The sequence below is a fragment of the Pseudorasbora parva genome, chromosome 3 (genome assembly GCF_024679245.1).
Source record: "Pseudorasbora parva isolate DD20220531a chromosome 3, ASM2467924v1, whole genome shotgun sequence".
NCBI classification, from domain to species: Eukaryota; Metazoa; Chordata; class Actinopteri; order Cypriniformes; family Gobionidae; genus Pseudorasbora; species Pseudorasbora parva.
Window position 1 is genome coordinate 53,911,595 of NC_090174.1, and position 288,358 is coordinate 54,199,952.

The window sequence follows — 288,358 nt, forward strand, 5'->3', positions numbered from 1 at the left end:
AGCGAATCACTTTCCTCACAGAGCGACTCACTTTCCTCACTGCAGCGCGCTGCTGCACACGTCATTATTTAGCTCCGCTCACATGACACGCCCCCACCCGCTCGGCTTTTTTCGGAAAGACTCGGAACAGCGCATCTTTCTTATATAATTATAAAAAAAATAAAGACTTTTCGGAGATATGCAGGATGCAATGCTACTCTATAGGTACTCAAGATTGACATGACACTGACTGAAACTGAGTGTTTCACCCCCCCTTTAAACATTTTGTGTGAACTATCCCTTTATGGTTACACATTTCAGAACGCAATAATGCGTGAAATGGAGCTTGCATATCTAGAGGCGTTTCCATTCAGGTAACGATGAGCGATGATGACCGATATTTTTGTGTCTATCAACTGAGCAAGCGTTTCCCTTAGGGTCACTTCATTTTAAATTTCAAATCAATATTCACTGTTGCAAATATTCAGTTAATTATGTTTTAATGTCATTTTCGGCAAGTAATTAATTCAAGTCTGCCTCTGTATGTGATGCGGATGAGGATTTTGGCGTAAATTGATTTATGATTGAGTTTCATAATACAGAGCATAAGAAAAAAAAAAAAAAAAAAAAAGATCAGATCAGTGCTGAATAAAAGCTACCTGAGGGGGAGTCTGCATTTGGCTGTTTGGCTTTGCTCTAATCACCTCCACCACCTTCTTAATTGAGTACCACACAGTCCTTACAGATAGGACCTCTGTCTATTTATTTCTGTCTCCTTCAAGAGACAAAGACTTAAAAGAAGCCTTTCTCCGCTACACTCCTTTGAACAGGAAAACCCATGAAAAGGGTGTCTGATGTATGCGTTTTGTTGCTGTCTTAATGTATGAAGAGGAAACATCCTCTTCTTTAAGGTTGAATGAACTTCGAAGACATTCCTTCCTCCAGGCAAGGCCATTAAATCACTGTGAACAGTGGCAGACGGTTGATTTGTTTTTGTAAATCTGTGACAAACTTCAAATATATTGATTTATTCATCACTTTTGAAGAGTTATAAGAGTACATTGAATTTGACAGGTCACACTGCAAAATCATAATATGAAAAAGGATATTTTATTTTGCATAAAGACAGTTTAGGAATATTAAGATGTTCTAGCATTTACATTATTTTCAAGAAATATTAATTTAATGTAATTTAATTTAACAATACTGTCATGACTTCACACGCTGCTATTTAAATAATTATATAATAAACAAAACAAAAATGTGTATGTATATATATATACAGTATATATATATATATACCCAATTCCAAAAAAGTTGGGACACTGTACAACTTGTGAATAATGAATAATAACAGAATGCAATGATGTGGAAGTTTCAAATTGTAATATTTTATTCATAATACAATATAGATGCTATATCAAATGTTTTAACTGAGAAAATGTATCATTTTAAGGGGAAAAAAAGTTGATTTTAAATTTCATGGCATCAACACATCTCAAAAAAAGTTGTGACAAGGCCATGTTTACCACTGTGTGGCATCCCCTCTTCTTTTTATAAAAGTCTGCAAACGTTTGGGGACTGAGGAGACAAGTTGCTCAAGTTTAGGAATAAGAATGTTGTCCCATTCTTGTCTAATACAGACTTCTAGTTGCTTAAATGTCTTAGGTCTTCTTTGACGCATCTTCCTCTTTATGATGTGCTAAATGTTTTATATGGGTAAATGGACTGCATTTATATAGCGCTTTTATCTAAAGCGCTTTACATTTTTGCCTCACATTCACCCATTCATACACCGACGGCGATGTCAGCCATGTAAGGCGCCATCCAGCTCGTCGGGAGCAGCTGGGGTTAGGTGTCTTGCTCATGGACACTTCGACACTTGGTCAGGTGGAACCGGGGATTGAACCACCAACCTTTTGGTTTGTAGACAACCTACATGAACCACTGAGTGGCTCAGTGTAGTGCAGTGCAGTGGCTATGGGTGTAAGATCTGGACTGCAGGCTGGCTATTTGAGTACCCGGATACTTCTTCTACGCAGCCATGATGTTGTAATTAATGGCATTGTCATGTTGCAAAATGCAAGGTATTCCCTGAAAGAGACAACATCTGGATGGGAGCATATGATGTTCTAGAACTTGGATATAATGTTAAGCATTGATTATGCCTTTCCAGATGTGTATGCTGCCCATGCCACACACACTCATGCAACCCCATACCATTAGAGATGCAGGCTTCTGAACCGAGCGCTGATAACAACTTGGGTTGTCCTTGTCCTCTTTAGTCTGGATGACATGGCGTCCCAGTTTTACAAAAAGAACTTCAAATTTTGATTCGTCTGACCACAGAACAGTTTTCCACTTTGCCACAGTCCATTTTAAATGAGCCTTGGCCCAGAGAAAACGCCTGCGCTTCTGGACCATGTTTAGATAAGGCTTCTTTTTGACCTGCAGAGTTTTAGCTGGCAACGGCGGATTGTGTTCATCGACAATGTTTTCTGGAAGTATTGCTGAGCCCATGTTGTGATTTCCATTACAATAGCATTCCTGAATGTGATGCAGTGCCGTCTAAGGGCCTGAAGATCACAAGCATCCAGTATGGTTTTTCAGCCTTGACACTTTCGCTCAGAGATTGTTCCAGATTCTCTGAATCTTTGGATGATATTGTGCACTGTAGATGATGATAACTTCAAAATCTCTGAGAAACTCCTTTCTGATATTGCTCCACTATTTTTCACCGCAGCATTGGAGGAATTTGTGATCCTCTGCCCATCTTGGCTTCTGAGAGACACTGTTACTCTTAGAGGCTATTTTTATACCCCATCATCAATCAAATCAAATCAAAATGTATTTATATAGCACATTTAAAAACAACACAAGTTGACCAAAGTGCTTTACAGGCTCCACAGTTAAGTAGCGATTAACAGACATCCATAGACACAAGGCATTCAAACCACATATAACTAAGGACAACTGAAAGCAACGGAAAAATAAATATGTCTTTAACATAGACTTAAAACCAGCGATGGAGTCACAGGACTTGATGTAAACCGGGAGACCATTCCAGGGCCTCGGTGCCACCACCGCGAAGGCTCGATCTCCCTTTGTTTTTAGGCGAGATTTCCGAGCCTTTAACAATAATGTTGCCAATTGACCTAATAAGTTGCAATTTGGTCCTCCAGCTGTTCCTTTACATTTATACATTTCACTTTTCCGGCCTCTTATTGCGACCGGTTCCAACTTTTTTGAAATGTGTAGCTGTTATGAAATCCAAAATGAGCCAATATTTGGCTTGACATTTTAAAATGTCTCACTTTCAACATTTGATATGTTATGCATATTTTAGTAAAATATAAGTTTATAAGATTTGTAAATTATTGCATTCCTATTTTATACACAATTTGTATAGTTTTTTGGAATCTGGTTTATATATATATATATATATATATATATATATATATATATATATATATATATATATATATATATATATATATATATATATATATGTTTATTATATAATCGTGTTCATTTTATTATTAATTTTATTTTGTTCTGCCGTGATTTATACTATATTTTATAATGATACAATTTTATTCCAGTATTACAGTAATGAAAATGAGATAAAGGATAAACGTGATAAATATTGATTGTAGTGAAAGGCACTTATAAATAAAATAGTATATATAAAAAAGTATTATTATTATTAAATATGATGTCATGTTAATTTAATACTGCCTTGTCTTATGCAAATTGTACGATTTAAATACTTATATAATTTTATAATTTGGACGTTTATTATAATACAGTTTTTCCTAGCATTACAGTAATGAGAATGTGAAATATGATTAATGTGATAAATACAATGCCATATAATTTAATACTGCCATGATTTATACACATTTAATTATTTAAATAATTGTATATATTTTACATGTATAGTAATAACTTTCCCCAAGTTCAAATAATTAGAATAAGGAAAATATGATGAATGTGATAAATGTGATAAATGAGATGTCATTTATGGAAAATGAATGAGCAAAAAAATACTAATTTCTTTCTTTTGAGTTGAAATAAGTCCCGAACATGTTCTTGACAGGTTTAGTGAGATTCAGCAACGTGTTCAGTTCTTGCAGTCACCAATTAACAGTCCTGAAACACACTTTTTTATGAAGAAATTCTACTTTGTTTCAGTTTCATGTGTCTGTATTTTTTTCAATTTCATGTGTTTTCATTTTGAAAGAGTAAATAATCTGGGGCAACATGAAGCGTTTGCCACCACTGATGACTGTGATGATGCTGTTTTGGCACTTGTCCCGTTTGTGTTTGCGCATATCGCCTCTTTGAAAATGTTTTCATTGGCATTGCAAGCACTAAATCAACATCCCCGATGGAGCGATATTACAAACACTCGCACCCATCGGTTCATCTGATTATGAGGTTGATTTTGCACAAGTGTGTTTACGTATGTTGGCAGTAATTACCGGGAAAAAGGCGACGTCTCCACAGCGACAGGTTTACATTGCAGCCATTGTTGATGAAGTCTCTTGGATCGGCTCACTGTTGCCGTTCTGATCAGCCCACTTCTACACCTCCGCAGCCATGTGAATTATTATCAGGAGTTATTAGGAGGAAGGGATAGTATTTGAGAGCCGCCATCAGAGACATGCAGGCTCTAGCATAATTATGATTTGTTTATCTGTAAGGCACAAGTCTGGCTCTTAATAACATGATTTTACCTAGTTATTATGACTCAGGACCTGACTGGGTATTGTAATAAGATCTGATTATTCTGGGATTTGGTGTTGTTTGAAATCACATCATGTAAGGTACAAGAGGCTAGTGAGGCTGTGGATGAACTCCAACCCTCATAAAGAAACCCTGACATTTCATGATGCTTGAGAGTCTTTTTGAGGAATAAAGTCATTGGAATTTTACTCCGGACAGTCTGACAGGCTGCCCAGATTTGAGACAATAGCAGTTATGTTATGGAAAACCTAAGAGGTCTTTTGTCTTGATTCTTGTCTTAATTAAGGAATTTACAATTTAAATGAACTGGTTTCTGTTTTAAAATGAAATGTATCCATGTGATGCAAAGCTGAATTTTCAGCAGCCAGTCTTCAGTATCACATGATCCTTTAGAAACCATTCTAAGATCATTTAATGTTAAAAACAGTTTTAGCTGCTTTTATTTTATTAAAATTTTGTTTATTTGTAATTTTTTGGGGAAATCATGATTCACTGCCATTCAAAAGTTTGAGGTAAGTAAAAAAAGAAGACATTTATGCTTTTCTTAAGCAAAGGCACATTTATAAAAAAAAGACTGAAGACATTTATGAAATTAATAAATATTACAAAAAAAGTTATATCCATAAAAATGCTGTTCTTTTTGACACTTTACTCATCATAAAATTCTCAATAAAAATCAGTTTCCAAACAGTATTAGGCCCCGATCACACCGAACGGGGTTTTCAAGTTCGAAAATGCGTGGCACACTGCACTGCCTTTTTTGCTTGGCGTTTTTTCATTCAGAAAAGAGCAGTGCGCTGCAGTTTTTTTTTTTTAATGTCCTGTCCTGTCAGTCTAATCAATGTAACTGTCACCACAACGGAAGACCACCTCTCCATTCATTCGATTGGACAACAGAAAATAAACATGATGACGTCGGGTGCTTTTCCGCTCAGAGTTGACTTTTTTTCAACTTCATGCGCTCGGAGCAATTGAAGCTTTAAAGGAGCTTCGAAGGAGCTTTGAAGGAGCTTCAAAAACACGAGGCGCAGCAGGCAGTTAAAATGTGAGGCGCTCGGAGCGCAAAAGCAGCGCGCATAACGCTCTCTGCCAACCGAAATCCATTCAAAAAAGGCGCCTCTCGCTTTTTAGAAAAAAAGTTACATTGCTGTCACTAGGGCAGTACCCTAAGGTACAAAACCAAAAAGGTACTAATATGTACCTTTAAGCAGGGGCGTAGCCATCTTTTCAGAAGTGAGGGGGACAGAAATGTCGTAATACCATTTTTTTTTGGGGACCGATATAATTTATCGCATGTCTTGCTTTTAATTTGGTAAGATATCAAATACACTGCTGAACAATAACCACTAATATCTATAATATTATTCTCCTATTTTTTAATGCCAATTTCATGATTGGTTTATATACTACAGACACTTGTGCATTAAGTCTCCATAGATTTTATGCAATGTAAAAAAATAAAAAATAAAATTCTTATGTGAACCAGCTGTTCTCTGTGTGAAAAATAGTAAAATGCAATTTATTCCTGTGATCAAAGCTGAATTTATCATCATTACTCCATTCTTCAGTGTCCTATGATCCTTCACTAATCATTCTCATATGAGGATCTAATGATCAACACACATTTAGGATTATTATCAGTTGTGCTGCTCATGGTGATGCTTAAATTTTGTGGAAACCATTTAAACACTGGTGGTAAAATTAAAAAAGAGAGAAATTAATACTTTTATTGATCAGACATGCATTTAATTGATCACAAGTGATTGTTATTACAAAATATAATAATTTATTTAATAAATGCTGTCCATTGAACTTTCTATTCATCAAAGAATCCTAAAAAATCAAATGTATCATGGTTTCAACAACATTTTAAAGCAGCACAACTGCTTTCAACACAGATAATAATCATAAATGTTTCTTGATTATAAAATCCTCATATGAGAGTGATTAGTGAAAGATCATGTGACATTGAAGACTGAAGTAATGATAAATTCAGCTTTGATCATATAATATTTGATAATATTTCACAATATTACTGTTTTAACTATTTTTGATTAAATAAATGCAGCCTTGGTGAGCAGAAGATACTAAACATTAAAAAAGCAGCATTATTCATATGATAGGCTACTTTATTGCCAATAAATAGGCTACATTGAGATGGCTTGAAAAACACACATAAAGCATAATATTGTCACAATCGTCTAATTGTCGTCGTCACGTTTCATCACTCATAACGATTGTTTTCCTTCAGCTGTAGCTCCAGCGTGACAGGGTATTACTTCTACGAATCCGCTTTTGGACTTTCTGTGAGAGCGCCCCTCCTCATATTTAAATGCGAATAAATTGACAGCAGGTCATGCATAGATTATTTTTTGTATCTGATTTTAAATCTTAATGTATTCACATTGGTTTCTATGTAAATACACTTGCCCGTGACCTCAAAAAGCGCTCTATCAACCGAGATTAGAGAAGGCTGCCGATTCAAATCCCGCTCGGAGCGGGTCGACTAGGATCGGTGAGACCTAGTAAAAGTGCGGGGGACGAAAATACATTTTATTAAAAGTGAGGGGGGCACGTTCCCCCCGTCCCCCGCGTAATCTACGCCCACGCCTTTAAGGTACTACTATGTTCCTTTAAGGTACTTATATGTACGGATATGTACCTTTTAAGGTATTAATATGTACCATTTAGGGGTGAGTAAGGTACAAAGATGTACCTTTTCACTTTTGTACCTTAGGGTACCGCCCCAGTGATAGAACTGCACCTTTTTGTGTTTTGTGAGTGAAGAAATGATTCTTTAGCACCAAATCAGCATATTAGAATGATTTCTGAAAGATAATTCAGCTTTGCCGTCACAGGAATAAATTACATTTTAAAATATATATAAACATTTTATATTTTAATATATGTTGATGTCTTAAGTTTCTTGTGGAAACCATGATTATTTTTCCCAAGGAATTTTTCTTCAACAGAAAAGAATAGCGTTTGTTTAAAATAGAAATGTTTTGTTGCATTATAAATGCCACTTTTGATTCATTTAATGTGTACTTGCTGATTTTTTTCTTCCTATCTTAGTGTTGACTGGTCATCGTTACCACTAAAATATTATGCAGCACATCTGTTTTCAACATTGATAATAATATGAAGAAAACATTGTAAAATATGTTAATAAAATAAAATAAATAATTGCAGGGTGTATATTTTATTAATTTCGATGGCATTTTCCCCCAAGTCCCCATTCAGTTTCTGCCCTGATTTTGAAAGTATATTATATATCATGGGTGAGTGGGTTTGTTTTTACTTGGATCAGAGACTCAGTCAAGCTGAAATAGCTCCAAGTCTGTCAATGATAGACCACTTCCAAATCCATGTCACTTGAGAAAGAGGCAACTACTTTATCATTGTAGAGGGTTTACCGGTTTTTAATCGGTCCGGTGGGAAACAAAGTTGAGTAGAAACTCAGCACTGTGCACTTCTAAAAAAAAAAAAAAAAGCTAGTTTCTCGCCATTTAAAGGTGCCCTAGAATGAGTTGAAACAATATGTTAAATTGTTCTCTGATATCTACATAAAGGGTATGTGGCTTATTTAAGGGCACACATGGTCCAGATACAGTTTTACAGGTCCATGTACAACCCTAGAAATTGTCCCTAGGATGTAATGCTCTGTTTTTGGCTTATTTGGAAGAGTGATTAATATTTAAATTAGAGCTCTGCTCTGATTGGCTTATTTCAGCAGCTCACACAAGTTCAGCTGTTCAGCGAAGCGGCTCGCGAGTCCTGAAAGAACACAGACCGACTGAATGACACTTTAAGCAGAACATCTCAAATGGAGATTGCTGAAATGCAGCTTACTTGTTTATTGGTGTTTTCAGATCATCCGCACGTGAGAGAGAGCTTGCGTGCATATGGTTGCCAGATTGGACTGTTTGTAAAAACCGGATAGTATACGTGTTCTTTTCACAGAAAAGCTCTGTTTGGGGGATTTAAATGACTAAAATCTGGCAACCGCAAGCACGAATGCTCTTCATTCTCAGACGAAACCAGTGATTTTAGACTTTTAGACTTAGTCTTTTTTCATCAACGATATTTCATATTTGATATTATCGAAAATATATATATATATTTTTACAAAATGAATAGAAGCCTTGTCAAATGACTATCGTTTTAACTTATATGGTGGAAAAGGTGACGTTTGCTAGAGGGATCAAGTGTAAGCAAAGTATCTACGGTTGTATTTTGTCAAATAATATTACCCTTTGTCTTTAGACACTATTTAGTTTTGTATGGTACTTGGTGTTTCCTGTTGTTACTGTACTAGCATCTTGCATTACCTAGACAATGCTGTCCCTCTAAGAAACTTTCAATTTAATCAGAAATTGTTTAAACAGTCAATAAGTGGATAAAATCGCTACTTACCGCTTGCAGGAATACAGTTGTAATTGCCACTTTCTTCAGTTTAAGACGCTGAGCAAAGCTTGCTTGAAATAGGCCGAACATACGAACAATCTTAAATTAAATTGTTGCGGTATCCGATTATAATAAACATCAACAAGGACTGTTGACATTTTTTATCTGTGGGAAGGGTAGAAAAGTACTCACGTCTCCTGCACAGCCTTGAACATGACATGTGTCCATGATCTGCCGTTTTGCTATCCTCGAGTGTTGCTTGTTTATCTGCAGTCCCATTGATTCAGCTCCGTCAGTTCCGCCTGACAATGAACATGTTCGGACATATGAAAATGTTGGGGGCGTACATATTAATGATCCCAGCGATTGTGTCACAGTTGGCGCTATGTTGAGAATCAATCATTTTTCATGCACGAGATTTACATAAGAAGGAGGAGGCAATGTTGTTTGAGACTCACAGTATGTGATGTCCATGTACTGAACTCTTATTATTTCACTATGGCAAGATTAATTCAATTTTTCATTCTTGGGCACCTTTAATCTTTGAAACGTACCGAAGTTTCTATTCAGTAGCAACTATCAACTTTGTATTTAAAATTTAAATATATAAATAAAAGTAGACATACAATGTTAACATACAATAAGAGCACAGAGATAAAAACTGATTTGTGTAGCTCAGATGATGATAAGAAATGTCTTTGTTGAGATCTGATACACTACAGAAGAGTATCTGTATTAGGAGAACATTTTGAAAACAGGAGATCTCATTGCTGTCTAGGGGGAAACGATAAGTTCAAAGAGTGATCTCATTTGTAGACTAGACTTTATGTTGATAATCAGATATGTAAGACTAATAGTTGCTTGCTCTCTATTGTATTTCTTTGACAGTATTGTGTCACTATAATGGTCTTTTTGTTTTGTTTTCTGACCTTTTGCATAGTACAAATAAATCAAACTCAAAGCAGTAGTGTGCTTCAGGTTCAGGTTCTTCTCTGTCTCTCTCTCCAGCAGGAGAAAGGATAAGCTGCGGATCCCAAGCGGCTGGCTGTGTCATCTCGCTCCTGAGCTCATCCGTCAGCTCTCCCCCGAGACGGCGGAAAACCAGCTTCCCTTCTCCGAACAGTCTGACGTCTTTGCCTTTGGGTGGGTCCCTCTCTGTTGCCCTCCCAGAACCCGCGTTTTCACCCCTCACTGCTTCTCTGCCTTTTGTCACTCAGGAAACCAACAGAATCCGTTTTTATTTACAGAAATAAGCCACATTTAGTGTGCCCTTATACATTTTTGGATAGTAATGTCAATCCAAATCTAGAATGTAATACCATTTTGTTAAGAAAAGTGTTTAAAACATATGAATTGCATTGCGTTAGATAGGACAGTTTCAAACTGAGCGGCATTTATTTGAAAGTAAGCACTTTTTTCCCCTGCACAACATTTATCTAAAATAAGTTTGTTTGGGTTTGTTTACTTTTAAATGATAAAATAATAGGTATACACTACCTTCCAAAATCTTTTAATTAATATTTTATAAAAATGTACATTTTATTAAGCAAGGATGCATAAAATAATCAAAAGTGACCAGAAAGAGATTTATTATAACAAAATATTTCTAATTCAAATAAATGTATACCAGTTTCCCTTCCATGAAAATATTCACTTTCAAAACTGATAATAAGAAATATTTCTTGATTATTAAATCAGCATATAAGAATGATCTCTGAAGGATCATGTGACACTAAAGACTAGAGTAATGATGCTAAAAATAAAGCTTTGAATCATAGGAATTAAATACATTTTAAAATATATTCAAGCAGAAAACAGCTATTTTATATAATAATAATATTTCAGAATATGTTTTTGTGTTTTTGATCAAATAAATGCAGCTTTTGTAAACACATGAGACTTCTTTCAAAAACATTAAAGTGCAATACAAAATAACGTACTATTCAAAATGAACTTGAACCGAATTTATGTATCCACAAATCTAAAAAAAAAAAAATTATAATCACCAAACCACCAGTTGATTAAAATGACATCTCAGAAAAGTGACTTTTTTTAGAAAATCTCTAGCATTATTTGCATGCAGATGCCACTTGATTTGATATATTATCTAATGCACTGGCTTTCACAGATATTGTGAAAGTGTCACTTTTGTCTATCCAATCAGATAAACCGAAATGTTTTCCATTTAAATCTGTCTTATTAGTTGCTACAGCGGACATATGAAAGTACAGCTATAGTATCAAACGGTATGAAAATGACATTGTGAAGGACAGCACAAGATCATGAAATCCCAATAATGCACATCAAGAATATGGCTCGTTTAGGATGAGTATTATCAGAATTGATTCACTCAGTGCTCAGCCATCACTAATCAGAATGTATTCACACGAGACCGTATGCAGAACTGAACCTCCATCTGTACTCATTTCTACCTGACCCGGGCCTTTCCAGAGGCACTGAGTGTGTGGGCCAAATGAATAAAAGAATGGATGGATGGATGGTTGACGAAATGAAGGAATGCTGCTCTGTTGGGTCCTAACACAATTGCGTCCTCAGCTGTTCTCTCCATATGGAGGCTCTGTCACACTGTCACTCTATGGGAGCCAAATACAGCACCCACGCAAGCTGTCCAGCTGGTCACACTAAAGGGACATTACCTAGAGGTGACCCCAAAGCAATTTTCCCTATTGTCCCTTCTGCCTCCTCTTTTCACTTCCGTTGTTCTCTGCGAGTGCGGGGTTTTAATGCGGCAGAGAGTTCGCATTAGCTTATGACAGAAGCTGTGGGATATTTTATGCCTGTAATGCTCTCGTGTTCTGTTTTATAGACTTTTTATGATGTTATCTGTATCTACAGTATGTACTGTACAATACATTACTGGTGAAACATTTGGAATAATTAGGATTTCAATTAAGATGCTTCTGAAAGAAGTATTTTAGACAAAGCTGCATTTATTTGATTAAAATTATCAGTAATATTGTGAAATATTAGTTGAAATAAAGTTTCAGCATCATTACTCCAGTCTTCAGTGTCACATGATCCTTCAGAAATCATTCTAATATGATGATTTACTCTTTAAATATGATTGATTATTATTGGTGCTCAATTATTTATTAACGAATCTTCATTTTTTTTCCCCGAATTCTTTGATGAATAGAAAGTTTAAAAGAACAGCATTTTTTTTTTTTGTAAGAGTCTTTACTGTCACTTTGGATAAATTTAAGGCATCTTTGCAGAATAAAAGTAAAAATAAATAAATAAATGACCCCGAATGGTAGTGTATCACATTTTCCAAAAACAATATTTAGTAGCAAAAATAGTTTTCAACATTAATAATAATAAGAAATATTTATTGAGCAGCAAATCGGCATATTAGAATGATTTCTGAAGGATCATGTGACACTGAAGACTGGAGGAATGATGCTGAAAATTCAGCTTTGATCACAGGAATAAATAACATTTCCCTTTCGGGGAACTCGAGCTGCGTCGAAACGCTGTGAGAACGCCTCTGTTTAAATGCGTCGTGAAGCGCCTGTAGAACCATTCCATCGGAAAAAAGATCGATCGTCGGCGTGATGACGTCATCGACCGGAAGCTATAAAACGTCCGTGAAAACAAACAGGAACTAGCTTCTGAGCCTTCAGCAAGCGATCTGTGTGAACCTGTCTGTCTATTTGGTGTTTTTGTCTGTCTATTATACTAGAAAGCAGAGATTTTCCACCCTTTTTGTTAAATATTCAATATATTAACAGAAAAAAGAGAAAATAAGATAGATAGAATGGCGAGTGAAAGCAGCAATTTCAGAAAGTGTGTTCCTCCCTGCCCACGCTACATCACGGGCGGGGATACACATCTTCTCTGTGTTGCATGCTTGGGAGCGCAGCATGCCCAGGCAGCCCTCGAGGGGGCTGCTTGCGAGCACTGTGAGCGTATGCCACTGAGAACGCTGCGCTCCCGCCGGGCACTCTTCGAGGAGGGTGCCTCGGCTCGTGTTCCCCGCGGCTCTGGTCCCGCTGCCGCCGAGGCGGAGCGGAGGCTGCAGTCGTGGGGATCACAATTGGATGTTGCAGAGGGGTTAGAGACGGGCGCTGCCTTATCTCTGCCCTCACCTGCTCCATCCAGCGGTTCTTCTCGGGGCATGGAAGCACGCATGGCGGTTTCTTCCCCCCCGAGAGAGCCGCCGGTACTTCATCTGTCCAGCTCTGAGGAGGTGGACGTTGAAAGTATCGATACTGAAGATTCGCCACTTCAGTCCCCTGCTAGTGAGGAGCTAGTTGAGGTTTTGACGCGAGCAGTGGCCAGGTTAAACATCGACTGGCCCACTGAAAGATCTGAGGCAGGAAGAAAACGTCATAGTAAGCTAGACGAACGCTTCCTGCCGTCTCGCGCATCAGAACCTCAGCGACGGGGCCTGCCGTTCTTCCACGATTTGCACACCGAGGTGGCAAGATCGTGGAAGAGACCGGCTTCATATCGTGTCTTCAGCCCGCAGACTTCGGTCTACAGCAACATTTGCGGGCTGAGACAGTATGGTTATGGGGCGATGCCAAAGGTTGAAGAGACGCTTGCGAGCCATCTCTCGCCTTCCTCGGCATCGTCCCTGAAGGCCCCGACTTTACCCACCAGACCTCTAAAAACAACGTCGGCGATGGTGGGTAAAGCGTACTCGGCGGCGGGTCAAGCGGCTGCATGCCTGCACACGATGGCTATCGTGCAGGCATACCAGGCTGACCTGCTGAGGGATTTGGACGGTAGTGATGCTGTGGGGGGTGATATTATCGCTGAATTAAGATCGTCAGCCGATCTAGCTCTCCGGGCCACCAAGGAGACGGCCAGATGTGTTGGCCGCTCCATGGCAGCATTGGTGGCTACGGAGAGGCATTTATGGCTAAACCCCACAGACATCAAGGAGAGGGAGAAAGCCTTTCTGCTTGATGCGCCGCTTTCTCCTGGAGGCCTCTTCGGTGACGCAGTTCACACTGTCACCGAGAGGTTCCAGGAGTCGAAAAAGCAAGCTGCGGCGCTCAAGCAGTTCCTCCCTCTCCGGGTCCAGGTCCCTGGGGCTGCTGCTGATACCACCAAGCAGCCCAAGCCGAGTACGAGCTCCTCCTACAGGGCTCAGCAGAAGCAGAGCGTCGCTGCCCGAGCTCCCCCTCAGCGTGGGGACGAGGGGCGGCGCTCTCAGACGAGGCCTTCGAGGGGCAGGGCTGATCTGCGGACAGTCCTGATCGCCAAGAAGGCCTCGTCGAAGCGTTCCTGACGCCAGAAGCGTCAGGACGCTGAGGGTGGTTCCCCCCGTAGGGAAACGGTGCTTACCCCTGCCTACGGTACCCGTTTCCCTACGGCACCCTCGGGGGGCCGCGCTGCCAACCCTGCCGCAATGCCGGGGCGCAGTCGGTCTCCGCGGGCCACCCGAGGGTGGTCCGCACCCCCTTCGGGGGGTCCCCGAGCAGTCAAGTCAGTTGTTCCCTGCCGGTCCGCCGCTTCAGGGCACTGTGCTTGTTGCTCAAAATACACCAGAGGCCAGCCTCGAGAGGCTGGTTCCCTTAGTAGATTTTCTAGACGAGTGGAAACGTCTACCAAATATATCTCGTTGGGTCCTGCAGATAATAGAAAGGGGGTACGCCATTCAATTCGGAAGTCGGCCACCTCCTTTCTCCGGTGTCCTGCCTACAGAGGTGGGCCCGGAGCAGGCTCTGGTAATGGCACAGGAAGTAGAGACACTCCTGCAAAAAGGGGCTATAGAGAGGGTTCCCCCTCCCAGCAGGGAGTCTGGCTTTTACAGCCGTTACTTCATCGTGCCGAAGAAGGATGGGGGCTTACGCCCGATATTAGATCTGCGGCTATTGAATCGCTCGGTGGCCAAGCTCAAATTCAAGATGCTTACACTCAGACAGATTGTAGCGCAGGTCAAATCGGAGGATTGGTTTGTCACCATAGACCTCAAAGATGCGTATTTTCATGTCTCCATCTTTCCACATCACAGGAAGTTCCTGAGGTTTGCCTTCGGGGGAGAGGCATACCAATATCGTGTACTTCCCTTCGGTCTAGCACTGTCACCCCGCACGTTCACCAAGTGTGTGGATGCAGCTCTGGCGCCGCTGCGTCTACAGGGCATCCGCATATTGAACTATATCGACGACTGGCTGATTCTAGCGAATACAGAGCAGATGGCGGTTCAGCATCGAGATGCTGTTCTCGCCCATATGTCGAAGCTGGGGTTGAGGCTGAACGCCAAGAAGAGTGTACTTTCTCCGGCTCAGAGAACCACTTTTCTGGGTGTGAACTGGGACTCGGTAATTATGCGGGCGCAATTATCGCCAACACGCATAGCATCGATCCTGGCAGCCGCCAAAGAACAGAAGCTAGGCCAAGCCGTCACTGTGAAACAGTTTCAGAAACTGTTAGGTCTCATGGCAGCAGCGTCCAACGTGATACCTTTTGGCCTACTGTACATGAGGCCACTGCAGTGGTGGCTCAAGACAAAAGGGTTCTCCCCGAGGGGAAATCCGCTCCGCACGATCAAAGTCACGCGGCGATGCCTACGTGCTCTGGTCATGTGGAAAAACCCGGGGTTTTTATCTCAGGGTCCCGTGTTGGGGGCTCTTGTTCGTCGCGTAACGCTAACGACAGACGCCTCTCTCACGGGCTGGGGGGCGACCATGAGTGGTCGCTCGTCCCAGGGTCTATGGCAGGAGCATCAGCGGCACTGGCACATAAATCGGCTAGAGATGCTCGCAGTGTTTCTGGCATTGAAACAGTTCCTGCCCGACCTCAGGGGCCACCATGTACTAGTCAGAACAGACAACACGTCCGTGGTGGCCTACATAAACCACCAGGGGGGTCTGAAGTCTCGTCCGTTGGACAAATTGGCACATCGGATCCTCCTGTGGGCCCAAGGGAAATTGCTGTCAGTCAGGGCAGTATATATCCCGGGGGCCCTGAATCAGGAAGCAGACAGCCTGTCGAGACAGGGGCCGAGGCCCGGGGAATGGAGACTCCATCCAGAGGTGGTGGAGCTCCTTTGGAAGGTTTATGGGAAGGCAGAGATAGACCTGTTCGCTTCGGCGGAGAATTCTCACTGCCCGCAGTGGTTTTCTCTGACCCATCCGGCCCCGCTGGGGCTGGATGCCATGGTACAGGAGTGGCCGAGGCTGCCTCTGTACGCCTTCCCCCCGATTGTCCTGCTTCCAGGAGTTCTGGAGAGGGTACGCCGGGACGGGGCCCAGGTACTTCTAGTGGCTCCGAACTGGCCGACCCGAGTGTGGTTTGCGGACCTGATATCTCTCCTGGAAGGCTCTCCGATGGAGATTCCGACCAGGAGGGATCTACTCTCTCAGGCGGGCGGGAGATTCCTGCACCCACGCCCAGAGATGTGGAAACTGTGGGCCTGGCCTCTGAGGGGGCCAGGCTCATAGAGGAGGGTCTCTCGGCCGAGGTCGTAGAGACCATCCTACACTCCAGAGCTCCGTCCACAAGGAAGCTGTACGCTTTGAAATGGAGACTTTTCTCAGCATGGTGCAGAGAACGCCAGTGGGATCCAGTTAACTGCCCGGTTGGTACAGTGCTGGAGTTCCTGCAGGAGAGGTTCTCTGCAGGGTTGACCCCCTCCACACTTAAGGTGTACGTGGCGGCCTTGGGTGCTGTCCACGTCCCTTGCAGTGGAGTGTCTTTGGGAAGACACCCTCTAATTACACGCTTCCTTCGTGGCACATTAAGGTTGAGGCCAGTTATGCACTCGAGGGTCCCGGCATGGGACTTGGCCATTGTTTTGAGGGGCTTGTCCGGACCTCCGTTCGAACCTCTGGAGGAGGTTTCGGATAAGTTCCTCACTCTAAAAACCATCTTCCTTTTGGCCATTTCGTCTCTTAAAAGGATAGGAGATATTCAGTCTCTGTCGGTAGAGCCCTCATGTCTAGAGTTTGCGCCAGGGATGGTGAAAGCATTTCTGCATCCCAGGCCGGGTTATGTCCCCAAGGTTCCTACGAGCCCACGGGGCCCCATCACTCTGCAAGCCTTCTGTCCTCCTCCATTTATGACGTCAGACCAGGAAAGATTAAATCTGCTGTGTCCTGTGAGGGCACTGGATACTTATGTCCACAGAGCTGCCCTGTGGAGAAAATCTGAACAATTGTTTGTTTGCTTTGGACCCCCTAAGAAGGGGGCCCCAGTATCCAAGCAGAGGATGAGCAAGTGGGTGGTCGAGGCCATTTCACTTGCTTATGAAGCTACCGGGCAGCCGTCTCCACTGGCTGTCCGGGCGCACTCAACCAGGGGTATGGCTGCTTCTAAAGCACTTTTGTCGGGGGTTTCCCTCCATGATATCTGTAACGCGGCCGGTTGGTCGTCTCCTTCTACTTTCGTCAGGTTCTACGAACTAGACCTGGCATCTACTGTAGGGGCACAGGTACTCTCGTAACCGTGTGCGCTTCGGCTTCACACATACGAGACACTTGGTCCTATGGCGATGTGGGTATAAGCGTTCTCACAGCGTTTCGACGCAGCTCGAGTTCCCCGAAAGGGAACGTCTCGGTTACGTATGTAACCCTAGTTCCCTGAGGGAACGAGACGCTGCGTCGCTTTGCCATACTCCCGGCGTGTCCGTGATCACTTACTTCAGGCTTTATCAGAAGTTAGTTCCTGTTTGTTTTCACGGACGTTTTATAGCTTCCGGTCGATGACGTCATCACGCCGACGATCGATCTTTTTTCCGATGGAATGGTTCTACAGGCGCTTCACGACGCATTTAAACAGAGGCGTTCTCACAGCGTTTCGACGCAGCGTCTCGTTCCCTCAGGGAACTAGGGTTACATACGTAACCGAGACGTTAATAAATGTATTAAAATAGAAAACAGTTTTAAATTATAATTATTTCACAACATGATATGATTAACGGGAATAAAACACTAAAATTGGCTCACAGGCCTTCCTCAGTGTGTTTATTTATTTTAAATGATGATATGATAAATGATAATGATAAATGTAGCCTTAATGAACATAAGAGACTTCTTTCAAAAACATTAAAAAGCCTAATTATTCCAAACCACGTATTTAAGTTTATGTTGTGCTAAAATTTACAAAATGGCCTTATTTTCGAACCACCCGCAATCCATTTTTTGTCATTTGTCATTCTTTCTATGTAAATTATGCAAATTATAGTATGCGCATTATTCAGCACCATTTCACTGGTACAATCAACTAGGCTTTCTTTGGGTGGTAAATGATTTATTAGAAATTATTGTTTATATATACGGTTTCTAGTGATCGTGGCAGTGGTATTCACGAAATGATGATCAAATGATGTAGAAGACGCTATCACCGGACATAGGTCCAGATTTGCGGTGTACAGCATTTTTAAGAGATGATTGAGGTGTCTGGATCACTGTGGTAAAGTGATGCAGTCTCAGTAAAGTAGTCCGTTGCATCCTTTACAAACGAGCTGTAACAAACCACCTGCAAGACATGTGGAAATGTGCCATGCAAATAGCATTCAGCACATGCAAATAAATGACACTATCATTGGTTGTAAATGCAGTTAATTCTCATTGAATTCCCCACTTCAGTATCGCAAAAGCCATCTCAATTATATCCGTTTTTCCACTTCTTTTTCACCAATCTCAGCAAGCTGCACGTTTCACGTTTGGCTTTAAATTGCAGAGCTGGGATGATTGGCCTTTTCAGCGGGGCTCTTCGTTCAATGATTGTTAATTAGCTCTTAAGTGTGGTTTAGTAAACTTTAACATGAGCATGCTCTTTAGAGCAGAATACTGTGTTTTCCAGCAGTCAACAGCACCTCAAAGTCATTTATTAATTATCTCTGATGACTTCTGACTATATCGGCTTCAGGGAATGCAAAGTGATGTAGTGCATCAAAAGTGCTTTAAAGCTTTTGAACTGCTGTATTGAGGCCCCTCAGGGAGGCACGAGTCCTCGTCTTTACACACACACGCACACACACACACACACGCACACGCACACACACACACGCTTATACTTAAGGAGTTCCATCTGACTTTTTGTTCTTCATAAAGTAAACTAATTATAATTGAGATCTATTTATATTGACCATATTTTACTATATTTTTGGAACATTTCTTAGAAATTTGGCCCTAATTGGCATAAAGGATTTGTTGATTTATTGATTCTGTATGATTTAAATCATTTTTAGACATTATTTGGCACAGATACAAACATTTTGATTACATGAGTTTCACTGTATAGTTCTGTTTAAATTGAGAGTAAATTAAGAATTAGATCCTATTTATTAGAGTTTGTATGTTTATTATTTTTATATCATTAAAATTATTATTTTATATAATTATTTACTTTTTTGGCCTCACAGGTATAATGAAACAACACCCACACTCACATTCATGCATACAGACTTGTGACAATCACTATTGTTCTTAAAAGTTCTCAAAAGTAATTTCTAGATGTATTCTAGATGTATTTTCCCTATGCTGTAATGTTCCTATTTTTGTTTTAGAGGTCTCCTACAATACTTTACATGCATCGAAGTTAAAAAACACTATAATTTTCTCATAACATACATTGCACATCACCTCATTTCTCACTAAACCCCTCCTTACTGAGAGCCTACTCTGCTCTGATTGGTCAGAAGGCTCAGTCTACCACTTACAGCTCATATCTTCTTGATGCATCGCTCTTAGGGCGGGTCAAAGTAAGCATTGTTTGCGGGTGTTGAAGACCATAGGCTTGCATTATGCACATTTCTCGCACGCCTCGTTTCAGGCAGTTCAGAACATTTCTTTTAAAACATTTATTGTGCACTTTAAACATTTAAACTATGCAGACCGTTTACATTCACAGTTGTCAAAATAGGGGCACTTTATCTGAAATAGGGGAACTTTAAGCCCATTCACAAACCTCTGACAGATTTTATTAATATTAGTTACAAAATGTTTATACAATTGGCCCTCATAAGTATAGAGAAACTGGTACATGCACATTAACACTCGTATGTGTCATATGTTTCAGCACTATCTGGTACGAGCTCCATGCGCGCGAGTGGCCCTTTAAGAACCAGCCAGCTGAAGTCATTATCTGGCAGGTGGGAAGTGGAATGAAGCCCAACCTCACTCAGATAGGCATGGGCAAGGAGATATCCGTGAGTATTTCCTCTGGGGTCCAGACTTACACAGATAAGCAAAACATATGGGAAAGTCTGAATGCTAGCAACAAAGACTTCCACTTTGATTGTGCTTTTATGGAGCATGAATGCCCCCAAAAGAGGCTATTCAATCTATTTTTATTGGGAAAACTGGACTCGGGCATGCTTGACTGGCTTTTAGATGGTGTCGAGGTTTATGAACAGATTCTTCTTTCCTGTGTAGGACATCCTGCTGTTTTGTTGGGCGTATGAACAGGAAGAGCGGCCCAGCTTCTCCAAGCTCGTGGAACTACTAGAGAAACTGCCGAAACGCAACCGTCGCCTGTCACACCCAGTACACTTCTGGAAATCAGCTGAGTATGTGAAATGAGCTAAACTCAAAAATGCCAGTTTATTAGAAAAACAAACAAAAAAGACACACTAATGAACAAAAAAACCCAACGAAACAATCATGAGGTAACGTTAAAATGGAGTCAGTCGACACGAGAGTCGCTACTGGATGGTGCATGTATTCTGCTGTATTTAGCAACGTTTCCTAAAAGCAGTGATCATTTAGCATATTTAGAGCACACGGTATTTTCTGGTGTATCGTTTGGTCATGAAAGAGAGATGTTTTCTCTTCTCTTTTTTTCAGTTGTTGTTTTTGCTAAATGTTTGATCTGTTTTGCATATATCAACTGCTTGTGATTATTTCTCATTATCTTGAATGAGTCCACTTTCAGTGAATGTTGTTTTCTTTCGTTGAACCTCTGCAATGCATTTTTATATACAAATGAAACTAGTGTTCTACGAGTTTTTGTCTGTATTGTTTAGTTTCGTTCCTTTCTGAATTTAGTCATTGGATGAATGTATTTTTGATTTTTGTTTCGATCTTGAAAAATGTACCCTTTGGAGTTGTTTCTTTTCTGTCATCAATGCTGTATATGTTTCACAGAATTCCATCCGTTCGATCATAACGTGCAGACGTTCCGATCACAAAGCTTTACCGCAACGCAGGGAATGCCAATCGTTTCTCTCCCTTCCTGTCGCATTGTAGATAAGGTAGTGCGTACAGCCGCCATTCATTTACTTGCGTCTCCCGTGCGTTCGTATGACGAGCGTGCCGCCACGAGGCGCCTACGTATGTATATTATCGACACTTGAATTGTATCATGCCTAACTGTGACAAAAACAGAACTGCTATTCCTGAGCCTACAAAGAAAGGGATAGATATAACGGACTGTATCTATCACACTTACAAACCTTTTCTTATCAGTGCATACTTACGAATGTTTTAGCATAATTTAAAGCTTTGCGTTGTTCGTACTAGGCTACACATTGTTCTATCGTAGAGAATATACAGTACCATGAGTAATAGTGCACTTTTCACCCACGACAGCATTTGTATATTATTATAGATCACATCTCATTAATATGACTGTTGCATGTTGCAAGTTCTGGAGTGTCCATGTTGTAACACGGAACGGTGATCATGTCAAAATGAGTGTGAAGGTCGGTGTCGCTAGCTAGGTATGGCTTAAACAGAACCGCTATCCATCTCCGCGCCGTGCACTCTGGGTACAGACAATCTGCTCACTTGTAAAGCCATGGTTTTTGGGTCATAAACAGTGCCAGTGCTCACAAAACTTGTTGCTGCTGTTATTTTTGGAGTATATTTTAGGATCACAAAAATACAGATGTTGTTAAGTGGGCGTTTATATTTGTACGGTCGGCCGTTTTTACATGCATGAGAACATTTTTAGGGGATTTGTTCATGTTACGGACCCCCCCGAATACAGTACCACACAGTAGTTTTACAAACTATGACTAAATAAAATGACAGCTTATGTGATAACCTGAGAAAGTAATACAAATATGATCAGGCCTTGTAAGGCACAATTTTAAACCTATAAATAAATAACTGTGCTATAATGTTTATATATATTTTTTGAAACGGGGGCTATGAGGATGTGTCGGGACAGTGTTTTCGTGCTGGGAATGATGGGAAATCATGAGAAGATTGGATCTTGTTAACAACCATTATTAGCAGCTTCCATATCAGGCCTATTTAACAGGCTGTAGATTTTGCTTAATAATCTGTTGCTGTAATTAATATTCCAGTCACTGAATCCGACCTCATTGTCATCTATTTCTGCCCCATTATGAATGTATGAATTGTTCTGTGTGTGTGTGTGTGTGTTGTTGCTGTTGTTAACGTTGTTTTCTTTTCTTTTTTTTGTCCTACTATCCATCCATCCATGCATTTACTTGGTGGTCGTTGATTATTTACCATCGCTCTGGTTTGCGTTTCTTTTCTGATATTGTGTGCGTGTCTTCGCGGATTTCTTTGATGGCCTCCATGATTGAGTTTTTGTATTCTGTATTTGTTGTAAGTATATATAAAGCTTGTATTTACTGATGCCTTATGGTCCATGGCTTAGCGACTGGTACACATCACAAGCTCTTTCTTTGCACTCATCCTTTATGAAATAAATAAAAAGGTGTTGATTTTGGACTTTTGTTTTTTGTTCGTCATTTCTTTTTGCTCCTTGTCATGATTCATGTTTTATGTTCACAGAAAATCTATATTGCATTATGTAAAAGCTTTAAACGTTGTATGATAAGGTCTTTTTGAGCAACTATATTAAAAAAGTGAGACTCACACTATAAATATTTACAAGTATCACAATTAACAAAATGATTTTTATTAAACTGATTCTTGATATCAGATTTAACCTAAAAATTCATAATGCTGGCTAGGGATAAACAGATGGGTTAAAACCTCAGGGGCTGTATTCACAAAATAACTTAAATGGATAGTTCACCCACAAAAGAAAATGATCCCATAGTTTACTCATCCTCAAGCCACCCGAGGTGTGTATTTCATTCTTCTTTCAGACCAATACAATCAGAGTTATATTAAAATATGTCCTGATTAATCCAAGCCTGAAATGGGAGCCCAGAATTTGAAGATCAAAAAAAGTGCATCCATCCATTATAAAAGTGCTCCACGCGGCTTTGGAGGGTTACTATAGGCCTTCTGACGTGAAGCCATACATGTGTGTAAGAAAAATATCCATATTTAAAACTTATTTAAAAGCCACCAGACCAACCGCCTTCCGTATTCAACTTTTAAAGAACTTTAACTTACTTTTGTAATGGATGTATGCACTTTTTTGGGCTCCCATTGACTGCCATTATACAGCTCTGATTGTATTCGTCTAAAAGAAGAATGTAATATAAACCTAGGATGGGTTGAGGGTGATAAATCATTGGGGGAACTATCTCTTTAAGGCTAAAAGTAGCTCCTAACTTGCAGATTTAGGAGTAACTCCTAAAAGCAATGGCCATGTCAGTCCTAATTTTAGGAATCCTAAATTTCCGCTCTAAGAGTATTTCACAAAGCATGTTTTTGACCAGCTTCTAAATCTGTGAAGTTAGGAGTAGTCATGAGGACCCCTAAGTCACAAAGACCCATATCACAAACAATCATAATGGCTGTTGACGGCAGTCTACCCAAAGACTCCATAACCATTGAGGCAACAGATGATAGGGCACTGGGTGCTGAGCATTTTCTTCATAAATGCAATAAATATGTTGAGTCATAGATTTTAACCTGTGATGGCATAACATAAAGGTTAATTGATGTTCAGGTAATATGCATTGAATGATGGATAATAAAAGATTGTAGTCAAGTTGAATTTAATGTCCTATCGTCTGCGCTCATAACCTCGTGGGCAGCTCGAGTGACCCGAGTTCGAGTTCCAGCTCATGGACCCCGTCCCCATCCTCCCCATTTCTCTTTTTCACTTCGCTTCCTCTTAACTCACTGTCTTATCATAGTGAAAAATATCACAAATACATATTGAATTGAAAAATTACCTAATAAGACAATAAGGCCTATTTACCGGTGGGACTTACAAATGATCGAATCGAGTTAACAAGTAATAAGGCTATTTGACGCGCTCTCTGATGGGGAGGCTCCGAGCTCGGCCCATGTCCAGAGTGGGAATAGAACCAGCGGAGAGTGAGGAGTCTGGGGTGGCGGAGGGACGCAGAAAACTGTCGCGGTAACTAGGTGAGTCGGCTGTATGCATGTATGTCAAATTTTCTATCCAATCATTCATACATATATATACACGGAGTGCAGAATTATTAGGCAAATGAGTATTTTGACCACATCATCCTCGTTATGCATGTTGTCTTACTCCAAGCTGTATAGGCTGGAAAGCCTACTACCAATTAAGCATATTAGGTGATGTGCATCTCTGTAATGAGAAGGGGTGTGGTCTAATGACATCAACACCCTATATCAGGTGTGCATAATTATTAGGCAACTTCCTTTCCTTTGGCAAAATGGGTCAAAAGAAGGACTTGACAGGCTCAGAAAAGTCAAAAATAGTGAGATATATTGCAGAGGGATGCAGCAGTCTCAAAATAGCCAAGCTTCTGAAGCGTGATCATCGAACAATCAAGCGTTTCATTCAAAATAGTCAACAGGGTCGCAAGAAGCGTGTGGAAAAACCAAGGTGCAAAATAACTGCCCATGAACTGAGAAAAGTCAAGCATGCAGCTGCCAAGATGCCACTTGCCACCAGTTTGGCCATATTTCCGAGCTGCAACATCACTGGAGTGCCCAAAAGCACAAGGTGTGCAATACTCAAAGACATGGCCAAGGTAAGAAAGGCAGAAAGTCGACCACCACTGAACAAGACACACAAGCTGAAACGTCAAGTCTGGGCCAAGAAATATCTCAAGACTGATTTTTCTAAGGTTTTATGGACTGATGAAATGAGAGTGAGTCTTGATGGGCCAGATGGATGGGCCCGTGGCTGGATTGGTAAAGGGCAGAGAGCTCCAGTCCGACTCAGACGCCAGCAAGGTGGAGGTGGAGTACTGGTTTGGGCTGGTATCATCAAAGATGAGCTTGTGGGGCCTTTTCGGGTTGAGGATGGAGTCAAGCTCAACTCCCAGTCCTACTGCCAGTTTCTGGAAGACACCTTCTTCAAGCAGTGGTACAGGAAGAAGTCTGCATCCTTCAAGAAAAACATGATTTTCATGCAGGACAATGCTCCATCACACGCGTCCAAGTACTCCACAGCGTGGCTGGCAAGAAAGGGTATAAAAGAAGAAAATCTAATGATATGGCCTCCTTGTTCATCTGATCTGAACCCCATTGAGAACCTGTGGTCCATCATCAAATGTGCGATTTACAAGGAGGGAAAACAGTACACCTCTCTGAACAGTGTCTGGGAGGCTGTGGTTGCTGCTGCACGCAATGTTGATGGTGAACAGATCAAAACACTGACAGAATCCATGGATGGCAGGCTTTTGAGTGTCCTTGCAAAGAAAGGTGGCTATATTGGTCACTGATTTGTTTTTGTTTGGTTTTTGAATGTCAGAAATGTATATTTGTGAATGTTGAGATGTTATATTGGTTTCACTGGTAAAAATAAATAATTGAAATGGGTATAAATTTGTTTTTTGTTAAGTTGCCTAATAATTATGCACAGTAATAGTCACCTGCACACACAGATATCCCCCTAAAATAGCTAAAACTAAAAACTAAAACTTCCAAAAATATTCAGCTTTGATATTAATGAGTTTTTTGTGTTCATTGAGAACATGGTTGTTGTTCAATAATAAAATTAATCAAAAAATACAACTTGCCTAATAATTCTGCACTCCCTGTATAAATGATTGGATAGATCATTTGAACATACTCCATCTGAACTTTATGAAGCATAATTTGTCACTTCAATTCTGCAATCTCTCAAGATGCAGACATGCAAAATGCTGACAATTAGCTGAACATTGTTAAATTAGTTACACATTTTAAAATATGTATATGTTAACATTTCTATTTTAAAAACCTATATGTGAATATGGCAATATTTGTAAAACCTTTATTTGAATATGTCATCATTGTACCTCATTCGACAATATATCTGATTAAATCACTGACAGAGACCCCTCCCCCATCAGCCAATCAGTGTAGGCATAGTTCGTAAGCGTGTTGACGCCCTTACTCTGAGCTTAAGACTTCTCTCTATTCCCTTGTAAAAGTTGCTCTCAGCAGCTTTGTCAATAGGTTAAGAGGAAATTCTTATCTAAGAACTTTAACTTTAGGGAACTCTTGGTGGAGAGAAATGTTTTGTGAACATGGCCCCTGATCTATAGATTTTTGGTAACAATATTATGATGGTGCCCACTAGACATTCTGTTGATTAGAACAAAAGCGTCTATATTCTACATGCAAACTTAAAGGATTATGTGAGGCACTTCATATATAAAGCCCTTTATGGGATGGAACATTTATTTGTCAATTCAATAAAATTTTATGAAATAAACAGCTTGCAAACAGATTTCATCACTAGAAAATATCCTGTTAAACCTGAATATACAATGCATTTTTCCTTATAGAACCATATAGGCAATGGGTTCTGTAATATTGAGCCAAGAACACTTGAAAATTTAAGCGTACACAACGTTGCACCTACAACTAAATCTCTTTAGTATTAGTGGTTACACTTTATTTGAAGGTATCATTGTTACAGTGTTGTTATATATTTGAGTAATATTCAAGTAATCGGCTCACTTTTCAGTGTATAGAAGTATACTTTTAAGTGTACTATAAGTAACAAGGAACAGTAGTAATCTAGTTTTTCATTTGTACAGCATCTATACTACAAGTGAATGTATACACTTTCATGAAAGTACACTTTGAAGAGTACTCTCAATAAACTAGTTTAGTAGTTTTATACTGCAAGTACACTTGTTCGTTTTCTTTAAGTGAACATAACCTACTTATAGTTTATTTCTATATTATTTTTGCACTTTATTTATATTATGTTCCTATTTAGGTATTCATTTGTTATACTTGAAATATACCTTAAACTGTAACTTTAACTCTTTCCATTTTAAAGACATTTTATTCTTTTCACAAAAAAGCAAACAAAAAGTCAAGAAAAGCACACTTTTGTCACATCGGATTCAGAACAATGATCAAAACACAGATGGAGTAATGAGTCCATCAACATCCCCAAAGCTTCACAGTCGTTTCCACTTCATGGGTTGACATTTTATTTGGTAACGTTTGCCATTTAATGTTTGATGATTGTGTTATTTTACATTTGCGTAAGCAATCTTCTATCACTTGTTTCTGCTTCTTCTCCATCTGTGTTTTAATCCAGAGATTCTGTACTCTTTCAGAACATGCCTAATAGCATGGATAGCCAGAGATTTCAGCCAATGCTGGGAAAAGAGTAAAGTAAAAGAGTAAAGTAGATTTGAAGTAAATTCCTACGTATACTACCAGTGGACTAGTCTACACAAAAATTCTGATATTTAGAATATTTATAAACATGCGTTTTCTTTATAAATCAATATTTTCAAACTATGTAAGTATAGGAGATATGCTAAACTGTGGAAAAGTATTTAATAAGATACCCAAACAAAAGTTTAAACACAACAAGCCAAGTTTACTGAGAATACTTCATTAAACTTAAGAGTCTTGAATTCAAGTATAGGAAAAAAATCCGGAGACTTTACTGTCAGTATCAGACAAGTAACCTAATACTTTAATGCAATTTAAGCATATTTCTGAGAAGTACAAAAAGTAGATTGAAGTATACTTTCTCAGTTTTTGTTTAAAAGTATACTAATGCACACTTGAATAAACATATTTTCCATAAGGGTACTCAACTAAAGAGAGTTACTTGACATAAGTCAAACATTGCTTACAGAATTTGTAAAGCCATCAAATAAAGTATAACCCCCTTTTTTTATTTATTAAATCTCAAAGGCTTAAGACAAGAAGGGTCAACATCCAGAGCTAAAAATGTTGTGTATTAAAAAGGTTGACGTGTCCCTCCAAACCCACATGCATGTCTTTGTTCTGTGGGAAAATGTGCATATTACATTTTTGGTTAATCCCGTGCCGGTTTTCTTACGCACCCCTACGCGTTCCACAGAAGTATGAAATTCATATGTGCTTGAAATTAGATTTTTTTTTTTTTTACATTTTGGGGTGAACTATCCCTTTAAGGCTCTGGGCAACATACACCATGTGACTGCAAATGTCTATTGGCTATCTTTCTAATGAGAGAATGATCTGCTCCTGTTGCTCCCAATCTCTCCCTCAGCTGATGAGTTTAATTAGGCCAAATCACTGTGTAAAATGCTAAATGAGGTGAGTCTGAAACTCAATACAGATATATGGCTCAAAGGCATATTTTTACATAAATATTTCAATTATTCTATTTAAAATGATGCAAGTATTGTTTAAATAATATTTTTTCTGTAATAATATATATTAAATATTTTTTATACACATTTAATGGCTCCAATTATTATAAGTAAGACAAGTAGTTAAAGGGTTAGTTCACCCAAAATTGAAAATGTGATGTTTATCTGCTTACCCCCAGGGGATCCAACATGTAGGTGTGTGTTTGTTTCTTCAGTAGAACACAAATGCAGTGCCACAGTTGCAGTGTGTCAGTCATATAACGCATGCTAATGGGGTGTAATTCTACAAGAGTAAGTCGTATCCCTATATCGTGTACATTTGCCCTCACCCAGCGGAAGTGAGGGTGCGCGGTTGCAGCTGTTGGACAGTGTTGTATTTGAGCTAAAAAAGGATGTAAATACTGTTTGGTTTCTCACACAAACCGATTGTTTCATGTCTTAAGAGATCAAAGTTGCCATCACGAGCAGCAGGGTTTGATTTGAAGTTTTGACTGGGACACTGCGATGGTTGGAGTTTAAAAAAAAAATCTTCATTTGTGTTCTACTGAAGAAACAAACACACCTACATCTTGGATGCCCTGGGGGTAAGCAGATAGACATCAAATTTTCATTTTGGGGTAAACTATCCTTTAATGAGTAGCCTATGTCAATTAAAAAAGGCATATTTAACAGTGATAATAATAAATATATCAATGTTTCGTTTCAACACATAAAAGAAAATGCAGAGAACAAACTGACCTGAAACCTTCATCAAGAAGCACCTCTGAGATCCTTCAGTTCCAAGCAGATAAACTCATTTAATTCCCTAGATCAGAGAGAGAGAGAGAGAGAGAGAGAGAGAGAGAGAGAGAGAGAGAGAGAGAGAGAGAGAGAGAGAGAGAGAGAGAGAGAGATTGTGTGAGTGTGCATGGCAAGTGAAGTGAAAAGGAAGTGAAAGGGAATGTTGTAGTTAGTTGTTTTTTTCAGTGTAAAATCATATTTGATTTATCTGTTCCAAAACCAAGTGAGCTGACTACAGAGGGAGCATTTAAGGCGTCATAATCACTTTACTATGGAGGACCAAATTACTCAAAATAAAATAATTAAATAAATAATGAATTCAAGAAAACAACAATTAAATGTACCAGTTTATTCTGAAATAATTAAATCATTAATTAAGCAATTTATTTATTAATTTAATAATTAAATAATTTATTTAATTAAATATTAATTAAAATAATTAAATAAATAAATGTATCTATTTATTTTATAAAATTACATGAAAACACAACATTTATTGTTTAATATATTTCACAAGTAACTCTTCCACACACACTATTATTTTTAAAAATATATTTTTTCATTATTAAATGTGCTTTTTCAAAAAGCCGTTTTTCATAATAATATGCTGCATTTACAAATGATGCCTGTTTGACGAATCATGCATTTCCAAAGCACGATTTTCCCAAATATTTTTTTCATAATAATAAAAGACATTTCACAAATGCCAATCAACAGTCAGTGGGCGGTGCTTAGCGCTGATTGGATAATACTGTCAGATTGATTACTTTTTTCTGTCTGGGTCAGGCAAGTGGCAAGGGGAAACAGGGGAATTGATTGGAAATTAATATGGCGGTAAGAATTGATCAAGATAAAATAAAGCACTGCCTTAAACACAGCCACAGTTCTCATAGTTTTCAGGTTTTTAGAAAATTCAATAAAGTCAAAATACATTTTCAGCCACAAGTAAGAAATGAGAAGCACCCTTGGTGTTCGTGATGTCAGCCCAAGGGGGTAATCTAGCGCTCGGAAAGCGTTCCACCCATAGGGGCTGCCATTGCTAACCAAGCCATCACCTGCTGTTAGCATCCCATTGACTCCCATTCATTCTTGAGTCACTTTGACAGTGAATAACTTTACATCTGAGGCGTTTAATGACTCCATTTGTCCATTGTTTATTTCTAAAGAAACACGACAATGTATAAAAGGCTCCGTTACCTTGTATCTTACACTATCGCCCCGTAGAAGCTGTTTTTGTAAAAATAGGCTAGCGATTGCGTCATAACCAATGTGACTCTGTCGCACAGTTGAGAAATTACCGTATAGACCTGAGGAGACGCTCACAGGCAATCTTTTACTGTCTATGAGACAGTCGGGGGGACGTGGAGACATAAAGTCTGATAAAGTCAAGGGAGAAGAATGGGGAGAAGCCCATAGTGAGCCAAAAGCAACGGGAGAAAATATTTAAACAACGTGATTCAGCTTTCACTTTCCACATCTACTAGAAGACCTACAGCTGTCAGACAGGAGGCTCACGTCACATCTACGTCGTCAAGCTCAGTCTGAGTGCTCCTATACTGACATCACTTAACGCCGTAGAAGGCAATGGGATCGCTCCGTCCATTTCTTTTACTGTCTATGATGTCACCACACACACAAAGATCGATCTGTCATCTCTGACTTCGGCTTCAAACCAATCAGCGATAAGCTCTGCCCACGTTGGCATTTGTGAAACTTCCTCTATTATTATGAAAAAAATCTTTGGGGAAATTGTGCTTTGGAAATGCATGATTCGTCAAATAGGCATCATTCATAAATGGAGCATATTATTATGAAAAACGGCTTTTTGAAAAAGCACATTTAATAATGAAAAAAATAGATGTTTAAACATGAGTGTTTGTGGAAGAGTTACTTGTGAAATATATTAAACAATAAATGTTGTGTTTTCATGTAATTTTATAATTTTATAATACATTTATTTTAATTAATATTTTAATTAAAGGAATTATTTAATTATTAAATAAATAAATAAATTGCTTAATTTATTATTTCAGAATAAACTGGTACATTTAATTGCTGTTTTCTTGAAATCATTATTTTTTAAATTATTTTATTTTGAGTAATTTGGTCCTCCATACTTTACTGTGCTAAGGCTGTTTCGAATAGTTACTTGACTATGCTGTATCATTTTCAGGGAATGCAGAGAATCCAGAATCCACTGTGACAAGCTCAGTAAAAATAGAGAAATGTCTATTATAAAAAATACAGGTCCTTCTAAAAAAATTAGCATATTGTGATAAAGTTCATTATTTTCCATAATGTAATGATACAAATCAAACTTTCATATATTTTAGATTCATTGCACACCAACTGAAATATTTCAGGTCTTTTATTGTTTTAATACTGATGATTTTGGCATACAGCTCATGAAAACCCAAAATTCCTATCTCAAAAATTTAGCCGACCAATAAAAGAAAAGTGTTTTTAATACAAAAAAAGTTAACCTTGAAATAATTATGTTCAGTTATGCACTCAATACTCGGTCGGGAATCCTCTTGCAGAAATGACTGCTACAATGCGGCTGAGGCATGGAGGCGATCAGCCTGTGGCGCTGCTGAGGTGTTATGGAGGCCCAGGATGCTTCGATAGCGGCCTTAAGCTCATCCAGAGTGTTGGGTCTTGCGTCTCTCAACTTTCTCTTCACAATATCCCACAGATTCTCTATGGGGTTCAGGTCAGGACATAGATGGCAGGCCAATTGAGCACAGTAATACCATGGTCAGTAAACCATTTACCAGTGGTTTTGGCACTGTGAGCAGGTGCCAGGTCGTGCTGAATAACCAAATCTTCATCTCCATAAAGCTTTTCAGCAGATGGAAGCATGAAGTGCTCCAAAATCTCCTGATAGCTAGCTGCATTGACCCTGCCCTTGATAAAACACAGTGGACCAACACCAGCAGCTGACATGACACCCCAGACCATCACTCACTGTGGGTACTTGACACTGGACTTCAGGCATTTTGGCATTTCCTTCTCCCCAGTCTTTCTCCAGACTCTGGCACCTTGATTTCCGAATGACATGCAAAATTTGACCAACAGTCCAGTGCTGCTTCTCTGTAGCCCAGGTCAGGCGCTTCTACTGCTGTTTCTGGTTCAAAAGTGTCTTGACCTGGGGAATGCGGCACCTGTAGCCCATTTCCTGCACACGCCTGTGCACGCTGGCTCTGGATGTTTCTACTCCAGACTCAGTCCACTGCTTCCGCAGGTCCCCCAAGGTCTGGAATCGGTCCTTCTCCACAATCTTCCTCAGGGTCCGGTCACCTCTTTTCGTTGTGCAGCATTTTTTTGCCACTCTTTTTCCTTCCCACAGACTTTCCACTGAGGTGCCTTGATACAGCACTCTGGGAACAGCCTATTCGTTCAGAAATTTTTTTCTGTGTCTTCCCCTCTCTTTTGAGGGTGTCAATGATGGCCTTCTGGACAGCAGTCAGGTCGGCAGTCTTACCCATGATTGTGGTTTGGAGTAATGAACCAGGCTGGGAGTTTTTAAAAGCCTCAGGAATCTTTTGCAGGTGTTTAGAGTTAATTAGTTGATTCAAACAATAAATTAAAATAATAAAAGACCTGAAATATTTCAGTTGGTTTGCAATGAATCTGAAATATATGAAAGTTTAATTTTTATCATTACATTATGGAAAATAATTAACTTTATCACTATGCTATTTTTTTTAGAAGGACCTGTAATTCAAAATAGCTGAATATATTTAGTTAAAATGTATTATTTTGCACAATTGTATTATTAACCAGCAGCCATATCCCCCTGTAGCCCAAGACTGGTTTCCCACTGAAGCTAAGCAGGGCCGAGCCTGGTCAGTACCTGGATGGGAGACCAACTGGGAAAACCAGGTAGCTGCTGGAAGAGGTGTTAGTGAGGCCAGAAGGGGGCGCTCACCCTGTGGTCTGTGTGGGTCCTAACGCCCCAGTATAGTGATGGGGACACTGTACTGTCAAAGAGCACCGTCCTTCGGATGAGACGTTAAACCGAGGTCCTGACTCTCTGTGGTCGTTAAAAATCCCAGGATGTTCTTTGATAAAGAGTAGGGGTGTAACCCCGGCATCCTGGCCAAATTTGCCCACTGGCCTCTGTCCATCATGGCCTCCTAATCTTCCCCCTATCCTGATTGGCTTCATCACTCTGTCTCCTCTCCACCAATCAGCTGGTGTGTGGTGAGCGTTCTGGCGCAATATGGCTGCCGTCGCATCATCCAAGTGGATGCTGCACACTGGTGGTGGTTTGAGGAGATTCCCCCTTCTATGTAAAGCGCTTTGAGTGCCTAGAAAAGCGCTATATAAAATGTAATGAATTATTATTATTATTATTATTACAATATATATATATATAGGTGTTTTATGTATTTTAATGTTCATTCATTTATTACAATATAAAGGTTCTTCATTGGCATTGATTGTTCCCAGCTAACAAAAATATGTTCTAAGAAGATTTAGATAGCATTACCCATTAAATGTTATGTCTGAATGTTCTCAGAATGTTCTAAACATCCAGTAAACATTCTAGTTTAAGGAATTTTGTCAAAAAAAACAACAACAATAAAATCAAGGGAACATTCTTTTTGATCATTTTATAAATATTATGGGACTATTACTTTTTGAATATTAAATAACATTAATAAAAAACATTAGACAAATTTCTAACTTTTAGTTTGTTCATAAATTAGTTTGTTCCTATGTTCAATTTGAGAGAATTTGCCAGAACGTTAGGTAATGTACTGTGAACAGAACGTTCCCTGTTAGCTGATACAATAAATGTGCAACTTCTTTCATGTTGTCATTATAGGGTTTGTTTGTAGAATTTGTAGATTGAATCAATTTTGGAATAAGACTGTAACATTATAAATTGGAAAAGGTAAAGGGCTGTGAATACTTTCCGGAGGCACTGCATATTTATATTTATAGCCTATTAAGTAGTATTGTTTGTGGAATAAAATTTGGATAAGAGAATTGGGGATTTTCATGGCTGGTAAAAAAAAATACTTATGTACATGTTCTTAAGTCACTGGACATTGGCAGGTGTGGCAAAAAAATTGTTTCAGGCCCTGGTTTTGCTTGAAGGACTCTAGTCTAGAGTGTCACTTATGAGGTTCCATTGAATTTATGATGCCCCCTTAGAAGGCAGCTGCCTGTGTAGACAGCAGACAGCAAGGTGGCACACTACGTTTCGGAACAGAGCTGGTATTCAGAAGCACATACAAATCAAAAAGAGATAATTTTGTGTTTTTTTAATCCAATGTCTGATATGTTGAACTTGACCTTCTGTTGAAATGTTTTGAACCTTTCGTTGTCGACTTTTCTCATTTTTTTTTTACCTACCTCCACATATCATTCTCTCATCAGTCGCTCTGAATGAACTGGGATGCAAAAACTGGCCCTGGGGATAAATTAAATTTCCGAACCTTGTTGCCACTCACATTTGTGAAAGTTTGAACTGGATTCATGGCCTTAAGCTGAGTTTGTACTGAAAATGAGCATTTTCACTCCAATCTAAAAGGTGTCCAGTCGCAGGTACTGTATCAATACTTGTCTTGTCTATGTGGGAGGACGATCTGACCAATTTCATGCTTCAGGTGTCTAGTTTAAAAGTCATATGCGCAGGAGAGTCGAGGTTTTTCTTTACCTCGCTGATGACACCCACACACTTCACTGAGCTTGTGCTGATTAGTCACGAACTTGGGACAAAAAAGAAGAGAGCTGTGAGAGATTGAGAAAAGGTTAGATTTAAAAGTAGGTGATAAAAGAGTGGTAATATTGTACCACACAGTATGCAGGCTGCATGAGATCCACTAGCAATGATGGCGAGAATGCTGCTGCAGACTCGTCGTGTTGATTGTTTTGTTGTGTGTATTTTAGGGTTTAAGGCCTAAAGCATACTCGACAAAAGTGCACAAATGCAGGTGCAGATCCTGTAGTCAAAGCATTGCAAGTGCACAGTGCTTGTAAGTGAGCATTTTTGTGGCAGAAAATAACTTTACGTAATTGTTGTTATTATTCATATAGCTAACTACACCTTGACAGTTTGATAGATTTCGATTACAACTCGATTAGTAGGACTTTCCTTTGAAGGTCAATGAAATTGACGATAAAATAAAGCAATTTAAGCTAAATGCCTTTTCCTGTGACTCACTTTAAAACGATAGTTGACCTAAACCTGAAAATTCTGGTATTAATTACTCAGCCTCATCTTTGGAACACAAATGAAGATCTTTTTGATAAAATCTGAGAGCTTTCTCGATCACTTTATATGATGAAAGAATTTTTGCTTTTATTCATGTTTAAACTGAACCTGCTCAAAAATGAGAAATGTTGCCTATATAATAAAATAAGCGTTTGTAACACTTTATTTTGATAGTCCACTTTAGTAGAATGTTTAAGAAGGACCATGCATGTCTAAAGTGGACCATAGTTAAATGTTTAACTAAAGCTCACTGAACACAAATAATACTCCTTAATTTAAGGCTTACTGAAGTGCCTTTAAACACACAACGTTATATAATGTGTTGATGTAATTTCCACTGAAATAGTAAAACAGGACACATTAATAGTCCAACACCTTTTTAAATAGCCAGTAGGTTTTCTTTTATATCACAATCAGCTTGCTGTTGAACTCAGTAAAGCCGCATTTTCTTCTTAATCTCTAACCGTTTCTCCTCCTCCGTGCCGCTTCAAAATATAGAATTCTGTGCAAATCAAATGGGTCCGATATACATTTTCTGGTCTGCTGCGACTCGCGCATATCATCTGCTCTGTGCTAATGTGTCTCTGGGCCAGAGTAGTATGTGCGCTAAAGTGAAACCAGACTTAATTCGCCCCAATGGAAAGCATATTTACACTGTCTGAATCGTTCCCTGTCCCCTATATAATGCATTATTATGCCATTCACCATATAGAAAATAGTAAATGTGTGAACAAGTGACCAATTTATGAGTGATGTTATCAAAATCATTCACCCATATTGAAGTAAGTGAGAGACTGTAAGTTCTGAATGCTTATATCTTCTATAAATGCAAATCTTGCGCCTTATTCTGATTGTTTATTTACACCAAATGCACATAATGTACCTTGCAGGCAAGTGCTATTTACACTAGCTCCGCCTAACAGTGCCTAATTTGTGAAAAACAAGATAAAAAAATAGCAGGCATATTTCAACATTTTCAGTGGTGTAGATCAGTAAAGTGTAAGGCTTAAAGATTTGGACGCGAACGACCCAGGTTCGAATCCGCCTTTTGCAGAGCTTGCTCTTCTCCCTTTTCCCATCACATATCACATCTGAAAGGCATTTACTTTTAATAAAAAATTAAGAAAATGTTCTTAAAATGGGAATATTGTGCCTACACTCTAAAAAAAAATGCTGGTTTAAAAACAACCCACGTTGGGTTGAAAATGGACAAACCCAGAAACTGGGTTGTTTTTAACCCAGCATTTTTTAGAGTGTAATGAAATGTTTAATAATAATAAAAGCATAATTTGGGGGTTAGGGATAGGTCTAGGGAGGACTTTTATTGTCCCATTGAGGCAGCATTCATTTAATAATTTTAATAAATATAATCATTCACACTGTTATTTATGCATTCTATTTATGTACAACAATACTGGGGTGCAAATAGTATGTATCTGTCAAAATAAAGTATAAATAGCCTCTAATTACTATTTACAAATATTACTTAGAACTACTTTTACATGGGGTAAATAGAGTGTATCACTATCTTCACTTAGTAAATAGCATCTACAGCTATTGAGTGTAAATAGAATCTATTGCTATTTTCACTTAAATGCAAATAGCCACCGCCTTGTTTTGGAGCACAACAGCTTATAGATAACACTATGGCTAACATTCATATACTAAAAGCCAAAAAACGTCAACTTTAACTCTGCAAACACTCACAGTTGATTCCAGTGGTTTACATTAGCATGTTGCTAAGCTGCAACACAAGCATAAAAATAGCCTTAGAATCTGGACTAAAGAAGGCATGTTGCTGGACACATTTAGAAACAGATTTTGTATCATGTGCACTCCTATGATGTCTCAAAATGTTATATAGGTAGGCAGCTCACTAAGACTTGGAGTTAATGTGTTTCTGTGTGCATATTTTTAAATATCCCATCAGAAGAGGAGGAAATAATCATTTCTCTTTCTGGTTTAACGTCATCTGTTTTCCTTTTCATAGGCTGTGACAGCGATTGGTTCCTGTCCTTCTGAAGGCCTTTCTCTCTCTTATATCTCATCTGGACTGCATTGTCACAGTCAATCAAGCCCTGGAGTTCTTAACTCATCGGTCACGTGACAGGAAATCTTGACGCTGGCTTCCTGTGGCCCTGACGGACTTTGTTTTGTTTGTCTAAGCATAATGGTACTAGATTTTGATTTCAAAAATAAGCTGCTCCTCTTCGTAATCTGCATAGGCAAAGCACATATCGGTCATCCATATCAAACATGTCAGCTATCAACATCACAACCATTCTGAAGATATTTATGCTGTTTTAAAGGTGAAGTGTGAATTTATTTATACTATAATATCCAAGTCAAATGTGCAAAGACAAGGCAATAAACAAGGCATTTACCTGTGTTTGACCATTTACCATTTACCTTCTTTTTTTTTTTATTGGCCTGAAACAGCAACTTTACCTCAACCACTGACGTGAGTTTGGGAATGAGGCACCTGTTTATTCGAACAATTGAAAGTAACTGTGACTTTTTCAGCAGCCATGACTTGAGTTATTTCACTCATTCATTTCCTCTAGGGATTTCAAATAAGTGTTCTGAGCCTTGAACAAAGATTGAGATAAATCCAATTAAGATGAATCACATTACCATTTTAGATTCAAATCAAAAAAAATATTTGAAAATCTGAAAACCGGTACAAATCTAGTTGAAAAATGCAGATACAATGCTCTGGCTCTTGTTTTCAAATAATTTTGGTTGGTTATTGTTGTTGTCTTCTGTTGAAGTTGTACAAGCAGAATGTGGCGGTTGGTCGGTGTTGTATTTGTCCCGCCCCTTCTCCACTGTGATTGGTTGGATAGATAAAAAGGGATGGCGACAAGTGCTGAGTGTTACTCTAAATTGAACATTCTTCAACTCTCTGTGACTGGTAAAAAAAACGCTGAGCGTTCAGCGATTGAGCGTGGCATAGATGCTCAGCGTCTTATTGCGCTCATGGCGTTCGAAAAACGGGCAACGTAAAAAAATGCCTTTAGTGTGAGAGCGGAATCCCATAAAAGATCAGACTGAGCGTTGGTAAATGGGATGGATGCAACTTAGTTAAAATATAAGTTAACATTTGAACCCCTTTAAAGTTTTCATTTATTTTTTTGCATTTGTATCATTCTTTGTATCTGAGTACATTGAAACCCAGTACTTATGTTTAAATGTCATCACTAGCACGCAATTAAAGGGTTAGTTCACCCAAAAATGAAATGTATGTCATTAATGACTCACCCTAATGTCGTTCCACACCCGTAAGACCTCCGTTCATCTTCAGAACACAGTTTAAGATATTTTATATTTTAGTCCCAGAGCATATGCAGTCTATGCACACTATACTGTCCATGTCCAGAAAGGGAATAAAAACATCATCAAAGTAGTCCATATGTGACATCAGTTAGTTCATTAGAATCTCTTGAAGCATCAAAAATACATTTTGGTCCAAAAATAATAAACACTACGACTTTATTCAGCATTGTCTTCTCATTCGATCAATGATTCGGATCACCAATGTCACGTGATTTCATCAGTTCGGATCGCGTGTCAAACTGCTGAAATCACGTGACATTGGTGATCCAAATCATTGATCGAATCACTGATTCACAACCGTTTGAATCTTTATTTGAGGTTTGAAAACAAATGCGGAAGAGAAGACAATGCTAAATAAAGTCATAGTTTTTGTTATTTTTGGACCAAAATGTATTTTCGATGCTTCAAGAGATTCTAATGAACTAACTGATGTCACATATGGACTACTTTGATGATGTTTTTATTCCCTTTCTGGACATGGACAGTATAGTGTGCATAGACTGCATATGCTCCAGGACTAAAATATAAAATATTTTAAACTGTGTTCTGAAGATGAACGGAGGTCTTACGGGTGTGGAACGACATTAGAGTCGACATCATTCATTTCATTTTTAGGTGAACTAACCCTTTAATTCCGGGGTAGGGTAGGCCGCGAAGAATCCATCCATTGTGTCCTTCATTCCACAGAAAACGAAGGACGCGTTTAGAGGCCGCATTTGAAGGAGGCTTCGAATTGGGATAAAGCACCTTCATCGCTAGTACAGAGGTAGACACACCTAGCTATAAAATAACAGATTCTCACCAACTGCTGCACTATGAAAAGGGAACAACTGTTAGAGAAACCTGTTTGAAAACATTCATTATTTATGCAATTACACACTTCACCTTTAATATCTGCTTCATTTGATCTTTATTTTCATTTCTCTCTTCTGCATATGCTACTTCAATGCCGGTAACCTCATCCTTTTACGTAATGCAAAACACACAAATATACGCCTATGCCTAAACAATGTCGTCTGATGAGTCAGTGTCTACGCAGGAGCTGTTCAGGTATGCAGCCACACGATCCCTCATTTAATTACATTACTCTTTGCACTCAGGACAGTAAAATGATCTCACTGACATTTTCTGCCCATTGGACAGACATTGCTAGTTGAACTTTATCTTTCAGCATAATAAATGATTGCATTAGTCAGATTCATGCAGGAGAGTAAGAGGAAGGGCAGACAGGTGGGATGTGCTTAATTATGTGTCTCTTTATGAATAATGTCAAAGATTTTTGGTAAAACGTATAACTTTTATTAATAAGTCATCAGCACACATTATTAGTGCTGTTTACTAAGCCAATAAACATCACAATTACTATTCCACATACATCATTTATAGGGATTCCATATCATTTGTGCATTGTCTTGTTTTTCAAACTTATGATTTTCATTATAGATAATAAAATAGGTGACCACTGACAACACCCTGTGAGTTTTGCACAGTTAAACACCCCAATAAACTACTATTTATGAAAATGTACATTTATGCATTTGGTAGATGTGACTTTCATTGCATTTAAGTTATACATTTACTTAAATATTTAAATCTCCCTGAGAATCGAACCCATGACCCTGACATAGCACAACTGTTTGAGCTACAGGAAAAATATAAAAAAAAATGGCATTTCAAACTATTTAAATGCTATGGAGGCCCTTAAAGCGTTAGTTCACCCCAAAATGAAATTGACGTCATTAATGACTCACCCTAATGTCGTTTCACACCCGTAAAACTTCAGAACACAGATTAGTCCCAGAGCATATGCAGTCTATGCACACTATACAGTCCATGTCCAGAAAGGGAATAAAAACATCATCAAAGTAGTCCATATGGTACATCAGTTAGTTCATTACAATCTCTTGAAGCATCATTTTGGTCCAAAAATATCAAAAACTATGTTTTATTCAGCATTGTCTTCTCTTCCGCATTCCTCCAAAAAGAATCAAACGGTGTGAATCGATCAATGATTCGGGTTGCCAATGTCACGTGATTTCAGCAGTTCAGATCGCGTCAAACTGCCAAACTGCTGAAATCACGTAACATTGGCGTTTGAAATGTTTTTTAATGTTACTGTAGTATGAAGCAGAGCTGGATCGAGTGTTGAGGGAGCTGAGCAAGGCAGCTGGAGCGATTGTTGCCGAACACACGGCTCGTGAGCAGCGGGACTTTTATTATGATGGGACACCGTCGCGGGGGCCATTTCCACTTTTCCGATCATGAGTATGAGGCATAGACAGTAAAAGAAATGGACAGAGCGTTCCCATTGACTTCTACGGCGGAAAGTGATGTCAGTAAAGGAGCACTCACTTCCTGATGGCTGAGCGAACTGCGCAGGCTCAGACTGAGCTTGACGACGTAGATGTGACGTGAGCCTCCTGTCTGACAGCTGTAGGTCTTCTAGTAGTTGTGGAAAGTGAAATCTGAATCCCGTTGTTTAAATATTTTCTCCCGTTGCTTTTGGCTCACTATCGGCTTCTCCCCATTCTTCTCCCTTGACTTTATCAGACTTTATGTCTCCACGTCCCCCGACTGTCTCATAGACAGTAAAAGATTACCTGCGAGCGTCTCCTCAGGTCTATACGGTAATTTCTCAACTGTCCGACAGAGTCACATTGGTTATGACGCAATCGTTAGCTTATTTTTACAAAAACAGCTTCTGCGGGGCGATAGTGTAAGATACAAGGTAACGGAGCCTTTTATGCATTGTCGTGTTTCTTTAGAAATAAACAATGGACAAATGGAGTCTTAAAACGCCTCAGATGTAAAGTTATTCACTGTCAAAGTGACTCAAGAATGAATGGGAGTCAATGTGATGCTAACAGCAGGTGATGGCTTGGTTAGCAATGGCCGCCCCTATGGGTGGAACGCTTTCCGAGCGCTAGATTACCCCCTTGGTATGAGGTAACGTAGCTCTGTTTATCATATTAGATACAATAAAGTGTGATTAAAATGAAGTTATGACGTTACTCTGAGCGTTCTCTCAGCGGCTGCTGTGACACTTGTTCACACTGTTAAGAGTAAAGCGCTTCTGCAGAATAAAACTGCAGAAAACGAGGGTAAAGCAGATATGACGCCACTGACAGGCGACTCACTCAGATGTCCTGGCTCCTTTGTTAAAATAGCAATTTTCTCATATTTTACAAATAGTTGGAAATATTTAGGATATTGTAAGAACTCAACTGAACATAATATATAACACTGGCCTAGTGATTTTTGGATATTTTACTGCAAAAATACTACATAGTGCACCTATAAGAGTCAGTGATTGGATTATTATTGCAGTGATTTTTGTATTCCTAGCATGTTATATGCTTGGAAAAAGTAACTTTATGTGGAAAAACAGCTACTTTTTTTTTTTGGCCGGGTGGTATATATGAGATGGGGGGAAAAAAATTACATTTCCATGCTTTTCGCGTTTGCTTGCGTCAAGTCAAGCTACCTTTATTTGTATAGCCCTTTATACAAAAATATTAGATATTATATAAGATTGTTTGAAACTAAAATTAATCAACCAGATGCCGCCATGTCCCTTTAGGGGCTCTATAAAATGCACATTAACTAATGATCTGATAAGCAATATGCAATGTAATAATGTTTGCTCTTAATGTATGGCGTTTTAAGTGATGTTCTCATTCTTTTTCTGACTGTGGGAGTGTTTGATCATTAGCATTTGTAGAGCAGGAAGATGGGCTGATTGAGCTGTGCAGCATTAACGTCGTCAACATTAACCTGAACCCGCCGCACAGTCAACATGCCTCTCAGAAGTATCTGATTAAAATGCAAAGCATTTAATTACTTATGGCGGGACGTGTTTACCATCACGTTATGGCATAAAATAACCCCCCCTCACACACACACAAACACACATAACAGCTGATTTCATAATTCCACAAGTCGTTAACCAACGCAGAATTGTTAATTTTTCAATGCACCCTGCTTTGAGGCACATTTTCATGTAATTTTCAACGTAGGCGAATGATTTGCCGCTTTGATAATTAGCAAATAATTCACATTCCGGATAATTAGACCAAACAACCCTGTGAGCAAGAGAATTCATTAACAATCTTCACCTCTGATGCTTCGCTTGAAAGGCATATCACACATTCCATCTCTCTCATGGCACTCATTTGTAAGACACTTTGGATATCATCTGATTAGCTTTCTGAACGTTTCCTAGAGAAACCGATGTTTTTCTTTAATCAGTTCATTACAGTTATTTACATTTCATTTCATGTGGCCCATTCTGTTGAATGTGATTTAAGTAATAAATTAAACCAAACTTTATTGTAGATCTGTATTCTAAAATGTGCCCTATGGCCTCCCTGTGTACATAGTGCTCGATTTGCTCAAGATTTTGGCAATTATTATCAGTAAATACTTGCCATGAGGATTCATACAGCCTGGGTAAGTGAACTGTGCTGTATTTGCTGGAAGTGCAGTGGCGGACAGAAAAAGTTCCTGCATTGAGATCCTTGAATGTATAGCAGATTCCCTTACAAAAAAAGGGATGTAGAGCAGGAAGATGGGCTGATTGAGCTGTGCAGCATTAACATCATCAACATTAACCTATTCAATTATTAAATTCTGTTTTAGATATTCCTAAATAATGTTCATTCAAACGAGTTACCGATGTGAGTATATAGTATAAGTAAGTAAAGTATAAGTAAAGCTTTATAACATGCTTTAAACTTATACCACATGTATAGTTTAGTTTCATAATGTCTAGGCAGGGGTATGCACATCGGTCCTGTTGAGCATAGCTCCAACCTCGAAAAAAGCCTGCCTGTATCCTTAATAATCCTGAAAACATTGGCTATATAGTAGGCAAAAAACTGGAAATGAATAAAGAAGTCCAAATTCACAGCAGGTCTGCTCATAAAACAGTACACCAAAAGTACCCAGATGACCTACCACTTCTGGTGAGATTGTGAAGTGTGCATACAATGGACACTTTACTATCCCATAAGGCAACAGGAGAGGATTTGTGAATGGCAGTGAAGCGACGTAACTGACAAGGGGAACGAGATGCTGGGTCATGGAGTTGATGCTATGGGGAACACCATGATTGTGACCGGTGTCTGAAGCACAAACACACCAATTCATTGGCTGATGGCAGTCATTGACGTCAAAAGCGGAGCGCCTGTGAGTACAAACATCATCAACTGAAGTAGACGTACAGGCAAGCCCTAGGCATGGCTATGCAACGCAGCATCTCGCTCCTCTTCTCGGTGAACTGTTGTCACCTAGAAATTCCCTTTCGACGTGGAAAGGCTTTCCCCACAGCATAAAAATGTGTACAAACATAGGCGCCATAGCATAAACTGACTCTAAAGTTTACTTAAACGCCTTCAAGGGTGCATCCAATATGACTCAAAGACTAATTGGTGGCACTATTCCATAAGTCAAAATCCCCAATAGCAAAAGAAGGTACCCAAGCATCTATTCTCTAGGGAAGTCCAACCTATACAACCTTCCTCCCGCCCTCATGGGACAGGCGTTAGCCTTATATGGCCCCAAGAGCAGAGCTCTAAGGGAAGATGGGCCAGCTATGTCAGCACTTTGACAAATTCCTAAGGGAGTATATCAACTACAACCTTCGATATACAGTACTTCCAAAGGGAGAATGCAACCCTCAACTTCAAAGAAGGAATGCAAAGACCAGAGCGGTATAGTTGCCAAAGACCCTTGCCCTCAAAGCTTAAACCCATAGGGAAACCGCAGGGGAGCTTCAGTTCTACTTGAATACCCTAGAGCAGGGGTGTCCAAATTTAGTCCTGGAGGGCCATTGTCCTGCTGAGTTTAGCTCTAACTTGCCTCAACACACCTACCTGAAAGTTTCTAGCATGCCTATTAAGACCTTGATTAGCTGGTCCAGGTTTGTTTAATTAGTGATGGATCTGATCTCTACAGGACAGTGGTCCTCCAGGAGCAGGATTGGACACCTCTAGAGTAATTAGGGAAGAGCATTCACACCCTGCTTGAGCAAAGGTTCCTCTCCAGTATACATTATAAAAAGACTCCATTCACTCGTACAGTATGCGTATTTATGCTGTACTTAAATATTTGATAATGAGCTTTATAATGGTCATCATAATGAACCCAAAATGAAGTATTAGTTTCAATACAAAAAGTAGTTTCTGTTTCAGGCCCCATCAGTAGCTTTCACATACGCTTTTTCCCAGAAGCAAAAACCTTTTGTTTTTGAGTTGCTTTCCTTTTTTTATGTTGCTTATTCAGTTCTTGCCATTCATCATGATAAATGATCCCAAAGTCAATCTAACTGTGCTCCAAACTCCTTTCCCACACATTTCACCTCCACACAGAGTTTCCTTTCACAAAACATTCTGAATGAAAATCACACATTGTGCAAAAAATGAGGATAAATGGCTGTGTACATATTGTACAGTGATATTTCTAAAGTTTTTCTACTCTTGTAAACAAATGGTATTTATAACAGCAGATGTCATGAATGTCAGCTCTGGACCGCTGCAGACCTTGTTACCAAATATGTGTTTCTGTTGTGCCGCTTTTGGTAAGGTTCTACTTTTGCCCGCACAAATAAAGACTTATTTATCAAAACCAGTGACAAATAGTTTTTTTGTTGTTGTTTTTTAAATTTTGACAAAATATAAAATTATGAACACTTGCATGAGGAGAAAATAGCAGTCATATCAGTGGCCTAGGAAAAGAAAACACATGACCAAATCTCACTTTGGATTGATGATCTGAGTTTGCAGGTTCTGAAATGAAGTAAGCCATCTTTCTTGTCCAGGCTCTGCATGTGAAATCCTGCTAGGAATACATTTTTGAGCAAATGGGTGATGAGGAAAAAGGAAAGTAGTGCAGGTTAACTATATAGTAGCTCAGTGGTGTGAGTCATAACTTGCCTCCAGGAAGTATTAATCTTTCAATTTTCCGCCCTTGTTCTAATATTGAAATTAGATCATTAATGCAACATAATTCATGTAAAAATGACCAGAGCATTTTCAATAAGACATGAGTTATGGGACAAAACACAATTTTCCCTAAACAAAATATTTTTTTTCACCCACCTTCTTGTTTGATATGCGTAGGGGACTTTGTTGGTCTGATAACTGTAATTTCTAATTCTTAAATATTTGGATACTTAAGTCAGACCTATAAATGCCTGAATGTCATTAATCAAAAAAGTAAACAAAGTGGCATCGGCAAACAAATGCTGCAAAATCTGAGCCATTTGGGCAACTGGTCTAAAGGTAATTTTACCACAGGTAACAGCAGATTTTTTTAGTCCATGTGATGAACTCAACACAGGTCCTTCTCAAAAAATTAGCATATTGTGATAAAGTTCATTATTTTCAATAATGTAATTATAAAAATTAAACTTTCATGTTTTAGATTCATTGCACACCAACTGAAATATTTCAGGTATTTTATTGTTTAAATACTGAGGATTTTGGCATACAGCTCATGAAAACCCAAAAAATTAGCATATCATGAAAAGGTTCTCTAAACGAGCTATTAACCTAATCATCTGAATCAACTAATTAACTCTAAACACCTGCAAAAGATTCCTGAGGCTTTTAAAAACTCCCAGCCTGGTTCATTACTCAAAACCGCAATCATGGGTAAGACTGCCGACCCGACCCTGTCCAGAAGGCCATCATTGACACCCTCAAGCGAGAGGGTAAGACACAGAAAGAAATTTCTGAACGAATAGGCTGTTCCCAGAGTGCTGTATCAAGGCACCTCAGTGGGAAGTCTGTGGGAAGGAAAAAGTGTGGCAAAAAACACTGCACAACGAGAAGAGGTGACCGGACCCTGAGGAAGATTGTGGAGAAGGACCGATTCCAGACCTTGGGGGACCTGCGGAAGCAGTGGACTGAGTCTGGAGTAGAAACATCCAGAGCCAGCGTGCACAGGCGTGTGCAGGAAATGGGCTACAGGTGCCGCATTCCCCAGGTCAAGACACTTTTGGGCTACAGAGAAGCAGCACTGGACTGTTGCTCAGAGGTTCAAAGTACTTTTTTCGGATGAAAGCAAATTTTGCATGTCATTCGGAAATCAAGGTGCCAGAGTCTGGAGGAAGACTGGGGAGAAGGAAATGCCAAAATGCCTGAAGTCCAGTGTCAAGTACCCACAGTCAGTGATGGTCTGGGGTGCCATGTCAGCTGCTGGTGTTGGTCCACTGTGTTTTATCAAGGGCAGGGTCAATGCAGCTCGCTATCAGGAGATTTTGGAGCACTTCATGCTTCCATCTGCTGAAAAGCTTTATGGAGATGAAGATTTGGTTTTTCAGCACGACCTGGCACCTGCTCACAGTGCCAAAACCACTGGTAAATGGTTTACTGACCATGATATTACTGTGCTCAATTGGCCTGCCAACTCTCCTGACCTGAACCCCATAGAGAATCTGTGGGATATTGTGAAGAGAAAGTTGAGAGACGCAAGACCCAACACTCTGGATGAGCTTAAGGCCGCTATCGAAGATCCTGGGCCTCAATAACACCTCAGCAGTGCCACAGGCTGATCACCTCCATGCCACGCCGACATGAAATATGCAAATGTTTTGAGAATTTGGGGTTTTCATGAGCTGCATGCCAAAATCATCAGCATTAAAACAATAAAAGACCTGAAATATTTCAGTTGGTGTGCAATGAATCTAAAATATATGAAAGTTTATTTTTTATCATTACATTATGGAAAATAATTAAGTTTATCACAATATGCTAATTTTTTGAGAAGGACCTGTGTATAGGATTTATACACTGATCAGGCATGAAACTTTATCATCTTCCTAATATTGTGTTGGTCCCTCTTTTGCTACCAAAGCAGGCCTGACCCATCAAGGCATGGACTCCTCTAGACCCCTGAAGGTGTGCTGTGGTATCTGTTACCAAGATGTTAGCAGCAGATCCTTTAAATTCTGTTAGTTGCGAGGTGGGACCTCCATGGATCGGACTTGTTTTTTCAGCACATCCCGCAGATGCTCGATTGGATTGAGATCTGGGGAATTTGGAGGCCAAGTCAACACTTTAAACTCGCTATTGTACTCCTCAAACCATTCCTGAACAATGTTTGCTTTGTGGCAGGCGCATTATCCTCCTGAAAGAGCCACAGCCACCAGGGAATACCGTTTCCATGAAAGGGTTTCCATAGTCTGCAACAATGCTTAGGTAGGTGATACGTGTCAAAGTAACATCCACATGGATGGCAGGACCCAAGGTTTCCCATCAGAACATTGCCCAAAGCGTCACACTGCCTCCGCCGGCTTGCCATCTTCCTATAGTGCATCCTGGTGCCATGTGTTCTCCAGGTAAGCGACACACTCGGCCATCCATGTGAAATAAAAGAAAACGTGATTCATCAGACCAGGCCATTTTCTTCCATTGCTCCGTGGTCCAGTTCTGATGCTCATGTGCCCACTATTGGCGCTTTCGGCGGTGGACAGGGGTCAGCATGGGCACCCTGACTGGTCTGCGGTTATGCAGCCCAATATGCAACAAACTGTGATGCGCTGTGTATTCTGACACCTTTCTATCAGAACCAGCAACTTCTTGAGCAATTTGAGCTACAGTAGCTTGTCTGTTTGATCGGACCACACGGCCAGCCTTCACCGGTTCCCCACTGTTCCTTCCTTGGACCACTTTTGATAGATACTGACCACTGCAGACCGGGAACACCCCACAAGAGCTGCAGTTTTGGAGATACTCTGACCCAGTCGTCTAGACATCACAATTTGACCCTTGTCAAAATTGCATAAATCCTAAAGCTTGCCCATTTTTCCTGCTTCTAACAGATCCACTTTGAGGACAAAATTTCACGGTAACACTTTAGTATAGGGAACACATATTCACTATTAACAACGACTTTTGCTTGAATAAACTCCTAATTTACTGCTTATTAATAGTTAGTAAGGTAGTTTTTGTAGCATTTAAGTTTAGGTATTGGGTAGGATTAAGGGATGTAGAATAAGGTCATGCAGAATAAGGCGTTAATATGTGCTTTATAAATACGAATAAACAGCCAATATCCTTGTAATAGGCATGCTAATAAGCAACTAGTTAATTAAAATAAATTGTTACCATGTTCACTTGCTGCCTAAAATATCCCACCCACTAACAGTTGACGTGATGAAGAGATAATCAGTGTTATTCACCCTTCACATAAGCAGCAATATAAAATATCAAAAGTGATGTAATGCTATATGCCTGTGGTATGTGTGGGTTTCATATAATTTTGTACAGTAAGTAAATCTCTTTTAGTGTTTGAGCGAAGGAACTGGATGCTGTCAATGACATGAATAGAGAAACTGCTCTGCCAACATTTTAATTTTATGCCTTTTGCTCTCTCTGAGCCACTGAATGTTCCAGCGGAATATATATTTCCGAACGCTGTAATTAACTTATGGCATTGCTCTCTCTACATTCTGAAGCACAAGTGATGCAACCCTGTGCTAACGGGGAGCATCATCATTTTGAAAGAGCAGAAAGTCACAACATAATCACAGGATACTGAAGTTTACTGCTCAAACATACCGGCAGTCTGGTTAAACTTGTCTTGCAGCTGTCATAAACTATTAATCTCATTGACAGGTACCTCTAACTTGTGATACACCCACAGATTTTCAAAATGTCTGCAAGGTCCCAACCAATGGTGTGGTTCATCCCTCCACATCTATTGATTGATTGTTTAAACGTATTCACACATTCTGAACTTTCGCTTCCGTTCAAAAGTTATGGGGAGGTAAACATTTTTTAAATGCTTTTTAAAAGACAGGTTATCACTTAATGCTCAACAAGACTTCTTTTATTTGATCAAAATACAGTAAATGCAGTAATATTGTGAAAATTACAATATTCTACCTTGTGATACACCAACAAACACAGAGACAAGCAGATAAAAAACATTTTTTATCACATAGGCTCACTTGTGTATAATGTATACTTTTATGTTTTTCATATGAACTGCAACTATAATAAAAGGGAAATATAGGTATACTGAAGTTTGTAAGCACATTTTATTTAGTCTATGAAAGTATAGTCAGTAAACTACTAGTTTAATAGTTTTTTATTGCAAGGTTTCTTTAAATTAATTTAACATCATAGTTTACTGTTTAGACTATGTATATTCATATTATTAATTGAAATATAAAACTGTGGATATATAAAATATAAATGTGAAAAAAAAACATATAGCTACTCAATCAAAAGATTAAACACCACTACAAACCAAGTATACTGAGAATACTTAATTATAATAAGGTCATAAGAGTTCAGTACATGGACATCACATACTGTGAGTCTCAAACACCATTGCCTCCTACTTCTTATGTAAATCTCCTGCATGAAAAACACCAAATAAGTGATTCTCAACATAACACCAACTGTGACACAATCGCTGGGATCATTAATATGTACGCCCCCAACATTTGCATATGTCTGAACATGTTCATTGTCAGGCGGAACTGACGGAGCCGAATCATCGGGACTGCAGATAAACAAGCAACACTCGAGGATAGCGATTCCAACTGAAGAAAGTGGCAATTACAACTGTATTCCTGCAAGCAGTAAGTAGCAATTTTATCCACTTATTGACTGTTAAAACAATTTCTGATTAAATTGACAGTTTCTTAGAGAGACAGCATTGTCTAGATAACACAAGATGCTAGTACAGTAACAACAGGAAACACCAAGTACCATTCAAAACTAAATAGTTTCTAATGACAAAGGGTAATATTATTTTGTATTACAAAATACAACCGTAGATACGTTGCTTACAGATCGTTAACTCGATCCTTCTAACGTCATCTTCTCCACCATATAAGTTAAAACGGTAGTCATTTAACAACTTCTATTTATTTTGTAAATAATATATATATTATTTACAAAATTTATATTTTTGAGAACTGAAGTATGTTTTTTTATGCTTGTATATCAGAGTACATCACAGTCCCTGCGTAGCCTACATTGTGACTAACATTATATAATCATGCAATATCATTGATGAAAAAATACGAGTCTAAAATGTAGTTTAAAAAATAAAAACTTGAACAAAAAGCACTGGTTTTGTCGATGGAAAAAGAGGAGCGTTTAAGTGGTCGTGCTTGCGGTTGCCAGATTTCATAATAATAATTTGTTCAATTTAGTAAGTAGTAAGTAGCAATAATTTATAATAATTTAAGTAGTATTTAACTGAAATAATTTAAGTAGTATTTAAATTATTTCAGTAATTTAAATCCCCCAATCAGAGCTTTTCTGTGAAAAGAACACGTATACTATCCGGTGTTTTACTTAAACACGTGCAGTCTGGCAACCATATGGACGCGAGCTCTCTCTCGCGCGCGGATGATCTGAAAACACCAATAAACAAGTAGACTGCATTTCAGCAATCTCCATTTGAGATGTTCTGCTTAAAGTGTCATTCAGTCGGTCTGTGTTCTTTCAGGACTCACGAGCCGCTTTGCTGAACAGCTGAACTTGTGTGAGCTGCTGAAATAAGCCAATCAGAGTATAGCTCAACATTAATATTCATGATCCTTCCAAATAAGGCAAAAACAGAGCATTACATCCTAGGGACAATTTCTAGGGTTGTAAATGGACCTGTAAAACTGTATCTGGACCATTTGTGTCCTTAAATAAGCCACATACCCTCTATGTAGATATCAGAAAACAATTTAACATATTGTTTCAACTCATTCTAGGACACCTTTCAGTATCATTCGAGGAATATTTCTGAGAAATAAAAAGTACACCATAAAAGTAGTATACTAATAGCATAATTGAATTAACTTCTTTTAATGTAAGGGTCTAGTGTTGCTGGCCATTTTCAGCTGGACAAAAACTACAGTATCTACAACATTTTGGTCAAATTTAACATTACTGTATCCTTCACAGATAAGACAATCCCAAATTGCACTGCAAAAACCTCTGTGAACAATTTAATTCAAAATAATGGATGTAGCGAGAGAAACTACTACTTTAGTATAATTTTCATTTTACCTAAAATTAAATTGATTCTGAAAGTATTGATAGCTTCAGTGCTGTAACAGGAAGGGTCTTGTCTCGTGAATTTAGAATGTGCATGTCCAGTTTATCTGCATGAAACTATTTTAAGCCCAAATACAGATATAATTGCTATTCTTCAGCATGTATTGCAACAAATGCCAGGCTTGCCCTTTTAGGTCTGGACAAAATTACCATCGTAGCCATTATCTGAGGGCGCAGCGGGAACAAAACCATAAGGCCCTTCAAACAGAAAGGCCACGTCATATTGAACTGGTGATGAACTGGCCCTTTGCATATAAAAAAAAAAACAGAAATGCTGATGCGTGTTTTTTATATTACACAATTAATCCTGTCAATCCATATTACATACTTTTAAGTTATGTTAATGCAGAAAATGAATAAAATACCTGAATGCAATCAATCTAATGAGATAATATAATTAGCTAATATACTAATATATTATAGGTCCCACTTTATATTAGGTGGCCTTAAGTACTATGTACTTACATCAAAAAATAAGTACAATGTACTTACTGTGTTCAAATTGTATTGCAAAACACCTTTGCTGAAATTGAGGTGGGATACGGGTAGAGTTAGGGACAGGTGTGGTGGTGTGTGTAAGTTTAAGGGTAGAGTTAGATGTAAGGGACGTGTCAACTGTGTAATTACAAATGTAACTACAGAAATTAATTACAGACCTAATTACATGCAGGTATTTTTTAAATGTAAGTACAATGTAAAAACATGTATGTACACAATAAGTCCATTGTATCAAATGATTAATTACAATGTTACTACATTGTACTTAAGGCCACCTAATATAAAGTGGGTCCACATTTTGTCTCACAATTCTGACTTTTTTTCTTTTTTCTGATGTTATCTGATGTAAACTTGAAATTGCGAGTTATAAAGTCAGATTTGCACGATATTAACTAAACTTGCAATTGTGAGTTTATATCTCGAAATTCTAAAAAAATTTCTCACATCTGACTTTTTTATATCACAGGAATGCATGATATAATTAAAAAAAAGTTAAGTTATAAAGTCTGAATTGCACGATATAAACTTTTTCCTCGCAGTTGCGAATTTATATCTCGCAATTCTGACTTTTTTCTCAGAATTGCGTGATATAAACTTGCAATTGTGAGTTATAAAGTCAGAACTGCGTTTTATTAGCCTGACGTGGTCATCCTCAATTCTAGTCAGAATATGAGTCTGAAACGGCTCCATTGGGCTGTGATTATGGGGCGTGTTTCAACCGAACCAGGAAAGACCTCAACTGGACAGACCAACAACCAATCAGAGCAACGAAGCGACGCATTGTCAAATCTTAACAGACAGAACTCAACTGCACTGTGTTGCCAAGTCCGCGTTTTTCCCCCCGGGGGTTGTTTTCTATGTTCACAGGTTGAAGTGACTATTATGTGATATATAGACCCATGAGTGCGAATTTTAGCAGGCATCCTTGCCAAAATAACACATTTTACCCCCCAAACGCCATTTTTCTCCCGGAGAACCCCCCCGAGAAGCCATTGTTTAAGGCTAGTAGTAGGCGGGTTTTGTTGTAAAAACTTGGCAACCTTGTCTGCACGCATGCTGAAATCAGGCTGGAAAATACGATCTTTGCTGGTGTTGTAAAAAAATAAAATAATTTAATGATACACAGAGTACTTACCCAACATGATCATTATCTTTGAGAGAAATTATGTAAATATAAATATAATCCAAGCCCTTTTGATGACGTGCATGATTACGTTACTGTTGATCATCTGTCCGTCATCATCTAAAGCCCGCCCTGATGATTTCATTGGTCCGGACAGTTTCTATTCGGGGATAATTACTCCTCTATGGAGCAAGGCCGGACCGAACTGCCCGACCTAAAAAAATTGTGGGCGGGGCTAAGTTCGGCTGGCATCCAGGCTAGCGTTTTATAAAGTCCAGTTCTGAAGTCAAATTCTGAACTTTTTCTCAGAATTGCGTGATATAAATTTGCAATTCTTAGGAATAAAGTCAGAATTAATAAGATGTACACACAAAAAAGTCCGAATTGTGAGATAAAAATGCATTTTTTTAATTCTGTGGTGGAAACAAGCTTCTATATAATCCTGCCTTTGAAGATCAATTTTATATATCTTTAATTTGAAGGCTTATTACAACCAAAAATAAAAAAATATCAAGATATCGCATCTAAGCTCGACACTACTTATTGTTTGCAAAAATCGAATGAATTAATTTAAATAAATACAACTTTTATTTTTATTTTCGATTTTAACTTCGAGTGACACTGAACAAATATTTAGGAAAATATCTAGAATGTTTTGTGCAGTTTAACAGCAGAAAAAGCAGATTAAGGAAAGCTTTTAAAAATGGCATTTTGCACTTCAGGGCTTCCGTAGACACCACCATTTCAGGTCAAGTAGGCCAGTCAGGCCAGTGGAGGAATCTAAAACAGGCTGTGTTTGCAAAAGACAAGAATGTAAGTGTTCGCAACATCCCAGACATATCGAATTTTAGTTTTATACAATGTATAAAAACAGTTGCATATACACAATATGGTTTAAAACCCACACAAATACACCATAAGATAATACAATACAAAAACATAAATGATTTTTTGACATTGAATGCACAAAGAAATCACTGAATTTGGACTATATATAAAATCACTGTTGCATTTGCAGATATTTTTGAGACATATCATGGACATCTGTGTCAGTTTAAGGTAAAACTTGTTTTATGTGCCTCCATTATACATATAAATGAGCAATTTTTATTTAATTTTATTTAATTTTAAATATAAATTCCTTCTTAGTTTAATTATTTGTTAAATGTATAGTTGTTTACTTGCGACATATTTTTGAGTTGTTGCATTGATTCAGTTTTACCCCTGGTTTCACAGACAAGGCTAAAGCTAGTCGTAGACTAAAGTGCATGTTTGAGCTGTTTAAGCTGAAAGCAACTTCCACCGGCATATCTTAAAGTATGTCAGTGCCATTGTTTTGACTCAACATGCACACCAGTAATGTTTTTTGGCACGTTTTTTAAAAGTTTATGCCCTAATTAGTCTAAGCCGTGTCTGTGAAACCGGGCCATGATGTTCAGTTTCTAGTCATATTTTGTGTATGAACACTCAAAAAAAAAAAAAAATGACGTCAAGTGGTTCCACGCAACTATAGTGAGAAATACAAATAACAATTTAGTTATTTAAATAAAATAAATGTACAGAAACTCTCAACCTCTAAATGTCCCACATAACGGAACATTAAACACAAACTCTAACAACATCTTTCCTTTTCTGAAAAACACATACAATAACACTTTAATCCCTAAATTTACTCCTAATGCAGTCCCTTCCAAAGCATGATGGGAACTATAGATCCACTGCTTAGTTTGTTCGTTTCACTCAGCAATGTAAAGTTAACCGAACAAACACTTATTAAGTAAAGCTGACAATACTCGTTTTTAGAAGAAACAACTTAGAAATTTGAAGTTCATGTAGTTACATGAGTGTTTAAGTAATGTGAACAAGGATGATTTGAGTGCAACTAACAACATTGAAAGTAAATTTTTTTGAGTGAAGATTGTCATTATAATATATTGCTCTACTGGTCTAGACAGTTCTATGTAAATATTGGTACTTGATGAAGACAAGGTCCCAACAGATATATTGTAGTTCTTCCCTCAACATGAATTGATTGACAGTGTGAACATAATCATGCAGCCATCATTATGCAAACAGTATATTGGAGTGTTTTATTAGATTTTAATTTCTATGGAACATAGGCAAAAAGTTTGGGGTTTGTATACATTTTTAAAATGCTTTATAAAGAAGTATCTTATTCTCAACAAGGATTCTTATATATATATATAAACTGTTTCTATTTTAATATATTATAAAATCAAAGGTGAATTTTCAGCATTTCGCCAGTCTTCAGTGTCACATGAACAAAATCTTATTCATGGTAATATAAAGTATATTTATTTGGCAAAATATGGAGAGACACCAGATGTTTAAGAAATTATTTGGTTGTAATATTTACTGACATAAATTAGTTAATGCAAAAAAGATTTACATGAATCCAGATGGTCAGGGTTTGGCTGGTTAGTAAGGGTCAGTTAGCCTTAATACCATTCTGCTCAACATCAAATGGACTTTTTTCCTGTCAGCTATACCCTTAATGCCACCGATTGCTTTTGTGCACTGTCACAAAGTGGTCAACCAAATATAAACCTAAATGCAAACTTTAAAAATTGACAGGATGAAAAATAGGGACAGTCACTCTATGGAGCTGCCTGGGGTTAAGTGTGTTGCTAAATGGTATAATGGTGATAATTTATGTATCATCCATTAGCTTGGATGCATTAATATTCTTGCATTTATAATTTTGATGATAAATGCATGGGACGTATAGTTTATGTAGTTATTCATTTTTTTAAAGTAAAGATATAAGGACGCCATCATCATGCCTGTCATGCACCACAACTCAATAAAAACATATTTATGACTGGTTAAAGCATTCCTCAGATGATCCTCCAGGTTAGCTATTGCTGTTTGTATATGTCTAGTGGCCTGACAGGTTGTCCTCAAAGCATTGCCTAGGAAGAACAAAGCCAGATGACCAATCACAATTCATGGCATGTTCTTTTGACATTATCTCTTCAAACTATTTGCCGCCCCAAAAGAGGTGTGTCCCAGTTGAACCTGTGAAAGTAGTGCAGAAATGATATTTTAATGATATATCATTACAGTGGCCCTTAAACATGTTTGCACACTTAAGCCACACATTCTTAAAATGCAAAAATGTCATTGCATTAGATAAAATGTCAAACCAAATGCCATTTATTTAAAAGAACGAACTCTTCTCAAGCAAAACATGCTTGTTTTTCTAAGTGATGGAACATCAGACACACTGTCTAAAAAAAGGAAAAATAACTGTTTCCTCTCTGCATTTATTTTCTCTCGCCTGCTTCCTAGTTATCTAATAAACCTGTACACTGCCTGGCCAAAAATCCATGATTGGATCATTATTGCTCTGATTATTATGTTTCTAGCATGCTATGTGTTTAGCAACAGTCCTTTAAATCCTAATTGATGGATTGTCTAGCTTTTCATTTCTTAAACAACCATGTAGGAAGACACATTATGGCCATATTCCAGGATGACAATGTCAAGACTCACCCAGCTAAAAATGTGTAAGAATGGTTGTGAGGGAGCATGAAGGATCATTTTCCCACGTGAATCGGCTCCTCTGAGTCCAGAGGTTAACTTCATCGAAAGTCTTTGTGCCGGAGGAGACTTTACAGAGTGCTGGACTCTTGCATTGTCAATACATGATCTGGAACAAAAGTTGATGCACCTCCGCAGTGCAATGTAGCAAATGTAAAATGTAAATGTAACCTGTTCATAGTTAATGTGATGAACTGCAGCCAATCAGAAGATATTTGACATTTTATGCACTCTCGATGTCATATCACACTGTTATTGAGTGATAACAGTGTGATATGACAGTGTGTACAGAAACTCTGCAAAAATATGTTCTGTAGCAGAGTTGGTGTAATTGTAGGAAATTCAGGGGACTTTAATTGTTTCCCCCATAATATGACCACAACAATCAACATATGCAGGCTTCATGTTGCCTGCAGTCAAATGTAGCTTCATTTCTCTATGAACTGTTCAGTGTCGATTGTCTGTTAGAATGGTTGTTTAAGAACGGTCATGGACTTTAAATCCCTAAATGTGTTTTTTTTTTTTTTTTTGTCTTTGTGCGTGATATAGAGCACAAATTTGGACCAGTGAGACTTAAATTGTAGATAGAGCTACTCAGCACAGAAAAAAAAGAGCCACTTCCAAATGCCATGTTGTGAAATACGAAGGGCACTTGTGAAGGGGGTGATATTTGTGGGGTTGTTTCAAATGAAAGCAACTGTTTCCTTACATGGAGGTCCTTTCCATGAGGACGTGAGCATGGAATGGAACATCAGTCCATTCAAAAGAGAGCATCTGCCGTACTCACTCCGAAGGCCATCTCAAGTGAGTGTGAATGGTGCAGAGCACTGTACTATACTGTACTGTTATTCTGCCGTTTTCATACATGTCAAACATATTAATAGGCACTTTGATTCACAATTATATTAACCTGGTAAAAAAACGATATATATCTCCCGTTTGTTTTTTAATTTCTTGAATCATTAGGACAGTTAAAGTGACCAGTATACACTGTCAGAAAAAAAAGTACAGTGCTGTCACTGGGGCGGTACCCTAAGGTACAAAACTGAAAAGGTACTAATATGTACCTTAAAGGTACTAATACAAACTCTTAAAGTACTGATTTGTACTTTTTAAGGTACTAATATGTACCATTTAGGGGTTATTTGGGGGGGGGGGGGTACACAAAGATGTACCTTTTTACTTTTGTACCTTAGTGTACCGCCCCAGTGACAGCACTGTACCTTTTTTTCTGAGAGTGTAGCCTTGAGTGAAAGGATTCAGTTTGAGTATATGTTTCTCTTCAAAGTGCCCATAAACAGTGAATGTAAAAATGTATTTGAAATTCATATTAAGCAATGTTTCTGTATAGAATCGCTTGGTTCTGTTTGGTGTATTCGTATGTTTTACTGTTAAACTGTCACCTCCCTTTTTGGGCAAAGATTTGAATTTAAATGGTTATAATTCACAAATCCTTGCAACTAATGCTGCAGGTTCAAAAAAAGGAAAGCGTGAAAAAGTTATAGAAGTTTAAGTTATAAAAGTTCTGTAAAGCAAATTAACTACTTTAAGCATTTTTATTTGATACAAAATATATATATTACAAAATAAATTGGACTCAAAAATAGCAAAAACAATTATTTGTGTTCAAAAAAGATTTCTTTAACTACCATTTCCATGGTACATTTTAAAATGGGTTCCACAGGATGAATTTGAGGTTTTTAAGCTTTTAAATACTATAATTAATGATGATTACTAAAATATTTGATAGACAAAAATGGCAATAAAAAACTATGCCAAGTGTCCCTCTACCATTTGTTTGCACCAAATGCCACAGTACACAATTGGAAAACAATTTGAATTAAATATCCGAGAGTTTGAAGCAAAAGAGTTTTTCACAACAATCTTAACAGCTGTTCCATAATTTACTCACCTTCAAGCCATAATATATGTATATGACTTTCTTCTTTGAGCTGAACACAACTGGAGTTAAATAATATCCTGGCTCTTCTCAGCTTTGTAATGCATTGAATAGTGAATCGTTTTTTAAGCTCCAAAAACTGCATCCATTCATCATAAAAGTAATCCATATGGCTCATTTGGGTTAATAAATGCCAAACTATGTTTTTTTTTGTAAGAAAACTTTAAACTATAATCACTGGCTTCTGAAAACACCTGGAAGTTCCGGCGGAAGGATGACCTGACCCAGTGTATGATGGATGTATGATCTAATAATAATAATATTTCTGAACATTTATAGTGCTTTTCTTGATACCCAAATTGCTTTATAGAAGGTGGGAATCTCCAACCACAAGTGTGCAGCATCCACCAGCCACACTGTGCCCACCACACACCAGCTTATTGGTGGAGAGGAGATGGAGTGATAAAGCCAGTCATTATATATGGGAATGATAAAGAGGCTATGATGATGGACCGAGGCCAATGGGCAAATTTGGCCAGGATGCCCGGGGTTATCAAAAATATTTAGATCAAAATGGGACAAATAATTGCATAATAATATAGTCATAATAGTAAATTATTAAAGAAAATTAATTTAATTTTTGAATTTCAGAACATTTTTGTCAGTAAAGTGCTGGTTCAAAATGACTGCTTAAAGAGACAGTGCACCAAAAAATTAAAAATCTGACAATTTCCTCACCCTCAAGTTGTTCCAAACCTGTATACATTTCTGTTATGTTGAATTCCTACCATGGAAGGAAATGGTGCCCCCAAAGCAGCCTGGTTACAAAATTTCTTCAAAATATCTTCTTTTGTGTTCAGCAGAACAAAGAAACTCATACAGGGTTGGAACATCATGATGGAGAGTAAATGATGACAGAATTTTTATTTTTGGGTGAGCCATCCCTTTAAAATGCACCAATATAGGCTACTAAAGAGTTATTTAGAAATAAATAAAATAATCAAATGTAAAATACTATAAAATGTGTTCTGTTGCAAGCTTGCATAGGCCTACTTGATTCCATGTTTATTGTTGAGCTGTTGTCATTGTTTAATTGTCACTCTTATCAGTACTATCACTCTTTAAATGCCAAGTTCATAAATGATTTTCAAAAACTGATTCAAAACCGATTTGGAAAAAAAACCTACACACAAAATAACTTATTTTCAATATAAAAAAGTGATTGGGCATGATTATGTAGCATTATGGCTTTACAATCAAAAATGTGGTTATAATGGAAGTCAATGGGGCAAAAACAGCCACGAACATTAAATGAGGGAGAAACAAAAACTGATTCTGTACAAAAACTAACAATGCATCAAATCTAAAGTTGTTACTAATCTTTGACATGCTCAATAATGTGATAAGAGGTAAAAAAAAAAAATCCAGTCCACAATAATTTTTTATATTGAAAATAAGTAATTTTGTGTGCATGTTGTGTTTTTTTCCAAATCAGTTTTGAAAATCATTTATGAACTTGACAAGTAAAGAGTGTTTTGTTTTATTATTATGGTACTGGATTGGGCCGAAAAGCCTCATAAATTAATAATCGTATTAATTCCTAAACTCTGGTGCATTTCCATACTCAGTAATAAATAATAGACTATATAATCTGGGCAAACCTGGTGGGATGTCCCCACCAAAGCTGAGACCAAACCTACGCCCTTGCATGATTAATCAGACCAGGCCACCTTCTTCCATTACTCCGTGGTCCAGTTCTGATGCTCACGTGCACAGGGGTCAGCATGGGCACACTGATGCGGTTATGTAGCCCCATACGCAACAAACTATGATGCACTGTGTATTCTGACACCTTTCTGTCAGAACCAACATTAACTTATTGAGCAATTTGAGCTTCAGCTCGTCAGTTTGATCGGACCACACGGGCTTTTGCTCCCCACTTGCATCAATGAGCCTTGGTAACCCATGACCCTCTCGCCGGTGCCCCACTGCTCCTTCCTTAGACCACTTTTGATAGATACTGACTACTGACAGCTCTGCATAAATCGAGTTACCCCTCCCACTTCTACTAGTTTTACTGAGATTTCTTATCCTGTGAGAATTGGCCATTAATATTACAGGTGTCCTGTGGTAAAATTACATTACTCCATCTACCCTTGTCAAACTAATCCCATCCAAATAGAGCTTTGGGCCACAGGGTGATATGTAGTTGTAGCACAGAGGATAGAGTAAAACAAAGCATCGGTCTTGAGTTAGAAATCTAAAAAGAAGCTTCAGGAGGCATGTATTAACCCACAGGAGTCAGATTACTGTATTTGGGTATGGATTTATGATGGATGGATGGATGCACTTTTTGGAGCTTCAAAAACTATTCAATGCCATTACAAAGCTGGGAAGAGCCAGGGTATTATTTAATATAACCCTGATTATGTTTGGCTGAAAGAAGAAAGTCAAATACATGGCTTGAGGGTAAGCAAACTATGGGATCATTTTGGGTGAAATATTGCTTTAAATTTAGTGTAGCAACCATCATAATTATGGGAGATATTCATTTTTGAAGGCCGATGCAAAACCCCTTGCTACATCCCTGTATAAATCAGTTGTGTGGCTGGAAAAAACTGGAGCTTCATCAGACAGATATGAAGAGTGGAATATAAACAGTTATAATATACTTCTATACTGTTACCCTTCAGACTATGAGTGAGTGAGGAGCGTTTCTGACTTCAGAGGTCCAGGGGCTGCACTGCAGTCGCTCTCATGCCTGACATGCCACTGAGACTATGATCACAGGCAACATCTGTCACATTTATCTCGAACATACAGTTATCTACCTGAAATGCAGCTGACCTGTCACAAATCTACCGAAGGGCACTCTACAAATCCACGAGTTTTGTTAAAAATACACCACCACGACGTCAGAGGGCTGCTATCATAGATTTGTCATGTAAGATATTACAATTCAGCTTCATGCAGTACGCTTGGTCAAACTAATCATTCTCACACTATTTTTAACATGGTTAAATGGTTTTTATGTTGTATTACCTAGAGTTATTATAGCATATAAACCATTAAATAATAAAAAGTTCTTGAAAAAACAATAGTGTATTTTACACACACACACATATATATATATATATATATATATATATATATATATAGTATGTCACATCTTATTTGGTCAAATCACGGCAACCATACTATATATCACCTTAACACAGACAAGAACTGGCAGTGTGTTGCAATGTGACACTACCCACAATCCCTCGCAAACTGATAATATGGCTATAAAAAGAAATGACAAAATAGAAACATTTGTCATTTTTAGCTAAACGTCTTGAGTTTCTGCAGCTTTCATTGAGAGGGCGCACATGTAAATGTTTGTTTGCTACTGCTGTGTGTGTGTGCGTGTGTGTGTGTGTGTGTGTGTGTGTGTGTGTGTGTGTGTGTGTGTGTGTGTGTGTGTGTGTGTGTGTGTGTGTGTGTGTGTGTGTGTGTGTGTGTGTGTGTGTGTGTGTGTGTGTGTGTGTGTGTGTGTGTGTGTGAATTAGATGGGTGTAAGAAGAAAGCGTGTGTGATGAGCCACAGTGCACGGTTTCATTAGGGGGCAGATGGCAGCACTCAAGTCAAGTCGGAAGTGACTGACATAATGGCTCGACCAGGCCGACAGGCAGTGTGTGTGTGTGTGTGTGTGTGTGTGTGTGTGTGTGTGTGTGTGTGTGTGTGTGTGTGTGTGTGTGTGTGTGTGTGTGTGTGTGTGTGTGTGTGTGTGTGTGTGTGTGTGTGTGTTTGCATTTGTTCATCACAGATTGAAAATCTCCCATGCACTTCCCCATGCACAGAATCCCCTCAGATTTTGCCTTTTTACTTTATGTGTTTGGGTGAGGTTAATTTACTAATCATTTTATGGGTAGAAAAGGAAAATAACTGCGTTAATAGCTAGTAAACATGCCTTTAATTGTTATTTTGAATGTTAGTGAATGAGTAAAACACTATCCGGTGGTCTCACATAAGTCTAATACTTTTAATATTTGATAAAACATTGTTTGTATTATTATTTTTCTTTTTTCTCTTTTGCTCTGCATGCTTTAACAATGCACGTCACATAACTTATTTATTATTATAAGTTTAGTTTGTAATAAATACAGTCTTGTTTAATAAAGTAATCAGAATCTCTGATGTTAGACTGTGGTCAGTCTGGATCTTGTTAAACGTGTCTCTCCTCCTGTGGTGCAAATTCATATTCGTCTGTTTATGCTGCCTGTTTAAATAAAGATCCCGTCTGAATGATATATTGCAAAAACAATATTAGGGCTTATGAAAAAACATCTAGCTTCCAATGTATGCATAGCAGGCGTTGACACCAAAAACCTTTATTTAAATTCGTTATGACTGGCGCATGAAGAATGAAGAATGAAGAGATTCAGTTTGTCTGGCTGCATTGAGAGATTTATTTAGTGGGAAAAAGCATCTTACCAAAAAATAATAAATAAATATTACTTTTATGACCTAGGTTTATTGAATGAAAACATGTTTTTGTACATTGTGTGGGTGTTGCTAATAAAGTTGTAAACTCAAATAGACATAAAATTGGCAGATTAAAACTACATAATGCAATGTGCCTAATTATTATTGATTTTGTATAATTTGTGACCTTTTAGTATCAAAAGGCTGAAAGTTTTTGTGTAGTGTAAAAATTAACACTACAGTAATGTGTTATAGAAAGTATGTGTGTGTGTGGTTTAGGGTTTCATGAGGACAAAATGTCCCCACAAAGATGGCAAAATCCTTGTCCATGTGGGGACATTATTTGTTCCCCATGAGGAAAACGCTAAATTATATTATTTAAAAATGTAAAAATGCAGAAACTTTTCGGTTGTGGGTTTGAGGCTAAAATATGCAAAATCATCATGTCTGTGGAACGTCCCCATAAAACATGTTTTTCTATCCCGGTGGTGACTTTAACCCGAATGCACACTGACTCATGGGGACTCGTGTCACCTAACACGAACTAAATTGAGGTCCCCATGAGGAAGCAAGCTTATAAATCATACAGAATGAGTGTTTTTGAAAATCCAGAAAGTTTTGTGGGGTAGGGTTAGTGTATGGGGAGACAATATTCAGTTTGTACAGTATAAAAACCATTACGTCTTTTGAGAGTCCCCACAAGGATTGCTACCCAGACGTGTGTGTGTGTGGGGGGGGGGGGGTGAGCCTGTTTATGTGGTTTATGAGGACACAAATTTGTATAACTACATGGGTATTACACTGGTATTACACTATAAATGTGGTTTATGAGGACATATCAAATGTCCTCATAATTCAAACGGCCTTAAAAACATACTAAATGATGTTTTTTTGAGAAATTAAAAATGCAGAATGTTTCCTGTGATGGGTAGGTTTAGGGGCAGGGGCAGTGTAAGGGGATAGAAAATACGGTTTGTACAGTATAAAAACCATTACGCCTATGGAGAGTCCCCGTAAACCACATAGACCAACATGTGTGTGTGTGTGTGTGTGTGTGTGTGTGTGTGTGTGTGTGTGTGTGTGTTATAGTGTGCGTCCATGTGTGTGGTTCATGCATGGCGTTGTTCTCCTCTGCTGCTTGACCATGTATGGGACATCCACTAAGATAAAGGCATTATTTCAGAGGTTGATCTTGCTGTTTTTCACAGGATTGTGTGGTTAAGAATTTTATTTTTGATCAACTTAATCATTCATCTGCTGGGGAAGCCAAAAGAGTTTTTAAATGAATGCCAAATGAAAAATAAAACTTTGATCAACAGATCTTCATGTTGCATATGAATTCAGTGTCGATCTTAGTCACTGAAAAATATATTTCGACTCATTGAACATGAGAAATTGATTTTGTTGCAGTATTACCTGTAAGGTTGGGATTTGTTGTACTGAGTGTCTAAGTAATTTTGATGTAGCTATTTAAAATAGTGTATATTAAATATCTAATATACAGGACCAGGGCGAGCATTTGTGATTTGTGTTAATCTGCTTGCTCAAAAGTTAAATGGCAAATGCATGTAGTATAGTGCAAACATCTGAAAACATAACAGAATATCTCATAATAAATCATATCATAAACCAGACCTGACCTTTTGCTTGCTTACCTCAAAATGGATTTTTATCCTGCAGATGCACAGTATATTTGTACTGTGTTGGTCATGTATGATAGTGATATAACTTATGTAGCTAATATTTTAGATTCAGCTTTGTTCATATACAACCCTCTCCTCTCCTATTTCAAATATTTCTGCTGTAATTTTAGACTTTTCAATTATATTATTCATCGTGTTTAGTCTGAAGATAAACACATATTACTGTGCATATCATTCATTCCCATATATGCCAGTGCACTGGGGTTGTAAAACCCTCCCATTGAGGGAGGCAGAGCGTCGGGAGGGATGGATGACAGAATGACAGCAGTGCGCGCGGAATAAATGCTCGCGTTCCGGAGCGACAGGAGCGCAGAGCTTCTCACGCGCTGCGTGTTTATACAGCGGCTCGCTCAGACATGCCACGCGTCTTCTGAGTGGGACATCAAGAGCAAAAAAACTCTTAACCTTCCATCGGAATATTGGCAGGGGGGATAGCCGCACTGTTTGAGGCGATATTTATATCTTTTTGAAAGTGGAAAGGTAAGTTGCGTTGTTTTTTGTTTTGTTCGGGTTTTTTTTTACTGCCAAAAGTATATTTTATCATTCATTCCACATGTTTTGTGAAATGCATACTGTATATACGATGATGCTTTGTGAAATGGGCATGTGGAGTTGCTGTAGCTCATGATTCAACTGGTGTGTCCTGTTGAACATGCATGCATGGCTATAGGTCAATGTTTCTGATAACTCCTCATATATTTAACGCACATTTATTATCATTTGGTTTTTAAAAAAAAGGACTATAAGCTATAATCGAGTGCCTTTGTGCATGTGAAGTTCTTGCCTGCTTTTGAGAACTGTAAGCATGTGCTTCTATATTAAGATTAGGGAACTTATACAGGTTTGAAGTATGCGCTTTGTAGTATTTATTCAACTTTTTCTGCTTTATAGCAGAAATATATGTGCGTGAGATTTATTTAAACATTATTCTAACGGTTTACTGATTTCACAAATGAATTAATTAAGTATTTTTAAATAAAGTTACCCATATAATCTGTGTGCAAAGCATCTGTATCTGATGAAATAATAAAATCAAATAAAATCAAATTTGGGAATTTTGTATCATAGATCTCGGCAAATCGTGCTATCATTAGGATAATAACAACAATCACCAATACATGTTTGAATAAATATGAGCTATTTACCTGATCTGTCAGTTAAGTTGCTTTTAATAATGAAACTTAGTGTGGGCAGGTAGATTCAGTCATATTAAAGTTTAAATACTTAAAACAGGTAAGAAAACACAATGAAGCAGATTTTTTTTCCACAGTGTAGCCTACCAGCAAAATGTCAATATTCTGTACTAATAGAGGGATACTGTGTTTCTTTAAGAGCTTATGATTTTCTCAATGGGATATGTCATTGTAATCCATAACAAATGTGTTATTTTATCATTCATGAACTGTCCTTGAAAACAAGTGTATTATAAACAAAAAGTTATTAGATCATGCTGTGAAGCTGCAGTGCAATTGTTTGTTGAGTTTTTTCTGTTCTACATTACAAAACACTCCCTATAATTGTAATATCTCATGACTCTAAATCTGAATTAGAAATGCCGCATTTTGACAGAATTGGACAGTAGTTGTTCACACGAGGCCATATGCGTTTCCCGCTGCCAAGAAAGGCGAGATTCAGGAAGAATGTATAATAAGTGATTCTGACATGAACGTTTAATTGAGACTGAGCATGATGCTCATGAAGGAAATGCTACTGGCTTGTCAACAGAAAGGAAAGAGGGAACTGAAGTCTATCTTCACAGCTTGTACGCTGTGATATGAGTCACTACTCAATCACTGAAATTATTAAAAAATATATATTGTGACGGATTGAACTGAATGACTTTTTCTTAGAAATAATGACTAAAGCAATAGTTCATCCCAAAAGAAAAGAAAAGGTGGTTATTATTTACTCCCCTTCGTGTCGGTCCAAACCTGTATGATTATATTTCTGTGGAACAAAAACAGCATTTGGAGGAATCTTCACAACTTATGCTCTATATTTAAATTCTATTAAAGCTGTACAATAGTTTTCTTTGTATGAGTACTAGACTGAAATTGAATTGAATAATGTTCATTATTTGCTGATAAACATCCCCTCCAATAAGCTGATAACTCAAGAACCATTCATTCAATCTGATTTGTGAACCAGATCAAGAGTTCATTGACAAAATTCAAAATTCATTCACAAATCAGACTGATCAACGCATAGTCATACGGACTACTTTCATGTCACTTTTTTTTTTCTTTTCGCTTTTTGTTCCATGGAAATATGACAAAATACAAGTTTAGAACAAATTATTTTCATTTAACTATTCCTTTAAATCCCTTCTTACAGTACTTAATTATATTCAGACATAGTTGGACCTAATTGAGGGTCTGGATATTTTCTTAAATGCCACAGGATGCCATTACAGTGAATTTTACAGCCCTATTTACAGTTTTGCACATCTCTGCATGTCTTCGCCTGCCGTGGCTGACACATTTGACATCTTGCTCTTCTTTTTGTCACATTCAACTCAATTGCAGATCAGCGCTGACGCACACTAAGACACAATGCAGGAATCTGAGCCCAGCGTGTGTCAGCTGCAGCCCAACATCATCTCAGTGCGCCTCTTCAAAAGAAAGATCGGTGGGCTTGGCTTTCTGGTCAAACAACGTGTGTGCAAGCCGCCCGTCATCATCTCTGACCTAATTCGGGGTGGGGCGGCAGAGGAATGTGGGCTGGTCCAAGTCGGAGACATCGTCCTGGCCGTGAACAACAAGCCTTTGGTGGACCTGAGCTACGAACGTGCGCTCGAGACCCTGAAGAACGTGTCGCCCGAGAACCACGCCGTCCTGATCCTCCGTGGACCCGAGGGCTTCACCACTCACCTGGAGACCACGCTGAGCAGCGATGGTAAACCCAGAACGGTTCGCGTCACCAAGCCCGTCAACCCCACTCAGAGCAGGCCATGCGAACGATGCTCGCCCCTCACGCCCAACATGACCAAAGAGCTCAGGGCGATAGAGAACCTGTCCTCTGCCTACACTCCCGGGAAAGAACCGCGGGAGAACAAACCCCTGATTCCCCTGCTGGCCCAGGACTCTCTGCTCAGAGAAGGAGGCCATTCAGCCCTCCTCCTCAATGGGGTGGAGGAGAACAACGACCTGCTGAAGGAGATTGAGCCAGTGCTGAAGCTCATCAAGAACAGCAAAAAAGAGATCAATGGAGAAGGTCAGAGAGTCATAGACAGGAAGGATGTCGAGGTGCAGGTGGAGAGGTGAGTGGTGTTTTTACTGCAACATACACTGTAAAAAAAGTCTCCAATTGAACATTTTCTAGTGACTGATCACATCAAATTTTTTCAGTTGGCCGAACTGAAAATCTGTGAATTGATGCAATTTAATTCACAGAAATTCCATTTTGGCCAACAAAAAAATGTAGATCACTTGAAAATTTTCAATTGGAAACCTGATTTTTTTTAATAGGGTGTTTTAGTAGGGTGGCTTCCTGGAAATACATTTTTCAAAAAAAATAAAAAAAAATAAAAAATTACGAGGGCAATTATACATACAATTCACTGCAGTTTTCATCTGAAATAAACACTAAACTAAAAAAAAAAAAAAAATTGTTTTTTGTTGGTTTAACTTAAAAAAGTAAGTAACCTGGTTGCCTTAAAATTCTGAGTTTGTAGAAATTAAAAATCTGAGTTGATACAATGAAGGAAATTTGTTTAATAAATAGAAACTCAAAATATTATTGTATCTGAACCACATAAAACATTTGATAAATCATGAAAATAGCACTATTTGGCGTGTTTCACTGCGTCATCAGAAATAAAACACAATTACCCAATATGCTTATAAAATCTTTTAATAATATTTTAATAAAGGTTGTCGAATCTCAAAACATGTTCATTGTATTAACTAAAAATTTTAATTTCAATGAACTCAAAATTTTAAGGCGACAAGGTAACTTTTTTTCTAAATATTTTTTTACAGTGTAGAGACAGAAAACACCAACAAATTGTATTCATTTCACACCAATATTAAATATTACAGGGCACATTATCAATTATTAAAGACTTTTTGTATGACCTATTTTTTTATGACCTTTTTGTATGACTTTTTGTATGACATGGTAAATTTGCTTGGTAGCTCACCTAGTAGAGTATTACACTTTCAATGTGAAGTGCTCTGAAGCATGAGTTAGGATAAACTCAAAGGCATGGTTTTACGGACAGGGCTTAGATTAGGCAAGGCATGTTTATTTAAAGCACAAAATCACAAAATAAAAGCAATTAAAACTGTTATAAAAGGAATTAAAAGAGAAACAAATATGATACAGTTATAAAAGGAATTAAAAGAGTAAAAAGATGTGTGAATCATATTTTTCACAGCTGCTTGTTTTATTTGTTTTACCCATGTTGATTGTACTGTGTCTGTGGTATTCTTTTGACGTGCTTAAGTAATATATTGGACGTCTTTTTACAAATTTTCAATGATTTCCCCCCCTAAAATCGGACAGGAAGAGCAGATTTGGTCCTCAACTTTGAGTTTCGCATTATACTCACTACCACAGACTCAGACCATCAACTTAGATGAAGCCTTGGTTTAATTGGGACATTGAAGTAGCTTTCATAAACGTGCCTTAGAAAAAACATTGGGCCTCATTCATGAAACACGAGCAGAACGAATTTGTGTGTAAATCATTCGTAAAGCCGCTCTGACGTAAGTTTTCGGATTCACGAAAATGTTCGTATTTTCAAAATGTTAGTTGGTACGAAAGAAATTTACACCTGCTCCCTAACACGAGTAAATGGTGCGTAAAACATTTGAACGTTCTGTGTTCTAATTTAGGCAAACCGATGACATTGCATTTTGATGCACTATGCAGGGCAGGCCTACCATAATAATATTTCAAGAGATGATTTACCCCGTATTTTTTGTTTTGTTTGTACTGTTTAACGTTGGGTAATAGGCAGGCTCGTCACTGTTCTTTTTTTACCAGGCTGTCCAATCACATTGGAGGGGAGGCGGGACAAAAACTACACCGACCAATCATCTGACTTGTACACGAACCGAACAACAATAATAGAGAAGTTAATAGTTTATTTTTTATTTTTTACTGCATTTCTAAATTCAGTAATATTCTTCAAAATGAGATACTAGTATCACATTACTACCATGGATATTCTAGCAAAATATCTCAGCTGGAAAACCGCTGCCCTTGCAAAGCGCTTTCAAGCGCCACCAGCTGTGCATTTTCAGAAGAGCACCAGGTGTTTAGCTGGCTAAAAGATGCTTTGTTAGACACATGATAATTTAATATTAATTTCTAGTCACATGGCCAATTAGTCTCTTCAACATTTATGCAAAATTCTGGAGCCAAACCTGAGAAAGATTTCCACTAGAGTCCACAGCATTCTTGGTCACGTCCAAGGGGGTAATCTAGGGGCGCCCATAGGGGGCCATGCCATTGCTTACCAAGCCATCACCTGCTGTTAGCATCCCATTGACTCCCATTCATTTTTGAGTCACTTTGACAGTGAATAACTTTACATCTGAGGGGTTTAAAGACTCCATTTGTCCATTGTTTATTTCTAAAGAAACACGACAATGCATAAAAGGCTCCATTACCTTGTATCTTACACTATCGCCCCGTAGAAGCTGTTTTTGTAAAAATAGGCTAACGATTGCGTCATAACCAACGCGACTCTGTCGCACAGTTGAGAAATTACCGTATAGACCTGAGGAGACACTCAGAAGCAATCTTTTACTGTCTATGAGACAGTCGGGGGGACGTGGAGACATAAAGTCTGATAAAGTCAAGGGAGAAGAATGGAGAGAAGCCCATAGTGAGCCAAAAGCAACGGGATAAAATATTTAAACAACGGGATTCAGATTTCACTTTCCACAACTACTAGAAGTGTTTTCGAACCTTTGATTATGTTTACAGTGTGCAAGATAACATGAGTTCATGTTTCGCGTGTAAAAAAAACTGTATTTTTCACACAATTTACTTATCTGTACAGCGCTGTTTCCTCTGTCCTAAAAACGGCCTGATGATTTCCTTGTTCTATGAAGTCCCTCCTTCAGAAACACATAACGAGTTCTGATTAGGCCAGCGCATCCTGTGTTGTGATTGGACAGCAGCTTAGCGCACTTTGCCCGGAAAGTTCCCGCCTCTTACCATAACGGGGAGATGCAAGCGCTGAATGCACGCTCTTCTCCACGTGGGAGAGCAACAAGACCACGCCCCCTATTCTGCGTGTTCTTGTGGGCGGAGGGTTAGTCAACAAACGGTTCTAGTGACGTCATTACATCCCTGCACTTCCTGCTGTAGTCCAAACCGGCCGTTCGCTGTAGGCTTTGAAAGGGAACTTCTGTTAAATAAAATATCTCGCTTGGCATTGAACTTTGAGCTTTTTTGAGTAATTGTACAGGTATTATTTATGCTCTAACAGCAACATTACACACTAACTAAAGTTTGAAAGATGGAATCGCGAAGAACGGGACCTTTAACAAATAACGTGCCATTGTCTTTGTAGATTAAAGACGGTCCTCCTGGGCAAGAGAATCAAAATAACGTGGCATTGTTTTTTGTCGAAGAAATGTGGCCCTGTGCACGAGAATCAACAAATAGCATGACATTGTTTTTTGTAGATTAAAGGCGGCCCTGTGTGCGAGAATTATCAATTAACGTGCTGTCGTCTAGAGTAAATGTGGCCCTGTACACGAGAATCAAAAAATAATGTGCCGTTATCTTTGCCAGCAATATGTGTCTTAAAATAATTAATTTAGATCCCAGATTTTAAATGAATGTTGTAGGATGTAGGCTATAGCTTACATCTGTGACGGTCAGATAGGGATAGACATTCTGTGCATTTCTACACAACATAGTTTATCGTGAAATTTTGTAGAAATTGCTAGCTGATGTTTAATCAGTAACTGCTTTTAGACCTAGGTGTCCGCATGTTCTGCTTCTGCAGATGTCAAGCGTTTGGGCCGTATATCTGAACAACATAACCGGACAGCTGGAATTCCAACCTTAGTCGGCTGTTATACTACTACACCTCTTAGTATTTCTGATGGACATAATGTAAATGAGCTCACATGTACTGTGGAGTACATGTATGAAAGCAGTTAGTCTTTCGGCTAGGACGGAAATATGCTGTTCATGTAAATAGTCATTGTAACAAGGATCTTTTATTGATTCACCATTGTGACAACAGAATTCACCATTGTGACAACTCAAAACTACTATAACTATAATTACGATAACGACAATCTCTATTTTCTGTTCCCACCTCTCAAGACTACGTAAACCCACAATGAGAGCCAGGGCTGCAGCGCCTATGTTTGCCTGTCGTTGCGTCATATGACGCGTTCTCTGGGAAAAGGCGGGTTCCCTTTCAGTCGGTCACGTTCGACGTACGTCAGAACTGAACCGACGAATTGGGATCTGCCCTCAGAGACCTATCCACTTCGAGTGTGTAAAAACGAGCCAATCGGAGATTGGCATGTGATCCACACATTCCACGCTCCGCCCCGCAGCGCGGGTATAAATAGGAAGTGGAATGGTAGATCAAATGCTTTCAACTTCGGAGCCGAACAGTTCAATACTGTTTCCACGAAGAGTGTTAAAGACAAGCTGAGTCTTGGAGAAAAGGAGGAACTGCCAGTGCGGGTGTCATAGCGCTTCTCAGCGAGTGACCGCATATTGTTGCAATCGCTTGCATTCAAAAGAGCTTCCAAACTGTTGGTTCGCTGGGCGTTTTCCTAAAAACATTTGAGTGTCACACGCAGGCTTGCACTGTGGACTGCGTGCTGACCGCGGTCATCTCCCTGAGTGCTTCAGCACAAACTAAAAGAGCAGTTTTTCCATTCTAAAAGAGCAACACGGTTTGACCCTGCGTCTTTTTCAAGATGTCATTCAAACCGTGCATTCCTGGAATGCAACTGTTTCCTGTCCTCATTGACGGCCACGATCGCATGTGAAATTGCGGTCGTGGGTGATTCATGTTCTCGCAGAAGAACATGGTCACGTCGGCGCGTTGTTCGTCTCACCCTTTCTCATAAAAGGCTTGAGTGTTCAGCGCGCCGTGTGCCGTCGAGCGGCCGGCTGACAGCGGTGGTTGTCACAGCAACCGACGCGCGTCAGCCGGTGCTCTAGATGCGCGGCCGAGACTATGAAACCTCAGATGGGGTCGAGTCCCTTCGCCTATCCCCCGATCTAGTTCATTTCTAGTGTTACTGGAAAAGGGCTACTTTGGCTGATAAGCGCTGGTGGCCTGAGGATTACAGTGGGGATTCCCCGCCGGGTAATCCCCGCGGGCCCCCACTCCTCTGTCGCATCAAAAGCTTGCTGAGACTCTGTTCGTGGGTGGTACGGATTCTCTCATGAGAACATGACCACGTCAGGGCATTGTTCGCCTTGCCATCTTCATTGAGGCTTGAGCGTTCAGTGCGCTGTGTGCCGTTCTGACGGCCACGTTCACTGTCTCACATGCCTGCTTGTAGTGAGAGATGGAATCGCTGGTCCTGGAAGAGAAAGGGCTTAGCGTTTCATTTTTTGCGCTGGCAGAGGACAGATGTCAATTGCTGCATCGGAGAGAGGGAAATATGGAGGGTCAAAAGGGCCAAAAATGAGACAAAAAAAAAAAAAAAAAGTATCATTGTTTTCCCTCTCTCACTGCCCTCTGCCCTGCACGCACGAGGGTAGTCCCAGCCCAGGGGTTGTGCAGGAACTGCGTGCGGTGTTGGACCTCGCCCTATAGGCGACGAAAATCACTGCACGCTCCCTGGGTCAGGCGATGTCCACACTAGTGGTCCAGGAATAGGGGGCTAACCTGGCAGATATGCGCAAGAAAAGCCTGTCTGTCGGGCTGGCCTCCTCGGCGACGCCATCGAGAACGTTGCCCAGCAGTTCTTGGTGGCCCAGAAGCAGACAGAGGCGTTGCATCAGGGTGCCGACGACGAGCTGCTCGGTCGTCGGTCGCGGCGCCTCTGCCGGCTTGTCGCCGAGGGCATCCCCTCCTGCGTCCGCCTCCACCCTGCTAGAGCCGAGCAGCAGCCTCCACTGGAGGAGCAGGGTGCCGGGCGCGAGGGAGGCGCCCAACCCGTCCAGGGCCCCGCTAACCGGCAGGCAAGCGCAAGGGGACGCGGCCCTGAGACGGACAGGCTGGGGAGAACAGGAGCTGCTCGGGGGGAGGTGATATTCGTATCCCTCCCCCACCCCCCCGGAGGAGGACCGGGGGGCCCTGACTGGTTAACGTTCTGCCACTGGCTCTCCGGAGTCCAGCGGTACCCACATATGCAGAGCAGTTTCCTCTCTCTCTGGGCCTCAGAGGGCCAGGTTGGAAGTGTGCGACGCCCCCGGGCCTTGCTACTTCCTTCCTCCCCTCTCTCGCCAGGGGGCAGTAGTGTGGGCATCGAGACCGCCCCTGGGCCTTCTCACCCACACTCTGCCCCAACCTGGAGTACTCGGACAACACTCCGGGCCGCCTTCGGGCCTCCCGAGTAGGGTCTGAGTGCCCCACCCCCCTGCCTTCGGGCAGCAGGCAGCAGAGTGGGCTTCGAGGACGCCTTCGGGCCTTCTCACCCACTCTCTGCCCCTCCTGGGAAGACTCAGACAACATTCCGGGCCGCCCACGGGCCTCCCGAGTCGGGTCTGAGCATCCCACCTCTCTGCCTTCGGGCAGCGAGCAGTCGAGCGGGCTCAGAGGACGCCTCCGGGCCTTCTCACCCGCTCCCTGCCCGCACCAGGAGTGCTCGCGCGACACTCCGGGCCGCCTCCGGGCCTCCCGAGTCGAGCCAGAGCTCTCCGTTGCGCTGCCCCACCCCGGGCATGTCTGTGGTGCCGTTGGTCCCGCTCGTACGGTCCCTGGGAGCGTGGCTACAGCTCCCTCGACCGTCCCGTTGGCTCATCCGTGCCATCAGACTCGGCTACGCGATTCAGTTCGCGCGCCGGCCACCCAAGTACAAGGGCATCCTCTTCACCTCAGTGCGAAGCAGCGATGCTCAAGTCTTGCGGTCAGAGATCGAGGTCCTACTGGCGAAGGACGCGATCGAGCCGGTTCCTCCAGCCGAGATGAAGTCAGGGTTCTACAGTCCCTACTTCATCGTGCCCAAGAAAGGGGGTGGGCTCCGGCCAATCCTGGACCTGCGCTTCCTGAATCGGGCCCTGCACAAGCTCCCGTTCCGGATGTTCACGCAGAACGCATTTTCAATGCATCCGTCCCCAGGATTGGTTCGCAGCGATCGACCTGAAGGACGCGTACTTCCATGTGTCCATACTCCCTCGACACAGACCGTTCCTACGCTTGCGTTCGAGGGGAGGGCATACCAGTACAAAGTCCTGCCCTTCGGGCTGTCCCTGTCGCCTCGCGTCTTTACGAAGGTCGCCGAGGCAGCCATTGTTTCACTCCGAGAACGCGGCGTTCGCATTCTTAACTATCTCGACGACTGGCTCATTCTCGCCCAGTCTCGGGAGCAGTTGTGCGAACACAGGGACATGGTGCTCAGTCACCTCAGCCAGTTGGGCCTTCGGGTCAACCGAGAGAAGAGCAAGCTCTGTCCTACGCAGAGAATCTCTTACCTCGGTATGGAGCTGGATTCGGTCAGCCAGACTGCGCGCCTCACGGAGGAGCGAGTCAGGTCGGTGTTGAACTGCTTGAATATGTTCAAGGGCAGAACAGCGGTCCCACTGAAACTTTTTCAGAGGCTCCTGGGGCATATGGCATCCGTAGCCGCGGTCACGCCGCTCGGATTGCTTCATATGAGACCGCTCCAACACTGGCTTCATGGCCGAGTCCCGAGGTGGGCGTGGCAGAGCGGCCAGTACCGGGTCCCAGTGACTCCTTACTGCCGCCAAACCTTCAGCCCGTGGTCCGACGCTTCGTTTCTCCGGGCCGGGGTGCCCCTAGAACAAGTGTGCAGGCATGCTGTGCTATTCACGGATGCCTCATCCACGGGTTGGGGGGCCACGTACAACGGGCATGCAGTTGCGGGTCTGTGGACGGAACCGCAAGTGCATTGGCATATCAATTGCCTCGAGTTGCTAGCAGTACACTTGGCACTGCGCCGCCTCAAGGGGCCGCTACGTGGCAAGCATGTACTGGTCCGTACGGACAGCATGGCGGCCGTTGCGTACATCAACCGTCAGGGTGGTCTACGCTCCCGTCGCATGTTCCAACTCGCCCGCCACCTGCTCCTGTGGAGTCAGAAGCATCTGAGGTCGCTTCGGGCCATGCATGTCCCTGGTGCGCTGAACCAGACAGCCGACGAGCTCTCTCGGCAGCCAGCACCTCCGGGAGAATGGCGACTCCACCCCCAGGCGGTCCAGCTGATATGGGACCAGTTCGGAGCCGCACAGGTAGACCTGTTTGCCTCTCCGGACTCGACCCATTGCCAGTGGTACTATTCCCTGACCGGGGGTACCCTCGGCACAGATGCACTGGCGCACAGCTGGCCCCGGGACCTACGCAAGTATGCGTTTCCCCCAGTGAGCCTTCTTGCACAGACCCTGTGCAAAGTCAGGGAGGACGAGGAGCAGGTCTTGTTAGTTGCGCCGTATTGGCCCAACCGGACCTGGTTCCCAGAACTAACTCTCCTCGCGACAGCCCCTCCTTGGCCCATTCCCCTGAGGAAGGACCTTCTTTCTCAGGGACGGGGCACTCTATGGCACCCGCGTCCAGACCTCTGGAATCTTCATGTCTGGTCCCTGGACGGGACGCGGAGGTTCTAGATGGACTACCACAAGCAGTCGTAGATACCATCTCTTCAGCTAGAGCCCCCTCTACGAGGCGCCTCTATGTACTGAAGTGGAACCTGTTCGTTGAGTGGTGTTCTTCCCGCCAGGAAGACCCCCGAAGGTGTTCGATTGGTGTTGTGCTTTCCTTCCTGCAAGACGGGTTGGAGCGAAGGCTGTCTCCCTCCACCCTCAAAGTGTACGTCGCCGCAATAGCGGCGTATCACGACGCAGTCGAAGGTAAGTCCGTCGGAAGGCACGACCTAATCGTCAGGTTCCTCAGAGGTGCGAGGAGACTAAATCCTCCTCGTCCATCCTCGATACCCTCTTGGGACTTGGCTCTAGTGCTCAGAGCACTTCAGAGCCCTCCCTTCGAGCCGTTGGAGTCCATTGAGATTAAAATCCTGTCAATGAAGACAGTGCTCTTGACTGCTTTGGCCTCGATCAAGAGGGTAGGGGACCTGCACGCACTTTCGGTCAGCGAATCGTGCCTAGAGTTCGGGCCTGGTAACTCTCACGTTGTCCTGAGACCCAGGCCCGGATACGTGCCCAAGGTTCCTACCACTCCCTTCCGGGACCAGGTGGTGAACCTGCAAGCGCTGCCTTCGGAGGAGGCAGACCCAGCCCTGGCTTTGTTGTGTCCGGTCCGTGCTCTTCGCGCTTACATTGACCGGACCCAAAGCTTTCGGACCTCAGAGCAACTCTTCGTCTGTTACGGAGGCCAGCAGAAGGGAAAGGCTGTCTCCAAGCAGAGGTTAGCCCACTGGATAGTGGATGCTATAGTCTTGGTTACCAGTCCCAAGACGTGCCTTGCCCGTTCGGTGTAAGAGCACACTCCACTAGGAGTGTTGCTTCTTCCTGGGCGCTGGCTCAAGGCGCCTCGCTGACAGACATTGTAGAGCTGCGGGCTGGGCGACACCTAACACGTTTGCTAGGTTTTATAGCTTACGTGTAGAGCCGGTATCTTCCCGCATCCTCGCCCCTGGTGGCCAGGAGCGCTAAGTGCCCGTTCTAAGTGTCGGCTTGCAACGCCATTCCCGCCCTCTGGGCCGGATACGTGCGTTTATTTGTCTCCAGTTGTGTTCCCCGGGAAACCGGCTAACCCTGTCGAGCTCCTCCGTCACCCCATGCGGTGTCAGACGTTGCGGCCCGTCTGACGCTAGGCCTGCACCCGTATGCTTGTGGAACGTGGTTGTAGGCTGGGTTCCATATGTAGCGGTTCCCTCACGGCAACCCCATATGTGTATTCGTCCACGGTATCAGCTACCCTTCGGGCTAGCTCCGTGTCTTTCCCTCGACAGAGCCCGCTCTGTCGTCTCTGGGCGTGTTCTTTCCCCCCTTCAATTAGGTTGGAACCACCCCAGAGACTGCCATATGTTGCACTACCCTGCCAGGTTAGTCCTTATGTGTATTCCGCCACCACTCCTTCCCTGAAGGACGTGGCCCCGCAGCGTACCTCTTCCGAGGGGGCACGCTTCCCAGCGGTCTATGGTCACTCTAAGTGGGTCTTGCAGAAACAGCAGTGACTGACCTCCCTGCTTGGAGCCCTGACTTCCGTACCATACTAGACGGTCCAGTGCGCTCAAGCAGGACGCTGGAAGGGCCAGCATCCTGGCGTTTTCCAAAGGGATCCCAATTCGTCGGTTCAGTTCTGACGTACGTCGAACGTGACCGACTGAAAGGGAACGTCTCGGTTACGTATGTAACCCTCGTTCCCTGAAGGAGGGAACGGAGACGTACGTCCCGTCGCCAGGAGCTGTGCTTCAGCTAGGAGCCCAGTCACGGATTCGGCTCCTCAGTTGAAAAAAGCATTTGATCTACCATTCCACTTCCTATTTATACCCGCGCTGCGGGGCGGAGCGTGGAATGTGTGGATCACATGCCAATCTCCGATTGGCTCGTTTTTACACACTCGAAGTGGATAGGTCTCTGAGGGCAGATCCCAATTCGTCGGTTCAGTTCTGACGTACGTCTCCGTTCCCTCCTTCAGGGAACGAGGGTTACATACGTAACCGAGACGTTTTTGGAGCGTAGCTTAGAACAGGCACTTTTTTTCTTAATTTATGCGTGTGGGTGTTGTAAAACATATGTATTCTTATGTATGTCTTTTTAAATTAACATTTTCATACAAGATTCTGTATAAATTAAGTTATAAAATTAAACTGAAAGATGGCCTTTAAAGGCGACCCTGTGCATGATAATCAACAGAAGAATATTTTTTTATTTTTTATTTACATTATTTAAAACCTGACATTTCAACATTTCTTTAGACATATGTATCATGTTTGTATGACAAGTTGTCACTAAGGTACAATTACATTTCTAAAAAGTATCAGAACAGACTTCATTGTCAGAGAGGCTGCAGATCGCGCATAATGTTTGTTTTCTTTATTTTGCAAAAGCACATTTTGTTTTTATTGTGAGTATACACAAATAAAAGTAGAAACTTAACAGATTATAATGATGTATAACATTTGCCTGAAAGAAGTCTTTTTTCGCACTGATGAGAAGAAAAAAAAACAACGTTAACACGCCTTTGATGACTTCAGAGAGTTAATGTTGTAAACAAATCAAGAAGACATCCTGCTCTTAGAATCAATCTGCTAAACAGTTTGCCACCGTTATTGTGTATTAATTGTCTAAAGTGTAATAGAGACTGTGACAACGAACCCTAATCTATTTCCTCTATTTTTATTCACATGGGAATGGTTTACGAATAGCTAGCCTTTATTGATGCATCATGCTTCAAAAACAACATTTTTGGGGAGAGTTCAGTTTTCTTAATGCATATTTTAATGAGTGCATTTTGTGTTTATTTGGTGAGCCGTGAGTGAGTGATCTGACCATAGTGTATTTATTCCATTCAGTCTTTGAAATTACTCTTGCATTGAATGTTCATATTACGCTTAAGTGAACAGGGAGTACTAACAGGCAGTGTGAAAAGCCTCCAGCAACATTAAAAATAGAATGGATAAATTAAATATAGACGTAAATATTATTGTCATTTTGTGATCACACCCCAGTACACCACTTGGTCTAATTAATTATGCCAAAATAATGTGTTACACTCTAGTGCTGTAGTGTTGTCATATTGTTTAACCGAATGAGAGTTACTGTCAGGAATGTGAAGATCAACTGAAGTAAATGCCTCATTACACAATACTGATTAGATTTAGTCCTTGTGGTTCATGAATAGCAGCTGTCATCGTTGAGTGTACAAAGAAAGTTGAAGTGTGTAAAAATAATGACTATTTCCAAACAGGTTTCCCAAACACTTCTGCACTGGTTGGTCAAACAAATAGTCCCGCCCCAAACTCATGCCTTTGGTTGAGTCATTGTTGCTGATGTCGGGCAAGTCTGGATGCTCAAACAAACAAGGCAAAGATTAGGAACGGCCTCAGAGTGTTTTATGGTTTGAAAAAAGTTCACACTTAACCAAGTTTATTTTCTGTATTACTAAACAAATTCTAATTGGGCTTGGAATTTCAATCTGGCTGGTAAAATGGCAGCATGTCATCCAAAACAAATCATGCTTCTCTAACTCTTCTCACATTTGTGATGAATGTGCTACTATAAATCCCATCATGCAATGCAAAGTCAGCTAGAAGGAATGTTCTTTAAGTGTTTTATTGCATTTTTAAATGTGCATTATATATCTGATCGCATGGGTTATTAGGCACTAGCTAAATCTGATTATGAAATAAAATGAATATGAATGGAATTGAGGCATCAAATATCTATCTATCTATCTATCTATCTATCTATCTATCTATCTATCTATCTATCTATCTATCTATCTATCTATCTATCTATCTATCTATCTATCTATCTATCTATCTATCTATCTATCTATCTATCTATCTATCTATCTATCTATCTATCTATCTATCTATCTATCTATCTATCTATCTATCTATATATCTATCTATTCTATTTGGTTGATTATGACTGACTATGACTGGACTAGATGTAATACACTTAGATTAATAACAATGGACAATTTCTTTTTTTTCTCCCAAATGTGTTTTAAGCAGTTGTTCATACACCTAGACTGTTTTTATTCTGGCTGATGTTTGAGGTGTGACCTGAACTGTTTGTGACTTTCAGAGACCTTGGTGTGGGAAATGGACAGAACGCCCAGCTGGCGTCGGATAACGACAGAGTGTTTGATGACCTCTGGAGAAAGGACAACATGCCTACGGTGCTTAACAACCCTTACTCAGAGAGTGACAAGGTAAAATAAGTCTAAATGGCTTTACTTGTGGCTTTGAAGGACTGCGAGTGAGTCAGCAATCTATCATTATTTGTTTTTCTGTTTTGAAGGTGCAAGTTCAGAAATATTGAAGCTGTACTTACTGTAAAAATGGCCTGATCTGCTCGACGGCTGGCAGACATTCAATGTCCTATTCTTAAAAATAATTACAGGACATTGTTCCACAAACATTAATTAATGTTCTAATTCTTTAGATGAACTGTACTTAAATGTACTGGGGTTTTAAAGCAGAGGTTCTCAACTCATGGATCACATAGGTCTATTCTCTTAGGTCATGGACAGCAGTGAAAATCAATGCTAGTTACTGCCAATAAAATGTTGTGTTTTCATGTTTTATGGGGACATTACATAGACATAATGATTTTTTTATACTGTACAAACTGTATTTTGAATCTACTCCTAAACCTACCCATCGAAAACGTTAAAAAAAAAATCTCTTAGTATGATTTATAACTTTTTTTTCTCATGAGGACATAAAAATGTCCCCACAAGGACAAGCATTTCAGATATTGCCATCTTTGTGGGGGATACTTCCTTCCATGGCTTCAAATCTCAAGTTGACAGTTAAGCCCAAGCCTCCGTTAATAATTCTAAAACAACATTTTATAAGTGGTAACAAAGGAACGTTGAGTCATTGAGAACAGGTAAGCGTTGGTGAACATTGAGAACATTGAAGCTTATTGTATTATGTAAAGTAGAGTATTATAAGAGAGAGATCAACTAAATGAGTGTATTATCCTCATCCTTATCTGATAGCATTCATTCTTCAGGTTAATGTCCATAATATTATATCCATTTTAAAACAATCAGCTTAAACGTCCACTGAAGAAAGCAATATCTTTGTCTTTGTACTTTTAGTCTTTCCATGACAGCAATAAAACAACTTTATTTACAACCAGTCACTCATAAAGACAGTCTTTATAATGTAACTTTAAATTAAGTCCATACCTCATCCACTAACAGACCTTTTCTTAAAAATAGTAACAAGAAATAAATACAGTTAAACAAACAAAAGCAGTGCTCTAGTACAGGATTTAAGTTAAACACAATAAAACAAATAATAGATGAACCAAGATTGCCCATTTGATACACACCAAATTAATTATATCTCATGTTTAATCACTATCTACATACAGTAAGAGCCAGTGACAAATTCCTGAAGAACTGGCCGAGATAAAGCTGTTGTACCCGAAAGCCTCAGAAAGCGATAAAAACATTTGAATAAGATTTATTTAAAGTTTGTTTGCAATGAGTATCAAATAGATGAACTGATAAAGTTATTTGGCGTAGGCCCCGTGCATAGTCTGGAACTGTAGGGTAATGGATACTTACAAATTCCTGCAATTGTGGATGGGTGTGAACTTTGGTGTCAGTATCTGCGAATGTAATAATGGGTGGGAACAGAACTTATATACTACAGAAGATGAATAATAATTTGCTAGCTAGATAATTAGTGAATGGTGAAACATTGGAGTCTTCCACGTAGAACTATCTTGCTAGAGCTCCCATTTCTCAACGGGTACATGATTGCTGAACGGCCGTTGACGGCCTGGAGCTCACATCTGCAAAAGTGTCAAAAAAAAGAGGGGAAAAAAAGGAAAAAAGGCCAATGTTTATATATGAGTCATATATTTGATGTCTATATAACTACATTCCCATCTAAAAAAAAACACACCCTCTTAAAACTACATTTCGGGACGCAACAACAGTATTATTTGTAAAAATTAAAATGGGGTTTGTTGATAAAAAAAAAAGATGAAACGGTCCCAGTGCTGATACTGGGAGAACATCACACGGCTGGAAAAGGCTCTCAGCCAATCAGATTAGAGAACCAGAACGAACTGTTCAAATCAAGTAACCTTTATTTATATAGTGCTTTTAACGAAACAATGCAGATTGTTTCAAAGCAGCTTGTTTTAGAGCAGCTTCACAGTGTTAACAGGAAAATAATGCAACAGAATTTTTTTCCGGCTGTACAGCCGCTCTGGAGAAAACAGTAATGTCATCCAGCTCAGATAAATTATCATATAGTTTCAATGTGGGCAGATCACAGATCAGTACCGTAATATAGTTAAATATTTAGTGTCCCCAACTAAACAAGGCAAAAGAAGCGACGTTGGCAAGGAACCCAAACTCCATCAGGTGACATAATGGACGAAAACACCTTGGGAGAAACCAGGCTCTATCGAGGTGCCAGTTCTCCTCTGGCCAACAAACAACCAGTGTATGATTATTCTTGAAGCAAACATTACTGGTCAGATATCAGATTAGATCAGATCATTCAGAATAGTTGTCCAGTTCCATCTGTTTGCCTCATGCCTGCATTTGTCTCCTGCAGGAGACAGGTTTGTTGAGGATCAGTGCCACTGGATGTCATGGCCATGAGGCCTTCACAGGGGTGTATAATGCTTTAAAGGTCCCATGGCATGAGCTTTTTATTTTATGAGGTTTTTCAACATTAATATGAGTTCCCCTAGCCTGAATATTGTCCCCAAGCGCTAAAAATTTTGATCGGTGTAAACCGAGTTCTGGCTGTCTTTCTCTACCTTTGAGTAAATGAGAGCTCAGAGGAGCTGATCTTCAGTTCTCCTGTTATGACGTCATATCAGGAAAGGTTTCCTCTCCTTCCACTGCTTCGCCCGCCCAGAGAATTAGTAGAAAATAGATTCAGTTTATCAGTCGCGATGTCAGCACAGGCTTTATCGTATGGTTTCGACAGCACCGCCAGTGACTAAAATGATCAACTCCACGTCGTTTCTGTTAGCAGCATGAAAAAAATCCGTTATTTAAATGATTAAACTACAGAGATCGATCAAAGAACACTCTTTATAATGTCCAAATCTGTCAATCACTCGTATATCTGCAGTACACTGAATGACGCTGCTCAACAGAAGCTCTTACTGTATTCATGTCAATGTCGTGTTTGCTGTGGTGAAAGCATTTTGTGAGAGAAATAACATTGCAAAGTTCACTCGTGTTTTTTCAGAGCTCTCAGATACAAACAAAATAAACTTGCGCTCTCAACAACTCGGTACAATAACAGTTTCTCAGCAATCTTTCCCCAGCTCCGTTTCTCTCTGTCTCTCTCTCTGTGTACTGGCAGTGCTGCAGCAATCATGCGGTTTTACAATTGCTAGAAACGAATGAAATCAAATGAAAACGAACTGATATATGAATATATAGTGGATATACACTTTTATAACATTTTTAGTTTTATGAATGATCTGAAAAAACTGTAATGTTACTTTAAGCTTGTTTTCAAAAGAACCTTATAGAAAACACTGAATTTCTTGAACCAACAATAAATAAATAAATAAATAAATAAATAAATAAATAAATAAATAAATAAATAAATAAATAAATAAATAAATAAATAAATAAAAACTTTATTTGGGAGAATTTCAAACTTTTCCCTTATACAGGTCCTTCTCAAAAAATAGCATATTGTGATAAAGTTAATTATTTTCCATAATGTAATGATACAAATTAAACTTTCATATATTTTAGATTCATTGCACACCAACTGAAATATTTCAGGTCTTTTATTGTTTTAATACTGATGATTTTGGCAAACAGCTCATGAAAACCCAAAATTCTCAAAAAATTAGCATATCATGAAAAGGTTCTCTAAACGAGCTATTAACCTAATCATCTGAATCAACTAATTAACTCTAAACACCTGCAAAAGATTCCTGAGGCTTTTAAAAACTCCCAGCCTGGTTCATTACTCAAAACCGCAATCATGGGTAAGACTGCCGACCCGACCCTGTCCAGAAGGCCATCATTGACACCCTCAAGCGAGAGGGTAAGACACAGAAAGACATTTCTGAACGAATAGGCTGTTCCCAGAGTGCTGTATCAAGGCACCTCAGTGGGAAGTCTGTGGGAAGGAAAAAGTGTGGCAAAAAACCGCTGCACAACGAGAAGAGGTGACCGGACCTTGAGGAAGATTGTGGAGAAGGACCGAGGAAGACTGGGGAGAAGGAAATGCCAAAATGCCTGAAGTCCAGTGTCAAGAACCCACAGTCAGTGATGGTCTGGGGTGCCATGTCAGCTGCTGGTGTTGGTCCACTGTGTTTTATCAAGGGCAGGGTCAATGCAGCTCGCTATCAGGAGATTTTGGAGCACTTCATGCTTCCATCTGCTGAAAAGCTTTATGGAGATGAAGATTTGGTTTTTCAGCACGACCTGGCACCTGCTCACAGTGCCAAAACCACTGGTAAATGGTTTACTGACCATGATATTACTGTGCTCAATTGGCCTGCCAACTCTCCTGAGCTGAACCCCATAGAGAATCTGTGGGATATTGTGAAGAGAAAGTTGAGAGACGCAAGACCCAACACTCTGGATGAGCTTAAGGCCGCTATCGAAGCATCCTGGGCCTCCTTAACACCTCAGCAGTGCCACAGGCTGATCACCTCCATGCCACGCCGCATTGAAGCAGTCATTTCTGCAAAAGGATTCCCGACCGAGTATTGAGTGCATAACTGAACATAATTATTTGGTTTTAAGGTTGACTTGACTTTTTTTTGTATTAAAAACACTTTTAATATGGGGTTAATATGGTTATATTTTGATAACTTTTAACATAAACTTTTCTTTTATTGGTCGGATGAAACATGCAAATTTTTTGAGATAGGAATTTGGGGTTTTCATGAGCTGTATGCCAAAATCATCAGTATTAAAACAATAAAAGACCTGAAATATTTCAGTTGGTGTGCAATGAATCTAAAATATATGAAAGTTTAATTTTTTAGAAGGACCTGTATATAAAAAAATGCAATGCTCACAAAAAACTAAAATACAATACACCCATGCTTGAAATTATCTACAAAATAAGATTTAAATTGACTCTGCTGCACGTCAAGAAGTTCAAGCTTAATTAGCTGCAGAAGTACTTCAATTCTTCAAGTAGGGTTACTCGCAAGTAACTAAATGAAAGCCTTTCTCTAGTGCCTGTCACGTGATCTTCTCTGTACCTGCCAGCACAGTGCTGGTGTAGCATGTGTTTCTACCATCCTGGTTGTGGGGGTAGCAGTGCTTACATTTCACATCAGGCCATGACTCTCTCATCTGGCTCTTGTGACGCATTATCCCTCTGAAAGAAACCGGATGGATGGAGGCGATCCAAAAAAGCAGAGGAATGAATGGATGCAGCTGTGTGGTCCAAGTTGCTCTCTTTCTCTCTCTCTCCTTCGCGTAATACAGTGTCTGGTGGATGATTAATCATCAGTGAGTAAGATGAGGAGGGGGAGAGTGAGAGAATACAAGAGAAATAGAAAGACAAGAACATGGGACCTAGCATGTGATTGTTGCACATGATGCCTGACACTATTAGTGTGACAGAAAGATGCAATGACTGTTGAGATGATATATGAACCCTTAGAGCATGTCCTAACCAGGCACAGAGTTTCCAGCAACAAGCCTTTTGTCCATCCGCATAAGTGCAAAACTGCTGCAGCCAATCCGACAACATCTAATGCAGGCTATAATATGTGACCAGTCACGGAAAATAGGGACACAAGTCGGTTCTGGGGCATTTTGAGTTGTTCACAGATTCTGAAAGTGTAGTCTCCAAGCTTTCCAACGATGTGTAACACATGGAAATCTGATAATATTTGGAGAAGTTGTGGCCATCTGAATTTAGGCCTTTAGAAAAGTGTAAACGAGAGAAAACAGCCTCTAAACTTTTGCAGTTCTCACCTGTTCTCACCTGCTGGGAGTGACAATAGGGCTCATTTACATCTCATTTAGATAAGCCATACCCCCTGTAAAGCTGCATAGTTGCTAGTAACGACAGACGCAACGAGACAAATCGGGCCGCAGTCACACCAGTCAATTCAAGCAATTGAAGCATTATTCAAATTAATAGCAGATGTTAACATTACCATCTAAAAGGCCATTATAGTAATGGCGGTTTTTGGCAAGTGATACGATGCTAACGATTACAATTAAAACTGAGCTAGCTAATAACAAGGCTACGTGTTCTTAGAATAAAATTCACCCCATAACAGAAAAGTATTCTTGCAGATCTCGATGCCTCCAATGAAATAAGTCGCTCGGGCACACTTTCTCTTTGTCGGGGTCTTCTTTGTGGATGTAACCATCTCCGAAGTTTGCACTGTGCGTCTGTTTGCCTCTAAATGTCCAATAATTTGCATGTCCTGTCACTCTTTTTACGCAGCTAAAGAATCCAGCTGTATGTTGTACATAATGTCTGAAGAAAGCTTGTGGCTACAGGACTGTCTGACATGCAGAGAGTTCTCTTTTATCCTCGTGTAGCATTTTCAGTCAAAGTTACGGATTTTCCCCATTTCGCTGTCTTTATCCCCATCAAAAGTTACTATCGATATAGCCTCTGATATCTTACGGTCCAACTCGTCTGACGCCAGTCTGATACATTCTTCCTCGTCTTCATCTTCGCTCAATTGTAGATTAGGGGAATTATACAGTCTTATTATGGCGCTTTCATCGTCACTCTGATTGTCTTCAGAATCTGTGAGCGCTTGTTCATAAGCATCCGGCTTGACGAAGAAGTACTTCGAAACATTTCCGGTGTAACGGCCATGGTTCAGCTTGTCTGCGATCATCTTTGCGGCGTCCATCTTCATTGAATTTTGACATCAGCTAGAGCCGGCCAGAGCGCTGCATAATAAGTAGCCACGCTTCCCTCGGAGGGCGGGTACAATAAGAAAAGAAACAAAAGCCGGCTTATCCCGTATGGAAATACACATAGACAATGACACGACCCTACTGCGTGCTAGAATCTCCGAAAACAAGCCGATTTCAACCTCAAAATGTACGCTTTTAAATATACCAATACTGCTTTCTCAAAAACGGAGAGTTTTTCAAATTTTCGTGATCTCAACTAAAAGATTCTGCCAAAAAACGAAAATCACAAAATTTGAAAAAAAAAAAAATGCTTCTTTCGCATTTTGCGCGAAAGTTGTGCTGCACATATAGTAGGTCACATATAGTAGTGGCTATGTAGTGCAATGTGTGTGATTTGCAAAATATTATGGTTTATCCTTTGTTGCTTATTGGGGCGTTTTTTTGCATCAGGTTAGGACAGAAGCTAAAGTTTTTAAAGTGAAACTTAGCTGGAGGATGGAGGAGTGAGGAAATGAGAAAGCATTAATTAGAGTATTGAGAAGCACTCCTTTATTAGTTGTTTCAGTTGTGTTTGATCAGGGTTGGAGCTGAACTTAGCAGGAAGTTAGATCTCCAGGAACAGGACTGGGAATCCCTGCACTACAGGTTTGAAGTAGACAAGCCATTTGCAACCAAGTCTGCTTAAAAAGGTGATTTGGGCTGTCAATTTCTATTTAGGGGATTTAGAACAGATTGCATTAAATTCATACTGTTAAAGGTGCACTATGTAGTATTTTTGCAGTAAAATATCCAAAAACCACTAGGCCGGTGTTATATATTTTGTTCAGTTGAGTACCTACAATATCCCAGAAGTTTCCAACTATTTGTAAATTGTGAGAAAATTGCTATTTTAACTAAGGACAGGGACGTTTCAGCATTGCATTTGAGGGAGTCGCCTGTCAATTGCGTCATATCTGCGTTACCCTCGGTTTTGGCTTTTATTTGACAGGAGCGCTTTCTTAGCAGTGTGAACAAGTTAACGCACGGAGTAACGTCATAACATCGTTTTGAACACACTTAAATGTATCTTATATGATAAACAGACCTACATTACCTCAAAATCATAACCGGAAGAGCAGATCTGTGCAGGCGCCCGGCGAATGTCTCCCGTCCCTTTATAATAAAAGTCCCGGTATTTGCGAGGCGGGTATTTGTTTAACAATCGCTCCAGCAGCTGTGCTCAGGTCCATAACACTCGGTCCTGCTCTGCTTTAGACTACAGTAACGTTAATAACCGCATGCATGAACGTGATTTCTGCCCGAGTCCTATTTTCCACCGGCTGTGATGAGAAGACCACATCTCCCAAGATGCTGCGCTCACACAATGCGTCATCAAACCACGATTTGTTTTGAATAGGCACCCTCTAGTGGACGGAAAGCTCCATAGTGCACCTTTAACTATAATTTGCATCATTGTTTACATTTGTTGGTACTAAAATTAATTACTTCAAAATTTAACCAACAGCCAAAAACATGCATGAATCGGGACCTGCACAATGTGCAGACGCACTAAATTAAACCACAACACAACGAAATCACCACAACACAATAGGGCTGTCAACGAATATTCTAAATTTGAATATATATATTCGAATCGTTTTTAAAAAACGAATTTCGAAGGTGAAAATGAATCGTTTAAATCGTAAAAAAAAAAAAAAAAAACGGAAAAAAAAATCCCCCACCGCGGTAGTAGAGGCGTGGCTGTCTGCTTTGCGAGTGAGCGCGCGCATGGGGGTTAAGGGACAGGTCACAGGAGTAACTGCTGAAAGCCCAGATGTTCGAATAGTTTGAATATTCGTGTTTGTTTTAGAGGGAATATTCGAACGTCATTTTTGAGCAATTTTGACAGCCCTACAACACAACAAAATCACCACAAAACAACGAAATCGGCACAACACAACGAAATCACCACAACACAACGGAAACAAGCCACAACACAACGTAATCACCACAACACAATGAAATCGCCACAACACAACGGAAACAAGCCACAACACAACGTAATCACCACAACACAATGAAATCGGCACAACACAACGAAATCACCACAACACAACGGAAACAAGCCACAACACAACGTAATCACCACAACACAATGAAATCGCCACAACACAACGGAAACAAGCCACAACACAACGTAATCACCACAACACAATGAAATCGCCACAACAAAACAAAGTCACCACAACACAACGAAAATGCTCTCAACCACGAGGGGGTCTCGGTGTGCAATAAAGTTAGTTTTCTTTGCCATTGCTCTATAGATTGGCCAGTCTTACGAAGATATAAACACTACGATCAGTTTTAAGTGTGTAACCATTAAATATCGACATGAAATATCAATTCAAAATCACCTACATGTATAGCTGCATATTTATACTCGTGAACGTCTTTACACGCTATCACGATGCTTGGTGCCCAAGGGAATGTCTGCCAATTGCACCAAGTAGTTGAAATGTATAATTTTATTAATTAAAATTGACTTTTTTGTTTTGTTTAAATAATCAAATTCCAATGTTGTGCATTATTGAGTGTTTTTAAAGGTTAAAAGTAATTTTAATTTTAATTTATACAAATTATATGTTTCAACTGCATGGTGCAATTGGCAGACATTCCCTTGGGCATCAAGCGTTGTGATAGCGACTAAAGACGTTCACGAGTATAAATATGCAGCTATAAAGCATGTGGGTAATTTTGAATTGATATTTTATATTGATATACAATGGTTACGCACTTAAAACTGATAGTAGTGTTTATATCTTTGTAAGACTGACCGAGGTCGAGAGCATTTCCGTTGTGTTTGCGGCTTGTTTCTGTTGTGTTGTGACAATTTCGTTGTGATTTAATTTAGTACGGCTGCACTACTGGGCCACTGTAAATTACAATGAAGAAAACGCTCACAAAAATTGAGGCGTGACACCACAACTCATCCACAATGGAGAACAAATTCAAACACACACAAACATAGGCCTACAGTATAACAAGCATAACATTCAAAAAGAAAGGTAAAAACGGTAAAGTGGGGGATATTAGCTGCTTCTTTTTTCACTGGGGCAAATCACATTTCACTGGGGAGTCCCCAAAACTTCCTGAAAAGCGTTTTAATGGGGAGACCCCAAACCTCCTCAGTGTACATCCTAATGCCCGGTACACAATGTACAATTTTGGGTTGTCCCAGATGAAAGATAACTGTGACGATTTCTGTGGTCAGTGAGAGAGATGTTCAAAGATGGCCGTTGTCATGGTCTTGCGACCAAATATAGCCTGCGATAATTTTCCGACACTGTCAGAAATTTTGCATGATCATTTCACAGTGTGTGCTACAACCTACGTCTACTGACTAGCCAATAAAAATGCAACATGAAATGCCGTTTTTTATTCTTTTTCCTAGCCACGACCTCATTCATATTCCTCTCTTTCGCTTCCTCTTCTTTTTCTTAGCTCGCGTGATAAATGTAACTTCTAAAGTGTGATTCATCTTGCTTTACTTGTTTACCACTACATACTGATGATGTTTTATTCTTCTACTATCTTGCGCCGTAGCCTACGATTCATTAGGCGTCATCATCATACAGCCATACATCCCGTACCTAAGCTTATTAGATCCATGTCATGCAGTGTGACTTGTAATGATCTTAAAGGTTTGCCGAAATCGCAAGCATAAACGGACAGTGCATGAGGGTTAAAAGTGTGTGTTATTCAGTCACATTGACCTTATCTGGCTAGCCAGATATGACATTATCTACAAAAGCTAAGAGTCGATAACACATTCCCTTGTACCTTCCAATCTTCACTTCGCTCTGACAGTTTGAGACCTTGGCTACTCTCTAATAACATGTTATAATAGAAGTGCATGTTGACATTTTGCACTTTTAGCATATTCTCACTGACACACACTGGTGAGTAATGAATTTGCTCGAGCATGCTCAGAATATTGTCCACACACTGTTTGATCTACAGAATATACCTGCTGAGCTGATGATAAGTGAGTGTTCTCTTTAGACAATTTCAAACTTGTTTTACATGTCAAGCTGTAAATGGAACAGCTTGTTTTATGTAAGAAATGTAAGAAGTACTCTGGAAAGCTAACCTTGCTGACACTAGACAGAATGCATGTTTCATTGCTTTAGCGATTGCAAACACATTAAAGCAACACAGGTGCAATGTTTTGAAATGTTTGAGATGATAATAACCTTTCAGTCTGCCTGTTTTTTTAGAAATGTGCTGAGTTTTCCAAGGCTAACAGCAGTGCCCTGTATAATTGAAGCACTAATAAGGCTCGCTCGCCCAGTGGTAGTGGTGCGAAGCAGTTGGACAGATGAGCTGCTAACATCATTAAACAATGATGTTGCCGCCTTTGAAGCTCTGCATGAAAAATATGCTATATTATTTTATCATCTACATTTTTGTTAATTCCATTCCCTCATAAGTTTAATACAGCATTCCACCAATTCAAAAATATGTGATTTAATAATTGCAATGATACTAAATGCATATTTACCATTAGCTATTATCACTTAAGCACCCATAAAAAAAGTTCTGTTGATATTTATTTATCATGTCAAAGGCTGTATTTACATTGAAAATATTCGATTTTAATTATGTATGACTAAATTAGAAAATGCTGTAATGTAGAATCCCTTTAGTACAACATATGTATATAAATATGTGAATATTCAATATTTTCAGATTAATGGTAGGGCTGGGCAAGCTAACGCATTATTATCATGTTAAAGCATTTATTAATTAACGCCGACAATTATTTTATCGCGCATTAACGCAGTTATTTATTATTATATTGAAAGGCCGTTGCTCACTGCCTCTGAATACACATACAGACAAACCATTGGTCACAGGAGAATATAACACTGTAGCCCTAAGCCAAGGGCTTGACATTCTTTGTCTGGGACAAATGGGACAAATAAAATATAAAAATAACCAGAAACGCAAGAATGATCCAGATTTTTTGGTTGTTTTTATTATATTCAATGTAAACAGCAGCGATTGATGAGTGTATCTCTGCCTCTGGTACGTTAACAAGTCGTGTTGAGGCTCGCACTGCCTGTCTCTTTATGTGAAAGACATTTGTGGAGAAATCAAAACAATTGAGCAGCAATAAACTCACAGAAGAAACATACTGGGGTAAAACTGAGTTTTTTGTAGTTGTTGATATTTATGATTTATGATATTGTTAATAACACAATTCGACTTTGCAATCGTGAATTGTGTAGCACAAATGGTGTATCCTAGTTCAATAAACAAGTACCCTAATTAATATTAAGTTAGGCTACTTACATTTTAGATCCAAGCAACCTTTTTTTGTTCCATTTCACCCATGATTTCACCGACGAAAATAGTTCCAGAGGAAAGCAACACTCAGCGCGGTGTTTTGTTACTAAATGATTCAGCGTTTTGAATGAATCATTTGAATAAACGACTCAATGACTCACTTATGAAGATGATCACTTGCTGCCCCCTATTGGCGGTTATGTTTAAAAGTATGATTGCATGTTTTATTTAGAACATCAATCTTTTAACATTTTTTATTGCAGCTGTATGTTTTGCAGTTTAAATTATTTAATTTGATTAGTAACAGCCTATAGTGTTTTTACTATCATAACTGGATTTATTAATCAAATATAAGAATTTAACAGGAAAGATGATGCATGCATTTAATAAGATTTTAAAAAATGGCCTTTATAAAATTAAATAACGCCCTGGGGTGAATATCACAAATATGCAGATTTAAGTCAGCCTATGTAAAAGCTGAACACTGATGAGAATATTACTACAGAATCAATATATGTATACCACCAATTTAATTGAATTTGATTAAATTAATGTTTAAGTTGATATTTACAATTGATATATATAACTTTTAACTCCTGTAAAAAGCACCTTATTTGTTTAAAGTGTTTGCAAACCATATGCTATTGCACTTTTGTTCGTTTAGCAGCACTTTTGTATTCATTATTGAATTTTGCGCATACTGCGATTAATCACAATTAATCACAGAAAATCATGCGCTTAATCGCGATTAAACAAACGTTGCCCAGCTCTAATTAATGGCAATGCAAATAATTTTGACTCATTTTTTAATCTTTTTTTTGCATGCATTTCATAAGATGTTGCATTGTTAATGCTATTTAAGCATCAATTAAGCATCAATTAAACTATTTCAGCCCTCATAATTATATGAATATTGCAATATATGAATCAATATTTACATGTTTTTGATTTGTCATGCAAATTATTTTAACATGACATTGTTTTATTTGCATGTATTTAGGAGATGTTACTTTAATTGATGCCATTTAATATACACTTCTCTCCACTAATATTGGCAACTTCTGTAAATGTAAGCAAAGGCTGCTGTAAATACAAATCTGCATGGTTTATCCCTTTTGATCTTTCATTAAAGAAATAACACAATTCTAAACTTTCATTGAAGTAAAATAATATAAATCACATTTTTAGTTCATGTTGGCCACAATAATTTGAACCCAATTATTGTAACGTCCTTTTTGCCAAGACGACAGCTCTGAGTCTTCTTCTATAATGCCTGATGAGTTTGGAGAACACCTGACAAGAGATCAGAGACCGTTCCTCCATACAGAACCTCTCCAGATCCTCCAGATTCACAGAGCTTCTCTTCAACTCTCTCATTTTCTATAGGGTTCAGCAGGTCAGGGGACTGGGCTGGTCATGGCAGAAGCTTCATTTTGTGCTCAGTGTTTGTGCTCGTCCTGATGGAAGATCATTCACACCCCATTATAAGATTTCTAGCAGAGGCTGTCAGGTTTAGATTTTGTATCTATTAGTATTTGAGAGAATCAATGATGCCTGAATAAGATGTCCAGGACCTCCAGCAGAAAAATAGGCCCATATTTCAGTACTTGGATTACTTTTAATACATGTTTGAATCAAACCCATCTGATGCCAAAAAGCTCTTTTTGTTTCATCTGAGGACTGAACCAGGTCCTTTTTGAAGTTCTAGTTGTGTCTGGCAACTGAATTTGCTGATGTTTGTTTTTGGAGGAAAACAGAGGGTTTTTCTTGAAACCCTATCAAACAACATGTGGAGATGTAGGTACGGTTTGATCTCTTTTTTTTTTTTTTTTTTTTAAGCTTTCTGCCCCTAAGACTCAACTAATCTATGCAATTCTCCAGCTGTGATCCTTGGAGAGTCTTAGTCCACTCAAACTCTCCTACAAACACACGTTCTCTTCCAGGCAGTGTACCAATAATTTTGATAGATAGATAGATAGATAGATAGATAGATAGATAGATAGATAGATAGATAGATAGATAGATAGATAGATAGATAGATAGATAGACAGATAGACAGATAGACAGATAGATAGATAGATAGATAGATAGATAGATAGATAGATAGATAGATAGAATTTCTATGACATCCAAAGAAATACAGTCTTTTCAGCTGATTAGTCATTCCAGAATGTTTTATTTATTAGCAGCTTGTGAAAATTAGTTTGTCAAATCAGCTCGTGTTACTCTTTTACATAATAAAGCGTTGTGTGCAGCTTGTGTTAATACAGCTGTGGTGATAAGGATGAGACTTAGACAAAGCAGTTTCCCCCGCACTGCCTGTTGTCGAGCAAAGTTGAGCAGTGAAGGTGGGCTCTGGTGGTCTGTGAATGTTGCGTGAGTGTATGGAGTGCTTGTTTCTGAAGCGCTCTAGTGTGAGTAAGTGGTCTCCAAGTGTCGATGATGTTGCCGATTATTCCACCCCGCTCGCTCATGTGGTTGTGTGTGTGTGTGTGTGTGTCAGTCGTTGCTCAGGGCGACGCTGTCATGTACACAAAATCCTCAGTTGTAGTTTCCTTTTTCAATTTTACACCTTTTCTTTCGCACTGCCTTCCTGTCACAGTGTACGTTTATGTAAGGGTGTATCATGTCCGCTTTTTTTAAAACTTATGACAAGATTGTTCTGCTCATTCGTTCTTCTTCAGATGTCTCACGTGTTAACATGAGTGTGGTGCTTTCCGTGCCAGCCGAGTGTAGCGTGGCTTTGAGATAATAATCGTGTAGGTTGTGTAGCAAGAGACATATTTGTCTTCTGAGGAGAATCAAATCAATTGAGCATAAGGACGCCCACTATTCTTCCAGGGGACAGCGAACATAATGGGCCAAGGCTGATATTGAAGTTTGCATTCCTATCATCAGAAACCACCACAATTATGCAAGTGATATGGTACCGAAACCGTCAGCCTGTGAACTTGGTCTTCATAGGAATATAATGGCTGCTAGATTGATTTCCATTGGATCGAAGTCGTCTTTTGAATGGAAAGTCATTGAGAGTATTCTATTCTCTCTGGAAATCAAGCTCAATGAAATATTTCCTTAATAATGCTGATTATCCCTTTGACGCTTTGAGTAGGTCATTTCTTTCCTTTACCTGCTATTTGTTATAATAGTCACATAAGAATAAAGAACTTTGCAAAGAAAGTTGTTTTCTGTCAGATATCATCCGTGTTAATGACCAAACCCATTCTTTTAAAGAAATAGAAACTTGTCTGCTTAATATGTATTCTTATTATTCTTATAATTATTATTATTATTATGCTTTTTATGTGTGACTGATTTAAAAATACAATGTGTGATCACCTTTTAGCACAACTCTCATATGAATATGTGAGTATATAAATCAGTATTTTGATATTTTTGGCATAGCATTGTTTAGTCACACTTTAATTTAGGGTTCAGTTCTTACTATTAAGTAAGTATTAACTATGACTTTTGCCTCAATAAACTCCTAATTACTGCTTATTAATAGTTAGTAAGGTTAAGTTTAGGTATTGGGTAGGACTAATTAAGAGATGTGGAATATGGTCATGTGCTTTATGAATACTAATAAACAGCCAATATCCTAGTAATACGGATGCTAATAAGTAACTAGTTAATAGTGAGAAGTGGTGTTAAAAATAAAGCGTTATCCATTTTTTTATGTGCATGTATTTTAGTAGGAGATGTTGCATGTTTAATGCCATTTAATATTCTTTGAGAAGTAAAAGGCTGGTTTTGTTTAATGGCCTAAAAAGAGAGTTAAATTATCAGTGTTGATAATCTTTTGAAGTTTTTGAACTTTCTTTTGAACTGTACTTGGAGAGTGTTGTAGGAATTGTTCCTGCAATACAGAGAGTCATTTAGTGTTTGCTAATAGACAAATTAGAAGCAACTTGCTAATACTGTGCAATGTTTGTTCCTCCACAGCCGCAAACGCATGGAAGAGTTTCCCCAACTAAGACTGTTCAGAATGGAAGTCCCTCCAAATGTCCCAGATTCATGAAAGTGAAGAACTGGGAAACTGGAGCTTTGTACAATGATACTCTACATCACAACTCCAGCACGGTATGTTTGATGTTCACCTCAAAGCTTAAATAAAGGGTTTGTATCTGTTAATGATCTATTTGCCATTTAATAAAGAAATATAATTTCAGACATCCCACATATTGATAGCGGCTCCCCGATAATTATACAATATCCTGGAAATAGTGTGGACATATTAATAACATGCCCTTTAAATGACACACAAAATACTGCACTATTGACTTTAGACCAAGATTTTGTTGGTCAGTGGCGCAGTCATTTTCAGTTGCTCAAAATAGCAAGGAGCCAACAATGCACCTAAACACTCATCATTTTCAGACCAGCACGCCTGGCCGAACAGATGGGTATAAAAAATGTGGCGCTGTACGTGAAAAAGTTAACTGCGTCGGGCTGAAACTAGAACACTTGCATTATATTGTGCCAGGCATTGTATTGCGCCGGGTATATGATGGGGCCCATCATGTGCATACAATTTAAATAAAATATGTAAAAATTGAACTGAGAACAATGAGAAGTAATTTTTCACATGTATTTTTAGTTTACCATTGAATAATGACTGAATACATAAGCTTAATCAACAAAATATTGTTTATTTATTTCAGTCCAGCAGACCAGCGCAATGTTTGCCATTAAGTATAGCAAAAGCATATTTGTGATATTTGAGGCTTGATGTGCTGCGGTGATACGCTAATTCCTTGTTGTATAGCTTGCACACAACCATGCTCTTGACGACGCTTCCATTCTTTCGTTTTTTTAAAACAAAATTTCCCATCCACGGGGCCAAGCAAAGCAGTCTCATCAGCTTCTTCGTTCATGTTCACTCATGCCCTGCGTCTCAATCAGCTCCCTAGTTCAGTAGTCAGGGTACTGATCAGGACATAAGTCAATGGGCTGACTCCCTGACCAGTGCCCTGACTACTGAACTAGGGAGCTGATTGAGACGCACCCATGGTTTGTTGTTGTCGTGACTCCGGAGCGAGCGCTAGTTGGTGTTCCAGTATAATCGGTCCGTCGAAACTCATTGATTGAAAAAAGTTCCGCGGTGCAAAAATAAGTGTGGTTACATTTTTTTTATATTTCTTTTTGCGTAATTAATTAACGCGTTAAAGTCACGTAATTAATTAATCTTAATTAACGCGTTAAAGTCCCGGCCCTAGTAAAAATGTTTGCAAGATAATAGGAAAGCACATTCACATGCACTTATCATTGTGCTTATCACAGCTTCACCACAGATAAATACTCATTGCTTAGTGACAGGACTCCATTGTATTCACGCTTTATCATTTACTTTATAAACAGGCAACTTACATTTGTTTACTGACGCACACGTTTGCACACACAGTCCAGCTGAGTCCCGCTGATGATGACTGATGGAAATTAGCTTGGCTTTTTCTATTGATTCTATTGATTATGAAAAATATGAAATGGATACTATTATTATTCTGCAATTTTTTCAGTCTCTGTAAACAAAGAGGGATCTTAAAACATTTTCTGTGTTCAAAACCATTAGGTTTCATTTCCTATTCAGGTGTGTCCAGAGTGATTTGATAACTACTAGAATGAAATATCAGGAATGGCTTAGTGTGAGAGGTTCATGCAGTTTTCACATTTCACATGTCGGAATTACCGTAATTACAAAATGCAAGATTTTAATACTTTTCACACACAAGATTGAACAGTTTCTATGGCAACACTCATAACACCAAAATGGATCCAAGTTGACCAAGAATACTTAATCACTACCTTAACTTGCCTCTTGCAAAAAAAAAAAAAAAAAAAAGGTTGCCAATAAAGTAGCTAGCTGCTGCCATCTAGGTTGTTTTTACATGATGTCACAGAACTCTGATTATTCTTAACTATTTATTTAACAAAAATAGGAGTTTTATAACTTGGAAACTCCTAATTATGGCAATTTGGGCATGACGCGAAACTAGAGCTGACTTTTGCTATTCACACTTGATTGCAATTTAACTGCTCCTATAGAATCCACATGTTGTGAACAATCTGAGGTTTTAAAATAGCTTTACCCTTCACGTTTGTACGACAACATGTTTGCAGAACTCTCAACATCTCTCTAAATCTGAATCAGCCTTCTAAGAGGGGGTTATGAAGTTCTGCGCACTTTCATGAGAGGGTGGCTTTGCATGCTAATTGATGCTAATTACAGATGGTATGATTTATAATATATCACATTCTGAAGGATTTTTGGGTTGAATCTCCAACTCTACAGAATGTGACAGCTGCAAGACTGCATTCACGATCCCTTACGGTTGGTGAATGCGAAGAAACTAATAAAAGTCCTATTTTATTTTTAACGTTCTTATGCTAAGCGCCATCCGTATTAATGCTTGTTTGGTTAGTCACACAGGTGTCCCTGTACATGCCACATGAATGGCAAGTAATGGTCGGGTTGCCCTGAGTTAGTTTATTGACAGCATAATGGGGAAAAGAAAATTAAAGAAACTGAAACATTCAATATGGTGCATGGAGGAAGAGTAGGAAAGCAGCAGTAGTAGTAGTAGTGATGGGTAGTGAACATTTTTACATGCTTTTTAACTTCAGTATTTGAATAAAATTAAGGATAAATATTTTAGTGCATTCGTGAAAACTAATAACTCGCCCTTTGTGGTTTATTTTATGCACAATAATTATAATTTGGTGGACACCATGGATTCCCCTTTAAGAGAACTCTGCTGCATCATTGACGCTTTGGGAACGCTCTGCTTCATTGTCATGAAGCACGTGTGAAATTCGTCCAATAGTGTAATGAGACGACAAAGACCAGGAAACTATAAAGCTATATCTTCAGCAAATTATATATGAGAAACTGTATGTCCCATTTATTGTTGTCTGTCAGAGTTTAAAAGTTGAATAGTAAGGCAAGCAAACAGCAGCATCAGTATAGATTGTGTGTTCTTCTCTGTCCCCGTTTCATCACGGATGGGGAGTGTTTGTTTGGGAGTGGAGCATCCACAGCCTGCATTCAAGTAAAGATCCAGTGCCTTCTCCTAGTGTGTGAAAGCATGTGCTGTGATTCCTTTCACACCGGATAAGGCGCCAGTGCTTCACAAATTCAGCTCTGAGAAGTTGGATCTAAGGCAGCATGTACAACATCAGCATTGGTGGGAAAAGCATATTCAGCCACATATTTTAGCCACCTAGGATTTAGATGAGGGCAGGGGAATTGGCCCAAATGCAGTAGCTGAGTTGCGCCAGTCCACAGATGATTCTTTCTGGGCCACTAAGGAGATGGCAAAATCAATCGGCAGTGTTATGACAACTCTGGTGAGGCATCTTTGGCTAAGGTTTTTGATTGACGCCCCACTATTGCCCCTCTGGCCTCTTTGGCGATGCCCCAGAGAGAGCAGGGAAGGGCCAGGGTAGGTGCTCTCAACCGCAGTCTTCGAGGGGTCAGCTGGAGCTGAGAACCGTTCTGAACGCCAAGAAAGCTGTGGGGGAGAGGTACTGACGCCCAAAGTGTCAGGCCTCTGAAGGCAGTCCCTCCCAGTGAGAAGGGGCCAATTCCTCAGTATATGGTGCCGATTTCTCCTCGTTCTGCCAACCCTGCCACCTCGTGTACTCCAGGGCACAGCGGAGGGTATCAGAGCTGCTGGTTCGGTTGTTCACTGCCAGTGTGCTGCTTCAGGGCACCATATTGGTGGTTCGAAATATACAAGAGCCCATTGTCAGGAGAATAGTTCCCCTAGTAGAATTTCTGGCAGCGTTGCAATATATACTGCCGAATATATCTCAATGGGCCCTGTGCATAGTCAAAAAGGGTTACAAAATTCAGTTTGGGTGTCGCGCACCCAGGTTTATGTGGGTCCTACCAACAGTGGTGGCTCTGGTCATGGAACAGGAGGTAAAAACTCTGTTGGGGAAGGGAACCATAGAACGTATACTTCCTGCCGACAGGGAACCTGAGTTTTACAGCCTGTATTTTATCATTCCAAAGAAGGATGGAGGGATGTGTCCCATTTTGGATCTTTAGGTTCTGAATCAGTCCATTAACCTTGAGACAGATTGTGCCACAATTTCACCAAATGAATGGATGCAGCTCTAGTACCACAAGGTCTGCAGGGCATCCGCGCACTGAACTATATCGACGATTGGTTGATTTTAGCCCAGTCGCAGGTGGTGGCGGTTCAGCATCGAGATGTCGTTCACGCACACATGAAAGTATTGATGTTGAGACTGAACACCAAAAAGAGTGTGCTGATTCCATCACAAAGAACTACATTTATAGGAGTGGTATGGGATTCAGTCTCCAGCATGGATAGTCAATCCTATCATCAGTAAAAAAAATAAAGCTAGGTCAGTCACTCACTGTCAAGCAGTTTCAGAGACTGCTGGGTCTGATGGCAGCAGCGTCCAATGTTATAACTTTTGGCCTGTTGTACATGAGGCTCCTACAGTGGTGGCTCAGGACCAGGGGATTTTCCACGAAGGTCATTCCTTTTTAGATGAGCTAAGTCATGCGGCGATGCTTGCGTTCGTTGGTTATGTCGTTAGTTCTCAGATCTTGTGTCACTCCTCGACGGCTCTCCGTAGGAGAACACGATCAGGAGGGACCTTCCGTCTCAAGCAGGGGGCTCAATATTTTACCCATGTCCAGAACTGTGGATGCTCTGGGCTTGTCCCCAGAAGGAGTTCCTGCAAGAGCAATTTACTGCTGGGTGATCCCCATCCTCTTAAAAGGATTTTTTTTTGGCAACCATATAGCTGCTTATCAAATTCCTTTGGTTGGTACATCTTTAAGGAGAGACCCCTTGGTAACACATTTTCTCTTTGGCACATTGAGGCTGTGGCCTTCAGTATTCCGTAGGGTGCAGGCTTGGAATTTGGCCGTGGTGATTCAAGTATTATCCCTGGCTCCCTTTGAGCCCATTGAGGAGGTCCTTAAGTTTGGTCTCCTCCAGTTGTAAACTTGTACCAGGAAATAAATAATCTGCTTTGCCCAGTCAGATCTTTAGATGCTTATGTCCACAGAGGTGCCTTGTGGCGTAAAAGTGAACAGTTGTTTGTTTGTTATTTGGCAGTGTGTGTATATAGTTCCTTTGAAGGGGAACACTCGGTTATGACTGTAACTTTGGTTCCCTAAAGCAGAGGTCTTCAACCCTGCTCCTGGGGACCCACTGTCTTGCAAAAATTATTTCCAACCTGCTTCAGCACACCAGCCTGTGTATTTTTAACAAGTGATCCTGAAGAGCTTGATTAGCTTCACCTGCCTTTGATAAGGGTTGGAGCTAAACTGGACAGTGGGTCCCCAGGAGCAGGGTTGAAGACCTCTGCCCTAAAGAGTTCCCTTTATAGTTTCCTGGTTCTTGATGTCACCCGCCTCTGACATCTCATCTCACTAATGGATGGATTTCACACATGGTTCATGATGCAATCGCAGCGCTTGTTCCCTCTTCAGGGAACCTCGTAACCAAGCCTTTTGTTCTAGTTATTATTATTATTTTTTTGGTTTGTTGGTTGAGCTACTTTTTTTCTGTTGAAACATTATGGGTCAGTGGTTTAAATGCTTCACCGGACTAAAAGGGCAATTTGGGGCATAAAAACAAGCCAGTCCTTAATTAAACAGCTCTAGTTTGGACAGGCTTGTTGTTATTTTTCAGCTCTGTCTTTGCCATTCACCCTTATCCACTGAACTTATTAGCAGCTACAGAAAGTGACAGTGCACTTCAAATCTAATCTTATTATAGTGACCATATGAGTATTGTCCTCAAGGCAATGAGCGACTTCCGTTTGTCTCTTTGCTTCTTTTTAGCAAGCTCTGATGAAGCCTGCCATCACTTAGCAATATGTTTTTCATATATTTTCAAGAAATATACTCTCGAAAACACACGTAAAATAAATGCTGAAGGTCTGTGTGTTTGTTTCACATGCCCACTATACACTTAAAAAAATTATTTAGAAAAAAAGTTTAAAGCCTTAAAATGTTGAGTTCATTGAAATTAAAATTTTGAGTTAATACAATTAAATTTTTTTTAGATTCGACAACCTTTATTAAAATATTATTAAAAGATTTTGTAAGCATATTGGGTAATTGTGTGTGTTTTATTTCTGATGACGCAGTGAAAAATGCCAAATAGTGTTATTTTCATGATTTATCAATTTTTTTATGTGGTTCAGATACAATAATATTTTGAGTTTCTTTTTATTAAACAATTTTCCTTCATTGTATCAACTCAAATTTTTAATTTCAATAAACTCAAAAAAAGTTACTTACTTTTTTAAGTTAAACCAACAAAAAACAACATTTTTTTTTTTTTTTTTTTTACAGTGTATGAATATGATACATAGAGCTTTGGATACTAGAAAAGCTCATTATAAATAAAATGTTTTATTATTATTCACTGCTTTAAAGGGGTCATGTTGCATTATTGCCAAGCTTTGCAGCATGTAATTGAAACATAACATTCACCTTTTTGATTTTGGTAACCATATTAACAAGTTGCAATGTTTGTATAGGAAAACATGGTAAAATGTGCATTCACCCTCATTTTGGCTAAACTCCAAAAATGTATCTATTTTCACCACAAGATTATCAATTAAGAGCTGTTTTGCATATAAGTTTAGTCATGAAACTCCAGAGGGTGCAGTCTAATGGGTCCTTTACATGCCATCTGTAAGCAATTACATCATTACCATATGACACAAGCTAATTGGCCTCTATTGACCCTGGAGCCAATAAAATTGCTATCTCAACATTTAAAGAGTCTGGATTATTGTTTTATATAAACTCGTCCTGCAGCATGCTATAAGAGTTCTTCTGAAACCCTCCTCCTCCCCTAGCTTCACCTGCCTATATCTGCTGAGATTTGTCTATTTATTCAGCATATCTTACATGCTCACAGCAGCATGTCTTTTTATCTATTAGCAGTAGAAAGTCCATATTTGCGCTGCAGCAGCATAGCAGGTGAAATCCACCAAGACCATATACAATAACATTGGCATATATACATGAACACTAAACTTTTTCAAAAGCTGCCATAATGGTATGCATGTATATACTATGTCCCTTTATTGCTGGCCCTTCTTTTGTAATCTAAATGTCATGACATTTTATAATTTATGGTGGCAATTAAAGGAATTACTCAATGTGCTCACCCAGACATTACTTCTGTTACACAGCAGAAAAGGCATCTCAACTTCTGCCTGCTGTTGCAGTAAAACTCCTGTGGACACAATATGTGTGAGACAGGCACAGTGTAGCACATTTCCGTGAGTAATGTAGAATGTTTGGATTTGCACACTCTGTTTTTTTATTGTGGAAGTTGCTGTCTATTTGCAGGTTCCGATCTGCACCGAGCGTGTTTGTATAGGCTCTGTAATGGTGCCAAACCAGCAAACTCGCAAACCAGACGAAGTCCGAAGAAAAGATGAACTTCTACCGCTTGCAACAGATTTCATTGACCAGTACTACACATCAATCAAAAGGCAGGAGAACAACTTAAATTTAATACATAAAAATGAACTGTATATAATTATATTCAGTATATATATATATATATATATATATATATATATATATATATATAGAGAGAGAGAGAGAGAGAGAGAGAGAGAGAGAGAGAGAGGGGAGAGACAGAGAGAGAGAGAAGAGAGAGAGAGAGAGAGAGAGAGAGAGAGAAAGAGAGAGAGAGAGAGAGAGAGAGAGAGAGAGAGAAGAGAGAGAGAGAGAGAGAGAGAGAGAGAGAGAGAGAGAGAGAGAGAGAGAGAGAGAGAGAGAGAGAGAGAGAGCTTATGTTTTTTTTCTTTAAAATCAGCACTCAAAGGGATAGTTCGCCTAAAAATTAAAATTACCCCATGCTGTTCTCTCCCTCAGGCCCTCTTAGGTGTATATGACACTCTTCTTCCAGACAAATACAATCAGAGTTATATTAAAATATGTCTTGACTCTTCCAAGTTTTATAATGGCAGCCAGTCAATGGGAGCCCACAATTAGAAGCCCAAAAAATTGCATCCATCCATTACAAAAGTAATCCACATTGCTCCGGGGTATAAATAAAGGCCTTCTGAAAGGCCAGGTTTTTTTTTTTTTTACTTTTAAAAAACGTTTTACTTTTTTTAGTGAAATATCTAGCTTCTGGCAGACTTCCTTCCATATTCAGCTTACAGAAAAAGCGTCACTGAAATCACTGAATGATGTCAGATGTAGCGTAAGCATTTTGAACTGCGAGATGCGCTACGCTTTAAGTTAAATACAGAAGGTGGTCCGCTGGAAGCTAAATATTTTAATTTATAATGTGTTAAATTTGAGTATTAACCAATAAATATGGACCCTTTAGAAGGCCTTTATTAACCACCAGAGCTGTGTGGAGTACCTTTATAATGAATGGATAAACTTTTTTGGTCTTTAAATTTTGGGCTGTTATAATTATAAAGTTTGGAAGAGCCAGGACCATTTTTTTATTTTTTTTATTTTTTATAAAACTCAGTAGTATTCGTCTGAAAGAAGAATGTTGTATACACCTAGGATGGCTTGAGGGTAAATCATGGGGTTATTTAAATTTTTAGGTGAATTATCCCTAATATTAGATATACTATGCGAGAACAAATGTCTATAATACATCTCAAATATTTTTCAAGAAAGAAACATACTTGTTTATTTATTTATGCAGAACATAACTTCCCTTGTTGATTTTAATAATTCTTTAATGCACCTCTATATGTTTGGCTTCTGTCTGAACAGATGTGGCTCAAAGGCTCATGTTGACAGGCTAGAAGAGGTCAAAAAAGAGATTGAAACTTCTGGAACATATCAGTTGAAAGACACAGAACTAATCTATGGGGCCAAACACGCATGGAGAAATGCAGCTCGCTGTGTGGGACGGATTCAGTGGTCCAAATTACAGGTATTAAGCTAGTTTTTACAGTATTGCAAGATTTTTCATCTTAGATCCTTGTATGGTTCTCGAACCAACAACAATTGACCAAACCCAGTCTCTCATTTTAACCTGAAAATGGTCATTTCTTTTCCAGAAGCAGGCCATACTTCAGTAGATACGTTAGGTTTCCATTGTACAAACATCAAATGTAAATCTAACTATGTTTAATGTCTATCATCAGATTAGTCTAACATCTAAATGTATTTCCACCAATACAATATACTATTCCCATCATCTTATCAGGAGCTATAACAGTGTGATACATATTGAAATGCAGTGATAATAGAAAAAATAATATGTCCTAAAAAGTGAATTTCTCTTTATCGAGGTGTTTGATGCTCGAGACTGCACAAGCGCTCACGGAATGTTTAATTACATCTGCAACCACATCAAATATGCCACCAACAAAGGAAACCTCAGGTTAGTGTGGTCGGGTTTCACCAGCTCCTTTCTCTTTCTGTCTTTTTTCTGCGTCTCCTTTTCTCTTGCCTTCTTTCCTGTCAAAGTGTGTGTTCCCATTCTCTCTTTTTGTCACCTTGTTCCACAGCCCTCAGTACAGCACCTGCCACAGCATTGCCGAGCGCTGGCACCGCTGCCACGTTACAAAGCTAATCATACATGACACTTACTCTCTGTTCTGTTTAATTAGCGTCAGTCTAACAGAATGATTAGAGCCCGGGAGAGTGAGAGAGCGGGGCGAGGAAAGGGAAAATTAAAACAAGAAGAGAGGAAACGCTGTTATACAGGCAAAAGCCCCCACGCTGGCTTCTTACATCATCAGGACCTGCCAGAATAAACGTCAGAGGTCTCCTACACTCTTTTTCTGCACATAAACAAACCACGGCACATTTCTCTGTTAGAAAAAAAAAAGCTCTGCGCTTTTGCAAACAGGCTGGTGACCCAAATTTCATCCAGTCGTGTTTTGAGAGTGACGGAACTTGTTATTTAGATTAGTTGGACTGACACTTCGCGCTCTTAGCATACTGTTGAAGTCAGTAAACAAGTAAAGGCACATCAACACTGTTGGAGGGCCAACGTGACACCATTGTGATGTATTTTCAGCAGTGAAGCACGTTTCTGTTTGTTTATGGAACAGATGGGGTAGTTTGATTTCAAAAGCGCTTAAAATGATAAACTCTACTATATCATTTCTATTATCAGGATGGTAATACTAAATAATTAGCTTCACCCTGCTGAACTCCCCAACCAGGCGGATTTAACCAGTGTAAAGCTGATTCTGTAGCATTGCCCTGTTAATATAGCCAACTGTACAATAAAGTTTTTTGTCTTAGTTAGTCTTTAGGATAGTCTTTCAGCCTGGAAAATATTTTTTAGCTGGGCTGTCAGCTAGTTTCCTAGCCCAAAACTCATCTAAAGCCAACATAACCAAACTTGGTGATATTTAAGACAGGAATGCTAACGAATGGTGTTTTCCAGATAACATTTTTTTTAAATGTGAATGTCTTGGTTGTGAAGTGCATAAGTGTGACCTCTAAACTGACAGTGGTATAAAGCTATTTGAAAGGTTAGCTATTTAAATGTAGTACATCTAATGTTAATGTCTTTTGTCCATGATTTGTTTCTACTGTCACAAAATTTAAACTATATTATTGCACTGCTAAAGTATATATATACAACTTTACCCACATGAAACCCCTCTGGTTCAACTCCCCACATTTTGAGCAGGATTCAAACCCACATTTCCGACATGGAAAGTGTTACACCAATGAGCACGCTGTAAAAAGAAATTCATGTCTCCAATTGAAAATTTTCTAGTGACTGATCACATCTAAAAAATTTCAGTTGGCCAAATTGAATTTTTGTGAATGGATGCAATTTAATTTACAGAAATTCAGTTTGGCAAACAAAAAATGTTTGATGTGATCAGTCACTAGAACATTTTCAATTGGAGACCTGAATTCTTTTTACAGTGCATAACCTCTATCGCCAGTCACTAGTGCGGCTTCTGAGATCAGGGAAGCGAGACTAACCCACAAAGCTCTTACTAGCTTGCCTTCGTTACATTCACTCCCTTAAAGGGTTAGTTCACCCAAAAATGAAATTTATGTCATTAATGACTCCACACTCCACACCGTTCCACACCCATAAGACCTCCGTTCATCTTCAGAACACAGTTTAAGATATTTTATATTTAGTCCGACAGCGTATCTAAGTCTATGCACACTATACTGTCCATGTCCAGAAAGGGAATAAAAACATCATCAGAGTAGTCCATATGTGACATCAGTTAGTTCATTAGAATCTCTTGAAGCATCGAAAATACATTTTGGTCCAAAAATAACAAAAACTATGTTGTTTGTTTTCAAACCTCAAATAAAGATTCAAACAGCCATGAATCAGTGTATCGATCAATGTTTTGGATCACCAATGTCACATGATTTCAGCAGTTTGGCAGTTTGACACGTGATCCAAACTGCTGAAATCACGTGACATTGGTGATCCGAATCATTGAGCGATTCTTACGGGTGTGGAACAACATTATGGTGAATTCATTTTTGGGTGAACTAACCCTTTAAACCTCACTCCCATCCGGGTCATGGCACCAATGAAACCTTGTGGTTTTACTTACCCTGTTCCAAGAATTCAAGCCAGCATTTTTGCCATGGGAGGGAGGTGAGCTAACAAGGACGTTAAAGACCGCAGCCTCTTCCATAAGTCACTAGTGTGCCTCTTGAGATCAGTGGAGTGAGGTTTACCCACACAACTCTTACACTGTAAAAAAATATATATAATCAGGTCTCCAATTGAATTTTTTCTAGTGGCTGATCACATCTACATTTTTCAGTTGGCCAAATTGAATGTCTGTGAATTGATCCAATTTAATTCACAGAAATTTAATTTGGCCAACTAAAAAATGTAGATGTGATCAGTAGAGGATGGATACCCGACCCGAGCCCGATGGGTTCCGACGGTACCCGACGGGTCGGGCCGGGTTCGGACAGATATTCAAGCCGCCTTTCCACTGCACACGACATTCGGACACGACTGTCGGAGTTTGCCCCCTAGTGGCAGTTGCACGGAAATGTTATTATGATCGTACACGGCAACATGGGAGAGATCTTGCTCAGATACCCCCATTCTGTATGATACTTCTCTAGAATCATATCGCAACCTTCTCATATACGGTAGACAAAAACATGACGACACACTGCGTCTTTTAAGGGTTTTTTTTATTCTCTGATCTGTTCATTCTTCCAACAACCATAGGACCGGACCAGCCGCCTCGATCAAACTAGTAAACTAGATCACATAGGTTAAACTACTAAGGTGAACTGTGATTCACTCTCACAGACACACACACACACACGAGCGGCGCAGCGATCGTTACACAAGAGCCAGACAGCAGCCGCTGACCTATCTAATATCAGCACTAAATAACACCGTTTATTCTTATTCACAAATTGAATATAATAATGATGGTGTGGTTGTAAAGGTTGAAAGGTTGTAAAACAAAATAAAACCTGATAAACAAAAAGAATAATAATTCTCAACTTCTCACTGATTTGATTGGACAACTTTGGAATACATCACATCCGTTCGGCGTGTCGCACGGTGTAGTCGCTCAAGTTCAAATATTTGAACGCATCCGAAGCTCAAATCGGATCCGTAAATTCTGCATTTGCATATGGTCGGCACCCCACGCAATCCCTACGACTCTCCATTGGAAATTAATGACTTCCGGTCCGACGGCGGTCGTTTGTCGTGTGCAGTGGAAAGGCGGCTTTAGAAGTGACGTTCAGGTTCGGGTCGGGCTCGGTCACGTCAGCGCGATAAGGCATTGAATCTTTTCAATTTAAAACTGCTTGTTATGCAAGTAACCAATGGGCCTGTTTAACTTGATGCAATGGTTTGTTTTTGTGATTCAAATAAATGTAAAATATTACCCTAACATCCGTCTTCCTGCATGCGGAAATTTGTTTATCTCGCCGTGACAACAACGCGCAAAACGTGCGTGCATATTTGCCCGCGGCATCCTTGTCATTCCAGTGAGCGCAACTTCAGTGCTGCTGGCAGCAGGACAGCCTTGAAGCCATCCACAGTTGATGCAATCCTTTTTCTGCGTAACCTCGATTAGCCTAAACTTTGATGGATAGATTATGTAAATAGAACCCATGTTGCAGTTTAGGAACCATACAGTTTGAGAAAATTGGTAAGATGACGTTCATTTCAATAAGCATTTCAATTGTGTTACGTTAATGTTTCGTTCTGTTAGCTTGGGCCATTTTTAGCAGACCTTTGTTCATTTAATTTCAGTTGGCTATTTGATTGGGCTCTGTGTAAGGTTTGATGCCCCATGCATGTGCTGATGCGCTCGTCTGTAAACATTTCAGAATGCCTTCCTACAGTAAAACCACCAGCCATATCACCCTGTAGCCCAAGACTGGTTTCCCACTGAAGCTAAGCAGGGCTGAGCCTGGTCAGTACCTGGATGGGAGACCAACTGGGAAAACCAGGAGCTGCTGGTAGAGGTGTTAGTGAGACCAGCAGGGGGCGCTCACCCTGTGGTCTCTGTGGGTCCTAACACCCCAGTATAGTGATGGGGACACTATACTGTTAAAGAGCACCGTCCTTCGGATGAGATGTTAAACCGAGGTCCTGAAAATGGTCACTAGAAAATGTTCAATTGGAGACCTGATTTTTTTTTTTTTTTGACAGTATACTAGTTGGCCTCCGTTACACATATACAGTACAGTTACAAATGTAACCTCATACATACATGGGCAAAATGTAAACTTTTATTGTCCAGCTCTAATCTCTAAAAGCTACTTTGAAACAATGTATATTTTAAAACTGAAAAATGTTAAATAAAATTAACACTTTACAAACATGGACTGAGAGTCACTTAAGTTTGATTTCATGGAGTCTGTAAAACTGCCTAAATTAGAGGATTAGAACTGTAAATCCACCTGAGGGATCTCAGCATGATCTATTGTCTCTGATGTGTAGATCGGCTATTACCATCTTCCCTCAGAGGACAGACGGGAAGCATGACTTCCGGGTGTGGAACAGCCAGTTGATCCGGTACGCAGGCTACAAGCAGCCTGATGGATCAATTCTCGGAGATCCAGCTTCTGTGGAACTTACAGAGGTGAGATGGGGAGCAACACTGAATCAAAAACAAGTCTTGATAAACTGATTCATCAAGACTTTTGTGGCATTATGGGTATTTCTTATCATAATTGGGATGATGTTTGTTTAATTTAACGTTATTAATTGTGTTTGAGATGAATTAAAACAATTAGGGCAGTGCAATTTTGTATTTTGGAACACAACGATAGCTAATTCTAGCTGAGCTAAGCAAGTTATTTGCTGGTCTAAGATGGTCATTAGCTCGGCGACCAACCAACATGCTCCCAAAACCCGCTTGACTAGGACCAATTGGTAGCTGGTTTGTTGCTGGTTCAAGATGGTCTACAGCTAATGACAACAGTTTTAAGCTTGGATTTCCCAGCAGGAATTCATCTTGTTGCTCTGTTTGATGGTCCTATAGAAGTTATGTTCTGATTATTTTTGACTTGCAGATCTGTATACAGCAAGGATGGAAAGCTCCAAAAAGCCGGTTTGATGTTTTGCCCCTTCTTCTCCAAGCCAATGGGAACGATCCTGAGCTTTTTGAGATTCCTGATGATCTTGTGCTCGAGGTTCCCATTTTACATCCAAAGTAAGAAGAACAGTCTGTTTGATGATCATCAAGCATGTTTAGAAACATTGTTGAACCACGTCAACACTTTGCATCCTAAATTTTCATCAACCCAGGATATGATAATAAGGGAACGATATGAAACCAAAGGGAAATCACAAATCAGAGAAGCTGTAATGTGCAGAGATTCAGGATGCATAGCAACAGAGAACTCAAGCTGAGAGAGTGCCTCTTATGCACGTACATTCAGGAACGTGGGCTAATTTGGCTTGCCCTTTTTTCCAGATCCTGCCTCATTTTGCTATGCAAGGCTGTCAGTTTGACACTGGTGTGTGATCAGATACTTGGATCTAGAGATACTCTGTATGATATAGGTCTAGATCTCATGAGACCTTTTCCTCAAACACTTAAAAATAAAGGTTCTTTATTAGCATCTATACACTGTAAAAAATTATTTAGAAAAAAAGTTACCTGGTTGCCTTAAAATTTTGAGTTCACTGAAATTAAAATTTTGAGTTAATACAATGACATTTTTTTGAGATTCGACAACCTTTATTAAAATATTATTAAAAGATTTTGTAAGTATTTTGGGTAATTGTGTGTGTTTTATTTCTGATGATGCAGTGAAACATGCCAAATAGTGCTACTTTCATGATTTACAATTTTTTTATGTGGTTCAGATACAATAATATTTTGAGTTTCTATTTATTAAACAAATTTCCTTCGTTGTATCAACTCAAATTTTTAATTTCAATAAACTCAAAATTTCAAGGCAACCAGGTTACTTACTTTTTTAAGTTAAACCAACAAAAACCAACAAAAATGTTTTACAGTGTAGTTCACTGAAGAACCTTTACCATCCATGACACCTTTCAATAGCATTAAAGGTTTTCTCTTCTGCTCATTCACTTGCCACTATAAACAACTAGACTTTTCTAGCGTACATTTAAATGACTGTGTCACTACTCTTATTAAAAAAAAAAACATTAATTCAGCAACATGTAATGCGATTAGGCTATTCTTGAGGATTCAACCTTGAATTCTGTGTTAAAGTTTGTCTAAAATATGCTTGTTTTATAACTGCAATCTTCTTGTGTGGGAGGTTTTTATATGCAAACAATTTTGACATTATGAAGTCAAATGCACACAAATCAAACATTCTGAGGAAATGGCCACATCCTTCAAGCACTGCCATTATGAGACTCAACTTTTGCATTGATATTATGCCCATTATTGACAGTTTGCCTCAAAACGCTCAAAGAATTGACCAGCCAAACAAACTCTTCTAAATGGAGGAGATGCATTTGCATTTGCTTTCATTTGGGGGAAAATGCTGGTATTATGCAGTGACAATAATGGAATCGATCACTGCAATATTTGTGTGAATATTTATGGGTAGATCAGCCATTCTGCCTTTATAACAGACAGTCGGAATTGGCCTTTTAGCGCAACACCTGAGACACCTGCAGCTGCTGGTTTAGAGATAATGACAGTTTTGGCGGTGCTTACTATGTTTTTGCATTTACTTACAGAGAAATGATGATGAAAACTGTAAATGGAATGCTCTCCAAGCTTAATGGTGTACATCTGCCTATGCCAAGATATTTTGCTGACTGCATTTTGGTATGCAAATAAACCCCAAGAATCTGCAAATCATTTCCACATGTAACTTTTCTCCCTGTGCTGGGTTTGTTATTGTCCACCCCAGGTTTGAATGGTTTAAGGAGCTGAATCTAAAGTGGTACGGCCTTCCTGCCGTATCAAGCATGCTGTTAGAGATCGGAGGACTGGAGTTCACCGCCTGCCCCTTCAGCGGCTGGTACATGGGGACAGAGATCGGTGTCAGAGACTTCTGCGACAGCTCTCGATACAACATACTCGAAGTAACCATACAAGACATCCATAAATTACCCTTGCTGATAATGTCTCAAAAATCCCACTTTTGAACCCAGACTGCATTACATTTGTTCATTAACATGCATATGCATTCGATATTGTACCGCAGCAGGAAATTAGGAAAGACACATTTGTGAAAATATATATTCCTGTCAAGTGTGTTCAAAGTTTTGACTGAAAATGTATTTTTTAGAAATTCTTGCTGGTCACTCCAGATCTTCCAGATCTATAGAGGCAGATCACGAGTGGCAGTTCTATTAACCTTGGTTCACATCCAGAGAGAATACAGTATGAATAGTCTCCCTGTACAGTATGATTAATTCCCTCTATTTCAGGAAGTAGCTACAATGATGGGGCTGGACACAAGGAAGACTTCATCCCTGTGGAAGGACCAGGCTCTGGTGGAGATCAACATTGCAGTCCTTTATAGCTTCCAGGTAGGATGAACACACATGGATGGATGAAGCTCATGAAAACATGTCAGAATCATATTTAAAATCATAAAGAAAATACAGTTTATTTTAGTATCATTAGTTTGGACAGTGTGGCTTCATTAAAAAAAAAAAAGTACTTAAATACTTAAGAATTTCCATATACAAATATATATACAGACCGATCAGGCTTAACATTATGATCATCTTCCTAATTTTGTGTTGGTCCCTCTTTTGCTGCCAAAACAGCTCTGAACCGTCAAGGTATGGACTCCACTAGACCCCTAAAGTTGTGCTGTGGTATCTGTCACCAATATGTTAGCAGCAGATCCTTTAAGTCCTGTAAGTTGCGAGGTGGGACCTCCATGGATCCGACTTGTTTGTTCAGAACATCCCACAGATGCTCGATTGGATTGAGATCTGGGGAATTTAGAGGCCCAGTCAAAACCTCAAACTCATTGTTGTGCTCCTCAAACTATTTTTGCTTTGTGGCAGGCGCATTATCAGAAAAGATAAAAAGGATGTACATGGTCTGCTACAATGCTCAAAGTAACATCCATATGGATGGCAGGACCCAAGCTTTCCCATCAGAACATTGCCCAAAGCATCACACTGGCTTGCCTTCTTCCCATAGTGCATCCTAGTGCCATCCACGTGATGTAAAAGAACACGTGGATTCATCAGACCAGGCCATCTTCTTCCATTGCTCCGTGATCCAGTTCTGATGCTCACATTCCCACTATTGCTGCTTTCGGCGGTGGACAGGGGTCAGCATGGGCACTCTGATTGGTCTGCGGCTGTGCATCCTGATACACAACAAACTGCGATGCACTGTGTATTCTGACAGCTTTTATCAGAACCAGCAATAAATTCTTGAGCAATTTGAGCTACAGTAGCTTGTCCGTTTGATCGGACCACACGGGCCAGCCTTTGTTCCCCACGTGCATCAATGAGCCTGGGCCGCCCATGACCCTGTTGCCGGTTCACCACTGTTCCTTCCTTCGACCCCTTTTGATAGATACTGACCACTGCAGACCGGGAACACTCCACAAGAGCTGCAGTCAGAGATGCTCTGACCCAGTCATCAAGCCATCACAATTTGGCCCTTGTCAAACTCACTCAAATCTTTAGCTCGCCCATTATTCCTGCTTCTAACACATCAACTTTGAGGACAAAATGTTTACTTGCTGCGTTATATATCCCAGCCACTAGGTGCCATGATGAAGAGTTGATCAGTGTTAGTAACTTCATCTTGTCATATTGTTATGCCTGTGTGTGTATGTATATATATATATATATATATATATATATATATATATATATATATATATATATATATATATATATATATATATATATATATATATATATATATATATATATACATTATATATACATTATATATACATTATATATACATTTATATATATATATATATAAATATACATTTATATATATATATATATATATATATATATATATATAGAGAGAGAGAGAGAGAGAGAGAGAGAGAGAGAGAGAGAGAGAGAGAGAGAGAGAGAGAGATATTAAAAAAAATCTGTATGATTTAAAAGCAATGCAATAAACCACAATTTTAAATATTTTTACTTTTGTTTTACTTTTTCCATTTTAATTGGAAGTAAAGATGTGCGGACATGACATGTAAATAACGTCACAACATAAAAAGGCCCAAAAAATTGGCTTCATTGTCTTTTACAAAATATAATTTCTAATTCATTTGTTTTGTCTTTTGATTTTGTTGTCAAACACAACCCAGAAATGTTCTTTGACAGGCTTTATGAGGTTCACCCACATGTAATCTTATTTTCAGTCACGTTTATTTATATATGCCAGTATCTAATTTTTTCAGTCCATCTCTTTTAACACAGCTTCTCCAAGAGCCTAAGCAAATCACATTTATGCAGCATTCATATAGACTTGTGCAAGCAGACAAAACATTAACCTGCTTTCACAAATCAAAAGACTGATTCTCTTCTGTTCTATTTATTAGAGTTAAGCACCTTGGACATTTGACTGAAAGCTCCTGTGACTGAAGAAGCATGTTTATTGATATTTATTGCACACCCCCTGCAGTTTGTTTACCCACAGAACTTTATTGCTTACTAAAAAGGATTTTACTGTACAGTTTCACCACTGATAAACTAATTAGACGTTAGGAAGTAGCTGTGTTCAGTTTCTTATCTTTCATAATTGCGGATGGAATCAAAACAATGACAGATAACAATTAAATCTACTTGGACAACTAAACATGCTGCAGTACAAGCCATGTGAGGATTTAATTGCAGGTTGTATTGACTTGCGTTAACATGCTGCGTTAACATACTTAAGCATTACAAGCCATCTAAAATGCATTTGAAAATAACCTTGTCCTTGAATGCACAAAATGATGTGCATTGTTGCTATGCGAGCTGGATTTGTGTCAGAAAGGGGTGTCATCCCTTCAGACTCATTTGAATAAATCTTGCATACAACATGACACAGACAAACTTCTGTTTTCCACAATTTTCTGAAATTTAGTGGAAACAGCCCAAACTGTCTGCAGGTTCCTAGAGCACACAGGGCCTGAGTTACACACTTTCAAAAATGAATTTATAAAAAAAAAAAAAAATCAAAAAGCGCCTAATTTTTTTTTTTTTGGGGGGGGGGGGGGGGGTTACAGCTTATACAACATATACTTACATGTTTATGACTTTTAGCAGTGTTTTATGTAACTTCAAAGGGTTTCCTGTAAAATGACACCAACCTTTTGAACTTAGAAAAAATGGTCTTGGAGTTTAAGTAAGTAAACCCCAAAACTAGCATGCACCTATTTTATTTTTCATTTCATTTAAGAATCAGTTCTTCCATTTTATCCTGTGTTTTTGCATGAGATTAGATAACCAGCTTGATCTAAAAGACCATACTGGTTGACTCAAGTCAAGTGACCTTTATTTATATAGCTCTTTATGCAATACAGATTTCAGAGTCAAAGCAGCCTTACAGTGAAAGATGTGAACATAGTGATACAGAGTTCAATTCAGCTGAAGTCAGTTCAGTGTTGTTACATTCCATATGTTTTGTATTGTATTGGTTTGTTTCTCTTCTGTGTTATTAGTTATTCTTGGGACCATTGGGAGACTCGGCTGTTCACTTGAATGATTAGCTTCACTTGAATTGAACCTTAGGTTTTGTCTTTTCAGTATGTTTTTTTTTAATCCAGTATGGAAGCAGCCTCAATCTTTCCAATGTTTCCTTTTATAGATCTCAAAGGTTACCATAGTAGACCATCACTCGGCCACCGAGTCCTTCATGAAGCACATGGAGAATGAGTACAGAGTGAGAGGAGGCTGCCCGGGTGACTGGGTTTGGATAGTGCCACCCATGTCAGGCAGCATTACACCTGTTTTCCATCAGGAAATGCTCAACTATCGCCTAACACCTTCCTTTGAGTACCAGGTAAGTCTTTTTCAACATGCTTTGAAACAACATACATTCTGCCCTTACGAAAGGAAAATATATTTACCAATATATTACTTGAAATATATTTTAATATATTGTAAATATATGGAATAATATATTGATGGTATTATAAAATATATTATATATTTATGTAATATATTGCTAAATATACAAATGATTGCCGCTTTCAATATATTGTAATATATTGGAAAATATAAATATTAAATCCCATATATGTGAATATATTGCCTAATGTATTGCATGATGTTTTCCAATATACTGCAATATATTTTTGTTTCGTAAGGGTGATGTTCATTCATGTTTATTTCATGCTATAACTAGTAAGACGAGATGATTGGTTCAAGTTTCGCTTGAACTGAGGGGCTACAGAGATCTGTCACGACAAACGGTATTTATTGTTTGAACACCAAAAGTAACCTGCTCTGTCTTGTTTGTCGGCATGTTGTCAGTGTCAGGATTATCCTATTCAAATCAATGTGATAAAGTTAGGTCAAAAGTAATTTAAAAGTAATCAAAAAGTAGAGCGATTATATTACCTTAAACGTGTAATATAATGGATTACGTTACTAGCTACAATTTTTGTTAATACTTTATTTTGATGGTCCCTTTTGAACATTCTGTTGACTAAGTAACTTTTCAACTACATGTCAACTAACTTTAATTTATTTTTTGTAGACTGTCTGCTGAATATCTGCTTACTCTTTATTGTGATGGTCCTCCAACTTACATCCAAAATTACTTAATCAATAGAATGTCTATGTCAACTTATTCTAAACCTAAACCTACATGTTTACTAATACTCTATCAATACTCTAATGAGAGTTAGTACACATTTAGGTGCAACATTACTCATATAGTCAACATAAAATGTTAAAGGAACCACCATTTGTGACCAAATTTGTGCCATGTAATTTGGAATCACTTACTGATTACAATTTGTAAGTATACCCAGCACTGTGGAGCATAAAAGGAAAAAAATATTCTGAATTGCCTGAAATGAGTCGAATTTGCATAATACCAGCCTATAGTTTTCACTGGCTGTCGTGAACAACATCTACTTTGACTCACCCTCAAACATTGTAGCTGAGGCCTGGAAGAGCTTGTTTGTGTTGTCGCCATGTTGGGAATACAGTGTTTTCTGCGCTGCGAAAGCAAATCCACTTTGCACACACTTCCAAAGGATGAGGACTTGCGCTGTGTTGATTTCTTGAACACAATGGCCAATCAGACGTGTTCAAATTAGAATCCACTCCCCGCTCCAAACCAGAGTTTTTGTCTTGTGCTGAGTTCTGCACACTCGCAAATCCTCTCGCTGTAAGTGCTTTTCAGTTTAAATTATAGTGGTTTGCAAACATTATAACACTTTAATAACAAATCATTTATGGGGAGCATTTATGCTGGAATGTGTAGGAATAGATGACATGGAACTTGAAACTATTTCATGACATTCTATTTAAATGTGTTTTTAGGGAGGAAGCACATCTAGCCGTACCCTAGAGTTGGTTCATCCACCGACTTTAAATAAGGGTGTAAAACTGTACTAAAGAGTATATAAGTTTACCTGATTGGAGTGATGACCACTTAGCCACTTGTTTTCAAGATTCATAAAAGCTTCAAAGAATCATGAATTGTATGTCTTGAAATAAAACGTGAAAATATCTTGAGTTTGTTTCAAGATTACTTTATTGGTCCCCAGGGAAATTTGTCTTGGATATAAAGGCTGCCACATAAAAATAATACAATTATAGTGCATTAGCAAACATAGTGCATACATAAATGTATTCAGTACCTACAACACCGCCTCTCATTTCACACTTACTTTATGTCCTGAATTTAGGAGATTCTCTGATAAGGGATGAGTTATTTTGTGTTAACCACAGACCTTATTTCAACAATTTAACCCAAAAACTTTTTTTTGAGATGGCAAAACTGATTTCTGGGTTTTATGAATAATTTCTTGTATTATCAATCGGTCACAATAAGCCTGTTGTGTTCATAACTGAAATGAGCTCTGCTGATCTCGGTCTCTCTATCTCTTTCTCTCCATCTCTCTCTCTCACTCACGGTCCAGCCTGACCCATGGAATACTCACATTTGGAAAGGGGTGAATGGAACGCCCACAAAGAAAAGAGCAATTGGATTCAAGAAACTTGCCAAGTGAGTGGGTGAAGAGCTCGAGACCTTCACTCAGTTTGTTTTTGTCTTGTATATGTTGAGTTTAACCTGCACAATGCTTCTGAGGCTGGTCGTCTATAATCGTTTTAGAATCATTTAAACCTTTTGTTGTAATTTTAACCCATAGCTCTGAAACTTCAGCAAGTGGTTGTTTTAATGGCTATTTAAGAGTGCTTTCCAATGTATTTTCCTCACAATTATGCTAAAATGACTGTGTCTAACACACTGAATCACACTCAGGTGTAATCAGGTTTCCTTCAGTGTCCCTTTAACGTTCAGCCTCTGTGCTATTACAGTAATTGCCTGCAGGATATAAATACGTTTATGTGATTCTCTGGTCTCAGAAATGAGTGGAAAGTGTCTGTCATTGTGTTAAACTCTCGCTAAGAGATAATATGCAGGAATTGCAATGCACATTGTCACAATCGATGAGACTTTCAGTGCAGCAATTCAGCCTTGCTGACATTAGTAGTCAAGAATATTATTGATTTAACTACACTGACACTATAGAATGAGAACAAAACTAACCCTAACTGATGAAGCAATTGGATTCTGTACACTTTTAGAACAAAATGTATAACAATTGTACCTTCTAGGGGTACAACAGCTTGTCACTGCACTGGGGCAGTACCCTTAAAAGGACATATTTGTAACTTTTTCACCCTTAAAAGGTGCATGTGAGAGCATAGATAATGCTTCCTCCACTAGACATGACCATCTTTATGTGATTGGGTGTTCTCTCTTATTTGTAACTCAGGAGCAAATATGTACATTAAGGTACTACTATGAACTTTTAAGGTTTAAAAAAGGTACAAAGGTGTCCTCTTAAGCGTACTACCCCAGTTTTTTCTGAGAGTATAGAGTTTATAATTTATGAATTTTGGAACAAGGACACTTTTTGAACTAAATTGAATCAACATTGAACTAACTCAAGCTGAATAACGACACTATTGTCTTCTGTAAGAACTGAATCGTGATTGCATTTTGCATGAAAGGCGTGCGCGCGCTTCAGGTCAGACGTACCGTGCCGCGCTTTTTCTTCTCATGTGCGCGTATATTTTTAACTCTTCTACTTCCAATGTTTAGTGAATGGTGGAATCAGAGCTCTGCACACATGTCCTAAAACCTGCTGTCACACATTGACGCAAATAAAGAAATACAGCTCATAATAGTGTTGTCCTCCTTAAAGTACCAGTACTAATAAAATTCCATATCGTACCGTTTGTAATAGCAGGGTATCACAATACTTTTCTAGTACAGGTATATCGTGCAACACTAGTCCGGGCCCGTCTGAAGTGTGCTTGAGAGAGCATTTGGATGACCCAGAAGAGGATTGGGAGAATGTCATATGGTCAGATGAAACCAAAATAGAACTTTTATGTAAAAACTAAACTTGTCGTGTTTGGAGGAGAAAGAATGCTGAGTTGCACCATACCTACATGGGGGTGGAAACATCATGCTTTGGGGGTGTTTTTCTGCAAAGGGACCAGGACGACTGATCCGTGTAAAGGAAAGAAAGAATGGGGCCATGTATTGTGATATTCTGAGTAAAAACCTCCTTTCATAAGCAAGGGCATTGAAGATGAAATGTGGCTGGGTCTTTCAGCATGCCAATGCCAAACACACTGCCCAGGCAACGAAGGAGTGGCTTTGTAAGAAGCATTTCAAGGTCCTGGAGTCTCCAGATCTCAACCCCATAGAAAATCTTTGGAGGGAGTTGAAAATGGCCAGTGACAGCCGCAAAACATCACTGCTCTAGAGGAGATCTGCATGGAGGAATGGGCCGAACTACCAGCAACAGTGTGTACAAACCTTGTGGCAACTTACAGAAAACGTTTGACCTCTGTCATTGCCAACAAAGGTTATACAACAAAGTATTGAGATTAACTTTTTTTTATTGACCAAATGCTTATTTTCCACCATAATTTGCAAATAAATTCTTAAAAAATCAGACAATGTGATTTTCTGGATTTTTTTTTCTCATTCTGTCTCTCATAGTTGAAGTGTACAGTACATATGATGAAAATTACAGGCCTCTCTCATCTTTTTATGTGGGAGAACTTGCACAATTGGTGGCTGACTAAATACCTTTTTGCCATACTGTAAAAAGCATATTAATGCCTTATTCTGCATGATCATATTCTACATCGCTTAATCAGACCCAATACCTAAACTACCGTATGTAACCCCTCCTGTTCGAATTGCCCATTCCAAGCCATCCGGCATGAGAGTCGGACGCTCTAACAAGTAGGCCAAAGGCTGCAACCACTAGCGTCAGTCGCTAGAGCATCTCTTGATGTCAGAGGAGTGAGGTTTATTCGAACAGTGACTACTAGCTGGCCTCTGTTACACTTACTAAATATTAATTAGGGTTAATTAGAGTTAATTGTGGAAAAAGTCAGGTAATAGTGAGAATTGGATACTAATCTAAATGTGGTATTGATATTTTTATTTTCTTGTTTACTGCTGTGAAGCTGCTTTGAATTGCTGATCTGTATTGCATAAAGCCCAATATAAAGTAATGACACACTGATTTTGACATATCTGCGTCTGATATGTTTGTGTGTGACTTGCAGGGCTGTGAAATTCTCCGCCAAACTCATGGGACAGGCCATGGCCAAGAGAGTCAAAGCCACCATCTTGTTCGCCACAGAAACTGGGAAATCGCAGGACTATGCAAAAACCCTCTGTGAGATTTTCAAGCACGCATTTGATGCCAAGGTAAGAATGACAAGCTTATTGAACCACACATAATAGATTGACATCTGCGCGTGATTCTCAAAACCCCAACCATTTATCCCAGATCAATGCCTCCTGTGGATTTGCACGTAAACATTGCTGTAAAGAAAATGACAAAGAATACTGACGCAAGACATGTATATCCACATATCCCCTTAGATTCACAACCAAAATCTCTTTTCTAATTCAAAGCTACAGATTGCAGAGTGAGAAAGCTATTTTCACACCAAAGCTTGCTATGCGAGAGCTTGTGTAAATGTCTTTTGACCCAATTTCTTTAGCTCCAGTGCCATAAAATGTCAAGAATCAATGCACCAAGGCATTGATCTAGGTAAAGATAAGATCACGCTACACTACGTGCTATGTGACATCTTAAAATAGTGTATCGAGTCCAAGTATTTAGCCTTGGGATAGCATTTTAAATGCAAAGTTATTTTTATAATCTAGCAGAATAATCAATCTTGTTCATGTGCGCTTGTTATTACGTGATTTACATTCAGATGACGCAGACATAGCGCTTCTCTCTCATTCTGCATGTCCTGAAGGCGTTTGCCCTGCCACACGCACTGATGCCTCTTTTCTGTTAATTGTATCATGGCGCATTAGCTGCTCGTTAGGGTCCGTACGAACTGTTCATTACCACTACACCCCTTTTGGCGGTACGTCAGGATCAAGAGATAACGTGCCTCCCATGTTTGATGCACATTTTGTAAAAAAAAAAAAAAATTCACACCCGAAAACATTGCCTAGTATCTAATAGCCAAACTTACTTAAAGTACATTTAAAATCAGGTACTTTTTACTTAAGTATGGTTGTCATTGTAGTACTTTTACTTTTACTAAAGTAAATATGTCTCTGGTTACTTGTACTTTTACTTAAGTACTGAGATTCAGTACGTCCTCCCCCACTGCTTCCCTGTGTAATTTCCGTAGCACTTTTTAAAGAGGTCATGAACTGCATTGTTTTATTGTTTCATAATGTTTCCTGGGATGCATGTATAATGTTAGTTTGATTTTTACATCAAAAATTGTCATAATATAGAAATAGGTATTTTTCCTACCCTGATTGTATCCCTCTGATTTAAACTCTCTGCTGTGAGACAGTGTAAACGCTAACTGCTGTAATTGGCCGAATATGATATATAATACAGCTTTGCATTTGAAATAGCTAGCATTATATGTGGAACTCTCTCGAAAAATGTTAGCACATTTTTATATGACAGCTCTCTAGGGTTAATTAATCATAGAATGTTTTGATTATAGCATTATATTTAGAGCGTGGCATGAGGTTGCAGTGGTGAGAATTAACCGTTTACAGACATTTTGAGCATAGTGACCTCGTCATTGCAAATTTAATTCTGTACTCTCACAAATGCTTTAATTAAAACTAACAGTGCAAACACAATGTAAATAAGAAATTTGTTAATTATAACCAAAGAGAATAGATAAAAGGGACTTTGTTTTGGCATGAATCCAGAACTCAGTCACTGATAAAATGTGATTTTAAAAGGAAGCGTTCTTTGATCGCTTTCTATATACAATTTAATCACAGTTTGAATAACAGATTATTTTTATTCTACTTAGAGAAACAATGTGAACTTGATGGTTTAGTCACTGGTTTGATTCACTGACACATAGACCAAAAATATCTGACTGTACATGAATCATTACATTTGAGAAATAAATAACCGAGTTCTTAGCATTAGGATCCTTTGGAAGGTAATGCTGTTTTTAGTCCAATGAGTGATCCTGTATTGCTATTCTCACCTCATCATCTCACTAACAAGCTAGTGGGCAGGGCCACAGTTGCAATGATGAAGTAGTTGTTGATCATCTTCTGCAGAGGTGGTCTTTCACCTATCATCATAGGCACGTACACACAGAAACGCATTTAGCTGTGTATTTAGCAGTGTTTCATCCTGACGGATCCGCCATTTTAGGAGCCTGAAACCGTCATTTTTTTAAAACCGGGTCCTAGAGTGGATAAATCTGAAACCGAAACCCTTGCGTTTTTATGTGTACAGCCAATCCGTATATTTTGTGAAACGGTGATGTCATCACACCATGTCCCGCATGTTAAAGACTAGAAGGTGATACAACTACGGCAATGGGCATGCACACGTCAATATTGTGTCTTTAATTACTGTATTTGCATTATTGTAAGGTTAGGTTTGGGGTTGGGGTAGGTGTAGGCATTAATAAAACACAACCTGGTAAGTAGCAAATGTATTTATTGTTTTTTTTTTATTGTGAGATTTTGCCTCACATCCTACCATTGCTGTACCCCTTCTGCCACAACTCTTCTTCTCAGTTCTTTGTGCATTTCTGTGGCAGAATTACAGCACCACACACTGGCCTGGCATGTATACTACATTGCTTTGTGTTGTGTCAGTGCTCTGTGTACGCAGATATCTCTACACTGTAAAAAATTATTGTTGGTTTTTGTTGGTTTAACTTAAAAAAGTAAGTAACCTGGTTGCCTTAATTTTGAGTTTATTGAAATTAAAATTTGAGTTGATACAATGAAGGAAATTTGTTTAACCTAGGTTAACCTAAATAGAAACTCAAAATATTATAGTATCTAAACCACGTAAAATTTTGATAAATCATGAAAATAGCACTATTTGGCATGTTTCACTGCTTCATTAGAAATAAAACACACAAAATTACCCAATATGCTTACAAAATCTTTTAATAATATTTTAATAAAGGTTGTCGAATCTCAAAAAATGTTCATTGTATTAACTCAAAATTTTAAGGCAACCAGGTAACTTTTTTCTGAATATTTTTTTTACAGTATAGAGATGGACTAGGAAAAAAAGATTGTACAGGGAAAGCTCTGGCTTTGTGTGAATGTGGTCATAGATAGGCACACTCCACAATGCGTTGTTTGTTGGGCTTGGATATAATGAAAGCTTGGACTAACAAGAAAGTTTTCAGTTCTGAAACGCACAGGATATTGTTATAGTATGATCGGGCTCAAAAAAATCAAGCCCGACCCTACCTGAGCCCGTGCACGTTGTGTCCGAGCCCGGGCTGGCCAGACACATTAACTGTAATTATGAGCCTGAGCCTGATTTAAACCCGACCATTTTTTTAATACGTGGGCGTTCTGACGAGAAGGAGCCTGTAATGAGCAAAGCGGACTGCTGTGACTCATGTTAAAACTAACATTGATAAATTGAACTGATAACATCGGCATTTTCTCCAGAGCGACTGTACAGCCGAATCAAATTTTGTTGCTATATTTTCCTGTTTAAAACTGTGCAGCTGCTTTGAAACAATCGTCATTGTAAAAGTGCTATATAAATAAAGTTGACTTGACTTGACTCTGATCAATAATCCGCAGGCGCACGCTCATGAACGGCTCACCGATAAAATGATGTTCGCTCAAATCCAGCTCAGACATGACATTTATCTGTAGCTTACTTTACTTGTTGTAGCCATTAAACAATGTTTTTTTTTTTTCATATTTATGTTTAAATATTATAATATTATTTTTACATTATTTCGGATTATGATAAAGATGTGAGTAGTCCAGAAATCAGGTTATATTTAGTTTAATATTAAGTTTTGTTTTGTAGAAAGCATTTCTTTCATTTATAAAGGTTTCTTCGGCCAGTAGCCTGTACTTAATAAATAAGAAGCAAATAGCAGACTAAAAGTCGCGAGACCAATCCCTTCATTGCTCATGAACTGGAGCGCGTCTCATAAATAAACTGAAACTCAGCAGGCTACTTGCCTCACAGACATGAGAAATGTGTCTAGAAAGCTTGAAATATCCATTTTTAAATGATACGGTTAGAAAAAAAACGATTTAGTTAAACAAAGTGCAGTGTTCACGGGAGCTGCTCATGCGCGTTTCTGTTCAGAATCCTGCGCTCCATCACTGCATGTGCTGTGACTTTAACTCACATTTTTACACTAATCCTGACTGTGCAACTTTGTAGCCTACACATTTGTTTCTTAGTTGTTGTATTCGTTCTTACTTTGCTGAAAATATATATTATTTCTGATTATGGCATAGCTTTCTGCTCACCCAATTAGACAAATAAAGTAATGATTAAAAAACACGAACGCTTGATCAAGGACCCGGCCTGAGGATAGTGCCGGGAAATCTCCGGGTCGGTTCGGGTCAGGCTCGGGCTCGGGCAGGGAATCTAAACTCTAGTATGACGACCTCTTATATTTCAAAAGATCAAGGAAAATTTGATTTCTCAGTTTTAATGTTAGCTCATGTTAACTAACGCAGTTAAAAATGTTAACCAGTGAAACCCTTATTGTAAAGTATCACTTCTCTTATGACATAAAACACAAGAATAATATTAATATAACTATTTTGTTGGATGGTGTTTACTGAGGTCATGATATCATGTACATATAGCAGCATAAGTTGTGTAATGTTTCTAATGTGGTATTTTATGATCCTGCAGGTGACGTCCATGGATGATTATGACACAGTCGACTTGGAGCACGAGACTCTTGTGTTAGTGGTGACAAGCACGTTCGGCAATGGGGACCCTCCTGAAAATGGAGAGGTGAGTTATTAAAGTTTGCTTTATTGAGCTAGAGTTTCACTGAGCACATCAATCATTTGGTTCTGCTTTGAATCAAATTGTCAACACTTCACAACACAACAGAATGTGCTCATCTTGATGATAAAGGACTTCACACGTATACTGTACAATGGAGAACCTGCTTTATGCTGGCAGGTCCTGGTTGAATTTGTGATTGTGAACTGCATGCGTGGGAAGGGGCAGTAACTTCACTCCTGTTTCTCTTTCTCCACTTTTCCACACTACAGAAATTTGGTGCAACGCTGATGGAGATGAGACATCCCACCACTAGCATAGAGGACAGAAAGTGAGTGTGTGCGTGTGTGCATGCACGTGTGCGTAATGATGTTTTCAACATTTTCTTCTCATCCTCCCACCCATCTGCTTTCCCATAATTAATTTTTTTTGGTGTTACAGTTCACACACCTACACAAAGTCTAACATGTATGCATCAGACATACACATTTACACATAACATGCATTTCTTCTTTATACACTCCAACCATTCACATAAATGCACAAAGAAATCTCTCTCTCTCTTTCTCTCTCTCAGGACGTACAAAGTGCGCTTTAACAGCGTTTCTTCATATTCTGATACCCGTAAATCCTCCAGCGACGAACCTGAAACCAAAGCCAACTTTGAGAGCACTGGACCACTTGCTAATGTCAGGTACTGTAGTGCCTGTATATGACTTGGTGTAGATTTGATGTGTAAAAACATTAAGGGCTGGTTTCACAGATAGGGCTTATATTAGGCCAGGATCAGGCTTTAGTTAAATTAAGACGTTTAAGTAGCTTTTATAAGAGTGCCTTTGAAAAAAACATTATTAGTGTGTGCCTCTTGAGACAAAACAAAGGCACTTACATATTTTAAGATATGCTCAAACATGTCTTTTTCGTCTAGGACTAAGTTTAAGCCTTGTCTGTGAAACACTTTTAAGCACGTCTGGATTATTCTACCTCAAAAAAAGAAAGAAAAGAAAAGCCAATTAGGCCATTATTCTCCCCTGCTTCTCAGTACTGAAATATAAAAAAAAGTTATATTTTTACATTGTATTTATTGATCATGTGAATTTTTATTGTACTTTTATTCTCATTTCAAAGAGGAAAATAAATAATTTACACAATTTATTATGTAATTAAGTGAAAATCATTATTCTAAATATATTTTACTTATTTTCCCGTATTTAAAAATGTGTATTTTAGGAAAGATTTTTAATGTGAAAAAATTGGTTTGGATTTTCGGTGGTCACGCTCGTGATGTTGCTCTGTCTTTATGAAAGTGTGTGTGCTCCTTCCGATGTCTGTCACTAAATTTAACTTCATCAACTTCTTCAAAACCTAAAATACAAAGAGCACAAGAACAGAGAACAGAAAAGAAATTCCATCCTAAAGCAATCAAAAGAAATTTCACACTTTTCACATATATGTGTGCACATGCTTGCGTAACATCCTCTCTGGCATTGAATTTCATCCTGTTTTCAGTTTCAGGATCAAAGCTCACAGCCTTTGGCCTGATGTCCACAACTATCCCACTCTTATAATACACTTTTTTTGTATATATGGTACATCCTTGTGTGTGTTTGTGTGTGTGTGTGTGTGTGTGTGTGTGTGTGTGTGTGTGTGTGTGTGTGTGTGTGTGTGTGTGTGTGTGTGTGTGTGTGTGTGTGTGTGTGTGTGTGTGTGTGTGTGTTGTTTGCGTTCATGTGCTTCAAGGGTTTTCAACACTCCGTTTCTCCCATGCAGATTCTCTGTGTTTGGCCTTGGCTCTCGGGCATACCCACACTTCTGTGCGTTTGCCCACGCAGTGGACACGCTGTTCGAAGAGCTTGGTGGGGAGCGAATTATGCGGATGGGAGAAGGAGACGAACTCTGCGGCCAGGAGGAATCCTTTAGAACATGGGCCAAGAAGGTCTTTAAGGTACTGCCCTGAGCGAGCAATGGGCTGCTGTCACTACTTTGCATGTGTAGTTTTTGCTTTCTTTCACTGCTATTAACAACAACAAAAAAAGAACTGTAACGAAGAAAGTGTTAAATTGGCCGTTTTTACTTTAAAGGTTTGCATTAAATAATTATTAACATTTTGGTTGTTTCTCACACCAGTAGTATTTGATGATATATCAAATATATCATATTTGATATGCAAATTTCCAAGGCCTTTTAGTATAAACTATAATTTATTAATCCTTCCTTTTGGTGGTATAAATATCAGCAACTACTCGAAATTTTATATTTTTGCTCGGTTTGAGCTGCTGAATAAAATTGTGCATATTCTCCTATATCATACTATATAAACCATAAATAAAATGATGCATCAAATATGATATTCCTAAAAAAAAAAACATATGTAAAATTTTTGTTTTGTTTTAATTTTTGCCATCCTAGGTGATATTCTTTTCTCAGACGAATAGAATCAGAGTTATATTAAAAAATGTCCTGGCTAGTCCAAGCATTATAATAGTAGTGAATGGCAGCCCAAAATTTGAAGCCCAAACAACAAAAACCCATCGATTTGCTGCAGGAGGCTTTTATTAACCCCCTGAAGCCGAATGGATTACTTTTATAATGTATGGATGCACTATTTTGGACTTCCAATTTTGGGCTGCCTTTGACTGCAATTGTAAAACATTTTTTAACATAACTCTAATTGCATTCGTCTTAAAGAAGAATGTCTTGTATACCTACGATGACTTAAAGGGTGAGTGTATCATGGGATCATTTTCTTTTTTGGATAACTATCCTCAGATTTAAAAAAACAGAAAGCATTTGTATTATTATTTAGAAAGGTTTTATTTAGAACATTTCTGTAGAATTATATATAATACATTTCTTCTATTTGTCTTGGACTGCACTTTAGTTTATGATTATAATTATAATGCCAAGAATTAGTTTTGATCCAGTTACACTTTATTTTAGGGTTCAATTCTTGCTAATAACTAGTTTCTTATTAGCATGCAATTCCTAGGATATCACTTTGATATCATATTGTCTGTTTATTAGTACTCAAAGCACATATTAATGCGTGACACATATTAATTCCAAATCCCTTAATCCTACCCAATACCTAAATTTAATTTAACAACTACCTTACTAACTATTAATAATAATATCAGCAGTAAATTAAGTTGTAGTTAATAGTAAATATGTGTTCCCCATACTAAAGTATTACCTTTGATCCGTTTTTATCCTTTTTATCCCAGGCTGCATGTGATGTTTTCTGTGTCGGCGACGATGTTAATATCGAGAAAGCGAACGATTCCTTGATTAGTAATGATCGCAGCTGGAAAAAAAGCAAGTTCCGGATGACATACACGGCGGAGGCACCGACACTTACGCAAGGTAGGTTGCTGCTCTAGTGCTTCCCATTTATTAAAGAATGACTCATTTCCGAAAGCCAATAAGCTTTTATCAAATTAAATGATGCTTAAAGTCTTCCCCTGTGAATGGAGAAGCTTTTTTATTTGCATCAAAATTTATGGTGCATGCCAGCTGACTCTTGAATTGAACTGCCATTTTAGTGGCTCATTAGCTTGACACGGATTGTCTCAGCGCCATGTTAGCATTACCCAGAGGATTGTAAACACTTCCTTATTCAATTGATGAAAGTGTAAACAATGGATTTAGGGCTTCCTAAGCACATTCTAGGATTTCCTATTTCACAGACTGTTTTTTTTTGTGTTTTTTTTACAATTGCATCTAAAGTCCTCAAAATGGTCTTGAAATGGGCGGCTCATGAGTTTTATAGCAAATCGAGTTGTAGGACCTCTAAATTGCATTTAGATTTTTTTATTGTTGTGTAGTCTAATCTCATGCAGCACATTTTTAACAGTTGATTGGTTTTTGTATCCACTCTCAGCACTTTACAGCATCCATAAGAAGAAAGTTTACGGGGCCAAATTTCTGCTGAGGCAGAACCTACAAAGTGCCAGATCGAAGTAAGTTTTTGCTAATATTCTGTCCGATTTCTATTTTTCTCCGATTTTAATTATCATAAAAGTCTTTCACATACCTCATGACTGATTTTTGCCTTGAATCTTCCTTAGCATTTGTGGCCATCTGCCATATTTACTGGGAAGCTTTTATACTTTCTAATCTAAATCTATTGTGGATTGGTATGTTTGGATAGGTTTAAAAAATATTATATGCTATCACCAGATTGTTTCAATTGTTTATTAAACCCTAAAAAGTTAAGAAAATTAATAAGAAAAAATAAATTTCCTTCAAGGCCTTGAGCTTTCCTTATATTTCCTTGAAAGTCTTGAGTTTTTATCATGTTACTGTAAAATTTAACTATTTATTTTAAGAAAAATGGGAGATAAAATGCTTTGCAATGCCTATTCTAGCAAAAGTACCCAAAGGAGCAACGCTTAGTGGATTGCTCATGTGTATGAATATATTTTGTATAATCTCGTTAAAGATGACTGCAACTGTTTCATATTACAACTGTCTATCATGATTACTTTCTGTCTATCAGCCGATCGACTATATTTGTGCGTCTTGATGCCAACAACCACGAGAACCTGAAATACTTGCCTGGTGACCATTTAGGCGTTTACCCCGGCAACAACGAAGATCTAGTTTCAACTCTTATCGAGAAACTGGAAGACGCTCCTCCTGTCAATCAAATTGTGAAAGTGGAGTTCTTAGTGGAAAGAAACACAGCATTGGGTAACTATGATATACAAATATGTTTTCCTTGTCATGATAAAAATATGCAAATATATGAAACTAATTCAAAATTTGAAAATAGCATCTTAAACGGTTTGGTCATTTCTTGCAAATGTCAACAAACAAAAAGCAACTGTCTTTCAAACACCTGCTTTGGTATCTTATGGAAAATGACAGAATCTACATAAAAATAATCTGAAATGACATATCACTTTTGATGAACAAACATATTGAGAAGAGGGGCACAATATTTCTAGAACTTTGTTCATATAAGTCTGCCAGACAAACATGATTTGATTTTCTTCCGTGTGAACACCGAGAAAAGTCTCTCTCAATAGGCCATTGTCTGCCGAACAGTGTTCATTAGATGTTCTGCTGTTCATGATGAGCCAAAGATCAGGGTAACCTGGTCCACGGTGCTGATCATGTCACATTTACTGGAAAGTAAGCTAGCTTTCACTCATATCACTTTCAATAACACAACTGATATCTATCAGGATGCCAGTTGTATATTCAATGGGTTGATAAATTTATACAATTTAGAGCTGACATCCTTGAGTGGATTAGTATACACAAACTCATTAAGCTCAACCTGAAAATATGTCAAGTGTGCATCCATGTAAATGTATCTTTTTAAAATTGTTAAAAACGATAAGTGTTTTTTTTTACATATTTACTGGCATTATGATGACTTATTCTTTGTTTGCATGCAACAATAAAGTCAATTTAATATCTGGTAAATGCAATTCTCTTGCATTAATAAGCTTATCCTTGGTTGTTATCGCTGCAGTGTGCATGTAAACACTCATTGTAACATTTGCATACTGAATTGCAATTGTATCAAATCATGGTCACACTTCAGTTTAGGGTCCAATTGTCATTATTTAATAGTTGCTTATGAGCATGCATACAGTATTACTCGGATATTAGCTGTTTATTAGTACTTATGAAGCACATATTAACACCTGTTAAGTATTATGTGAACATTTAGGGTTTGCAGTTTACTTTATCTGTAATGTATTTTCTTTTCGCCGGCAAGTCCGGGGACTGATGAATGAGTTAAGTACAAAGTGGCAAACTTAGAGTCCAAGTGATGTTTATTCAGACAGCTGTCTCTACCCTCGTGCTCCAAGTTAAATTCAACAAATATAAACAAACAAAACACTCAAATTAACAAAATATACAAATACAAATACACATGCTGAGAATGCTATAGCCCTTGGCTGTCCCTGGCCCAACTAGCCTCAACCCACACAAACACTCAAGCTTGTATATGCAAATTTCCCACCAAACACTCATGGATCATACTACAGGGGTCGACTCAACTAACACCCATAACACAAGAAAACTGGTTAAAATAATACACATTTAAACATAATTCAAATCATGAATATCATTAGGGGGGGGGGGGCACTGAGTTTCAGTCAATCTCATGTCGATCTTGAGTACCTATAGAGTACTATAGCATCCTTCATATCTACGAAAAGTTTTCATAGTTTTAGTTTTATTATATTTATAAAAGAAATATAGGCTGTACCGAGTCTTTCTGAAAAAAAGCGAGAGGATGGAGGTGTATCGTGTGGGTGGAGCTAAAGAATCATGAGCGTGTGCAGTTATTGCATTGAGAGCGTCTGAAAGCTGTGACATCCTTAAGCGTGGAAACGTTACTTTTAATAAACCATGGCTATCAATCAGATTGAACCATACATATATGATCAAGAATCAGATCTGGAGGCTGAAATAAACTGAACAGGAGAAACAGCAGCAGGACACGATGACATGATTCGGTTTATGGACTATTGTATGCGACTAAACCTTAGCAGTAGCAAGCAAAACGGTTTTGCACATCAGACTAGTGTAACGTTATACATAGAACAACAATGGAGTAACCGTTAGCGCATTTGAATGACGAAGCATGTTTAAACACACACCATAGATCGCATGCTACATTGATAATATAATATAATTTAACTAAACACGATCATGTTGTTTACTCATGTTTACTTACACGACGATAGCCAACAACACAGACATTTGAAGCAGTTTTACTCACCGCCTGCTTCCAAAGCAGGACCATGAACCTTTATCGCTGGGACCGCTCCGTCAAAAACACACTTCTTTGGTAGCATTGTTGATTTCGTGAAGTCCTGTGACAGCAGTGACCGTGGACATCCACTTTTGCGACACTGAAGCGTTGTGTTGTGACACTTCCCGTCATTTCTGCGTTCAAATCGGTTCAAATGCAGCGCTGCCTTCCCGGAATGCTTTGCAGGCGCGTTGAAGTCGCTTGACGTCACCCATAGGAATAAAGTGGAGCGCGGCGCGACAGAAGTGTTGCACCGACGACTGGATCTGCACCTTGAGAGCAGCGTTTATGGGCGTCGTGCATTTGCTATCTCGCTCTGGTCGTTTGCGCGCACACCCTTCCGGGAGAAGAGCCCGTACGGCCCATACAAGGACATTCTGCCCTGTTAACGTCAACATCCAACTGAGTTTTTGAAACTTTGTCCATGTTTAGGACGGGAATCCAAGTCTTTAACAGAGTAAAAAGCTCAGTATGCATGAAACAGCATTTCATCCTCCCCTTTAATAACACTGTAAACAATACTAAATAAAGAAAATATAACAATCAACAAAGTCTAGGTTCAATTGCTGCCCTCAGCTAAGCAACACGGTATGAACCCGAGACATTGAGACATAAATCATAATCATGAAAATAATAAATCAAAACACTCAGTAATAAACAAAACACTCCATAATCATGTGAACGGACGTAGAAGGCATCATCACAGTTACATTATTTTAGATTTGTGTGGTACAGTAGATCTTAATATATAGCCTAGGCTGTCTGTTTCATTAATGTTAATCAAACAATTGTCCTATCATTTGAAAAAGTTGAATGTATTTTTTTCCTATAGGTATTTGGTTTTTATTTAATGTCAAATTTGGTGTTAGTACCAGGGAGTTTTAGGTATGGTTGTTAGGTGATTTTGTTTTGGAACTTTGGAACTCGATTTTTTTTTCTAAATATGCACCTTGCTGACTCGATCAACATCAAACTGGTGTAGCTAAGTGATTTTTTGTCCGATTCAAACAAATCATACATCATAAAAAAATAAAAAAAGATTATTTAATTTTTTAATAGAGAATATGAACATAAAAATAACTAGTTTTTTTTAGAAAGTTGCTCATTGCGACTTGTTTTGCCAGCACGGGTCATATGTAATGTTAAAAAATGAATGTAGGATTTTGTTTGCTTTGATTTAATATAATCTATGACAGAGATGTTTCATTTAAAGAGACAATTTTGGGATCAAAACTTCATCTGCAGGGAAAGATTCTGATGCTGGCATGCTATTGTTTAACTCCCTTGCAAATCTGACTAATCAAATACATTTTTGATGCCAAATGATGTGCTTTCAATTACATATCTATCAGAGTTTGATCTCTTGTGCTAGAGGCGCTGTCCCATTTCCCCATTTGAGCCGTTTCATTCCATTTGTTCTCTCTTGTTAAAGTTTTTCCTCATCATATGAGGTTATTTATCTTGCCTCTATGCGTGGGGAAAAAAAAAAAATTTTCACAGTTGTCTTACACTGAAACTATCTGCTTTTTATCTTCATACTGTCACTAACAATAGGGCTTTGAAGTACAGACATGGACAGAGCAAAGTTTTTTTTTTAAATATATATCTCTGAATATTTAAGACACATGGCAAATGTTTTTACAGGTAGCTCTGAAGGATATTTTTTATATTTATTTAATGTGTTAAAGAGATACTAAATACATTTTGGGTGGTACTGACCGATCTTCTTATCAGTGTCTTTTAAGTCTTGGACACACCAAGCCAACATCAAGGAACTAGCAACGATGAAAGCTGACTATATTGTTACTTCTATAAAAAGCTGCGCTAACAAACTAAAGGGACTAAAGGCGACTGTCAGCTAGCATGTGCGTTCTGCATCTGCGTGTAAATAAATATGTCTATATTAGCAGGTATCAATAGTCTATTTTTGTCATTCAAAAAGGGACACCAAAATTAGGACTGCAGATATACAAACCGTAAAACAAAGCAGCGCTTGCTTACCATTTTGAATATCAATCACTCAGATCACTTTCTTTATTCCAGTCACCTCATGTTATGAAAATATTTGTTCATTTGAATGCTCACGTAACATGATGTAAAATTATCTTGACTTCTTAGCTGGCTCTCATCACTTCGCTTTTATCCTTGTGCACTGACTCGTTCGCTAAGCTGAACAGCCAATCAGAATCTCTCTCCCTGACAGCCCGACTCTTAACTAAACATGCTGAATCGGCCCCCCAAAAAACAGACAGTGTCCGACTAGAGCCAACTGTGTGAAACATCCCGAAGAAACTTAGCTGGCCAGTGCTAAAAACGGTCTGATACTGCCCGGCTTGGTGTGTCCCAGCCTTTAAAAAGGTTAGCTCAAGTGAGATTTCTCACCCTTCCTTGTTGTTGAGAAATGTGTCAGGATGACTGAAGACTGGCCAGTTACCTTTACAGAGGGAATATGAGGTTGCTTTAACTCTTTCCCCACCCACGTCCTCTTATTCACTTGTTTCATTTGCTCTGGATAAATATTGTTTGTGTTACAGGGCTTGAATTTTGGTTTGGGATTTGTACGTATTGCGTATTATTTTACTCATTCATGCAGATTTTGTGCTTACACACCCAAAGTACGCACCTCTCAGTAATTTCTTATAAACAGTCAAATACCCACAAAATAATGTCCGTCTCTTCAAGTATTCACATAAAACAGAGTCAGCTATGTATAGTTTAGTTTAATTGCAGTTATAACTTATGTTGTCATCTTGCTTTTCTGACATGCAATTGCATTTGTGTTACATACCGTATTGAAATAAATGAAAAGACGAATGCTTAAGCAGACTCCCAAATGTTCTTTACTACAACTCTTCCACTTTTCAAAATGGGCTCACCCCCTGTTGCGTGTTTCCGGGGGCAGGGTTTAGGTAAATTTTAGGGTTAGTGATGTCACCAACCTTTGAATAAGGTCGTTGTAGTCACTACCAGCCATTGGTTGTAGTCCATAAAAGCTATTTCTAAGAAAATATCTTCCTTTGCTTTCAACTTTGACCGTCATAACTTTGCACATGCTGTTTATGCTCAAACAGCAACATGAACAAAATGTTGATGTCAAACCCTGTACAAACCTATGAGTAAAATATAGTGCACACATCATACTTGTATTGCACTTCTATTCACTTTTGGGTAAACTATCTGTTTAATCTATAAATAGTGTTGCAGTACTTAGTGTGTTAAGTATCTGCTTCTCTAAGCATAGGTAAATCACTACATCAATTAGGATTAAATTGAACCTCTTCATGAACCTCTCATACTGTGATGAAACACAGTACCGCATGGTGGTGGACCAAGCTGTAAATTGGTGTTGGAAAAATGACCTCCAGCTCAACACAGCCAAAACCCAGGAATTAATTGTTGACTTTAGACATAGGCCATTTCCTAAAACACCAATACAGATAAATGGCAATTCAATCACCATCACTGACTCCTTCAAATTCCTAGGAACACACATTAGCAATAACCTGAAGTGGAAAACTAATACTAATCAAATTATTGCAAAGGCTCAACAAAGACTTTACTTCCTCAGACAGCTTAAAAAATACCGGATCAGATATCAGCTCCTTGTTCTGTTCTATTCCGCTATGATCGAGTCCATCATTACATCATCAATAACAGTATGGTATGGTAGCACAGATAGCCAAACAAAGAAAAAACTACAGCAGACTGTCAACAAAGCATCCAAGATAATAGGGAAACCACTGGCTTCAGTCGATTCACTCTATACATATCGGACTGTAAAGCGGGCAAAGGAAATCCTCTTTGACACCTCACATCCAGCGAACCACCTTTTTCAGCTCCTTCCTTCAGGGAGGCGCTACAGGTCACTATCTACCAAGACCAAACGCTTCACAAACAGCTTTTTCCCCATAGCCATCAGGACTCTGAACTCCTCTCTTTAGTTTAGTTATTCCTCTCATACACTACGCATGGTCATGTACCCACTGTATCTTGTATTGTTACATGTTGTGAAGTGTATTGTCTATTTTTGTCTGTAATGTATGATGATGTAGAGCTTAAACATACTGTACCGAAAAAAAATTCCACCGGCATTGTCGTGTGGCTAAAATAAACAATCTAATCTAATGTAATCTTCTGCAGGTGTGATAAGTAACTGGACGGATGAGAGTCGCATTCCGCCCTGTACCATCTATCAGGCTTTCAAATACTTCTTGGACATAACAACCCCTCCTAGTCCTCAACTATTGCAACAGTTTGCTCCTCTAGCGACTAATGAGAAACAGAGAAAGAGACTAGAGGTGCTGAGCAAGGTAAGAAAACACGGCAGGCCAACACACACACTTGTTCGCTTCTCTAATTATCATTTATTTGCATCAATACAAGGCGTGCTAAAGCTCAGTAATGATCTAAGACCCATTTTCATACACCTCTTCCACATTAGACAAAAGGCGTCACATCTCCACATGCGTCCCTGCCTTTTCCGCCTCAAATCGGCAGTCATTTTCTCAGTTTGATAACTTATTAATTCTGAAAATCAACCCCCTCCTCCCCACTTCCTTTTTTCCTATCCCATGCCTGTCCTACTCTCTCGCACAAGCCTCTCGGTGTCAACACGAAGGCATGGAAATATTTTTCTTTCATTGCTTCCCACTGAAACAATTTTTCGATATGTTGCTAAAAATAGCTGCTTAGTTAGTGAGTCATCCATTTTGGTTTAAATGATTCTGATGAAGGAATGGAGTGGACCAGAGGAGAAAGACAAAGGGTTCACGTCAATGAGGATGGCAACTGATTAAAATAAGCATACAATTATGTATATTTTAATCCTTTATTTGGAATACACTAGCGAAAGTTTGTGGTCTGTAAAAATTTGAAAAAAGTATCATGCTCAAAAATACAGTAAAAAAATGTTATATTGTAAAATATTAAAAATTAAAAAAACATTTTTTTTTCAATTGTAATATATTTTAAAAAAATGTAATTTATTCCTGTGGGAAATTCAGTATGATTACTTCAGTCTTCAGTGTCACATGATCCTTCAGAAATCATTCTAATATGCTGATTTATGATTATTATCAATGTGTACATGGTGTCAGAACTCTCTTTAAAAGGAGAGACCTGAAAAAGACCTTTCTGGCTCTGTTTTACACTCACATGACTAACACATTTATGCACAAAACAACGCTGACAGTTTTTTTTTTTTTACTCACTTCTTGCTGTCAGTTCACGGCTTTCAGAATTTTTTGAACGTTTGCCATTCTCTGCCACTCATCCACAACTCGTGTGCCAAACCAGAGCTACTGAAGACATCATGTTGATCACGCTTCATTCTGTCTGTGTCTCCTCAGGGTTTGCAGGAGTATGAGGAGTGGAAGTGGTATAATAACCCCACAATAGTGGAGGTGTTGGAGGAATTCCCATCCCTCCAGATCCCCTCCACCCTTCTCTTGACACAGCTACCCTTCCTACAGCCACGGTACTACTCCATCAGCTCCTCTCCAGACCTCCATCCAGGAGAGATCCACCTCACTGTGGCGGTGGTGTACTATCGGCCCAAAGGTAAAAAAAACAACATCAACAACAACAGAGGATTTTTAATGGGGTTGCTTTTTCATATCCCAGGGAACTTAAGGGGGTTGTGTTCATTTCATTTTCAACTTTATATCAGCATCGTAGAAATGTGTATCATTTTTACAGAAAAACAAAAACAGCAAAATGCTACAGTTAACTGTTAGCTGTAAGTTACTTTGCCATATGGTGAAACAATGTAACAATTTACTAATCAAATTATTTTTTCAAGAGTAAAGTAAGACATTACTTATAAATTTACAAAAAAATATCTGTTACTTTTTCAAAGAGGTAATGCAAGTTAGTTTGTTTTCCCATGTATTGAGCTACGCCTCTCCTGTCTCCATGTTAAGAGAAATCGAGCGTAAGATGCAGAGGCGTTGTTTGCGCTGTGTGAGCATGATGATTATTGTCATTTGAGCAGACATTTACTCATTTCACTTGCAGAAAAAACATATTCAGTATTTCTCAAAAGCAATATTAACAAGCGTGCAATAATTAAATGTTAAAGGTTTAGTTCACCCAAAAAGGAAATTGATGTCATTAATGACTCACCCTAATGTTGTTCCACACCCGTAAGACCTCCGTTCATCTTCAGAACACAATTTAAGATATTTTATATTTAGTCCGAGAGCTTTTCTGTTCCTCCGTCTATGCACACTATGCTGTCCATGTCCAGAAAGGTAATAAAAACATCATCAAAGTAGTCCATATGTGACATCAGTTAGTTCATTAGAATCTCTCGAAGCATTGAAAATACATTTTGGTCCAAAAATAACAAAAACTACGACGTTATTCAGCATGGTCTTCTCTTCCGCGTTTGTTTTCAAACCTCAAACAAAGATTTGAACGGTTCAAACTTTGATGATGTTTTTTTTTATCTTTCTGGACATGGACAGTATAGTGTGCATACACTTGGAGGAACAGTAAAGCTCTCGGACTAAATATAAAATATCTTAAACTGTGTTCTGAAGATGAACGGAGGTCTTACGGGTGTGGAACAGCATTAGGGTGAGTCATTAATGACATCAATTTCCTTTTTGGGTGAACTAAACCTTTAAATAAAGCATATTGACTTTATTCATTTAATCTCACTTTATCAACCTGTCATAAATTTGTTGCTGACCTTCAATTATTCACTTCAACCATACTAAGCAAATTGTATTCATATAAACATAATTTTTTTTATCGTTTAAGTAATCACGTTCTTCTGAAATCCGTTCAAACTTGGCGTCATCAAGCTACGCCTTTGTTTTCAATAGGCGCCCTATAGTGGATGGAAAAGTTACATGATGTAGTGAAGTTCATATTCAGATATCTTGAGATTGCAGATTTTGGTATCTTGGACGATGCAAACATCAGCAAACTCATATTAAATTGTGTAATAGATACTGTGTTGAAATATGAACATTTCTTTGTTTTGTGTTTTTTTATTTTATTAAAAAGCTAATGATCACCAGAAACAATTTGTTTGTACCAGATGTTAACAGTAATATATCTCAGCTGATCACTTTAACACCAGATGTTCAGAACATGTGTAAATAGAACTTGATGTAATGTTTAATCAATGCAATCCACTTCACAGTGTTAAATGTTTCCAGTGCTCATTTCAAACTGTGAGTGTCACACTAAACAGCCTCTCACTTTCAATAGTTACAATGACAAACTCACATTTCCCCAACAGCGGTATCATATGAATAATTGGGTGCTTAATAAGAGACTATGAACTTAATTAACAATATGACTGAAGTGCCTAATGAATTGTGAATAATCCGTATTGTCAGAAGGGAAACCAGGCTGATTGTCTGTGGTATTTGACTGCTCATCTAATAACTGCTCATTTATTTTAAAGATAGGGACGACATCAAAATTAAAAGATCAAATTAATTCTAGATCTGCATTTTCTGATAAGCCTTTTTTTGTTAACGTGTGCACAAGAGAAACTGTGCTGTAATCTCTTTTCCAAATTTTGAATGCGTTGTAAACATGTAATTATGTGCATAATGCTGTAATTGGCGGTTAAAATATAGCAATTTCACTCAATTTGAAGCGAGCGATGTCAGCCCTGTGCAGTTCTAAATTGCCATGGGATAGAACGGTGTCAGAGGGTGTCAGGTTAAAGGATTATTTGTTTTATTCCGGATAGATGGAGAGGGTCCCGTACACCACGGAGTGTGTTCCTCCTGGCTCAACAGTTTGGAAGAAGACGATACGGTGCCTTGCTTTGTCAGAGGGTAAAGCTTCGAACACTTCTCAAATATGTCCACTGAGGGTAGTTTTCTTTAGGATCTAATGGAATCAATGGGTGTATTTTGTGCTTCAGGGCTCCAACGTTCCGTATGCCAAAAGACAGCCAGGTTCCGTGCATTCTGATTGGCCCAGGCACCGGAATTGCTCCATTCAGAAGCTTCTGGCAGCAGAGACTCTACGATATTGAAAATAAGGGTAGGCTTTTGATTGCTTCGAAGTCTAAATTGTGCTTTTAAATGGAAACTTCTGAGAAAGGAAAACATCTTTTGTTTGAATATTTTTTTAATTTGTTATTTAATACATTTTTCAAGTGGGACTTTTAACATGTATGTGTTCTAACTGTTGAACTTTTAATTATTATATATATATATATATATATATATATATATATATATATATATATATATATATATATATATATATATATATATATATATATATATATATATATATATATATATACAGTCTTGTTCAAAATAATAGCAGTACAATGTGACTAACCAGAATAATCAAGGTTTTTAGTATATTTTTTATTGCTACGTGGCAAACAAGTTACCAGTAGGTTCAGTAGATTGTCAGAAAACAAACAAGACCCAGCATTCATGATATGCACGCTCTTAAGGCTGTGCAATTGGGCAATTAGTTGAAAGGGGTGTGTTCAAAAAAATAGCAGTGTCTACCTTTGACTGTACAAACTCAAAACTATTTTGTACAAACATTTTTTTTTTCTGGGATTTAGCAATCCTGTGAATCACTAAACTAATATTTAGTTGTATGACCACAGTTTTTTAAAACTGCTTGACATCTGTGTGGCATGGAGTCAACCAACTTGTGGCACCTCTCAGCTGTTATTCCACTCCATGATTCTTTAACAACATTCCACAATTCATTCACATTTCTTGGTTTTGCTTCAGAAACAGCATTTTTGATATCACCCCACAAGTTCTCAATTGGATTAAGGTCTGGAGATTGGGCTGGCCACTCCATAACATTAATTTTGTTGGTTTGGAACCAAGACTTTGCCCGTTTACTAGTGTGTTTTGGGTCATTGTCTTGTTGAAACAACCATTTCAAGGGCATGTCCTCTTCAGCATAGGGCAACATGACCTCTTCAAGTATTTTAACATATGCAAACTGATCCATGATCCCTGGTATGCGATAAATAGGCCCAACACCATAGTAGGAGAAACATGCCCATATCATGATGCTTGCACCTCCATGCTTCACTGTCTTCACTGTGTACTGAGGCTTGAATTCAGAGTTTGGGGGTCGTCTCACAAACTGCCTGTGGCCCTTGGACCCAAAAAGAACAATTTTACTCTCATCAGTCCACAAAATGTTCCTCCATTTCTCTTTAGGCCAGTTGATGTGTTCTTTGGCAAATTGTAACCTCTTCTGCACATGCCTTTTTTTTAACAGAGGGACTTTGCGGGGGATTCTTGAAAATAGATTAGCTTCACACAGACGTCTTCTAACTGTCACAGTACTTACAGGTAACTCCAGACTGTCTTTGATCATCCTGGAGGTGATCATTGGCTGAGCCTTTGCCATTCTGGTTATTCTTCTATCCATTTTGATGGTTGTCTTCCGTTTTCTTCCACGTCTCTCTGGTTTTGCTCTCCATTTTAAGGCATTGGAGATCATTTAGCTGAACAGCCTATCATTTTTTGCACCTCTTTATAGGTTTTCCCCTCTCTAATCAACTTTTTAATCAAAGTACGCTGTTCTTCTGAACAATGTCTTGAACGACCCTTTTTCCTCAGCTTTCAAATGCATGTTCAACAAGTGTTGGCTTCATCCTTAAATAGGGGCCACCTGATTCACACCTGTTTCTTCACAAAATTGATGACCTCAGTGATTGAATGCCACACTGCTATTTTTTTGAACACACCCCTTTCAACTAATTGCCCAATTGCACAGCCTTAAGAGCGGGCATATCATGAATGCTGGGTCTCATTTGTTTTCTGAGAATCTACTGAACCTACTGGTAACTTGTTTGCCACGTAGCAATAAAAAATATACTAAAAACCTTGATTATTCTGGTTAGTCACATTGTACTGCTATTATTTTGAACAAGACTGTATATATATATATATATATATATATATATATATATATATATATATATATATATATATATATATATATATATATATATATATATATATATATATATATATATATATACACAATTTTGTATTATTTATTTTAATTGCAATTATTTATTTATAATTTGGGGGATAAATTAATAGTGTGCATATCATTATCATAATTATGAGATATATTAAACATGTTTGTTTAATATACTTTGGCATTTGTCATTGAATTCAAACTTAATTTTGGCATGTTTTATTTCACCAGGAATCAAGGCATGCCCCATGATCTTGGTTTTCGGTTGTCGGCAGTCACAGATTGACCACATTTACAAGGAAGAAACCATCCAGGCCAAGAACAAGGAAGTGTTTAAAGAGCTTTTCACCGCATACTCCAGAGAGCCCGGGAGACCAAAGGTTAGAATATGATGCCTTGGCAAATATCACTGAGGATGTTTCAAATCCATTAATACTCCAGCATTAGTTAGGGTTTAGCTAGATTGCCCATGTGAATCATAGAGATCGGTGTGAAAATGAGAAATGGACCTTATTGAAGAAACTCAAATTTTTCCTTTTTTTTTTAAATGGAGTGAGTAAAGCAAAGGCTTTCTGACTGATCATATAATCAATACTCCATATACCATGACATGTGGTTCGTAGTAGGGGTAGGACAACCTCAAAATGATTTTTTGATGTCAATTACAGGTCCTTCTCAAAAAAATAGCATATTGTGATAAAGTTCATTATTTTCCATAATGTAATGATAAAAATAGAACTTTCATATATTTTAGATTCATTGCACACCAACTGAAATATTTCAGGTCTTTTATTGTTTTAATACTGAAGTTTTTGGCATACAGCTCATGAAAACCCAAAATTCAGAAACTCCTGATCAGTACAGAAACTCTTGATCAAAACACACAATGCAAGCGATAGTATGTAAGCAAATGCATATGTAAAATAATGTGGTCATCAACATTACATCAGCATATAAATCAAAACTGCCTAATGTTACTGAATGAAATGTGGACCCAGGACGAGCTACAGCACTGTGCAAGCATTAGAGGTGTTGATGGACTCGATCTACTCAATCTGTGCTTGATCATCACTCTGAATCTGATCTGTATACAGTCTTTCACATAAATGTGATTTTCTCTAGCCTAGAAATCTAGACGCACCCTAGCGGCAGCAAATCTAATCTGCCCACGAGTGTCGTCTAGCAACTCTCAATACCCTTCTGAGCTGTAATCGCCAAACTCTTGCCGGGCCAATCACATTGTGTATAGAGTCGGTGGGCGGGGCCATAATGACGACGGCCGAGTTGCGTTTGCGTGCTTCTCGTAAACACAGAGGCTGGAGAACAGCGGTCTTTCGAATCAGCTCTGACCGTGACTCTGGAAGACTTGGAGTTAAGCTTTTCTCAGAGAAAAGAACAAAGAACGGCACTGAAGTCATTCGGAGTTCGGAGTTTTGCTGACCGGATACGGCGAATGTTTAATCTAGCAACAAGCTCTTCTTCACGTTGCTCTGGTTGGTTGTAGCGCTATCCTATCGTGTGCAGAGGGAGTTTGAAAGACAACCGTTTATCCCGCCCCTCGGATTGAGCCCTGTCAATGGCAAGTTTCCAGACCAAACATCTTGATGTGAGTCTGGCAGGCTAGATTTTTTCAGCTTTTTGTTCAAAATGTTGCTTTTTTTATGAAACTTACACATATTCAAATTTTGATAAAAAAGAATGCTAAAGCTAGAATAAAAAGTTTTTTTTGTTTGTTTGTTTGTTTAAAAGAAGAAGGTCAGCTCTTTGTTTTGATATATTGCATGTTCAGATATTCATAAAACAAAATATTCTATGGGCTATTACATTTTTGTGAAAATGGTCAAAAAATAAAAAAAAATTAAACACTGGCGGGGAAAGAGTTAAATGGTGTACTGATCAATGTGACATGGCATTAAAACTACTTACCTTAAACCTCATTTGCAAAATTGCCATGCCAAGCTGGCCTCTTTTCCCTTGCCATGACCGCATCCATGTTCTCCTCTTTCACTTCCTCCTCTTTGTCTCGGTGCACATAAAAACCACAGTTGCCAAAGTGCAAATTATCTTGCTCTACTTGTTAACCACTAGGACGTACTGATGACGTTTTATTCTTCTGTACTAACTCATTGTACATTCCATGTCGTACCCAAGTTTTTTAGATCCATGTCGTACACTGTGCTTTGTAATGATCTTATAGGATAGTTCTAGCCTGACAAGCCAGACCCACATCAAGATGTTTGGTCTGGAAACTCAGGGCTCAATCTGAGGGGCGGAATAAACGGTTGTCTTTCAAACGCCCTCTGCACGGCATGCACGCAATTGAATATCGCTACAACCAACCAAAGCAACAAAAGTGAAGCAGAGCTAGTTGAAAGAATAAACTTTCACCGTATCCAGTTGGCAAAACTCCGAACACATCTTCCCTTCTTAAGAATGACTTCAGTGCCGTTCTTTTCTCAGAGAAAAGCTTAACTCCAAGTCTTCCAGAGTCGCGGTCAAAGCTGATTCGAAAGACCGCCGTTCGCCAGTTTCTGTGTTTACTAGAAGCACGCAAACGCAACTCTGCCGTCATCATGTTATGCCCCGCCCACCGACTCTATACCCGATGTAATTGGCCTGTCCAGAGTTTGGCGTTTACAGCTCAGAAGGGTTTTGAGAGTTGCTAGACGACACTCGCGGCAGATTAGATTTGCTGTCGCTATGGTGTGTGTAGATTTCTAGGCTAGGATAGTTCAGTAGCAGACATAAAACATCATTGTAGAGCATTAAAGTCGACTAGTCTGTGCAACCCCTAGATCATATATGTCTGTTTAGTCCCTTACCTCACGATTCCGCATTTTTTCCCCTCAGAAATACGTCCAGGATGTGCTTCGCGAGCAGCTGTCTGAAACGGTGTACAAGTATCTGAGAGAAGAAGGAGGACATATCTACGTCTGCGGGGACGTCACCATGGCCGGAGACGTACTTAAAACAGTCCAGCAGATCTTTAAACTGCACGGCAACATGTCCCTGGAGGATGCCGGCTTCTACATCAGCAAACTAAGGGTTAGATCCCACTTTTGTCTAAAAGTTACACTATAGTTAGTGGTGCTATAGGGTCATTTATTAAAACGGATCCTTTGTGCGCGAAGGTAAATCAAGTACAAGGTCACCTGAGAAGTTCCAATTACATTTTCAAACTGTTCTCCTCATTCTTGTTGAAGGATGAGAATCGATACCATGAGGACATTTTCGGTGTTACCCTGCGCACTTACGAGGTCACCAACCGTCTAAGGTCGGAGTCCATCGCGTTCATCGAAGAGAGCAAGAAAGACACAGATGAGTAAGTCCTGTTTGTTTATTCTCCATCCGTCCTCCTCTCTCCTTGAGTCGCCTTAGGTTATCCATGCTTGTAGGAGGACCTTGTGCTGTGTAGATTACTGTAGATACTGCCTCTGGACCAGCATCACTGAATGCCAGCGGTAACCATAGAGACGGAGGCTGAGAAGAGGCTGCAGCGTAACAGGATTAGTGAGAAGAGAGTGGCTGCGCTATTCTCTGTTTGTGCTCTTACAGATAAGAGCTTGTTCATTGCACACTTGCCGTGAGAGCGGAGGGAGGGAGAAGTGTTTTAACCGTAGCGCGCCTAACTGGCCTTTTCGCTGTATGGCCACCGTAGTTCCTGTGAGTGGTGTCGCTGTTTTTGATGTTTTATGATGAAAGTCCTTGAGTTGGAGGACGAGAGGTACCTTACAATCTCTCGCCGTGTGTCATCTGGTACTCTGTTGGACAGTGGAGAAAAAAATTGAAGGATAAATTAATACAATTTTGTTCAAAATAATAACAGTCCAACATCACTGGTAGAAAATCATATTATAAGAAAAAATCAAGAAAATCTTTGGTAGAAATCATATTTCTACATGGCACATATTTTAGTAGTAGGTGTAGTAGAATAATAGAAAACCAACAGACCCAAAAATCATGACATGCATGCTGCTGATTTTGTGTAATTGACTAGTTGGAAAGGGCATGTTCAAAATAATAGCAGTGTGGAGTTCGATTAGTGATCAATTAGAGGTTATTCATTCTGTGGTGTAAAACATGTAGCTCTTATTTAAGGACAAAGGCAGCAAAAAATACAAGCAAACTAAAAAAAAATGACAAAGGCAGCAACTGTTGTACTGTGCATTTCTCTCTGAAAATGGGTCCTTCCAGACATTGTTCAGAAGTACAGTGTACTTTGATTAAAAAGTTGATTAGAGAGGGTAAAACATATACAGAAGTGCAGAAAATGATAGCCTGTCCAGCTAACATGATATCAGATGCTTTAAAAGGGCTCAAAAAGGCATGGAAGAAAATGGAAATCCACCATATGAATGGATCAAAGAATAGCCAAAATGGCAAAGATCAGCTCCAGGGAGATCCAGAAATCTAAAGTTACCTGTGAGTACTGTAACAATTAGATTCCTATACACTCACCTAAATGATTATTAGGAACACCTCTAATACTGTGTTTGACCCCCTTTCGCCTTCAGAACTGCCTTACTTCTACTTGGCATTGATTCAACAAGGTGCTGAAAGCATTCTTTTGAAATGTTGGCCCATAAAAGGATGCACATGGTCAGAAACAATGCTCAGGTAGGCCAATTGGCACTAAGGGTTCCTAAATTCTGCCAAGAAAACATCCCCCACCAATCAGCTTGAATCAGTTGGCCCATTCTCCTCTGACCTCTAGCATCAATAAGGCATTTTCGCCCACAGGACTGTCGCCCACAGGACTGTCGGAAGTTTTTCCCTTTTCACACCCTTTTCTTTGTAAACCCCTAGAAATGGTTGTGTGTGAAAATCCCAGTAACTGAGCAGATTGTGAAATACTCAGACCGGCCCGTCTGGCACCAACAACCATGCCACGCTCAAAATTGCTTAAATCACCTTTCTTTTCCCACTCTGGCATTCAGTTTGGAGTTCAGGAGATTGTCTTGACCAGGACCACACCCCTTAATGCATTGAAACAACTGCCATGTGATTGGTTGATTAGATAATTACATTAATGAGAAATTTAACAGGTGTTCCTAATAATCCTTTAGGTGAGTGTTCGTGAAGCCAAGCTATAGGCAAAGTCTCGTTGTTGAAATAATGACGTGCTGAAGAGGTCACAATTTGCCAAAGAACATATTGACAGGCCTAAAGAGAAATGGTTCAATTTTGTGGACTGATGAAAGCAAGATTGTTCTTTTGGGGTTTTAGGGCCGCAGAAAGGTTTTTTTTGGTGGCGCAAGCGTCATGATTTGGAGATGTTTCCCAATCTGTGGTGTTGGGCCTATTTATCGCATTCCAGGGAACATGGATCAGTTTGAGTACATCAAAATACTTAAAGAGGTCATGTTGCCCTATGCCGAAGAGCAAATACCCTTCAAATGGGCGTTTCAACAAGAAAACAACCCCAAAAACAACAGTAAGTGAGCAGCATCTTGGCTCCAGACCAACAAGATTAATGTTAGGAGTGGCCACCCTCTAGAAAAAAATGCTGTTTCTGAGGCAAAGCCAAAACATGAAGAGCAATTGTGGCATGTAGTGCAATCGTCGTGGGCTGGAATACCTGTTCACAGGTGCCAGAAGTCGGTCGATTCTATCCAACACAGATGTGAAGCCGTTCGCAGAAACCTCAGTTTTATATATAAAACTAAATATTAGTCCAGTGATTGACAAGAAATCTAAATCAGATTATACAGTAAATCCAGACATTGCTATTTTTTGAACAGCCTAATATTCCTTTTTCTTCACTTTCAGTAAAGTAATAACAATACATTACAATAACAAACAAAAAAAAATTAGAATATGATGAAAGTAATTTGAATAATAAAAACCCTTCTTGCTTTACATTTAATATTTTTATGCATTCAATGCAACATTTCATGATGATATTTAATAATATTGTGATATACAGTTGTGTTCAAAATAGTATCAGTGTATAGTATCAAAATAGTATCAGTATCATGAAACTTGAAAGATTGTGGTTAGTAAGACTTTGTTTTATGTGTTTGAAAGAACAAATGCTAATCAAAGCTGCATTTATTTAATCAGAAATACAGTAAAACTGTAACATTGTTAAATATTACTACAATTTATCAGTCTTATTATCAGTGTTAGAAAACTTTTCTTTTTATTTGTAACAATGTAAAAGTCACTTTTGATCAATGAAATTTGATTACTTTGCTGAATAAAAGTAAGTATTTCTTTCTTTCAATGTAAAAAAATATTTCTGGGCACATATTTTTGGATGGTAGTGTATATATCATAAGGATGCACTCAATAACAAAAAATACAGTAAATAGTGTGGGCATATGCAAGTTGTGAAATACATCAATGTAAATAAATGTGTTCATGCAAATATTTAATTGCAGAATGCTACATTTAATTATCATTAATTAAAATATAAACATGAATTATGTTATATTTGTGATGCACTGAATGCCTACCCTCTCTACCCCTCCCCCTTTTCTCTCTTTTTAATCTTGTTTAATCTTTATTTTCTTTCTTTTGCAGGGTGTTTTGCTTATAGTCTCATTTTCAGTCCATATAGCTGGTTTTGCTCATAATCAGCCAACCAGAAGCATGATGGGACACCAACCATGATTCGGGAAAACTGTGCCAAGTTTGTCTATTTAAAAAACAGTTTCTTCTTTTTTTTTTCTTTTTTTCTTTGCTAGGTCTTGTTTGATGTGCAACTCTATGATCAAAACCATCTGCATTAATACAAGTACCTTTCACTTGAATTTCTGAATGCACTTTTTTGTGTCTTTATGCTTTGTCCTCAATGGGCTGCGTGCACTTAGACATGGCCTGCCTTTTTTAACGTGGAAGCAAGATCAGTGGCTTTTCTGATGTACAAACTGGCGTAGATATTGACTTTATCATTAGAAGATGGGAAGTATTTGGTTTGGTTAGTGAGTTTTTATTATGCGTGAGGGTTATTATGCACATTATGATCTGTTTTCATTAAAGACCAAGTCTCTGTCATGCTAAAAAGAGAGGATGTGCTTTCATTTACTACGGGTGAGTTATCTTTAAAAGAACCACACTGAGTGAAAAAACACCAAGTTTGCTTTGCATTCACACTGTCCTTGACCTTGAAAGTGGGCTCAGATCTCATTTTGGTCCATATTAGTTCATTTTGGTTGTGAAAGAGTCAATTATATTATCAGTTATATGAATTATCATATTTATTTGTCTTTTTCCTCCTCCTCTACTTCTTAATAATAATTTATAATTGTATGTTCAATTTAATATTATTATATTATATGGTAACACTTACAGTAAGGTTCCAGTAGGTAATATCAGTTAATGCACACATACAGTATTTTATCATCTTTTTTAACATTAGTTAATAAAAATACAATTGCTAATAGTTCAGGCCCACTAAATAATATTAAGACATAGAACTTTTGATTTTGATTTAAAGTATTAGTGAATGTTGAATAAACATTAACTAAGATTAATTATTTAGAAGTAGTTTTGATTGATAGTTTATGCTAACTTATGTAGTTAACAAATGTTAACGAATGGAACCTAAGTGTAAAGTGTTGTTATTCATTTTATTTTATTGAATATAAAATCATATACAAAATAGAAATTTATCTCTGACTCCTAATATGAATAAATGTAAAAAAAAAATTATTAAATAAAAAAACGACATTAAATTTTTTTAACCAACACTGAGCATTTTTCTATAATTTTTTTTTTTTTTTACAATAATACTTGTATTTTTGACTGAGAATTAATTAACTCTTTCCCCGCCAATGACGGAACTTTCTGTCATTTTCGAGCACTCTGTATTTTCCCTGTTATGCGGTAGGGGGCGCTAGTCTGCATTTTCTGAAAGAGTACTGAATCTCCAGATTAAAATGGAAGCAAAAATATTTGTCAGTGCTTTTTGCATTTTCTCACAAAGGTTTTGTGGTCCGCCTGGAAAAAGTTTCTCGGGGGAACGCAGAATGTTTTGGGAGTAAGCGCAAATTTTCTCTGAGGAACGCAAAACGTTTCTTGGGGGAAGGCAAAGGTTTTGCGAGCGAATGCAAAGTTTATCGGGGAAATCCAAAAGCATTGACTTATTATTTTTCCTCCCATCTCATATTTTTTCCCCACTACAATATCCCTTTTTCCCCACCACCATATCCCCATATCCCACCCATATCCCTCCAGATCCAGTCATAGTCTTTCACAAAAACATGATTTTCTCTGTTTGTGTGTGTGTGTGTGTGTGTTCTTTTCTTTGATATGTTGTATGTTCAGACATTAAACAAAATATTCTGGGGGCAATGAGAGTTTTGGGAAAAGGATAAAAAATGCTGGCTGGCTTTTAGCTCTTTCCCCGCCATTGATTGAGGTTTTAAGCTTTCCGGGTTTTCAGTGTAATACGGTAGGGGCGAAATTACACATCGTCAGAATCTCCTGATCAAAACAAAGTGAAGAAGATGCAGAAAAAAATGATATGCATATGTAAAATAACGATCACAAAAATTTAACAGCATATAAATCAAAACGGGTCCTGCATGTGTTCTGCACACTGTGCGATTTTTCAAAATCCTTTGCGAATGTTGCTCATCAGACTGTACGAACATGATCCCTGATGTAAGCCATGTCACACTGTAAGATCTCAGTTGTCATTAATGTCAGACTGTACGATAGAACAGTGCTAAAATGTGCTAAAAACAGACACGCGCAAGAAAACTCGTCCAGAGTTTGATATCATCAATGAATGACGCGTTCGGTGACGGTGAGCTGCATTACACGCGGGACTGAAATGCTGGCTACAAAGAAATCTCTAGCTCTCGTTTTGGTCATAGTTTGTCTTGAAAAACCGAGATATTTGACGGTAGTCGTAGGAGAAGTCACACTGCAGGGTTGTGTGGTAAATCTTCTGACACTGCCAGAATTTCGTCTGAGGTAAAATTTGATCGCAGCGCTCAATAATCGGCTGCCGGTGAACATGACAAACTAACGACCAAAGACGTCAGATTTTAGCCTAGGATCAGAGGCTAAAAGGGATTTTAGGATTTGCAAAAGTTGTCTCAGATGGCCAAATCGTGGGCAAAATCACACAGTGTGCACCCAGCTTAAAGGTAATGTTCACCCAGGGTGAGCTACAGGACTGTGAAGCTCTGGTGGTGTTGATGGACTCAGTCTAGTCAATCTATGTTTTGATCATCATTCTGAATATGATTCAGTGTAGTCTTTGACAAAAATGTGATTTTCTCTTTTATTGCTTTTTTTATGAAACTTACCCACATTCTAATATAATGTGATTTTTTTTTTACTGCATGAAGCTAGAATAAAAGTAAAAGTTAAAAAAAATAATAATAATAATTTATTTTTTATTTATTACTACTACTATTACGTATTTATTTTTCTTATGCTATATTGCATGTTCATATATTCATACAACTAAACTAAAAATAACTAAAAAATAACTTAAAACTAAAAAACAAAAAATTCTGGAGTCCATGAAATTGTCAAAAACACGGGCGGGGAAAGAGTTAATAAATGCCAGCTTCCCATTTGTGTAGAAAACGTATTAGAAAACCACGCTTTATAAATGACCACTACAGTAACACTTTATTTTACAGTATCCTGTTACACGTTACATGCACTTACTATAGTATTAACAGCAAATTATGCATAATTACATGCAACTAACCCTCAAACCAAACCCTAACCCTAACCCTTATTTAATTATTAATTATTATTACTCAGTACTGAAATCACTTGTAAATGACACACACTGCAAATTGTCGGCACACTGGTTACCATGCATCTAACCCATAGAATCTAAACGTGCTAAAGTGGTTAGTTTGTTAACAACTAGCCCTCAGTGTGATTTTTTAAAATTTATTATTATTTCCTGATACACGAAAACATCTTACTTTTGAAATTAATCCAATGAATAAAAACGTAATTTTGGATTTAAAGAAACTGGTTGGATTTTAACACTTTCCCCACCATTGATAGCCTAGAAATCTAGACGTACCCTAGCGGCAGCAAATCTAATCTGCCGCGAGTGTCTTCTAGCAACTCCCAATACACGTCTGAGCTGTAAACGCCAAACTCTGGTCAGGCCAATCACATCGTGTATAGAGTCGGTGGGCGGGGCTTAATATAATGACGGCCGAGTTGCGTTTGCGTGCTTCTAGTAAACACAGAAGCTGGTGAACGGCGGTCTTTCGAATCAGCTTTGACCGCGACTCTTGAAGACTTGGAGTTAAGATTTTCTCTGAGAAAAGAACAAAGAACGGCACTGAAGTCATTCTTAAGAAGGGAAGATGTGTTCTGAATTTTGCAGACCGGATACGGCAAATTTTAATCTTTCAACTAGCTCTGGTTGGTTGTAGCGCTATCCAATTGCGTGCACGCACACAGTGCAGAAGGAAGTTTGAAAAACAACCGTTTATCCGCCCCTCGGATTGAGCCCTGTCAATGGTGAGTTTCCAGACCAAACGTCTTGATGTGGGGCTGGCTTGTCAGGCTACACCATTGATGGAATTTTTCGGCTTTCCGTGTCTTCACTGTTATACGGTAGGGGCACTATTACGCATCTTCTAGTACAGAATCTCCAGATCAAAACATAGGAGAAAAAGAAGCATAAACAATGGATAGCATATGTAAGCAGCTGCAGATGTAAAATAATGTGGTCAACATTAATGGGCAATGCGACGCACACCCGGCTCAATGTGAGACCAGGCAAAAAAATTTAGCCCAACGCAGTTAACATTTTCATGTCCAGCGCAATGTTGTTTAAATAGCAAATGCACTCACACCCATCTGTTCACCCATCCGTGTGCTGGTCTGAAAACCAGGTGTGTTCAGGCGCATTATTGGCACATTACTATTTTGAGGCAAATGAAAAAGACTGTGCCATTGACCAACAATTATTTTTTTTATTTTTTTTTAGTTTTCAGGCTATGCGCTCAGATGATTAAAATAGGGCCATAAAGCTTTTTGTTCAAAATGTAGCTTTTTTTGTGTGAAATATACCCACATTTAATTATTGATAATACAAATAATGCATGCTAGAATAAAGCAGGTTTTTTTAGAGGGTCAGTTCTTTCTTTTGATGTATTGTATGTTCATACAACAAAATATTCTATGCGGCATGCAAATTTTGTGAAAATGATACTAAAATTCTGACGCTGGCTGGCAACTTTTTCCAAAAACGCTGGTGGGGAAAGAGTTAAGATCAATAAAACTAAGATGAGGCCACTTTTAAATATCATTTAATGTGCATTTATCTCAAGCTAACTCTAAGAAAAGACTTAAAGTTTTAAAAATCTCTCTAGGCTGGTTCTTTTATGAAACATCCTTGAAACTTTGATCTTCGGTATCCGGAAGAAATTGACAAAAATGAAAGAGGCGATGCACCCGTTTTGCTTTATTACACTTCTATATCCATTTTTCTTGCTTCTCTGAGAGTTGGTTGCGATGACCCTTTTCTTTGAATCTAACTGAGACCTGGATTTCTTCTTTAGGTTTAAGAGCAACCGTTGTAGTTGTTGTTTCGTATTAAAGGGTAAACGCTTGCAGCAGAGAGCAAAAAATCAATGGCGCGCATTGTTCATTTTTTGCATGCAATGCCTTTTTTGATGGCTTTAAAAGGACAGGTTTCTGGAGATGAATCCTTTAAGCTTCTGAAATGTGTGTTCGGTTAGATCCTAGCTTGCTTTGGATTTGCTTGGGAAACTTTGAGTTATGAGTGACCTCTGGCATGAAAAATATTACGTGAGGTAATTTGATTTCAAGGGACTTTGCTTTCTGTTGTCGAATATTCTTGTTCTATGTATGCTGTTAACACTGAATGTTTCCTTCCCCACATTTGGGTTTTGCACCGTTTAAACTCTGTGATTATAAAAAGTTTGGCAAAAAAGAAACACACACATGCATATATTAAAAGGTACAGTAAATATCTAAATATTTATGAGAATTTTTTAAGAATGTATTTTGATTATGGGTATTGATTTGGTTTTGTCCTTCTGAGTTGCTTGTAATATATTACGTGAATATGATGTCTAATCTTGACCTAGTTTGGGGGAACCTGAAGCATTATTCTGAATGCATGAAGTTACGTCCTGTTTTTCTCTTAACCTGCACTGTGTCCGTTTTACTGTCGTGATTGCGTCCTTCTTCTGTGATTGGACCGAGAAGAAGCTTACAGGATTTTGTTTTCTCTTTTTGTGTTTGTTCTTTGCTGCTGCTAAAAGAAACTGTTCCGATCAATTTCCGCTGTGACTCTTCTATTGTGGAACTTTGAACATTGAAACATTTGCCATTTTAATGCATATACTGCAAGAACTTTGCATCTACTTAATAATAAAAGAACATTTGTATGTCAAGACTTGTCGAGTTCTTTGCTCTTCTTTCTAAAGTGAACCATAAAATGTATGTCCTTAAATGTCCTGTTCATTCAAGGTAATGCAGAAAAAAAATGTAAACATTTGATCTTAGGAGATTATGGTGTGTGTCATTTAAAGGGGCTATGTGTAAGAATTTTCATGTATTAATCGCTTTTTAATGTGTCAACCAATGCCAATGTGCCAAACTCTGATCTCAATGTGCCAATGTGTGAACAGCTTGTAACTAAACTTAAAAGAGTCCTCCTTTGACGTCAATGAAAACCTGTCGGCTTATTTTTATGTTAAGGACTCTGCATGATTTTGCCGGGAAAATAAGAAGGATGTAATGTGAGAAAACTGATTAATTCAAACTGTAGTCTCACATAGGCAGATCTATAATCACCAACATACTTCATGATCAAACTATCAAAATGATACCAGTATAGATCCGCAAACATATCCAAATCGCTTCGATTGGATGCTTTCTTAAAGGCTGCCTTCTGAGCGCTTTCATTGTATGTTTATTTTGTTATTGAGAGGAAAGCATGCAGCTCTTATTTACATATTCAACTAAACATTTCTCTCAGCAGCGTGGACGCATCTGGATGTTCATTAACAGTATATTGTTGCAAAAGTATTTCCAACTTTTTTATTCTAAGCAAAGAATAAAAAAGGGAGGGGTGTCTCTAGAGTTGATTATCACTGGGGCAGAGACCCGAGTAGCGTCTTGCTGCAGAACACAAGATCTAGGGGGTGGACTTGGATAGGTTTAGGTCTGAATCCAGATACAGAGGGCAGAGTTGGGTAGGTTTAGGGTTGGACCCAGTTCCAGGAGGTGAAGTTGGGTAGGTTTAGGATTGGACCCAGTTCCAGGGGTTGGACTGGGGTAGGTTTAGGTCTGGATCCAGATGCAGGGGGTGGAGTTGGGTAGGTTTAGGTCTGGATCCAGATGCAGGGGGTGGAGTTGGGTAGGTTTAGGTCTGGTTCCAGATGCAGGGGGTGGAGTTGGGTAGGTTTAGGTCTGGATCCAGATGCAGAGGGTGGAGTTGGGTAGGTTTAGGTCTGGATCCAGATGCAGGGGGCAGAGTTGGGTAGGTTTAGGGTTGGACCCAGTTCCAGGGGGTGAACTGGGGTAGGTTTAGGTCTGGATCCAGATGCAGGGGGCAGAGTTGGGTAGGTTTAGGGTTGGACCCAGTTCCAGGGGTTGAACTGGGGTAGGTTTAGGTCTGGATCCAGATGCAGGGGGTGGAATTGGGTAGGTTTAGGTCTGGATCCAGATGCAGGGGGTGGAGTTGGGTAGGTTTAGGGTTGGGATCCAGATGCAGGGGGTGGAATTGGGTAGGTTTAGGGTTGGGATCCAGATGCAGGGGGTGGAGTTGGGTAGGTTTAGGGTTGGGATCCAGATGTAGGGGATGGAGTTGGGTAGGTTTAGGTCTGGATCCAGATGCAGGGGGTGGAGTTGGGTAGGTTTAGGGTTGGGATACAGATGCAGGGGGTGGAGTTGGGTAGGTTTAGGGTTGGGATCCAGATGCAGGGGGTGGAATTGGGTAGGTTTAGGGTTGGGATCCAGATGCAGGGGGTGGAGTTGGGTAGGTTTAGGGTTGGGATCCAGATGTAGGGGATGGAGTTGGGTAGGTTTAGGTCTGGATCCAGATGCAGGGGGTGGAGTTGGGTAGGTTTAGGGTTGGGATACAGATGCAGGGGGTGGAGTTGGGTAGGTTTAGGGTTGGGATCCAGATGCAGGGGGTGGAGTTGGGTAGGTTTAGGGTTGGGATCCAGATGCAGGGGGTGGAGTTGGGTAGGTTTAGGGTTGGGATCCAGATGCAGGGGGTGGAGTTGGGTAGGTTTAGGGTTGGGATCCAGATGTAGGGGATGGAGTTGGGTAGGTTTAGGTCTGGATCCAGATGCAGGGGGTGGAGTTGGGTAGGTTTAGGGTTGGGATACAGATGCAGGGGGTGGAGTTGGGTAGGTTTAGGGTTGGGATCCAGATGCAGGGGGTGGAGTTGGGTAGGTTTAGGGTTGGGATCCAGATGTAGGGGATGGAGTTGGGTAGGTTTAGGTCTGGATCCAGATGCAGGGGGTGGAGTTGGGTAGGTTTAGGGTTGGGATCCAGATGCAGGGGGTGAAGTTGGGTAGGTTTAGGTCTGGATCCAGATGCAGGGGGTGGAGTTGGGTAGGTTTAGGTCTGGAGTAGGTGGCTGAACATACACAGTAGGCTCAGCCTCAGACATCACACCCACGGATCGTTTTTTGAATGGCCGATGCACGTTTTTTAGGTATCTCATCGATAAAAATCTGGATGTCTAAAGGCGGGCGTACACGGTGCAATTTTTGCTTTCGTACGAACTCACAGATTTTTTTTTTTCTCAGGAGAAATCGTGTGGACATCGTGGATGTTTGTATGGTCGCGACTCGCAGCATGTGAGAGGAAATGCGAAACGAGTCGTGTCATGTACCAGCTGATTTGATGCGATGATCAAATTAACTGACATGTAGTGTCTACAATATCTCACGACCTCCCTAGTGTCCGAATTCACACAGTGTATGCCCGCCTTAAGAATGTTATCTGCCTAAATAGAAATAAGACTGAGATAATGCTTGGCAAAGTTAACACAGACAGATTCATGGTGGAGGGTACCGCCTTGGAGTTTCAGACTAAATTAAAAAATTTGGGTGTGATAATTTATGCAAATTTAACTTTTGATCCCCATGTCCAGAATATGGTAACATTTTCTTTACATATTGCACGATTGCGCACCATGCTATCATTTGCAGTAGCTGAAAAACTGATCAATTTGTTTGTTTTCTCTTGCATTGATTATTGTAATGCACTACTTGCGGGAGTGTCGAAATCTACATTAAACAAATTACAGTGAGTACAAAACTCAGCAGGCCGCATCCTGCAAGGTCCCAGACAAGTGAACACATCACTCCTATCTTGGAGTCCTTGCACTGGCTGCCTGTCAGGTTTGGTATTGATTTTAAAATTCTCATGCTCACCTATAAGGCCTTGCATGGTCTGGCGCCACAATATCTGTACGACCTTGTAGCTAAATACACCCCAGGACGTTGTCTTCATTTATCTGATTCTGTTTTTTTAGTTGTGCCTCATATACATTTACGTTCTATGGGTGACCAGGCCTTCTGTTCCCATGCTCCAAAATGATGGCATAGTCTTCCCAATGAGATTAGACAGGCTAACTCTTTTTGTGTTTTTAAATCTCTACTTAAAACCCACTTTTTTAGGCTAGCCTATAAGTGACTCAACTTATTTAAATTTGTTTTCTATTTATATTGTTTCATTGTATTTTATACTGTCCATACTGTTTATATGAAGCGTTTTAAGATATAACTTTAAAGACACTATAGAAAATAATGCTTATTCTTATATTATTATAAGAATGATTTGGGGGTAAAGGTTGGGGATTAGTGCGCGTGCACATGGGGGGGGGGGGGGTGGAAGAGAGAAGCATAAAGAGGGAAGTTTGAATTATATGATTTTAATATGGCCGACACACAACCAAAGAGATGACGTTCTTATGATCAACTGGCAAGAAAAAGGGAAAAGGAGAATGAACGCACAAAGTCCCAAATTTACATCTGAAAAGCCTTCGAAAGCTGGTGAGAACTCCGACAGCAGAAGGGCTTCCAATCATGACTGTTTCAGGAAGCATGGAGGGCAGGAGGAGGAGGGTATACCTAGCCTCTGTTTTGTTTGACAACACTTCGACCGTCAACAAGAAATTACTCCACCCTGGATCACTTAGAGCACCTTTAACTGGAAACACTTAAGGAGTTTCATCTGGTTGTTTCAATTCTACAGGATGTCCGGGAGACCTGTGCTGCGTTCTTTAATGGTCCGCCTGGAAATAAATGCAGTGATGCCAAACCTCTTTGTGGAAAAAGAAAGCCACTGTGTTTACAACTGTGATAATAAGCGCTTACCTGGATTTACTTAATGCTGGATTTTCAATATTATGTGAAGTTTACAGCTCCATTGTTTCAGTAATATAGTAAAGTATTAAAGCAAGTATATAAAGTGTGAGGAGCTGGATCTGGACATTAAACCCAGCCCACATTTAAGTGTGACATCAGAAACCATACCCATGTCCAAATACGTAAATAATGTTTTATTAACAAAGTTCAGGAGGAGCACGTTCAGATAATTAACATGAGTGGAGGGCACTCAGCAATCAATGATGTGTGTATATATATACAGTGGGTACGGAAAGTATTCAGACTCCCTTACATTTTTCACCCGTTGTTATATTGCAGGCATTTGCAAAAATCACTCGTTATTTTTTTTACTGATTAATGTACACACCGCACCCCATATTGACAAAAAAACTGACACAAAAAATGTTAACATTTTTGCAGATTTATTAAAAAAGAAAAACTGTATTCAGACCCTTTGCTCAGTATTTAGTAGAAGCACCTTTTTGATCTAATACTACCATGAGTCTTTTTGGGAAAGCTACAAGACGTTTTTCATATCTGGATTTGGGGATCCTCTGCCATTCCTCCTGGCAGATCCTCTCCAGTTGTCAGGTCAGATGGTAAACGTTGGTGGACAGCCATTCTCAGGTCTCTCCGGAGATGCTCAATTGGGTTTAAGTCAGGGCTCTTTCTGGGCCATTCAAGAACAGTCACGGTCATGTTGTGAAGCCCTTCGTTATTTTAGCTGTGTGCTTAGGGTCATTGTTGGAAGGTGAACCTTCAGACCGATTCAGAGGCCCTTCAGAGGTCTTGAGCACTTTGGAGAAAGTTTTCGTCCAGGATAACTTGGATAACCAGGATAATCCATTTACTTGGCTACATTTATCTTTCCCTCGATTGCAACCATTCACCCTGTAGCTGAAAAACAGCCGCACAACATAATGCTGCCACACCATGTAATGAGCAGTGCCTGGTTTTCTCCACACATACCGCTTGGAATTCAGGCCAAAAAGTTATATCTTGGTCTCATCAGATCAGAGAATCTTATTTCTTACCATCTTGGAGTCCTTCAGGTGATATATTTTTGCAAACTCCATGCCGGCTTTCATGTTCATGCACTGAGAAGAGGCTTCCGTCAGGCCACTCTACCATAAAGTCCAGACTGGTGGAGGGCTGCAGTGATGGTTGACTTTCTACAACTTTCTCCCATCTCCCAACTGCATCTCTGAAGTTCAGCCACAGTGATCTTTGGGGTCTTCTTTACCTCTCTCACCAAGGCTCTTCTCCCCCGATAGCTCAGTTTGTCCAGATGGCCAGCTCTAGGAAGGGTTCTGGTCGTCCAAAGCACCTTCCATTTAAAGATTATGGACTGTGCTCCATAGGAACCTTAAGTGCAGCAGAATTTTTTTGTAACCTTGGGCAGATCTGTGCCTAGGTCTGTTGGTTTTCCCATTCAGCAGTCTCACCTTAGTTTGTTGACAGTTAAGCAGAATACCTCCATCACCCCTTCTCCACACTTCTAGTCCTAATCACTTACAGCCAGCGGGGTTGGGGGTGCTTCTGTAGGTTCGGGTTAAAACCTACACTTACACCTTAGAAAAAAAAAACATTTTAATCTGGAACCTACATATTGACACCCACTTAAAACCTTAAGCCTAAAAACCCTATCAATCGGAAACCTACATTAAACAAATCAGGTTTCTGAGGCGAAATAGGGATGGGGAGTCACAAGATGACGTATTGGATGTGGGCGGAGTTGGATGTGCACCACAGGATGCTGCGAGCCCATTTGTTACTAAAGTACTTTATAGGAGGATCTCAGGGGGGAAAGTGAAGGAGGAAGAGCACAAAGAGGGGGTGGAGCTGAGGCATATAATTAAGAGGATGCAGATGATTTTCACTTTAGCTGGCCTTACAGCTGCCTTCAAGGCAGGTGGGTGTAAGGAGATGGGGTGGTCGTGGGATGGAGAACATAGAGAAATGTAGGTGAGTCGGATATATATATATATATATATATATATATATATATATATATATATATATATATATATATATATATATATATATATATATATATATATATATATATATATATATATATATATATATATATATATATATATAAAGGCCTTCTCTTATGCTGATTGAATAGGCAATTTGAACATGTTCCTCCAGAACTTTACTAAAACATTAAGTGCAACCATGAGCAATAATTTGCAGGCGGCAGTTCTCCTAATGGCCACTGGAGCTGCTGGCATTGAATAGTTCAATAGTGGAGTTGAATAGAAAATATTTAAAAATAATTATAAACTTATAGGCTATATACATTTTAATTATTAAAAATATGCAAATATGCATAGGCCATTAAAACCTGTTATTTAATGTGGATTGGATTATCCTGTGGAAGAAATGCATGCTTTGAGTTAGGGAATATTGTCAGAGCAGATTTCATCATAAAAGTGTGCCTACGCACAAAAGACAGATTTTGTGTATGAGCAAAAGTTTTCAGATTTATAAAAAACATGTGCAAAACCATTCAGTGGAAGAAATTTTTGTACATGTACCTCCACCCCATCTCCTCCCCAAAATAACCATAAATGGAGCTTTCAATGCCTAGTTTTATTATGCATAACATCATCTACATATTCCATTCATGTGAGACCATGATTAACAATGGTACAAGACATCAGGAAAATATGAGATGACCTACAGATTGCTAGACTATACCGTCACATTACATTGCTAAAAATGATTCTGTATCCTTGTCTGAGGATAAGGAGGATCAGTTCTGCCAGAAAGACTCGGGAGAATAAATACTGTGACAATAATCCATTTATTAACAATCCAGCAAGCAATAAAGTACTTTGGCATAGGCCCCGTCCGTAGCTCGCAATCAGAGGGTATGGACTCTGCATATCCTGCCTGAAGACGAAGGCAGAGGCGCAGCTGACCCATCCATGGAAGGGACCATCCTGGTGGTGGTGGTGGGGTGGAGTAGGGAAGGATTTGACTTGGAGGTGGTGGGGAGGATAGCGGTGAATTGGGGCGTCAGCATCTGCGAACTCAAACATGAGTAAGTACCGATCTTTTATACCCAAGTATTAGAATGTGATTGGATAGATAGAAGTTGAAATGACGTAACAATTAAGTCTACCCGGCAGAACTTATGCTAAAGCTTTCATTTATATAACTATATTCAATCTGATCCTCTAATGCTTGCAGAGACCTGGAGAGGCCTGCCCACAATCTCTCACACCCACAGTGAAATTTGGTGGAGGATCAGTGATGATCTGGTGGTTCTTCAGTAAGGTGTCAATCAGAGATCTATCTATCTTGACTCAAGCCACGTACAAGATTACCCAGAAAGAAAGCATGCATCCTTTTCTGACAATGTTCCCCAACTTAAAGGATTGTTTTTTTCCCACAGCACCTCCAATCCACACAGCCAGGCCAATCAATGTGTGGAAGGAGGACCACCAGATCAAGACCCTGTCATGGCCATCACAATATTCAAACCTGAACCCCACTGTAAACCCCTGGAATGTAATCAAGAGGAAGAAGGATGGTCACAAGCCATCAAACAAAGCAGAGCTGCTTGAAGTTTTTCGCCAAGAGTAGCTTAAAGATGCCCAAAAGCAATGTGACCGACTGATAGGGAGCATGCCAAGACGCATGAAAGCTGTAATTGAAAATCAGGGTTCCACCAAATATGAACTTTTCCTAAGTTAAAACATTAAAGCATTGTGTTTTTTAACATTTAAACTTAAAGGGATAGCACTTTAGAATGAAAATTCTGTCATCCTTTACTCACCCTCAAGTTGTTTCTAACCTGTATGAATTTCTTTCTTCAGCTGAACACAAGGGAAGATTTTTTTGAAGAATGTCAGAAACCAAACAGTTAACTGGAGCCATTGACTTCCATAGTATTTTTTCCCTACTATGGAAGTCAATGGTTTCAGTAAACTGTTTGGTTTCTGACATTCTTCAAAAAATCTTCCCTTCACTTTTTTATGATATTCTAATATGACCAGTACCTCTCTCTCTCTCTGTGTGTGTGTGTATGTGTGTGTGTGTGTGTGTGTGTGTGTGTGTGTGTGTGTGTGTGTGTGTGTGTGTGTGTGTGTGTGTGTGTGTGTGTGTGTGTGTGTGTGTGTGTGTGTGTGTGTGTGTGTGTGTGTGTGTGTGTGTGTGTGTGTGTGTGTGTGTGTGTGTATATATATATATATTTCATTTAAATTGTGTAGAGAGCAGCTGATAATGTAGCTTTAATATGAATCCGATACCTCTACTGAAAGAAGTATATTCTTTGTTCTCTATAATTTGCTCTCTCTCTCTCTCTCTCTCTCTCTCTCTCTCTCTCTCTCTCTCTCTCTCTCTCTCTCTCTCTCTCTCTCTCTCTCTCTCTCTCTCTCTCTCTCTCTCTCTCTCTCTCTCTCTCTCTCTCTCTCTGTAGAAAAAGATTGAGTGTGGTTTTATGAGAGGAGAAATAACACCATGGAAACCAGTCAACAAAACAAATGAGCTGAACAATAACCCACCCTCGCTGTTCAGGCTCCCCTGCTGATTGGACAAACTGTCCAAAAATGCAGCTCTGCAATTAGTCAAAGTGACTGTCAGTCAAACATGATCCTCAAACAGAGCAGGTTGGTCTGGGGCAACAAGAGACAGCACTACACTGATTTGCTTTCTCATAGATTTGATTTGATTTAAGGATATCGATCCTGTCTGACTTGGGAAACCAGAGCGAATCAAATGTGATTTAGTTTGAACAAAACAATCACAAAGTCTCAAAACATTCATAGAATGGTAGTGGGTAAAAAGGTTTCAAAAGAAAGTATTCTTCCATCTGTCTGTGAAGATATTGGAGATGAAGGTGGAAAAGAAGAGGATTCGGAAGGAATTATAAGCAGGCCAGTCAGCAGACCCAGAAGTCTCTACAGCAGAGGAAGTGTTGATGGCCAAGTGAGTGTCCCTGCTCATATTTCATGATTTATGTGAACACTTTACAATAAGGCCTCATTTTGTTAACAATGAGAACTCTAAACAATATATTATTACAGTATTCATTCATCTTTGCTCATGTTTATGATAGTTCAGAGTGCATTATCTAATGTTAACAAATACAACTTAAAAATGTATTAGTTTATGTAGAAATGATGCTGCAGAAGACTGCTCATTGTTAGTTTGTTTTAACTGATGCAGTTAAAGGGTTAGTTCTCCCAAAAATGAAAGTTATGTCATTAATGACTTTGGAACACAGTTTACGATATTTTATATTATGTCCGACAGCGTATCTAATGTCCAGAAAGGGAATAAAAACATCATCAAAGTAGTCCATATGTGACATCAGTTAGTACATTAGAATCTCTTGAAGCATCGAAAATACATTTTGGTCCAAAAATAAAAACTACGACTTTATTTAGCATGGTCTTCTCTTCCGTGTTTGTTTTCAAACCTCAAATAAAGATTCAAACGGTCATCAATCAGCGCATGTGACATTGGCGATAAGATTCAGTAAGATTTTAAATAGGCTAACAATAACAATAAATAATAATAATAATTATTTTATTCAGCAAGGATGAATCCAAATGTTTAAGCGGGACAGTAAAGACAATTATAAAGTTACGGAAGGTTTTTATTTAAAATAAATTTATACAGTATCTTTGTCTTGATTTAAAATAAATAAATCCAAATGTAACACACATTTAGAATGAAAACTATGGAAAGTTTTATACATGAGGCCCCTGATCCTCTAATGCTTGCAGAGACCTGGAGAGGCCTGCCCAAAAGCTCTCACACCCACAGTGAAATTTGGTGGAGGATCAGTGATGATCTGGTGGTTCTTCAGTAAGAACAGAATTGGACAGATACGTCTGTGAAGGACATGTGACTCAAGCCACGTACAAGATTACCCAGAAAGAAAGCATGCTTCCTTTTCTGACAATGTTCCCCAACTCAAAGGATTGTTTTTTTTTCCCCACAGCACAAGGCTTCAAACCACACAGCATATTTTGCATACACATATCAGCATATTTTGAGCTTGATTGGAATGTGGTTGACCAGTGTTTGTTTATATCTCACAGTATATAGTTTGTTTTCTCAACTTTTTGATGCTCTCACCACTTGCTTCGCTCCACTGTCAATCCCCCGCATGAGCCTGTCGCTCAGCTCCCATAGAAAATGAATTGTAAACGCCCGCTCATCTCAGCACCAGTGGGCACATACAGTTACTTTTCAACCACTCACCACAAACCATCTGGCTTCATTCTGGTATCTGGTACTTTACACTATCCAAAAATTCAAGTCATATACCCTACAGTATGTTACATTTGGAAATATGTCACATTGTGGAAGTAAAATGATAGGACTGCACCATTCAGAATTGAAACGTATTTATAACGGTGATGTTTAACTAGAACGGCAAAGTTTGTCAAGTTTGCTTGGAATGTTGACTTGGCCTATTAGAAAGATTTGAATAATGTTGAAAAAGCCTTGAAAAAGTTTTGAAGGTTTATAAGACTTGTACATACAGTAATTGAACAATAACTGGGTGGATGGATGGATGGATGGATGGATGGATGGATGGATGGATGGATGGATGGATGGATGGATGGATGGATGGAAATGATATAGAAATCTGTTATAAAGTCATATGGGAAAATTTTGAATAATATTGAAAAAGCATTAACAAGTTTGAATGCTTATAAGGCTATATAGAGATAGATGTTGAAAAAGCCGGGGAGGTTTATAAGACTTGTAGACAAAATAGTAAAACTTTGGACAGACGGTAAATAACTTTTGAGAAATTATTATTTCTAAGCATATTCCCTTCCTGAAAATCTGCATCCTTCTGCTCAGAGAGTGCCTAGATCCCCCACCCAGCATCAAAGCATAAGAATGGCCTATCCGGATGAAGATTGTACAAATGACGAAGATGAGGTGGATGAAGGTCGAGGCCTCCCAGGTGATGGACAGCAGCAGGAGGGAGAGTGTGTCATCAGTGACGACGATTTTGACACAGACCTGGAACTCGACGGATTTCACAGTGAGAGTTCTTATTAAAAGTGAAAATGTGAATATGAACAGAGAGAGAGAGAGAGAGAGAGAGAGAGAGAGAGAGAGAGAGAGAGAGAGAGAGAAAGAGTGGGCTGGCGGGGGGATGTGGGTGATGCACGTTCTGATAGAGGTGTCAAAGAGCTAAGGGGCAGAGAATATGATGTTTCCACTCAATGGGGAATAAAACAGGCAAACGGCCATGAGTCATGCTTGTAATTTCAGACAGGTTTCTCTCTCTCTCTCTCTCTCTCTCTCTCTCTCTCTCTCTCTCTCTCTCTCTCTCTCTCTCTCTCTCTCTCTCTCTCTCTCTCTCTCTCTCTCTCTCTCTCTCTCTCTCTCTCTTCACCTGCTTGTTCTGCAGATACCGAAACACCTACACAATCCTCTACATATACATAAATCATGGCTCGATCCATCTTTCACTATCTCTCTGATGGCTGTTTATTCAGCTTATTAGAGATAGCCATCTGCTAGATTACTGCTGTGTGCCTCCGCATAGCCTAATGAATGGCTTGGGAATTTTCCACATTCATGATAATTGCGCATCTCAATGAGAAACAATGATACATTGTTGTCGTATTTGGTTTACAAAGTCACACAAGTTCATCTCCATTGAGCTGTAAGGTTGCTTGTGTGAATACGCCACATTGGTTATCTCCTGTATCGACTGATTAACGGCGCTTGCTGAGGAAATCATCATTATTAGTTTGACTCATATAACAATATTAATATAACCCTAACTTTATGTTTTAAACTTCAATGAGTGATGTTTTAAACGTTTCTGTTTTTTATTATGTTATTTTATTATTATTGTTTTGCATCTATATATGGATTTGTATTTGTAGCACTTTAACATGATAAGAGTGCATTATAAATAAAAAGTATTATATTATATTACTATTATTATCTTATTTAGAAAGATGGGCTACATACATAATTATAAATGAATATCAATGGAACAAAGATATGAAATATTTTAATAAAATCTGAGAAATTTCTGTCTCTTCATCCACATTTTGAGTCTTTAAAAGTTATTAAAGATATTGTAAAATGAATCCATATATGAATTTAGCGGTTTAGTCCAAATTTTATGAAGAGACACGATCGCTTTATATGATGAATTTATGCTTTTATACAGGAATACTGATCAGCAAACATAAACAGAAGCGTAGCCTGTGAAAACAAACCTCTCTGCTGAACTAACTTAAATTTAATTTAAATTTTGGGGTGAACTAACCTATTAAGTGAAAGGGCTAACTTGCTAACTATGCAAATCTTGACTCATTGCTTGGCCTAGTAGCAACCACCCAGAACACCATAACCACATAGAAACGCACTAAACACAACTCACAACCCTTTAACAACCGTATCACAATGCAGTGGCAGGGACATTGGTTCATGTTTGTCTGTATTGTTGCGATATTATTCTTGTATCATCATTGCAGCTGTCAGTTGTTTTACCAGTTTGCATAATTATTACAAGAGAAATCTTAAGAATAAGAGATATTCTGATTGTGTTTTAGATAAAAAAAGAGCATATGATCCTACAGGCCAGTCTGGCTACAGAGAGGCTTGTAAGATGCTGAACGTAATTCCTGTATCCTACTTCCTCCGAAATATGAACCAGAGTGAACTCAACATGATGCATTATGGATTGGGCTCACAGGTAAGAGCAAAGAAGCAGATTAAATGTCAATCTTTGCATTATAATGGTTCTAGAAGTATTTTTCCCATATTATTTTTTTAAAGAGTTAAAGAGTTAGTTAACCCAAAAAATGAAAATGTGATGTTTATCTGCTTACGTCCAGTGCATCCAACATGTAGGTGTCTTTGTTTCTTCAGTAGAACACAAATTAATATTTTTAACTCCAACTGTTGCTGTGTGTTAGTCATATAATCATGTGAATGAGTATCAATTCCATGAGAGCAAAACAAAAACAAAAAAACATGCTTGGACGACATGCACAAATCCCTGCTGCTTTTGATGACACATTGATGTCTTAAGACACGAACCTGACACTAACCTCATATCCAGACGAATCTCATCTAGTGTTCCCATCCACTATTACTTCGCCTGGTAAGGTCAAACTGCCGCGATCATAGATTATATATTACGTAAATGCCTCATTCGGCCGCCGATCAGCACAGGCAGTAATGAGGAATATATGTATATGATCGTGCCAGTTTGACCTTACCAGACGGAAGTAATAGTGGATGGGAACACTAGATGAGATTCGTCTGGATATGAGGGAAAAAAATAACATAAATACTGTTCGGTTTCTCACAGAAACCAATCGGTTCGTGTCTTAAGTTAAGACATCAATGTGTTGTCACGAGCAACAGGGTTTTTGTGCATGTTGTCTAAACATGTTTTTTTGTTTGTTGCTTTTGTTCTCATGAAATTGTTACCCATTCACATGCATTATATGACTAGCACACAGCAACGGTTGGAGTTAAAAAATATTCATTATTCAAAAATCTTCAAATTTTCGAACCCTATAACGAACCCTATACGCCATGACATTACAAACTTTAAAAAAAACACTTCAATGGGGTACAGGGGCGTGGGACTGGGGGGATAAAGGGTACTGAGTAACCAGGGCCCAAGGCAGGGAAGTCCGTTTTCTATACATACACATACATGGTACGGGGGCCCAGCAAGATGGTTTGTACCCAGGGCCCAAAATTTGGTGCTACGCCCCTGATGGGGTACAACGGTTTGAAGGTCCAAATTGCTTTCAGTGCAGCTTCAAAGGGCTTGACATGATCCCAGACGAGGAATAGGGTCTTATCTAGTGCGGCAATCGACCATTTCCTAATAAAAATATAAAAACGTATATACTTTTTAACCGCAAATGACATGGCGGAAGTACCGAGTTTTTCTTACTTCCGGCTGCAACACGTATGACCTTTCCAACATGATGACATAATGTGTGGCACATCGCAGATCAGAGCAAGAAGAGCATTTGTGGTTAAAAAGTATATACATTTTTATATGTTTTGGGAAATGGCCGATTGCTGCACTAGATAAGACCTACTAGGATTGTGTTAAGCCCTTTGAAGCTGCATTGAAACTGCAATTTAGACCTTCAAACTGTTGTACCCAAGCGGTAACCTCCCCCTGTTTCTGCTGAAGCCAATACGGAAGTGATTTAAACTGTAATTCATTGACTGGCCACTAGGGACAGGCTCCAGAAGGGAGCAGAATCTCATTGAGCACCATGTTAAAATTCCCAACTTTACAGCAGAAAAGACTGCGTTTGAGTGACGCTAAAGTGAAACCAGAATTTAATTTGCCCTAATGAAAGCATATATGTCCCATTCGCTATTTAGAAAATAGTAAAGATGTGAACAAAGTGAACGGCTTCAGCCGCAGCTTCAGCGTCTTTTTATAGTGTAGGGGACGGGACGCTTTAGATTCTAGAGAGCATTTACTGTAGAGTGCAGAGGCATCAAAATCCTTGAGAGACTGTAAGGTTTGAATGCTTTTATCTTCTAAATGCAAATTGTGTCATTGTTTTGGAGCATACTTAGCTTTTCCCAGTTGATGTGTTCATACTCAATTCTAGTCAGAATATGAGTCTGAAACCGCTCCATTGGGCTGTGATTATGAGGCGTGTTTCAACCAAACCAGGAAAGACATCAACTGGATAGACCTACAACCAATCAGAGCAACGGAGTGACGCATAACATTAGTTGTCAAATGTCAACAGAACTCAACTGTACTGTGTTGCTAAGTCTGCGGTTTTCCCGAGGGTTGTTTTCCATGTCCATGTTCAATTATGTGATATATATAGACACATGAATGCAAATTTTAGAAGGCAACCTTGCCAAAATAACACACATTTTACCCCCCGTACTCCATTTTTTTTCCGGAGAACAGCTTTTAAATAACATACTCATACTAAAAGCCCAAAAAACTGCAATTTCGATGTGATGGAGACTTTAAATAGGCTTATGTGGCACTCCCAATCTTTTCAAACAATTCAAAAAATATGCTGGCCTTGGGAAAAATGCTTTGGTGGACACACAGCCTAAAGGGTAACAAAACAATGTTAAACATTTGAAAAACTCTCCTCTGTAGGGTACCAAAGCATTGGCGGTTTCCTTGGTAACCAACACCTCCATCCTGAAACTGAATCTGCGAGATAATTGTATGGAGGGAATGGGCGCGGCTGCCATCGCTGACATGCTCAAAGAGAATTGCTACATTACAGGTGACTTTCTCCAGCTACCGTCCCACACACTACTTCTACTTCCCAGTACTGCCCTTTTTTTCTGTTGGACTTTTATTTGGGATTCACTAGCATTGTGAACTTCAAGTCTGCCTGATCTCATCCGTGAGACAGTCTAGTCATGTATTTTATAGAGGAACATGGTGATCGGATAGTTCGGAATTTTCTGGAAACCAGTATTTTGCAAGGTGTTTTATTGTTTCAGTCCTACATTGTTATATGTGAGCGAACTTACAATGGTGTTGTCTGAGACTGCTAATGAAAATTTGATAGAAATGATCCAGTTCAAATGATAAAGATAATAAAATGGAGATAATTCTGTTGGTGTGGATGTAGCCCCCAAAACATTCAATATTAATGTCATCAAAAACACACACACACACTTTCCTTGAAAAAACAAGGTTTAGGGTTAAATTTGAAACAAATGTCACTCAGAAATTTATAGTAAATTTCACAAATAATTACAAAGAAATTTTAAGAAAGACACTGAATTAAACGTGTATTAAGTAGAAAGTCTGAAGCTAGTGTTTTCGTGTAAAAATGTACTCCAATAATCTTTGTTGTAACCTAAACTTACTTAGAAAATGAATGTGTTACAATATTGAGTTACTCCCTACAAAAGTAATGCATTGCACATGTAAAGTAATGTGTTACATTATTTTTGCGTTACTTTTTCTTACCCAGGCCAGGCTCGCTTACAAAGCCCTGCATAAAGTAAATTGTGTGCACAATTTGTATGTCTTGTGCCGGGCTCCATACTTGCTCGTTTTTTAAAATAACAAATAAAAGTTCTATTTTTGGCAAATGTAAAGTCCCTTTCACCAAAAGTGAAATACAGGCCTCAGGCTGAAGGAAATGCAGATTCCGATTTTTCAGCTGGATTGGAAAAGAATAGGATGAAGTTGAAAGTAACTCGCGTTGAAAAAGTAAATGAGATATTATGTAGTCCGTCTAAAAGTAAACCTTTTATGATTGCGCAGTTGACTGTGTTTTTTCCCTCCCAGAAATTGATTTGTCTGAAAACCGGATGGGTGAATATGGAGCCAGGGCTTTGTCCAGCATGATGTTGGAAAACACTACCCTATTCTCTCTCAACCTCTCCGGGAACCATCTGGATGAGCGAGCGGCCAGGCACCTGTCTCCAGCTTTGATCGGCAACCAGAAACTTCAGCACCTCGACCTGAGTCACAACAGATTCGGAGATATGGCAGGTGTGAGATGATGTGAAAAGCTTGCCGTGAAAGGTTGACTCCTTGAGCTTAGACATGATTACGGCAGACCTCCTCTTTAATAACTTTGCTTCTAAAGGGGCATTTCGTGGTATTTGGCAGCCCAATGTTAAATGGTTGCACATAACACTTGAACTGGAAGATTACAATTGTCTGGCCTCGGCAATTAGTATGACAAGTACTAGAAGAAAACGGCTTGAGATTTGACCTAAAACATGCATAACAATAGAAGAACATTAACCACAACACTCCTGAGTGTAATTAAATAAAATGTCTAGACACAAAATTTGGAAGATTTCGTTTCAAATCACCAAGCAAAAGATGCGAAAATGCACCCTTTTAATTTTTGCCTTCTGTCCACATTAAGAACATTTTTGTTGTGCGAAAATGCAGCTTTTTGAAGATGCTCTCTATAGTGGATAAACCCAGATACCAAAACATGTTCATTAACTCTTTGCTAATATTTTTATTAAGTTATGAAAATAAGCACTTATGAAGAACAAAAATTGATTTTACAATGAAAAATTACCACTATAAACAGTAGATGGCATCAGGGCTAACCTGGCTGTATAGCATTTACACTCCTCTTCTAATTCTTCCAACATGTGTGCAGTTCATTTCTGTTGACAACTATGCGTTGCTCAACATACCTCACTTACTCCATTGCTCTGATTGGTTGTAGGTCTATCCAATTGAGTGCAGAGGCATTTTCTTCACTGGTTCTGAAACGCACCATAAATCTCAGCCCAATGGAGCAGTCTCAGACTCATATTCTGACTATGAGTATGACGATGTCAGGCTACATCAGAGGAGCACTTATTGGCAATTATCCAATGACTATTATAGCATTTAGAGGTCCCGTTCTTTGTGATTCCATCTTTCAACTTTAGTTAGTGTGTAATGTTAGCCTGGATGCCAGCCGAATTTAGCCCCGCCCACAACATTTTTAGGTCGGGCAATTCGGTCTGGCATTGCTCCATAGAGGAGTAATTATCTCCGAACAGAAACTGTTCGGACCAATGAAATCATCAGGGCGGGCTTTAGCCGATGACGGACGGATGATAAACAGTAACGTAATCATGCACGTCATCAAAGGGGCTTGGATTATATTTACTCGAATCCTAAACGGAGAGCTTGTTTGTATATGCATTCACCTTCATAATTTCTCTCAAAGATGATGATCATGTTGGGTAAGTACTCTGTGTATCAATAAATTACTAGGGCCAACTACTAGCCCTAAACAATAGCTTCTCGGGGGGTTCTCCGGGGGAAAAATGGTGTTTGGGGGGTAAAATGTGTGTTATTTTGGCAAGGTTGCCTGCTAAAATTCGCACTTATGGGTCTATATATCACATAATAGTCGCTTTAACCCTTGGACATGGAAAACAACCGCGGAAAAAAACGCGGACTTGGCAACACAGTGTAGTTGAGCTCTGTCTGTTGACATTTGACAATGCGTCACTTCATTGCTCTGATTGGTTTGCTCCATTGGGCTGTGATGATGGGCCTTTGTAGGTCTATCCAATTGATGTCTTTCCTGGTTCGGTTGAAACACGCCTCATCATCGCAGCCCAATGGAGCGGTTTCAGACTCATATTCTGACTAGAATTGAGTATGACCACGTCAGGCTAGTGTAATGTTGCTGTTAGAGCATAAATAATACCTGTAAAATTATAAAGCTCAAAGTTCAATGCCAAGCAAGATATTTTAATTAACAGAAGTTCACTTTCAAAGCCTACAGCGAACGGCCGGTTTGGACTACAGCAGGAAGTGCAGGGATGTAATGACGTCACTAGAACCGTTTGTTGACTAACCCTCCGCCCACAAGAACACGCAAAATAGGGGGCGTGGTCTTGTTGCTCTCCCACGTGGAGAAGAGCGCGCATTCAGTCTGACAGTTTAAGTGCAATAAGACAAGACCTGAAAGAGAACTTTGTTTAACACTCACAATGAATGTGTGCACTCAGAAAACCATATATTAGAAGTTTAGTCTGATATGGTTTTAAAACACATGCAGATAATACACTTTCATGATGATGAAGAACCCTAGTGTCACGTGAGCGTGAACGCAGATGAAATGATGATCAGAATTTAACAGATGTCTTCGTTTTCCACAGCGTATGGATATGCTATTTATTAGTGTTGCTAAAGATAAGTGTTCATTCCTGCAAAAAAAAAATGCCCTTGCAATTTGTTTCAACTTCTGTTTCATAAAACTTGAATTAAAGTTTGTGCTTTTGTTTTTAAACAAATGTATTACACTGTTAAATCATTTTTTATATTTTGACAAACAGATATTCTGAGAGAGTGGCAAACCTGCAGATAAATCCCTTTAAATGTGCAGTTTTCAAACACATCTGGCTCACCAAAGATTATCTTTCTGTAAGAATGTATGGAAAAGCAATTTTTCTAAATAATGTCTTTTTTTATAGCTAAGTGCTCTCTTCTTAATTGGGCAGTGGGCAGATGGCTCACACCTGCACGGGAAATGAACGACCCCGCCCTCCACGAGTTTCCTGCTGCCTTGCAGATCGGCCTTGGTTGGTCAAAGGCTATGGGAGGTAACCCAAATAGAAAACCCGGTATGGAGACCCGTAGGCAGTTGGCTGAGCTTTGTGATGCCTTCTGGCACCTCCTGCAGCTGCGCTGGCACCGGCCGTATCGGCTTGCCTCTCCGCCGGATTTTGCCAGCAAGGCCGAGAGGGAGATCCTGGCACTGGGCACTCTAGGATCTGCAAACTATTCGCCCAGGCCTGCACCTGGAGAGGTCACTCCAGCTTCGCTGCCTCAGCGTAGACTCAACACGGGGAGCAGCAGACACCAGTGATAAGCCCAGGCTCGTTTGGCGTAGAGCCGGGCGCTAGGGGTTGCTCTCGACGGTGGGAGGAGTCTTCTGACTCCATTGGGAAGTTACCGCCCGCCTCAACCCGGGCGGCCCCCGGGCAATAAGGTACTACCTCGCCACAACTTGCTTGCTTCATCGGGTGCGTGAAGCTTAGACAAAATCGACAGGCTTGTTGTAAAACTGAGCACCAGGAAAACACAGAAAGAAAAATAAACCGCCAGCCTTGCGGCTGGCAACCTGGAACGTCAGAACAATGTGTCCTGGCCTTTCTGACGACCTCCAGCGAGTAGACGACGCCAGGAAAACCGCCATCATCGACCGCGAGCTAGCAAAGCGGAACATCGACATCGCCACCCTCCAGGAGACACGCCTCGCTTCCAGTGGCAGTCTCAAGGAGAAGGACTATACATTCTTCTGGCAAGGTCTGGAGTCAGACGAGCGCAGACTCTATGGGGTTGGCTTCGCAGTTCGCAACTCCCTCCTGTTATCAGTCGAACCTCCTTCACAGGGAACTGAGCGCATCCTCTCACTTCGCCTCACTACCTCCTCAGGACCAACACACATCTTTAGCATCTACGCCCCCACACTCTGCTCTACAGCCGAGGCCAAAGATGCATTCTACGAGGAGCTTGAGACAAGGATTAGAGAGATCCCAGCGAAGGAAAACCTGTTCCTGCTCGGAGATTTTAACGCTCGGGTAGGTGCAGCCCACACCTCCTGGCCACGTTGCATCGGTCACTTCGGCGTTGGCAAGCTCAACGAGAACGGACAGCGGCTACTTGAGCTCTGCTCCTTTCATGATCTCGCCATCACCAACACCTTCTATTCTACCAAGCCCCACCACAGAGTGTCTTGGCGACATCCCAGGTCGAAGCACTGGCACCAGCTGGACCTTGTCATCACTAGAAGACCCATGCTGTTCCACGTGCTCCTCACGCGCAGTTACCATAGTGCCGACTGTGACACCGATCACTCACTGGTTGGCAGCATGGTGCGTCTCCGACCCAGACGGACTCACCGCTCTAGGCAAAAGGGCCTGTCTCGCATCGACACGGCCAGAACCTCAAAGCCTGAGCTGCGTGAACACTTCGCTGAGGTCATTGACAAGACCTTAGAAGACTGCCCCACAGACAGCGCCACAGCACGCTGGGACTTTATCCGCGATGCCATATACCAGGCCGCTTTAGACACCTTCGGAATGAGAGCCAGGAAGAACGAGGACTGGTTCGAGGCTGGGATAGAAGAGATGGAGCCTGCCTTAGCCGCCAAGGGTGCTGCGCTTCTCAAGTACAAGAGGAAGCCCTGCGAGAAAACACTGGCCGCCTACAGAGAAGCCCGCAACAACACCAAGAGGGTTGCTCGTAGGTGCGCCAACGACTACTGGCTGAAGCTTTGCAGTGACATACAGACCTCTGCAGACTGTGGAAACACCCGTGCCATGTACGAGGGAATGAAGAAAGCACTTGGACCAAGTGTTATCAAGATCGCACCCCTCAAGTCCACCGCCGGCAACATCATCAAGGACCGTGGCGAGCAGATGGAGAGATGGGTTGAGCACTATGGGGAACTGTACTCTAGAGAAAATGTTGTCACTGTCACAGCCATGGAGAACACCACCCCATTGCCCACCATGGAAGAACTCGACTCGCCACCCACCATCGAAGAGCTCAGTAAGGCCATTGACTCGCTGTCCTGCGGGAAAGCACCAGGTAGTGACGGAATCCCACCAGAAGTTGTGAAGGCCCCAAAAGAGAGCTCCCTCATTCGACATCTCCATGAGCTTTTGCTACAGTGCTGGGAAGAGGGAATGATACCCCAAGACATGCGGGATGCGAGGATCGTCACGCTCTACAAGAATAAGGGCGACCGCAGTGACTGTAACAACTATCGTGGGATCTCTCTCCTCAGCACCGTGGGAAAAGCCTTCGCCAGGGTTGTCCTCAATCGCCTACAGGTACTCGCTGACCGTGTGTATCCCGAGTCACAGTGTGGGTTCCGGGCTAAGCGTTCAACCATCGACATGGTGTTCTCCCTCAGGCAGCTGCAGGAAAAGTGCCGCGAACAGCAACATCCCCTGTACCTTGCCTTCATCGACCTGACCAAGGCATTTGACTTGGTCAGCCGGTCTGGCCTCTTTGCCCTCCTCCATAAGATTGGATGCCCCCCCAAGCTTCTGAAGATTGTCGAGTCATTCCACGACAACATGTCTGGCACTGTTCAGTACGACGGAGCATCATCAGACCCCTTCCCAATCAAGAGCGGCGTGAAACAGGGGTGTGTCCTGGCCCCGACACTTTTCGGCATATTCTTCTCTCTGCTCCTGCGCTACGCATTCAGCGAGTCCGAAAATGGCATCTTCCTTCACACACGAACCGACGGGAACCTATTCAACCTTGCACGCCTCAGAGCGAAGACCAAGGTGCGCAAGGTCCTCATTCGGGAGATGCTCTTTGCAGATGACGCCGCCCTCACTGCTCACACGGAAGCCGCCCTTCAGCAACTCATCACTCTCTTCGCGGAGGCATGCACAGAGTTTGGCCTCACTATCAGCCTCAAGAAGACCAACATCATGGGTCAGGATGTGAGTACCACTCCCATAATTACCATCGGCGATCACACCCTGGAGGTGGTAGACAAGTTCACATACCTCGGCTCTACAATCTCCAGCAACCTATCGCTGGATGTCGAACTCAACGTGAGGATAGGCAAAGCAGCAACCACCATGGCCCGCCTAGGGAAGCGTGTGTGGGACAACCCCATGCTGACCATCAACACAAAGATGAAGGTGTACCAAGCGTGCGTGCTGAACACCCTTCTGTACGGCAGTGAGGCTTGGAGCCTATACACGCACCAAGAACGAAGACTGAACGCTTTCCACATGCGCAACATCAGGCGACTCCTCGGCATCACCTGGCAGGATCGCGTCTCCAACGCAGACGCTTTGGCCCAGGCAGGCATGTTAAGTATGTTCGCCACCCTATCCAAGAGGCGCCTGCGCTGGCTCGGACACGTATGCAGAATGGCCGATGGCCGCATTCCAAAGGACATCCTCTATGGCGAGCTCGCCACCGGTACACGGCCAACCGGTCGACCCGCTCTGCGCTACAAGGATGTCTGTAAGAGGGATCTGAAGTCATGCAACATCAACCCAGCAGATCTCGAAACAGCAACTTCTGACCGCTCTAGCTGGCGTGCAAATGTTATAACTGGCGTCAAGCAGGCTGAGGAGAAGAGAGAGATCCAGCGCAAGGAAAGGAAGAGCCGCAAACAGCAAAGAACCAAGCCTACCACTGCTCCCCCCATAGTACCCACCACGGACTACACTTGCAGCAAGTGTGGCAGGAGCTGCAGCTCACGCATCGGCTTATTCAGCCACAGCCGGCGCTGCTGCTCCACAACTAACTAAATACTCAGGTGCAGACTCCATTGTCTCTAGAGACAGAAGGATGCCAACAACAGCTCTCTTCTTAACTTCAATGCAAATTGGAAATGATTTTCAGCTTCAACACAAGCACAATATCTTCCTATTTGCTAGCATGTGAGATATCCAGAGGGCTGGATCTCAAATGATCAGAAACTCCAGTATGATGATGAGGGATATACAATATAGTCCTAAAACCCCATAGCTGTCAGCATGAATGACAGAGTGTGAAAATAGGGAAATTGCCTCAATAAAATATTGCAAATAATCATCAAGAGGAACTCCTCCATGACCTGCCATGATTCATACATCCGTAACAGATTCCACTGGCACTTACTGTTCATATTACATATGGTGATGGCTTTCTTTTTATAATCACATGCTGCTTATTCCTGGCAGGCTGCCCTGATGACCATTGGGAATGTGTTCAATAATGCCTGATATAGTTATATAAATCAAATATGATATTTACTTGCTTTGAAAAAAAAAAAATAGTTTGAGAAAATGCCATTTATTAGCTACTGTATACGTAATACAATACCTTTCCAAAGTTTGGGGTCTTTACATTTTTTTTGCTCACCAATTATTTATTCAAACTTTTCCCCCCTCCAAAATACAGTTAATATTATCAAATATTATTATTTAAAATGACCAAATTCAATTTTTATATATTTACAATGTAATTTATTCCTGTGGTGAAAAAGCTGAATTTTCAGCATCATTATTTCAGTGATCAGTGTCGCATGATCCTTCAGAAATCATTCTAATATGATGATTTTAATTTTTATCAATGTGGAAGATAATTGTGATACTTTTTTTTCTTCCTTTTTTTTTTTTTTTTTTTTTTTTTTTTTTTTTTTTTTTTTAGAATTGGCTGAATGGAAAATAGAAAGTATAAAAAAATTAACTAATAGTATGTACAATATAGTAACTACACTATAATACAATTCTCTCTATTAAATACTTGCTTGTTAGCATGCATGTTTCTAAGATATTAGCGGTTTATTAGTAATTATAAGGCATAAAGAATAATGCCTTATTCTGCATGACCTTACTAACTGTTAATAAGCAGTAATAAAGAGTAAAATTGCGACTGAAATATATATTTTTTAAATGTCTTTACTGTCACTCTTTACCAATTTAATGGCAACTTGTTTAAATGGTGGAGGCCAAAAGCTAAAGCTCAGAACTGCATGTTTGCAAGTTCAATCCCAGCAATGAGTGAAATATAAATGATAACCATTGCATGCTTGAGCAAGACACTTGACCTCAGGTTACTCAAGTGGGGTTGCCTTTTTAATATTGACTAAATTTGTGCCTCTCAACTGGTTTTGCTTCAGGACCCTATATTTTACATCAAGGGCATCAAATCAAGACCCATTTTAATTTTTTTATAGACTTCTCAATTACAAAAAAATATATATAGAATTTTGTAAGCTTATGCATCTAAAGGTAGATATAATCTATGGGGGGCCATAAAGAAAATACTGTCTAAATTTAACACATATTTGACACATTTATAATATATACATATATTATATTATTATATTTAAGGAGGATCACTCACAAGGGCACCACCATATTTCGGTCCTAAATTACTAGTTCAAAGTAGAAATCAAATTACAAGTGAAAGGCACAATAATACACTGAATTAATAACAGTAACTCCCCCATGTTGCTCTTCTCCATCTTTCTCCTCCCCTCAGGGGAAATCCTGGGTGCTGCTATTGCCGAGAACACGGGAATGAAGTCACTCAATCTGGCTTGGAACTGCATTCGAGGAAAAGGAGCCATTGCATTTGCTGAAGGCCTGGGGGTAAGAGAAATATAAAGTCCATCCTCTGCCAGAGTCATTCACTCATGCTAAGAATTTACTTTAGCCTAAAACCCACTGATCAAGTCGAGATTTAACAACTCAGTAAAATGCAGTTAGATCCTGTTCTATGGACCAAAGGGGTCTTATCATGCAGGAATCAAAGTTTGCTTGATGTTTTGAGATAAAAGAGTTACAGTCATGCTCAAAAGTTTGCATACCCCTTGCAGAGTTAGATCACCCAAAAAGGAAATTGATGTCATTAATGACTCACCCTAATGTCGTTCCACACCCGTAAGACCTCCGTTCATCTTCAGACACAGTTTAAGATATTTTATATTTAGTCCTACAGCGTATCTGAGTGTATGCACACTATACTGTCCATGTCCAGAAAGGAAATAAAAACATAATTAAAGTAGTCCATATGTGACATCAGTTAGTTCATTAGAATCTCTTGAAGCATCGAAAATACATTTTGGTCCAAAAATAACAAAAACTCCGACTTTATTCAGCATTATCTTCTCTTCCGCATTTGCTTTCAATCCTCAAATAAAGATTTAAACAGTCATGAATCAGCAGACTGATTTATGATTCGGATCGCGTGTCAAACTGCTGAAATCACGTGATATTGGCGAGCTGAATAATGAATCAATATGCTGATTCATAACTGTTTGAATCTTTATTTGAGGTTTGAAAACAAACCTGAAAGAGAAGACAATGCTGAATAAAGTCGTAGTTTTTTTGATTTTTGGACACTTTAACTAATTTTAACAAAATAAGACAGATCATACAAAATACATGTTGTTAATTTAGTACTGTCCTGAATAAAATGTTTTATAAAAGATGTTTACATATAGTCCTAATATGTAGAAACAAAAAATAGCTGAATTTATAAAAATTACCCTGTTCAAATGTTTGTGTACTCTTGATTCTTAGGCTCTATCCCAAATGGCACCCTAAACTCCAGAAGGAAACATATATATATTATATTTTTTTATTTTTTATTTTATGTATTACTACCATTTGGAGGCAACCGAAGATACTTGATACATGTTTCCCGAAGATACTAGATACATGTTTCCCGGAAAAAACACTGAATACAATTTACCTTGATCATTAAATTCAAAAGTTTTCAACTCCCGGCTCTTTACGTTGCTGTTTTGCCGCCAGCAAATCGTTGCATTGCTGATCATGGTTTCGAGCATTGATATATCTGCCCTTTCCAATGAACATAAGAACGCACAGTAATCTCAGATAACTCAATCCAGATATTTTACTCAAATCCACTAATTCGTTCCGAATCAGCCAGACATCAGTTATCATGATTAGAAGATCTGACATCTCTAATGACATGCCAGATGTATTAATCTTAGATGTATTAAGCGAGGTACAAAGAGCTGTTACGGCTACTGCTGCTGATTATTGCTGCAAGTATAAGTATGAGTACTGCTAATTTATACACAGACACTCTGTATAGATACACTGCACGCTGCATAAATATATATACATAAATCCCATCTAGGCAGGTGGAGCTGGGGAAGGCGGAGGCTTTCAGAGGAACTCTTATAGCACGCTTCAGGACTAGTTTTTAGCAAACAATGAACCAGTTTGGTTTAAATGTTGAGCAAGCAATCTCATTGGCTGCAGGGTCAGTAGAGGCCAATCAGCTTGTGCCATATGGTAATGATGTGATTGCATGTTTCATGAATGAACTAGATAGTTGCACAAAAACAGACAGATAAAATATATTCTTTTATTTTTAATCTGATATAAGACCCCTTTAAAAATGAGCACTTAATTTCTACACATACTGTATGTTATTATAGTCGGTCTGTTGGATTGGATTTTTTAAGGGAAATATCTTCTTGCGGACCCTGGATTTGTCGTACAACGGCTTGGGCAAAGAAGGATCCGTGGCTCTGGAGGAAGCACTCAAAAACAACAATACACTGGAGGATCTGAACATTAGGTACTGTCTTCATAGTATGGTGGTTATTTATCATAACTGTATTTATGGACTGCAGGATGTGCTCACCGAGTCAATGTTTTGGAGGCACAAACTACCCTGACTTATTCTTTTTTACGTGTACACGTGGACAGTTGTCTTGATTTATTGCCGTAATTATGAGATGGTAGACAGCTGAAATTGTTCAGTGTTGTCTGCTAAATTAGTTTGAATGTTCACAATGCACATTTATTCATGATTTATTTGCAGTGGTGAAATGACTTAGCAAACAGTCAATAAAATGACAAGCGCTTTTACTTCCATTGCCAAAAAATACTTCAGTATTGTCCTTTTTCTTTGTCTACAGCAATAATCGCATACCCTTTGAAGGAGCCATCCATATTGCGCTGGGCCTCAAAGTGAACGCAACTGTGCGGCTTCTCAAAGTACGAAACGCTAGAATAGAAACAGCAGATGAATTATTGGAGCAAGTTATACTAAAGTGGCTTTTAAGCGTAAACGTACAAGTCTGCGTCAGAAAAGATTTATTGCATTTCTATATTTGTTATGACTAATGGTGTTGGTTTTCGGTGTGATCCAGATGTCTAGGAACCCAGTGCAGTCAGCGGGATGCTTTGCCATTCTAAAATCAGTTCAAGCAAACCCAGAATCTGCAGTTGAGTTCTTGGACTTCTCTGTGAGTGACTCTTACCCATTTCTCATATTTCTTTTGATATTTATTGGTTTTCTGTATTACTGACATCAGTTTTCTTGTAGGACATATGTGTGGACCAAGAATTCGAAGACTTACTCAACAGCACCAAAGAAACACTCCCAAACCTCCAAGTGAAACATGGTGGGAAAATGAATGCTGCAGTTAAAAAGAGCTGAAATTTATTTTTAAAACACACACACACACACACACACACACACACACACACACACACACACACACACACACACACACACACACACACACACACACACACACACACACACACACACACACACACACACACACACACACACACACACACACACACACACACACACACACACACATGTTGGTCTATGTGGTTTACAGGGACTCTCCATAGGCGTAATGGTTTTTATACTGTACAAACTGTACATCCTATCCCCTTACACTGCCCCTGCCTCTAAACCTACCCATCACAGGAAACATTCTGCATTTTTACTTTCTCAAAAAAATATCATTTATTATGTTTTTAAGGCCATTTGAATTATGAGGACATTTGATATGTCCTCATAAACCACATTTATAGTGTAATACCAGTGTAATACCCATGTAGTTATACAAATTTGTGTCCTCATAAACCACATAAACAGGCTCACACACACACACACACACACACACACACACACACACACACACACACACACACACACACACACACACACACACACACACACACACACGTCGTGTTTCCATGTTTTATGGGGACTTTCCATAGGCGTAATGGATTTCATACTGTACAAACTGTACATCCTATCCCCTTACACTGCCCCTGCCCCTAAACCTACCCATCACAGGAAACATTCTGCATTTTTACTTTCTCAAAAAAACAGCTTCTGTGTGATTTATAAGATGTTTTCCTCATGGGGACCTAAAAATGTCCCCACAAGGACAAGGATTTCGGATATTGCCATCTTTGTGGGGACATTTTGTCCCCATAACGTAGGGATTACCAGGCCACACACACACACACACACACACACACACACACACACACACACACACACACACACACACACACACACACACACACACACACACACACACATTCTGGATAATCCATATAGGCATGTAAATCTGCAAATGTATTTTTGAACTTGCATATAGCTAAGACTAAACTGATTTGAATCTAGTCTCACACTCCACATGGATGGTCAATTGGATCAAGTCATAGTTGATGGATCGGTTTGTGGCGTAGAATGATGTTTAGAAGAGGATGATGGCATTAGTGACCTTAGACTTAAACATATGTAACAAAATGTGTGGTTGATATAACATGTGGAGCAATGACAAGCTAGATTTTGTGTAATATCATTGTAAACAACATTTATCTAATGTATATGGTATACCGTTTTAAAATGTGGGGTCGGCAATATGTCTTTGAAATCGGTGTCTTATACTCACCAAGGCTGCATTTTTTTTTTTAAATACAGTAACTATTTTTAAATGTTATTACAAATTAAAACAGTTTTATATTGTAATATGCCATTCCTATGATGGCAAAGCTGATTTTTCAGCATCATTAAGTCTTCAGTGTCACATGATCGTTCATTAATCATTCTAATATGCTGATTTCAAAAAATATTTCTTATTATTATCAGTGTTGAAAACAATTGTTCTGCTTACAATTTTTAATGAAAACTATGAATCATTTGTTTTCTTTCTTTCGCAAAAAGAACAGCCTTCATTTGAAAATAGAAATTGTTGTAGTTTCTCAATCGGTTATAACATTTTGGTCAATAAAAGCCTTATTTGTTGAATAAAACATACAATTATTAAATTCTTCTTTAAATAACCGTGCTGCCCCAAACTTTTTGATCGGTAGGATTGTAGGCCTATGCATACAGTTTCATAGCATCATAAAATGGAGATTAGCATACATGTGATATTTGCATCTAAAACTTATTTCTCACACTACAAGACTAAGTGAACAACCTCGTGTCACATATTAATTAAAACTGTTTATCATAATATCTATGGTATTACCTATTGCATTTGGTCTGATTTCATTATTAATAGTCACTTTTTTAAATCCCACTAAAATAAGTTATGGGCAAACCAGCCCGTCTGTTTTGTGTGTGTGTGTGTGTGTGTGTGTGTGTGTGTGTGTGTGTGTGTGTGTGTGTGTGTGTGTGTGTGTGTGTGTGTTACTGTATTTTAATTACATCAGCGACCAAATCAACAGATTAATCATCATGATTAATGAGTTTCTAAAAGAGTTTCATGGAGCCGAAGTCCAGCAGTTCACGCGCGTCAAACATTAACTCGAGAAGCGCGCGTGTCGCAACTCCTGCAACTTCATATAGACAACAACCTATCTATAAACAACAGCGAGAATAATGGCGACAGCACGCTCTCTTCATATCCTCAAGAGACAGCAGCATTTCCTTAACAAGGTGCATTCAGCATGGGTGGCCAGGTAATGTGCTTTTGTCACTGAGAGATGCATGTAACACGATTTGCTTGCTAAGTTAATCAGCAATGCAAGTAAAAGTGCAGATTTAGAGTCAATGTTCAGTATAGGTGATAAATATCCTATATTTACTTTATTATTATAGCCTACTGTCTATTTTTACCTCAGGTGTTTTATGTTAAAAATGCATGTGAAATATTTTAGTGCTGTATGACGAGGGAATTTATAAGCGTGTAAAAATTGCTACATCCTACTCTAAATTTGCACCCACAATGCAATATTGTTAGATTATTCACAGTAAGTATTTTCCTCTGACATTCTAATAATTTCTCTTTCTTTGAGCACTTAGTATTAGCTTGGATTTTTTAATAACTGTAAGAGTTTGTATAGGCTAATCATAAAACGATTTTATTATTATTATTACTATTATTATTATATTTTATATTATTATGCTTTTAACAATAGCAATTTACAGTATGCTTGGAGCAACCTGAAGTAGACACGTTTGTTTTTGTGAAATGTGGGGACATTCCATAGGCGTAATGGTTTTTATACCGTACAAAAAGTATTTTCTATCCCCTTACACTGCCCCTGCCCCTAAACCTACCCATCATAGGAAACATTTAGCATTTTTACTTTCTCAAAAATCAAAAATCAAATAAAAAACTCATCCTGTATGATTTATACGCATTTTGAAAAGTGGGGACATATGGAATGTCCTTATATTTCACCCTCTCCATGTAAAACCTGTGTTATACCCATGTCATTATACACATTTGTGTCCTGATGTTTCACACACACACACACACACACACACACACACACACACACACACACACACACACACACACACACACATTTTCCTATCTTAATGAAGATATACAGTAGACTGCCATTGCCTGTAAATAAAGCTGTAATAATAATAATAATGTCAACAATCTAATTCTACCAAAGGAAACCAGTTGCATATTTAGAGTAAAAACATGATATAATTTATTTATGACTTTGTGGTCTCTACTGAGAGCTCTCGGCCATGTAAATTATCATTAACTGTATTTTTATTGACAAAATAAGTATGTAACAATATGCATATAATACATTTTGACCCACACATGCACTGTAGGGGGAGGTTGGGTATTTAGCTATAAAAATTCATATTAACTCACTCTAATTGCGTCCATAATAATTATTATAGATGGAATTTAGCCGTCACTCTTTGAAACGTCACCTCGACTACCCCGGATTTTTTATAGTACTGTGCATTGCAGCTTTTGATGCATCATTTATATATTTATTATACACTTGCTGAAACAGTTTTGCTTGTGAATCTTTAGAGGTTTTGCAAATAAAAGTGATGAAGGCTGGTTGAGTTCCATGTTTGCACACAAAGTGGATGCCAGGAAAGATGCCCACTCCAATCTGCTCTCCAAGAAAGAAACCAGCAACCTCTACAAGATTCAATGTGAGCCAATCCATCTAAAACCTTCTAGGATGCGCTCAAATCTTCAGGCCTTGGGAGAAATTGTGCATGAAATGTAGTTGATAGGAATTGCTAAAAATATTCCCATGCATGAATGATGTGCTTTCTTGTCGTTTCGCTCCAGAAAAACAGCCTAAACTGTTTGTTTTATACTAATTGCTTTAATAAATCAGCCTCCAAAGAGTTTATTTGAAGAATTCATTTGTTTTCAAGAGGCCATCTGTATGGAGAATTGTAATGAAAATTGGCTTTAGAAAAATGAGGGTGATATTTCATAAAACAGTTGATTTGAGGGATAAAATCACAAGGGATTTCACTAAATTCAGGACTTAGATTAAGCCAGGATTAGGCTTTAGTTAAATTAGGGCATTAAGGTAGCTCTTTTAAACGTTCCTTAGAAAAAACATATTCTGGTCAGCTGTGCATCTTGAGACAAGAAACTAACTTATTAATCTTATTTGTCTTTCCTGTCTTCTTCAAATCCTGTTTTTCTTTCAGTTCACAATGTCAAGCCAGAGTGCATTGAGGCCTACAACAAACTGTCGTAAGCTTTCTTTAGATTTTGCAATTATATACAGCTGATCAAGTCTATTTTCTCTGTATGTAGCCTTGCTTTCACTGTGACACTTGCAGGTCTGCATTGTCTAGATTTGATGTACTTTGTTTCCTTGATTGTCCCATATGACCGTCATATGTTATCATTAGTATAGCATTGATGTGTCAACACAAAAATGAAAACTGCACTTCAAACCATTTCATGGGGTAGCCTATTTACCGTATTATATACTGTACACTATATTGCCAAAAGTATTGGGACACCCCTCCAAATCATTCAATTCGAGTGTTCCATGGACAGGTGTATAAAATAAAGCTTCTAGACATGCAAACACTTCTACAAACATTTGTGAAAGAATGGGTCAGGGGCGCAGTGAATTCTAGCGTGGTACCGATAGGTGGCCATCTGAGCAATAAGTCATGTAATTTCCTCACTACAACATTTTCTATGGTCGACTTTTAGTGATATTAAAACAAAGTGGAAGCAATTGGGAACAACAGCAACTCAGCCATGAAGTGGTAGGCCGCGTAAAATCACAGAGCAGGGTGCTTATAGGGGCACATTGCAAAGAAGTGGCCAACTTTATGCAGAGTCAATAGCTGTAGACCTCCAAATTTTGTGTGGCCTTCAGATAAGCTCAAGAACAGTGCATAGAGAGCTTCATGGAATGGGTTTTTATTGCCGAGCAGCTGCATCTAAGCCTTACATCACCAAGTGCAATGCAAAGCATCGGATACAGTGTTGTAAAGCACGCCGCCACTGGACTCTATGGCAGTGGAGATGTGTTCTCTATGGTGATGAATCACACTTCTCAGAATCATTCCTCAGATTAATTCCTCAGATTAATCCGAGGAATGATTCTTAGTTTACTTGGAGAACAGTACTTGCCTGAATGGATTGCGCCAAGTGTAAAGTTTGGTGGAGAGGGGATTATGGTGTGTGGTTGTTATTTTTCAGGGGTTGAGCTTGGCCCCTTAGTTCCAGTGAAAGGAACTCTTAATGCTTCAGCATACCAAGACATTTTGGACAATTTCATACTCCCAACTTTGTGGGAACAGTTTGGGGATGGCCCCTTCGTGTTCCAACATGACTGCGCACCAGTGCACAAAGCGTCCATAAAGACATGGATGAGTGAGTTTGGTGTGGAGGAACTGGAATGGCCTGCACAGAGTCCTGACCTCAACCCGATAGAACATCTTTGGGATGAATTAGAGCGGAGACTGTGAGCCAGGCCTTCTCATCCAACATCAGTGCCTGACCTCACAAATGCGCTTCTAGAAGAATGATAAAAAATTCCTTGAGCACACTCCTAAACCTTGTGGAAAACCTTCCCAGAGGAGTTGAAGCTGTTATAGCTGCAAATGGTGGGCCAACTATATATTAAACCCTACGGGTTAAGAATGGGATGTCATTAAAGGTCATGTGCATGTAAAGGCAGGCATCCCAAAACTTTTGGCAATATAGTGTACACTGTAAGAAAAAAAGGTCAATTGCTGTCAGTGGGGCGGTACCCTAAGGTACAAAACCGAAAATGTACTAATATGTAATAAGTACCATTTAGGGTTGAGTAAGGTACAAAGATGTACCTTTTCACTTTTGTACCTTAGGGTACCGCCCCAGTGACAGCACTGTACCTTTTTTTCTGAGAGTGTATGTTTATAACAAGTTTAGATTAATAACCATGTTTTTAAAAATCACTCCCACTTTTTAATTTGAGGGCTGAGGTACAGAAAGAACTCTACCGCGATGCAGATTATCCATGTGAAGTCATTGGAAGCTGGAACACCTGGTATGGCGAACAGGATCAAGCAGGTGTGATGAAAAACAAACTATTTCGCTTGTTCCATTGATGGGAAACTGTGGAATAGTCTCAGAGTACTTTCAACAGAATCTAAATTTAAATCTAAGAGAGTAAGGTAGAACATCTTATAAGTGTTTTGATGCTTCCTTTGTTTATTGCATTGCAGTATATAGTTTAAATGCCATTTCTTATGTCAGCAATGTCTTTTTTTTTTAAAGGGATAGTTCACACAAAAAAGACAATTCTGTCATAATTTAGTCACACTCAAGTTGTTTCAAACCTGTATGAGTTTCTTTCTTGTGTGGAACACAAACGAGGAAATTTTGAAGAATGTGGGTAATTAAACAGTTGATTGACTTCCATAGTATTTTTTCCCATTCTATGGAAGTCAATGGGGACCATCCTTACCAACATTCTTCAAAATATTTTCTTTTGTTTTCAGCAGAAAAAAGAAAGTCATACAGGTTTGAAACAACTTGAGGGTGAGAACATTTACAGAATCTTTTTTTGGTTTTAGTTTGGTTGTGCAGTACTGTGCTTTTGTGTGTGTGTGTGTGTGTGTGTGTGTGTGTGTGTGTGTGTGTGTGTGTGTGTGTATACCACTAAGAAGATTCAGGTGTTAGTTATTATATTTTGGAAAATGTCTCTAATGTTCACCAAATCTGCATTCATTTGAACAAAAAATTAAGAACATAATATAGTGAAATATTATTGAAATGTAATATATTTCAATTTAATATTTTAATTTAATATTTAACTATATTCCTTTTCTTAATTTTTTGTTCAAATGAATGCAGATTTGGTGAACATATGTATATATGCAAAGCTAAATCTTCAGCGTCAATATTCTAGTCACATGATCCTTCAGAAATCATTCTAATATCTGATTTCAAGAAACTTTTATTATTATCAATGTTGAAAACAGTTGTGTAGCTTAATCATTTTGTGGAAACCATGATCCATTGTTTTAGGATTCTTTGATAACTAATAAGTTGAAGCATTCATTCAACAGCATTTGAAATATAAATCTTTTGTAACATTATAAATGTCTATACTGTCACTTGATCAGTTTAATGCATTTGCATTTATGCTTTTAAACAAAGTGACTTACAAATTCAAGGTTCACATTTTGACATTTTTGTCAGTTCTTGCTTTCCCTGGGAATTGAACCCATTCTCTTGGTGTTGATAGGACCACGCTCTACTGGTTGAGATACAGGAAAGCCTGTACTTAATGCATCCTTGAAAGGATTTTTTTTCCCTAAGAAGAATCTTACTGACATATTATTTTAAAGTAAAATTTACATATGGAATTAAGTACAATGTACTAACTAATTTAAGTAAAATTAACAGAGAACGTGTCCAATTTGAACAAACAGAGAACGTGTTTGTTGAGTCATTTCTGCTTAGTTGAAGTTTACTTTGCAATACCCTGTTTTAAGTACATTTTACTCAAACAATATTATAAATATAGATATATATATATATATATATATATATATATATATATATATATATATAATATATATATATATATATATATATATATAATATATTTATATATAATAACACTGAATTTGGTACCCACCCGGAAAAAAAAGTGACTGGCTAAGTTACTAAAAAAAGTGAGGAAACCCGTTGCTGTAAAAATAAGTAAATAAATTTAATGCATAATTGGGGAAGAAAAAAAACACCTACGTGAACTTGACAATTCCACATAACTAGGCACAAATTTTGAGGCAACTGGTTTCCTCCCTTTTTAAGTTAAGTCAACTGATCACTTTTTACAGTGAGACCTCACTCGGTACACAATGCACAATACCAGTTACATTCATTGGATCATTTTTGAGTATGAATGTGTGGTTTTATAAAATGAACTCACAGCAGATGTCACAAAACAGCAAATTACTAAACCCAACAACAAAAGCAATGGTAAAACAGTAAATACAGCAGGAAATCAGTGAAAAATGCAAACTTATTCAAATGTCCCAGTACATGATGGGAACACCAGTATCCGTTTAGTAGGTTTTAAAGGCTTTCATTTCTACTGGCTTTAACTGAGGACTAATATAGTATTGACACTTGATGATTTGTGTGTGATGTTACAGTACTAGAGTGACACATGCTGTTTTGTGATTGTAGTGCATCTCTGGAGATACTCTGGTGGATATCCTGCTCTAATGGAGTGTTTGCGCAAACTCAACCTCAATACGGTATTTAACACATCTCTTATCTCTCAAGAATCAGATTTAATAATGTCACAGTCCATATTTTTGTGTCCTTTACCAAAATGTTTTCTTTGCAGATGTATCTAGCATTTCGAAAAGAAAGGAGCAAAATGTTGATCTCTCGACGCAACCAGCTTCTTCTTGAGTTTAGTTTCTGGAACGAGCCTGTGCCCAGGATTGGCCCCAACATTTATGAACTAAGATCATATCACCTTCTAGTAAAGGCCTTTTCATTGTTCCTTTTTATAATATATTGCATTATATTTCTTTTTTTTTAACTTTTTCCTTTTTGTTGTTGTTTGTTTGTCCTGAAATTTCTCAATCAAGCCCGGTACAATGATCGAATGGGGAAATCATTGGTAAGTTTGTGTGTGATTTGTGAAAAAGTTTGATATTTTCAACACATGTTGGATATTTAATCCGTTTTATCATGTTCAAGGGCTCGGGCAATCAAATATAGACAGGAAAACAATGAAGCAGTGGGAGGCTTCTTCACACAGATCGGGGATTTGTATGTTGTTCATCATTTGTGGGGTAACATTCTTGTTCTTCTTCTGATCATTACATATTAATAAGTGGCATATATTTGACTGAATTTAATGTGTTTTAGCTTATAAAGATCTGCAGTCCAGGGAAGAGACCAGAAAAGCTGCTTGGTTAAAAGAGGGCTGGGATGTCAATGTGCACTATACAAGTGAGTAAGAGCAAAGACAGGATGTTAGGAATAAAATATTAGCATACTGATTATTGCATACACTCTTAGAAAGAGAAAAAAGGTACAATGGAGATACAATTTAGTTGTTTTATTTGTATTACTGTACCTTTAAAGGTACACAATTGGTCCTTAGGGTACAATTATACCAATGTTTTCCTCTACTTAGAGCAGGGGTAGGCAAGTTCGGTCCTGCAGAGGTTGGCTCCAACCCTGACAGACATCTGTAGAAGCTCTTATTGAGAATAAACAGAGGTTAGATGTTTATGTTTTATTAAAAATGTTTGGTCAACATTATGGTGATGAGTGTTTCCTTGAGTTGTGCAGTTTGACTCTTGGCTTTTTGTGGGAGTTTACAGTTAGAGTGCTAACAAAACACATTATCTGTTCAAATCAAAATAAGCCTTGACCAAAAAGTCATGAAGAAAATGTTTGATTAAACTCATCACTGCCTAAAATATTAATTTCTTAAATTCTTAACACTTTCTTGACACAGATCAGACATTCTGAATTCTGATTTTTAAATAGATTCTAGGGAGAAAAAAGTTTCGACGCACACAGATATCAAGAATCGCATATGAATATTAATGCTGCAATGCATGCTGGGAGCCCTGAGTTTTATACTGTGGTGGCTTAGTTGGAGCTAAACTCTCCAGGACATCAGCTCTCTTGGACCGAACTTGCCTACCCCTGACCTAGAGATACAAAAATGTAAAATGTACCACCCTAGTGCATTTTTTTTTTTTTTTTTTTTTTTTTTTTTACACAGACCTTAGTCAGGGTGGTGCCACATACAATTGTTTGTTGGGGATGAAAACGAGGATGAGAAATAGAAGTACAATGTGTTCAATGGATTGCACTGTTGTTTGACAACATACCAATTGACCAATTGATCAACTGGCGAAACATCTTATGTTCTATGGTTTATATGCTGTTTTTGTTGAAAAACAATGGAAAAGTAGCGCAGTGGAATGGAAAAATGCTTTCTATGAAAATCCTTAGATCTAAAAATCATGTGACACTGAAGAATGGTAGCCTAGAAATCTAGACGCACCCTAGCGGTAGCAAATCTAATCTGCCCGCGAGTGTCGTCTAGCAACTCTCAATACCCTTCTGAGCTGTATTCACCAAACTCTTGCCGGGCCAATGACATTGTGTATAGAGTCGGTGGGCGGGGCCATAATGACGACGGCCGAGTTGCATTTCGTTTGCGTGCTTCTAGTAAACACAGAAACTGGCAAACGGCGGTCTTTCGACCGCGACTCTGGAAGACTTGGAGTTAAGCTTCTCTCTGAGAAAAGAACAAAGAACGGCACTGAAGTCATTCTTAAAAAGGGAAGATGTGTTCAGAGTTTAGCCGACCGGATACGGCGAATGTTTAATCTATCAACAAGCTCTGCTTCACCTTCATTGCTCTGGTTGGTTGTAGCGCTATCCTATCGTGTGCAGAGGGAGTTTGAAAGACAACCGTTTATCCCGCCCCTCGGATTGAGCTGTCAATGGTGAGTTTCCAGACCAAACATCTTGATGTGGGTCTGGCTTGTCAGGCTAGAAGAATGGAGTAATGATGCTGGAAATTCTGCTTTGCCATCACAGCAAAAACAACACAAAATATATTTACAGAATTAGCCCTTAAGTTACCTACCAGGTCTGGAGCAGTGCCAGCTCTCCCAGAACAACAAGTCCACCCATCTCTTAGGGTGTCCTTGTATGCCATTCTCAACACTGATCTGTAACACAGAATATTGTGCACATACAAATATACACAATCTCTCCAAGGTTGGAGCTGATTAAGCTCCAGTTCTAACTATATATTCCTCAAAACATTCTGATTACATATGCTGGCTCTCAGTGAGGGTACAGACAACGGTACAGCACAGGCAATATTCATCTTGATTCTTTAGTGTTTCAGTAAAAGGAAACATAAATTCCATATTGCCGGGCTAAGTGAGAAAACACTGTTACTGCACTCCTGTCATATTAGAGGTGTGTGATCCCTCTAAAATCCAAACACACGACACCTTGTTGCTATCAAGTGTTTAGTGACACATCACACATCTCTATGCCAGACCCTCATCACTCCTCAGAGACCAAATACACACTTTAGAAAACAAGAAACAATCAGAGGTTCTTAAGCAAAATCATGAAAGATTCATTTAAAATCATAATAATAAAGGAGGATAAATATTGATTAAGGCTTTGATTAAGATTTTAATTTGGATATATTGAAGCGGCAGTGGATTTCAGAATCTCCCTTTCAATTTTTTTTTCCAAATGATGTAAAAATGTCTTAACTTTTGGCTGTCTGACCAAAATAAGTCATAAATTAGATTTGGAAATTCAAGGTATTCCAAGCATGAAATATGCATACTGCTGCACACAGTATACTGTACTGTTCTGCAGAAGCGATTCCAAACGTAATCAAAGTGCTTTCTTTGTAAATGGTGCCATCTGGTGAATTTTAGTAGAACTGTTCACACACAGTACATCACAGCTGAGCAATGCAAAAGCTTTTGATCAGTACATTGATGTTTTGTTTATGTCTGTTCTGTTGACAGTGCCTCTTATCCAAAAGATGGAATCGAGAATTATGATCCCAATGGAACACTCCCCTCTGCAGTAAAGTCAACAGTGTTTCACTTGTGGTGATACTCAATCGGTAGACAATCTACCTTCTGGAAATGCAATTTCATGTAGAGTTTTGTTCTGACTTGACTCAAACACATCTGAACCGGATGATCAAGGTCTCCAGGTCCTCTTAAAGACGCCAGTTGTGTTCGAGTAGAGCTGGACCTAAACTTTGCAAGAAGGCAGAGCAAAATGCAAGTGCTGAAGCCATTCTGAGTCAATGACAAACTCCGATGCCTTATGAGACTGTTTGAGTGTAAAATTAACACAGTAATCAATTTTTTTAATGGGTTATATATAATTCAAAAAGTACAGTGTTGTTTTCAGTCATTGTTCTCTTTTCTGGTGCCTCATTTGGCATATCTGACCTGTTTATGAGGAAACGTTGATCTGAAATGTGTGCCTGTCTATTACATCTGCAATTAAATCATATTTGTTCAATTGAATGCAGCTATCAGAATACTTTATTATGATGTCCTTAATTGTTGTCCAGATACTGAAAACTCAATTTTAGGTGTATAATAATAAATTAACCCATTTCTGTTGACTTGTAGTCTCTTCTTACATTGTTTGAAGGAAATCCTGTTTATTTATGATGATTTTATAATACTTTTATATGATAACTCCCATAGGGGACAAGTCCCCCCAATAGTTTTTTCTTTCTTTCTTTCTTTATTTTTTTTAATCTACCTGCCAGGGGGTCTGCAGATGGAAATTAGCCTAAGGCTATAATCTGGCATATTTACATTTGTTTTAATGTTCATTAATACGCATTGTTCCCCCTTTCTTAAAATAAAAAATAAAAACTTTTTTTGGAAAAGTTTAAATTGTCCACCCCAATATATCATAATTCTTAAAGCTACACTGTGTCACTTTTTTAGTTTATTCTTAGCTAAAAACACTTAGTTCTTTCAAAAATATATGTGCTCGTTAATGTATATTTACTTCTTTCAAGTAATAAAGTATTCTCGTAAGTTTATAATATGCCATTGAAAATACATACGGGTGAGGGGTTCGAATGCCGGTCGCCATGTTGCCCCTCAATCATGAAAGCTCATTAGCCAAAGAGGGACATACCCGTAAATTCAAGCTTCAGCTCTTGCGTTTTAACACTCGATGGCACCGCGTCGAATGTGAAGAGGGGGATTGCGATGTTAAATGGGGACAAAATCGGCCACCATAGGAGTTAAAACGAAATCAGAATTGAGAGGAACAGAAACTAATATTCACTGGATGGTCATATACCTATCACACAGTGTAGTTTTAATATGATATATAAATCTCTTTTATGCACCACTTTTTGCTATGACAGACAGTTAAATTATTATTTTTAGGCTGGTCTGCCTTAGTGGTCTAACAGCGCCTGATCAATGTCAAAATGATGGCCAATCAGATCAAAGAAGGTGAGGCTTACTAGTCACTGAAGATGAGTGTTTTCCAACACCATGCTTTCAGTTTTAAAAAAATAAAAATAAAGTCTAAACATTTAATATTTGACAGCTGTTTTATGATGGATATGATTAACGACCCACAATAACATACAGTGATGCAATCCCTTTTAATCCTTTAATTATTTAATTTCTTTATATATATATATATATATATATATATATATATATATATATATATATATATATATATATATATATATATATATATATATATATATATATATATATAATTTTTTTTTTTTTTTTTTTTTTTAAAGAATAATTTGAGTACAATTTTTATATTTTAGAGATATCATATTTAAAATATAAACTGAACATAGTAACAGTTATGTCCCTCATAAGCAACTATTTTTGTTAAATTGTCCCGTCTTAGCTGCTGCTGTCCCTTTAAGAAAAAGGGGGGCGTGTGACAGAACTGCCGAGCCAGTGAAAATAAACTGGTAGAATGACAAATGGCGTGAAGCTAGAAGTCCCAAGATGGGCGGGGCTTCGCGAAGTTTCGAAGGAATAAAATAATAATTTTCCTATTTTAAAACAAACGTTTTTCTCAGTTTCTCCATGTCATTTTTACAGGTGTATATTACTGCTGGAATGTTTACTGAAGCAAAATGGAGACGGCGTTGTCACTTGATACCACTTGATACCTGTTTATTTAACGCCGGATGGTCTCAAGATGACTTGTGATGACTTCATATTGATAAAAAAAAAAAAAAGATATCATGTTTCAAGTGATCCTAAAAAATAATAGTTAAAATGTGTTTTTAATCTCAAGACAAATAAGCCCTAAACGCCCCCTGGAGGAAGTTAACCGTACATCGCATAATACACCGTTTGTTTAGATCTACTTTGCAATCATTTCTCGAGTCGAATTACATGTGTCACTCCCACCAGCCAGCCACCAGCATGCCCAGTGCACGAGGATGAGGCATTCTACGAGCGCAGGGTCTACATAACATAGGCGGATCTTGCGTTGCGTTATTTAACGCGCCCACCTGCATCGTATACGATTCCTTTTAACGGCGTCGTGGACAACGATGGACCTGCACATCTTGGACCACAAGTTAAGGGTCACTTGTATCAGCAAATCTGGTCTGGAGCATTACACCCATCCCCTGATCAAACTGATATTTTTAAGAAACAGGACGAGGTAAGAACAGTCAACGCCTGTATGAGTTTGCAAACATGTTTTTACGCGTTTGATGGTGCAATATATCTTGTCTAGACACCAATTCAAATACAAAGCGTGTGCTAGTGCGTTCGACTGCAACTTAACAACCTCACCCTGTTTTGGTTAGTTTGGAGAAATTATATATGAGTAAAGAATTTCAAACCATGCACATGAGGCCTTCGTAAGCTTACACACTGAAATAGCTAAAAGGAAGCTGTTTTCATAAAGTGTGCAATTTCTTGTGCTCCGCTATGTAAATAACAGCTGTATCTAAACCTAGTGACCTGCCTAACGTTACCTGGCAAACAACTTATTTGGGCATGGAGGTGTTGACATGCGTCCAATGAGTTACTTTTGCATGCAATCTTTGCATTAGAGTAAATTAACATTTACAAAACGTATTGCTTTCGATGCATAGGCTTATACAGTGTGCCCAAAAAGTGGTGTTTTTGCATTTTTGGTAAATGTTATGTGAAAATATTTTCTGTCTAATTTGCAGACATTAAATTGTATGTTAATGGCATCGTATCAGGCGTTGGCCACCCTTCCTTCTCTATAGATCGTTGCATGGCCATTGAAAAACACATATTGGTCGGTCATTTGTTCTACGTCAGTCCCCCCCATTGTTTTTGTACCAGAAAAAATACTTTTTTCTAGGCTCTGTGCGAATCCAGTCCTGAAAGTTCTGTCACCATCCCTGCGTCTCGGCAGACCTGAGCAAAACTGATTTAACAGCATTATTCACTCGATGCCCTACTTAAATCAGACATTTTACCACCCAGAACATTTTATTGCATATTGAGTTTATGTACTGTACCACTATTTACCAGAGGACATGAGAGACAGACACAAAGGCATGAAAGCTGGACAGATATATGCAGAAAAACAAGTAATGCAATCAGAAAGGATTCTAGGTCTTACTGTGAATAATTCATCTGTGAATGTTATTCTCTTCTCTGTAGATATCTCTTTGGCTATGTAGTAAGATTTTTATTACTAACCTAAACCCAAAATTTGATTCAAGTGTAAAATAATATAGAGTATAACTGAAGACATCAAGACAAACAAAAGTTCGACGTTTTGATGTCTCAGTGCAAATTATGTTATATTTGTGCAATACTTTGGAAATGAATTGTGTAACTATTTATTCAGTAATATATTTTAAGTATCTAATAAAATATATAATGTAAACCAACCTATGTTGGTTGGTCACTTGTTCTTAGTCAGTCCCCCTGTTGCTTTTGTGCCAGATACGTACTTCCTGATTACTTGTACGTGACCCTGGACCACAAAGTCGCACGGTTCCATGAACATATCAAAAAAATGTAAGTTGCTAAGTACTCCAAGGTAACTTTCTCAATATTTAGATCTGCAAAATCTAGCAGATTTTCAAATAATTGTATATATGCATTTTTATTTTATTAATGCATATATTCTATGCATTTTCTCATTTGTTCAGCCTTGTTGAACTTTCAAGAACCTTGAATGCTACAGATAATGTTCCAGAGTTGAGCATATCACTTCTTTGCTTAGGCCAAATCTAAGGCCAATATTTTTTTCCAACTTAAAATAAAAAAATTAAAGGGATAGTTCACCCAAAAATCCTGTCACTGTTTACTCACCACCATCCCCCAAAATTCCCAAATAAACTTTGGACTAATATAAGGTGGCAATATAGAGCATGCAACCTCTTCTGAAAACATGCCATAGTTTTAAGTGAAATAAAATGCATGTTGTTTTTACTGAATCTTGTTTTCCACTGTATCTCTCTAATATATGTGCATATTCAAACTTGCCATGCCAGTTTTGATGTTATTAGCTATGTTTCCATCCAAAGTTGCAAATTTAACGTATGCAAAAAATTGGAATTTTGCATAAAACGTTTGGGAATAAAGCACATTTTCCATCCCATATGTTCAAGAGAACAAAACCATAACTTCCTGGGATATTAGCGTGAAATACCTATAATAAAAATGGAATTTGCTGCAATTGAGGAAGCTGCGATCATAAATGACTTGCATCTCTGACTGTGTGCAGACCAAATGCAATAAAAGCTGTCATGTTATCTTGCGTTCAGATGGCTGATGTTTGGAAACGCAATCATGTGAGACGCTTCTGGAAGGTCATTATACCAATTATCATTGGAACGATGGCCATTATACCATTATACCAGACTTTGGCTTGTGTATTTCAGAATGGCTAAACCAACAGATGCTGTGTAATAAAACTGATCCACTGGTTAGTCCACCGTTGAGGCAGTTTGAGTAATGTATCCTCTTTAATTGAGTGCAATTGATGTTATTTTTCTGTGCGTTTTTAGAATTTATGCACATCTTGGCTTTTCCATCCATCTAAAAATAGATTTTGGATGTGTATTGTGACCAGATGTGTTAAAAGGGTAGGTGGTGATGACAAGTTTCATTTTTGGGTGAACTGTGCTTTCAAAGGTCAGAAGGAATCCACACACAAACACAAGCTCTCATCTGTTAATGTCATTTTCTCCACATGTGCAGCTTTGAGCACAGTGAGTGAAATCTGCGTTCAAATCTGCTCAAACAAATTAATCATGATCCATCAGTAACAGGAACGAATAAAACCACATGCAGGCCTAAATAAAACAACCATATGAACATGTTAAGATGAAATATTGGCGATATAAACTTTAAGGACTACAGCCATGGTCATAGGTATTGGAAGTGACACAGATTTTGTGTTTTGCAAAGTTTTCTGCTTCAGTTGTTGTGGTGTTGATTCACATTGTTTTTAGATTATTGTGCCGGGTGATCAGATGCAACAAGCTTAATTTTCCACACAAAAAAAAGGATTCCGACACAAAATAACCAGCTAACATCATTTCACTAATCATTTCATCAGCACAAGTGTGAACAATTATAAGTCAATTAAAATCACATCATTCTCATTGGATTATAAGAGACTGAATGCTAAAAGGAGGGAGTGTTCTTGCAATGGTTCCCTCCAATCAAAGACATGCAGACATCATCGCTTGGCATCAAAATGGACTCGCAAATAATATTGCTCCTGAAAAAACACTAGATCATCAAGAACGTCAAGGAAAGAGGTTCACCTGCAGTGAAGTAGGCTTTAGGATGTCCCAAAGTGTCCTGTAAGCACAAGGACCGTCTCCTCCAGAAGAGTCAGCTACAGGATTGTGTCTGCACCAGTGCAGAGCAGCTCAAAAGTCATGTCGTGCCAACAGTGAAGCATCCTGAGACCACGTATGGGGTTGTTTTTCATCCTAGAGACTGGCCGCTCTCACAATTCTGCCCCAAAACACTGCCATGCATGAATAAAGAATGGTATCAAAACGTCCGGCAGAGCAACTTCTCCAAACAATCCAGGAGCAATTTGGTGAAGATCCATGCATTATTCCAGCATGATAAAGCACCATGTCACAAGGCAGAAGGGATCATTAAGGACTCGGAGATCATTACATTGAAATGTTGGATCCGTGGCCAGGCAACTCCCTGGATCTTAATCCCATAGTGAGCTTTTGGTCAATCCTCAAAAGGCAATTGGAAGAAGTCAATGAATTGTGATTAACTCTCTGAGCCTTAATAAGGCAAGAATGGATAGCCATCAGTCAGGATTTGGCCAAAAGCTGATATCCAGTATGCCAGAGCAAATTGCAGAGGTTATGAAGAAGGGTCAACACCAGTGTTGGGGGTAACTCATTACAAGTTGTAACATGAGTTACGTAATCAGATTACTTTTTCAATTAACTAGTAAAGTAATGCATTCGTTTTAAAATTGACAACAAAATATGAGTTACTTTTTTAAATAAGTAACGCAAGTTACTTTGTTTTCCTGTTGATTGACTGACAGCTCTCTTGTCCCAATGCTGAGATAAATCGTAAGTGTGGAGTCATGTGTAAACATGATGGTTATTGTAGTTCTAGGCTCAATGGCCCTCATTTTTCAATCTTGCGTAGAAACGGGCGTATATGTTGGCGTAAGATTATGCTTACAATCCTCTCACCGCCTGATTTATGAAGTTTAAAGAGTGGGATTAAAGGCACCCAAAAAACAAACAAATATGGACCCAAATTACGAGTACTGTTAATAGTGTGGAGGGTGAGAAGCGCACTCCAGCAGTTTAAAGCTGTTTGGCTGAGAAATTACCTCACAGTGCATTATTTTACAGCACATTATTTTAAATGCAACAATTAGCATTTAATTTCGTATCACGGCACATGTATTGGGGTGTACAATGATGTGATGTGAGTAGCCTACCATTCATTCACATTAATAATTGCATGACAATTTGTAAGATTCTTTTTATTATGTTATAAATTTATTATGTTATGATTTTAATTATTAATGACGCTTATTGTTATTTAGAAGAAGAATGTCGTTATTATTTATTTTATTAATATTTAAAAGAAGAAGAATGTAATTTGTATTATTTTGTCAGTCTGAATTATTCAGTCCCAGTCCGTGCGCAGCTGCCGTACAGACTCGCAACTGGAGGAATACATGCCTCTGCTTTGGTAGTCTATAGTCACACAAATTAAACATTGAAGTCTACGTTGCACAAAAATAAACACTGAAGTTTTTTTTTACAGTGGGTCAAAATAAAGCATATCTTTGTCAGTGCGTTTTGTGGTGTTAGGAACTCAAACGTGCGTACACCACCTCCTGAGCTGGCGTAGGATTTGAGCGTGCCGTACGCCAATGTCCATGTTGATAAATCTCAAAGTCACCATGGGTTTGGGTGTACGCAAGGTGTACCCTGGAAATTTGGTGTACGCACCTTTGATAAATGAGGGCCAATGTGAGGGGGCATTTACTAAAGTATACCTTAAAAATAATAAAATCTCTGAAATGCAAAATCAGAATACTATGCAAACCTCCTACAAACTAATAATTAAATATGTTAAATAAATCAAATATTTGTATGCATTCAATCGGACTTTATTGACCGCTGTACTTGCTGCTGACCTTTAATGAGTCAGATTTTTTATTTTTTTATTGGTGAAGTAAGTGTTACCTGAGGCTTATCTACTTATGCTGTGAAAGGGTCTTTACATTTGCTCAAAAATATAACTTTTTTTTGTTATATAAAAAAAAAGCCCAGCCCAGGTGAAAAAAAGTAATGCAAAAGTAATGTAACGCATTACTTTCCTTAAAAAGTAACTAAGTAATGTAATGTTACTTTTTAAGGGAGTAATGCAATATTGTAATGCATTACTTTTCCAAGTAACTTTCCCCAACACTGGTCAACACTAAATATATACTCTTTGCATATATTGAATGTTTTTTTTTTTCAATAAAAGCCTTTAAAATGCTACTGTTTTCCAGTATACCACAATGGGAATAAATAATCTACAAATACTAAAGCAGCAAAGTTTGCAAAACACTTTGCTATACTTTTGGCCACAACTGATTAATTGAAATGAATTGTTAACATCAACCAATGATTGTAACTTTATAATATTTTTTTCTTCGATATTAACTGTTACCTTAAAATAAACTTTTACCTTATGATAGTCATTTTAATATGTGTATATACAGTAAAATTACACAATTTTGCCATAAATGTGCAACCCTTCAAACATGTACAGCGAACCTGGAATTTTGTTGAATTAATTTTAAATCAATTTTTGTCAGGATTTTTTTTTTTTTTTTTTTATGTGCAGCTCTATTGCAATAAATATGCAGCTCTAAAAAATGCTGGGTTGTTTCAACAACCAAACGTTCAAATATGGACAAACTCAACTGTTGGTTTTAAAATTAAACCCAACAGTTGGGTTTGTACACATAATTCACATAATTATTAGTGATGATACCCATTATTACTTTTCTCATGAACGTGCCTAGAAGAACTATGGTAAAATAAAGATTTATCTGTAAATAATGATTTTAATCTATTTTCTGACTTTTGAAGACTTGTATAGTGCGCACACTAATATAGACAACATAGTTCTTTCTCTTTTCTCACCATTCTGGAGGATGTTGGTTTAACACCACTCCTATATTTCTCTTTTTTCCAGAAGGCTATGGAGCACTTACAGGAAGTTGAACCCTGGGAGCTCTAGATGTTGTTAGGAAGTGTGAGACTAGCTGACACAATGCTGCTGTGCTGAGTTAGCCCTGAGGGTGGGGATGTATTATTTCCCTTCTGTTTGGCCCCTGGATTGATGTGCCTAGTCATTGGGGTCCGGATTGTATTCCGCTGAGTTGCAGACAGCACAGGATTCAGCTGCACTGGGACTGTGGGTCGGTGTCTGTACAGTAGAACAGGTCTGGTGCTCGCTCTGATTGTGTTTCAGTCTTCCTTAAAGCTGCTGTCCGCAGCTTTTTTTTGTGTGTGTTCAAGATTTTTCAAAAATTATATGAGACTGTACAACATCAATCCGTTTTCCAAACCATGCTTTTGTCTTTCCCTGAATCATTATGGTACACGTATAATACGTGTTTATATTGGGACTATTTCAGAGCCTTCTGGTTGAAACCACTGCGGAGGAGCACAGTCCCTGTGTGGATCGCCATAGACACAAACAGATAGAAGTAGCTCCGGCTGTAATGTTCTTCCGCAAGACACGTGCAGAACTGTTTATTAACTACCAGAGCGCAAAATGTTACGGACTACATTCAACTGTAGTAGTTTATGTGGAAGTCAAAGTGTTGTTCACCATACTTCAAGAATTAGTTTAGTGGTTTCTCCATAAAAAAAAAAAAAAGAATTATGTTTCCATGCATTTCCAGTCATCATTCATGCCATTCCGTAGGGGGTAAACATTAAAAAAAAAAAAAAAAAAAAAAATATATATATATATATATATATATATATATATATATATATATATATATATATATATATTTTCGTATACTATTCAACAGAGACCCAATATAATACATTTTGATCAACATGACATAAGCAACTGATAATGTAGGGAACAACAGAGAATTGTACATAATCATTGGCATGGATGTACCACAGCATTTGCAACTTGTTCAAAGAAATGAGAAACTGCTTTTTTGATGTGCACAAGTGACACAATGATGTGAGAATTGAACAGGTAGTTTTGAGAATTTCAATTCTGATCTGAGAAATGTACCAAAAGCGGCTGAGAAAAGCTGTAGAATAGAAGTTATTTTTATTTGTAACATTTCACAATATTCCTATTTTCATTTTTTTTGTCAAACAAATGATTGGTGAGCATTTGACTTGTTAAAAAAAGAAAATCTTACAGACCCCAAAATTCTGAAAGGTAGTGTATATTTTATTTTTAACTTAATAAGTTAACATTATTAGAGGACACAACTGCTGTACATAATTAACTGATATTACTGCATTTTCATCTTTGGTTTTAGTTCAAATTCATGAACCAGTCTAAAATTATTTTGCACCAATCAACAGCTCAACAGTTCTTTTCCCATGATTCCCAGCTGCTTCTCAGCTCTGTGGCTCTTAGACAATAGATCCGACCGAATGAAGTGGAGCTTGTTGTTCTGGGTTCCTGGACCGGCCCCTAAAGTATTTGGGTCAAACCCCATAATGAAGAAAGCAGTTCACACAAAATACTCTCAATCTTGCGCTCTCCTCTTAACATTCACATTGAGCAACTCAAATGTATCAAGCACCAAACCAGTTCAGCCTCAACTGAAATGCAGAACTATATTAATGGATTTTAGATGTTGGCTCCAACTTTCACTTTTTCTGCAAAGGGGTCTGATGTGGTTTCTCTCTCCATCCCACGCCTCCCTGCTGGAAAACTCTTTACAACAATCTGCCATTGTTTTTGTTCATTTATGCAATGTCTAGTCTGTATGTTTATTTTGTTTGTTTCTTTTTTTCTTTGTCTTTATTTGTTTTCACTCTCTCCTGTACTTAATCTCTTTTTGTCACAGATGCAAGTTTTTCAGCCTCACAGAAACTCCGGAAAATTACACCGTTGTCCTCGATGAGGAGGGATTTAAAGGTAAAACGCACGCACACGCACAAACACAAACTGCTCTCTCAAGGCTCTTGTGTTCAGTTGATGAGGTCACACATTGCCATGTAATTTACAGAGAAGTATATCATTTCTTTGTAATTCTCAATATATGGGAAATCATAATCTGACATTTCACACTGTACATTTCTAAACCATATATGCGGTGTGAACAGTCATGATTGGATAAATACAGTGCTTAAAATATTCAGCAAAAATATTCAGAAGGATCTAAATAATTGATTTTTTTTTTGTGACTAAAAAGTCTGTAAGGCTTTTTTTAAAGTGAAGAATATGCAAATAGTTCGACAGAATAATGCTTTCCATGAGTGTACATGAAACATAAAAAGGTGAATTATTTATAATAATGCTATTTGTATTTGAAGTAATGAAACATTAAAGGTGTCATGAACTGGCTTTTATATTTTTTTATACTGTGTGTTTTTTTACATTAAAAATCATAACTAATAAGTAATAGGCTATTTTCTACACTGGTTTTGAGGCTCTCTCCAAAACGCTGGGTTTTGATGGGTGTGTCACTGGAGACTTGGAAGTAAACGCCCACAGCTAGGATTGGATAAGATTTGCATATTTAATGAGCTTTAGCTTCCCTGTCAATTCACATGAGGGAGAGGAGAGATTGAGGGAGAAGCAGCAACCAGAATGATTCTCTCGACCACAGGGCTCGTAAACGTCTTTATCAAACAAACACAGTGATTTATTTCTCATCGACCCACAATTGATTGGAATATAATTTCTGTATTACATGCCCCGCTGATTGGTCAATATAAGAGCAAACCGGATCAAGAAAATAATATTATTTCTGCCGACGGCTTACGTTTTGGTAGCCTGTCTGAAAAACGCATAGCCTCGGGACTACTATTACTTATAAAAAAGACATTTTACTTACATAAGTTTATTGTACCATTCCTGTCGGATCTTAGCCTGACAAGCCAGAGACTCAGCATTGACAGGGCTCAATCCGAGGGGCGGGATAAACGGTTGTCGTTCAAACTCCCTCTGCACGCGATAGGATAGCGCTACACCAACCAGAGCAACGAAGGTGAAGCAGAGCTCGCTGACAGATTAAACTTTCGCTGTATCCGGTCGGCAAAACACCGAACACATCTTCCCTTCTTAAGAATGACTTCAGTGCCGTTCATATTATTTTTAGAGAAAAGCTTAACTCCAAGTCTTCCAGAGTCGCGGTCAAAGCCGATTCGAAAGACCGCCGTTCCCCAGTTTCTGTGTTGACTAGAAGCACGCAAGCGCAACTCGGCCGTCATTATGTTAAGCCCCGCCCACCGACTCTATACACGATGTGATTCGCCCGTCCAGAGTTTGGCGTTTACAGCTCAGAAGTGTATTGAGAGTTGCTAGACGACACTCGTGGCAGGTTAGATTTGCTGCCGCTAGGGTACGTCTAGATATCTAGGCTAGTCGGATATAATATAGAAGGCACAATATTGTGTCTGCAAGTCCAGCACTTGAGACTCGTTTACAAAAGATTCCGCGGTAAAATGAAGCAAACACACAAACGGTCTTCCCCACGTGAGTTTGGGAAAAAAAATGAAGCATCACACATTCCTAATATTATGATATAAAGGAAGCTTATGCAGCGACTGTGTTCTTCCACAATATCTTGCTGTCTTCTTCCACATGTTTATTGCTGCTGGCTAGCGTGATCCAATGAGTCGGTGATCGGGGCTACTGAATTACACGTGCTTAATATTCTGTAGAGGCGGTGTTTCGTTGTGTGATAACGTATAGATTAAGCACACAATCATTTTCTGAGCCTGGTGTCTATAAAAGATTTTCTTTGACTAACAAGAAAGTTTACAGCTCTGAAACTTACAGGATATTCTTATATTACCATGACCTTTTATATATCAAAAGCTCAAGTGAAAGTTGATTTCTCAGTTCATCACCCCTTTAAAATTTTCTTGACTTTTAAATAAGATTAAAATCTTCTCTATTTCCACCAACTAAGCAGTCATTTAAAAATCTATACATACACACCAATCAGGCATAATATTATGACTACCTCCCTCATATTGTGTTGGCCCCTCTTTTGCTGCCAAAACGGCCCTGACCCGCCAAGGCATAGACTCTACTAGACCCCTGGAGGTGTGATGTGGCACCAAGATGTTAGCAGAAGATCCTTTAAGTCCTCTAAGTTGCGAGATGGGGCCTCCATGGATCGGACTTGTTTGTTCAGCACATCCCACAGATGCTCCATTGGATTGAGATCTGGGGAATTTGGAGGCCAATTCAACAACTCAAACTGGTTGTTGTGCTCCTCAAACCATTCCTGAATCATTTTTGCTTTGTGGCAGAATACTGTGTGTTCTGACATCTTTCTATCAGAACCAGCATTAACTTCTTGAGCGATTTGAACTACGGCCAGCCTTCGTTCCCCACGTGCATTAATGAGCCTTGGCCGCCCATGACCCTGTCGCCGGTTCACCACTGTTCCTTCCTTTGAGCACTTTTGAGAGATACTGACCACTGCAGACCGGGAACACCCCACAAGAGCTGTAGTTTTGGAGATGCTCTGACCCAGTCGTCTAGTCATCACAATTAGAACCTTGTGAAACTCGCTCAAATCCTTATTCTTGCCAATTTTTTCCTATTTCTAACACTTCAACTTGGAGGACATTTTTTTTCACTTGCTGCCTAATGTATCCCACCCACTAACGGGTGCCGTGATGAAGAGATAATTGTTTATTTATTTATTTTCATTTTATTTTTGTTGACTTGCAGGGCAAATGCAAATCTGAACTACTGGCCCAATCTATCCTTTTATTGATCCTCAAGCTCTCAAATGAGCTCTATTGACTCTGGAGCATTGATCAGCGGACAGGTGGAACAGTACATTTCTTGGCTGTTATTGTTGAGCCCCTCTGTAACCCTGTCCTTTGCCTCTGATCCAAACAGCTGTTTCCTCCGTGCTGACAAACCCCCACGACTCTAGAGCAAAAACTTTTACAGGAAGGCAAAACCGAGTATGTAGGAACAAAGTTTGTTCGCAGGTGCTTGCTATGAGAACAAGGTGTTTTCTGACACTTTAAATAGTGTGCATGTCCAAAACATATAATTCTCTGCAAGATGTTAATGGGTTATATAATTGACCCTGTTCATTTCTGATCTCTTGCACAGCCAAAGTGACACGCCCGCCCATGAAGACATTTGCAACTTCCTGATGTAATTCTGTGAATAATTGGTTGGTGTTAACAGAATCAGCATTTGATTTGAGAGAACTTCCTGTTGTGCTCTGTGGTTAAACTGATGCTAATTTCATTAGACTAGTTTCATTATATAAGGTAATGCAACTATATATTTGTACGTTATCTGAAGAAAATGTGTGTGTGGTTTGCCATGATGCTAGAGTATGCTAGGGTTTTGCATGTTGGTTAAGGTCCAAAAAGATCCCAAGGTGCACTACTGTTTAAAAGTTTGGGGTCAGTAAGATCTTTTTATTTTATTATAGTCTTTTGTTCACCAAGACTGCATTTGTTTGATCAAAAAATATTGTAAAACATTTCTATTTGAATTTACTTTAAAATATAATTTACCTTCACAGGAATAAAACATGATCCTTCAGAAATAATTTGAATGTGCAAATTTGCTGCTCCAGAAATGCTTCTTATTAAGTTAAAATGTGGAAAATGTTATTTGATGTATATAAAGTTTAAAAAACATTTATTTTAAATAATAATTTGATTAATTTTAAATGTCTTGCTAGTTCGTTTGATCAATTTAAAGGATCCCTCCTTGCTGAATAAACGTATTAAATTTGTCACTGAGGTATCATTCGTTGCAGAATGAGCTTCTCAATAAAGTTCTCAACTAAAAATATGGTGTTTCTCTATAAATATGTTGTAAAATGTGTTTGGGTTGTAAAGGAAATGAACATAACCCTGTCATTTTAAACGGGTATATTTGATTGATATGGTCTTGTGTATGTCCTCTTCTTCTTCCTCCAGAGCTACAGCCGTCCGAGCACTTACAGGTGGAGGGCTCAACTTGGCTCCCGCTCAATGTCGTCTCCAATGGCAACGCCTCCAGTAGCTCACAGGCCGTGGGCGTCACCAAAATCGCCAAGTCTGTTATCGCTCCATTGGCCGAGCAGCACGTGTCTGTTTTCATGCTGTCTACGTATCAGACGGACTTTATTCTGGTAAGCGAGTGTGTTGTGTCTTTGAGAGCATTGGCTGTTTGCATCCACCTATTTTTATGCAAATTCCAATTTTGTGTAAGTCACAGTCGGTATTTTGGTTGGAAACATAGCTAATGACACACACTTCTCTTATTTAAGCCTGTCAACAACTTTCCTAGAAATAATTGGATGGGTTTAAACTTTGCCAAATGCTGGAAGGATTGTGTCAGTGACTATCCATAATATTTGATGCTGTTTTTATTAAGATGCATTTAGTGGTGAATACTACGCTATGCTAAATAATACAGGTGAAAATGTTTTCTAGAGGTAGTAGAAAATGAAAATGAAGTGGTGTAATTACACAACACTTTTTTTGACCGTAGTGTAAACGCTCATGTGGTCGTACAGACACAAAAACACATCCTATTCTCCGTCTACTGACCATAAACTTTATGGGAAGCGCTCCTGCCAGACAGGGATTAAACTTTGTCGACTGGAGACCCAATTTTCATTTAAAGATGAAACATTTACCAAACACAATTTTCTCTCACCATTGCTGATTTCTAACACACTCACAGTGCTTAGCGTTGTCTTGCAGCTGTCAGAGCAGAAACAAAAGCTGTTTTTCAGTCATCTCCGGTCACGATCATATGTAAATTGCGTGAGCTCTTTTCATCCAATAAGGTGCACTATGTAGTATTTTTGCAGTAAAATATCCAAAAACCACTAGGCCGGTGTTATATATTTTGTTCAGTTGAGTACCTACAATATCCCAGATGTTTCCAACTATTTGTAAATTGTGAGAAAATTGCTATTTTAACTAAGGACAGGGACGTTTCAGCATTGCATTTGAGGGAGTCGCCTGTCAATTGCGTCATATCTCCGCTACCCTCGGTTTCGGCTTTTATTTGGCTGGAGCGCTTTACTCTTAGCAGTGTGAACAAGTGAACGCACGGAGTAAAGTCATAACATCGTTTTAAACACACTTAAATGTATCTAATATGATAAATAGAGCTACATAACCTAAAAATCATAACCGGAAGAGCGGATCTGTGTAGGCGCCCGGCGAAAGAGTCCCGTCCCGTCATAATAAAAGTCCCGGTATTCGCGAGGTGGGTATTTGTTTAACAATCGCTCCAGCAGCTGTGCTCAGGTCCATAACACTCGGTCCTGCTCTGCTTTAGACTACAGTAACGTTAATAACCGCATGCATGAACGTGATTTCTGCCCGAGTCCTATTTTCCACCGGCTGTGATGAGAAGACCACATCTCCCAAGATGCTGCGCTCACACTTTGTGTCATCAAACTACGCATTTGTTTTGCATAGGCGCCCTCCAGTGGACGAAAGCTGCATAGTGCACCTTTAGGTCAAAAGATCTGAAAAACACACATTTACCTGCCCATAGACCCTCCCCTCAAAGAAATCAGGACAGAAGTGGTTGAAAGTGGACAAAAGAGACAGATTAAAACACCAGGTGTCAACAGGAATATGTCTCCCTCGTCATCTTAATACCAGGTGTAAACAGGGCATAACTGTTGAATTTGCTGCCATTTTCACTTGTCTTTGTCACAATGCTCAAGTAGAGGTTGGAGCTTTTATAAACTTTCCAACTTGTAATTACGAGTTCATCCATATATATGGAAACAACTGATATTTATGGTAATTATGACATGATAGGAATGCAGTAATATTATTTTATTAATATTTGCATGTAATGGTTGTTTATTTGTTTTTGGGTAAAAAAAAAAAAAAAAAAAGCTTTGTGCTGTGAATGTTATTTTCTTTTTAACGAAGCAAAAAAAAAAAAAAAAAAAAAGAAACACTGAGCAAAGACCTGGAGCTGGTGGACATTTGGTTGAACCCAGAGACACAGAAGAGTGTTAATAAATGAAGTATTAAGGAAACATGTTTTAACATCAAACACCTGCTCGTTGTAAATGTTTTACAATTTTATGACCCCCTTTTGTTTTTAATAAGTTGGTAGATGTGTAATGAAAGTTGTGTAATGTTGATTGGTGTTTCTGCGTTATGTTTTGATCTCTGGAGGTTTATGGGCTAGAGTCAATTTTAAGAATCCTTTTCCAACCTTAACTATTCTTCCAAATAGTCACCCACAGGGGGTGCTACAACAACAAGAAATACATAAACTTCATAACGGTTAAAGTCCTCATGGAATCAAAATCGATCTTATTTACTTTGTTTGCATGTATTACAGGTCTTAGGGTGAACAATTAATCCATGCAAGTTAATACACAGAAAAAAGTTTGCCAAAAATGTTTGCCTATGTAATCTTTAATCAAAATCTGAAAAGTTACGTCCAGAGTTGCAGGTCCTTTTCTTTTTTTTGACAAGTGTTAACATGCTAAAATGCAATAATAATACAAAAATGAATTACAAAATAAAGATGGCAACCTCAGGGAGTGCTGTTTGGTGTTTCATATAAAATGTATGTTATGAACTTACTGAAAGGGATGTTTGTGTTGTAGGTGCGAGAGAAGGACCTGTCGGTGGTGGTGGAGACTCTAGTGGAGGAGTTTAATATTTTCAGAGAAGAGGCAGGAGAGTCAGTGCCAGTCCACAGTCAGGACACCTGCAACGGGCTTCAGCGAAACGGAAGAGAGGGTGAGACGGCAGATAAAGGAAAGACATACACTAATGTTTAAAGTTTGGGGTTGGTATGATTAAAGAAGTCTCTTATGCCTGACAAGACTGCTTATTTGATCGAAAATACAGTAAAAACGGGATTATTGTGTAATATTAGCTCAATTTAAAAGGGCTATTTAAATATATTTTTAAATGTAAAATATAATGGCAAAGCTGAACTTTTTAGCAATTTCTGGTGTCACGTGATCCTTCATACATTATTCTAATATGCTGATTTGCTGCTCAAGAAACATTTATTATCATTATCAATGTTGAAACCAGTCGTGCTGCCTAATATTTTTGTGAAGACAACAATACATTTTCTCAGGGTATCCGCGGGGTCTTGAAAAGTCTTAAAAGGTGATAAATCAATTTTGGGAAAATTAAGACCCTTATAAAGTATTAAAAAGTCTTATCACGGCTTTATAAAGTCTTAAATTTTGAAAGTATTTTGTTCAAGCTTTGTCAAAAGAGTTTGACTCCAAAAAGTTTTTATGAATATATTTATTTTCATCCCCAAAAGTATTAAAAAACAACGGGGCGCTCAGTCTGAGATCGCCTCGGAGCGCGCGCGCCACGGATGGAAATTAGCGCCGCCATCAGCCAAATGCGGCTGATTTAGAGTTGTGGCGGGTAAACTCGCTTCACCTACCGAGCTGTTTCACCTCTTCGTAAACTTTGTTCAATGCATGTGTGAGTGCTGCCGTATGTGCGCATATGACCAGTCGTTTTCTCCGTCATCACTCGCGTGAAGACGCGCTGTGAGACTCGCGCGCGCTGATAGAAGATCTGACGTTGTGCATCATCCGAGAGAGCGCGCTCGTCTCACAGCGCGCAAATATTGAGTTCTCTTTCAAGTCTTGCTCTTAAACGGACAAACTCACACAAGAAGTATGTCAACATGTCCATCTTGATGAGTATCCAAGCAGACATAGTCTGAATATGCCTTAAGAGAAAGACGAGCATATCCCTGCCTCAGGTCTTAAAGGCGCAGTAGCCTTTACTGCTGCCTGAGTGATGTCCTTATATTTAGTTTGACATTAATCAATGCTCTTGATTGAATAGCTTTTGTAAGTTTAATAAGGATTAATCTTTCATTTAAACAGTTAAATATGCAGTTGTTTTACATTTGATTACTTTATTCAATCCTTTTTGCAGGCCAGTTGGCATAAACATTATTATTTAATGTACACATGAGTGAGGTCGAGTTAAACATTTTAGTTTGAATTTTATTTTCTTTCGGTTTTCGGCTTTGGTTTCTTCTTTTTTGGTTTCAGCCAAGAATTTTGATTTCGGTGCGTCCCTAGTTTAGGTGATGTGTCGCCCTCCATACGTCGCGAAACAGATATGCAATATAAACGATACAAAACTGGCCTACGATAGAGATTTTAAGTCTACATTCGACTACAGCTGTTTATTAAAGGTTTGTTGCCGATTAGAACTTGGTGCGATGAGGTCTTAAAATATTTTGAGAAGGTCTTTAAAAAGTCTTAAAAAGGTATTGAAATTAACTTCAGGATTCCTGCATATACCCTGTTTCAGTATTCTTTGAAAAATTGAAATCTGAATTGAAATCTGTCAGTTTTGATCAAATGAATGTTAATTAATGCTGAATAAAATAATTAAAATCATACTGACCCCAAGCTTTTGAATGGTAGTGTATTCACACATCTTGCTGTAAACTAATTATTATACCAACTTTTTTTAAAATATGAAATTGATTTAAGGAGTCTTCATTATACTATGAAAACACTGGAGCTTTAGTATTTTAAAACTTCTTCCCTGGAATAAAAAGACGATCTATTAAAACTATTTTGTAATGAATATCTGATGTCATCAATACGTGACTGCTCCCTTTTCTTTGTATAATTCATTATTTTTCCAGTTTTTTCCTTTGACGCATTGATTCAAAACCAGCTTGTACATTTAAATAAGTGTTAGTATTCCAAAAGGTAGTATTTTAAAGTCTTATTGTTTTTGTGTGTTCAGTTCCACATGCAACAGTTCATCCAGTGCTGATTCCAGAGAATCACTTTTGTGTGATGAGTTTGGATCCGGATACTCTGCCAGCAATCGCCACCACCCTCATAGACGTTCTGTTTTATTCAAACAGGTATGAAAAACGGCATGCACTTATGCTGTCTTGACTAGTTTGAATTTTGTATTTCTTTTACACCTGATTGGCACAAACGATAGCAGGCCAAAATGAATTGGTATTTACTGCCACCAAGAGGTGTCTTGAACTTACTGCAGTTTATCACACAACTTGCCTGTTTGTATAACTTGCATACTTTAAAGGTGCTGTATGTAGATTTTTCACTTTACTAAAGCATAACCATACCATAAAATGCTTACAGATTTTTAGGAACCATTTTAAATTCACCTACTTGTTTCTCAGAAAAACAATGGTACAGCCAGTTATTCTACTTTGAAATGTGTTTTTGTTTTGGCCTGTGCGATAACACACGCCGCCAGTTTACCCAATAGTAAATCTACAGCACATGTTGCCAGTTGGCAGAAAACACAACGTATTGCAGCCATGGAAGCCGGCAAACAAACTGGGTCAGAGATTGCAGATTCTACCCGACCTAAAAAGCCTCGGCACCATCTATAAATCTCTATGAATGAGAGCATATTAAACTGGATAAATCAACTCATCAACTTATAGTGGCTTTACTTACGCTCTCTCCTGTTGCGTGTCCTCAAGGTGGCAACCCACGTGAGGAGGAGGGGGCGGGGGAAACCATGAGCTCAGATATTTTGAATTTGCACTGCAGTACTCATTTCAATCCTACATACTGCACCTTTAAGTTGTTAATGGGGTATACTGTATACTGTATGTTGAATGTCTCATGACCAAACCAAAACTGGTCTCATCGCATCCGCTTATCGGAAAAATAAAGAATAGCAGTATGAACTGACGCCGATATCGATGGACTTTTAAAGGGATAGTTCCTCTAAATAGAAAATTTATGTCATTAATTACTCACCCTTATGATTTGAGTTTTACTATTTTATTAGCTCAGCAAATGTTAAACTTTCACAAGGCAAAACATGTCAGCTAACTCACCTAGTTCTTTTTTCTTTGTTGGCATTTTATTTGATTTAAATGAAGAAAAATAAAAACCTTTTAGATATCAAATGAATTGGTTATATTCCTCTTTACTCGATCCTTTGAATTATAATTAGGTGTACTAGTTGTGCCCCTTTCTGATTTCTGCCAAGTAAACTTCAGAGTATCTCATTTAAATTTAATATATAATTATTTATTTTTTGCCTGTTTCATGTCAAGGGATAAGTTGAATCATGTGAAATATGTAATCGTTACATTTCAGCAACAATTATACAAAAAAATCCCATTCTGGAGTAAACAATTAATTTAAATAAAAAAAATTCAGGCATGTTGAACGATAACAAGCATTAAAGGGGGGGTGAAACACTCAGTTTCAGTCAATCTTGAGTACCTATAGAGTAGTATTGCATCCTTCATATCTCCGAAAAGTCTTTAGTTTTATGATATTTATAAAAGAAATATGGGCTGTACCGAGTCTTTCCGGAAAAAACAGAGCGGCTGGAGGCGTATCGTGTGAGCGGAGCTAAAGAATGACGATCGCGCACAAAGCGGTGACGTCCTCAAGCGTGGAGAAACCCATGGCTATCTCAGCTAATACAGATAATGATCCAGAATCAAATCTGAGGCTGAAATAAATTGAACAGGAGAAACAGCAACAGCAGGACGTCCGTCTCTGTGGTATGTACTGTATTTAGTGGCCTGTCAACATTTGTGTGTGTTTACTCAGTTTATGAGGACATGATTCGGTTTATGGACTATTGTATGCGACTAAACCTTAGCAGTAGCAAGCAAAACGGTTTTGCACGTCAGACTAGTGTAACGTTATACATAGAACAACAATAGAGTAACGTTAGCGCATTTGAATGACGAAGCACGCGATCGTGTCGTTTACTGATGTTTACTCACGCGACGATAGCCAACAGCACAGACATTTGAAGCAGTTTTACTCACCGGCTGCTTCCAAAGCAGGACCGAACCTTTATCGCTGGGACCGCTCCGTCAAAAACACACTTCTTTGGAGTGTGGAGATCCACTTTGCGATGCGACTGAAGCGATGTTGTGAAGCTTCCCGTTATTTCTGCGTTCAAATCGGTTCAAATGCAGTGCTGCCTTCCCGGAATGCTGTGCTGAAGCGTTGAAGTCGCTCGACGTCAACCATAGGAATAAAGTGGAGCGCGGCGCAGACTATAACCGACATAAGTGTTCATGGACGAGTGGATCTGCAGCTGAGTGAGTGTTTATGGGCGTGCATTTCCTCTCTCGCTCTAGTCACGCGCGCGCACCCTACCGGGAGAAGAGCCCATACGGCCCATACAAGGACCTTCCGGTCTATTAACGTCAACCCGAGCCATACTCGAAAAAAACTCTCCAAAACTTGTGAGAAACTGGAAGGAGTATTTTTGACAAAGAAATACTCCATCAAACGTCCAACATTAGTTTTTGAAACTTTGTCTATGTTTAGGATGGGAATCCAAGTCTTTAACAGTGTAAAAAGCTCAGTATGCATGAAACAGCATTTCACCCCCCCCCCCCCCCCCCTTTAAATCAAATAATGTTTACAGAACTTATTTTGTTTACAAAGTTTTTTCATGCATTTCTTCTGCAGTCCCAAAGAGGGCGCCAGTGTTGATCAGGACATTGAATGTATCAAGTTCTTCTCGTTCTCTCTGATTGATGGATACGTCTCCTTGGTGATGGACACAGAAGCACAGAGACAGTAAGACCCTCACAGTGTCATGAATGGGAGCCCTCAAAGCTTTTTTGGTTGCACATTTCAGTCTTTAAAAAAAAAAACGTGTGTGTGTTTGTCAGATTCCCAGCTGATCTTCTCTTCACCAGCTCCTCTGGTGAGCTCTGGAGGATGGTGAGAATAGGAGGGCAGCCGCTCGGCTTCGGTGAGCTTTCTTTAAGCTTTCACATCTAAAGTCAGCATGTAACCTTCAATAATCCCACAATGCATTACAGTGATCTCAGTAAAGGAAACAAATTCAGGAAGAATACCATGCGAGGCCTGAATTCGATCTAATGATATCCGAATTCATGCGTTGTTGTTTTTTTTCTTTCTGCTTACACGTTTTTGTCATATCTGATCTGTGCCACAGGAGAGGGAAAAATCAGGCCACTTGAACCTTGCAGTGTAAATGGGGCCTAGTAGTCAACTTTTTGTATGACACATAGTTGCTGAGAATGTAAAGCATTCAAAATCAGTCACTTTTTGTGTGGAAACTGATGCATACGTTTATTTGATGAATAGAAAGTTTCAGTTAGGATGCCTATGTATATAAATGTTTTGCTGCTTTAATGTTTTGCTTTCTGATACAATCACTATTTCAGACAATAGCAAAATTGATTTAGCTGAGTGATAGAAGAATCGATAAAATCAGAAAGTTTGATTTATCCCAAATATTGACTGTTATTGCACTCTCTCTGTCTCCTTTTGCAGATGAATGTGGGATAGTTGCACAGATCTCTCAGCCTCTTGCAGACAGTGATATATCAGCGTATTACATTAGCACCTTCAGCTTTGATCATGCTCTGGTAAGTCTTATATATCTTTTTCTTTCTTTTGTCACACATATAATATTTTAGCTCTGTGTAATAGTCAACGGATGTGGGTTTTCATAGCTAAAATCAGGGTGCCCAATGGCCCATAAATCAAAATAAGTGTTATAAATACACAAATTAATAAAATATTCTGATCACCTTGTCTGGGTTTATTTTGTGATTGCTGACATTTAATTCAGTCTGGAGGTCTAGTACATTTTATATTTAGTGTATTTGAATTATTTGTGATCTTTACATGACCAACAGGAGGAAAAATGGTTGACTAGTAATCGGCAAACAGAAACATTTCAGAATCTGATCTGATTGGATGGTTTCTGCAGCACCAACTTTATTTCCATTGTGTCATATTACATCAGATCACTTGCTTCTCCATGCTTCCTACTTTTCCTGGAAACCCATATGTATTTTAGACACGATTATGTGTAAAACTTCCTAGACAGATGAGTACATTAATGATGATGTAATCCATTAGAGCAAGACAGGGAAGTCACCGCCACTAGAATTGTATGTTCACACGCATAGCTTTCTATTTCAGATAAATGCTGTTCTTTTGAACTTTCTATTCAACAAAGAATCCTGAAATAAGTACACAACTGTTTTCAACATTGATAATAATCAGAAATGTTTTTGAGCAGCAAATCATCATATTAGAAGGATTTCTGAAGGATCATGTGACACTGGAGACTGGAGTAATGAAAATGAAAATGCAGCTTTGCATCACAAGAATAAATTACATTTTAAAATATATTAAAATAGAAAACTTATTAGGTTGTTTTAAATTGTAATATTTCAGTTTTCACTGCATTTTAGATCAAATAAATGCAGCCTTGGTGAGCATAAGAGACTTATTTTTTAAAACATAAAAATCTTACCGTCCCATATTATAATATGAAATAAACATTACCTTGTTTAAATATACACGCCATGGGCGTGGGACCTTTTTAGAAACGTATGCCTCAGCCCCCCTAAAAAATGTGTGATTAACCTTTAAAACATATGAAACTGGCGGCAGGCTTGGGCTTCGTCCCGTTTTTTAGTCTGTCTCTCCAATCCGCAGCGGCTCTGAGCAGAGCTCAGCGCACGTCAGAAGCAGAGGTGTGTGTGTGTGTGTGTGTGTGTGTGTGTGTGTGTGTGTGTGTGTGTGTGTGTGTGTGTGTGTGTGTGTGTGTGTGTGTGTAAATCTGAGCGTCATTGGTCTGTCACCGTTCGTCAATGTCAAAATATTTGATAAAACCAATCAAATCAGAGTAGGCGGGCTTTATGGTCACACAGAAACTGCTGAGGCTGAGCGCAAATTTTAGCAGCGCAACTCGACGTCAAGTAAGATAAATGCAGCTAAACTAAACATTCATGTTTGACAGCTTCTGCTTTAAGTCAGAAATGTTAATCAAAAGAAAAAAATATTTAGGCAAATGAATAAACTTGTTGTGTCAAATTTTTTAGACATTTTTAACTGGAAATATGCCTATGTGATTCATAATGTTGGCCTAATATAACGAACAGAAAATATTAACAAAGCCATTTTCATCAGATTAGGCATAAGTTTAATAATGAATGTGTATATATTGTAAATTAATATAATTATATTTGTAACATTCAGTAAATAAAAAAAAACCTCAGCTTTTTCAGCCTGTATTGGGCAAAAGATTAGTAGCCTATGTTCATATTGTGATTTTAATAAACTTAACTTTGATAAACAGTAAATTAACGTGTCTAAGAAAATTATTCATGAAACAAATAAATATCAGTATGTTAATATGTAAACCATATGTTCACTTTATTCACTGACGAAAACGGAAAAAACAGTCGAAGCTCAGCGTTATGAAAAGACAGGGCAAGAGAAAAACAGAGAAAAAGAGAGATGTGGACATAAGAGAGACAAATAATCTACTGCCCAGTGGCATGGTTTTCAAGCTATTGTTATCAAATTTTTTGGCCTTCAGAACATCTTAAAATGCTCATATGTAGATCATAGAAATCAATTTTTTCTCGGGGGACCATGTTAGAACCCCCTAACATTTGGGATCTTGGTTATTATAAACCTGCTTACATTATTGGGTATGATTAATGCATGTACAGTATGGCCATGCAGTAAGGTATTAATATTTGCTTTATAAGTAATGATAAACAGCCAATATCTTCTGGGTATGCATGTTTGTAAGCTATTAGTTAATAGCGCAATTTGGACCCTAAACTAAATAGTGTTACCATTTTTTTCTACAGACCTACCCTCACTCGGGGCTGAGCCCCCCTAAAATAAAAATCCTAGAAACGCCTCTGATACACGCATGTGTACAGTGCATCCGGAAAGGGGGTCACTCAAGGACATTCACAGAGTTGTCTGATAGCCACTTATTATCTTGGCCTTGTGCTTCGGGTCATTGTCCTGTTTGAAGACGAATCTTCGCACCAGTCTGTGGTCCAGCGCACTCTGGATCAGGTTTTCATTAAGGATTTCCCTGTACATTGCTGCATGTATCTATTCCTCGATCCTGACTAGTCTCCCAGTTCCTGCTACTAAAAAAAACATCCCCACAGTATGATGCTGCCACCACCATGCATCACTATAGGGATGGTATTGGCCAGGTGATGAGCAGTCCCTGGTTTCCTTTGGCCTGAATGGCAAGCGTCAGGTCTAAAGAGTTCAATTTGTTTTATTGGACCAGAGAATTTTGTTTCTCATGAATGAAGCATTTATATAGCGCTTTCATATGTACTACTGTACACGCCAAAGCGCTTTACACTCATGTCAGGGGTCTCTCCTCAACTACCACCAGTGTTCAGCATCCACTGGGATGATGTGATGGCAGCCACAGTACAACAGCGCCAGTGCGCTCACCACATGCCAGCGATAGGTGGAGAGGAGAGAGGGTGATAGAGCCAATTCAGTGGATGGGGATTATTAGGAGGCCATGATTGGTAAGGGCCAATCGAGGGAATTTGGCCAGGACACGGGGGTTACACCCCTACTCTTTACGAGAAGTGCCATGGAAATCATGGTCTGAGAGTCCTTCTGTTGCCTTTTAGCAAACTTCAGACGGGCTGTCATGTGCCTTTTACTGAGGAGTGGCTTCTGCCTGGCCCCTCTACCGTACAGGCCCGATTAGATGAGTGCTGCATAGATGGTTGTTCTTCTGGAAGGTTCTCCTCTCTCCACAGACAAAAGTTGGAGCTCTGTCAGAGTGACCATCAGGTTTTTGTTCACCTCCCTGACTAAGGCCCTTCTCCCTTGATCGCTGTTTGGGCGGGTGGCTAACTCTAGGAAGAGTCCTGGTGGTTCCAAACTTCTTCCATTTACGGATGATGGTGGCCACTAAGCTCATTGGGACCTTCAATGCTGCAGAAATTTTTGTACCCTTCCTTTTTGTGCCTCTTGCAATCCTGTCTCTGAGGTCTACAGACAATTTCTTGGGCCTCATGACTTGGTTTGTGCTCTGACATGCACTTTTAACTTAAGAACAGGATGAAGATGTCCACATTTTTTTTTTTTTTTTTTTTTTTTGTACTGCCCAGACGTAAAACGTCTGTCAAAAGAAGTGTGTTTTTTGAGCACAATTCACATCCAGCAGTAGGCTTATTCAGGGAAAATATTGTGCGAACGCACCACACAGAACATGGAGTCAGTCTTCCGACCTTTTACCATTGTGTCAGTTCTGTTGATTTTGATTGATATGTGCGAGTGAGAGCTCAGATGGTGATCGTTTTGAAGACAGAGAGTGCACGTGCGGGCTGGGCTCTCTGCTCGTTCTCTGTCACTCAGTTAACGTGCGCCCTGTCACATGCATTAGTAATCTACATCAATTTATAAATCACAATAATTCATCAAATAAGGCTTTAGTGGGACAAATTTGTTTTGCCGATTTTAATGTAGGAAAAACCCTGTACATGTATTTTGTATGATCTCTTTCAGTTTCACATTTTCAGATTCTATAACACACACACTCACCTAAAGGATTATTAGGAACACCTGTTCAATTTCTCATTAATGCAATTATCTAATCAACCAATCACATGGCAGTTGCTTCAATGCATTTAGGGGTGTGGTCCTGATTCAACTCCAAATTGAATGTCAGAATGGGAAAGCAATTTTGAGAGTGGCATGGTTGTTGGTGCCAGACGGGCCGGTCTGAGTATTTCACAATCTGCTCAGTTACTGGGATTTTCACGCACAACCATTTCTAGGGTTTACAAAGAATGGTGTGACAAGGGAAAAACATCCAGTATGCGGCAGTCCTGTGGCTGAAAATGCCTTGTTGATGCTAGAGGTCAGAGGAGAATGGGCCGACTGATTCAAGCTGATAGAAGAGCAACTTTGACTGAAATAACCACTTGTCACAACCGAGGTATGCAGCAAAGCATTTGTGAAGCCACAACACACACAACCTGGAGGCGGATGGGCTACAACAGCAGAAGACCCCACTGGGTACCACTCATCTCCACTAGAAATAGGAAAAAGAGGCTACAATTTGCACAAGCTCACCAAAATTGAACAGTTGAAGACTGGAAAAATGTTGCCTGGTCTGATGAGTCTCGATTTCTGTTCAGACATTCAGATGGTAGATTTATAGTTTATTGGTGTAAACAGAATGAGAACATGGATTTATCATGCCTTGTTACCACTGTGCAGGTTGGTGGTGGTGGTGTAATGGTGTGGGGGATGTTTTCTTGGCACACTTTAGGCCCCTTAGTGCCAATTAAGCATTGTTTAAATGCCACGGCCTACCTGAGCATTGTTTCTGACCATATTTATCCCTTTATGACCACATGTACCCATCCTCTGATGGCTACTTCCAGCAGGATAATGCACCATGTCACAAAGCTCGAATCATTTCAAATTGGTTTCTTGAACATGACAATGAGTTTACTATACTAAAATGGCCCCCACAGTCACCAGATCTCAACACAATAGAGCATCTTTGGGATGTGGTGGAACAGGAGCTTCGTGCCCTGGATGTGCATCCCTCAAATCTCCATCAACTGCAAGATGCTATCCAATCAATATGGGCCAACATTTCTAAAGAATGCTTTCAGCACCTTCTTGAATCAATGCCACGTAGAATTAAGGCAGTTCTGGAGGCGAAAGGGGGTCAAACACTGTATTAGTATGGTGTTCCTAATAATCCTTTGAGTGGGTGAGTGTGTCTGTGTATATAATACCTTGAGGTAAACTTGGCCAATCAGAATCAATTATTCCAGATATAATGGACCCTTTCCACAGAAGTGGAAGTCGTCATAGTTGGGTAACCTTTTATAGCGGTGAATGGGAGATGACATGATAATTTTTTGAATTTGCTCTGATAGCAACTTCAAAAAAAAAATCTGTGATGGCATTTCCACGACTTTCCAAAAGATGGAAAAAAATATCTCGAGAGCGAATCAGAAGAGAGAAATGTCAAATGTGCTGTCATTCTATCAGCCGTTGTATTAGAAATACCATCAATAGCAGCATTATTTTCTTAAATTTTTTAGTCATTAATTTAACGTCACAAGAGAACGTTTCTATGGATACTTACTTGTTTGCTGAAAGTTACCTTTGTTTTTGGAATCGAAAGTTTAGGTTATCCACTTGCCTTTAAACAAACCCAGGCATGTCACAACCTGCTGCAACCAGCTGCAACTCGCATATTTTGATTGAATGTGATCATCCCTGTGTTTTTGTCATCTAAATCTAAACCTTTTTTGTCTTAGGTCCCAGAGATAGATATTGTGAGCGTGACCGAGATGCTTCAAGCTCAGAGGAAGGACACGTCCAGTTGAGGCTGCGGTTGAATGCATTTTCAGCTTGACGATGGTAGAAATCTTCACGGGGGATCATAGATCTTGTTTGAGTCACTAACACAGTATTACTCCACATGACTTATAACCAAAGGTGCTTTAGTCACAGCATTTGAGAGCTTGGGCTTAAAAAAAACAGCCTAAACAATGATGGACTATTTGAAGCACTTTTTCTTCGTAATTGAATTACAAGATTAGAGCACGGTATTGATTTCAGACGTTTGTTTTTTCATTGCAGGGGTAATGATAATGCGTAACCAGAAATCCCCAGTTTGGTTTACCTGCTGCCGTTATGTTCTGCAAAAATCGGTATTGCACATAAGTCTTCCAGTGTTGTCAGAATCCGTTTTTTTTTTTTTTTTTCTTAAGTAATCTTGTTTGAGGTCAAGCAAAAGGAATTTTACTGGTGTAGCAACTTTTGGTATCATTTAATCATTGCACCTTGAAAAACGGTTACTGATGATGATTATACTGATCATTTTTGAATGAGCATTTCTAACATATCTCGTAAATACTGGAGTCAATGAGGGATTATTTGGTTTAAAATCACAGTGGGCAGTTGTTTACACCCAGCTTTTTGGGATGAATCTCGTTCAACTCATCAAGAACATGTTCAGGTCATATTTCACGCTAAATTCAAAAGGAAAAAATATATTATACACTTTTATTTTTTAAGTGTTTTTTTGCTTAAGGAAAATTAAATCCATATTTATAACCATCAGTATTATTTGCACTGACTTAATTTTTTTGTAACAATTAAGCCCAATATTCTTGTCAGTATGAGGTTCTGTGCTGTCAAATCGGTTAATCGCATCTAACATTTAAAGTGTGTGTGTCTAAAAATGTCCATCAAACGTTTGTTTGATGCAGATTAATTGATTTTACAGCACTTGTATTACAATTGCATTACTTTTTAAATATTAAGTTTTTCACATTACAGTAAATTATTTATACATCGTGTTTTACTTCCTTTAATGCTAAATTGCATTTCAGTATTTTTTTAACAGTACAAAATTACTGTACAGTAGTCTGACTCCAATGACAATAATTCTCACCCAAACTTATAAATTCTCAAGTAGTATACATTATTTTAGAATTTAATATTATCAAAGTTTTGTAATGGTTTAATTATTAATATTATTATCATCATTATTATTATTATTTAGTTTTATTTTATTAGTTAAATGTGACCTGGACTTTTCTTTTTTTTGTGGTATATTTACCCATTCTTGAGAAATGCAATCTATTTTTTGTTTTGACACATGCGACTTGAGTCAGGCATCATGAAAGGGCAGGAATAAAAATAATTCATGGCAAGTTTATCAGGATCTTTTGATTTTGGCTTTTACTTACCCACAAACTGATAAGAATTATGTGGCGTTGCCTCTTACACAACTGCCTAATGACAGCATTAAAGTTGACTCTTCTTGAGACATTTCTGCCTTTTGCTAGCCCAGCTCCGTTGTGGCCTTACAGTTTGACTTGCTATTTGTTTAAGGTCAGAAATGGCTGCTGTTTTATTACCTATTTTGATCACTACTAGTCAGCAAAGCACAAATATATACACAGATAATAGTCAAATAGTTGAATAAATTGTTTTGATGTGATCGTTCATTTAACCTTTTGACTGAGGGGTCCAAAAATGGCTTTTAAAATCACATTAAAAACCTATTCCAGCTCTCTTTACAATGAGTTAATGGAGAATTTGCAGAGGTTCATGCAATGAGAAATGCACTAATTGATTTATATTTTGTTGGCACAATCACTAATAAATCCAGGAATAAGATCTGGTAAGTGAGAGAAGTTCTTTCTAAAGAGAAATTTATCTTTGTTACAAATAAGCTCAATGTTTTGGAAGAGCTGCTAAAACCGAAACACTAGCCTCAACGAATTAAATCCTAGGGTTACTGTTTTGTGAGTGTATGACTTGCTAACACTTTTTATGTAAAAATCTTTTCTTTATAGTCATAGTTTTTATTCATAGTTGTTTTCAAAAGCAGCATAAAAATAATTGTTGAGATCATGGTTTAAAGAAAATGTGTGTATTAAGATAAAATATTTGTTACTCCAATGCCATTATTTCATATGTTTATTTTATCTAATTTCTACAATATTGCAAAGACCAAGGTTACTGGTGTGTGTAAACTTTGTTCAGCAATGACTGAGCATTTGTTATTCTTTCTTGGTAGGCTAGATGCATTTATCTAATGTTATTTTTGGTACATTTTATACAGTCAAAGAAATAACATGTTTGTTACTGTGCTGCTTGATCAATAAACAATTATAAAAAAATATACTTTTTTGATATTTATTTAAATTGTGTTTAAAAGGTTGTGCATAGTTAAAACGCTAATATATGTGTGTGTGTGTAGATAGCGCCAGTGTTAAGCATAGAAGTAGTACCCGGATGAGTGGGTGTTATTTGGGAATAACATACCGCTGGAATGCGCGATTGACCAATCAGAATCAAGTATTTCACAGAGCCTAACAACCGCTCATCCGGGTACTACGAGTTATCTTGACCGGTACTACTTCTATACTTAACGCTGGCGCCATCTTGTGGCTGTTAAATACTTAAACAGCCATGGCTACAATGGAAGACTTCAAGGTGGGTTTCCTTTATAAAGTTTTAAATATGGATATTTTTCTCACACAAACACATCGATTCGAATCAGAAGGCTCTATTAACCCATCGGAGCCCGGTGGTGGACAGCTGCAATACACCTACAATAACTCGAGGGTGAGTAAATCATAGGCTTGGTTTCATTTTTGGGTGAACTAACCCTTTCAGTATTCATTTTCAACATTTAGCAGCAATAGATAAAGGCTTAAAGCAGGTTGGAACTGTTTTTCTTCGTGGAAGCTTTGCGTAAGAGCTAATAAAATATTTAATCTCAAGACAATATTTTGTGTCTAATTTATTTAAGACTAGTAGCCGTGTAATAAGTGGGATAATGTACACCCAGCCGGTTGTTATCGCAGAATAAACCCCGACAGAGTGATCAGGTCTTGAATCACTCTTACGTGTGTGTATCAGTTAGAAGTATATTGGTTAGCAAGTTAAAAATAGCAGGTAAAAAATTCTTAAATTTACATTCAAATTCTTCACTTCAAGCATGCTTTAGTGTAATGCTTGAAGACCAAAATATTAAATAAAAAATATTTTGTCTCCTTTTTTAAAATTAAAATAACAGATAGGAAAGAAGAATTAACACAATCGTACATAACAGCATACATATGGAAATTGAGTTTGACCTACTGCTTATTTAATGTCTATTTTAAGTCATTATGAAGGAATTATTGCATGCTAAATGTAGTCGTTGCAGGTTGTATTAATGGAAGCGACATTCTCATTCCAGAAAACATTAATGGAAAAACTATTGTGTAGTGCATAAGTCATACATATTTTTGGTCCATTTTCCTGTAATAGAACATCTGTAAAAGAGATGTGGGAGTGAGAAAGACAATGGCAGCCGTTGCCGTGAGTTTACACCCTGATAACAGCTAAATATGATATAATAAAATCATTCTTTCCCATTCCCATCCTTTTTTTTTTTTTTTTTAGATTCCATTGGCAATATTATAATATTGAGTCAGATTAAGATTGAAATCAACAGATATTTGTATATACAGTGTGTAAGTACCAGGTAAACCAACTCATGAGCAATCATGTAATTTTAAGCAGAAACTAAACAAATTAAACAAGCTAAATAATTTAACTTGCTTGTGCATTTAAAAAAAAAAAAAATATATATATATATATATATATATATATATATATATATATATATATATATATATATATATATATATATATATATATATATATAATTAATAAATTAAAAAAAATCCTCACATTATGCCAAACTGTCATGCAGTTATCTAAATAAAAGATTCCTATAATAAACCATTTTTCTTTTTAAAACTCGTGTCGTGGTTATGTAGAAATCACTAGCATTACATCATCACAATGTCATCAACATAAAACGGAAAAGCCAGAATAAACATGATTTTACTTGCTTTATTCCAACCGTTTCCTCTTATTTTTCAGTCAAATATAAATTAAATTTTTCTTTTTTTCTTTTTTTCAACTCATTGTTGTGTTGTGTGTAGAGAATAATATAGAATATTATTATTTTTTACATTATTGAAGAACTTTTTGAACAATATGACAATTTCTGACATTCAGAAACACTAGATCATACTAATTATCAATTATCAAATGTCTTGATAATTGTCACCTGTATTTTGTTTAAAAAACACTCCAAGTGGAACCTACAGTAACTATTATATCAGTTAAATAATTTTACTAAAATCATAACCATACTAATCAACTAAAAAGTCAACAGTTTTCAATTGCATACTACACTGTAAACCTGAATAAGTTGGCAAAACTCAAATTGAGGCAATCAGTTAGATCAAATATTTTAAGTTAAGAAATTTAAAGTTCAAGTAAGCAGAACTTGCAGATTTTCATTTTGTCTAATCAAATCATTCAAATATGCTCAAAGGTTTCTACTGATACAAAGTCATATGCTAATCACTGAAGTACCCTTTAACTTCAATTTTACACACAAAAAACCTTGTATAACAGTTTAGCATTTACCCTCTCTTTTGAGTGTCATGGCAACGCATGCTGGGAAATTGACATTCCAGTCCCGTTTCAGTTAAATCTGTCTAAATTAAAAGAAACAAGTTTATAAAACTCAAACCAATGAAACAGTTTAGATTACTTAAATTGTGTCTGTTTTGTGAACTTAAAAGAAAAAGAAAGTTCTAAATACTCATGAAAGTTAATTTGATTGAACTCATTTGTTTAATTTGATTTGGCTCTACTCAAACCAGTTCATTATTTTGAGCGTTAGGGTGTCCAGTGGAAGGGGGGAACAAACATGCTCATTACATATTTTACAAATTGTAATCATTCAATTACAAAGACAATTTTAATTTCATAATTAATCTCCCTTGACTTCACAAATTGTGCATAGAGACAGTCATAACAACCAACTTAATAAATGTTTGCTGAAAAAAAGTATTACCCCCCCCCCACACACACACACACACAAACACACAACTTTTTATGCATCAAAGAGTCCTTAAAAAACAAAAAAACTGTAAACAACTGTCTTCAACATTGATAATAATAATAAATGTTTCTTGAGCAGCAACTCAGCATATTAGAATGATTTCTGAAGAATGTGACACTAAAGATTGGAGAAATGATGCTGAAAATTCAGCTTTGATCACAGGAATAAATTACATTTTAAAATATATTAAAATAGAAAACAGCTATTTTAATTTGCAATAATATTTCACAATGTTATTGGTTTTACCGTATTTTGGATCAAATAAATGCAGCCTTGGTTAGAATAAGATACTTCTTTTAACATTACAAATCTTAGAGATCCCAAACTTTTGAACGGTACATACATGATGCAACGTGCTGCATCAAAAATACATCCTGTCCATTTAAAAAGCAAGCAAACAATTTTTCATGCGTATCTATATGGTTAGAGATAAAGGTGCACGTAGGCAGAATTTTCATACCGGTCATTAAAAAAATACCCATCGCTAACTAAGCACTTTATCTGTGAATTGTCATCACCTTATACATATGAATCTCCATGTGAGAAAGTAGCATGGAAAAGTCCTCTAGTTTGACAGACAGTCTGAAGATGATGCGATTGTGGGCAGGAAATTACAATTATCTCAAACAACATGAGAGAGAAAAAAAACACATTGTGGGTAACTTCACTTTGCTGATTGGGCTGTCACTTTGATCGAAGGGAAGTGGCGATAATGCCGTTTGTTGCTGTGCCGTGATGATGCCACTGTTATCTTCATCTGTGTATCCACAGATCAGGGGTTCAGATATTTGCTTGTGAAATATCTATTTCTATACCATACAAGGGAGTACACACCCAAAAGTGTTCCTAACTGCATGTGAAGAAGGCCACCGACCCACACGCATTGGTGTATAATTTCCTTGAGCGAGTAGGCTATTTACTAAGTCATGGAAAAAAAATGTTTCAAAATAGTTAAGTTAGTGGAAAGGTCTGGCATCATTTTCAAAAGCCCCTTTGATGTTAACTGACGCAATGCAATCCAAGACATTTAACGTGTGGCTTAAGAGTAATTTTGTGAAACTGATGTTTGTCAGAATTTGAATAGATCTGACTGATATTAATTGGAAAACCGTTTCGTTCGAACTTTAATCCTATGCCATGCCAATAAGCTTAGCACAAGAACCAGATAACTAATCGACATCGCACTAAAGATCTGTGTGCAATGTTACCTCGGTTACTTTCCTTATAATGGAACACAGAAAAGGGAAGTGGTCAAAACTAATTTCTAAAGCCTGCGTTTGCATTTCCTCACGTCGTGTTTTTGATTTTTCCTCGCAAAATCATGAGGCGTAGGCCCTATAATCTAGAATAGAATAAGGAATCTAACATGAGTCAGGCTACATTTGTGGAATTAAATGTTTGATCTCTTTCCTGATCCTGTTGCAATATGGAGTAATTTGCAATTTATTAATTCAGTAAGAATTACAGTAGCCTAGTAGGCCTACTGTATTATGCTCATGAAAATTGCTCACGTTTTTGGAAAATTGGTGGCAAATGCGTATGAGCTGGGGATATTTGAATTCAATCTGTTCATGCTCAGTTGATGGTTGGTGGAACGTTATGAACAAACATGACTTTAGTACGGTGGCCGAGAGAAGAAAACATATTTATGAGTTTGACAACACATACAAATACAGAAACTCGCTGCAAAAATCCACACCACAAATACAGAAACGTGCTGCAAATAGCCTACCCACACAACACATGCAAATACAGAAACTCGCTGCAAAAATCCACACCACAAATACAGAAACGTGCTGCAAATAGCCTACCCACACAACACATGCAAATACAGGAATTCGCTGCAAAAATCCACACCACAAATACAGAAACGTGCTGCAAATAGCCTACCCACACAACACATGCAAATACGTGTTATGTAGACAGGACTCGTGTCTGAAAGGCAGGGACGTCTATGCTTTAAAATCTGGTGAAGGTGGATGGCAAGGACCAGCCTCAAACTGCACACAACCTTACAAATAAAGGTGCTAGGAAGAACCAAAAAAAAAGCTAATTGATAGTTTAAACTTGCGCCAAAACCAGTCGGCAAAACACATCTTAGAACACATCTTCCCTTTTTAAAGGGTTACTTCAGCGATTAGCATATGGCTTTGTATCAGTAGAAACCCTGGAGTATATTCAAATGATTGTGGTTTTCCCCCTCATATCCCCCTCAGACAAGAGATTTGTGCATTTCATTTCTGGAAAAATTCCTACTATGATGCAAATTGACGATATTTGCCTTTTGCCAAAGGCTAAAGACTACAGCCAGCAGAGGGAGCCATTTCCGCATGTTTTGAACCCGCGCATGGGAGATGGCGATCACATTTAGAGCTCAGCTCGCAGCTCCAGGCACTCATTTAAACGGAGCTATGGTGAGCAATGTAAGTCTTTTAACTTCTCAAATTCATTTCTATGAAAGTTAAGTTTGCAAAGGTATGAATGCGCCAGACTGAACTCGCGTTGTGAATGTATGCCGCGAGTGTAGTCGTGATTACCTCAGCTCACATCATGAGCGCTCATTCAGCACATTTATCTGACTCCTGCAGTTAGTGCTCAGTGCTGTGATACTCGCGCGGTGACTCACTCATTATATTGAACAGACACGTTCAGTTTTTAATTGTAGTGTCTTCTCCAACTCAGTCACAGTAATCCAGTAGCGGTGGCTTTGGGAATGGCCTCACAGGGCAGAAAAGCTTTCTGGGAATTGTAGTCTTTTATCCCCATGAGACAAAAATCAATTTTCTGTCTTTTTTCAGTCTAGAAGGCACCAAATTCAAAAATAATTTCACATTTCTACTACATTGATGACCCAGTTTAAATACAGATTCATCTTCCCAGTGCTGAAGTACCCCTTTAAGAATGACTTCTGTGCCATTCTTTGTTCTTTTCTCAGAGAAAAGCTTAACTCCAAGTCTTCCAGAGTCGCGGTCAAAGCTGATTTGAAAGACCGCCGTTCGCCAGTTTCTGTGTTTACTAGAAGCACACAAGCGCAACTCGGCCGTCATTATGTTAAGCCCCGCCCGCCGACTCTATACACGATGTGATTGGCCTGACCAGAGTCTGGCGTTTACAGCTCAGAAGTGTATTGAGAGTTGCTAGACAACACTCGTGGCAGATTATATTTGCTGCTGCTAGGGTGCGTCTAGATTTCTAGGCTACTGTTTTGTAAAAGTTTCTTTAAAGAACCATTTTTTTTCCTAACCATTTTATAGTCTAAAGAACATTTTTGCACTACAAAGAACCTTTTGTGCAATGGAACATTTTTTGGATATTAAAGGTTCTTCATGGAATCATACACCCTGCCAAAGAACCATTTAAGATCCTTTATTTTTAAGAGTGCATATACAGCCAATGGTTACACCACTGGATAATTCCCAAGATAAGGCCGTGCCTCTGGTTGAGTGAGCGTTCGTTCCAATGGGGAAATCCAGGCTCAGTGAGGAGTAGGCTAAAGCAATTGCATCTACTATCCATCTGGATAATCTCTGCTACCGGATGCTCTTTGGTGCGGCCTTTCGAAGCACACAAAAAGCTGCACCGAATGCCTAAATGAGGCGGAGTGCTCAATGTAAGCTCTAAAGGCCTGGACGGAGCAAATGCAGATCTCCTTCCTCCGCTGAGAGAGTAATGACCTGTGCTCTGAACGGAGTCGAGAGCACCATGGGGAGGCTTGAGGATGACTTTGCAGTTGTTAGGTCCAAATTCAGGAAGGCAGGAAGCGCTCATCGAAGAGCATCTGTGACTCGCTGAAAGGGTTAAAATTGAAAATTCTGTCAATAATTACTTACCCTAATGTTATTCGACACCCGTAACACCTCCGTTCATCTTTGGAACAAAAATGAAGATATTTTTGTTGAAATCCGATGGCTCAGAAAGGCTTACATTAACACCAATTTGATTCATGATTCGGATCGCGTGTCAAACTGCTGAAATCCCATGACATTGCTGATCCGAATCATGAATCGATACACTGATTCATAATGGTTCGAAACTTTGTTTTGAAATCGGCCCATCACTATACAAGTCGTTTTTTAGTTTTGTTTTTGCACACAAAAACTATTTTCCTCACTTCATAAAATTATTGTAGAATCACTGTAGTGAGATGGGCTTTGTAACGCCGTCTTTAATGCTTTTTATGGCTCTTGAGAGAGGAAATAACATTGGTGTCAATAAAAGCCTGTCTGAGCAATCGTATTTCAATAAAAAATATCTTCATTTGTGTTCTGAAGATTAACGGAGGGTAAGTAGGGTAAGTAATTAGGGTAAGTAATTATTGACAGAATTTACCTTTTTAGATGAGCTAACCCTTTAACCAATGCTAGAGCTAGCAATAGGGCGTTTTTTTAATGAGAGAGACTGGAGAGCCTCAAATGGGGAGCCCTTGAGGGCCCTCAGAACCGTAGACCGATTCCACACCAGGACGGTGAGGGGGCGAGGCGGTGTCAGACGTCTAGACCCCTTCAAGAAACAAACCAAGTCGTTTCTTCCTACAGACTGGCCGGCCATCGGAGTGTGGGATCCTGCTATAGCTGCCATGTAAACTTTGAGCGTGGAGGGGGTGCCTGTTTCGAGATGGAAAATATGTTAACTATAAGTAATAAAAGGCCCTTATCCAACAGATCTTGATGGAAGGACAATATCAGTGATAATATGGCAAAGTCCTTGTCCTTTGAAAAATAAGTTTGGCAATAAGAGTTGTCTTCTGAGGGAAAGAGGTCTAACTTTGCCTTCCTGAAGATTTCCCAAATCCTCTGAACCCTCTGAGGATGGAGTGTCCACTCCTCTGAGGAGACTTTGTTCCGAGAGAGCATGTCTGCATCTTGGTTCAGCTTGCCCAGCACATATGCTGCTCTCAGTGAGCGCAAGTTGAGACGCGACCATTGCAGTGGATTTCACCAAACAGGAAGTTCGAATTGAGTCTGCCCTGGTGATTTAGGACATTACCATCATGTTGTCTGATCCGATGTCACCTTAGGTTTGGCAGAAATGTCTGCAGGGCACAAAAAGTTGCCTACACTTCGAGATAGGTGATGTCTTTCCTTGACCAAGTAGGAGCCGAAGGACATTTTCGCACGGAGTTCCCCAGTCTGTGTTGGAAGCATCTGTCAAGACTACCTTCCTTCTGGGGACCGCTCCAAAGGCCACACCAGACTGAAACCAACGAGGGTTCCTCCAAGGGGCCAGGGCTGTGACTCAGGCCTGGTTCCCCTTGATATAAAGGTAGCCTGGCCGAGCGTCTGCATTAAGGCTGCTTGTTGCTGTGGTCTGCTCAACTCCAGAAAACATTCACTCGTTTCGCTGATGGACTTCGACGACGAGAAGGCTTATACATACATTTACGCTAAAATGTTAGCTATAGGTGAAACGTGTGTTCTTTTTTTAATTTGATTAATTTTACATGTGATATTTTCTTTCTCAAAACAGGATTGGCCTATCATATCTTTACTCATGAACGCATTTGAGACGCTGGAGCGGCCTCACCACTCTGCACCTAAACCAGGTCCTCTGAGGTAGGAGATTTTTAGTTCATTGTTGTTTATTTCCTGCCACAGTGACCCGTGCAGCCTCGCTGTACATTACAGAACAAATAAAATATGAAATAACCCTTTTACTTAAACTAAATTATTCACTGCTTCAAAGTGTTGGAATCATGTCGCACTGGAAGCAGATGCTGATCAATACTGTATAATAATATTTAAACAAAAAAAGGGTAGTATTGGATAGACAGGCAGACAGAGGGAGCAAAACTGTTTTCAACATTGATTATATTGAGAGGAGCAGCCATTATTAATCATTTAGCAACTAATCACTAAAGCACATTTGAATGATTTCTGAAGAATCATGTGACACTGAAGACTGGAGTAACAATGCCAAAAAATCAGCTTGGCATCACAGAAATAAATCATGTTTAAAATATATTCGGATAGAAATTTTTCATATTGTAATAATATTTCACAATAGTACTATTTTTGCTGTATTTTCAATCAATTAAATGCAGCCTTAGTGAGCATAGACTTCTTTCAAAAAACTAAATGGACTTATTTCAAACTTTTTGACCTAACGTATGCTATGTATAACATATACACAAAAGAGGAACCAAAAAGGATGTTTGTCATCCAATACAATGATGTTTTGGTTATGTTTTACAAAAGAGTTCTAAAGATCACTGCTAAAATGTGACGCAGAAAAACACATTTCTGACATGACCTGATGGCAAGACAAATGCAGATAGACTGCACATTACTAATAATAACATTATAAGTGCTAGTATATTGTTAGTAGTTGACAAACATTAGAAAACAAGACATTGAAATCGACAATTCAATGTAACTTACGGTATGATTATCACTGGGTCAATCATTCTGGGTCAGCTTGAGGTTTAAACCTACAAACTTACAGCTTCCAGTGCATATCTTCAACCACTTTAGACCACAATACTTAAGCAGAACAACCATCCTGTACTGTACAGTACATCTCTTCTCAAGTGAAAATTTGGATGGAAATTTCCAATTAACCATGCAACTCAATAGGAAATGACTTATAAGTAATAAATATACTCTGTATCTCCCGATATATATTCAGAGGAACTAATTCATGTGTGACATCATCATATCTAGGTTATGACAAACACTGTCACAACAATTCAATAGAAAGCATGTGAGCAGTGACGTTTTGTCTATTTATTTCATATGTGCACGCGTGCATGGGTTTGTAAGGACCCAATAAAACAATTGCAGTGACAAAGTTGTAAAGCATCACATTACATTGACATTCGAGGCAGCATACACTCTCAGAAAAAAAGGTACAGTTCTGTCACTGGGGCGGTACTCTAAGGTACAAAAGTGAAAAGGTACATCTTTGTACCTTACTCACCCCTAAATGCTACATATTAGTACATTAAAAGGTACATATCAATACTTTAAAGGTACATATTAGTTTTGGTTTTGTACCTTAGGGTACTGCCCCAGTGACAGCACTGTACCTTTTTTTCTGACAGTGTATGTAACATAACATTAGATTTTTCACCGTGTCTCATCTAAAAGTAAAATCAGGGATTTCACAGGATTTATAAACATCTAATCACACATCACATGATCAGAACTGCATGAGATGCGTTATCGTTAAAAGTGATTACGAACACAGGTATCCCAAACACTTCAGATTTACCTACAGCCAAATAAGAGTCTAAGTATTTATCACATTGGAAACATCCCTACATGACGTCAGACTTATCAGTACAAAAAGATAATTTTTTTTCTCGTCTTTGGTTTGAATGAAAGTGTTTGTAAGTGAATGTGATTGCATCTACATTTCCTTTCTTGTGACTAAGCAGTCTTAGGAGTATAAAGATGTAACATTGACAGATTTGACACTGAAAACGAATCATACTCTGAAGAGTTTGCTCTAGCACTGAGAATTTTTTATCATGGAGACAAAAACAGGTAAGTTAAATCTGTAATTATTTTGTAAGAAGAAGTTACATTACATGAAGTTTATGCCTGACATTAACCAATGTAGTTTTCTTTTCAGGACTTCAGATTTTGTGGATTTTACTGATGATCCAGCCATTGACAGATGGGTGTTTAGTTGACCACCGCATCAACCACACCAGAGAAAAAATACACATTCTATTGAAAGAATTTGTAAGTATCAATCTTTTCCAAATGCTGATGAGTTTGCTCAAGAGATGCATTACACCAGGAATGTCGTTTCATCATATGAAATATCGGACCCACTTTATATTGGCCTTCTCTACTATGTACTAACATTTTAATTAATCATTTGATACATCATTTGATTTGATATTGATTCTACATACATGTATTTACATTGCACTTACATTTAAAAAATAACCTGCATGTAATTACACCTGTAATTGATTTCTGTAGTTACATTTATAATCACACTGTTGACCCATCTCTTACACCTAAACCTAGCCTTAAACTTACCCATATACCACCACACCTGTGACTGACTATACCCGTATTCACCTCAATATCAGCAAAAGTGTTTCACAATACAATATGAGCACAATAAGTACTACTTATTTGTTGATGTAAGTACATAGTAGGCCACCTAATATAAAGTGGGACCGAAATATCAAACCAGCAAGTGATGCTCAGTGACTTTTTTTTTATTCATTTGAAATGGATGTATGACGTTCCTAGCAGAGGTTGCCTCTTGGTTTCATATTTGGGATTCTGATGCATTGACATTCATTTAAGAGTCAACTTCAGTGTCCGAATGCTTTATGGTGCCACTGTTATGTTTTAGACGTGCTTTTGTCTATTTAATATTATTCATCTATACTGAAAACATATTGGTGTAGGATTTACTTTGAAGCCATTTTCACTCAGTAATTGCTAGTATTTTGCTAATAATTACAGAGAAACCGAAAGTAACACATCGAATTAAACATGAAATTTATATAATCTTCAATAATCTTTGTTTTATTTACAATTTCAAAAACTCAGTATATTATATTAACAGTATGTTATTACTGTTGAATTTAGATACGCCGTAAGACTATAAAAAAATTAATTAAAAAAAAGTCAAGCCACCTTTATTTATATAGTGCTTTTTACAATACAGATTGTTTCAAAGCAGCTTTACAGTGATAATAGGAAAATAATGCCAAAAGTTTGTTTTGGCTGTACAGCAGCTCTAGAAGAAATTAGTCTAGTGTCATTGTCCGGCTTAAGTAAGTTCAGTGTTGATTAATTTTCGTTTATCTACAGTAGTAGAAATCATCTTCCTCGTCCAGTTCAGTTCAGTTCTCATTCTGGTGTCAAATAGACATTTTTATGGGATTAGTGATAACACATTTAAGTGATAAGACATTTATTTTTGTAACACTTTACGCATTTACATTCCATCTACATGATGATGATGATGATGATAATGGACACCAAAATGTATGTTGCTGTCAGAAATATTCAGAGATTTCAGTTCAATTACCCACAAAAGTACTGAGTAATGTAAGGTGACAACATGGGTTAAGGTTAGATTTAGATTCAAGGTTAGCACACACACACACACACACACACACACACACACACACACACACACATATAATATTCATAAGTGTATATACCATAAGTGCATAGTATTTATATGCACAACAAGGATGTGGAATAAAGGTTAGCAATTTAATTTACTGACCTGTTCCCCATGCCATGTACATACTGTTTTCTTATAGTTATTACAATATAACTAAGTACTGACCCTAAAACCATGTAGTTAACTTATATTAACCAGCAAGTTCTTTCTGGAGTTTCGAAATTATTTCTCTATCATTACATGACATTTCATAATGATTTAACAGGACCATAGCAGTGTTTGTAAATGATAGTTCAAAGACTTTTCAAAACTGTGTTCAAAACCATCTCTCTCTCTTTCTCTTCAGAACTTAAACAACAAAAATGTTGGACCATGGCAGGAACCGATTCCAGAACTCGACTTGAAGAACTTGACCACTGAGGAGAAAAGGCACAAAGCTTATTGTGGACTTCACTACATGCAAACGGCAGTTGAGATGATACTTGATCACCAAAGTGCACTACGTCGTATCTCAAATCACACAAATTACACAATCGAGTTCAATCGCACCAAGATGTGTGTTGCAAAAAAAATAGGTTACTGCGCAAACAAGACGGAGCCTGCCTTCTCATCTACAGATATATATATTAGACAACAGTGGGGCGGCACTGTTCTTAATATCTCTCTAGAATTTCTGGATGAGTTGTTGAAAGTTGTACATAATGTACATAATGCAAGTGCTCATTCCATTAACTCTAGGAGCCTAAAACAAACATCAAGCAAACAGGTGCATGGAAGAACCAAAAATGGGGTTTCACATGTTTGACACAAAAAAATGATACGTTTTACTTATGGCGAGTCCATATTATTTGTTTACTGGACTTATTAATTTATTAAAGATTTTGTTACTTATTTATATGGTCCTGTAATTAACAGAATTTGCAATGATGTTCTCAGGGTAACCTTTCCAACCATATTTATACATAAAATTCTTTGCACTTTTGAACATTTTGTATTTGGTGCAAAAAATATTGTAGGCCTACATTAGTATTTATATTATTTTTACTTCATCCATATTGTTTTATGATAATTAGATACAATTACTTGTTATTTATTTTATATTTTAGCACTTTTTTATATTTTGAGCAAAATCTATTGTCACTCTATTTAATGTATTTATATTAATGTCATACATATTGTCAGTACAATGCACAAATAAACTTTTTGTTACAAATTCTCGTTGCCATGTGTTATATCCTCAGAATGCTAATTGCACAAGACAGAAGCAGGTGGCCGACTCAATCTTATTGCTAAGTCTGCAATGCGATAATTCTATAGTCTCAAGTGACCGTCATTAATCAAACTGTCATATGCGGCCATGAAAAACTTGAGCTTATTAATTTTCTAATTTCAGGGCAGATGTTTTTTTTTCTTCTTTGGAATAATCAGGATGATTAATTGTTTGATAGTAGGCATGTATCCCCAAATGACTTCTGTATTTTGGCCCTTGGCAAATTTTGTAAAACTGTTTACCGAACAGTACAAATTGTTGTGTTATAATATTATTTTAATTTATTATAATAAAAATCAAAACACACTGGTTTGTAGCACAGACTATTTTTTACAATTTACATTTTGTTATTCTTCTTAGTCGCATGTTCACAGAAAAAAAAAGCTTACTTCTGTGTCGCAAAATAAGGAGGATGTGCTAAAATGATTAATTGACATTTTCTCACACATGGTCTTTTTGGAAACAGTATAAGAAACTTAAACAGTGCTCATTCAGGTTCTGAAAGAAAATCAGTAGACATTTAATCCTCTAATCTAAAAGAAGTTATAGGCATAAAGCCATGGCAGCATTCAGCAACCAGAGACTGCCAAATTGAAACTAAAGCTTGACAATTATACGTGAGCAATGGACCGTATTGTTCGAGCTGTGGATTTTCACTTTCATAATGAGTTAAAATTGCTGTAAAAACTCCCAGATTAGGCCTTGACAAATTTAAGTAACAGTGCATTCCAGTTTTAAATTTGATGAAGATTGAGATATTTTAGGTGGGTCAAAATCAAAATAAAGTATTTTTGTCTAGACATCCATGTTGATTTATAAGATGTATGCCATGTGGCATAATGTCAATCATCATAGAAAGAATAGTGGAGAAAAGGTCAATTGCGTGGTGGGACTACTGCTTTAAATGGATGAATGTAGTTACTTTTCAACAGTAAATCTTCGTTTCCGAAACATCCTTCTCTGTATTCGTTTACACGAGGTGCGTCTCAATCAGCTCCCTAGTTCAATAGTCAGGGCACTTATCAGGAAGTCGGCTATTTTAAGAGCTGTCTCAATTGCAAAATCCCACCAGTGCACTGAATCGTTCATTCTTTAAAAAAATGCACCGTGAATACCAAGAAGCATCGACGCTCACCATGGCTCTGAAATCGCCCCCTACACCAAAGGTGGACAGGAACTAAGTACATTTACATGAGTACTGTACTTAAGTACACTTTTTTATTTATTTAGTATTATTTTTTCTGGAAACTTATGACTTCAGCTTCGCTTAATTTGAAAGACAGATATTGTACTTTTTACTCCACTACATTTCCATCAAGGTCCTCAAAGTCAAAAGTCAGTGGATGATTTTTTGGGGGGGGTTTTTGTGCAGAAACTCTTTCAGGAATCACTCCTGTAGGGTCACGTGAAGTTCAATGATTTCACAGCATTTTTTGAACACTGATCAGTTTATAGCAAAATGGAAGAATGTCTAAATGTTAATTTTGTCGAGTATACAAATGAACAAAGTTGATTATGTCTTAAGTTAACAAACATTTAGGAGAATATCAGTGTATTGGATCCGTGCATTCGGCCTTAAAGTGACAGCAGCTTTATAAAGAGCTTTGTAACTTTAATACAAGTATTTTAAATGAGTTTAAGTTAGTCATACGCTAGTTTGTCAGATGAAGCATCACTGACTGGCCATCCATGATGGCTTAATGTGCATTTATACAACAATAATAAAATAAAGCATTGACATAAAAAGGAAATGTACTTTAATACTTAAGTACTTTTGAAAACAAATACTTCTGTACTTTTACTTAAAGTGGGGGTGAAACACTCAGTTTCAGTCAGTGTCATGTCAATCTTGAGTACGTATAGAGTAGCATTGCATCCTGCATATCTCCGAAAAGTCTTTATTTTTTTTATAACGTTAATTATATAAGAAAGATGCGCTGTTCCGAGTCTTTCCGAAAAAAGCCGAGCGGGTGGGGGCGTGTCGTGTGAGCGGAGCTAAATAATGACGTGTGCTCGCTGCTGCTATTGTGTTGAGTCGAGTGCGTCGTAAAGCTGTGGCATCCCTAACAGCGGGAAAAAAACTTTATTCAAAATAAAAATATGGCTTTTAATCAGATACAGCCATACATCTATGATCCGGAATCAGACCCAGAGGCTGCAGTTGAACAGGAGCAGCAGCAAAAACGACTAGAGCAGGACGTCTCTATGTGGTACAAGTTATACACTAACTATATAATATGCTTAGCGGCTTGTGTTATTTACATATTTATACTTGAATTATATCGTCGTATTTTTGTCTTTGAAGGTGTACATGTGGGAAGTGCAGTTGTGCACGTGTGTTTGTGTGTTTACACGTGGTTTGTGTAGACAGTAAGCGGACTGGTTTTGCACGGCAGGCTAAGTTAGTGTTTACATAGAAAGACACGGAATAGCGCATTTGAATGAAGAAGCGTGCTTATTTAGTTAAACATATTTCCCCCCTCTTTGTGTATTGTTGTTTGGAGTGCTTTTACAATACACAAACATAAAGTTACACATATAGTGGCCAGCTAAACAAATGTACACGCACTACACATCGCATGCTCCATTGATCAATTAACTATACGTGATCATGTTTGGGCTACTCGATGAGCATAGGCAAAAACACAGACATTTGAATCAGTCTTACTCACAGCCTGCGGTACTAACGTTGGGACCTTTATCGTTGGGACTGCTCCATCCTTCAGCATTAGGCGATCGGGAAAATCCGGCGTCGAGCTGGGCCTTGTTTATGAAACAGTCGGCACCGAAATGCAGCGAACAGATATAAACATTCGCGCAACTCAGTTGCTGATCCGGAAAAGCAAATTGCATCCACTGTTGCCTTAACGCGGGGTTTTTGGGGAATCTGTGCAGGACTGTCTTGGTCTTGCAACAAAAAACGCACTTTTTTGGTGACATTGTTATGTGCACATCACCTGTGCACCATCCTACAAGCCAGCGCTTTGATGGGCGTAGCCTGTTACTTTCGCTCTCTCCCTCTCTCTCTCTCTCTCTCTCTCTCACGCGCTTCCGGTAGAATTGTCCGTAAGGCCCATACAAGGAAATTCCGCCCCCGTTAACGTCAAAGGGGACGCATGATCTCAAAAAACTTGCCGAAACTTATGACTAACCGGAAGTAGTATTTTTGACAAAGAAATACTCCCATCAAATGTCCACCTTAACTTTTGAAACTTTGTCTATGTTTAGTATGGGATTCCAAGTCTTTAACAGTGTAAAAAGATTAGTATGCATGAAACAGCATTTCACCCCCCCTTCAAGTAAAAATCTGTTTTTACAACTTTCACTTGTAACGGAGTAATATTTGACCAGCAGTACTGTTACTTTTACTCAAGTAAGGTTGTGTACTTTGTCCACCTCTGCCCTACACCCTCAAATAGGGCATTGTTTGGGGGGACAGCCATTTGTAGTGGTGTCCAAAAAACCATTGTGGAAGTTATCGAGTGCACTCATTCCATCCCACCCCACATTGCACCGCTATAACGAGTGTACAGCTGATGTACGCTCAACGACTGCCTGAATTCACTCGTTTTTATTCATCCCTTCAAGTGAACTGTATTAGTGGAGTAATGTAGGGAATAGTGATTGAGGGTTTAGGGGTCAATTTCAGATGCAGCCCTAATTTGTACCGAGTTAGCTCATGCATTTGTGTTTCAGAACTTCCTTTAAGGAAAAGTAGGCTGAATCCGACATCGCCCCCTAAACCCTCAAATTGAGTGAGTGAATTCGGACAGTCGTTGAGCGGTCATCGACTGTACACTTGTTATTGCGGTGCAATGTGGGATAGAATCAGTACACTCCATAACGTCCACTATGGTTTCAGACATCACTCCAAAAGGCTCTCCCCTCAAATAATGCTCTATTTGAATGTATAGGGGATGATTTCAGATTTAGTCAGTGACATGCGGCAGGTGTTTTTAAAAAATACGAGCCATTATTTTATTGTAATTCAGCATAAACATCACAAGACAGGTAATGAACATAATCTGCCTAGCTAACTTTTATAATTTATTTATGGCTGATATGTTGTATGTACATGTAACAAGCGAAGTATTCATCATAATCTGCTTTAAATAACATTAAAAGATAATTGTTCCTAAACACCAGTGATGTTGTAGAATGAGGATGTTGTCATGTCGGCGGAAATAGAATCGTCAGTGTCTCAGTGTGTAGTGAGTCAGGGTCCTTACTGTCCTTACCCATGCCTCATTTCGTGAACACGATATACTGATTCATTCATGACCAAGGAAGCTTATTGAGATGCATAGTCATAACACGAGTTGGAAATATTGGATAAAAATTTGCACAAAGTAATGAATTCTATCACACTAGTGTCATGTCAACACAAGTGGCTATACTTTCAAAACGGTGTGTATTTTAAAATTTCCCACACAATGCCACAAATGTCCTTAAACCTGAAATGTATTAATTTAGAAAAGACACCCTTTTTTCTGTAAAACTACAGAAAATCACATTTACTTCATTAAATTAACATATAGTAGTTCACATGCAGGTCGTTCACAAAAATCTGAGCTCACACAGATCGTGGGTGTGAGGGGTGCTGTCAAATCATCCGAGGTGCTTTCCATGTTTCCATTTGAGCAACAACACAATGACTCTTTTTGTAATCCCACCCAAAGCTAAAATTAGCCAGGTTACCTAAAACCAAATATGGCCACATCTTCGCATGACAAGCAGTAAATAAAAAGAAATGGGCGGACTCTTTGATGAGATGTTCGTCACTGATGAGGTAAAAATAGAAACTACGCACATATGCAGTGTAAAGTCTCTTTTAAGTCTTTATGATTGTGCATTCGGATTATTGTTCGTTTTGGCCCATCGGGACCCCTGAGAAGACCTGCAAGAAATCTCCTTCATTATTCGAAGCTGGTTCGCTGGCAAACAATTCGAAAACAGAGTCATATTGGCAGCAATTCCGGTGGACTCTCGCCGTAGCAGTACTTCGCCTGAGGGTTCCTGTAGGTGTTTTCATGTTGAACGCTCTGAAACGAGACAGTTGCAGGGTATTTCATGTATTCTGGTCTGGAACGCCACAAACGAGCTGAAGCCGCAAAAACCCATCATAGAGAGTGTGTGACGCTCACCTGTGAGGAAGTACGACACTTGGCAAGACACAACTCGAAATGATCTTCCACTGCAGTGAAGAGGTTCTGGAACCCTTCCGCGGCTCGGTTTAGAAAACGCTCCAAAAGAAGTTGCTGATGGGGAGACAGCAGGAGACAGAGAGAGGTTTTGTCAGATGGGAGTTTCAGACAAGAGTGGCCTGATTTTGTATTGTGGTTAGGTGACAAACGTCTAGTGATCACAAATTGTTTTTAGATCTTACATGTTTTGCCAGGTGTCATCAACATACCAATGAATAGCAGTGTTGTCCACCACAAATTCTTCCAGATTGATTACATATTTTAAGCTGCAACCAATGTTTCAAAAATAAAAAAACACTCATTTGTGTCAAGTATATAGTACTGGCAAATATATCCAATATACAGTACAGGCCAAAAGTTTGGACACATTACTATTTGTAATGTTTTTGAAAGAAGTTTCTTCTGCTCATCAAGCCTGCATTTATCTGATTAAAAATACAGAAATGTAATATTGTGATATATTATTACAATTTAAAATAATTGGTTTTCAATTTATTGTACTTTAAATGATCATTTATTCCTGTGATCAAAGCTGATTTTCAGTCTCATTCCTCCAGTCTTCAGTTTCACATGATCCTTCAGAAATCATTCTCATATGATGATTCATTTTCTCTGTTGATTCTGCTGATTATATTTTTTCATAACCTGTGATACTTTTTTTATTATACTTTGATGAATAAAAAGTAAAAATAAAAAAGCAAATGTTTTAAAAATTGAAATCTTTTGTAACAACAATATACACTACTAGTCAGTAATTTGGGGTCAGTAATTTTTTTTCTTTCTTTTTTGAAATAAATCAATAATTTTATTCAGCAAGGATGTATTAAATTGATAAAAAAAAATGCTAGTAAAAAGGGATTTATATTATTTGAAAATATATTTTTATTTTGAATATATGCAGTTCTTTCTAACCTTTTATTCATCAAATATTAGGCAGCAGAACTGTTTCCAACACTCATAATAAATCAGAATATTAGAATGATTTCTGAAGGATCATGTGACACTGAAGACTTGAGTAACGATCCTGAAAATTCAGCTTTGCATTACAGGAATAAATTATAATTTAAAGTATAATAAATTGAAAACCAAATTTTTTATATATATATTAATGTGTCCAAACTTTTGGCCTGTACTGTATATTTTCTAGTAATTGTGTAGTAATGCAAACAAAATGATGCAGAGATAATGTCTAAAAATGAGTTTTATTTTTAGATTCAATTACAAACAAAGTAATTGATTTCAATTAAAAAACTATTCAAAACAAAGGCGCAGTTTGATGATACCAAGTTTGAGCGCATAATCTTTGGACATGTGGTCTTCACCTCACAGCTGGTGGGAAAGAATCAGGATAGGACTTAGGTAGAAATCATGGGGAATGCGTTTATTAACGTTACTGTAGTGTGAAGCAGAGCAGGACCAAGTGTTGAGGAGCTGAGCAAGGCCGCTGGAGCGATTGTTACACAACACACAGCTCGCAAGCAGCTGGACTTTTATTATGACGGGACACAGTCACCAGTGCTATTTCCGCTTTTCCGGTCACGAGGTTAGAAAGTACATAAATGTTGTTGTTTTTTTTATAGAAAAAGACAGATGGTTTCGCTAGATAAGACCCTATTCCTCGGCTGTGAACATGCAGAGCCTCTGAAGCCCTTTGACACTGCATTGATTTGGACCTTCAACCCGTTGGTTGCAACTGAAAACCATTATGTGAAGAAAAATCCTGGAATGTTTTCCCCAAAAAGCCTGATTTCTTTTCGACTGAAGAAAGAAAGACATGAACATCTTGGATGAAATGGGGGTCAGTAAAATATCAAGACATTTTTATTTTGAAGTGAACTTATCCTTTAAAAGAGCAGTGTGTAGATTTAAACGGCATCTAGCAGTGAGGTTGTGAGTTGCAGTCACCCACTGCTAACCGCTTCCTTTCGAAGCACATAGAGAAGCTTTTTTATTTATTATTATTTCCAAAAATATGCATTTAACACTTCTGAAGCTACCGATGTTTCACATAGAGAAGCCACAGGGGCCAACACAAGACAAAGATGTCGTCGTCTGCTGAGAGAATAACTATCACTCTGTAGAGAAAATTGTCCTTTTAGGGCTACTGTAGAAACATGGCGGCGCAAAATGGTGACTTCACTGTAAGGGGACCTGCGATGTGTCACGTAGATAGAAATGGCTCATTCTAAGGTAATAAAATCACAAGGGTTCATTATGTAAGGTCTTTATACACCACTAAAAACAGTTCTGTGTTTTTTATTGCATTTCTCTCATTAGATCCTCATAAATACTACACACTGCTCCTTTAATTGCAACACATTTACCGGTATGCAAAATACAAATCACAATGAGTCACAATATTTTGTGGCATTTTACTGTAAGACTCGATATTGCATGACATTGCAAGTGACCTAGTGACATGTGCTTTTTGTGCAAGATAGGAACATTTTTTAACAAAAAAAAAGTAAATAACACACACACACACACACACACACACACACACACACACACACACACACACACGTATGTGCTGTCGAATCAATTAATCACATCTAAAATAAAAGTTTGTGTTTACATAATATATGTGTACTGTGTATTATATATAATATATACTCGCTTAAATCCTTACACTTGTCCATTTTTCCTGCTTCTAAAAAAAAGAAGCAAAAAAAATATCACTTGCTGCCTAATATATCCCACCCACTAACAGGTGCTGTGATGAAGAGATAATCAGTGTCATTTCACCAGGTCATAATGTTATGCCTGATCGGTGTGTGGCATAACATTATGACAACTGACGGATGAAGTGAATAACACTGATTATCTCTTCATCATGGCACATGTTAGTAGGTGGTAGAGTTTAGATTCTCTGCCCGAGCCCGAACCTGAACCGGGCTGAGATTTCCCTGCACTGTCCTCGGGTCGGGTAGGGCCGGGCCCGTGATCAAGCGTTTGTTTTTTTAATCATTAGCCTACTTTACTAGTCTAATTGGGTGGGCAGAAAGCTATGCTATAATCAGAAATTGTATATATATATAAATATATATATATATATATATATATATATATATATATATATATATATATATATATATATATATATATATATATATATATATATATATATATATATATATATACATATTATATATATATATATATATATACATATTATATATATATTATATATATACATATTATATATATACATATATATACATATATATACATATATATATATATATATATATATACATATATTTAGCAAAGTAAGAACTAATACAACAACTAAGAAACAAATGTGTAGGCTACAAAGTTGCACTAGTCAGGATTAGTGTAAAAATGCGTGTTAAACTCACAGCTCGAGCAGTGATGGAGCGCAGCATTATAAACAGAAACGCTCTGTGTCAAGAGCTGCTCGTGTGAACACTGCACTTTGCTTAATTAAATATCTTCGAATCGTTTAGTTTAAAAGTTGTCATTTCAAGCTTTCTATATGCATATTTCTCATGTCTGTGAGGCAAGTATAGCCTGCTGAGTTTCGGTTTATTTATGAGACGCGCGCTCCAGTTCATGAGCAATGAAAGCAATCACTCCCACGACTTCACCTCACGATTATAGTCTGCTATTTGCTTTTTATTTATTAAATCCAGGCAATTGGTCTAAGAAACCTTTTTTAAAATTAAGATACAATTGAAACAAAACGAAATAAATGCTTTCTACAAAATAGATAGTCTTAATATTAAACTAAATATAACCACCAAAATCATTTCTGACCCACTCGCATCTTTTCACTCATCATAATCAGATGAAATGTAAAAATAATATTATAATATTTAAACATAAATATGAAGGAAAAAACACATTGTTTAATGGCTACAACAAAGTAAGCTACAGATAAATGTCTGAGCTGGATTTGAGCAAACATCAGTTTACCGGTGAGCGGATCATGAGCGCGCGCCTGCGGATTATTGAGCGGAGTCAAGTCAACTTTATTTATAGCCTATAGCGCTTTTACAATGACGATTGTTTCAAAGCAGCTTCAAAGTGTTAAACATGAAAATATTGCAACAAAATGTTATTCGGCTGTACAGTCGCTGTGGAGAAAAGTGAAAACTAACTGTAGTTTTATCATGAGCCTCACCAGTCCGCTTCGCTGCGCTTTGCTCATTACAGGCTCGTTCTCGTCAAAACGCCCACGTATTGAACAATGGTCGGGTTTAAATCGGGCTCGGGCTCATAATTACAGTTAATGTGTCGGGCCGGGCTCGGACACAACATGCACGGGCTCGGGTAGGGTCGGGCTTGATTTTTTGAGCCCGATCTAACCTCTAATCTGCTGGACCTGAGAGCAGTGTGGGCAGCGTGCATCTAGTCACGCGCGCGCTCACCCTACCGGGAGAATAGCCCGTACCATACAAGGACCTTCCACTCTATTAACGTCAAGCCGACCCATACTCGAAAAAAACTCTCTGAAACTTGTGAGAAACCGGAAGGAGTATTTTTGACACAGAAATTCTCCATCAAACGTCCAACATTAGTTTTTGAAACTTTGTCTATGTTTAGGATGGGAATCCAAGTCTTTAACAGTGTAAAAAGCTCAGTATGCATGAAACAGCATTTCACCCCCCCCATTAAGATTTGAATCTGTGGCGGAAGGAAGTAGTTCTGCAGAAAAGTGTGTTTTTAAGGACACAAGTTATCTTCTTATATTTACATATTTATTTGCTATCGAACTGCCTTATAAACGGAAGGCACAGCACGGCTGTGTTTAGGACGTGTATAATAATACTAAAGTTTTATATAATATAAAAAATGCTTCTAAGATAACCCATTATATTATTGTGGCAGATTAGAGCATTTAATAGACATGTCTACAACCATTCTAGTAAAAACTGATGATGAAGATATGTTGTGTGAAGTACCTTATCAGGCTGGAGGCAGCAGGAAACGCAGTACTCATAGATGCTACAGCAGCCATTGGCCAGACAGCTTTTACAGACATACTGGCTTGAGCTGGGAGCATTAACGTTGCAACATCCATTCACCAGTAAATCCTTCCTCTCACATACATAACCTAAAGAGAACGAAAAAGAGAAGTCTGAGTTAAACGGAACATTGGTCATGTTCTTGGGCATGTGAATACACATAGGCCAAGGGCCGTGTTAAAGGTGAAAAAAGCAGCTGCACATTAAAGCGTGGTATGGTTGGTGAATGCGCGTGTTATAATTCAGCCTTCATCAATTCACATTTTGCCCTTTCTGTCCCAAATCTAACCCTCCTCTTTATTTATTTTTATTTGCTATCCCAAAAAAATGACAAAACCATCCTCAAAAGTAATAATCCAGTAACAACCCTGTATCTCCCTCAATTGCCTTGTTAAACTGTAGTCCAAAGTCACATGACTAAAGAACATGTCATAAATCATCCAAAAACTCACCCAAAAATAATTTGCATGGGAAAAAAATGTCTTAATATTAAGAATTTTTACACAATTTTTATCAAAGTTAAACCCCATTTCATACCAAATTTTCATTACTGCAGAATGGACAAATATTATATATTTATGGTTTTAATACTGTACTATCTTTACACTTATTTTACAGATTGCAGATTACAGTAATGGTGTAAATAATTTTTAATACTTATAATAATAATTTTACATTATAACAATGGGAAAAATACCAGATTGACAATCTATGAATCATTACTAAGAATAATGTTTACACATTTATGGGAAAACCCCCCTGAAAGTTGGACTATGGTAATGAAAACTGGAGCAAAATGTGCACCTTGAAAAATGTTATGTAAAATATCAATGATATAAATGGTTTAAATATTATTATATCTTCTGTGGAAGTCTCAGGACCAAAAATGTTCATCCAGTCATTGCATTTGGACTGTGTCGTGACATGTCCTAACCGCCTGTAAATGCATATATTTCCACGTATCTGCTTGTGCAGACATCACGCCATCAGCTCATTTTGTAAGGCTATGTTGACAGTCACGGAGCGCCAAAAACAAACAGCAGACTTTTACAGTTCCTCCTGAACCAAAACAACAAGCTCATGCTGCGTTCACACCATGACGTAACCGTAATTAAAACAATGAGTTGTTCACATCCTCAGCCTTGAAATGATGCGTTTCTGTCAACAGCATCAATGGCTAAATGAATCTGCAGCCGTCAGGTGGTACAACTAGAACTCTGTAAGTTGTTTAAATGTAATGTCATTTGAGACATGAGGTCATTTAATACTGTCTCTCGTGACACTTTGCAGACTCTGCTGTTTGTTCATGTGTTTTAAAGGAGACATGGCTTTGGAGGCGTTATGCTAGCTTACTATTACCAAGCTTCTCCGAAATGGCCTACCCTACCTTTAATGTATAACAGCTTTGTAGTATAGTTGGCCAAGGTGGTGACCATCCCCATCACTTACCCAGTTCATCAGTGAGAAGGTTCTTTCCCTGAATAGAGTTTCTACACTGTGAGATCTGTCTGCTGCTGTTGCCCAGGATGAACTTGATCTTCCACTGGATGGGGTGATCTGAGTCCCGCGCCTCCAGGAGGGTCCGATCCCGGATGGTTCGCTCCTCCTGTACACATAACATGTCACACAGAACATCATTATTTTTCTATTACATTGTTCGTCTCCTCTCAGATGTTGAGATGAGCAAAGACCTATTTCTATTGTGTTACCTATATTTTTAACATTAGTAACAGATTATTAGCAGTTTGATGACGAAGTCAAGCCAAAGGCTAATCATCAATTACGGTTGTGTGTCCTACGTAGAGAGCAATACATAAAACTCATTACCATTTGAATACATCGACTTGTAGATGACCCTGTATAATTTACTCTCCCACTTCTTCTGAATCAGTTTCTGGTTCAAAACATATATGGCTGAAGTGCAGCATTACTACAGTTATTGATCGAGTGTATCTCTGAGCTGGTGTGAGTGAGTGGAGGTGGAGCTAATTTGCATATTCATGGTTCCACATATACTAAATGAAACAAGAGTGTAGAGTTACATTCAAGCTGTTTTGAGGAATGGAGAAATTATTTATTTTCACTGGAAAAAGTTTTTATTATCAAAGATTACTTTTAAGGAATAAAAATATTGACTGCAGGAGGACTTTAAGAAGCCCCGTGGGGACTAGATTTGAGGAAACAAATACACAGTACAAAATAAGTAATATTATGACATTTACATAATTATGATATTATTATTACAATTTAAGATAACTGTTTTCTATTCTAATACATTTTAAAATGTAATTTAGACATATGATGGAAAAGTTATTTTTTTCAGCAACCATTCTTTGATGAACAGAAAAAATAAATTAATCATTTTATTCATCAAGGATGCATCAAGTGACATAGAGACCTTAAAGGGGGGGTGATATGCTGTTTCATGCATACTGAGCTTTTTACACTGTTAAAGACTTGGATTCCCATCCTAAACATAGACAAAGTTTCAAAAAATAATGTTGGACGTTTGATGGAGTATTTCTGTGTTAAAAATACTCCTTCCGGTTTCTCACAAGTTTCGGAGAGTTTTTTTCGAGTATGGCTCGACTTGACGTTAATAGACCGGAAGGTCCTTGTATGGGCCGTACGGGCTATTCTCCCGGTAGGGTGCGCGCGCGACTAGCGCGAGAGAGGAAATGCACGGCCGTAAATACTCTCTCAGCTGCAGATCCAGTCCTCCGTGAACACTAATGTCGGTTATAGTCCGCGCCGCGCTCCACTTCATTCCTCCACTTTGACATTAAGCGACTTCAACGCTTCAGCACAGCATTCCGGGAAGGCAGCGCTGCATTTGAACCGATTTGAACGCAGAAATGCTTCAGTCGCATCGCAAAGTGGATCTCCACACTCCAAGAAGTGTGTTTTTGACGGAGCCGCCCCAGCGATAAAGGTTCGGTCCTGCTTTGGAAGCAGCCGGTAAGTAAACCTGCTTCAAATGTCTGTGCTGTTGCTTATCGTCGCGTATGTAAACATCAGTAAACGACACGATCGCGTGCTTCGTCATTCAAATGCGCTAACGGACTTCATTGCTGTTCTATGTAAGTTATAACGTTACACTAGTCTGACGTGCAAAACCGTTCTGCTTGCTACTAAGGTTTGGTCGCATACAATAGTCCATAAACCGAATCATGTCCTCATAAACTGAGAGTAAATACAGTACATACCACAGAGACGGACGTCCTGCTGTTGCTGTTTCTATTTCAGCCTCCGAATTAGATTCTGGATCATATCTATTTGCTGAGATCAATAGCAAGGATTTCTCCATGCTTGAGGACGTCACCGCTTTGTGCGCATTCGTCATTCTTCAGCTCCGCCCACACGATACGCCTCCAGGCGCTCGGTTTTTTCCGGAAAGACTCTGTACAGCCCATATTTCTTTTACAAATATAATAAAACTAAAGACTTTTCGGAGATATGAAGGATGCAATACTACTCTATAGGTACTCAAGATTGACATGAGATTGACTGAAACTGAGTGTTTCACCCCCCCTTTAATGATGTTACAATTAATGTTTCAGATTTCAAATAAATGCTGCATAAGTTGAACTTTCTGTAAATCAAATAATTTTTCAAAAAAATTGTATTGGGTTTCCATAGAAATATTTAGCAGCAAAAATGGTTTTTAATGGTGATAATAAATTATTAAAATATGATCAGCAACATTGCGTTCACTTATTATTATTATTTTGATCAAATAACTTCAGCCTTTGTGAGCGCATATATATATATATATATATATATATATATATATATATATATATATATAAATCACATCCCAGATAAGTTCATGTTTGCATAATATATGTGTGTGTACTGTGTATATAAATGCGCACATGCATGCATGTACTATATTTAAGAATTTTTTTAGGTTTATCTACAATTTTTATATGTAATATATAGTATATAAATATATACACAGCATATGCATGCAAATATTTCATAATGAATGAGTATATATATATATATATATATATATATATATATATATATATATATATATATATATATATATGCAAATATTTCATAATGAATGAGTATATATATATATTCCACACACATGTTGTTATATTATGTAAACAACTTTAAATCGATTTGACACAGAACTAATATGTATATACATACTGCATGTAAAATGTTACATGTTAGATGCGACTAATCGATCAATAATATATGTTACCTCTCTAGTGGGGACACAGCACTACAGCAGCATCAAAACATCAGTATACCTGTTTGAGGGTGCTGGTGAGAAAGTAGATGAGCGACAATCCGAACACGACACCCAGGACCCAACGCTTGCGCAAGAGCCGGCGGAGCACCATGGAGGCGTTCTTCTGGATGTGCACCAGGTCCAGGTAGATGCGATGGAGCTAAACAAACAGCACCAGTGATCTCAGACAGTGAGATCCAGCTGATTCACTTAACACAGCATCTCTTGCATCAAATCAACTCACTGTCACTGTCAGCGATCGCGTGAAGAGTACGTATTTATGACACAGGCCGCCAGTAGAGATCGATTGCCGTCGTTAGCTGGACAAACAGTGAGTTGTAGAGACATTTAACCCATTTTATGCATGAAATGTTCTGGATGGAGATTTATGCATTGATATATATCATACTGACAGATGTAACGTTAACGTTAGCTGCAAAAACATAAACAAAACCAGATCGTTGTCAAACCGATTGAAACGTGCGCGGCTTTAACCTAACAATCTAATCTAATATGCACGATCACAGGAATGTGATTAGAGCATTTTTTTAGATTGTAAATATTTTAAATACTTAGTTGCAGAAATCAAGCTGCACAACAACAGCTTTCTCTATGCGGAAATGCGGAGCAACTCCGCGTCGTGATTGGATGCCCGTCTGTGTACTTCCGGAAACAAAACGGTTCACATCCGCTATTCAGTCTGCTTCACTGACTGATGTTTTTACATTTTTAGTGTTTCTGTTAAAGACAAATCACGCAAAACAGCCGGTAAAGATACATTTGTGCGTATCTGTTGCACGCTACGATGAAGGTAAGATAATTCTGCTCGTTTCTAAGACAGTAGATGGACGTTTAAACCGAAAAGAGCAGTATTCATCACTGACAGGCTCTTGTTCATTCATGGCTTGGTCCATAATCATAATGTTAAAATAATAGTTTTTACATAAAATACTATAGTAACTATAGTTATTATTACACAACTGTCATAAAAAATTCGCCAATTTAATCTGTGAAACTTTAACTAGAAAATATCTATCTATCTATCTATCTATCTATCTATCTATCTATCTATCTATCTATCTGTCTGTCTGTCTGTCTGTCTGTCTGTCTGTCTGTCTGTCTGTCTGTCTGTCTATCGGTTATAAATATTTACCATAATAAATATCTGTCAGTATACACATCTGTTCATATACACATTCATGTAATGTAATTCATGAACTGGTTTGTCTTTTCTTCACCCAATGATGACATTTCTGTAATCGTTTACTCACTCATGTGTCTTGTGAAATGCATATGCAAGCCATTCAAGTTCCTCCACACCAAACTCAGTTATCCATGTCTTTATGGACCTTGCTTTGTGCACTGGTGCGCGGTCATGTTCCCACAAAGCTGGGAGCATGAAATTGTCCAAAATGTCTTAGTATGCTGAAGCTTTAAGAGTTCAAGCCCAACCCCTGAAAAACAACCCCTCACCAATTGCTTCCATTTTGTAATCCACTAACAGTTGACTGTGGAATATTTAATAGTGAGAAAATTTAATGAATGGACTTATTGCACAGGTGGTAACGTATCATAGTACCCCGCTTGAATTCACATTAGCTCCTGAAGCGTTTGCATGCCGTACTTGATTTTATACACCTGTGGCCATGGAAGTGATGGAACACCTAATTTAATGATTTCATTCAATGATGGGTGTCCAAATACTGGCAATAAAGTGCATGGCTTCAGAATACTAGGAATATAGCATAAAAACATATTTACTGCTACTGTTTTTTTTCTACTAAATTTCATTCATGGAATATCAAGCCCCTGGTCACAGTTTTTTTTTTTTTTTTTTTTTTTTTTTTTTTTTTGTAAAAAATGGAAGAAAGTAGCTCATTATTAGCTGGTAAACTTCTCCTTTTGTGAAAAGTTTCCACAGTATGTTTCACAGAAGAAATGAAGTCATGAACTAAATAACTCTTATATGAGTATTTTCATCATCTTAACATTTCCTATTCTTATTATGTATACTGTTCATGCTTTTGTATCACAATATCATGTCATGTGCTGAATTATTCTATACAGTGACCTTTTTCATGATTTTATTTTAATGTTTATTTTTGTAATAAGTAAAGTTTTCTTAAATCATAAATGTGTGTTTCTTTTTTGGTACCTGATATCCTATTTTTCCTCAGTTTTGGAGCTCCTGGTGATAAAGCAGGTGTCATGCAGAGACGCCACAGCAGCAACACTGAGGGCATGCCGCCAGAAAGGTTGGGTTTTACTCACATACTCTAAATATCTTTAAGTCTTGTTTTATTCCCACCATACTTAATTTTTCTGGACAAAAGCATTTGGTTTTGATGTTGGTTGCCCCTCCATCCTTAGTCAGCAAGTTTCACCTGTTAAATCACTGTAACATGACAAATATGCTCAGGTAATGTTACTGAGCGTTTGTTTGTTTACAATTGTTAAAGGGATAGTTTACCCAAAAATGAAAACTGTCATCACTTAACCTCAAGTTTGAGTAGAGGTATTTTAAAGAATGCTGGTGACCATACAGTTGACGGCACCCATTGACTTAGTAGGAAAAAATAAAGGAAGTCAATGGCTACCGTCAACCTTTTGGTTATCAGCATTATTGAAAATATCTTCTTTTGTGTCAATAGAAGAGAGAAACAAATACAGGCCTCAACATTATTAACATAATCAAAACTTTGCTCAAAAACCTCTTGTACACAATCTACTGCATGCATTGTCATCTGATTGATAGCTTATACTGTTTTAGCGAGGAAATGTCTGTTTAGTAGGATCATTGTAAATATATCCACTTTAAGGTTGTGGTTAACTTTTGTTTTTTTTTGCTGTGAAAACCTTACTGATTTTTAAGTGCACAAGAATAACTTTAATATTGTTGTTAGTAACATTTCAAGATGAACACATGCTGGACTGAAGCAACCTTCTTAATTTTTCATAACTTGTTTATTTTCTAGAAAAATAAAAACAACAGCTTTTATCATAAAACTAAGCATTTAAATGTCATTTTACTAAGGTATATTATTGGTAGATATAACCACAACTGATATTTATGTGTATTTTATGTTAGTCTGCTATATTGTTATAAAACAAACTATCAGTAGTGTCGGTAGTAAACTGATAAATCAAATCATATTTTGAAGACAAATTATCAGAATTTCATCTTACTTTTAAACCATAGAAATATCAGAAACTGCACCAGATTGTATATTTTGCTCCGATTGGGCCTCTAAATAAAATTGAGGTGTTTTTATTAACATATCGTATATTATAATATTATCCTATATCACACTACATAAACCATAAAAGCCACATGTTCAATATGATATGCATTTTTATTTTATTTTTTGTCTAAAGGTTCAATGAACATTTTGTGGTGGAAAAATTGTAATTACTGATATAGAAGATTGATTATTTAGACTTGTGTTTGAATTCATACTGGAGCCAACATGTGTTTTTGCCATGCAGGACACTTCTCCAAGCTTAACAGACAGAGACCTATTCATATAGTTTTGTGACCTATGGGCTCGGAGGACACCTAATTTGAGGGCTCTCCCGAACCAAAGGTGTCAGGGGGAACTAATTCTGATGGTCACATGTGTAAGGAAATCAGAACAGATGGGAGGTTCTAACTTTGACCATGTGTGGAAAACGACTGAGAAGGATTGTTTAGACATTGGGGGTATAAGGGATTGTGGCTTCTGTTATGTCTTCAGTTATCACTCTGGAGACATTCAGGATGGCTGTATGACTTTGACTCTTTTCGTGCTAGAAAATAAGTCTTTATAAAGATAACTGGCTAAGGTTTGTTTCTTATTCAGTGATAAAACTGAGTTTATATATATATACAGTCCCTGACAAAAGTCTTGTCGCTTATCTATTTTCTAGAAATACCTGATATTAACCTGACTTTTAATTAATTCATTGGTGTTAGAAATAGCTCATATGAAAAGCTAAAACCCTCCCAAATGATGTTTAATGCACTGAAATAAATAATTTTCACAGAAAAAATATTTATCATTTAATCAAGACAGAAAGGTCAAATTTTGGCAAGACAAAAGTTTTGTCGCCTATACAGAAATTGAACAAGTTTACAGCAAATACAAAAATATGTCAGCAAATTAAGTTGTGGTGCTGTGAGATCCAAATGTAATATCTTGTATGACTTCCATGAGCTTGAAGGACTGCATCCATGCGGTTTGGCAAGGATTCATACAATTTATTGATGAAGTCATCAGGAATAGCTAAGAAAGCAGTCTTGCATGCCTCCCAGAGTTCATCAATATTCTTTGATTTCGTCTTCCATGCATCCTCTTTCATCCGACCCCACATATGCTCAATGATGTTCATGTCTGGTGACTGGGCTGGCCAATCCTGGAGCATCTTGATCTTCTTCGCCTTGAGGAACTTTGATGTGGAGATGGAAGTATGCGATGGAGCACCGCCCTGCTGCAGAATTTGGCCTCTTTTATGGTTGGGAATATAAGAGGTAGCTAAGATTTCTTGGTATTTTAGACTATTGATGTTGCCTTCCACCCTGCAGATCTCTCGCACACCCCCATACTGGATGTAACCCCAGACCATGATTTTTCCACCACCAAACTTCACTGTTTTCTGGGTGAATCTCGGATCCATTCTGGCTCCAGTAGGTCTCCTGCAATATTTGCGGCGACTGTGGTGTAATTCAACAGAAGATTCATCTGAAAAATCCACCTTCTGCCACTTTTCCAGCGTCCTTCCTTTTAGCAGGCTGTGGGCCTTGGCAAATGCCACACGGTTTTTCAAGTGTCTTTTGTTTAGTGCTGGCTTCTGGGCACTGATTCGACCATGGAGGCCATTTCGAGACAGAATCCGACAAACTGTTCTGGTTGACACAGGGACTTCAGGTGACCAGGTCTCGTGGAGCTCTGCTGCAGTGGGAAATGGGCTGGCCTTGGATTTTCGAGCCAACAAACGGTCCTCTCGAGCAGTTGTCTTGCAGGGTCTGCCTGACCTGGGCTTGTCAAAAACGTCTCCAGTCTCTTCAAATCTTTTTTTTATCCTCTGTACTTGACGCTGAGACATATTGAAGGTGTCTGCCACATCAGCAGTGGATCTGGTCTTCAGCCTCTTGATAATCAAAACTTTAGTCTCAGGGTGAATCTTAGGCATGTTTGCAGAGGTCTAGTTGCAGTTGATGTGAAGGTCTAGTGTACTGGGGTTCTTTTTATACACACTTGAGACCTAATTGATCCATTATTAGTCACAGGTGAAGCTCATATGACAAGGTGACAACACTTATGTCTTTGCAAAAATTGACTCAATGGGCTTTACCAAGCTGTGAATATTAGAATACTTTTTGAAAGTTTAGTTTTTCACTGAAACATTATCACAAAAGCTGGTGGGATTAAAATGAGCCATTTCTTGTAAAAAAAATCTTGATTAGAAATATATTTCAGCGGCACTTTAGGTCAATTTGTACACAAGCGACAAGACTGTCAGGGACTGTATATATATCAGGCTTTACAAAGTTATCCTGAACTAACAGCACTTTTAAGCATTTATCAATCTCAGTTAATGTACATTTCTACAAAAAATACACATTTAAAGTTGTTATATAAAAAGTTTTATTTTTATTATAACATCAGTTTATTAATACACCATACCACCACAAAAAATTTATACTTTTAATATTATTAACAAAGATAAACAAATGCTTTAAAAATGTATTGCTCATTGTTAGATTACATTAGCTAATGCATCATCCGATGTTAACAAATGAGACCTTATTATAAAGTGTTGCCTCTATTTTGTTTATAGTATGTTGTCCTGGTATCATATTTGATTATGTTGTCTAGTTATCTCTATAATTATCTATTACAATTGTAATCACACTGATTATTTTAATGTAGTTGTATTAAATGCGCAATGCTCTGGGAAAAAAAACTGTGCTACTGATATAGTCGAATATGTGCATTAGGCCTTGCAGTGTAAATGCAGACTTCTTTTTTTTTGTTTTATTGCAGGAACAGGAGTCAAACTCTCGGTTCAGAGAGCAGTCTTGATGAAGGAGGAGTGTTTGATTGTCTGAAGCCAGACTCTCCTACGTCGCCCCAGCAGCTCTTCTCCGGTCTGGTGGGCGTCTCCGGAGGGAACGTGTCCTCAGCGCCCTTCCAGGCTGCTGGGCTGGTTCTGGGTTCACCACCAGACGTCTTCATTCAGATGGCGTCCTCTTCAAGGGACGAAGGCTCTCACCGGACGGAGAACCCACCTTATCTTCCTCGCCCTCCTCAGCACCATCATCATCATCACCACCTTCATCATCACTCCGGCCAGCACCGCTCTTCTCTCCTGCATGCGGCCACCTCTGCTGAGAGGCATGGGAGCAGAGATGATGGAGGTGAGAGCTGTGTTTACCAAGGACCACATGATCCATTTAACCAAAGTAGGGATGTGCGATCATTACGATTTTTGATCGTGAGCGATTAAAATGTCTACGCAATCTGCTTTTGGAAGAAATGTCGTAGTATCTCTACAGTGCATTTTCACAATGTACATTCACATCACATGGTAACACGGGTAGGGTTACGCTCACGGGACATTACAGTTATTCATAATCACTAAAGTTTTAAAGCTTTTCCAGTTAAACATTTTAATAAACAAATAGTACTAAAAGTGATCTCTTGAGTCGTATTGCTCTTAAACTGCCAAATACACACAGGATTTACATAAATACAGTTGGTTACGTTTTAAGTAAACGTAAACAGTTGGGAGAAAACTCTGTCTGTCTGTTTATTAGATCCTTGATGTCTTAAAGTGACAGCAGACCAATATTCCTGCTGCTGTTTTATAATTTGTTACTTTGTAAGGGTTTTTAAGAACCTTTTTAAAATGGGGAAATTAGGTTTGGCTATACTGCTCAGTCACATGCAAAATAGTAAACCCAACATGAAAAATCATTAACATTTTGCCATATTGCCCAACGTTAAATCAATCTGCATCAAAACTGAACTGATTTCAACTTACTAATGACTGTTACTGTTGTCTTTTTAGAGCAGAATTTAATAATTTTTTGCATCACTGAAGAATTTTGTTAACACTTCATTTTAAGGTGACAGTTACATGTTATTACATGTAGTTACTATAGTTATGACAGTAAAATATGCATATTACAAGTAACTAAACCAAACCGTAACTCTATATTAAGTACAAATAATATTACTCAGTACTTATTCGACTTAATATAGTGTAACTACGTCACCTTATTTTTCCCTTATAAACTTCTTTTATTAGAATTTAAAATCAATGTTTTGTGTTTTAGTATATTTTAAAATGTTATTAATTCCTGTGATCAAAGCTGAAATTTCAGCATCATTACTCCAATCTTCAGTGTCACATGATCCTTCAGAAATCCTTCTAAAATGCTGATTTGCTGTTAAAAAAGCATTTCTTATTATTATTAAAGTTAAAAACAGTTGTGCTGTTTAATATTTTTGTGGAAACCATAATACTTTTTTTCTCATTGATTAATAGAAATTTTAAAATAACTGCCTTTTTTAACATTATAAATGTCCATTCATCCTCGCTGGATAAAAGTATTAATTTCTTTCAACATTTCAAAAATGACTGACCTCAAAACTGTTCCCAGGTGACGATGCCTCTACACCTGCTCCTGCTCTCTCTGAGCTCAAGGCTGCGGTCACATGGCTTCAGAGGGGATTCCCTTTTATTCTTATTCTCCTCGCTAAAGTCTGCTTTCAGCACAAGCTTGGTAGGTTGCATAAACTAGTAGTTGCCTTTGCTGTTGAATGCATGAGTCAAAATCGCAGCTGTTATCACTGAGATTGTGTATGATTGATATGCAGTATAAAGCCACTGATCACTGATGTTTTAAATTTCATGTTGGACTAGACATAATTATAATATTACATTTAATAACTAATGCAAAAGGCAAGTATTTGAAACATGATTCTCTTTGTATGTCTCAGGAATTGCTGTTTGCATTGGAATGATCAGCACATTTGCCTTTGCTAACTCAACGCTGAAGCATCAGGTGGCGTTGCGGGTGAGATATTTTTGATTTTTTTTTTATACTATAGTTAAATTACTGACTGTTCTGTTCTGGTTCACTCTTATACACTAGATTACACTTATACATTGGCATTTGCCCTCAAGCAAGGCATATACAATCTTGGAGTCAGTATGATTCTCTTATATTACCAATACAGTAAAATCAGTAATACAGTCAAATATTATTACATTTTAAAAGAGCAGTTTTCTATTTTTCTATTTCTAATTTAATATGTTTTCAAATGTAATTTATTCCTGTGATGCAAAGCTGAATTTCAGCATCCTTACTCCAGTCTTCAGTATCACATGATACTTCAGAAATCATTTTAATATGCTAATTTGCTGCTACAAAATGTCTTTACTCTCACTTTTGATCAATTTAATGCATATTTATGTATATTTCTATATAAAAATCTTACTGGCCATAAACTTTCGAACAGTAGTGTATATGTTTACATCTCCTTGAAATGCGTGTACTGTTGCTCACACTGGACAAAAGTGTCTACTTAATCACAGCTTTAATACAGATCCTGTGATTATTATTATTTTGCATTACCGTGTCTGAACACTCGATTCTGATTGGCTGGAAGGTGTGGAATAAAACATTTAATGCACAGGAAGTTCCAAGTCAGTTTAATCACTGTTCTATATGCTCAGTTTTCATTGAAGCGCTCACAAACCAGAGTATCCACGGGGTCTTGAAAAGTATTACATTTTGATACATCAATTTGGGGAAAATTAAGACCCTCATAAAGTATTAAAAGGTTTTATCACGGCTTTATAAAGTCTTAAATTTTGAAAGTATTTTGTTCAAGCTTTGTCAAAAGAGTTTGACTCCAAAAAGTATTTACGAATATATTTATTTTCATCCCCATAAGTATTAAAAAACAACGGGGTGCTCAGTCTGAGATCGGCTCAGAGCGCGCGCGCCAGGGATGGAAATTAGGGATGGTAAACTCGCTTCACCTACCGAGCTGTTTCACCTCTTTGTAAACTTTGTTCAATGCATGCAAGTGCTGCCGTATGTGTGCATATGACCAGTTGTTTTCTCCGTCATCACTCGCGTGACGACACGCTGTGAGACTCGCGCGCTTTGTAAGAAGATCTGCCGCTGTGCATCATCCGAGAGCGCGCAAATATTGAGTTCCCTTTCAAGTCTTGCGCTTAAACGGACAAACTCACACAAGAAGTATGTCAACATGTCCATCTTGATGAGTATCCTAGCAGACACCAATCCGGTTCGTTTTTTTTTCTATACACAGTACTCACAAAGACATATCGATCAAGATAAATGTAAAAATCCACCGCAGTTGTCCTTTAAGTGAACTGTATAGTATGCACAGTCGAGAAAGATGAGCATATCCCTGCATCAGGTCTTAAAGGCGCAGTAGCCTTTACTGCTGCTTGAGTGATGTCCTTATATTTAGTTTGACATTAAACAATGCTCTTGATTGAATAGCTTTTGTAAGTTTAATAAGGATTAATCTTTCATTTAAACAGTTAAATATGCAGTTATTTTACATTTGATTACTTTAATCAATTTCTGTGCCTTTCTGCAGGCCAGTAGGCATGTACATTATTATTTAATGTACACGAGTGAGGTCGAGTTAAACATTTTAGTTTGAACTTTATTTTTCGGTTTTTGGCTTTGGTTTCTTCTTTTTTGGTTTCGGCCAAGAATTTTGATTTTGGTGCATCCCTACTGACAATGTTCTGCTCGGTATATTGTCAACACGCTTCAGAAGATGCCAAAACGAATAGTTTCATTGTTGGGACTAAAAACCATAAAAATGGAAGCCATAAAAGACCACGAATCATCCAAATGCCACATCCAGGTAAAAAAAGAGCGCATAGAGCCCTACTTATTTAATGAAATGTATATCAGTTCATGTTTTGTGTGTGTATAAGCGAGAAAGAGAAAATGTCAGAATTTCATTGAGACTTGAGATTAAATAAACTGCTTAAGTATTGTAGAGCTTGTCCTTTAAGTCTACATTCGACTACAACTGTTTATTAAAGGTTTGTTGCCGATTAGAACTTGAAGTGCGATGAGGTCTTAAAATATTTTGAGAAGGTCTTTAAAAAGTCTTAAAAAGGTATTAAAATTAACTTCAGGATTCCTGCATATACCCTGCAAACATATCAGGCCTCCACGACATGCATTGAAATTCCATGGAAATTAAACAATAATATAATAATAATTTGTATTCTAGCTGTGGATTACCCCTTACTTAAAGGTGCTGTATGTAAGTTTTTCACTTTACTAAAGCATAAAAATACCATGATATGCTTGCAGATATGTAGAAAACATTCCAAATCCTCCTACTCGTTTCTCAGAAAAACAGTGCTACAGTTATTTTACTTTGAAATGTGCGTTCCGTTTCGGAATGTCTGTTTTTGTTTTGGTCTGTGCGATAACGCACGCCGCCAGTTTACCCAATAGTAAATCTACAGCACAGGTTGCCAGTTGGCAGAAAACACAACGTATTGCAGCCACGGAAGCCGGCAAACAAACTGGGTCAGAGATTGCAGATTCTACCCGACCTAAAAAGCCTTGGCATCCATCTATAAATCTCTATGAATGAGAGCATATTAAAATGCAGAAAAATTAACTCATCAACTTACAGAGTGGCTTTTATTTTCAATTGCACTCTCTCCTGTTGCGTGTCCTCAAGGTGGCAACCCGCGTGAGGAGGAGGGGGCGGGGGAAACCACAATCTCAAATATTTTGAATTTGGACTGCAGTACTCATTTCACCCATTTTAGTTCTCATGTCAATCCTACATACTGCTTCTTCAAAGTATTTTATCTTATTCAGTGTAATGTGCAACTAGCTCCCTGATGAGTAAAAGCACAATAATCTTGTGCTTTCAACGATACTCTTTAAAAACATATATATAAATGTTTCCAACCAGAAGGACACTGCTGTATTAATTCATAAATGAATACTAAGCAGTTTGTTCTGCTAAGTACATGCTGTACGTTTCTCATTGTGATGGGATGTATTTTCAGGAGGATAGGTCTGTGTTTACCACTCTTTGGATTATGATCTTTCTCGCTGGCAACATCGTGTATGTGTACTACACATTCAGTGTTGAGGAACTTCACAACAGGTAAAGTCCCAGTCCTCTTGGTTTCATAGTCAACCAAAAATTAATCTATTTTTGTTATCTTGCATGTTCCCAGAATGTTATGTTTTTTTGTTTACATGTTTGAAATTTTTCATTTACTCCATGTTGTCATTTTGCAGCGTGATCTCTCATTTTATGTTTGTGTATATCAGCATTTGTGAGTATTTAGCTTCTCATCATTTTTCATTATTCACATTTGAACCAGCTTTTAATTTAACCCATTCACTGTTTTTATTTTTTGTAGTTTTTTTTGTTATTATTTCGTATTCACTCCAGTTCAAAAGTTTGGGGTCGCCAAGACTGCATTTGTTTGATCAAAAATAAAGTAAAAACAGTAATATTCTGAAATAGTATTAAAATGTATTTATTTTATATTTTAAAATCACATGATCCTTCAGAAAAAATCTAGCATGCTGGTTTGCTGCTCGAGAAACATTTCTTATTATTATCAGTGTTGAAAAAATATGCTACATAATATTTTTGTGGAAATCTTCATGCATTTTTTCCCCAGAATGCTTTGATTTGTAGAAAGTTTAAAAGAGCATTTTTTTTTTTTGGAAATATAAATCAATTGTAACATTATAAATGTATTTTATTGTCACGTTTGATCAATTAAATTATTTCTTGCTGAATAAATGTATTACTTTCCTTCTGACCCCAAATTTTTTGAGTGGTAGTGTATCATAAATAAATATTTTCAAAATGTATTATTAAATCATATTTATGTATTTAAATTATATTATTATAAATTAAGATATTGAAAAATATTTAAAAACAAACATGTTTTTCCCCCAGCCTTATTTTTTCTAAGCCAAACATCAACAGTTTTGATTTCTTTGACCTGATCTGGGCGGTTGGAATAACAGATTTTGTGCTGAAATATTTCACCATCGAGCTCAAATGCCTGATACTGTTCCTGCCTAAAATGATCCTCGCTTTTAAGTCCAGGGTAAGATGACAATTTATCACGTTTCACATTTTTCTTCTTCAATTTACAGTACCAAGTCCAAAACTACTGTCCTACAATATTTGTCATTTCAATATTGGTCAACTGATATGCAATTTTACTAACTGATACCCATACTGATTATAGAACAGAATGGCCGATATATATTTGAATCTTTCCACAATAAAATGCACACTATAAACCCCAACAGTGAAATTAACCATATGAAATTAGTTTATTTCACTCAAATATTATTGAAACTTCATTGCCTTAATAGAAAAAAGTTAAGTGAACTCAATAACTGATTATAATGAGCTGAACTTGAACTGAATGAGTACAGCAGATTTCTAGTTCCCAGCTAGCCTGACAAGCCAGATCCACATCAAGATGTTTGGTCTGGAAACTCACCATTGACAGGGCTCAATCCGAGGGGCGGGATAAACGGTTGTCTTTCAAACTCCCTCTGCACGCGATAGGATAGCGCTACAACCAACCAGAGCAACGAAGGTGAAGCAGAGCTAGATTAAACTTTCGCCGTATCCGGTCGGCAAAACTCCTTTTCTCAGAGAAGAGCTTAACGCCAAGTCTTCCAGAGTCGCGGTCAAAGCTGATTGGAAAGACCGCCGTTCGCCAGCATCTGTGTTTACTAGAAGCACGCAAGCGCAACTCGGCCATCATTATGTGAAGCCCCGTCCACCGCCTCTATACACGGTGATTGGCCTGTCCAGAGTTTGGCTTTTACAGCTCAGAAGTGTATTGAGAGTTGCTTGACGAGACTTGTGGCTGATTAGATTTGCTGCCGCTAGGGTGCATCTTGATTTCTAGGCTAGTTCCCAGCATGCTTATCATCAAACTGCTTAAGGTGAATAAATGCTGAAATGTGTTATGGGTTTTATCACAAGATTAATACAGAGAGAGGTGTGCAAGTGTTTAATCTTCTGTTATGTTGAGAAACTTTAAGCGGTTTCTGTTATATTGCAGTTTTGCAAGGGTTACATTATGGTGAAGAGTAGATCCTGTAGTTAGGTCAAGGATGGCCCACAAAAATATAACTGCATCTGAAATCATACTGTCCAAGTAGGTAACTCAAGTTTAAATTTGAACTTACATTGCAACCATTACAAAAGTATGTTCTATATAGAAAATGAGTATTATAAATGAAATTTAGATGTATTACATTCCGCCATGTTGCTTGCTACTGTCACGTGACCTACCAGCGTCAGTTGCATTGCTTTATTTCCATTCTTATATCATCTCCCATGGCCTCATGGTATAATAAAGTGTGCACTTCAGAATCTCGGCGGTAGTATGTCATCCAGGGACTATTTTCCTACTGTTTTTTGGCATGTAGTACTCTTTTGGTGTACTATTTTTTTCGCATACTATGCGTTTTTAATCAAAAACTTCCCTACCATAGTGTATGTATATATGGCAGGTTAAGCAGGTTAGTCTCTTTGTTAGTCATATTATCACATGTAATTGTTGCTAATCTAGCAGCTTGTAAATTATTTGAGTTAACATGATGTTAATGCAAATTGTATGACTTGGCTTAGTCAACATTTTAGTTTTTTTTTTTAAATAATATGTTTCCGTAGTAAAAAAATCAATCGGAATCATTTAATCGGAAATAAGTTCAATACGTTTTTTTTTTTTTTAGCTCTTTCAGCTTATTCGTTTTTGATTGTGCTGAAATGCTTTGTTGAATATACAATATACATGTGCAAACTACTGCAAAAAAAGCAAACTTTTGGTTTTGTGGATCATATTCTTAATTGTAAACGTATATTTGATTCTTCTTCATGCTTGTAATGCCTTTTTTTTTCTTATGGACTTTAAATCAAGCCTCAGGCAAATCATCCTAGAACAGTTTATATTTCTCTAGGTCAGCTGCAGCTTTAACGCAGATTTAAATGTTGCCATGTGATTTTGTCAAAGGTTTAATCGAAGACGAAGTGTTGTCATTTAAAAATGAGATTGGGATCAAAAATGATAATTTGTTAATTTACTCACCTTGACCATCCAAGATGTAGGGAGTCTTTTTTTTATCCAGTAAAACAGTAAAGATTTTTAGCTGAAACCATGGGCCATTATCCCTGCATACATCATTATACGACAGAAAGCTCGCTCTCCAGGAACATTTGCCTAGGCTTTGGATTGGTAAAAATTTGGACAGGTAAAAATGCTTTAATAGCTGTTAAGTTTCATGTACCGACCAATCATTTCGCTTCATAAGACCTCAATATATAGTCAGAAGCCACAGGTATTAATTTTGTTTTAATGCCTACATCTTAGATGGCCTGAGGGTAAGTAAATTAACAGCAAATTTTCATTTTTGGATGGACATTCCCATTAACTGTTAACTGTGCAGATCTAGCATGATGGGATTATGTTCAGGGACGATATCCCTGGTAGCTCAGTTCAGTTCCAAAGCACCAGTTTAAACTGGGTGCAACTGGCAAATTAAACCTAACAAAATAGTGTGCCGTGTCACCCTGCCTGCATGGTTGGCTGCTATAAAGGCAGTGTGTGAGCTCATTGGCCCACTGGAGCTAGGATGAGGTCACCTCTCTGAGGAACACACATGTACACAGACACACAGGCTCTTACACAATTACACATTCAATGGAGTGACAGTATGAGTCTGTTACTGAAGGAAGGGCTCTGTAAACACATCTAGCATTCTCCAACATCAAGAATCAAACATATGCAAGTTATTTTTTGACTCAAACACACACTGCACTTTGCATCTGCATCTGCATCTGCTAGGATAATCTGATATACACTGGTTTGGTTTCTGTTACTCTGAAGCTCTGTTCCAGGAACTTACCGCGGTTCCTGCCCATATTACACTTCCAGCTATTAATTTGAACTCCCAGTCATCTCCATACCCACCCCCTTAAACCAAACACTCACTTTCCACCTCTTGTATCAAGCCCAGGTGGCACACTTTCAGGCAATGATGTCATGGTCAATGTGTCAGGCTTTCCGCTGACTTTCCATGCCCAGCATCACCACAACTACAAAGACACAACACGTACACATGCATCCATACATGTCAGAATAACCTCTCACATAATTGCTCCAGCAAGCCTGTGCATGTCAGTATGAACTCACACTGTCCGTAACACTTCAATGCGCATGTTTATGAGGGCTGAGGAATCAATAATTCTGTTACAAAAGGGGTTTACAACCAACATAGGCACATAAAAAAGGTTGATTATTTTATTTTTATTTATCTATTGGCACTTGGCAGAATAGTGCAATTTTAATATTATTTTAATAATTTGATTTGACATATAAGCATAATTTTTCATACACTACCAAAAGTGACAGTATGAATATTTATAATGTTATAAATATTTATATTTAAAATAAATGCTTATTTCTTGGGGGGTTTCCTGGGGGGGAAAATGCATCACAACTTCAGCAAAAATATTTAGCAGCAAAATTGTTTTTAACATTGATAATAAGAAATGTTTCTTGAGCAGCAAATCCACATATTAGGATGATTTCTGAAGGATCATGTGACACTGAAGACACGAATAAAGAAGTTTTAGCTTGACAAGCCAGACCCACATCAAGATGTTTGGTCTGGAAACTCACCATTGGCAGGGCTCAATCCGAGGGGCGGATAAACGGTTGTCTTTCAAACTCCCTCTGCACGCGATAGGATAGCGCTACAATCAACCAGAGCAACGTGAAACGGAGCTCGTTTATAGATTAAACATTCGCTCTATTCAGTCGGCAAAACTCCGAACACATCTTCCCTTCTTAAGAATGACTTCAGTGCCGTTCTTTGTTCTTTTCTCAGAGAAAAGCTTAACTCCAAGTCTTCCAGAGTCGCGGTCAAAGCTGATTCGAAAGACCGCCGTTCGCCAGTTTCTGTGTTTACTAGAATCACGCAAGTGCAACTCTGGCGTCATTATGTTAAGCCCCGCCCACCGACTCTATACACAATGTGATTGGCCTGACCAGAGCTTGGTTTTTACGGCTCAGAACTGTATTGAGAGTTGCAAGACGACACTCGTGGCTGATTAGATTTGCTGCTGCTAGGGTGCATCTAGATTTCTAGGCTAGAGAAGTTTAGTATTTTAATCAAATTTGACAATATTACTGTAATAATATTGTTTTACTTTATGCTGTATATTTTTGATTCAATAAATGGTAGGCATAAAATACTTTGATATAAACATAAAAAAATGCGGAAGACAACACATGAGGGATGTAAAGAAAGTAACCAACAACAGACTACGGAGGGCATGTAAATGGAAAAGTTAACAATGTTGTTAAAACGATCAGCAAAAAAGACTTCAAATGCTGTATTCTGCTGTGTGTGTGTGTGTGTGTGTGTGTGTGTGTGTGTGTGTGTGTGTGTGTGTGTGTGTGTGTGTGTGTGTGTGTGTGTGTGTGTGTGTGTGTGTGTGTGTGTGTGTGTGTGTGTGTGTGTGTGTGTGTGTGTGTGTGTGTGTGTGTGTGTGTGTGTGTGTGTGTGTGTGTGAGAGATAAAGGAATATCCACGGAAGTGTTAGTATCTCAGTTCATAGATTGTTTGTGTCTATATTGTTTCTATATAAAAATGGTGACACAATGTAAAGTATTTGCTCTGGCTCTTATTTTCAATAATTTTGCTCTGTTTTTATGCTTCTTGTTGTAAACTGTTGAGATGGTACAAGCAAAATGTTACAGTTGGTAAGTGTTGTGTTTGTGATTAGATGGCTGGCTTAAAGTCAAGCTTAAAGTGTTTCTGCATTGGAGCTGATTTTTAACAAATTATGTAGCAACATTTTATTTATTTAATTTAAAATTAAAGATAAAACCATCAGTTAGACACAGGTCAAAAACTAGTATAACACTTGACATTCTGCCCCCCTCACTTTGAAATGATGGCTACGCCCCTGTCTGGACATGTTAGGAGTTGATAAAAATCAATAATCTGAAGCACATTTAAATATTATTGAAGAAATGTAACATTTCAACATGGCTTTGATATTTTAAAAACAGGTGACAAGTACTGGACACGTGTTGTGGCTAATGAGTCTTCGTCAGGGTGTGAGCCACAAAAACAATCTGAGTTCATTAAGTTTATGAATTATAATATTAGTCATCACCAGGTCACGCTGTACAGAACTAGAAGGAGAGAGAAAACTCAAATAATACAAAGAGGATTTATCTCACCCAATATATTTGACTTGACTTGCTTGACATAAATCAGTGACTTGACTTGGCTTGACTCGATTGTCACAACAAATGACTTGGACTTGCTTGAGACTTGAAGGTTAAGACTTGAGACTTGCTTGTGACTTGCACATGTGACTTACTCCCACTTCTGCGTAATACGCATGCGCATGACATCACCATTTTCTCAAATTCTTGTTTTTGTTGTTTACACAGTGCCGATAACAGTATCGTTTTCAAACACTTGCACGTTGAATTTTCAGGCCCCCAAAACAGCACAAGAAAATGGGCTAACAAGGAACAGATGAGGGTAATTATTTAGTATAGGAACAAATAAGGGCAACTATGGCAACAAACACGGTGGCAAAGGGAACAAAGCCAAACAGGAACTACACACAAGTAATGAAATACTGAAACAATGGGAACAGAAAATACATATACAAATAAAAGTCCTTATTCACAAAGCAGGTGAAATGAGACAGGAACTGTAACAATAATACATGTTATGTAATTATTTAACATCGTCATGACACAATGAGACACAAGTAAGGCAGCAATTAATATTCAGTACACAAAAAAGATAATAATACAATATATGGATAACCTCTAACAGGTATTTTATGTCAGTCCAAATTTGGTGTCATCTGAAATTGTCATTTATTGATTTTTAGTGATGCATTTTTTCTATAGTTTAATCCTTTTGTGCTATCACAGAGAATGATGGGAAATGCTGTTTTGTTGCACAAGCTTGTTGCTTCATTAACCACCTAATTGAGTATTTTCTGCCAAGCGTGATCTCTTTTCTTCATTTCTTCTCTTTTTCAAAATGCATACAACCTAATTGAACAGTCAACATTCACAATTAACCCTTGATTATGACCAATATCAATTTGCAGCTAAAAGAATGTCTTATAAATATCATAACATGACTTGAATACAGCATTTGAGTATTACAAAGTATTACAAATTGATGGGTCAGATTCAAATCAGTGCCTCCCATATGAGAAACTGATTTAAAGAAAGTTAAAAAATAAATAATTAAAAGTTAAATGAAGCCATTTCCCACCCTCAGGACCTCCACCTGTGTTCGATAATTGTTTTCTTTATTGTTGTTTTGAAGTCACGGGTACGGCTGTTAAGACTAAGAGAAAACGTGCTGCTCCCCCATGATGCATTTGGCCCAACTTTTCAGTAGTTGGATGGATTCCAGCTCCAGTTTGTCTAATCGCTAAGTGTGAGCGAATATAGGGCTGCAGGGACTCTGGCTAAGATGAATTGCTTGCGTACGGAGGTTACAGATCTCCGTCAGTCAGCTAGCAAGCTCCCCAACAGGGTGATTAATCGCTGTCAGGTGGAGTCCAACAAGTCATTATGCATCCTGTGCAGTGAGTAGTGTCAGGCAGTCAGCACTTGATGTGGGTGATTAGGACTACAGACATTTATCAGGAGTTTCACAAGATGATTGTGGATCTTGGATTAGTTATTAACCAGAACTGACCAAACTGAGATACCCAGACCTTTGTTAATAATAATAATAATAATAATACATAAATTAATTTGAACAATCTTTATGCTCACCAAGGATGCATTTATTTTTTCCTTTCCTTTTTTCCTTTTATTTATTCCTGTGATCAAAGCTGAATTTTCAGCATCATTACTCCAGTTTTCGGGTCACCTGATCCTTCAGAAATCATTCCAAAGCTTGGAACATACTCGGCAAGAACAAAGAAATGTGTTCATTTTCTCGAGAACAAGCTGTGAGAACTCCCAAACCAAAGCTGTGAGAATAAAATTACGTAATTTTGTTCTCACAGAGTATGTTGTAGCCTTAAATATGATGATTTGCTGCTCAAGAAAAATGTCTTATTATCAAAGTGGAAAAACAGTTGTGTTGCTTAATATTCTTGTGGAAACTGATACATTTCTTTCAGGATTCTTTGATGAATAGAAACTGCAATTATTTGAAAACCACAATGAAAACCATTTCTTCTTTCAAATCTGTGCTGGTGACTTAGCCATTTCCAAGTCAAAATATGATTGGTACTTTTTAAGGGTTGTTGTGAACTTGTGAGGTGCTATAGGGGGTTCTGGGTGGTTGATCTGATATGTTAGATGACTTGTATACTTTCAACAGGGCAAGTTTTTATCTTTACTGGGTGAACGAATTAATAAAAAAATGATTAGTCAAGTATATATTAAAGTGACTCTATTATGCTATTTAAACACTTTAATTTTCTCATAATATACATTGCAAATCATTGCTCATTCAGTGTTTCCCACAGATTCGAAAGCAATGTGTGGTGGTGGTCAAATGGTGGAATGTATTTTTTTTTTAAAATATATATATATATATTTTCTTTTCACATTTAAAGAAAGCAAGTATTTGATCATGTCTAACATGTATTCAAATGTAAAACCTACAAATAGGTAAGCAGTTATGATCGGCAATACTTTAAGCAATTTGACTATTATTTATTAAACAGCCATAAAGGCATTTTGTGGGTAATTGCATTACAAATTAAAATGTATTTTTTTTTCCGGCCACAAAATGACTCTAATTTGCCTCTTTGCATTGGAAATCTCTATTTTAACCTTTTTTTTAAATTACTACACTAATTGTAATATAAATAATATAAATATTAGAAGAAAAATATTTTAAGTGGCCCATTAATGGACCATAATTATTGCACAAAAAGTATTTAGTACCAAAAGTTCTCCTCAAAATATTAAATAAATATTTCTAAAATAAAATATAGTTTATTTAGTAACATTTATTTAATTGAAAAATAATTAAGGTGTACGCTGTACGGTCATTTCTCAAAGAGTTTAAAAACGTTTCTTTTTCGAAGATTCAGTCTCTCTAAACCCCTCCTTTCCGAGAGCCTACTCTGCTTTGATTGGTCAAACAGCCCAGTCTGTTGTGATTGGTCTACTGCTTACATAGCGTGCCAGAAATTAACATGCCATTAGCATATCTGAATTTCAGCTCTTGAGGCTTCCTCAGCACTTGTCTTGATACATAAGATATAAGCGATGGCGTTGTTTTTTTCTTATCAATCCTAGTGCGAGTCCACATCCTTTGGAAGTGCACGGATTTGTTGAAAACACTGTCTTCCCGACATGTCAACAACACGAATCAAACTCTTCCAATCTCAGCTACAACTAGGGTTGTCAAAAGTGGATGTCGCTCGCTGGCAGCCAATGAAAATCATAGGCTGGCATTATGCAAATTTGTTAACATTGTCGGCAGTTCATAATCGATTCGTTCTTTTAGGAGACAATAACTTTATTAATCATGCACTATGATAAATAAAATTTTGCAGACTTTTTACATTCACAAACAGCTATATTACACACTACATAATATTCAAAGCATAATAGGATTTATTTAAGACTTTGCTATAAACATTAATGGATGTTCACTTATTTTTATATTTACATTATTGTTTATATTGCAAACATATTTCAGTTACAAAAGTAGCTACTGGTATATCATAACACAAAAAATGCTCTGCATAAATAGTTTTTGAATATCGTCTTTGTCCCTGGGCTCTATCATTCACCCGGTACAATGCAACGCCAGGCACGACAAGTGTTTTTTGCTAGTTTCAGCCAGACGCAGTTATCATTTGCACATCTAGTGCCACGTTGTTTAAATAGCAAATGCACTCGTGCCCATCTCTTCGCCCATGGTCGCTGGTCTGAAAAAGAGGTGTGTTCAGGCGCATTATTGGCACATTGTTGTTTTGCTCAAATGAAAATGACTGCCAGCCTGACAAGCCAAACCCATATCCCTCTGCATGCGATAGGATGGCGCTACAACCAACCAGAGCAACGTGAAGTGGAGCTGATAGATTAAACTTTTGCCATATCCGGTCGGTAAAACTCTGAACACATCTTTCCTTTTTAAGAATGACTTCAGTGCCGTTCTTGCACTGTTTCTTTGTTCTTGTCTCAGAGAAAAGCTTAACTCCAAGTCTTCCAGAGTCGCAGCCAAAGCCGAATCGAAAGACTTGTGACTTTTGTGTGCTAGAAGCACGCAAGCGCAACTCTGCCATCACTTAAGCCCTGCCCACCGACTCTATACATGATGTGATTGGCCCGACCAGAGTTTGGTTTTTACAGCTCAGACGTGTATTGAGAGTTGCTAGACATACTCGTGGCAGATTAGATTTGCTGCTGCTAGGGTGCGTCTAGATTTTTAGGCTAAATGACTGCACCATTGACCAACAGAAACCTGGTCATTAGCGCAGTATTTTTTGTGTTATTTAAATGGCACATTAGTAATATGCACCTATAGGCGGGTGCAAAACACACGTACACTGCTCATACACACAGGGCACACAAACATTTTTTAAATACTACAAAATAAAAGGATTCCTCTCTGGAGGAGCGTTCAGTCTAATTCTGCCACGTAAATAGTGAATCCACCATGGTGCGAGCGCAAATGGCTTTTAACAAGAAATGGGAGATGAGTCTCTGATTGGTTTATTGCACATTATGCCCAAAACACGCCCATGACTCATTAAGAGACTATAGGGACAACCCTTTTAGGCCATGCGCCCTGCATGCCGACTGTTTTTTTGTTTGTTTGTCGTTAAACTTGCAAAAGTGGATTTGGACACACCTTAAGTGCACCTCCACCATGTGCTTCAGACCATGTACTCAGATCGTTAAAATAGGTCCACTGTGTTGGATTATACAGCTTTTTACATTCTACCATCAGTAGATTTCAAGTTTTATATTTGTTGGTTCCTTCATGTTCAGTGTTTTCAGACTTGATTTTAGGCTTTTTGATCAAAACCCCACTTCATATCAGCTACACATTCAGCCACACTCAACTCTGAGACAGCGGAAGCATAATCTGACAGTTATAGGTCACTACTGTGGGTAAATGGATAAATAAGAGAATTCACAATGGGAGCCTGTTTTGAAAACATTTTAAATATCTGGTGCATTTTTTTGTTATTTGTAGGCTGTTTTTGTCTTGATGAGCAACAAAGCTGTCTTTGCTTTAAGCAGGAAGCTTTGTTAGATATATTTGAAGCATGCTATCATGTTATTCACTATCATTGTAGGATGATTTATGGCATTACGTAGCTCAGTGTAAAAGCATAGCCCTTTGACACTGAAGTTAGATGAGTTTTACAGTTATCCCACTACTTTTGAAAATGTTATGATTGGGGATTGGGTAGGGTGGGCTTGTTATATTTTATGTGGGTAGCAGGTGTACTGTGTTCCTGCCAGTTTTGTCTGCTGCGCAGTGAAATTGCCAGGAGAGCGCAGAGCGCTGGACTGTGGCCATTTTTCAGTAGAAGAACACCAAACCCTTCATGTCACAGCATCTTTAAAGCTTGAGGGTAAGATGTTCACAGTTAATGAACGAACAGATGAGATGAGACTGGGATCATGTTCAGATTCAGCTAGAGGAAGGATGTGTAGTTTCTTTCTGCGTTGTGATCTCATTCCGGTGCTTGAGTATCGCTCAGTTTGTAAAGGTGTTGATAAACAGTTGGCCGTCATAGCAGGAAGTCTTACAAGCATCATGGTAAAATGAGCCTGTTTGGGTTTATAAACAGTTATTGTATAATAATAATTATATTATACACATTCTTCTTATTATTATTATTACGGTAGCTGTTTTATCCAATGAACAAAACATATTTATCCTACTTATATTGTTTCAGATGATATATTTTGAATTATGATTTATTGAAAATGTACTGAATAATAATAATAACAATAATTTTATTTAAATTGTATTCTTATTATGCTATCTGTTTGATCCATAAGTATATAGTCTCAAATGACTAATTTTTAACTACAACGATCTTGTATGATCAAAAACATTGAGTGTATTTTATTACTATTATTATTATTATTATTATTATTATTATTATTATTATTATGCTATCTGTTTTAAGTAAGTATACAGTTTTATATGACTTAATTTTAACAAAGATGAGCTTCAATGATTAAATTTACATTTAGTGGAATTTATTATTATAATTATTATTATTAATTTGTTATGTTAATTGCTTTATCCAGTGACCAAAACATATGCATCCCAATAGCCTCATGAATATGATGTAAATAAGTAACTTTTGTAATTAAGTACGTTGTTTCATTGGTCCATAAAATGTTAGCGGTTTGCATCTCACACCACAATGATTAGAGATCTGAAAAAATGGACACACTGATATGAATCTTTTGTTTGATTTGAATCTTTTAAAACCTTTGTGGGCACGTCTGACATCAGACATCTAAATTCTCTACCATTTCAAAATAATTTGTTTATATCTGGACAGACTCTGAGCCTTGATCAAGGGTTTAGTTTGAGAGGTTTGGATATAAATCTGTATCTGTGTGACTTTTCAGGGGAAGTTTTATCTGCTCATAGAGGAGCTGAGTCAACTTTTCAGAGCTTTGGTTCCCATCCAGCTGTGGTACAAGTACATCATGGGTGAAGATCCATCCAGCAGCTACTTCCTTGGGGCAATGCTGATTATCATTTACAGTCTTTGTAAGGTAATCTGATTTTTGCCTTTTCCATGTAACATTAAGAGAGATGATGTTTCCATTCATGTTTTTTTTATTTATTAGTAGTTAATTAATTATTTATCTTTTGTTTCAGTGTTTTATTTCTCTGACCTTTAAAATAAAGACCTTTATGTAAATAAATAAAGAGATAAATTTTATGTGGTGTTGCACTTCAGAGCCTTTCAAAACTTTCCAACAGAGTCTTTTTCAGAGCTCATTACTCAAGCAATCTTTTCTCTACATTTGTTTGTGGCGTTAAATTTGCAATTTTGTTCTGTTCCAGTCATTTGATTTGTGTGGAAGAATATCTGGCATTCGAAAAGCATTCGCCATTCTCTGTAGCTCACAGGTGAGTTCCGTGTCCTTTGTCTAGGCATTTATTAAAGTGAATAATAAACATATATATATAACAACTGTGTATATATATATATATATATATATATATATATATATATATATATATATATATATATATATATATATTAGGGGTGTAACGGTTCACAAAATTCACGGTTCGGTTCGATACGATACACTGGTGTCACGGTTCGGTTCGGTATGTTTTAGATACAGCAAAAAGAAAAAAATGGCAGATAAATTACCGTTTTTATTATTTTTTTTATTAAAACTAACAAAGTATATATATATTTTTTTTACATTGAACAATGATGGAGCTATACTTTACCCATCTTCTATGTAGTTATAAGACAGGAATAAGACATTAGCTCTTTACATTAGCGTGTGCGGTGCGTGTTGCGTTGTGTGTGCGTTGCAGGAGCCCCACACCCTGTAGTGCTTTCACATATGCTGCGTTTGCAGTCCGCAACTGATCCGCTGTTGCATACCACAAACACAGCATTTATTCATTATTTTTTATTTAAGATCCAAAAGTTTTTACTGAACATGCCTCGTCAGAATTCCAATTCTCTTTGTTTACTCTTTAATAGAAGTCAGGTTACGTAGCCTACTACATTTAAACAACATTTTATTAAATTCATTTATTCATATTCATATACTTTAGATTTAGCTCACACAAGTGGCAAAACATTTAAACATAGTTTATAGCCTTAAATCACAAACATTTTAAATTAGAAACTTACAATAGTCTATTCAAAAACAGCCGACTCTCGTCTTTTCTTTCGTTTTTACACCCTTTTAAAAGAAATCCTGCAGGTCAAAAAGAACTTTGCTTTTCACATCCAAGAAAGTACGAGTGCTATGGCACTTTTTTTTAACCTAAATGCCAGGTAAGGTGTCGTTTTGTTGCTTTACATGAGAAAAAAAGCCATGTGTTGACTTTGAAACTAGAGTATATTTTAAATGATATGCATCTGTGGTGAAATTACAAGATTTTCGCGTCAGTACATGTTTATTTTAATGCGAACAATGTTCTATCACTTAAATGCAGCAGTGCAGCGCAGCAAAAAATAGACTCGGTACGAAAACGATCCGTGCACTGCTGCAGACGCAACGCACCTGGAACGGACTGACGGACAGCATTCGCGTGCAGTGTGAAAGCTGTCATCCGTTAACATGGGCACGGAAAAAAGTACGCACCGCACGCGCACTGCAGACGGAGTATGTGTGAAACGGGCGTTAGGTCTCATATCCGCGGCTATAAATGGACCACTCGCCGCGGTGATGTCTTTTGCCATTTGAATAAGTTGGAAATGTCTGTCTAAATGCTGCGGGGATAGTTTGTGGGATAGTTTGTGGCTGTTTCTCCTTTTTATCGTCTTGTTGTCGGCGTAAATGAGTTGATTGACATGACATGAATTATTCCCGCTGCTGTAGCCTACCATCAGCAAATGCGACATACCGTTGTTTTTTTATCCATCACTCTTGCCAACACCATAGCTTACAAAGAATCCAAAGTTCACCCAAAGACCAGACCTGTTGGTTATTGCAGGATCTTCTATTTCTGGTTTGTTAAACGCAATTGCCATTTTGCCACGAGCATTCAGCACGTAGCCTAGGCTACTGAGTAAGCGAGCACCTGACTGAGCAGCCTAAAACATATTTGGTGTTTTTTTTTTCTTTCACTTCGGCGGTGTCAGGGGCATTGGCTGTTATGTCGTTTTGGTTATTGGGCTACCTTGTTGAACGCATATTATTATATTTCACACACTTTTTTATTTTCCAAATCTAATTAATTAGTCCAAGAACCGTTCGGTACATAATGCGTACCGCGTACCGAACCGAAAGCCTCGTACCGAACGGTTCAATACGAATACGCGTACCGTTACACCCCTAATATATATACAATAAACAATACATTAAACAAAATTGGCTACTAGTTCGTTGGTTGTCACTTTGTATGTGCATCATCGTTATAATAAATGGCCTGTACTCTTTATGAAACAATACCTCTTTCCCTGCCAAACACGGAATTTCCCATTATTCGTGAGAAAACGCTTCCAGGCCAAAAACTGAATTTTCCCGGTTAGACACTAGGGGGCACTATAACGCATCTTCTGAATGAGTACTGAATCTCCTGATCAAAACACACATGACAAAGATGCAGTACAATAAGCGATCATATTTATTCATATGCATATGAAAAATAACTTGATCATCAACATTAAACACCATATAAACCAAAACTGCGTTATGTTACTAAATGAAATGTGGACCCAGGACGAGCTACAGGACTGTGCAAGCATTAGGGGTGTTGATGGACTTGATCTACTCCATCTGTGTTTGATCATCGCTCTCAATTTGATCTGGATACAATCTTTCTCTAATGTTGCATTTTTTATGAAACCTAACCATATTTAAGTGTTGATAAAAAAAAGAATGCAAGAAGCTAGAATAAAACAGAACAAAATACATTTTGATATATTGCATGCTCAGATATTCATAAAACAAAATATTCTATGGGCTATTAAATTTTGGAGAAAATGGTCAAAAACCCTGGAAGTGACTGGCAACTTTTTTTTTTAAACGATGGCGGGGAAAGAGTTAAAAAAATTATTTCTAAAACTAGTGCTAAATCATTTTGACAGCGCTACAAAAACACAGAAACATAAAATTTCATATGATATCACAGCCTTATAGTAACATGCACCTGGAGTGCAAATTAAGGCTTTCCACCATTGCCAGCCAGTTTAATATTAAAAGACCAAATTCAATACACCTTATTGATGATGTCTACTATGTACAGGCAAGCAGATAAACCCAGAATATGAATGCAACGCACAGGTTCTTAAACGTTTCTCTACAGAAAACCATTATAAATAAGATCCTGAAAAAAGTATTTTCAACATTGATAATAAGAAATGTTTCTTAAGCAGCAAATCATCATATTAGAATGATTTCTGAAGGATGATGTGACACTAAAGACTGCAGTAATGATGCTGGAAAATCAGCTTTGCATCACAAGAATAAATTATACTTTATATTTACATAGAAAACAGGTATTTTAAATAGTTAGAATATTTCACAATATTCCTATTTTTACTGCATTTTTTTGTATTTATATATACGCACATGTGCATATGTTTCACAGAGTTACGGCACAAGAGCCAGTTCTCAGCAGTGCAGTGAGGCTGGGGATGTGTGTGCAATCTGCCAGGCTGAATTCAGAGAGCCAATTGCACTGCTCTGTCAGGTAAGATAACTTTAACATTTAAAATCAAACAGGAAGTGCTGTGGCAAATAATAATACACATTACTGGGTCAGTACAGTGACCAAGGGTATTCGAATCTATGAAAGTGTAACTTTGGCGATTTTCAATCCAGTTTTGTATTGTTACAATGTCAGTAGTATATTCACTCTTTCACCGCTATTGACAGAATTTTCGGTCATTTATGAAACTAGGCTTCCTTGCCATTGACAGAATTTTCCAGATTTCCGCGGTTTCACTTTTATATGATAGGGGGCGCTATTACGCATCTTCTGAAAGAGTACAGAATCTCTAGATCATAACAGCAGATATAAACAATAATGTATGTAAAATAATGTGATCGTCAACACTAAACCACATATAAATCAAAACTGCCTAACATTACCAAAATGAAATGTCGACCCAGGATAGGCAACAGGACTGTGCACCTGTTGGTGGGCTCGATCTACTCCATCTATTCCTATTCCATCTTTCCTATAGCTCAAACAGTAGAGAATGGTCATGGGTTCGATTCCCAGGGAAAGCAAGAACTGACAAAAATGTAAAATGTGTACCTTGAATGCAATGTAAGTCGCTTTGGATAAAAGCGTCTGCCAAATGCATAAATGTAAATGTAAATCTATGTTTTGATCATTGTTTTGAATCTGATCTGGGTGTAGTCTTTGACAAAAACACAATTTTCTCAGCTTTTTGCTCAAATTAATAGCTATTTATGAAACTTACCCACATTCAAGTGTTGTTAAAAAAGTATGCATAAAGCAGATGGTCAGTTCTTTCTTCTGAAGCCATGTTTACATATTCCTGTAAAAAAAAAATCTGGGGCCCATGAAATTTTGTGAAAATGCTCAAAAATGCTGGTGCTGACTTAGTGACTAAAAAACAAACAAAAAAAGTATAACCTGGACTGAGAATTTCTTGTTTATTTGTCAGCAAAATTCTATCCCACGGACTTTTGACATCCCCGCCCGTGGACATTATTGTATCTCCGCCCACGGACATTCTAAACAATTGGTTATTAACCGAACAGGTACACTATGTCTGAAATCAAATACTTCCCTATTATGTAGCATGTGAAAAACAGAATGCCAACAGAGTAGAATGTCCAAATACATAGTTTTCGTAAAAAAAGTAATGGGGTGATCTACTACTTCTAATGAGATTCTGAAGTGTGCATTAGATGGACACTTTACTATCCCATAAGGCCACAGGAGGGGTGTTATGAATGAAGGTGAAGTGACCCAATCACATGATAATGACAACATGGCCAATATAGAATGCCTGGATTAAATTTATACTACACATTCACATTCATACTATATAAGAACATACTTTTTTAACGGTCACAAAGTAAGCTAAAATTCAAATTTTGTATCTACAGTACGCAATTTCGGACCCACTGTTATTGTTATCACCATCATTAAAAATGTTTTTGTTCTATGTCTACTCTTTAAACAGCATTATGATATAAATTGAACATTTTTTACCTGTCAAAGCATAATTTTTCTTTGGGTGGAAATTTCATTCAGTTTACTCTTTGAATTCTTGCTCCCAGAACAATAGAAGTCGACACCATTATGATCAAAAGTTTCCTAAGAAGTATTTCCTACAAAATCAAGGCGCTATTTGACTCTGGTATGCGTATTCATAGTAAACTTGGAGTGGTCTTGGACGATAACATGCCCAGTGCATTATAGATGTTGAAGTTTTTCTACCTATTTGGCAACCGGGTAGACAACAGCCTTTTGTCAAAAAAATTCTAGTCAGGTAGCACCAATATATATATTTTTTCCTTTCTACTGTATAGGCAGCCAAGTTTTATTGAAAGCCCATTTGGCCAGCGGTGAAGTACCACTTTAAATAGCACAAATGGATTTATGGGAATAATTCCCTCCAGATCTGCACACTCTTAACTTCATGAGTTGCATTTTTAAACAGTATTGAAGGAGTTCCTGTGTATACATGTGTAGTAAATGTGTTGTTTTTTGCAGCATGTGTTCTGTGAGGAGTGTTTATGCCTGTGGTTTGACCGTGAGAGAACGTGTCCGCTGTGTCGCTCAGCAGTGGTCGAGACTCTGCGTAACTGGAAGGATGGAACAACGTCCGCACACTTTCAGATCTACTGAACGGAGACCCGGCTGAATGACAAAGGTGGTCCACTTGAATCAGATGAAACATGTTCACCATGCATAAAAACGTTGCTGTTCGTAATGTTGTATGATGAGACATGGCAGTGTACTGTAGGGAAGTTTGACAATATGTTACATTGTTGAATGTACAATAGCACCATTACATTATGGGCCAGATTTACTAAACAGGGCAAAGTAGCGTGAGAGATCAATCCCACAAAAGCGCAGATGGGAGTCTACTGACAATGCGCAAATGAAAGAAACATAGACACAGCCGGTCATTTGCATACTGACCAATGCAATCGAGCAGGAGCATCGCAAATTAGCGTCTGGTTTAAGACATGCTTTTTTTGGCCGGTAAATAATAGCACTAATACTAGTAAATTGACTAGCACAACCCTTAGTAAATCACCTTGCATGATTCATTTCACTTCTTTCCTGAAAGGGAAACTCCTTTCCAATGCAACAAGGTCTGCTGCTAAAAATAACCCTGTTAACGCCTTTTCAGTGCTAATTTTTCACTGCGTGTCTTTAGTAAATCCTGACAGTAGTTTTTTATAGGCAAAAGAGGGTTTGCACTGTTAGCGTTGTTAGTAAATCTGGCCCTATGTCTGATAACAGAGTTAAAAAAGTGTGTTTTGTCGTCTTGTACATGCTTTTCAACTACTAAAACTTGTTGAATTTTTAATATTAAGCATGATAATCAACTGTTTTGTAATTTTTGGTTTATCCAAGCTATTAAACTTAATCCGGAGTCAACTGTTTTCTCTTATACATTTTTGTAAGGGTCTAAATTGTTTAACAAAATTAAGTCACAAGACAAAGAATAAGAATAAAGCCCAATTTATACTTCTGCGTCGAGTGTACACCATAGCTAAGTCGTAGACTGTGTTGTACACATAGCCTAAAACGTGCCCTGATATTCACATGTCCAAAAATGTAACCGCAATAATTCTACACGGACCACAAGCGCTGTGATTGGTCTGCCAGAACCCCTCTATTATGCATGTGTAACTGCACGTTAACGTGGATGTATAGCTGAAAACGGCACGTAGCCCACAGCGTAGAGTCTGTTGCGCAGGTCCGATGTGCAGAAGTATAAATCAGCCTTAAGGGTTAAACGGATTGTTGTTGACAGACACAGAATTGATTCCTCTTTCACGTCTCCATACACTTGGATGGACATACACACAAAATAATGTCAAAATACCCGTCTCTGCAAGTGTTCTCATAAACACCGTCCGTCAGTTGTGTCTTTATTGACCCGGTACGTCATTCACTACCCTCCTCCTCATTCATTTTTTAAAGACATCAGCCTTCTTAGTAATCCTCAATCAATTCATTATTAACAATATAACAAGAAAAAAAAATGATAAAAGAATGCCTGTTTTCCCATTCATTTTTTGTAAAATGACCAGAGGTGAATAACAGTGTAAGTAAAAAAAATTGCACAGCTGTCTGATACACATGATGAAATGACGTTTCACTCATAGTTACAGCAGGCAGAAAACAACAAGATAGGAAGTATCATCAGCCAAACTGGAGATGGAGATCCATCCATGTTAGATAAAGATCTGGGTCACTAAAGACCGAATATGTAATAATGAGTGGCGAAACATCCATGCATTTAAGAGTTAAGTGAACATGGAGTGGGGAGAAAGAAATCAGATGTGTATCATTATATTGCATCTGTGCATCAGGTCTTAAAGTGACAGTAGCCAATGAATAATAATTTGTTACATTTATATAGCGCTTTTCTAGGCACTCAAAGCGCTACACATAGAATGGGGAATCTCCTCAACCACCACCAATACCAGCTGTTGTCTCTCATTGATGTTAATCAAACAACAAAACCCACCTTTAACAAAGATTAATCTATATGAAATATGTACAGTGAACACAGTGTTATTTACATTTAATTATTACATTTCTGTATGAATACTAAAGTTAGACATTATTTGTTACTTTATTGTATTGTATTTATCTATGCTTCTAATTAGTGTATTTGTTCTTTTTAACTTTATTAGTTAGGCTAGAACTTTTTACTGTGGTATTAAAGCGTGATTTAAGTAATACATGGAAAGCAAAGTTATCCTCCCACCCCTTTTTTTCTTCTAGTGGATCCAAAAAATTATCCGACAAGTGACTCAAAAAGCTTAATATGATCCGGACCGTGAGTTTTGTGGTCTGTTGAACCACTACTTTAGAGGAAATGTATCCTCGGAAATTTAAGCGAGTTCAATAGGGAAAAATCATTATATTCGTCTCATTGGTTTATTGCTTTTATAAAATCGTAATAACAGTAATGTGATTAAAAAAAACTGTGATGTTGAATTATTCATTACATTTATTATTAATAATAGTTATTTTTCAGCCCAGTTTATTAGCCTAAATGTCTAGAGCTCTCGGTCTCTTTAAAAGAGTTCTCTGTGTCAGGATTATTATCCATAATTAAATCTAAAGCTATTAAAAACATTTCATTTTATTAAAATATCTGAAATAAAATATTAATATTAATTGAAAACTTAAATGAAAATTACAAATGTTGCCTTGGTAATAAACTGAGATAAGTTTGTGGAATCACGAAAACTATTAACTGGAAATATATATATATATTTTTTTTTTTATAAAATAAATGTTTTTAAATAAAAACTAATGAAACTACAATTAACATGAAAACTATATATATATATATATATATATATATATATATATATATATATATATATATATATATATATATATATATATATATATATATATAAAACAATTCAAAATATTCATAAAACTTAAATAACACTGTTGTGTATATTTAAAGCCTTTTTATTTTCATAAATGACAACTCACAATATCAAAATAGCAGAGGTAAAACATGTTTAAACACATGGTAGTAACGTAAACTATAAAAGATTGTAGCTTATGTAAACATCAGTAGCATGCCCTTTGATTCACATTTCGCATGAAATCTCATTCATGTCACATTTCTATATTAACACTGACACAAACAATCAAGCCAGAAGCCCTTTATAAAAAGTCCTAAAAAAGATTTGTCTTCATCTGTAAACAACATCAAGTTCAAATACACTTCAAATCATTCTACAGTATAAATATGCTTTCCATCGAAAAGAGTGTACAGTTTAAAGGACAACCAAAGTAATAAATATCTCATAAAACAAAGAAACAAAATCACAGCTCAGATATTGAATGGCATAGTCACTTACAGTAGCTTATAACTAAATGTTACAGTGCATTATGCAGAGGAGAGGATTTGGTAGAAGTGTTTTTTGGTAGCTCTCCTCTGATGATTGACCGTGATGGATCATATTTTAGTCATTTACAGCTTTTGCATATCCAAAGCACCTTCTCAACCTTTACCAACAACAAGAACAACCTCAACAGAAGGTCATCGAAGTTGAGGCAAGGCTCCTATTGCCATAGTGGTAGAAAAAATGTCCTTGCAAGCGCCAAGGGACAATGACATCAGTCTTTTATTTTGAAAGATTTCCCAGGAGACACCGCTGGGTTTGACTGCACTGACCTTAAGACTTCTAACCAAACAAACACGCACCGGATGACGCCGGCTTGCCATGCTTCGGAAATCAAGTAGACTTCAGGATGAAGTATCGGCCGTTATGAAAGTGACCAAACGTACAGCACAGATGCGTCTGCTGTTTGCATGTTTCCTTTACAACACTACTGCAAAAAGTTGTGAGATATACATGGATGAGAAAACATTGACCCACTGTTTGCATGGCAAGTTTCTACAGAGTGCAGACGTGACCGGAACCTTCTCCTCTCCCGTAAATCCGGAGCGGATCGTCCCAGGAGAATCTGAAGATTCATCTAATGGGGGGGAAATTGGGAAATAAGCTGATTTTGCATTATGAATCATATTATATGGGATGTTTTATCTAAAAAAGGCTAATTAAAAAACACAAATTAAATATAAAAGTTTAATAACATTTTATATTTGGTTAAAGATAACAAAAAACAACAACATGTGGAATCTGACTTTTGATGCAATACGCAAGTGTATAAATTTATGATACAAGATACCTCATGATATCTTGTATCATAGTCATGATACAATATACCAAAGTTGATAATAATATTAAACTAGTAAATAATTATACTATTATAGTAAATAATATTTTATATTTTGTTAAAGATGACCAACTACAACTAAATACTAATACATAAAAATAAAACTTTTGATGTAATACACGAAATAGCTATATTTTGCAGTTTTAAGCTGTTGGATCATACATCAAAACAGAAAAAATACATTTATTTTTAATATAGCAAATTACATTTTAATTTAAGTTCTTACATTTGACATCTAATGTGTATTTTTGTTTAATAAATAACTGATTTTAGAAGGATCTTTCCACAATATTTTGCATGTGACTAACTATCAAACTGTTTAAAACGTTCAAAATAACATCTTAATAAAAACTTTGTTTTAATCATTTCCATTGGCTTTACTTCTGTTAAACTGAATATGAAGTCTAAATTGTAAATCTTTAAAGTTGAATAATAAAAAAAAGTGGTTACACTTTATTATAATGTGTCCTTGTTACACGTTACATGTATTTATTATAGTTAGGCATGATTACATTCAACTAACACTCAATCCTACCCTAACCCTAATAGCCTACATGTAGTTATTAATTATTACTCAGTACTGAAATGTATAATTATAACAGGGACACATTAAAATTAAGGGTTACACTTTATTTTAAGTTGTCATTGTTGCAGTGTAATTATACATTTAAGTCCTGAGTAATAATTAATGATAACCTCATGTACTTAATAGGGTTAGGTTTAAGGTTAGTTCCGTGTAATTATGCATACTTTCAATAATTAAAAATGACACTGTAAAATAAAATGTTATCCAAAGTGCACATTATTATTGCTATAAATGCATCTGATTCCAATATAATATGT

General features: G+C 38.3%; 7 protein-coding genes across 14 annotated transcripts in view; 6 read left to right on the top strand and 1 right to left on the bottom strand.

Annotated features, from left to right (window-relative positions):
• The window catches only part of ksr2 (kinase suppressor of ras 2), a 143,745-nt gene extending 120,985 nt beyond the window's left edge, over positions 1–22,760 (top strand). For both annotated transcript variants that reach the window (XM_067439495.1, XM_067439494.1), the window contains exons 19-21: positions 10,144–10,278; positions 20,134–20,263; positions 20,490–22,760. In XM_067439495.1, coding sequence (XP_067295596.1) covers positions 10,144–10,278; positions 20,134–20,263; positions 20,490–20,636 — 412 coding nt within the window. In that variant the 3' untranslated portion in view covers positions 20,637–22,760. The remainder of the gene's footprint in view (positions 1–10,143; positions 10,279–20,133; positions 20,264–20,489) is intronic.
• Positions 22,761–54,304: 31,544 nt separating this feature from the next.
• Positions 54,305–156,065, top strand: nos1 (nitric oxide synthase 1 (neuronal)). 3 transcript variants are annotated; one of them, XM_067439497.1, is made up of 29 exons: positions 54,305–54,344; positions 67,688–68,421; positions 81,000–81,126; positions 97,051–97,188; positions 104,465–104,610; positions 105,866–106,028; positions 106,390–106,481; positions 111,030–111,171; positions 111,605–111,744; positions 113,432–113,606; positions 113,955–114,056; positions 117,312–117,506; positions 119,602–119,687; positions 122,282–122,426; positions 126,877–126,981; positions 127,248–127,306; positions 127,553–127,669; positions 128,746–128,920; positions 130,200–130,338; positions 130,856–130,934; positions 131,474–131,667; positions 137,894–138,063; positions 139,102–139,312; positions 141,468–141,555; positions 141,645–141,766; positions 143,933–144,081; positions 146,552–146,746; positions 146,905–147,023; positions 150,227–156,065. In XM_067439497.1, the coding sequence occupies exons 2-29, from the start codon at positions 67,715–67,717 to the stop codon at positions 150,240–150,242; spliced, it is 4,296 nt and encodes a 1,431-aa protein (XP_067295598.1). In that variant the 5' UTR covers positions 54,305–54,344; positions 67,688–67,714; the 3' UTR covers positions 150,243–156,065. The 3 variants fall into 3 exon arrangements, with proteins under 3 accessions (XP_067295598.1, XP_067295599.1, XP_067295597.1); XM_067439496.1 differs by lacking the exon at positions 54,305–54,344 and adding an exon at positions 65,453–65,642; XM_067439498.1 differs by lacking the exons at positions 54,305–54,344; positions 150,227–156,065 and adding an exon at positions 65,452–65,642 and having other exon boundaries at positions 146,905–147,027.
• An 8,582-nt stretch (positions 156,066–164,647) lies between these two features.
• lrrc74b (leucine rich repeat containing 74B) lies at positions 164,648–185,069 on the top strand. Its single transcript, XM_067440274.1, has 10 exons — positions 164,648–164,961; positions 166,858–167,044; positions 168,579–168,721; positions 171,140–171,272; positions 172,295–172,501; positions 180,491–180,600; positions 182,451–182,566; positions 182,910–182,988; positions 183,144–183,239; positions 183,320–185,069. The coding sequence occupies exons 1-10, from the start codon at positions 164,803–164,805 to the stop codon at positions 183,431–183,433; spliced, it is 1,344 nt and encodes a 447-aa protein (XP_067296375.1). The 5' UTR covers positions 164,648–164,802; the 3' UTR covers positions 183,434–185,069.
• Positions 185,070–185,559: 490 nt separating this feature from the next.
• Positions 185,560–195,660, top strand: nipsnap1 (nipsnap homolog 1 (C. elegans)). Its single transcript, XM_067439499.1, has 10 exons — positions 185,560–185,715; positions 187,044–187,171; positions 187,688–187,733; positions 189,463–189,557; positions 191,688–191,758; positions 191,851–191,991; positions 192,101–192,132; positions 192,213–192,307; positions 192,384–192,467; positions 195,044–195,660. The coding sequence occupies exons 1-10, from the start codon at positions 185,636–185,638 to the stop codon at positions 195,106–195,108; spliced, it is 837 nt and encodes a 278-aa protein (XP_067295600.1). The 5' UTR covers positions 185,560–185,635; the 3' UTR covers positions 195,109–195,660.
• A 1,748-nt stretch (positions 195,661–197,408) lies between these two features.
• castor1 (cytosolic arginine sensor for mTORC1 subunit 1) lies at positions 197,409–226,197 on the top strand. Of its 2 annotated transcripts, none has more exons than XM_067439501.1 (9): positions 197,409–197,711; positions 205,605–205,675; positions 209,674–209,867; positions 212,334–212,469; positions 214,480–214,603; positions 217,170–217,280; positions 217,376–217,458; positions 218,007–218,101; positions 223,817–226,197. In XM_067439501.1, the coding sequence occupies exons 1-9, from the start codon at positions 197,599–197,601 to the stop codon at positions 223,883–223,885; spliced, it is 996 nt and encodes a 331-aa protein (XP_067295602.1). In that variant the 5' UTR covers positions 197,409–197,598; the 3' UTR covers positions 223,886–226,197. The 2 variants fall into 2 exon arrangements, with proteins under 2 accessions (XP_067295602.1, XP_067295603.1); XM_067439502.1 differs by lacking the exon at positions 197,409–197,711 and adding an exon at positions 205,311–205,521.
• An 18,123-nt stretch (positions 226,198–244,320) lies between these two features.
• spring1 (SREBF pathway regulator in golgi 1) lies at positions 244,321–252,897 on the bottom strand. The gene is made up of 5 exons (XM_067439839.1): positions 252,877–252,897; positions 251,004–251,160; positions 249,492–249,643; positions 244,507–244,620; positions 244,321–244,404 (listed from the first exon to the last, which is right to left on the bottom strand). Exons 1-5 carry the CDS (start codon positions 252,895–252,897, stop codon positions 244,321–244,323), a joined length of 528 nt encoding a protein of 175 aa, XP_067295940.1.
• Positions 252,898–253,804: 907 nt separating this feature from the next.
• On the top strand, positions 253,805–286,887 carry rnft2 (ring finger protein, transmembrane 2). 4 transcript variants are annotated; one of them, XM_067439507.1, is made up of 12 exons: positions 253,805–253,948; positions 255,981–256,058; positions 259,827–260,200; positions 261,449–261,571; positions 261,789–261,865; positions 264,883–264,983; positions 265,797–265,950; positions 277,501–277,650; positions 277,946–278,011; positions 281,168–281,269; positions 283,274–283,433; positions 286,752–286,887. In XM_067439507.1, exons 1-11 carry the CDS (start codon positions 253,851–253,853, stop codon positions 283,406–283,408), a joined length of 1,458 nt encoding a protein of 485 aa, XP_067295608.1. In that variant the 5' UTR covers positions 253,805–253,850; the 3' UTR covers positions 283,409–283,433; positions 286,752–286,887. The 4 variants fall into 4 exon arrangements, with proteins under 4 accessions (XP_067295608.1, XP_067295607.1, XP_067295609.1 ...); XM_067439506.1 differs by lacking the exon at positions 286,752–286,887 and having other exon boundaries at positions 253,806–253,948; positions 283,274–284,165; XM_067439508.1 differs by lacking the exon at positions 286,752–286,887 and having other exon boundaries at positions 253,922–254,614; positions 283,274–284,165.
• The last annotated feature ends 1,471 nt before the right edge of the window (positions 286,888–288,358 follow it).

Coding starts and splice junctions, on each gene's coding strand:
- castor1 (XM_067439501.1), top strand. CDS start 197,599: ATGGACCTGCACATCTTGGACCACAAGTTAAGGGTCACTTGTATCAGC. Junction 214,604..217,169: donor GTTCTGTTTTATTCAAACAG/GTATGAAAAACG, acceptor TTTCTTCTGCAG/TCCCAAAGAGGGCGCCAGTG. Junction 218,102..223,816: donor TCAGCTTTGATCATGCTCTG/GTAAGTCTTATA, acceptor TTTTTGTCTTAG/GTCCCAGAGATAGATATTGT.
- nipsnap1 (XM_067439499.1), top strand. CDS start 185,636: ATGGCGACAGCACGCTCTCTTCATATCCTCAAGAGACAGCAGCATTTC. Junction 187,734..189,462: donor GAGGCCTACAACAAACTGTC/GTAAGCTTTCTT, acceptor TTTTAATTTGAG/GGCTGAGGTACAGAAAGAAC. Junction 191,992..192,100: donor TAAGATCATATCACCTTCTA/GTAAAGGCCTTT, acceptor TTCTCAATCAAG/CCCGGTACAATGATCGAATG.
- nos1 (XM_067439497.1), top strand. CDS start 67,715: ATGCAGGAATCTGAGCCCAGCGTGTGTCAGCTGCAGCCCAACATCATC. Junction 130,339..130,855: donor GGCACCGACACTTACGCAAG/GTAGGTTGCTGC, acceptor ATCCACTCTCAG/CACTTTACAGCATCCATAAG. Junction 138,064..139,101: donor GACTAGAGGTGCTGAGCAAG/GTAAGAAAACAC, acceptor GTGTCTCCTCAG/GGTTTGCAGGAGTATGAGGA.
- spring1 (XM_067439839.1), bottom strand. CDS start 252,897: ATGACGAATGCGCACAAAGCG. Junction 249,644..251,003: donor CCTTCTCACTGATGAACTGG/GTAAGTGATGGG, acceptor CGTTCTCTTTAG/GTTATGTATGTGAGAGGAAG. Junction 244,405..244,506: donor AGTGTCGTACTTCCTCACAG/GTGAGCGTCACA, acceptor GTCTCGTTTCAG/AGCGTTCAACATGAAAACAC.
- rnft2 (XM_067439507.1), top strand. CDS start 253,851: ATGAGCGACAATCCGAACACGACACCCAGGACCCAACGCTTGCGCAAG. Junction 260,201..261,448: donor TGGGAGCAGAGATGATGGAG/GTGAGAGCTGTG, acceptor AACTGTTCCCAG/GTGACGATGCCTCTACACCT. Junction 261,572..261,788: donor CTGCTTTCAGCACAAGCTTG/GTAGGTTGCATA, acceptor TGTATGTCTCAG/GAATTGCTGTTTGCATTGGA.
- lrrc74b (XM_067440274.1), top strand. CDS start 164,803: ATGGTAGTGGGTAAAAAGGTTTCAAAAGAAAGTATTCTTCCATCTGTC. Junction 180,601..182,450: donor CATTTGCTGAAGGCCTGGGG/GTAAGAGAAATA, acceptor GGATTTTTTAAG/GGAAATATCTTCTTGCGGAC. Junction 182,989..183,143: donor CAACTGTGCGGCTTCTCAAA/GTACGAAACGCT, acceptor GGTGTGATCCAG/ATGTCTAGGAACCCAGTGCA.